The sequence below is a fragment of the Xenopus laevis genome, chromosome 6L (genome assembly GCF_017654675.1).
Source record: "Xenopus laevis strain J_2021 chromosome 6L, Xenopus_laevis_v10.1, whole genome shotgun sequence".
Taxonomy (NCBI): Eukaryota; Metazoa; Chordata; class Amphibia; order Anura; family Pipidae; genus Xenopus; species Xenopus laevis.
Genome location: NC_054381.1, coordinates 147345406 through 147633763, shown reverse-complemented (window position 1 = coordinate 147633763; position 288358 = coordinate 147345406). Strand labels below are relative to the sequence as shown.

At 40.6% G+C, this 288358-nt stretch overlaps 3 protein-coding genes across 3 annotated transcripts; 2 read left to right on the top strand and 1 right to left on the bottom strand.

The window, feature by feature from the left end:
• The first annotated feature begins 31096 nt into the window (after positions 1–31096).
• rad21.L (RAD21 cohesin complex component L homeolog) lies at positions 31097–43807 on the top strand. Its single transcript, NM_001090338.1, is given in 14 exon segments — positions 31097–31240; positions 32478–32607; positions 32793–32892; positions 33302–33408; positions 34148–34348; positions 34618–34743; positions 35458–35580; positions 36182–36405; positions 36530–36677; positions 36775–36932; positions 38633–38785; positions 40185–40268; positions 41798–42363; positions 42765–43807. Coding segments are annotated over 13 exon segments (1890 nt in total). The 3' UTR covers positions 41990–42363; positions 42765–43807.
• A 29631-nt stretch (positions 43808–73438) lies between these two features.
• utp23.L (UTP23, small subunit processome component L homeolog) lies at positions 73439–79790 on the bottom strand. The gene is given in 3 exon segments (NM_001091950.1): positions 73439–73884; positions 76174–76348; positions 79583–79790. Coding segments are annotated over 3 exon segments (732 nt in total). The 5' UTR covers positions 79771–79790; the 3' UTR covers positions 73439–73515.
• Positions 79791–98490: 18700 nt separating this feature from the next.
• Positions 98491–221067, top strand: eif3h.L (eukaryotic translation initiation factor 3 subunit H L homeolog). Its single transcript, XM_018268221.2, has 8 exons — positions 98491–98677; positions 129664–129820; positions 188524–188691; positions 197679–197778; positions 200140–200289; positions 212625–212745; positions 215430–215562; positions 219572–221067. Exons 1-8 carry the CDS (start codon positions 98600–98602, stop codon positions 219667–219669), a joined length of 1005 nt encoding a protein of 334 aa, XP_018123710.1. The 5' UTR covers positions 98491–98599; the 3' UTR covers positions 219670–221067.
• Positions 221068–288358: the final 67291 nt, after the last annotated feature.

Below are 288358 nucleotides of genomic sequence, written 5' to 3'. Positions count from 1 at the left end.
GAAAAAGACCAAATGCTGGCCGAATCCCGAACCGAATCCTGGATTCGGTGCATCCCTACTAGATAGCTAACCCAGGAGATGTGAAGTTGGTTATAGCTTCTCTTAACACTTGAATAATTCACAAGGCCTGTATAAAGGGCATGGATCATTACAAAATATGTATCTTAATGCTATTCTCACACTGACTGAACCCATCAGGCAGTTACAGACAGCTTCTAACAGGCAGGTGGTTGGGCCTTCTAGTGAATTTGTGTGTTTCACCGTCAAAAAATCACCGGGTCAAAAAATTTTGGACGCACGCCAGAAAAGTCGATCACGTCAAAACTGCTGTACGTCAACACTATTCGGATGGCCATTGACATTAACGCTAGCGTCAAAATTGTCACGAATTGCCAGAATTGACGTGGACGTCAGAATTAATGCGGGTGTCAAAATTCGCAATTTGTGACTTTTTTCGCTGTTTCACAAATTTTGCTGGAAATTCGCTCATTTTCCACCAAAACGGGATAAAGGTTTATCACATGAAAAGTCATGGACGAGATTCAATTGGAGATGCCATTCAATTCAGAAAAACTTATCTCACTGTTTATCACGTGAAAACTCTATTGAAGTCTATAGGGAAAAAACTTTTTTCTCACTGAATTGAATCTGGGCCATTATTTGAACTTTGCATCTTCCCTGATACTTTAATTATGAGGGCTACCATTTTTCATTGGTACAAGTAGCCAGGTCCTGCTAAAAGAGGCTGAATCCTGCTGAAAAAAGGCCTAATCCTGGATTTGGTGAATGCCTAATCTATACTGGATTTTTTTTGCATTTTTTGGTTGGATATCCAGTCCAAAACACTATATTTGGACCAGTAAAAACATTAAAGGAGAAATAAACCCTTATTAAAAAATCCCTATCACCCTACCCTACATAGACCCCCTTCCCTCCTCCCCCCAATCTAGCTGCTACCCCAGGCAAATGCTCCTAACTCTTAACCCTCCGTGCAGATTCTGTCCAGTGGTGCTCACTGCATCTATCTTCTTCTCTTCGGTAATCTTTGGAATGAGGCCGGTGCTTCTGCAATTTTTGTGAGTTTCGCCACATGCACAGAAAATTGCTCCAACTGCTCATGCGCCGCTACGCTGGTCTCATCTCGAAGATTACCGAAGATGAAGAGGAAGAAGATGGCTGCCCTGAACTCCGCTGGACAGAATCTGCACAGAGGGGGTAAGTAAAGAGCTAGGCTGGGGGGAGGAGGAGGGGTGGTCTATGAAGGGTAGAGGGGTAGGGTTTTTTTTATATTAAGGGTTTGTTTCTCCTTTAAAGGAGTTATTTATGTTATTTATTTGTGTCGAGTTTGTGTGTTTGATTATTTATGAAAAAATCCAAATGTAAAAAACTCGATTGAATGCAATCGGGGATTTTATCAAGTTTATAAGCTAAAAAACACTGAATACCTCAAATTCATTGAGTTTTTGGGCACAACCAGCATAAAACACCCAAAAATAATGAAGGCAATAACCATCTTCAAATGGTTCAAGGGACCTCTGTCGTTGTCTTCTACATGACCTGGACAGGTTTTAACCAGAGTATTTTCAGACTTTTTCCAGCTTTGGGGCATAATACATCTCGAAAAATATAAGATTTTTTTTTTGCCTGAAAAATTCAAGTTTTTAAAACTGAAAATACCCTCAAATAACACAACCTTTAATAAATAACCCCCCTAGTGTCCCTTTAATGTTCCTTTATATGCATTAAGAAAAATTGCATTACCCAGCTAAAAACTTTTTCATCAGCAATGCATTTAAGAGTGTAACCCATTTCTGTATTCTGAGGAACAGTTAGTGGAGCTCATGTTTCAATCTTGAGAGCTTATTTCTTTTCAAAATGTTCTAATCTCCTTAAACTGTGATCACACGTCTGAAATGCTTGCTCGTCTCTGTGATGGGTTTCAGAGAGCGTTTAGTCTTGCCACACAAAGCTCCCACACATTTCCCATTCCTTCTAAATAGAAAGCAACAATTTTAGAAAGGAACCCAGTGTGCGGTAACAAAGTGATCCAGGCAATTGATACCGCACAATGGATTGTATTACCGTGTCAGGAGAAATTCATGTTAGAGAAGGAATAAAGAAATGTGAGATTATCACACAAAGCGATTCCCCCTAAAAAAATGTCAAGAGAAAGGCATTTGTCTTTTTCCTTTGAGGCTAAAACCGTGTAACGTCGCTTGCGACTGATGAACAAATCCTTATCGTGTGAAAATCAGTCTGTTACCTAATATATCTGTTCAACGTTCCAGAGCTTTGCTCGCCACTTGCTTACTTATACACTTTGTGGCATTCACTCAAAACCACCTCAAGATAAAGTGAATTTCATCGGAGGTAATGTAATTGTTATAGAAGCAACTGGCAAGTCAGGAGGAAAGAAAGATCATTTTGTAGTTCTCAAAATAGCAGATATGACCAACGTCTGGTTCCAAACGCAGGTGGCGAGGGTAGCCGTGTCGTTTTGGAGACGCAGATGCTTATGTATTAACAGATACAGCCTCAACTGCCATCTTAGTGTCATTTTCTTGCCACTAATTCTTGGAATTCTTCAGTTCACCTCAGTTTATATTTGCAGTGTGAATTACCTTATGTATGGGGAACATGAGCCACTGTATATCCAGCCTTTCTTGGATAATAAGAGGAGCCTTGGCTGGTACTGCTTATGAGTGCTAAATGGGGGTGGCATTTGGGGTATAAAAGAAACAAGAAATAATAGAACTAGGAGATAAAGCATGTGAGTAAGTGATGAAGAAGTCAGAGTTTTGTATATATATTATTACTGTTCTGCAGAAGCAAAAAGGAAAGAAGTCAACCAACAGTTCACAGAAAATCAGATCAGACGAATGAGGGATGAAGGCAGTTGAATATAAAATTCAGTTTATATTTAGATATGCAAGGCAGGGAGTTCTAAGCATGGTGTAACTACAAGGGAAATTGCAAGTCTACAGTTCCCCAGGACCTTGTCACGGCCGGCACCCAATACCAAAACAAGTGCCAAGTACCCAGTAGTGTGACCACCGTTGGGCTTCGGGAGGAGCCCTCAACTTACTTGGGTGCCACCTGGACTTAACGAGGGGTACAAGGCTAGATGTTCTGGCTGGCAAAGGGGCATGGCAGGTAGCAGAGTCTTTTGGGCTGAGGGTCACGGTACAAAACAGGAAACAGAATCGTAGTCAGTACAGGCCGGGTCGGGGTAGGCAGAAGTCAATCGTAATCAGGCAGGCCAAGGTCAAAACCGAGTAATCAATCAGACAGGAGGGTTCAGCAGAAGGATAGTCGATATTCAGGCAAGGGTGAGATATAGAAGTCAGGATAATCGTAAAGCTAGGCAGGGGTCAAAACCAGAATCAGAAATCAGAATCGCTAACAAAGCACCAGGAACAAGATCCTATCACGGGCAAGGTCTCACAGCCCTAATGAGCTTTTTATACTATTCGAATTTGGTGCCATTGCGCACTGGCGTCATCACGCCAGCGCGCCTGCGCCTTTAAATGACGTAGAGGCACGTGCGCATCCTTAGGCATCCAAGATGGCGCCGGACACGGAGCGGCGCGGCAGGCGTCCCCGCCACACCACTGGACCACCAGGGTAAGTGATATTCACTACAGACCTGAAGAATTGTCACCAGCGACTGATTTGCACACTTCACACCACTTTCACCAGGCGCAAACACTGCACTAACTCACTAAATTGCAAAGTTGCGTCCTGGGCACCAAACGCTGATGATTTTTCGCTAGAGATACTTCTTTAGTGCGAGCATTTCATAGAGAATGCTATATTCACTAGAGCTCGTTTGCGTCTAGCGAAAAGTCGCTAGTGATCTTACGCTTAGGTCAATTTGAGTAGGCAGCATACATTAAAGTTGTATGGACGTCTTTATTAGAGATATTGGTGCAAATGCTTGAAGTGGCCACTTTTTATTACAAATGTCCAAGGAACCTGAATAAAGACCAATGAGATCCTATAATGTCCTACACACCCTAAAATGAATATTCCATGTCCCTCAAATGTTAACCTAAAAATGTTTAATAGTTAGGACTTTTGCAGGCAATCCCGCTTAAAAAATGAAATGTCGCCAGCGTTTTTACAACTTAATGCATTTCCAGCAGACAGTATATGATGTAAGTAATCAAAAATATAGATCAAGGGAGGGCTTTGCAGTTTTTTGTGAGTGTGCAAACCCAATATCTGTAATATAGGATATGATGTAAGTGACATAAGATTGAGGAAGATGTCGTTTCATTTTAGCAGTTCGCCTGGTCTGAGGTGGTGGTCAACTCTGGCGAAAGAGGTAACGTTCAGTAAAATTCGCACTTTAATGAATTTGCGGAGTAACTAAAAGTTGCCTGGCGATAGAGTGTGAATGAACGCTAGCGATGGTCCTGTTCGCTAGCAAATTGACGCCTAGACCTGTTAGTAAATTGGAGATGTCCCTGTGGGATTTCTGGCGAAATGCTGCTAGTGTTAGCCACTTTGCCCCAATGTCTGGATGAACCCCAACTCAAAATCAAATTGAAAATACAGCTTATATTGGGATATGCAAGGCAGGTTATTCTAAGCATGGTGTAACTACAAGGGAAATGGCATTTTCAAGTCTACAGTGCCCCAGGACCTGAAGATGTTATGTTCTTTAACAATTAAATGCTTCACTAAAGAACAGAAGATGTCAGGATGACCCCAACTCAAAATCAAATTAGTATGCCTTGAGATTGTAAGTAGGATCGGACAGAAAGACACAGTTCTTTAATATGAAAATGTCTGCTTAATGAGATAAATCAGGTGAACATAAAACAAAACCCTTGTCACTCTTGGGCTCTAACTACAACACAGGGTTTCTCTCTAGGACTAGAAACCAGCAGCACCCCACACTGCTCTAGAGCCCTCATGGGGGCAAATTCACTAAAACGCGAAGTGCCTAACGCTAGCGCAAATTCGCCAGCGTGACGTCATTTAGTTACTTTGCCGATTTACTAACAGGCGCTGGCATAAATTTACTAGCGAAGTGGACCTACTCTATCGCTACTTCGCACCCTTACGCCAGGCGAAGTTGCGCTATGGCAAAGGGACGTAACTACGCTAATTCACTAACTTGCTCACTTTACTGAACGTTACCTCTTGTGCCAGACATGCCTTCGCCACCTGATGATAGGCTGGAAAAGATTGTAAATTTTTTTGGGGGTACCCTCCTTCCCCCCTACATTTCCTAACATATGGCACCTAAACTATACAATAGGCACATGTATAGGGCAAAATAACAACTCTATTTTATTTTATGAAGCTTTCCCAGGCTTGTGTAGTGTAATGTACAGTATTTGCTGCTACATATACGTCCATTGTACTTTAACTTGGCGCCATATGCAAATTAGGCATCGCTAGCGTAACTTCGCTTTGCTTGACGAATTAACGCTAGCACAACTTCGCTACCTTTCGCCTCCCTGAGCGCAACTTCGGATTTTAGTGAATTAGTGGCGCCCTGGCGAAGTGCGGTGAAGTGTGGCGAAGCCTGCGCTAGCGCAACTCCGCAGGTTAGTGAATTTGCCCCATGGTTCTCAGCTCACACTGGTCTTTCTACTCCACTTTTGGGTTGCTAGCAGATATCTACTCGCTAATTATTCCCCAGACTATCCAGGTAAATGAACCCCTTTAGGACTTCTGCTCATTAGGAATTAGGAGATGGGGTGGAAAGAATTCTATGAGTCTCCCTTTTCTATCAGGGCTTTGAGATGAATTTGTGAATCTGGTGATGTATATGGGGTCTCCTTGAAGCAGATGTGGTGTCTAAAGTGAACTCTGAGGCATATGGAACATCTTTGTGGACTTTGAGGCACAAGTGGATTCTGTGATGTAGTTCATCAACAAGTATGGTTCATCAAGTGCAAACACACACAAAACCTTACATATACAGTATATGAACACAAATAGGGCCAGAACTAGGGGTAGGCGGGGTGGGCAGGTTCCTAGGGTGCAACTTAAAGGGGGAGCTATTCCAAGTGCTCTCCACACAGAATAAAATAAGGTGTGCTGCAGCAAACAGTGGGCATGGGGATGTGGGATTGAGTCTAGCATGGGGTGAAGGGGGATTAGGTATAGTGGCTGGCTGTGAGGCGAAAGTGGGATTGGCAGTGTGTGACTTTATGTAAAAATGGGGAAAGGTATTGGTACTGGTCTCCTCCACCGCCAATTATACGTATAGCAAACAAAATGAAAAGCCAATACCTTGAAGGGCGGTTGTTTGTCCCGAAACATCTGAACATGACCCACGTGTCTGGAGCACTACAATAAATTTGGGAACACCCCACATTTGATCAAGTGTGTGACTTTAAACAGGTGGATGAGGTGGCGGGGGGGGCGGAGCCGGCCTTGGGCGCCAATAGCTGTCTGCCCAACTCAAAACACAAACATGGTACGTCCATAAACCAATATCAACACAAACATTTCTCCATCATATTTACAAGCCTTAATTGGCTTGTAGAAGGAAACCAAGTGCACACTCGGTCCCTTCGGATTAGATTCTGCCTTGTGCTCAGACCTTAAAGGACCAGTAACATCAAAAAAAAATGTTTAAAAATTCGTTAGTGCACAATGAGAAATAAACACCAAGACAAATGAAACTTTTAAATAGCAAAGCCTTTATTAAGAAATAATTTACAGAAAGTCCACGGCACTCCCAATTACAAGTAGCAAGAAAATAGGACTGGCACACAAGGCAATTCAAACAGGGGACTAGCCCGTTGTGCGTTTATTGCATGATTGTCACGATCGCCGCCCGGAGCAGGACCAGGAGCTCCGGGCGGCGCAGCTATTCCTTCCGACGCCGCTCCCAAAATGGCGGCGCCCATGGCCGCCACGTGGGTAGCGGCGCCGGCGCAGAGACGCCTGCGCGCAAGTGCGCAGGCGCGAAAACGTTACAACGGCGCGACGGACGCAGGCGCAGCGCGTCGGTCGCAGACGTGCTGACGCCGACGCAAGGGCGCCAAAAAACCCCTTTAAAAGGACGCCTGAGGCGTCAAGATGGCGCCCGAAAATAGGATCTTGTTCCTGATTAGATTCCTGGGTTCCCTGTTGCTGTTATTCCTGTGTATTCGATTGATTGATCTCTTGTTGTTGACCCCCTGCCTGGACTTTGGACTCTGTTTATGTTCTGCCTGCCTTTTGACCTGTTGCCTGAACTTTATTACCCCTTCTGCTGAATCCCTGGATACCACGATCCTGATCCCTCCTGAGGGGCTTCCTCCTATATCCGGACAACTCCCCAGAGGGAACTCCCGGTTCCCTGACATTATTTTCGGGCCATGGATTCCTCTGAGGAAGCTCAGCCAGATTTCGGCAGGGCCTTTCGGGGCCTGCATTCCCGCATGGAGGCGTATGAAGCCCGGCAGAATTACGTGGGACACACGCTGGAGGCGATCTTGGAAAAGCTCTCCTTGTTGACACCAGCGACCCCCCTGCCGGCACCTCCTCCGCAAGCGGCTGCTGCCAAGGCTACCCAGCCCCCCACCTCTGGTCCACATATTCCTGCTCCGCCTCTCTACGATGGCGATCCTCAAGCCTGTCGAGGATTCGTGAATCAGTGCCAGATTCGATTTGCCCTACACCCCACTGAATTTGACTCTGAACGTGCCAAGGTGGGGTTTGTGATTACTCGTCTGGCAGGGAAAGCTCTCGAGTGGGCATCTCCACACTGGGAGAAACAGTCCCCACTGATGGATGACGCGGAAGCATTCCTCAAAGAATTTCGGATCGTTTTCGATGCTCCCGGCCGGGTGACATCCGCTGCTTCCCGTCTGTTCCAAATCCGCCAAGGGAGACGCAGTGTAGCGGAGTATGCTATTGAATTCCGTACACTTGCTGCTGAGACTCGTTGGAACAACGACGCATACCATACTGCATTTTATAATGGTCTCTCCCTCCGCATCAAAGATGACCTGGTCTCCCGGGAATTACCCACGCAAGTTGAGGACCTTATCGCCTTGGCTGTTAAGGTGGACACTCTTCTGAGAGAGCATCAAACCCTGAGAGATCGTGTCAGGAAGTTTCAACCCACGTTGGCACCCCGCTTCCAGAGGCCTCTCCTGCAGGCTCCTGTCACCCCGCCTGCCCAAGCATCCATTTCTCTCCAGGAGGAACCCATGCAAGTGGGAAGAACTCGCCTCACTGAACAAGAGAGACTCCGCAGACGGACGTCAGGCCTGTGTCTGTATTGTGGCGGACATTCCCACTTCGCTAATGCCTGTCCTGCAAAGGCTAAGAGTTTTGTACCCCGAGGTATGTCTATGGTAACTCATGTAGGGGGCACAACTCAAAAGTCTCGAGATTGGTCTCAGGGGAAGACCCAAGGAAACTCACACAGGTTTCTCCTTCCCTTCCAGATTCGTCTGACTGATAAGACCATCTTCGGGAATGCTTTCCTCGATTCCGGAGCCGGGGGTAACTTCATGGACGCTCTCTTTGCTAAGTACATGGGAATCCCCCTATTTCCTTTGCCTTCTCCCATGAGGATTTTCGCCATAGATGATAAACCCCTGGAGTCTGTACTCACGATGACCACTGGCGAACTACTTGTGCAGGTTGGGACCCTGCATAAAGAGAGACTTTCGTTTCTTATCATCTCTTGTCCCGATGTTCCTGTTGTTTTGGGTCTCCCCTGGCTGCGCCTGCACAATCCCACCATAGACTGGTCCACAGGGCAGGTTTCTCGTTGGAGCCCATTCTGCTTACAGCATTGCCTTCCTGCTAAACCCCTCAAGAAGGTAACTATCTCCTCAACCGAGTTAAAGTCTCTTCCCTCCTGTTATAAGGAATTCTCCGATGTGTTCTGTAAAAAGTCTGCGGAATTCCTTCCTCCACATCGCTCCTACGACTGTCCTGTCGAACTCCTGCCAGGAGCCATGCCCCCCAGAGGCCGCACTTACCCTCTTTCTCCTGCTGAGACTACCGCAATGAAGGAATACATCCAAGAAAATCTCCAGCGGGGGTTTATCCGCCCTTCTACCTCTCCTGCAGGGGCTGGGTTCTTCTTCGTGGAGAAGAAGGACGGAGGTCTTCGGCCATGTATAGATTACCGGGGCCTGAATAAAATCACTGTAAAAAACAGGTACCCTCTGCCCTTGATCGTAGAGCTCTTCGACCAGCTGAAGGGGGCGAAGATATTCTCTAAGTTGGATCTCCGGGGGGCGTACAACCTCATTCGCATCCGTGAGGGTGATGAATGGAAGACGGCTTTCAACACTCGTGACGGGCACTATGAATATCTCGTTATGCCCTTCGGCCTTTGCAATGCCCCTGCCGTCTTCCAGGAGTTTGTTAACGATGTGTTCCGGGATCTCCTAGGAAGGTTCGTAGTCGTGTACCTGGACGACATCCTGATCTTTTCTAAAGACCTAGAAAGCCATCGCTCCCAGGTGAAGGAGGTACTCTCTCGTCTGAGGAAGAACTCTCTCTTCGCCAAGTTGGAGAAGTGCGTCTTCGAAGTGTCCAAGATCCCCTTCCTAGGATACATTATCTCTCCTGAGGGATTTGAGATGGATCCCGTGAAAGTGTCTGCCATCCAGGAGTGGCCTATCCCGCTGAGTACCAAGGCAATCCAGAGATTTATCGGATTTGCTAACTATTATCGGCAGTTCATCCGGGGGTTCTCTTCCCGCATTGCACCTATCCTGGCCCTCATTCGGAAAGGGGGTAAACCCAGCTTGTGGCCTCCATCTGCCATTGAAGCTTTTCAGTCATTGAAAGAGGCCTTCACGTCCGCTTCTGTCCTCCGACACCCCAATCCTGAACTACCCTTCTGCATCGAAGTTGATGCTTCTGAAGTCGGAGCTGGAGCCATCTTGTCCCAGAGACACCCCGCTGATGGGAAGTTGCATCCCTGTGCTTATTTTTCCAAGAAGTTCTCGTCCGCAGAGCAGAACTACGATGTCGGGAACCGAGAACTCTTGGCTGTCAAACTTGCCCTTGAAGAGTGGCGTCACCTCCTGGAGGGTTCTCTGATTCCTGTTCAGATCTACACCGATCATAAGAATCTCGAGTTCATCCAGTCCCTCAAGAGGCTAAACCCCAGACAAGCAAGGTGGGCTCTCTTCTTCTCTCGATTTAATTTTATCTTGTCTTATCGCCCAGGCTCCAAGAATCTGAAGGCCGATGCCTTGTCTCGTAGCTTCACTCCGGTGGACCGCTCTCCTGAGAGACAAGAGCCAATCATTCCTCCAATCAAGATTATTGCCTCCCTGTATCCACAGTTTGCCGACCAAATCCTGGCTGGTCAGTCTTCTGCTCCTTCTGATACACCCATTGGAATGGCATTTGTTCCTCCTGAGCTGCGTCTGCCTATCCTGCAACAGACCCATTGCTCCAGGCAAGCCGGACATCCTGGCCCAGCTAAGACTCTTGAACTCTTACGACGCCTGGTTTGGTGGCCTGATATCCGCAAAGATGTGAAGGACTTCGTTGCTGCTTGTAATGTTTGTGCCACGTCTAAGTCAAGCCACTCTCGCCCCAGTGGGTTACTACAGCCTTTGCCGGTTCCTTCCCGTCCCTGGACCCACCTGTCCATGGACTTCATTGTCGAACTTCCTCCCTCTTGTGGGAACACTGTGATCTGGGTTGTCATTGATCGATTCTCCAAAATGGCCCATTTCATCCCTTTGAAGAAGTTGCCCTCTGCGGTGGAGTTGTCCCAGTTATTTATCCAGTACATCTTCCGCCTGCATGGTTTCCCGGTGGAGATCGTCTCCGATAGAGGCACCCAATTTACTGCCAAATTCTGGCGTTCCCTATGCAAGAATCTGGGAATTGTTCTTCAGTTTTCTTCTGCATACCATCCGCAGACGAATGGGGCAGCTGAACGTGTCAACCAAGCCCTGGAACAGTTCCTGAGGAACCACGTATCCCTCTGCCAGGATGACTGGTCAGATCTCCTCCCATGGGCGGAATTCGCTCATAATAATGCTTGTCATTCCTCTACAGGAAGATCTCCGTTCATGTCGGTGTATGGGCAGCATCCTCAAGCTTTTCCCCAAGACTTTGTACTATCTGACGTCCCGGCTGCTGACGATTCCGCAGCCCATATGTCTGCTATTTGGGCTGCTACCAAGTCGAACCTAGAGAAGAGCGCTCTTGTTCATAAGACTTTCGCGGATCGTCGTCGAAGATCCTCTCCTCCCTACAAGGTGGGTGATAATGTCTGGCTCTCTTCCAGGAATATCCGGTTGAAGATACCATCTCCCAAGTTGGGTCCAAAATTCGTGGGTCCATTTCCCATCTTGGAGATAATCAACCCTGTGGCTGTCAGACTTCAGCTTCCACCAGAGATGAGAATCCCCAACGTGTTCCACGTGTCTCTGGTGAAACCCGCCATCACCAACCGGTTCTCTGGCGGTCAATCTCCTCCTCCTGCCATCTCTGTGGAGGGTCAACTCGAGTACGAGGTGGAGAAAATCTTAGACTCCAGGATCTCCAGAGGGTCCCTTCAGTACCTCATTCAGTGGAGGGGCTTTGGTCCTGAAGAATGCTCCTGGGAAGGACACCGTGATGTTCACGCTCCTCGTCTGGTGAGGGATTTTCACGCCAAGTTTCCCCAGAAGCCTTGTCCTGGTGGTCCTGAGGCCCCCCGTGAGGGGGGGGTACTGTCACGATCGCTGCCCGGAGCAGGACCAGGAGCTCCGGGCGGCGCAGCTATTCCTTCCGACGCCGCTCCCAAAATGGCGGCGCCCATGGCCGCCACGTGGGTAGCGGCGCCGGCGCAGGCGCGAAAACGTCACAACGGCGCGACGGACGCAGGCGCAGCGCGTCGGTCGCAGACGTGCTGACGCCGACGCAAGGGCGCCAAAAAACCCCTTTAAAAGGACGCCTGAGGCGTCAAGATGGCGCCCGAAAATAGGATCTTGTTCCTGATTAGATTCCTGGGTTCCCTGTTGCTGTTATTCCTGTGTATTCGATTGATTGATCTCTTGTTGTTGACCCCCTGCCTGGACTTTGGACTCTGTTTATATTCTGCCTGCCTTTTGACCTGTTGCCTGAACTTTATTACCCCTTCTGCTGAATCCCTGGATACCACGATCCTGATCCCTCCTGAGGGGCTTCCTCCTATATCCGGACAACTCCCCAGAGGGAACTCCCGGTTCCCTGACAATGATGCAATAAATGCACAAGGGGCTAGTCCTGTTTGAATTGTCTTGTGTGCCGGTCCTATTTTCTTGAGCTTTAATTGGCTTCCCAGTGGGGTTTTTTTCAATCCTTCCTCTGGATCAACTTGTAGATGGTTCTGAAAGGGCCAAACATGATGGACAAATGTCTTATTTGCCACCTAATGCACTATGGAAGCTATGTAAGGTGCAGTCCTTAGTTCTGACATTGATCAGAAAATTTGCAAACAGAACAAATTTTTGGGAAGGCAAATGATATGCCACTTGTAATGTATTTTATGACTCTAGGGATAATCCAAAGGCAATTTATCTGATTTCAGCAATAGGCAAGCAGGAAAGACAGTTCCTTTTATTTATTTGTATTTTTTATTTATTTTGATAAAATTCTTTGCTGTATTACAGTTTCAGACAATGAAATATACAACCTGAAAAATGAACTCAATTTATTTCTTCTTACATCACCGCCTCATCTACAGGGAAGTAAAACTAGAAGGAATAATAAATCATTAAAAATGATAGTCATATTTCAATTTTACACACATTTACTAGGTCAGGCATGAACAGCTCGAAATATATTTTTGATAATTCAATTGGCAGCAGCTGAGGCTTCTGAATGAGGAAGGAGTTCTGAGATCTTTGATCGCCTTCTTGTACCTAAAACAAAAAAAATTAGGCTTGACATGCTGCATCAATATGCACTCCTATACAGATATGGGACCTATTATCCAGAATGCTTGGGAGCTGGAGTTTTCTGGATAAGGGATCATTCGGTAATTTGGAAAGATCGATACTTTAATTCTGCTAAAAAATTATTTAAACATTAGTTAACTAAATAGGATTGATTTGCCTCCAATAAGGATTAATTATATTTTAGTTGTATCAAGTACAAGGTACTGTTTTATTATTACAGAGAAAAAGGCAACGTTTTAAATTTTGAATTATTTGATTATAATGGAGTCTGTGGGAGATGACCTTTCCGTAATTCTGAGCTTTCTGGATAACAGGTTTCTGGATAATGGATCCCATACTTGTACTTCCACATGGTTGCCAGCATGTCTTTTCTGCCCCTTGTGATAAATGGTAGGCAGGGGGAACCCTGGAGCTATTGCAACCCTGGCTATGCCATTAGCTCCAGGGTTTTCACAGCGAGTTGCATCAAAATGTGCACCAGACTTGTCCTGAGAAAACTGGATGTAATCGCTGGAAGTAACCCAACACACACTCTGAAAATGCTAGACATTTTGTGCATGATTTACTTAAAAACAGAAGATGCATCAGGTGCAATTGTGGAGTATACACAGGGGTGTAACCAGGGCCGCAATCAGGAGGACACAGGGGGTACTACTGTACCAGGCCTGGGCCTAAATGGGGGCATGAATGTGTGTTCTTTTCTAAATAGCCATCCCCCCTTGACAGCGCCAAAGCCGTGCCGCAGCTTCCATAGTCCCGAAGCAGCGAAAAGACCTGTAGTCAGGAAAGGAGACGATCTTGAAGTCCCAAAACCGCGAAAAGTCACAAAGTCACGAAAGGAGCCGAACTTGAAGTCCTGAAACCCAAAAAAGCCCGAAGTCACGAAAGGAGCCGAACTTGAAGTCCTGAAGCCGCGAAAAGTTCCAAAGTCACGAAAGGAGCCGAACTTGAAGTCCTGAAGCCACGAGTTCAGTTCTACTAAACATCAATTTGTGTTTTTTTTTATTTCATTAAACCCCTTGGCACCAATGTATTATTTTAATACTATATAGACACCAACGTTTTTTTAAAAAAAATATTCTCTTGGGCCCAAATGTTTCTTTTTGACTTGTAAGGGGGGCCCTGGAGCAAATTTTAAAAAAAAAACTTTTATGGGGGGCCCTGGAGCCAAAGTTTTTTTTTTTAACTTGCAGGGGGGCCCTGACCACCAATATTTTAAAAAAAAAAACTTTTATGGGGGCCCTGATGCCACAGTTTTTTTAACTGTCCATCAAGGCCTGACCATCAATGACTTTTTATAACTTACTTGTGTTGGGGAGTTTACCATTTTTAGCGCTGATGTCTGTGTGTTTTTTTTATCTGTGGTGTGGGATCTGGGGGCGTTGCAATGGGTCTCTCTGATCGATATCTGAACAAGATATTGATCGGGCAGGTTTAATTTATCTTTGCGATCGAGGACCGCATCAGGTAGTTGATGTGGTCCTCGTCCCTTCTGCGACTTATTCTCATCATTGTAATTCAATTGTTTGGCCCTAGGGCTGATCGGATTAACCCAACATCTTATAGTGTATGTCCACCTTTACCTCAGATACTTACATGTTCATGTGATGAATTCTTGGATTTAAAATCCCTCAGCTTTCCAAAGAATCAGTGAAACACCCAGAATGGACAGTAGAGGCACTTTGTGGCCTGGAATCCATCACTTTACAATGGAGCAAGGTGAGAGAAGGGTTGAATGGCTTTGCCATTATAAGGGGGTGGAGAACTGATTCCTGTGGGTCAAACACAGACTATCATGGTTTCCTCTTAATCAGAGGAATCGTGTATACCTAATAGTAAATATAGAGTTTTTGCACCTTTTTACATACTGTCTGCCTAACTGACACGCATCACACAGTGGGGATTTTTTTTCCCTTCAATTAGTAGCCAGCCCATAAATAATTTGGGGTGATGTATTAAAGGGTAATTGTCATTGTGATTAAAAAAATCATCTAACATTATGGGGCAGATTTAATAAGGTTTGAGTTGTGTTTTCCATGAAAATTTTAAGTTTTTTTCTGGTCAAAAATCAATTTTCCTGGATAAAAAAAACTTGAATTTTTTTCAAGTTTTTTTTAAAGAAAACGCTAATTTTTGTAAATGTATTATACCCTCGACCTTGGAAATAGATTAATTCCAAAAATACACCATCTGAAACCTGTCAAGGTCATGCAGAAGTCAATGGCAGAGGCCCCTTGAACCATTTGAAGATGTTAATAGCCTCAAATTTTTTACGGAGGGTTTTGCCCAAAAACTCGATCAATTCGAGTGATTCAGGTTTTTTTCTCATAGAAAACTCGATTCATTTGAGTTTTCGGGTTGTTAACCCCCTGAACTTGCTGATTAGAGTTTTTTCCATTGAGGTTTTTTTCTTAAAGGAGAAGGAAACCCAGTCGGCGCAAAAACCCTCCCCCCCCTCCCCTGTGTTGCTTCCCCTGCCTCCTCCCCCCTGGCCTACCTGTCTCACTAGGCAAATGCCCCTAACTTGTTACTTACCCTTCTGCGCAGGTCCAGTCTATGGAGTTCACCGACACCATCTTCTTCCAAGTGATGTAGGAATATTTCGCTGGTATGGATCTACTGCGCATGCGCCAAAAGTCACGGAGTGAAATCGGAAAACGTGACTTTTGGAGCATGCGCAGTAGATCTGTACCGGCGAAATGCTCCTACTGCGCATGCGCCAAAATGCCGGTCAAAGCAGGAAGAAGATCGCTTGGAAGAAGATGGCATCGGTGAACTCCATAGACTGTACACAGGGGAGGGGGGGGAGAGTTTTTGCGCCGACTGGGTTTTCTTCTCCTTTAAATTAGAAACCATTCAAGTTGTGAGTTCATTCAAATTTATTCGAGGTCTAAAAAAACTCTAAAATTTGACTTTGATAAATAACCCCCTATGTATTGCTGGCATTTTTTTGTATAAATGTTACAACAGTACTCTTTTATATGTTGGATAAGTTTGTCTTGACTTTATTTTGATATCTGTGTGTAAGTTTCCCATCCTAACTTCAGGAGAACATGTTAGGTTGAAGAAGTGCACTATATCTTAAGAACTAGAGAATAAAACATATATGTAAAGATGTCTGAAACACCCATTGACATTTGGGTGCAGGTTTATAGTTCGTAGTTACCCGTGGGGAGCAGATGAAGATTTGGTCCACTTTTAGCAACTCACAACAATCAATCAGCAGGTTACAGTTACTGGATGCTGCTTGACAACCAACATCTAACTGGTTGTAATGGGATACCATAGTTAAGAAGTGTGTTGTTACATTAACCATTGTGAGTCTTGATGGGAGAAACTGCTAAAAATGCAGGCTCTGCAGAGCCCACAGTCACAGGGGTAGTGAATACTGCAGGTTGTGCCCCCCCCCCATATTAGTGGCCTGTGATGTTGCTTGTTTCTTGAGGGACATGGAGCAGCAGCCTGAATCACCCTATTAGCTATAAATGTAGCAGACCCTAGAGTCATAGGGAGCTCAGTGAGAACCTGTGATCCCCATATCTACCACACATATTTAAAAGGGTACTAATGTGAAAATTAAAATTTAATATAAGCTTCAGCATACTAAAATAAGAAACTTTCTAAATACAATCAATTAAATATTCTGGACATTTTCTAAAACAATAATCAAGTTTATCTTCACTATTTCTCTCTCAGCATCGGTTTCTCTTCATTCTGTCTTCATTCAGGAGTTGGGTGTCAGATGAATGATCCAATTAGGGTTGCCACCCAGCCGGTATTTTACTGGCCTAGTCGGTAAAACACCTGCCAGGGCCAGTATAACAAATTTACCGGCAAAGTAGCTGCCGGTAATTTGTAATACCATTTACAAAAGCCCTTGCCCAGCCAGTCAAAACTTACATTTTCTTGGCTTCGTGCTGTGACCCCGCCCCCTTTTCAGCACTACCCTGTGGCCCACCCCTTTTTTGACACATCACTCTGGCTCCACCCCTTTTTGAGTCACGGTCCGCCCCTTAACTCCCGCCCCCACCACTGGCCGGTAATTTTTTTTTTTTAAAAAGGTGGCAACCCTAGATCCAATATATCTCATAGGGGGGCTCCTTTTGCCTAGAAGATGTATTAGAGCTCACTCTATTAAACTCACCAGACATCATGTCTCTCTACATGCAGGATTTGTGCAATAGGCAGTTATTTTGTTAGATTTTGTTTGTACTGGAATCAGTTAATTGAGTGAGCTCTAATACATCTGCTAGGAAAGGAGCCCCCTATAAGATATATTGGATATCACTCCACATCACTACTACCCGTCCAATCTGATTTCCTATGGGTGAAACATGAAAACACTTTGAAGCCCCCCAGCTCTACAAGGCAGAACTACTAACCACTGAGCTGGTCCAACTTCTAGTAAGTTATAGAATGGCCAGTTCTAGGCAGCTTTTTAATTGGTCTTCTTTATTTATGTATTTATTTTTTAAATTATTTGTCTTTTTCAAACTTGGGTAGGGTTGCCACCTGGCCAGTATTTCACCGGCCTGGCTGGTAAAAGTGATGGTTGATCCCAATGTTATTAATAGGTAAAAAAAAAAATATATATATATAGGAAGGCGGTATTTTTTTTCCAGAAAAGGTGGCAACCCTAAATGGGGGGGTCACTGACCCCATATAAAAACAAAGGCTCTGTAAGGCTACAAATGTATTGTTATTGCTACTTTTTATTACTCGTTATGCTAATCAGGGTTTCTCATGTTCATATTCCAGTCTCTTATACAAAATAATGCATGGTTGCTAGGGGAAATAGGACCCTAACAACCATATTGCTGAAACTGGAGAGCTGCTGATTAAAAAGCTAAATAACTCAAAAACCGCAAATAATAAAAAATAAGAACCAATTGCAAATTGTCTCAGAATATCCCTCTCTGGACCATACTAAAAGTTAACTCAACAACTCCTTTAATAGTATTATTCAGTAGGTTACATTGTTGCCTTACGATGAATGTGGACCCTTTAGACAGAATACACATTACAGCGTAAAATTTTTAAAAAAATCTAGTTGCAAAAGAAAATAAATCGATTTGAATTCAAATGGAATCCGGAACACTCCATTACCAACCAGCTTTTCTTTCCCTGTACCAAAATGGCTTTCCATTGGCTTCACCGTGCCGCGCCCATTACGTTGACTTGACACGTCATCCGCCCGCCCACTCTATCCATTCCTTTGTAACTCTCTATGGTTAGACGTCTCTCGCTTTTATCCGTAAACATCCTGCGGATTTGAATGCGCGCTTTGGGCGGCAGGAAGGAGCCGAGGTCGCCATCTTGTTGGTTGGAGTGAGCCTGGAGGAGGGGGAAACCGAATTGTAGCCGGTGGCGGAGGAGGGGGACCGAGGCAAGGCGGTAAGTAGGTGGAGGGAGAGATTTTGCTTTTTTCTGAGTGGGTACAAAAGGGAAGCGGGCGGTGGAATAAACAGGCGTCGAGGGCAAAGCTGAGGCGAGCTGTGCATCTAATATGGCGGGCTTCGGGGAGAGGCAGGCCGCGTCACTCAGTACAAGTAGAACTCATGTCACTTGTGAGACCGCTGCTGTTATACAGGCGGAGGGATACACCGGCCCGGGGAATACACACGTCATCCTCACAGCATTAGCTCCAGCCTGTAACTTCTACCTCATCCCCGTAACCGGCCGGAGCCTCGTATCAGCGGCCCCGCTGGAGGGAGATTTTCCCCTGTCCAGACACCCCCCTTCTCTAATATAATGGTCTGTGCCGAGTCTTGTTGCTTCCAAATGGCAGCCTTTAACCCCTATCTCTCCATGTAAACGTGATTAGTAAATGTGTTGTTGTCGGAAGCTGTGTCTATCTGGCACCCATTTCTCTGACTCCTGAAATAATGTAGTGCATCGTGCTGGATAGACTTGACTTCACCTGTGCTGTTTCACGAGTCACAACCGATAGTGGTAATTGCACAGAAATAAAGGGGCTCTTCACCTTCCAACACTGTTTCTTTCAGTTCAGTTGCTTTCAGACCGTTCACCAGAAATACACTTTTCCCAATGACTTTCTATTTTTTTCTAATATTGAAGTGTAATTTTTATCTTCTGAAGCAGCTCTGGGAGGGGGGTCGCCGACTCTGTCAACTGTTCTGAACTAATACATTTAGACTAGTGACGCACGCTAAGATTCGGGGAGAATTAGTTGCCCAGCGACAAAGCTCTTCTTCGGGCGATACGGTTGCCACCAGGCCGGTATTTTTTTCCAGAAAAGGTGGCAACCCTATCTGGCAACTAGTCTCACCGAAATGCCCTCCCACTGGCTAGAATCTAAATCGGGGTCGGGATTGCACTCGGATTGCTTCGTTTTCCAATGTCACCAAAGTTTCCTCGTGAGGCGACTTCGGAAAACGAAGAGCTCCGAGTGCTGTTCCAGCCGGCAATTTAGATTCTAGACGGCTGGAAGCCTTTTCGGGGAGATTCGTTTTCCGAAGGAGAAGCGAATCTCCCCAGATCTTAACGTGTCACTAGCCAAAAGCTGAACCTTGCTTGTTTATTGGGCAATAAAGGAACAAGGTTCTTCCTGCTAGCATCACCCATGATGTGCCAGTGTTTCCTTCTTGTACGCTGAATTTAAGGCTGCCAATTCCTCTATCGGACTCACAGTTATTGGGGCGGCCAGGGTGTTTGAGGGTAATTCCCCTTTTTTTTTCCACTAGCCAAAAGCTGTCCATAGATTTAAAGATTTTTAAAAAATCTTTTCGTTATTGTTAGACCAAGATTATCTTGAAACCATCGTTTAAATGTATGATTTGTCCATCAACTAAAAAGACCATTTCAAGCGATGTTGTCAAGTTGAAGCCATAAAAACTGAGGGGAGCTGCCTGCTTGGCCCTGCAGACAATTGGACAATAGATTTCACTGTGACCGATGTTGGACGAAAAACCGTTAGATTCCCCCTAACCTCACGTTAATTTGATGGATTGGTTGGATTGCACTGAAATCGGTCGTTAGAAAAATCTTTGCATCTAGTAGGACCTTAAAGTTGATACATTTTTTATCTTTGTCCCTGCTGAGCAGAATCCCTGAGTTTCATTACAGGCAGCTGTTAGAATTGATACAATAGTTGCTGATACTCCAGAGATGCTGCTGAGAAATGGATCAACTAATTGTTGCAAAATTGTAACGGTTTAGAGTCTACACCTGAATTACTGAGCTGCCAGACTGAAACACCAGAGACAGGGGACATTAGATTTTGGAAAACCTGTAAAAGTTAAAAAATGGAAAGTAATTGGAAAAAGTCTTTACTTCTAGTGAAAAATATGAAAACGGTTGAACTGAAAAGTGTTTGAAAGGTGATCAACCCATTTAAGCCCCTCAGGAAGTTGCTTATAATTAAAATCTTCATTGCGCAAAAACATATATTGAGGGCAATTCATCTTTAAACACTTTGGGTGCCCGGGTCTTCCGGCTGTGTCCTGTGACTGCAGGAGTTGTGGACTTGCTGAGCTGTTGTACTTTGTGTTACAAAGTGTTTGCCATCCTATGGGTTTTGGGGAAAAGGTAACAGTACTCAGTCTCCACACACACACACACACTCGTGTTATTATATATATATATATATATATATATATATATATATATATATATATATATATATATATATATATATATATATATATATATATATATATATATATATATATATATATATATATATATAGACAAATACAAGATTCCTCTGCACTCAACCCATTATCAATATATTTAAGACAGAGACATTTTGTGCATACTGCTACTGAAAAATGCCTTACCCTTTAAACAAAACAGGGATTGTTTGTCCATATATTGCAATATATTTAAGCTGGCCAACTACGTCAAAGTCATCCCATATCTGGCCAGTCCTACGCTTAATTTTCATTTGATTCATTAAGAATTCTATGGTTTCATTATACATTTTATAAAAGGGACGAATACGTTTTACCTGCAACTTACTAGCTGCTTTCAAAGTAAAACTCCCAAACTTGGCTGCCCTTTTATTAGACACCAGTGGGATCACCTGACTATAGTTGGAGGGGGTGGGAGCTACAACATGGAGCTGGTCACTGCTCTTGTAGAACTATAACAAACAAGGGAAAGTTGTGCTCACCACTAGTCTTTAAAATCATTAGGCGGGGGTGCAATGAGGGTGTGACCACAAAATACATATAGACAAATACAAGATTCCTCTGCACTCAACCCATTATCAATATATTTAAGACAGAGACATTTTGTGCATACTGCTACTGAAAAATGCCTTACCCTTTAAACAAAACAGGGATTGTTTGTCCATATATTGCAATATATTTAAAGGGATACTGTCATGGGAAAAAAACTTTTTTTCAAAATGAATCAGTTAATAGTGCTGTTCCAGCAGAATTCTACGCTGAAATCCATTTCTCAAAAGAGCAAACAGATTTTTCTATATTTAATTTTAAAATCTGACATGGGGCTAGACATTTTGTCAATTTCCCAGCTGCCCCAAGTCATGTGACGTGTGCCTGCACTTCAGGAGAGAAATGCTTTTTGGCAGGCTGCTGTTTTTCCTTCTCAATGTAACTGAATGTGTCTCAGTGGGACATGGGTTTTTACTATTGAGTGCTGTTCTTAGATCTGCCAGGCAGCTGTTATCTTGTGTTAGGGAGCTGTTATCTGGTTACCTTCCCATTGTTCTTTTGTTTGGCTGCTGGGGGGAAAAAGGGAGGGGGGATGACATCACTCTAACTTGCAGTACAGCAGTAAAGAGTGATTGAGGTTTATCAGAGCACAAGTCACATGACTTGGGGCAGCTGGGAAATTGACAATATGTCTAGCCCCATGTCAGATTTCAAAATTGAATATAAAAAAATCTCTTTGCTCTTTTGAGAAATGGATTTCAATGTAGCATTCTGCTGGAGCAGCATTATTAACTGATTCATTTTGAAAAAATTTTTTTTTCCCATGACAGTATCCCTTTAAGCTGGCCAACTACGTCAAAGTCATCCCATATCTGGCCAGTCCTATGCTCAATTTCATCTGATTCATTAAGAATTCTATGGTTTCATTATACATTTTATAAAAGGGACGAATACGTTTTACCTGCAACTTACTAGCTGCTTTCAAAGCAGTATGTGTGTGTGTCTCCCCATGTTTATTGTTTTGTATCAGTACAGTAGGACACCCCCTCCCCCAATTTTATGTTTTTCAGGGGACCATAAAAAAAAATGTTGTAAAATTATGGAGAATATATTATATCTTGGTGGCACACATAAAATGCTATAAATTGCAGAAAACTTAAAATTGGGATGTGTAAAATTCAGGTTTTACTTTATATTTATAGTTGGTAATGAACCTCCTACTGTAATTTCTAAGTTGCTGATGGATTCTGTGACCATATAAAGGCACAAGGCTGCAGGCTGAGTTATACAGGGAACTCTGAGTATCACTCATGTATTATAAGGGATAATGTACCCCCTACTGTAAATGATAAGGATATTAGAAGTCACTGAGGGGTTGTTCTGTGACCATATAAAGGCACAAGGCTGCAGGCTGAGTTATACAGGGAACTCTGAGTATCACTCATGTATTATAAGGGATAATGTACCCCCTACTGTAAATAAGGACATTGTGCCTCGCTTAATAATTCTGTGGCTGTGAAATTTTACTAGGTGGTACATTACTCATAATCTACAGCATTCGGGAAATGGAGAAAGGAGGTCCAATAGGAATCAATCAAACACTATCACCTGAGGAAGGATCACTTCGATCCGAAACATGTAGTGCAATTCAATAAAATACTACGTGTTTGAGAAGCAAAGGTTCTCCAGAGTGTTATATTGTGACTTATGAAGATAAGGAAGTTTGGCGACTCCCAACTGTCTGATAAACCAAATACACTGAGAGTAAAAGGATAACCTTTACCAACATTTGGATCTTATACGTCCAATAGGAATCCCCTTATTCCACTGCCATCCAGTGCACTGCTTGTACTGGGGTGTTGTTCCCACTGATGTGGTTTGTGTGGGCCCTCTATTTGTGCTGGGTGGTTTTCTTCTTTGGCATCCCTTCCTATTTCCAGTGTACCCCTGTTTCGGATCTCACCCCCTGGTCCAGTCCCCTGTTCTGTCTGTTTCTTCTCCCCCCACTGAAAGACCTGTGTGCCGAGGGACCTGTTTTGTAACACTGTAGAATTTACATATGGGGGAGACCTTGGCCAGCAGGGGTGGAGATGTAGGGGCCAAGTACAAGTAGATTGTTTTGGCCGGTGAACTGAGAAAGGTAGTGGGCTGGGGGTGAGAGGCCATGATTAACACTCAATGTCTCTCTAAGTGCTACATTGTGATGTCCGTGTGCTATTTACAAGGATATGTTGTAATGTTTGGCTGAACTCTAGATGTATGTATATTATTTGTTTTATATAGTGCTACTGATGTACGTAGCACTGTACAGGAGAGAAATAAATTAATAGAACAAACAGACCATTACAGTAATAAATACAAATCAACACTTATGTACTGAGTCTATCTGAAGACTTTGCATTTTGCTTATATGCTTTATTCAGTGCCTGACTCATTAAATAGTGACATTGCTATGCGGATCAGCATATACATTAATACTGTGCAGCTTAATTATGTCCCCTGAGGCTTCTCCCTCATATGGGGCTATGATTTCTCTCCCTCCAACCATCTTCACACAATAAACCTGTAAATCCGCAAGTGAGACTACAGTTTTATATGTTGTACTTGGCTCCTTATTTGGAGTTTGATCTGAACAACCACTACTGGCGATTAACGTCCCATACTGGGCACCTGCAACTCTTCCCATTCAAAGCTCCATGAAGTCATCAACTTTATTCCACCCAATTCTTAGGCAACATTTCATTACAGTACAGGTATGGGATAGGCTATCCGGAAACCCGTTATCCAGAAATTTCTGAATTACAGACGCCATTATAATCAAATAATCCAATTTTTTTTAAAATGATTTCCTTTTTTCTCTCTAATAATAAAACAGTAGCTTGTGCTTGATCCCAACTGAGATATAATGAATCCATATTGAAAGCAAAACGAGCCTATTGGGGTTATTTAGGGGCAAATTTACTTAAGGTCAAATACCGAGGGTTAATTAACCCTCGATATTCGACTGTCGAAGTTAAATCCTTCGAATATCGAAGTCGAAGGATTTAGCGCTATTCGTTCGATTTTAATCTATCGATCGAACGATTTTTGTTCGACCCAAAAAAACTTTCTAAGCCTATGGGGGCCTTCCCCATAGGCTAACATTGACTTTGGTAGCTTTTAGGTGGCGAACTAGGAGGTCGAAGTTTTCTTAAAGAGACAGTACTTCGACTGTCAAATAGTCAAACGATTTTTAGTTTGAATCGTTCGGGTCGAAGTAGCCAAAAAAAAAAACAATCGAAATTCACAGTTTTTTTCCTCTATTCCTTCACTTGAGCTAAGTAAATGGGCCCCCAAATGTTTACATGATCTAGTAGTCTTAAAGTATGAAGATCCAAATCATAGAAAGACCCGTTAATCCCGAAAGCCCCATGTCCTGAGCATTCTGGATGCCAGGTCCCATACCTGTACCAGTGTACAGTATATGTTCTTTAAAGTGTGTGTTCACCTTCTAAACACTTTTTTCAGTTGTATTCAGATTGTTCACCAGAAATGTTTTTTTTATTTTTAATTGTTTTTCCAAAAGTAAAGTCTAATGTTCCTTCCTCTGGTGTTTGTCTGGCAGCTCAGTGATCCAGGTGCAGATTCTGAACCGTTACAATTTGCTACATTAGTTTCTCAGTAGGATGTGGGTAATAGTAGCAACTATTGTATCAATTCTAACAGCTGCCTGTAATGTAACTCAGGGATACTGCTCAGCAGGGACAAAGATAACAAATGTATCAACTATTATATCCGCTTAGAACCGTTTACCAGTTCTGTGACCTCCCCATCCAGAGATGCTTCAGAAAGAAATAAGATGAAAAATAAACTTGAATAAATAAATACCTAGCTATACTTTTTGTCCAGCTGCGGGCATCCACCTGTTGCTTTGAGCTAAGGTCACAGCACACTCTCGAGATATGATTGAAAAGCTACTACTTCCGCTCTCTGTAGATTTTTCATGAAAATCATTTAATACAGTACATATAGATGGTTTTGCCTGACAAATATTTTGGGCCAACAACGTTCTGTACCTGCTTTGTCAGGAAACGGCACCGTTGATTTCAGGCTTTTTTCCCTCCCTGTGTGACATTTACCTTTTATAACTTGTATAAATAAACTAGCGTTTCAGTATGGCTGACGGACCCATGTTTGCACAGGCATTAAGTGGAAATGAATAGGACAAAGTGTCATTTGTGGCTCTCTAAACATTTCACGGTGTGTTGTCTGTTTTTTTTAAAGCATATGTTTTTATTGAATTTCAACAAATGGAAGGGGGAGGGTGCAAAAAAAAAAGAAAAACAGTTCAAATTATATTAAATATATATAGTACTTTCTGTTGTAGAAATACGGTGTTGTCTTTAAATAAAAATGGAAGAATGGGTGGTGTAATATACTAGGCAATATGGTAAGAGAGGCTTTCAATCTGAAGCTTGAGCAAGGCTCTCTCGTTTTAGAGTGCCAGCGAGACAGCACTTTGCAGTAATATATCTTAAACATTTACAAAATAAATCAGGTAGGTTAGAGAGCCTTGTTTGCAATAGGTTCCAACAGGGAACATTTGAGAGATGGCATATTTGGGGATAGCCATAAATTTCCGGGTCCGCACACTCTATATATCTGCAGTTGGGGACGTGGCCCCTCTTCTTATTAATGTATCACTGCAAAGATCGTTTCGGGGGGGGGGTTCAACCTCCCTTCATCAGATAAAATTCTCAAGTGTTACACACACACACCTATAAGTGCAAAGCCCTACCCTTTTCCCACAAAACAGTGCTGCACCATACATCTCAAATTTTTAACCCCTTCATATTTTAAAGGGTACATTCACAAGAATTATGACATTATTCCATAATAAATAGTGTAATAAATTAAGTGTTATCCATTACTTGCTACCGGTTATCCCCTGGATCATTCTCATCTGTAAAAAAACGGGGAAAATGGAAAAAGAACAGGGATCACAATGTATTTAAAACCATGCCATTATAGAAAACATGTTAAACTAAAATTCTCATTGAGGCCCTTGGGAGAAAGCATTTTGAGTTGCTAAATCCAAAAAGACTCGCGTTTTAACAAAGACTTCTTTACATCTTTGCCCACATCCTTCTGTACCACTTCCAATATCTGCCAGTTTACTATTTGTGGATAATAAACTGTTGGCTTCAGATAATCTAGGCTGTGTTGAGTATTCCTCTTTCTCAATTGTCATAGACGGCACCATTAGCGAACTTCTTTAAAACGCCTTTGTTGGAACAAATTGGAGGTGGAAACTGTGGGACTTGCACCCGATTGAAGCAAATTGGAAGGCACAAGTGCTGACTAAATAATATTATATTCCTCTTTATCAAGGAGGATCTTTGAGTATTTGGAAGCTGAGGGATAGTTGGTCATGTTAGGGAATTCCAGAAGCTTGGAGAAGATAGACACGTTGAAGTGAAGAGGCAATGAGACTTCTAGAACAGACAAGTAGATAAAGATGGTTGGGTGTGATGCTGGTAAGGAGAACATTGCAGTAATCTGACCAGGGTACAAGGCTGTCTCTTAGCTGAGATCACTAAATTCAGTTTAGATGCTTTAGGAGACAAGTGTCCTGCAGATCTGGCCAACAAAGGGCTTGTTCACCTTACAAACATTTTATACACTTCAGTTGTTTCAGATTGTTCCCCAGAAATAAAGACTTGTTTCAATTACTTTCCATTTTTGATATTTTACCTAAAATAAAATTTAAGGTTTGTCTGCTGTTTGGCAGTGATTCAGGTGCAGACTCTTAAAATGTTGCAACATTTAGTTGATACATTTGTCGGCCGAATCTGTAGAAAATTAGCAACTATTGTATCAATTCTAACAGTTTCCCCGTAATGAAACGGATTCTGCTCAGACGGGACAAAGATAACAAATGTATTAACTAAATGTATCAATCAAGAACAGTTTAGAGGGTCGGCGACTCCCCCTCCCCCCAGAGCTGCGTTAGGTGAAAAATTAAACTTTACACTTCAATATTACAAAAACCGTCACACACAAAAAATAGAAAGTAATTGGAAAAAGTGTTTTTCTGGATCATCTGAAACCAACTGAACTGGAAAATGCCTTGGAAGGTGAACCATCCCTTTAACAAAATACATTATTATAAAATGGTTCGGGTATGTGAATTTGGTGGTGGTATAATTTCCTCTACCATCCCACCATGACATGACATAGAAGAATGACCAGAAGGCTAATATCATGTTGTGTTTTTGTCACTGATTTGGTACCTTCCTTTCCAAATGAGCATTTACAGGACTGGATATTGTGGAGTTTTAAGAATGTGATTCTTGTGATTGATGGAATGGTGCAACCCAGGACATACATAGTAAAGTAATACAAATATAATGCACTGGTAAAACTGCTGTTTGCTTCAGAAATACTACTATAAGTTATATAGATAAGCTGCTGTGTAGCAATGGGGGCAGCCATTCAAAGGAGAAACCGCTCGGGTTACACAGCAGATAGATGATAAGCTCTGTAGAACATAATGGTGTTATCTGTTATTCACTATTTAAAGGGGACCTGTCACCCTAAGAAATAATTTCAAATTCTTTTCTATCATGTTAGTTGAGCAAAATAAACTTTACTTACACTGTATTTATTATTTAAATTTTGATTCCTTCTGTTTTGGAATTATACAATCACAGCAAGCAGGCAGCTGCCATTTTGTGGACACGGTTATTAAGGAAAATTGTGTATCACCCCAAAATCTTGTGTATGCACCAGAATGAGGGACCTAATGTCCATGTGCAGTGCCGTAAACAATTATAGAGCCTGAGAAAGGAAGGGGGAATATGAGGAGAGCAGTGACATGTAGGAAGTGCTGAATGGAAAGTGAAAGTAATTGACTGCCCCTCCTCTATGCCACGGGCATAGAGGCGGGGCAGGTAATATTTGATTGACAGTTTAGATATTTAAACCCCTTTATAACAGGTATGGATATGTGTTAATGAAAAAAAATTTTGGGGTTCCATATTTAATTTGGGAAGGACTTTCATTATGCAGTTTTTTATGTGTAGGTGACAGGTCCACTTTAACCTGTGCCATATAGACATTTTTTATTTAATTTCCACCATTTCTACACAGCAGCTTGTTTATATGAACTATATTAGTTTCACCAGTGCAGGGCAACATTACATGATATTTTCTTTACTTAAAAGTACTGTTCCTTTAAATGTATGCAAAAAGCTTTTCCAGTAAATTGAATTGCGCTTGAATTAAAGGCACAATACCATGAGATAGATAAAAAATATATATATATATATATATATATATATATATATATATATATATATATATATATATATATATATATATATATATATATATATATATATATATATATATATATATATATATATATAGTGAATAAAGTACCCCCTCTTGTAAAATATAAGGTTATTATAAGTTACCGAGGAGTTTCATGACCATATAAAAACACGAGGCCGAAGGCCGAGTGTTTTTATACAGGTCATGGAACTCCGAGGTAACTTCTAATATCCTCATATTTTACAACTGGGGGTACTTTATTAATTATAATACACAAATTTTAGTGAGTCATGTGACAGAAATTGCATCACTACTCACCGTTTATAACTGATGACATCACTACTCACCGTTTATAAGGATATAATTTACAAGATATTCATGGCTTTTGTGTATTATATATATATATATATATATATATATATATATATATATATATATATATATATATATATATATATATATATATATATATATATATATATATATATATATATATATATATATATATATATATAATATACCATACTTACAAGAGGCATAATTAATATAAAAAGATTACAGTCCCCCTCGTCTAATTGAAGAGTTTCTGCTCTTGTTGCAAATTTTAATCCTGCATGTTTGGGGCAAACCTTATTTTAACATGGGGCTTTAATTACACTGATATTGACTTTAATGGAAGCAGCTTTTAACATTTTATTCGGGACTATTTTATGTACAGATATGTTATATTGGATCTTGTAGTCCCTTACAACCCTGGGCATGTTACAGTACACCTGGTAAACAGAGACTATAATATAATTAATTTATGTATATACATATACTTGGTCAATCAGGACACTATAGACTTGATGCTTACTTTACTAAAAACAAAATGATTATCTCCTAAAATAATATAAAACATGACCTTTTGGGACTTAACTTGGTTAACTGTAAGAAAGGGAGGCATTTAAAGGGAATGTCTGACTTCACAACCTACTCCTTAATATCAGTCTTTCGTCATAAATCAAAATTGCTGTTAATTGTCCTTTAAAAACAAAGTACTAAATAATGAGGTGTATGACTTAAAACCAGTGTTTAAAATTCAATTAATTTGTTTCATGTGAAGAAAACTGAGTCTAGTAAAAGTGACCATCCCCTTTAAAAGTCTCTGATGCATCTTTTGAAACCTTTAGTGTAGTTTAAAGCAGCATCCAGGAGACAGAATTAGGAAGCAATGCTTTATTTGCAAAGGCAACTCCCTGTTTTTGTTTTTTTTTCTTCGTTTTGACAGTTAAAGATGTGGATTGGGAAAGTGCAGAGAGACTACGCCTGAGGCTTTTGTTAACTCAATACAAAAGAGGAGACGGTTTTAAAGGACCCAGTCTAGCCGTACAAAAGGCTTTTCACAACCAAACTTTCAATGGTGCTTGATCAATTTAGCAGTTAATTGTTAATGTGCTGGATTTGATGTCTAGTACATTGTCAGACTTCTCCTTGTATCTGTTATAAGAGTATAGTTATAGGGTTATAATACACAAAAGCCATGAATATCCTTTAAATTATATCCATATAAACGGTGAGTTCTGATGTCATTTCAGTCACATGACTCATTGAAATTTGTGTATTATAATAAATAAAGTACCCCCTGTTGCAAAATATGAGGATATTAGAAGTTACCTTGGAGTTCCATGACCTGTATAAAAACACTCGGCCTTCAGCCTCGTGTTTTTATGTGGTCATGAAACTCCTCGGTAACTTATAATATCCTTATATTTTACAAGAGGGGGTACTTTATTCACTATATAAACGTCAAATTTGACGTTGGGCGTCCGAATTTGACGCTGCACGTCCGAAACAGACGCCGGAGACCAGAATTTCGACTCCGACCCACACACACAAAATGTAGATTATAATGCATAATGTACCCCCTACTAGAAATCAGAAGTCACCTCGGAGTTGTGACCTGTATAAAAGGTCATATAACTTATAATATCTTTAAAAATTTACAGTAGGGGTACGTTATCCACTATATAATACACAAAAGCCATGAATATCTTGTAAATTATATCCTTATAAACAGTGACTAGTGATGTCATTTTGGTCACATGACTCACTTGTGTATTATAATAAAGTACCCCTTGTAGGAGGATATTAGAAGTCACCTCAGAGTTCAATGACCTGTATAAAAACACTCTTATATGTTCATAAAACTCCTTGGTAACTTATATCCTTATTTTACAATAGGGGGTATTTTATTCACTATATAATCGATGATTAGTGATGTCATTGGTTATAGTCGGAGCTTAGTGATGTAATTTCTGTCACATGACTCACTGAAACGTGTATATTATAATAAATGAAGTACCCCCTGTTGCAAAATATGAGGATATTAAAAGTCACCTCGAAGTTCCATGTGTAAAAACACTCAGCCTTCAGACTCGTGTTTTTATATGGTCCTAGAACTTCTCGGTAACTTATAATATCCTTATCTTTTACAAGAGGGGGTACTATATTCACTATATAAACGGTGAGTATTGATGTTATTTCTGTCACATGACTCACTAAAACTTGTGTATTATATTAAAGTACGCCTTGTTAGTAAAGATGAGGATATTAGAAGTACCTCAGATTCCATGACCTGTATAAAGGAACTCCTCGGTGACTTATAATATCCTTATATTTTACAATAGCAGGTACTTTATTTGCTATATAATGAAGATCCTTTCTGTTATGTTTATCAAGTTCTTTTCTTTTTTTATTTGCAGATTCAACCCTGGTTTTTAAAGTAAAAGGAACATGTTTTACGCTCACTTTGTCCTCAGTAAGCGTGGGCCGCTGGCCAAAATCTGGCTAGCGGCCCACTGGGATAAGAAGCTTACCAAAGCCCATGTGTTTGAGTGCAACCTGGAAAGTAGTGTGGAGAGTATTATTTGCCCTAAGGTAAGCTAGGTGTTTAATATTGCTGTCTTAAAAGGGGTTGTTCACCTTTGAGATAACTTGTAGTATTATGTAGAGAGTGATGTTCTCAGACAATTTGCAATTTGTTTTAATTTTTTATTATTTCTGGCTTTTGAGTTATTTAGCTTTTTATTCAGCAGCTTTTCAATTTGCATCTTAAGCAATCTGGTAACTAGGGTCCAAATTACCCTAGCAACCATGCATTGATTTGAATAAGAGACTGGAATATGAATAGGAGAGGCCTGAAGTAACAATAACAATACATTTGTAGCCTTATAGACCATTTGTTTTTTAGAAGGGAGTCAGCGACTGCAAAGAGTCAGAAGAAAAAGGCAAATAACTATAAAACTATAAAAAATAAATAATGAAAACCAATTGAAAAGTTACTTAGAATTGGCCGTTCTATAACATAATAAAAGTTAACTTAAAGGACAAGGAAAGTTAAACTAAAGAAGTAGCTAGAAATATTGTACATTATGTTTTCTGCTTCTCTACCAGGCCAATGCAACCACATCCCTTTAGCAGTAAAGATCTGTGTCTCCAAAGATGCCCCAGTAGCTCCCCATCTTCTTTTCGGCTAATTCACTGAACATGCTCTGTGCTGCTGTCACTTACTGAGCTTAGGGACCCACTCACAATATACAGTACACATAGAAATGTCACAATATAAAACTGATTAGTAATTAATACAGATAATTACTACATGGCAGCACAGAAACCAGTGCAATTAGCATCAGAATTTAATAATCAGCAAACCTGTAGCATCAGCTTATATTACAGGGGAAGCTCATTTTCTGCTGGATAATTAGTGTCGAGCCCTAAGCTTAGCTTCTCAACAGCCAATCAGAGCCCACTGAGCATGTGAGTGTCACAGACACTTTCCAAGATGGTGACCCCCTGTGACAAGTTTGAAGTCCTGGATCATTGCTGCTATTGACAAGCTGAAACTTTAGCCTCGTGCAATAAGTTCAGTATATAAAATATGGCATTTTTAGCCATTTCATTTTTAGAGTTTAGTTCTCCTTTAAAGGTGAACCACCTCTTTAAATATTTTCCAAATAGTTGTTCTATTTAGTAAATGTCCAGTTTCATAAGCAAATAGATTTATTTATAGAACTCTGGAAACATTCCAAGCATTTGTCTTTAAAGTGAAACCTGCAGGGAGTAGCTAAACCATGAGCACTCCAGATTAAATTGTATATTTTGTGTTACGTTCCAGGTGAAAATGGCTCTGCGGACCTCTGGGCATCTTCTCTTGGGAGTTGTAAGAATCTACCACCGGAAAGCAAAGTATCTCCTGGCTGACTGTAATGAAGCTTTCATCAAAATAAAGATGGCTTTCCGCCCTGGTACTAGTCTTTTCCATTTTTACTTTTAAATTTGTATGGTCGTTCAGTTTGCACATCACTGTTTAAGGTCACCTTGATAAAAGAGGCAGTAACATTTGGTGCTAACTTACATGAGGAACATATTACACTTTTTTTTTTCCTTATCTGCATATGTTTGAAAATAATGATTATGTAAAATGTTACAGGTGTTGTGGATTTACCTGAGGAAAACAGAGAGGCTGCCTACAATGCTATCACTCTGCCCGAGGAGTTCCATGACTTTGACCAGCCTCTACCAGATCTAGAGTAAGCATCACGTTCAGTTTTTTCCCAAGTTTGCATTGCTTTAAAGTGGACCTGTCACCCAAACATAAAAAATCTGTATATTAAAAGTCATTTTTAAATTAAACATGAAATACAAATTCTTTTTTTATTAAAGCATTCGTAGCTGTTGTTAACTCATTTAAAAATCTCAGCTGTCGATCAAATGTTTTCTGCCCCTCCTCTATGCCTTAGGCGTATAGGGGGGGGCAATCAAAAAGCCCCCCAAAAAAAATTGTAGCCCTTGACAGCTACTACTTTAGCCAAAGGTCCAAAAGAAACTGGTTATAAGGAGACCAGTCATAGTATTGTGCTGCTAACATGCACCAGAGACGCACACTGCGCGACATAGAGACGCAGCCTAAATTAACCGTTTATTCTTTAATTTTCAAAGTGACATTGATGTGGCTCAGCAGTTTAGCCTGAACCAAAGTCGAGTTGAGGAGATTACAATGAGGGAAGAGGTTAGCAACATTAATATCCTGCAAGATAATGATTTTGGTAAGTATGGTTTTTTTTTTTTTTTGCCTCTGTATAACACGTTTTAGAACTGGAGAGTTATTTAGTAGCACGTGATCAATTTAAATGCAAACTTCAGTCTTTTGTTGGGGAAAAAGCTAATTAAATATCTCTTTAAAGGAAAACTATACCCCCAAAATGAACACTTAAGCAACAGATTATTATATTAAGTGGCATAATAAAGAATCTTACTAAACTGGTATATCTATTTAAGTAAATATTGCCCTTTTACATCTCTTGCCTTGAGCCACTATTTTGTGATGGTCTGTGTGCTGCCTCAGAGATCACCTGACCAGAAATACTTCAACTCTAACTATAACAGGAAGAAGTGTTGAAGCAAAAGACAGAACTCTGTCTGTTAATTGGCTCATGTGACCCAACGTATGGTTTGTTTATGTGCACAGTGAATCATATGATCCCAGGGGGCGGCCCTTATTTTTTAAAATGGCAATTTTCTATTTATGATTACCCAATGGCACATACTACTAGAAAAGTATATTCTTATGAAAATGGTTTATTTACATGAAGCAGTGTTTTACATATGAGCTGTTTTATGCAATATCTTTTTAGAGACCTACATTGTTTGGGGGGTATAGTTTTCCTTTAATTGCCTGATTGGCTCCACATGACGAGATCACCAGGAAGGGTTGTGTTGCCTCTGTGTATGCCATTGTTGCTTTTCTTTAGAATTGCTTTTTTATATATGAATATCACTGCACAGGTGACTTTGGCATGGACGACAGAGAGATGATGCGGGAAGGCAGCGCTTTTGAAGATGACATGTTGACAACCAATGCTTCCAATCTGTTGCTGGAGCCCGAGCAGAGCACCAGTCAGCTAAATGAGAAGAGTAACCACCTGGAATATGACGACCAATACAAAGATGACAACTTTGGAGAGGGAAATGAAGGCGGCATACTAGGTATGTAAACTGCAATAGTAACACAGTAGGGTTTTTATATGCTTTGATACATGATAGATTTTATCTTTTTTTTTTTTTTTTGGAAGGGAGTATTAATTTTGAAATAGTTCAGAATACAATTTTGTACTTGCCTGGGTAGTTATTTATGTTTGACACTTTCAGTACTACCCTCTTTTTACTAATCCTGTCTGCATTAAAAAAGGGAGCAACAAACTGCAAATCAAAAATCATTTGTCTTTAGCTTAACACCCTTGTTTTTATTGTTGCAGATGACAAACTTCTAAGCAATGATGCAGGGGGAATATTTGACGACCCACCTGCTATGCCTGAAGAAGGTGTTGCAATGCCCGAGCAGCCTGTCCATGATGATCTGGATGATGATGACAATGTTTCAAGTAGGTACTATAGACTTTCTGGATGACTGTCTTTAACAGGCAAGCGTTTTGGTGTTAGTTTCCCAAACCAACTAAAATTTGGTTTCATTTTCTAACTTATAGTAGGTGCTTTAAAGAGGTTGTTCACTTTTAAATTAACTTTTAGTATGATGTAGAGAGTGATATTCTGAGCCAATTTGCAATTCGTTTTCGTTTTTATTATTTGTGGTTTTTGAGTTATTGAGCTTTTTATTCAGCAGCTCTCCAGTTTGCCGTTTCAACAATCTGATTGCTAGGGTAAAAATTGCCCTAGCAACCATATACTGATTTGAATAAGAAACTGGAATATGAATAGGAGAGGCCTGAACAGAAAGATATGTAACAAAGTAGCTTTAGAGAGCAGTTGTTTTTAGATGGGGTCTGTGACCCCCATTTGAAAGCTGGAAAGATCCATAAAAGGCAAATAATTCAAAAACAATAAAAAATAAATAAATAAGACCAATTAGTAAGTTGCTTAGAACTAGCCATTCTATAACATACTAAAAGTTCACATAAAGGTGAGCCACCCCTTTTAAAACTGATTTGCTGCTTGGTAAATCACAGCCCCCTTATTTTCTTTTTTTTTTTTTTTTTTTAAAAAAAAAAAAAAAGCTACCAGACATTTTGAGTTAGTGTTTTGCGTGAAGTTGTACCTCGGGCTTTCCACTTAGAGATATTGGTGCTTGTTTGTTGCAGTGGGGGCACCAGATAGTCCAGATTCTGTGGATCCAGTGGAACCCCTTCCAACCATGACTGATCAAACAACCCTGGTTCCCAATGAAGAGGAAGCATTTGCCCTGGAACCCATTGATATCACTGGTAAGTATTTTCAGCTAAAAGTAGTTTTATTCACAGCCATTAATGCAACCATATGGGTGGGTGATTTTGTTCATCCTACCCATCTGATCCCCCATGTTCCTCTGAGGTGGCTGCCATATTTGTGTAGCGTTAGCCGGCATTAGAAACTGACAGCTTGAAAAGGTCAAAACGGTGACGTTTAGGAAATTCAAGTAACAATTACTTACAAAAGAAGACCTATGGGCGAAAAACACTTAAAATGAAATATAGGTCTATTTTGAAGTACAGTAGAGCCCCATTTTACATCCCCTGATTTTAAGTGTTCCCTTATTTTACACTGTTCTTTTGTGGTCCCACCTATGTATTATGCATAATACATTTCCCTGATTTTTACATTTTCCTGGATTTTAAAACATTTTTTTCTGGTCCCCTGAAAAATGTCTTTTTTTTTTGTCTATCCCTTTAAAATAATGAGAAAATGGGCATTAGCTATAGAGATGACCCCCCCCCTTTTTTTATTTTTATTTATTATAATTTTTGCTAGTAGCTAGGGAGGATTGATTCTCCCCTGCGAGTATCTGCCAATACTTTGTATATAAAATCTCTTATGTTTACTTTTCAGTCAAGGAGACCAAGGCTAAAAGGAAGAGGAAACTGATTGTGGACAGTGTTAAAGAGTTGGATAGCAAGACTATTCGTGCCCAACTCAGCGATTACTCGGACATTGTTACTACACTGGATTTGGCTCCTCCTACAAAGAAGCTGATGATGTGGAAGGAGACTGGTGGTGTGGAGAAATTGTTTTCATTGCCTGCCCAGCCATTATGGAACACCCGGTTGCTTAAGGTCTCTTAAATTTTCTGTATAGTTCTTCTACTGCAGAAACCATAAACTCTGCAAATGTAAAGAATCAACACACAAATGCAAAGGTAATATAAATGTTTTCCTACATCTGTTTTTGTATTTTTAGCTGTTTACACGCTGTCTCACACCACTTGTTCTCGATGATCTCCGAAAGCGAAGGAAAGGAGGTGAAGCAGATAATCTTGATGAATTCCTCAAGGAGTTTGAGAATCCAGAAGTCCCAAGAGAAGAACTGCGTCCTCAAGATGTTATTGGTTCGTTCTCATGTACTCCTGTACTCCTGTTGTGTTGTTGCCCGCCCCCCACCCAAGTCTCAACCCTTTTTGATCTACATCTTATTTTATTTTGTAGATCAACCCATCTTGGAAGAAGCCAGTCATCTGCAAGAGTCATTGATGGAGGGTAGTCGAACTCACTTGGATGATACTATAATGCCACCACCTCCACCTAAACAAGGAGTTAAACGTGACTCCTTGCAAATGGAACCAGAGCCGATGCCCATGATGCAGGTACAGTGCAACAAGAGTCTGTTTATTTTGTGCTGTAGGTTAAAGGGTCACTATATCTGTAGTTCAACAGAATGGGCTTGTGCTGAGCATACTTCTTGCTTATTTTAATTAGGATATATTTATGCTGCTATTTCTTGAACTAAAAAGAGCAAATGTTGAAAGTGAAACTGTTACGTTCAACTTCCTGGTCCCTACAAGCAGAGGAAACACATCGGTCCCCTGACCACAATTCCCCCAACTGCTGCCCATTAAGCTGTGCAGCTTATTATATAGAAACTTTTCAGTGGGCTGCTGCTTTTTGAATGTGCTTATTGCGAACAGGAAGTAGAATGTTTTAAGCAAAAAATGGGTTTAGCTCAAGGCATATTCGTTGAACTAATGTAGGTGTACTGCCCCTTTAACCTTTATATACGTCTTCTTCAGAATTTGCGAAGCCTAAGATTCCACCTGTTACGAGGAAGAAACTTCCTGTTACCATCTAAAAATGGCAGGATTAGATACCTTAAAGGGACCGTAACACCAAAAGATGAAGTGTATTTAAGTAATGAAAATATGATGTAGTGTTGCCTTGCACTGGTAAAACTTGTGTTTGCTTCAGAAACACTACTATAGTTCATATAAACAAGCTGCTGTGTAGCAATGGCGGAATTTGAAAAAAGTCTATATGGCACAGGATAAATAGTGGATAACAGATAACACCATTATGTTCTACAGAGCTTATCTGCTGTGCAGGGCACACTGCATTATATGTTTTACTTTAAAACAGTTTCATTTTTTAATGTTAGTGGTCCTTTAACAATTTAGTGGTTTCCTTGGCTCAAAACTTCTTAAAACACGTTTTTTTGGATACATTTGATAATGCAATCTAAACATGGGAAACCTTCGGCTTTCCAGTTGTTGAAGTACACAAGTCCCAGCAGGCATGAGATAGGATTGCAATTAATAAACATATAAAGGGTGGCAATGCTTAAAGGGGAACTCCGGCTTCCAAATTAAAATTTGAGACAGAGGCCCACGTAACACAGAAACCCCCAATATACCCATCAGTTACCGGTTTCTTCAAAAAGTATGAATAAAAGCCATTTACTATGCTGCAATCCAGCTGTTTAACAGTTCTTCTCTTTCTGCATCATTTGAAATCCTAGCAGGGAAGGTGGGACTCAACACTGATGTTACAAATTGTAACAACTTCTCCACAGCTTACAGACAGCATGCAGGAACTACATAACCCACAATGCATTGCACTGTGATGTTCCGTTCCTTATTGAAATCACGTGTGCAGGGAATTGTGGGATTTGGAGGATGCAGGCTGAGAACAGCTGGCTGCTTATACAAAGTAACAGTAGTCAGCCAGCTCAGCAAAGTAGTCAGATCAGAAGGAGAGCAGGGGGCTAGGCTTGGGGAACTGTTCCAAACCATTAAAAACCATGAAAAGTCTGCATATTTGTTAATTGATGTGTATTGCAAAGGTGCTTGAAATTATGTTTACTTTGCAAAAATCTAAAGTTATGTTTGTGTTGAGTTCCCCTCTAACTTAACAAGTTCTATAAACACTGTATTTTAATAGGCCTGATGGTTATACTGCGTTTACGCTGTATTGAAATTGTTTCTATTCCCCTCCACCAAGCAATATGCAGCTGCTGCTTTGTTTATTTAGTATCGTTGCTAACTGTGATTTTGTGTTGGTGTTTTTATATCAGGAAGCAGAACCACAGATTGAAATGCCACCACCTCCACTTCCCCCTCCATTGGAACTTCCACCAGAAGAGCCTCAGAGCATCAGTGACTTAATCCCTGAGTTAAATCTCCTGCCAGAAAAGGAGAAGGAAAAGGATGAGGAGGAGGAAGAAGAGGTAATTGTTAGTGGGAAGTCGGTTGGTGCTGAACAGAATTCTTTGTCCTTTGAGAAACTTAGGGGCAGATTTATTAAGGGTCGAATTGAAAATTCGAAATTTTTTTTTATGGCCAAAACTCTCCAATTTGAGTTGTGAATTATCCCAACTCGATCTGAGTTTTAATTTGAATTTCTAAATTTATCACACTCTGGCCCCTTAAAGGAATTGTTCAGTGTAAAAATAAAAACTGGTTAAATAGATAGGCTGTGCAAAATAAAAAATGTTTCTAATATAGTTAGCCAAAAATGTAATGTATAAAGGCTGGAGTGACTGGATGTGTCACATAAGAGCCAGAACACTACTTCCTGCTTTTCAGCTCTCTTGGTTTACACTAACTGGTAACAGGGCAGTAACCAATCAGAGACTTGAGGGGGGCCACATGGGTCATATCTGTTGCTTTTGAATCTGAGCTGAATGCTGAGGATCAATTGCAAACTCTCTGAACAATTATGTCCCCTTACAGTCGCTGACTAACTCAGAGTTAGAGAGCTGAAAAGCAGGAAGTAGTGTTCTGGCTATTATGTTACACATCCAGTCACTCCAGCCTTTAAACATTATATTTTTGGCTAACTGACTATTTTAGAAACATTTTTTATTTTGCACAGACTATATTTTTACCCAGTTTTTATTTTTACACTGAACTGTTTAAGAACTCGAATTCGACTATTCGCCACCTAAAACCAGTTTATGTATAAGTTAATGGGAGAGGTCCAGGGACCAATTTCTACGTTACTAGCCTTCCTAACATTCGAGTTTTGAGTCCGTAAAATTTGTCCGAGTTTTAGATATTCGATTTTGTTTATATATAAATATTAAATAACCCCTCCCCAGCCGAATTTCATCTATTAGAATTTAATCATTTTAAAAAAAACTCACATAAATTGGACCTTTAAAAAATAAGTTTAGCTGTGGATTAAATCTGTGTCCTGCCTTTGCACTAAGTGATTGCCGGGAAGCAAAAATAGTTCACTTTTCTTCACTTTGTGTGATTTCTATAGCTTTTAACATGTGACCTCCAGTTCCCAGATAAGTCCCTTAAGCAGCTGTTAGACTATACAGCTCCATCGCTCGGCTTGTAGTCTTGAAACAAAGCAATGGTACTTCTTACCATGCCAGCCTCAAACAGCTGTGTTTTTGCAACATCTCAATAAAGAATCTGTGCTGCTAAATGTTTTTCAGTGCCCGAGACAGGAGACTCGTTTGCTTCGTATCAGAATAGCAGGTAGTTTGGAATGAGAGCACACGGCGCTCTTGGGATAGCCAGAAATATGAATTTGTTTTCTAGTTGGCTTGTTCTCCCATGAATATTAATCGGGACTTGCAGCTGTTTTTCTGAGTGCTGTTTTTGTTGCTGCAGGAGGAAGATACCACGGGGACTGAGCAGGATCAAGAGGAGAGGCGGTGGAATAAGAGAACACAGCAGATGCTCCATGGTCTTCAGGTACCACAGCCTTTGTTCAACTTCAACTGCTTCCGAAGTTTTCTTTCACTCCTTACAACAAAGCACAGTCACTTGCTGATTGTTACTACAAAGATGTTTTTCACTGACAGTCACCTGAGCTTAAAGGGCGCCTATCACAGCCAAAATCAAACACACATTAACAATCTGACCAGTACAAGCTAAACACATTTAAAATATATATATATATATATATATATATATATATATATATATATATTATATATATATATATATATATATATATATATAAATTTGTTTTTTGGAAGAAAAAAAAACTTTTTAAAAATCCCTTACTTTGTCAAATGTGTTCTTTCACTGAGGAGTCCATACCAAGACTATAACATGCAAGTTTCAGGAGCATGCTCAGATTGTAGCACTGCCTTGAGTATTCTACAAAAATGCCTTTTTTTTTTTTTTTTTTTTTTTTTGCCAACTACGTCAGTCAACCCATATCTGGCCAGTCCTACACTCAACTTACATCTGATTCATTAAGAATACTATTGCTTCATTATACATTTAACAAAGGGACTAAGTTTTACCTGCAACTTACTTGCTGCTTTCAAAGTAAAACTCCCAAACTTGGCTGCCCTTTTATTAGACACCAGTGGGATCACCTGACTATAGCTGGGAAGGGTGGGAGTTACAACATGGAGCTGGTCACTGCTTCTTTATAAATTATAACAAACAAGGGAAATTTGTGCTCACCACTAGTTTTTAATACCATTAAGCGGGGGTGCAATGAGGCTGTGACCATAAAATTTCATACACATTGACAAGCCATCATTTTTTTATGTGATTTTTGGATTGGCTGTTTCTATTCTATTTGATAAAATAATTTTTAATTACCATAGGCTACATGATGTATAGTCTGTGAGACTGAAGCCCTAGTGAGGCCCAGAACTGCCTGCGGGTGGGTTGGTTTGAGTAGGTGCCTGTTGTTCTGTCGTTAGAACGGAGTGCTTCTTATGTCAACAAGGTGACGCTGCTCTAATCTGTGGGTTTAATTCTGTTAAAGGGATACTGTCATTGGAAAACATGTTTTCAAAACACATCAGTTAATAGCGCTACTCCAGCCGACTCCCAACAGAACAATGGGAAAGTAATCAGATAGCAGCTCCCTAACACAAGATAACAGCTGCCTGATAGATCTAAGAACAGCATTCAACAGTAAAATCCAGGTCCCACTGCGACACATTAGTTACATTAAGTAGAAAAAATAACAGCCTGCCAGAAAGTAGTTCCATCCTAAATTGCAGGCACATGTCACATGACTGAAGCAGCTGGGAAACTGACAAAATGTCTAGCCCCATGTCAGATTTCAAAATTAAATATAAAAAAATCTGTTTGCTCTTTTGAGAAATGGATTTCAGTGCAGAATTCTGCTGGAGCAGCACTATTAACTGATGTGTTTTGAAAAAAAACATGTTTTCTCATGACAGTATCCCTTTAAGAACAATTGAAATGTTATGCTGTTAATATATCGTCACCACGTTATTTTTTCCTTGCAGCGAGTTCTTGCTAAAACAGGAGCCGAATCCATCAGTTTGCTTGACCTGTGCAGAAACACAAACCGAAAGCAAGCGGCCGCCAAATTCTACAGTTTCCTGGTCCTTAAAAAGCAGCAAGCTATAGAATTGACCCAGGCGGAGCCTTACAGCGACATCGTTGCCACCCCAGGACCGAGGTTCCACACCGTTTGATGTGTGTCCAGAGCAAGTTCCCTCTGAGAACCGATGAACGAGTGATGAGCATCAATGAATGAGCGGTGTAATATAAATATACGCTTCTCCACCACCAACTGCTTCAATCCACATACTGTCCCTAGTTTCCCCCGGCTAATGGTTTTTGGTTGTTTTAATCCATGTACAAAGTTTGTGGTTTTTATTTACCTTAAGTGAAACTCTTATATTTTTATGGGCTTTAATTGTGGGGCGGGTTGGTTTTATTTCTATCATTAAGTACTAGAATATGTGGAACCCTTGGGAGTGTGAGAGCGTTGCTCGGCTGTGACGTTAAGATTAGGGATGCACTGAATCCACTATTTTGGATTCGGCCGAACCCACGTATCCTTTGCAAAAGATTCGGCCGAATACCGAACCGAATCCTAATATGCATATGCAAATTAAGGGTGGAAAGGGGAAAACATTGTATACTTCCTTGTTTTGTGACAGTCACACGATTTTCCTCCCCCTCCCTAATTTGCATATGCGGATTCGGTTCGGCCAGGCAGAAGGATTCTGCAGAATTTCGAATCGAGCTGGAAAAGGCCGAATACTGGCCAAATCCTGGATTCGGTGCATTCCTAGTGGGGATGCACCAAATCCAGGATACGGTTCGGGTTATTGCCTTTCAGCCGGATTCAGCCGAATCCTTCTGCCCGGCCGAACCAAATCTGCATATGCAAATTAGGGGCGGGGACGGAAATCGCAAGTAAAAAATGTTTTCTCCTTCCCACCCTTAATTGGCATATGCAAATTAGGATTCGGTTCGGTATTCGGCCGAATCTTTCGCAAAGGATTCGGGGGTTCGGCCTAATCCAAAATAGTTACGATAACCAGTAATCGAGCGTGAGACGTTCATGACAGTTGTGTGCAATGTTATATCCAAGCATTATTTTATTACAAAACCGCAATTGGGCGCAGGCTGTTCCATCCAATTACTTACTGTCTTAGCTTGATCTTAAACCATCGTTCTCTTCCCTCCTGGGGATTTCTCTTTTTACTCTACACTTAAAATGTACATTTTAGATTTTGTCCACTTTTGTATCTAAAAATTGAAATATGAGAGGAGATGGCCGTGTTTGGCTTGTCTTTTTATTATAACCCCGCTGGAAAAAAAAAATATTGTGACAAATTTATAGCTTTTTTTTTTTCTTTTAATCCAAAATGGCTGTTATTTAAAGGAGAAGGAAAGGTATAATCACCAGGGCGCGCACCCCTTAGTGTATTGTTATCATTGAGCCGAGGCCTCAGGCTGGTGCTTTTTGTTGGCAGCAGTTCAGGGTGCTACTGTAGAAGCTCCATCGCCATCATTATCTTCCAGGATCTTCTGTACTGCCTGAACTACAGGCGTAAATGCAGTAGATGGAAAAGCTGAACTTAGAAGTGAAAAGCGGCTCATTCTTCTTCTGCGCATGAGCACCCTCCTCGGGGAAGATGCAAGAAGTAGAAGATGTACAGACGTACACAAAACTATTGTGGTTTTCAGCAAAACATGGCACCACCCAGGCTCTCAGATGAGCCATTATTACTGTGGGGTGTCTTAACATTTGCAACCACCCTGTGATTATACCTTTTCCTTTATGAGCATGTATTGCGCATTTTATCTTCATCTGGTTCTTAACTCCCAAATTCGTCATTTACTTGTCTTTTAGGAACCTTTGTTTTAACGATTTTTTAAAAAAAAAGATTCTCCCATTCTGCTTTTCTTTCATGTCTTTCCTTGTTCCTATTTATAGTAGTCGGTGTAAAATGTGTAAATATATAACGTTCAATACATTAAAGAAGTGCTATATAAAAGCGCCCGCTATCTTGTCTTATTCATGCAAATAAAAATCAAAGGTATGAATCCTGAAGAAATAAGAATATTCTGGGGCCATCAGATTGAACCCCCCCCCCCCCCAAAAAATCTACATTTTGTTGAATACTGACATTATTAAAGGGATACGGTCATGGAAAAACATATTTTTTTTCAAAACACATCAGTTAATAGTGCTGCTCCAGCAGAATTTTGCACTGACATCCATTTTTTAAAAGAGCAAACAGATTTTTTTATATTCAATTTTGAAATCTGACATGGGGTTAGACTTATTTCCAGTTTCCCAGCTGCCCCCAGTCATGTAACTTGTGTTCTGATTAACTTCAGTCACTCTTTACTGCTGTAATGCAAGTTGGAGAGATATCACCCCCCAGCAGCCTAACAACAGAACAATGGGAAGGTAACCAGATAGCAGCTCCTTAACACAAGATAACCGCTCCCTGGTAGATCTAAGAACAACACTCAATAGTAAAGTCCAGGTCCCACTGAGACACATTCAGTTACATTGAGAAGGAGAAACAGCCTGCCAGAAAGCAGTTCCATCCTAAAGTGCAGGCACAAGTCACATGACTAGAGGCAGCTGGGAAATTGACAATATGTCTAGCCCCATGTCCGATTTCAAAATTAAATCTAAAAATACCTGTTTGCTCTTTTGAGAAATGGATTTCAGTGCAGAATTCTGCTGGAGCAGCACTATTAACTGATGTGTTTTGGGGGAAAAACGTGTTTTCCCATGACAGTATCCCTTTAATTAGAACCGAGCTGTAAAGGGTTTTCTAATTTTTAAGTATTTTCCACTCTCTTGTGTGCAGGGGGACATCGCTGACTGTCAGTTTCATGTCGGTTATGCCTTTTGTTTGCATTTGTTGACCGCAGCTTCAGTTCTCCCCCTACTGAGCATTCTCCCTGAGCTTCAACTGATACATTCGTTGATGCAGATCTGGGCTTTACCAATGCCTTTTTTTTTTTTATACTGTTTTGCCGACATTCCGTTTCGGTGGTTTAGAAATGTATCAATGACCTGGGAAACGCTGGAGGGCGAGAACTGAAGCAAATTCGAAGGAAACCGTTGAACAGTCGGCTTCCCCCTTGTAATTGTGCTCACAGGAATCCTGGACTGTATATTTACATATTCTGCAGCTTTATACTTTATCTTTATCTCACCTCTATTCTTATGTTCCATCTCCATCATATGCAATCAGCTGATTCCACAAATACCATGTGTTATGTCTTGGCACGAAATAATTCTGCACACTCCTGTCCGTGAAACGAGGTTTTGTTAAGTTACCAACATTTCACTCCCAAATTCTGTCTTTCAGCAACCATGTTCTCGGACCCCGACTTTAATTAACACTTTAAAGAATAAGTAAACCTTAAAAATAAGTGAATGTAAAATTGATGAGGGGGCTATTCTAAGCATGTTTGCAATGTACATTCATTATTTATTTATTTTTAATTCCAAGATATTAAAGGTTACATGTACTGTTAACATCAATGAATTTTGTTACAACATTGCCACTTGCTGGTCATTTTCTGACCAGTCTGACCACCAAGTAGTCAAGGAAGTTGTCAGGAGAAAGAGAAAAAGGCTGCTCTGATGTTCTTCTGGTTAGGAAAGATTTGAGAAAGGTATATAATTTTTTTTCTAACCAGAAAAACATCCGAGCAGCCTCTTTCTTTCTCCTTGACTACTTGGTGGTCAGACTGATCAGAAAATGACCAGCAGGTGGCGCTGTTGTAACTAAATGCATTGATAACAGTACATGTAACCTTTAATATCTTGGAATTAAAAATAAACAAATAATGAATGTACATTGCAAACATGCTTAGAATAGCCCCCTCATCAATTTTACTTTCACTTATTTTTAAGGTTTATTTATCCTTTAATCCCATTCTGTTCTTCTGACATGGGGAGTACGGAGTCTTAGGGCTGATCATGGATGACCATGTCCTCTCCAAACATCAAGTTTCTGTGATATATGTTTGGTCAATCAAGAAGGTCAACTTTAGAAACGAGAAGTGGCTACTAGTATTTTCTTTGCCGTTCTCCGTACATCGGCTTTGGCTTAATCATGATCACATTAACCCCTCCCAGGTCCTATTTTCTTTATAACGCGCCTGGGTACCCCAGTTCCCTTTGTATAAAAAGCTATTGTAGATAAGTTGGATGTTTTAAATAGAGAGAATCTGTTTTTCATGTTCTGCATTTTAGTCAGTTTTATTTTTTTTCCATTGCTTATCGAGAATAATGGTTTATGAAAATAGTTGATGCTGTGTTATATATAAATTTTCTAATAAAAGTCTCAATAACCGAATAACCTGTATCCGTCATTTGTGGGAAAGAAGGGGATTAGGGGGTTCTCCTCCTGGGCTGTGTTGAAATCTTGGCAGCACTGGGCAAAGCAGATTGACAAGTGTTTATACGTCGACAAAGGACATGAAGTCACGGGCGTTTATTGCTGCTTAAGCGACAGTCACACGTTACACGGCGCGTCCTACGACGGCAGAGAAAATGTCGACACGCTTGAAATTATCCCGTGGGCATCTGCTTGTCCTTATAATTCCACACCACAAGTGTATCCATAGCTCTCAAAGACCTGAATGGAAACCCACAGATAATATTCTTTGATAAGTAGCTTACTATCCTATATATTATCAACTTGGCATATACAGATAAATCTATATTTTCCTTTTACTTGTTTTAGCCAGTTAGCGAATTCGCCAAAATGCATTTGAATTTTTTTTCTTGAAGTATAATTTCAGCCATTAGTCTATGGGCGTCAATTTCTGCTGCGAAACTTGGCGAAAAAAGTCGCTCATCACTAGTGCTCTGCCATTAGGTGGCACTTAATACTAATTTACACTGCTACCATATCATTTTTTTTGGGTGTGTGTTCAGGTCATTGTGCCTGGTCATGTACTTGTAGAAAGAGCCAGCACTTCATGATGGAACTACTTTCAGATAAGCTATTATTTCTCCAACTCTGTGTAAAAGGAAAGAGACACATTGGGACTTGGATTTTTACTCAAACTTGAAGTGCAGCCCTAAAGAGTCATTGAAGTTTTCAGAGCACAATTAACATGTCTGTGGGCATCTGGGAGACAGAAAACATGCCTAGCCCCATGTAAAATTTCAAAATGAAAAAATGTTTACTCTTTTGAAAACTCATTTCAGGGCAGAAGTCTGCTGCAGCAGCACTGTTAACTGATTGAGATGTTTTCCTGTGGCAGAATCCTTAACATTTAAACAACTTTTTGTTACCAGAAATTCAGCTTGAAGTAAAGAAAAGAGAATTACAATCTACTCAAGCAATTCTGTCCAAAGTTGGTTCTGCCAACAAAGAAATGCATCTGAAGGCACCATTGTTTTTTGATCTTGCTGAACACCCAAACGGACAAATATATTTTTCATAAAGTGTTTTATTTATATAAAAACTGTTCAATATGGGCTGTTTTATGTTGGACATTTTTTTTCAGTTCAGGGGTATTCGTTGCTAAATAAGTTTGAAGTTGACAAAACCAGGTTCCCTTATTTCTTTGTTTCTCACAAATCCTTGTTCCCAAGCAGCTCTAGTTCACCCAGATTTGAAGGATACCTTCTCTCAACTGCAGTTATCCGATCTCTCTACCAGGGTTCAATGGAATATTAGGGATTGTCAAAAGATTAGTCTTTAGCCACTCTTGGGGATGGAGACCCAGTTTAGCGATACTGGATTTAATCTTGGACTCCAAAATCATTTGCTAATCTGAATTCATGATGTCACGCACAGACTCAAGGAACCTGTTTCCAGGGGCAGCAAAGCAACATGGCAAACCTCCTCCATATTTGACTGTACGGTCTGTTGTTTGATGGATATTGAGCTTTACCAAAAAGCTCTATCTCATCTGACCACTGGACATTTTCCCAGGAGGATTTTGGCTCGTTCATGGATGGATGGTGGGAGCTGAAACTCTTGTGCCTGAAGGTCCGCTTGAACCACTTCACATCTGATAATAGCAATATTTATTTATTGAGATGTATGAATCAATGTTCTACACCGAGTTGGATTTAAACGTCAACTAAATCCAACTAGGAACCAGCTTAGCTACATTCAGTCCTCAACCCCCAACTGTGCCCTCCCCACACAGAGCATTAGGCAAAAAGTTGCCCCTATTTAAAAACCTGAGCCTAAAACGCAGAGCAGCGAAGTTCCCCAGCGCCATCTTCAACCCACCAAGGCATTCGCATCTTTTTCGGGTCCCTTAGACGACACGAAGTCTGCTGGCGCTGGCGCAGATTCCGGACTATCCAAAACTGCACATGCTCCTGCAGACTTAGGGGCAGATTTGTTGAGTCGAATTGAAAATTCGAATTTTCACATTTTTTTTATGGTCAAAACTGTGAAATTCGACTAGGAAGTTATCCAAACTCGATTCGAGTTTTTTAAAAAAAAAAAAAAACTTCAATTCTATTTTTCAGATTTATCATACTCTGGCCCTTTAAGAAGTCAAATTTGACTTTAAGAAGTTGAATTTCACCACCTAAAACCTGCCGAATTGCTGTTTAAGTCAATGGGAGAGGTCCAGCGATCAATTTGGAGTTGTTTGCAGCCTTCCTAATTTGTTACTTACCCTTCTGCGCAGGTCCAGTCCAGGGAGTTCACCGACACCATCTTCTTCCACGCGATCTTCTTCCTGTTTTGACCGGCGTTTTGGCGCATGCGCAGTAGGAGCATTTCGGCGGTACGGATCTACTGCGCCTGCGCCAAAAGTCACAAAGTTTTCCGATTTCACTTCGTGCCTTTTGGCGCATGCGCAGTAGATCCGTACCGGTGAAATGCTCCTACTGCGCATGCGCCGGTCAAAGCAGGAAGAAGATCGATTGGAAGAAGATGGCGTCGGTGAACTCCGTAGACTGGACCTGCGCAGAAGGGTAAGTAACAAGTTAGGGGCATTTGCCCAGTGAGACAGGTAGGCCAGGAGGGAGGGGAAGCAACACAGGGGAGGGGGGAGGGTTTTTGCACCGACTGGGTTTCCTTCTCCTTTAAAGAAACTCACATGAATTCGAAAGTCAACCTTTGATAAATGTGCCAGTTAGGGCTAGTCCACACGAGGAGATGTGGGGAGATTTTGTCGCCTGTCGACTAATCGCCTCGTCTTTTGAGTGACTATCTCCCCAAACTGCCTCAGCGTTTTTCCGCATAGGTTACAATGAAAAGTCGTCTGCGGATCGCTCAGGCTCATGGATCAGGTTAGATAAAATAGTAGTCATTTACAATACAATAAAAAAAAGTGACCATTGCAGCCAAGCTTGCTTACACAGTGATTGAGACTTGGCTCCTCACCCTTTTCTAAGAGGGCCGATGGAATTAGGGAGGTTTCTTTGTGATATCAAAAACTAGCAACAAAACAACTCTTGGCATCTCTTCCTTGTTTTAGGATCGATGGATTTTTTTACCTTGCTCTCACATCAACTCTAAATGAAACTGATCGACTTATTATGAAAAGATTCCTGCATGAATTCATGATGATGCTGGCACCAGAGGGAGAAGTCTAATTTTTGCGGTGTTGTTTAACCAAGACTAGCGTTATATGGCCTACAGCTCTAAGCTTGCTAAATTGAATGGAGCATGATTACCAGCCAAGGTATGGTGTTTACATCTCTTTCTGTCAACCAGTACCCTACTTTTTGGACACCAAAAAAGTTGGCATTGATGGGATTTACAACCGGGTGGTGGCCTTAAATAAGCAGCAAAAGGTTAAATATTAGGAGGTCTAATATATTATTACACTCATCCTTCTTAAAGGACTAGGAAACTTTCACAGGTCCACCTTTCCAACCACATGAAGCACTCCCTCACTGGGTGCATCCTTCCTACATACCAGGTCTATGAATGCAGAGCAACATGATAAGGTTGGCACTGTCAAGGGGCCACATTCTAGTGGAGCACTTCCTGCACTTAGGGAGGTGGACTTAACCTATGACTAAAGGTGGCCATAGACAATGTCATATTAAACAAATTTTCATACGATATTCAGTGCGTGTATGGTGGGAAAAGAGCCGACCGATATCGGCAAAAGACATGAATATCGGTCGGCTCATCCACCGGGCTGGACGGAAAATTTTGATCGGGCGCCTTTGAAGGCACCTGAACATCAGCCATTGTTAGTGCAGAATTCTATTGTTTGTACCTGTATAAATCAGCTCTACACGTGTGTATTGAAACAAACAAACTTTCTTGGAAAGATCTTTTCCAAAAAAGGTCGTAATTTTTACGTCTATGGCCACCTTAAGAGAATGTTTTCCATTCTCTATATCTGCATAAATTAATTTAATTTGCATTTCTATTTGATTCGTTCAGAATTTGACCATTATCTAAAAATCGGTTCCTGTCTCTCTTACACAAGCCAGAGATGTTACAAAGAATCCAAGGGTAAGAGCTGAAGGCTGATGTATGTGAGAAGTACTAGGAAAGTCTAAAAAGTAATCCTGTGAATGTTAAGGAGCCAATTTTGCATCATTAACAAGTAAATCGACAGGCAAGTCTCGCCAATCTGCTGAGCCGACGCAAAATCTGATGAACTCAGCTCTCTGAGATAAAGGGAAATAAAAGGCACTGGAACGACAGTAGAAATTAAAACTCCTCGGACTGAAATCAGCTTTTGTGCCGTTGATGCAAAATGTCCCAACGAGGATTTGGAAATGGGAAGCAATGTAATAGACGCGGCTGAGTGGCAATGTAACAAGAACAGGACCAAAAAATTAAAAACCTTTGAATAAATGACCATTCCTGCTCAGTATTTTTAGTGTACCAGGCCAAACTGGTTTACAGAACATTTTAGGAGTTTTCTGCCCCATTATAAACGTCCTGTTTGGCACACGGCTAAATATTTAGACCATGGAACAGTTTGTGTGTCTATTCTCCGTGATTTTATATAATCTTTCTACACAGTTATGGCAATTAGAGGGTATTTGCCTTGATGCAACAGGGATGGGATCAGATATCAAGGTGCCAATTCCATAATCAAGAAATATCTATTGGTTGTATAAGAAATGTTGGCCATTATATTGGACAGCGGCATTAATCATAGTGACGGCCATTGGTAGCCTGGTATCTGGAATTACATTTAGCACTATTGATCTTTACTATTTAAAGAGAAAATGAACATGGTGGCGAACAGGCTGATGTGGTACATCCTCTAATCGATCAGTCCATGGGGCAAATTGATGGAGAGTGCATGAAGTCCTCGCAAGAGGGGGCCACACGCAGTCTTGCCACCATTTTATTGTTCTAGTCATTTGAGCAAACCCCATGTTTATTCTGGAATGCAAACTTTATCGTCTTACGTGGAATCCAGCCAAAATGGACTCGTTTTTAGACCTGGTCGTTGGTGCTTCAACAAAGTATGGTAAAAGCCATCTTAATTTTATTCTCCGTGTTGTTTCCCACCATTCTGCAGCCATTTTAAAGCTATTGACGTTGCAAGTGTGTGGATATGCCACAGTCAAATTCAAGGCATCAGTTTCCAAACTGTGGAGTTGGTTCCTCTGGAAGGGATTGAGCAGTATCAAGTGGCTCAGTTAGAGATATGGAGAGAATGATCATTTGCTGTCCCAGAAACCCCAGAAAGTCTAGCTTGATGGACAACTACGTGAGATTTGGGTAAATGCTTATTTGTTGCCCTGAATGACTGATGTTTTTTTTAATTCTGTAACCTTCTTATAGACCAGTGGGGGCCCTGACCAAAGTTTGAGACCTCTGAGAAAGTCTAGGATCAATTTAGGTGCCGCTATTGTCTCATGCTTTTTGTTAAATCATCAGAGTTTTGGAGAGGGTGGCTGAAGGCATACGTGTTTTACTGTTGAACTCTCAGGATCCCACTGGCAGCCAAAGCTTAGGAATTGTAGTAGAACAACAACTGGATGGTTTTAAGTTGGACATCCCTGATTTATGTATTCTCTGTGCCCCCAGACAGAGCGTCAGTCTCCTATATTGGCAGGGCCTTCTTATTGTCAAACATTGGGTTGCGTTGTTGCAACATCCTTTAATGCCTAGCCTAAGCAGGAGTTGCACTGACAACATTTTAGTTGTATGCATTGTTGTTGCAAGCCAGTAATACACAAACCGGACTGGACCCCTAAAAGATTGGTGGCAAAGCTTCAGCTTCTAATGGTGGCCATACACGGGCCGATAAAAGCTGCCGATAAAAGCTGCCGACAGACCGTGTCGGCAGTTTATTGGCCCGTGTATGGGGCCCCACGACGGGCTTCACCGATCGAGATCTGGCTGAAAGTGGCCAGATCTCGATCGGATGGGACAGAAAATCCCGTTGGATCGCGGCCGCATCTATACGTTGATGCGGTCCCGCGATCCGACCGCCCGTTTGGGCATCGTTAGGATCCGATCGTTGGGCCCTAGGGCCCACGATCGGATCAGCCGATATTGCCCACCTCAAGGTGGGCATATCGGAGGGAGATCCGCTCATTTGGCGACATCACCAAACGAGCGGATCTCTCCATGTATGGGCACCTTAAGGCAATGATCTCCAACCAGTGGCTTGTGGGCAACATGTTGCTCTCCGATCCCTTGGATGTTGCTCCTAATGGCCTCAAAGCTTCTTTTTAAATGCCTGGCTTGAAGTTTAAGTTGCATAAAAAACAGGTGTACTGACAAACAGAGCCTCCTGTTGGCTGCCAATTCTCATAAGGGCTACTAATAGCAAATTACAGTCCATATTTCGCATCCCCAGGAACTTTTTTCATGCTTATGTTGCTCTCCAACTTCAATGTGGCTTACAAGTAAAAAAAAAAAAAAAAAACGGGGACCCCTGTTCTCAGCTCATGGCTGCATTTGACTGCAGGCTGCTGTGTAAATAAGCCTCGTCCTCCATTACCCGTAGCATCATTCATAAGAGTAAGAGGCACGGCCATGATGCAGATGCCACCAGTGATCCTATGACTTGCTTCTATATTGTCTATAAAGCAGGGCCCAAAGTGAGTGACCGGGAAATAAATCTGAAGACAATACAAAGCAGGAGATTGACAGGGGCTGTGACAGCATCTTAGAAAATGTCTGAATTCTTGTTAAATGAAGAGACTGAAGGGAGAGGTGCTCTATCTCCAACTGTCAGATACTGTAACATGGACTGATAAATACTGTTACACAGACTGAGCGCTGGAAGGATTGCGACTGACAGCCAGACAAAGATATAAATAGGATGAGTGGAGAGAAGCAGAGATTTAGGGCTGTGTTTGCTCATTATTGGCAGTCCCCATACATTGCCGCAGCCGGTACATAATAAATATAATAAATGGATCCTATAGATGAAGCCGTCTCCTCTTCTGTATGGGCTGAACGTTCGTGGCTGACAGCAGTGGAGAGGGATTTTCATCCGGAGTTCTGGAATCCGTGGAACAATTAGAGGCGAATAACAACATACTGCAGAATATCTGAATGTATTCCTCGAGCTTTCAGAATAAACCCACCACCTGACACATCCAGGTTGTGGAAAATATGAATAGAAATAGAATAGAAATATCCCGGCTGATATGGAGGCTGCTTTTGTTGGCTTTATTGGAAAACCCAGTCTCGGAAATAAAAAGAAAAAAATTGTCATTTTTTATTTGAATATATATTATTAAAAGTTTTACCTTAAAGTGATACTGACACTAAAAAACTACTTTTTAAAATATGAATGTACATTAAAAGTTACTTATAGGTCATGTTGTTTTTTGATGAGAGGTTTGTTTTTGTAAGTAATTGTTAGTTGAAGTTCCTAAACCTGACCAACTTGACTGTCCCATCTCAGCCTGTCAGTTAGAGTTTCTAATGCTAATAGACTCCTGCTGAATAAATATGGCAGCCCTCTCGTAGACGAACACAGGGAGTCAGATAGGTGATGAAAAATTATTGGACAAATACTTTATGGCAAAATTATAAGTAGCATGCTAAGTCAATTTTATGTTAGATGTAAAACAAATGTTTAATTTATGGTGTAGCTCTTTAACCACCTGCTGGTCATTTTCTGACCAGTCTGACCACCAAGTAGTCAAGGAAGTTGTCAGGAGAAAGAAAGAGGCTGCTCTGATGTTCTTCTGGTTAGGAAAAAAAATAGAAACCTTTCTCGAGTCTTTCCTAACCAGAAAAACAGCAGACCAGCCTCTTACTTTCTCCTGACAACTTCCTTGACTACTTGTGGTCAGAAAATGACCAGCAGGTGGCGCTGTTGTCACAAAATTCATGAATACATGAATCCTTTAATATCTTGGAATTAAAAAAAATAAATAATAAATGTACATGACAAAAGTGCTTAGAAGAGCACCCTCATCAATTTTACATTCACTTATTTTTAACTACCCCTTTTCTGGCTCTTTCTGAGAAAAAAGTTTAGGAAAACTGTTGTTAGAAAATGAATCTCACTGCGTAATTCTTTGCTTAGCTGGATTAAAGTTGATTAAATTGAACAATAACATTGCCCAGAATTGATATTTTCCTTCAGTCCTTTTCTTCACGGTTTGGTGGTGGGAACGGAACAAAGCAGTAGCCCAAATTAGTTGTGATGTTGAACATTTTTCCATCTCTGAATAAGTCAGCAAAAGTATCCACACACCTGTCTGTCCAAATTCTCATTCCCACACCTAAAGTATTAATGTGAAGTTGTCCTCCCTTTGCTGCTATAACAGCATCTGCTCTTCCGGGAAGGTTTTCACTAGATGTCGGACCATTGATGGTAGATGTCGGACCATTGATGGTGGCATTCATATCTACAATAGTGTTAGTGAGGTTGAGCATTCATTTTTGGTATCAAGCCTGGTTCAAAGTTGGTGTTCCATTTAATTCCACAGGTGCTCAGTTGGGTTGAGGTCAGGGCTCTGTGCAGGCCAGTCAGGTTCTTCCACTCATATCTCCTATGATGGGACCTTTTGTGCATGGGGACATTATTGTGCTGAAACAGGAAAACGCTTTCCCCCAATATGTTGCCATAGAGTAGGAACAGAATTGTTAAGAATGTCATTGTATGACGCAGCCTTTAAGTTGTCTTTCAACAGAACCAGGGGCCCTAGGCCAAACCATGGATGATAGCTGCAGACCATTAATCTCCTCCATCAAAATGTATTTTCTGCATTATTCATTTACACAGTTTCCGTTTGGCCTCTCCGAAACACGGATCAGGCGTCTGGAACGCCATCACTCCAGAGGAAGCATTTCCACTGCTCCACAGTTCAACGTTGTAGACCTTGACTCCACTCCAGCCGTTGCTTTGCATTGCACATACTGTAATGATATGAAGGTTTGTTTGCTGCGGATCACCCATAAACTCCCAGCACTTCCTATGAATAGTACTTGTACTGACATTACTTCTGTTGGAACTCAGCATGGAGTGCTCCAGCTAAGGTCATCTCAATTTAGATGGAGTGTCCGGATCCTTTTGGTCATGATATTTGTTACTGCCAGAGATATCTGGTTGGATAAGGTAAAAAATACTTTTTTTTTTTTTGTAAAACCTGTTCCCACTGTACAGAGCTATAACATACCTCCCAACATACAGTCCCTCTTTTGACAGCTCAACCCGCAGTCCCTCATTTGTACTGGAAAGTCCCTCTTTTCTCTGCACTGAACAGCCAGAAAAAGAAACAAAGAAACAAAGTTTCTCACTTAATTGGCTTTTAGCAGAGACCACAGAACAGCTAAAAGGTGCAAATAAGATACTTTGTAACAATTTTGAGACACAAAAACACAGTTTAGATAAGGAGAAATATTTTCAAACTTTCATAACCTGCCAAATTTTATAAAACAAACATGGTAATTAGGGGGTGTGGCCACAGAAAGGGGTGTGGTCAAACAAATTGCTGCGCTACGTGCGAAAAAATTTTTTACTTCCAAAATGTTGGGAGGTATGCTATAATGGTGCAGAATAAAAAGAAGGAACCTATTAGTTGTCCATCGCTGTGTAGAAAATCTTGTAGCTTCCCTTTACCCCAACTGATAATCATATAAGTCCTTCAGAACATTGGTCTGTAAAGACGTTTGGTTTTAACATTGAAGGAAAAAGAGATTTTTGCCATATTGTAAACTGAATAATCTGCTTTGGGAGCAAAGTTACTGAACCAGAGGCAGTGCCCAACTCGATGTTATCAGGCTGATCTTCATGTGCAGATGCCTCTGTTACTCATCCGCGGCAGAAAAAGCAATAAAAGAGGCCGTAGGCCGTAAAGCACAGCGGATTTCTGTGTGATATATACTTTATTAAAGCAATATATAATATCTAAAGAGAAGCCTTTCTTTTTAAATCTCGCAAGTGTGTTTTTCAAAATTGACCACTGAACTTTCCTTTTCTGGAGGAATTATTGTCTTATTTGAACCAAAGCAAAATTCCTTCATAAATTCTGTAGCTCCGCAGACACAAAAGTCTTTAAAGCTCGTAGGAAAGCAGATTTGAAATGCCTTCCAAGATGGAGAAATGAAAGAACTTTACAGCCTCCTGGATATTTATATGTTTCTATGGCAAATTGTCCATTCGAATGCCATGATGGAATGTAGAGGCCATTCTACTGAATCCCGAACAGAAACCCCCTTATTATTACATGGGAAGAATATTGTGTTGGTTTATGGATATTAGCAAGGAAATATAACTATCACTATAACCTTAAAGTAAAACTAAAACTGAACTAAAGAAGTAGCTAGAAATGATGTACATTATGTGTTGGGCTTCTGTACCAGCCCAAGACAACCACAACCCTTTAGCAGTAAAGATCTGTGTCTCCAAAGATGCCCCAGTAGCTCCCCGTCTTCTTTTCTGCTGATTCACTGCACATGCTCTGTGCTGCTGTCACTTACTGAGCTTAGGGACCCACTCACAATATACAGTACACATAGAATAGAAATGTCACAATATAAGGCTGATTAGTAATTAATACAGATAATTACTACATGGCAGCACAGAAACCAGTGCAATTAGCATCAGAATTTAATAATCAGCAAACCTGTAGCATCAGTTTATATTACAGCCAGGGAAGCTCATTTTCTGCTGGATAATTAGTGACGAGCCCTAAGCTTAGCTTCTCAACAGCCAATCAGAGCCCACTGAGCATGTGAGTGTCACAGACACTTTCCAAGATGGTGACCCCCTGTGACAAGTTTGAAGTCCTGGATCATTGCTGCTATTGACAAGCTCAAACTTTAGGCTGGTGCAATAAGTTCACTATATAAAATATGGCATTTATAGACATATTCACTTTTAGCTGAATCCAGGAAGAAGAGCGCTCGGGAGAAGATGGCTGCTGTGAACTCAGCAGGAAAGGACCTGCACGGAGGAGTAAATAACAAGTTAGGGGCATTTTCCCGGGGGAGGGGAAGTAGGCCGGGGAGAGGAGGGAGGGGGGGTCTACACAGGGGATGGGGGAGGGATTTTTGCATGTAGGGGTTGGCTTCTCCTTTAAAGAGAATTACATAGCCATAGTTTTGCCATGGTAGCGAAAGCTGCAATTCTAATTTTGAATTGGAGTATATATATATATATATATATATATATATATATATATATATATATATATATATATATATATGAGAATAACTATGTACTGATATTGATGGTGTACTCAACAGAACACTCAATATGATAGATGCCAAATACAAGTTTTTAGATAGGGTACAACATTTACATAATAAAATAACATGAAAGAATCCTGTTTATAAATGAATATAAATGCATGGTGACTGGTCCATAAAATTCTCTATTAATTAGGGATGCACCAAACCCACTATTTTGTATTCGGCCGAACCCCTGAATCCTTTGCGAAACATTTGGCCGAATACCGAAAAAAAAATCCTAATTTGCATATGCAAATTAGGGATGGAAAGGGGGAAAACATTTTTACTTCCTTGTTTTGTGGCAAAAGTCACACAATTTCCCTCCCCGCCCCTAATTTGCATATGTTAATTTAAATTCAGTTCGGCCGGGCAGAAGGATTCAACCGAATCCGAATCCGAATCCTGCTGAAAAAGGCAGAATCCAGAAACGAATCCTGGATTCGGTTGATTCCTACTATTAATATTATTAACGAAGAAGCAACGATGGATACAGCTGGACTTGTCTGATGAGCCTGATACCTCCTCCCTCGTGATGGGTGAATCTGATCGTTTAGCTTCGCCGAAAATTTGCTAAATATTTGCCAAACATCAGTGAAGTCAGTGAACCATTTCTTAAAATATACATTAGAGTCTATGGGTGTTTTTTTTTGCGGTGAAACGCAGTAGCTCATCCCTACTCCTCAGTCCTAGAGGTCTACGTTTGCCCATCTATGACCAGATATTCATAGCTTGAGGTCCTTGAGATTTTACAGGACCAGCAGAGGACGTTGAAGACCATGATCACAAATATATTCTTCATTTAGCTTCTTAAACTTCTTCATATTATTTATTCGTCTCAACACTGGATTCCACATTCTTCATTTGTACTCAGACTCATTTTTTCTACCCATCATTGCTTAACATGCTGCCCACACTTGCCTTGTTATGAATTGCAAATTCCTTCGCATTAAGCCAGCCCAGCCACCAGACTGTAACCTTAGAGTCACATAATGCTGAGAGATAGGCATTAGTTAGGAGCCGGTTCATTCATTTTATATTGGATTACTGCATAAACTCAGGCGAAAATTGAGAAAACAGATTCAATTAATTTCTCCGTGGTCAGACCTTATTAAACTATGCGAGTAAACGTCGGCCGCAGAATTTTCGAGCTCTGAAGCGACTGGATTCTTATTACATACAAAATTATAAATAATTCATCATCGTTTTACCCACAGACAATGAAATCCCTTGCCCAAAATCTGCATAGTGCATTTCTCATTTCTGTCCGACTGATACTGATATCATGGGTTTTTGTTTCGAGCCATAAGCTGCGCATAATTTGTCTTCAGCAAAGCTACAAATTGCCTCCGAGCACATAAATTAGTTTCACATTGCACAAGAGGAAAGACTTGTCGTAGGACCATGGGTTTACCATAAAAGGGAAATATATCCTATTTATCAGCACAGCTTAGATTCAGTGGGGCAGATTCACTAACCGGCAAATTTTCGCCATCGTCTCTTTCACACCCATCACAACACTTCGCCAGGCGCAAATGTGCTCAGACTACGCCACTTCACTAATATGCGGAGTTTCGTCCTGGGTGACGAACGATGGCGACTTTTTGCTAGCGTTCCTTCAGCAGTGCGAGCATTTCAAAGCGAAGATGCGCTAGCATTCATTTCTGCCTAGCGATTTTTCGCTACCGCGCTAGGCAGAAATGAATGCTTGCGCATCTTCGCTTTGAAATGCTCGCACTGCTGAAGGAACGCTAGCAAAAAATCGCCATCGTTCGTGATCTTGCTCTTAGGTCAATTTGCATAGGACGGGAAATTTAAAGTGATACTGTCATGGGAAAAAATTTTTTTTTTCAAAATGTATCAGTTAATAGTTAATTTTGAAATCTGTTAATACTTAATTTTGAAATCTGACATGGGGCTAGACATATTGTCAATTTCCCAGCTGCCCCAAGTCATGTGACTTGTGCTCTGATAAACTTCAATCACTCTTTACTGCTGTACTGCAAGTTGGAGTGATATCACCCCTCCCTTTTTCCCCCCAGCAGCCAAACAAAAGAACAATGGGAAGGTAACCAGATAACAGCTCCCTAACACAAGATAACAGCTGCCTGGTAGATCTAAGAACAACACTCAATAGTAAAAACCCATGTCTCACTGAGACACATTCAGTTACATTGAGAAGGAAAAACAGCAGCCTGCCAGAAAGCATTTCTCTTCTAAAGTACAGGCACAAATCACATGACCAGGGGCAGCTGAGAAATTGACAATATGTCTAGCCCCATGTCAGATTTCAAAATTGAATATAAAAAAATTAGTTTGCTGTTTTGAGAAATGGATTTCAGTGCAGAATTCTGCTGGAGTAGCACTATTAACTGATTCATTTTGAAAAAAAATTTTTTCCCATGACAGTATCCCTTAATAGTCATATGGACGTCTTTATTATAAATGTTGGTGCAAATGCTTGAAGTTACCACTTTTTATTACAAATGTCCAGGGGAGACAAGAGAGTTAATATAATGTCCTACACATGAGCCCACTGTAAAATGAATGTTCCATGTGTTACGAAATATCTGGAGAAAAACCAGCTCCCAAAAAAAGTTTGTAAGGACTTTTCCAGGCAATTCCGCTTCAAAAAAGGAAAAGTCGCCAGCGTTTATTGAACTTTGATGCATTTTTGGCAGACAGGATATGATGTAAGTGACAGAAGATTGAGGAAGATCTAGCTGCGTTATAGCACGTCGTTGCGGCGAAGGCAACTCTGGCGAAAGAGTTAACGTTCAGTAGAATCCGCATTTTCGTGAATATGCGGAGTAACGTCTGTTCGCCAGAGTGGAAAGTCGCCTGGTGATAGAGTGTGAATGACCGTATGTTTTGCTACCGAATTGGTGCCTGCACCTTTTAGTAAATTGGCAATGTCCCTGTGGGTGGCCACGCTGGCGAAAAGTTGATAGTGTTAGCCACTTCGCCCCTTTAGTAAATCTGCTCCAGTGTATCTATTTTAGAAAGCTAATGAATCAAGACTAATTTGGGCACCCACCATATTCACACCTTACATATAGATAACAGAGTTTTATGACTGATCCCCTAATTGTTTAATTCAGACCTCCATTCCATTCAGTCACAAGAACATTAGTGAGATTGGTCATTGATGCTGGGCTCATACTTTGCCAATTCATGTCACAAGTCTTCAGTTGGGTTGAAGTTCAGGGCTCCAGTCCCATGTCAGCAATCCTATTCTGTATGGGCCTTACGATGTGCTTGTGCATTATTGTGCTGAAACAGGAAAGAGCCTTCCGAAATATTTCACAAAGTAGAAATCATGGAATGGAACCTCACATTTCAGTTTCATCAAACCAATTCTTGGTAAGTATGACTCTGTCTCTCAGACAGTTTGCTGACTTCTTTTGTAATTGTATGTTATTAGGATATTTTGTATTAGCACTCCAAAACAGTGAAATGCTAAGTCATTGGTTTTATGAATTTTGGGGTTCAAGTCCCATTTTGTAGAAAAGTACCACTTTTAGGATGTCTCTTGCACCAAGGGCTGGAACTAGGGATAGGCACAGGGTCACACAGGAGCCTTGGGGACCCCCTCCCGACCTGCAAAGTCTAGTCCCGGTGTGCGCATGTGTAAACGACGTGCAACACGCATGCACAAACACAGAGCACGCATGCACGATGACCGCCGCAGAGCAGGAGCGGGTGTTTATGGGGCAGCCAGGGGAGCAAGTATGGGCAGGGGTCCACCAATCTTTTTCCCGGTGTCCTGCCAGCCCAGTCCAACCCTGGACAGGCAGCAGAGGCAACCACCTATGGGTACTCAATTCAGAAAAAGAGAAAGGCGCAAAGGGAGGGAAGTGAATGAGTTTTCGTGTGCAACTGGCGTTTAGGTGGTCAGGTGCGAATTTTCCCAGAGGGCGCCTGGAGGCCAACATCCTCCTGTGCCCCCTCCCTCCAGCAAGATTGCGCACATGCACATATTTTCTTAGTGGCGCACTAATCGCTTAGTGCTCCGGGATTGAGGTGATTACTCCTGCGGCTGGTTGGCATGCCGCCCCTTAATTTTTGCCGCCCTAGGCCCGGCCTTTTTTGCCTCAATGCAAATCCGGGACTGTAGGTGGTGGAAGAGATTGAACTGGTGCAGGAAGGACTGTTTGTGGAGACCGAAAGAAGGGGGTGCCAGGTCAAGTAGTATTGCCTTGAAAGCAAATACTACTTTGCCCAGCACTGGCCTCAGCAGGGAGGATTTAATGGATGATCAACAACAACTAGAAGGGTTGCAGGTTGGATGTCCCTGATTTACATAATCTCCCAAACTCCCTCCACTAACAGGGACCTCCTTTTAGTCCTGTACCCCGCTGCTAATGCCATATCTGTCCCGTTCTGTGTTTATTTCCCAGGATACCACACCTAGACATCTTCCACCAATGATAGAGACATGATGGGGGCTTCATGGTTACATTGAGGAATCCATCCAAGGGCATGAGGTAAGGAAATCATTGCGGCCTAACAATAAATACCCTGTTATTATGCACCAATATTCTGTTGTTACTAAGGCAAAACTTTATAAAGGATTTTCCTGCAACGCATCCATTATCTCTGTATCGTCCGCTGAGATGGGCGCTTGTTCTGCCCGTAATTGAGAATGATTGAAGGAGCTGCGTTTTGGCCTTCAAAAAAAATAAAAATAACAAAAGCACAAATGTGATTGGCTACTCACGGAGAGCTTACGTGACACATTGCAGAGAGTCAAAGAGCACGTTTTGCCAGTGAATTATTGTTATATCCATAGCCAACTTTTCATCATTAAACTAAGATATAGGATGGCACGTTCTCTGATCCATTCGCTGCATCAACTGAGTGATTAGTGGGGGGAAGAAAATGCTGGCGCTACTGCTTTTCAGTCACTTCAGTCCCCTATTAAAGCCGACTGCCAAGACAGTTCCACAGAGCGCAAGCCCAGGAGACAAAGGCACATGTGAAGAAAACTGACTCCGGAGGTCGGGGGAATAGTTAAATCACATCTTTCAATACGAATCTGTTGAACAGCAATCCTCAAGGCGTCGCTTACAGCAGATTGATTCGAGCTGAATCACAGATTTAAAGGGAATTCCTCAAGAGCCCATCAATAAAGGGATAAGTGGAAAAAGTCTGAAGGTTGCAATGATTTGTGATGGCGGGTAAAAAAAGGTGCCAATATACTGTAAACGCCATAGGAAACCATCGGAATATTTATGTTTCAAGACTTCCTTTGTCTTCCAAAACGTTTACATTCTCTGCCCTCGCACAGTCTATGGTGGGCACTCACCCAGCCTCACTAAAACCGCTGCTATTCCTCAAATGTGCGGAGATCTTGGCCCCTGCTCAGGGTCTCACTCTCATACACCATTTCTGGCTCTGCTGATCCATTTGCTTTTCCGAGGGCCGCTGTATACGATGAATATGTCTGAAATGAATGGATGTTACATTTTTCTCTTGCTTTATTTTAAGAAGCTTTTATGGAAGTATCACTGGCTCAGCTTTCAGTTTCACTCTTGCATATTTCTCCATTGTTCTCCGTCAGTCTAGCCAAAGCATTCCAGATCAGGAGGCGTGACCTAATGACCAGGGGTGGATTTTAATGAAGGCTGGGGAAAATGAAGAGGCAGATTTATCATAATTCAAATTTTAAAGATATTTTCTAATTGGAAAAAACTCAAAACTCGACAATGTGCGCCTATTTGTGAAAAAGGAACATGCCCTTCGTCAAATGGAGCTTCTCCAAACTCTCGTCTAACAGGAGCAAGACGACTGGCTTTCTATATGCGACTATCAGTTCATGGGTGTATGGTCTTCGCTGGCATCTCACTTTAAGTAAATTTCAATTTACCCCAGAACTGAGCTCTAAATACATATAAATACCAAAACTCAGCCCTTATATATCTCACATAGACACTGTAGTTCTTGTTAGGCAAGGCCCCCATCAGGGGGGGACCGGGGGGCAAGTTTCCCGGGCCCGGGCATAAAGGGGGGGCCTGGCAGTGCTGCCCCTTGAGAGTGCCGTAGCTTTGCGGCCATTTTTGAAGTCCCGAACAGCCGAAATGCGGAAGTGCCGAAAAGCCATACAGCCGAAGTCCCGCAGCGGCGAAAAGTCCCGAAGCCACGGAAACAGACGAAATTGAAGCCCTGAAGCCGGGAAAAGACCCATAGTCAAGAAAGGAGGCGAAGTTGAAGTCCTGAAGCCATGAGTTTGATTCTACTGAACACCAATATGTGTTTTGCCTATGATTAAGGGATTGTATCCTGAAACACATAGGGCGTTGGATCCTTGAAGGAGCCTGCAATAAATTTGCTGTTTCCTTGAATGGAGTCTGTTTGGTTTTGAATTGACATGGATCGGTGGGGACGCTGCGGACTGAGCACCTAACAGGGAAAGAGAGGAGCAGCCAATGGGAGGGTGAGCTAGGAGCGGTTTATTCAGTTTGAATGATTAATTACTAATCAGCATTATATTGTGACATTTCTATTCCATGTGTACTGTATATTGTGAGTGGGTCCCTAAGCTCAGTAAGTGACAGCAGCACAGAGCATGTGCAGTGAATCAGCATAAAAGAAGATGGGGAGCTACTGGGGCATCTTTGGAGACACAGATCTTTACTGCTAAAGGGCTGTGGTTGCCTTGGGCTGGTATAGAAGCCAAATCATAATGTACAACATTTCTAGCTACTTCTTTAGTTAGCTTAAGTTCTCCTTTAAAGGGCTGTTAATAAGATATTAGGAACAGTTGCCATTCACTGCTCTGTATACACCAGGAGAGATAATAGCTCAGCAATGGGACAGCAAATGGGATTTTTGGCCAAGGGCCCTACTTGTGTGTAGTTTTTATACTCAGGAATATGATCAATAGTCATTGCAACGTCTGTTCCTAATGGAATCAAATGAAATCCTTGAGCACTCACTTGGGAGTCCCCAGGTTTGCCATAATGAGATGTGCTAGAAATAAATTTCCCTTCCCTGTGCCTGGATCACTTTCCAATCATTCACAATGAACGGAGACTCGCTCCAAACCCAGAGCTCGTACGCCTGGATATTTCATATGGAAACACATACATAGGAATTCAGGGAATCACTGGGACCCAGGCGCAAGTGTGAGAGCATCAACTAGGGATTCAGCCAGGATTTGGGCTTTTTAAGCAGGATTCGGCCGAATCTTTGTATTTGGCCGAACCAAATCCAAATTTGCATATGTAAATTGGGGACGGGGAGGGAAATCACGTGACCTTTTAATCACAAAACAAGGAAGTGAAATAAACGTTCACACTTTTTCCTTTCCCTCCCCTAATTTGTATATGCAAATTAGGATTTGGTTCGGTATTCGGCCGAATCTTTTACAAAGGATTCGGGGATTCTGCTGAATCCCAAATAGTGGATTTGTTACTTCCCTAGCACTAACAGACACAAAAACCCTTGTGCCCAAGGCAGGAGGTTTCCAGGGGCGGCAAAAAGCCGCTCCAGGTACCTTTAAGAGCCAAATTTCCGGTTTTTAAATAGGAAATTCGGCTTTACTAAGGCTAGAGAGCGCAATTGCTCTCTCCGCATTAGTGTTCCCCCTCCCCTCCCGACGAGGGGGAGCGGCATTGCAGGAGCCGCTTCAGGCGGCCCTTAGGTAAGAATCGGCGCTGGCCCAGGGTCTGGCTGAGCTTTGGTCCTTCTGTCAAACTAGAAATTTAAAACTAGGTGCCAAAAGGCTTGCTTAGGGACTGCAGTAAGTACATGGCTCTGTAATGGGTTGTTGGGCTATTGTAGAACAAAAGGGTTAATGTCCAGCTATAGGCATAGAGCATGTGTTACAATGGACTCTAACACCCCAGGATGGGACTTCGCTATGTGGAAGTAGTGAAGTGTGTAGTGCAACTACAACTCCCATCTGCTACTGTGTATGGAAAACAAAATACAAGGGCGCCAGGAGGTTCTTGCAACAAAAATAGAACAGTTTATTTGTCCAAGACAAATGATCTTCAGGTTTATTACTTACAATACACAGAGGCCCCAGCAGACAATCATCTCCTGAGGAGATAGCGTAATACCTGGATAGATACACCCTCAGGATCTCCTCACACGTTGGATCAGGGAACTCACTAATAATCTGAGCCCAGAGCTATAAGTGAGCAGGGAGAGACTCAGGCAGGAAGTGATGTCACTCCAAGCTAATATGGCAGCTGCTATCCTAAACAAACAGAGAGCTTCTAGAGCTTTTTTCCCAGGTATGGTAAAGCATTCTACATAACAAATAAAGCATTCTAGCTTGCACTATTTCAGCTAATCCATTTGAAATTAAATGCCTCCGTAGCTTTCCTTCTCCTTTAACCTGCCTATCTTACTCTCCTAGAGAGTCCTATTACAGGTAGTATCCTATCTCTAGCTGGACACATTCACGGGGTCCCTGCTCCCCGACTTATCTCTCTCTAGAGGTTCAGGTGCCTCTAAGGCAATGTGGCTTTACTTGGCCTTTTTGTACCCCGGCTCCCTGGAAACACCCAGCTGGGTCAGCAACCAGAAGCCAAAGAGGAAGACCCTCCCCTTCTCACTAACTATACCAGAGTGTGACAGGAAGTGGTTACAACACCTCTAAGCCAATAACTGTGATGTAAATTATAACTAGCTACATGGGCATCTGCCCAGCAACTAGGGGGATCAGGAAGTGTAGGGATTTAAAGCTATAGGGGCACATTTACCCTATAGGTCCCTACAGCTTTGTTACAGTCTGCGCCTGACCAGTGCTCCCTGACTTGTGACTTCATGTCTAAACATCACGTTAGGGAGCAGTGTCAGCCACAGGTCATAACAGGGCCTTACTGCCTGCCCTACAGCAACATAAGTCAAATAGAGGCCTTCCAAGTGACAGAGAAATGAAACACCAGAGTTAAAGTCCACCCACTGGATTCTAAAGGCAAGGGCACACTAAAGGGATTATTTATTAAATTTATCTCATAATTAACTGGATTTTTTTATGTTTATGCCTGAAAACCCAGAATTTATCGGATTATTGGGCTAAACCCAGCACATACCACAATATCTTCAAATTGAGATAAGTGCCTTTCCCTTTGACTTATACAGGACCTCGATACAAAAAATTTAAGTTTTTGACCCAAAAAGCCCGACCAGATAAATTTGAGGTTTAGTAAAAAACCCCTGAGTGTGACTTTGGCCTGAAAACATGTAGGCCACATTGGTGGGTTTTGTTCCCCTGCATGATGACTGGCTAAGCTTGCTTGGAGCGAGAAGAGTTGAGTTATTTTTTGTGTTCCTCCAAGTAAACAACTCAACAAAAACTTGCCTTCACCCAGGAATTGAAAAATAAGCCCCTACTTTGAGGCAACTGGGAGCAGCATCCAAGGGGTTGGTGAGTAACGTTACCTGCGAGTCACTGGTTGGGGATCACTGCCTTAAGGCATAGGCTAGAAGTCTGCTAATTTCAAAATGGGTCGGCCGAAAAACACCAGTTTATTGCACCCAGTGCTACAAAAGCAGCTTAAAGGGGAATTGTAATTGAGTATATTTAGAAAGTGTCTTATTTCAGTGAGATGCAGTTTAAAGGCCATGTAAAGTCTAAAATAGAATAAGGGTAGAAATGCTGTATTTTGTATACTAAACATAAACATGAACTTACTGCACCACAAGCCTAATCAAATAAATGATTTATGCTTTCAAAGTTGGCCACAGGGGGTCACCATCTTGTAACTTTGTTATACATCTTTGCAAGACTAAGACTGTGCACATGCTCAGTATGGTCTGGGCTGCTTAGGGATCGTCATAAATTATCAAAACAGCACAAGTCTAATAATATCTGCCAGAAGCCGATACAGCAAGACTGATTAATAATCAGAATATTCAGACTGCACTGGGTCCTTGTCATGTAATCTAATGTGGATTTTATAGTTTTTGTATTGTTTAATACAAACTTTCTCCAACTCTGCAGAACCAGTGGCTGCAGCAAAACAATCCTCCAAATAGAATCCCAGTTTATCAGTTTAAATCTGGCTCCATGATCTTTGTCCCTGCAGCTGGAGTTGGAAACAGTAAAGGGGATGTAAAGGCAAAAATAAAATCCAATACAAATCTCTACACAGTCGCCGACTGCTCTACAGGGAAACAAACAAAGCTGCTTGAGTTCTGCATGGTGGGATGTAAGGAGGGGGCTCCCCCTGCTGTTCATAAGTATGATTGTTTCCCTGCAGAGCAGTTAGGGACCGTCTGACAATTCCTATCCACAGCAGTAAATGAAGGGAGAATTTCACTGCATACAGTCAGGTTTCTTATAAAAACGGTACACATTTTAATTAAAGTGTATTAAAGATAGGTTTCTATTTCATTAAAGAAAGTAAAAATGGGATTTTATTTTTTGCCTTTACACACCGTTTAATAAATCAGGCACTGAGTATCTTATGTAAATAAAAAAAAAAAAGCTCAATTTAAAAGCTTTTAAAAAGTCTCAATTGAAACCTTCATTTCTACACTATCCCTTTAAACAAACAAAGATGTGGAAGGAGTGGAAAGAGGGAAAAGCAATCTACAGAACTTTAGATTTGTAGCCCAAATAATCCTGTCGGGGTTGGTGATTTCTTTTCTTTCTAGTGAACGCGTGTTATATCAAAGCACTGATCTATCCAGAATGTAATTGAGAAGACGCGCTCCGATGGCGTCGGGAATTATTTGCGTTTGAGATTTACACATCCATAAATAAGAATAAATCCCCCCAATATTTATCTGTGTTACTGTGAGAAATACAACTCAATTAGGCTGAATCAGTGTGTGGAGCAGTGTGTAAATTCAATCTGCCCACATTTTGTTATAATAAAAAGAACAGCATTTATTTAACATCCAGTTGAGTAGAAAAGCCGAGTCTCTTCACCAACACGGACGGCACTTTCCAGGAGGAAACGGGGATCATAAAGAAAACGCGAAGAGTGAAAGCGTGAAAGGAATCCTAGTTCTGCTAAACCCTAGTTGTGCAGTAAAAGCATGAGCAACCGCAGGGCCGGCTCTATTAATAAAGCTCATGGGATTAAAGGGACTGTCATCATGTGCAGATTGATCCTCCACTAAACTCAATCTAAACAGCAAGTGGCAGTAAATCTATTATATAGTAGCCAGAGCTTGTGTCATATAGAAGCACTCGCCTCATTGTCCCCCATCTCCACATCCCGTTATCGCCTCCATCCCCTTAAAGGAGAAGGAAAGTTACCTAGGTAGTTTATTGGCAATAGATGAGCCACAATAGTGCAAGCTAGAATGCTATATTTATTCTGTAAAATACTTTACCATACCAGGGTAGCAGCTGCCATATTAGCTTGGTGTGACATCACTTCCTGCCTGAGTCTCTCCCTGCTCACTTATAGCTCTGGGCTTAGATTACAGCAGGGAGGGGGGGAGCAAACTGAGCATGCTCAAGCCCTAGACCTGGAGGTTTAATATGAAAACAGGAAGTCTGATACAGAAGCCCATGAGTACACAATAAAAGGAAATAAATGCAGTGTTTCTTTTGACAGAGGACTCAGAGCAGCATTACTTTGAGGGTTTACTGGTGTATTTATATAGACCTTTTTGATAAAACTTACTTAGTTTTAGCCTTTCCTTCTCCTTTAATGGCTCCTGGGAAAAGGTGTCTGATTGATAGGGGGAATGAGTCTTGTGAAAGAACCAGGGTTTTTTCTTTATATCTAATCCTCAGAAGCCATTGGATTTCCCTATACTTGTTCTGTATATTGGTTTTTAATAAACAGAGCCATCACGGTACAGTAATAAAGAAAACATGAACATCTTTTATTGATCGAAGTCTAAAAACTTTCTTTTCCCCGGTACCAACTTCCACTTTCTAATGTACCGTATGGTTTCCAGACGCGGTCTAAATGACATTTGAGCCCCAATGTCCAAACACTTTGGGGTAAGCACATAACCTGTTTGTAGGGATCTTGAGGTTTTCAAGGGGTGTGCGGAAGAACCAAACTTTACATTTGCCATTTGCTACAGACAGCACTTCCTGTTTTACTCCCCATTTCCTGATCAAGCCTAATGATGTCACTTCCCGTTTACGACAGCACTTCCTGTTTCTTGATGGTCAGCCGGTCGCGAATCAGGTTGCAAATAATGTACTTGCGGGTCGGGTCCAAGTGGGTAAGTATGCGGGTTGTGGGTCGGGTTTAACAAATTGGTTCCGTGCAGGACTCTACCATATGCAATTCAGAGGGGCGGCTTTAGTGCTGTATAAGTCATGAGTGATAAACATTTCCCATTTGGCAGATGCCAGCAAAACACTGCCTGCCTGAATACAAAATGTAAGTGATCCCCAACCAGTAGCTTATGAGCAACGTTACTCACCAACCTCTTAGATGTTGCTCCCAATGGCCTCAAAGCAGGTGCTTATTTTTTAATTCCAGGCTTGGAAGTGAGTTTTGTTGTAGAAAAACTAGGGATGCACCGAATCCACAACTTGGTATTTGGGTGAATCCCCGAATCCTTGGTGAAAGATTTGGCCGAATACCGAACCGAATCCTAATTTGCACATACAAATTAGGGTCAGGAAGGGAAAAAGTGGGAAAAATATTATTTTTTGACAAAAAGTCATGTGATTTCCCCAAGGGCCCACAATTGGATCAGCCTCAATGTGGGCATTTCGGGGAGAGATCCGCTCGTTTGGTGAGCTCTACATCTATGGCCACCTTTAGAAAGGCAGCCCCCCTTAAAAGACGTATTAGACCTATCTGCCAATCGAAATCTGACCCAGACCTCAGCATGAAGAGTGACAGGTTGTGGAGCGTGAGATACTGAAGACTAACTTGATTACAGAAATTCTAATGGAGTATATTTAGAGAGTGTCTTATTTCATTGAGATGCAGCTTAAAGGGCAAGTAAAGTCTAAAATAGAATAAGGCTAAAAATGCTGTATTTTGTATACTAAACATAAACTTACTGCACCACAAGCCTAATCAAACAAATGATTTATGCTTTCAAAGTTGGCTACAGGGGGTCACCATCTTGTAACTTTGTTATTCATCTTTGCAAGACTAAGACTGTGTGCACATGCTCAGTGTGGTCTGGGCTGCTTAGGGATCGTCATAAACAAAGCTGCTTGAGTTCTGCATGGCTGGGAAGGCGGGGGCTCCCCCTGCTGTTCATAAGTATGATTGTTTCCCTGCTCAGCAGTTAGGGACCGTCTGACAATTCCTATCCACAGCAGTAAATGAAGGGAGAATTTCACTGCATACAGTCAGGTTTCTTATAAAAACGGTACACATTTTTTAATTAAAGTATATTTGAGATAGGTTTCTTATTAAAGAAAGTAAAAATGGGATTTTATTTTTTTGCCTTTACATGCCCTTTAAATTAAATTTTCATGATAACATTTTAAACCATGGATAATTGCTGGAGCAAATCCCACCCGCCTTTAAGGTTAGTTCTAAGTTTGCCTTTCTACCTTCGTTTCTAAGTTTCCCTTTCAATATAAATGTAAAACTCTGCTCGGCTTCTTTACCAACATGGTTTTATAACTTTAATTCCCACCACGGTTTTCAGGTCTATAAAATTGCGTTGACATCTGTGAATGTTAGAACTCCTATCTAGCTCCTAGCCCAGAGACTACGTTGCATTTCATTACGAGGGCCACGAGCGCTGGAGGCATTATTATACTATCCGTGTGCCCCCAGCAGCAAAAGAAGAAAGTCGTTTCGTTTGTGTCAGTCTCCCAACATTGATTTATGTGCACGTTCCTCTCCTGCATCGATGACACGGTGGAATAGGTCATAAAGGATGAACTGCCACTGTCAGCTTAAAATAACTATATTCTCCCCAAATCTCTAAAGCAGGCAGCCTCCGTTCCCTTTCCATCTGACAAGCAACTTGAATAAATATTCCTGCTGCTACAACAGATAATACTGCGTTTGCCTCTTATTATCTGCTGCAACAACAGAGAGCTGTTCATGGGATACAAGTGGCCCATCTAGTATAAAACAGCGGGTCCCCAACATTTCAAGGGGGGAGGGTTGTAAATGCTTGGGTGCATTTCAGGTTTACCAAAAAAAAACTGTCCAAACAGTATGTTTGTCTTTACCGCAATCAGTAGAAGGCTTCCTGGGCTTTGCAGGTAATTAGGGTCTTTTTCATAGTTTGGCAGCCATTTTAAACTGCAGCTTGTGAAGAGGCTGACCTCAGTGAAATGCATCAGGCGTGACATCACTTCCGGTCTCACCAGCGAGTGGATGTACAGGTGAAACATACGGGAGAGGGAGATGCCGGCAGAATCCATCTCTTTGTATTGCAAAGGTTCACCTCCATGATCTGCACTCTAAGGGTAGGACTACGCGGACGTTTTCGGCCCGACGTGCTGCGACAAATCGCATGCGACGGGAATAAGGTAAGAGATGATCCGACATGACTGACGGATGCATCTGCATCCGACAGTCGCATCGACGCTGCGACTTCATCCGACATTTCTATCTCTTACCTTATTTACATCACATGCGATTTGTCGCATCGCGCCAAAAACGTCTGTGTAGTCCTACCCTGAGACTGCCTTGTTTGATATGCGCTCAGAAGTTTGAATTATTTAAGTGCAATAAGTTTTAAAACCTTTTAATGGGCATGTAAAGTCTAAAATAGAATAAGGCTAGAAATGCTGTATTTTGTATACTAAATATAAACATGAACTTACTGCACCACAAGCCTAATCAAACAAATGATTTATGCTTTCAAAGTTGGCTACAGGGGGTCACCATCTTGTAACTTTGTTAAACATCTTTGCAAGACTAAGACTGTGCACATGCTCAGTGTGGTCTGGGCTGCTTAGGGATCATCATAAACAAAGCTGCTCGAGTTTTGCATGGCTGGGAAGTAAGACTGGGGCTCCCCCTGCTGTTCATAAGTATGATTGTTTTCCTGCTCAGCAGTTAGGGACCGTATGACAATTCCTATCCACAGCAGTAAATGAAGGGAGAATTTCACTGCATACAGTGACGTTTCTTATAAAAAAAGTACACATTTTTAAATTAAAGTATATTGGAAATAGGTTTCATTTTCATTAAAGAAAGTAAAAATGGGATTTTATTTTTTTGCCTTTACATGCCCTTTAAGAAATAAAGGCAAATGACACTATGGGCGCTGTCCCTACTTTCTTTAATAAAGAAAAAGGAATACCCCGGAGTTGATAATTTGCTGTTTTGAAATCAGGAATCTTATAAGTTGCCAATTCCACCAGAGAGAGGAGAAGCCTCATGCTGATTTTTACTGATTGAAGAAAACACTATTGCACCTTATCTTAATTCATTTTACCGTTGGAAGCAAGCACTAAAAGCACTTTGTTTGTTGACTTAATTATAATTTTTCATTTTGGAGATAGCACCTTGTAGAAATCACTATAGCACTTTAAAACACACACGAAGAATCTGTGCATAGACTTTCTATGGTTCAAGACACACACAGATTAGTGTTGTAACACTTTGGTGACTGCTCTGAATATTAACAATATTGCACTTGGTTCTGTTATTTGTTTTTTTCCATAGCCTGTGGCGCTGATCTTTAATTGTATCTTGGACCAGAGGGGGCCAGCATAGCGCAGCCCGCGGCCCGATGGTTGGGAACTTCTGGTGTAGAAGTCTTCACATGGAAAATCTCCGACAGCTTAAAATTCTCAAACTATGCACAAACATCCCCCAAACAGATGGATTCTCAATTAAAGGGGAAGTTCACCATAAAGTGAATGATTCGTCTGATGCAGACAGTGGCATTCTAATACACTTCATGGACACCGTTTCTAACATACATACCTCCATATATAATAGAAGGCACTACGTTTGCTCAGGAGCAGTAACCCATAGCAACCAATAAAGTGTTTGCATTTAAACAGACGACCAGTAAATTCCTGCTGATTGGTTACTGCCCCAGTGGCCTTTATTCCATAACCCTATAAGTGTCCATGGTTAGCATTGGAAATTAGCAAGTAAAACGGTATCACAGCGGGAAACTGAAACATGGATTAATGTAAATCAGGAAAACAAAGGGAGAATGGATATCAATAGTTTATTTTTTTTAATGTGAAATAAAACTGTACAACATAGGGAATCTCACAGCACGGCATTGTATGTGCTCCTTTACACGGATTCACTTCCGGCAGATTTGCCAGGTTTTCTCCTCCTCTTCCGCTTTGTTTGGCTGGGGGTAGAAGCTGCAGACTGCTGCGGAGGGACTTTCTTCTTTTTCTTCATGCAGCTGAGTGGGTTTGGGCCTTTCAATCGCTTACGTTTCCTTCCTTTCCGTTCGGAGTCCTTTGCAACCCCTTGCTCATGTTTCAGGTGCTGGATGCTGTGCTTTTGGTGCTCCGGCACCAGCTGATTGGACTGCACGGCTTCCACACGGGCCAGAGATTTAGGGGAGGGTTTGTCCAGCACAATTGTGTTCTGAATGATGAACATCAGGGGCACGCCAGCCCTCTTCTTTACTTTCGTTGCCAGTTCTTGATCCTGTAACAAATGAAAATGAAGCGGCTGCATTATCAAATGACTTCGCCGGGGCTGTTTTTCTTTTTTTTTTCCTTCAAGTTACCTAATCCTTTAAAACCTCTAATAAACGAAACATCAGATTAAGACAACAAGAAAGTGGGAACAAACGCGCCCGTTTTTATTTGACTTCATTAAAACTTCATTCCTCTATATACAATAAAATCTAATCCAGGATTAAAAGGCTAATCTGCTTGATGGAGACGATTCATTGTGTTGCAGTTTACAGGGGGAACTGAATTTCTGGCGAAAAAGAGAATTGGAACAAGAATAAAGCAGAATGGAACAAGTGCTGCAAATGGGATCTTAATGCATTTAGGGCTAAACTCCAAGGAGGATTTTGATCAGATTTTGTGGGTCGGATTTTATCTGATCTTGCCATGAGGTTTGTAGAATCCTGCAAAATCTGATCCTCCTACAGGTAGAACAGTAGTCTCCCCGGGTGGTTATGAAGGGGCGCATCTCCTGAGTTATTTCCCCCGCGCCCAGCATCTCTGTATCCCCACGTCACACATAGCTCTAGTTTGCATGTTGAAGTCGGAAGGGTTGTGCACGGTGTTTGTTAAAGGGTCGGTTCACCTTTAAAGGAGAACTAAACCCCCATTCTAATAAAAACCCCTATCCTCCATAGTACCCCCTCCCTGCTCCCCCCCCCCACACACACAGGAGTTAACACAAGTAAATACCCCTAAGCCGGTAATTACCCTTTGTTGCAGAGTCACGGGGTCCAGCTTTAGCTGCTTCAGCATGGAAGCTCCGCATGCATCGAAAATTACCGAAGCGCCATAAGAAGACCTGCACTGACTCTGCAACAAGGGTTAATGCACTGAATCCACTATTTTGGACTTGCCGAACCCCCGAATCCTTCACGGAAGAATCAGATGAATAACGAGCCAAATCCTAATTTGCATATGCAAATTAGGGGTGGGAAGGGAAAACCGGTTTTTACTTCCTTGTTTTGTGACAAAAAGTCATGCGATTTACCTCCGGGTCCCTAATTTGCATATGCAAATTAGGATTCTATTTGGCCGGGCAGAAGGATTTGGTCAAATCCGAATCCTGCTAAAAAGGGCCGAATCCTGAACCGAATCTTGGATTCGGTGCATCCCTACCCATAGCACATGCTGATCCTGACTGTCCCATCTCAGTCTGACAGTTTCTAAGCTAACCGACTACTGCTGCACAAATATGGCAGCCCCCTCATACAGGAATGTGGGGGTAAGAAAGGTAATGCAAAAGCATCAGGCAAATACTTTTATGGCAAAATTATAAATAGTATTCAAAGATAATGTTATGATGGATATATAAAAAAAAAAAACCCTCCTCCCCCAAGCCTATCTGCCCCCCCCCCCGGCAAATGCCCCTAATTTTTTACTCACCCCTCCGTGCAGTTCACGGCCGCCATCTTATTTCTTAGGTCTTTTTCAACGCATGCGCAGTTGGAGTAAATTTCCGGTCCCAAACCACTGCGCATGCGTCGTAAGTCACGAAAATTTCCAAAAAATTTTCGGACATTTTCGTGACTTTTGGTGCATGCACAATTGTTCGAGAACGGAAATTTACTCCAACTGCGCATGCGCTGAAAATGCTGTCAAGACACGAAGATTACCGGAGAAGAACAAGATGGCTGCCGTGAACTCCGAGGCCAGAATCTGCACAGAGGGGTGAGTAAAAAATTAGGGGCATTTGCCTGGGGAGGGGGGGGGAGGTAGGCTGGAGGGGGTTTTACCCAGGGTACGGGGGAGGGTTTTTTTTATTACAGGTTGAATTCTCCTTTAACACATTTCCCTGGATTTTACATCTTTTTTCCTTGTCCCCTGAAAAACATAAAATGGGGGTTCTACTTTGTATGGCATTTTTAGGGTTTATTTCTCCTTTATTTCTCCACTTAACACGAACACAACGAGTGCAAAAACGGAGAAAGGGAAGGGGCCTTTAAAGCTGCTCCCTGTAGTCCCCTATGGTAAATAATACAAAGGGAAGAATCATCTTGCTAGACATTTTATACTTGAGTTTCATCCCTCCCATAATAAGAGAAATAATAAAGCTCCTGACAGTCAGCCTTGCCTCACACTCTCTGCAGGGCTGACACGCCGACTACCTTTGGGTTTCCACATTATCACATATTTACATTCCTGAGGCAAAGAACAATCCCTCTAATGGAGTCCCAGAGCAGCGCTGCTTCTTTGCAACTAAAGGAGGTGCAAGATAAATAAGCAGTTGTGTGGAGATGGCAGTTGGTCTCGTTGGTACCTGTGTAGCGATGAAATAATGGTGAGGGTTGTTGTCGGCAGTCAGAGATAAAATACATGCGGAGCCGCTGACGGGATCCTGGAAATGAGAGCAGCTCCTCACTTGAAACCTTTGGGCAATTAATTTGGCCCCATACAGCTCTTTGCCAAGGGATTCCAGCTCCTTTATAACACAGCTGTAATGAAAAATACAAATGAAATGTTATATCACAAAATTCCTGTATATCTATAAATGAACGTCACAGAGAGAGAAGCTCAGTTGTGTGAGATGCACGGGCTTTCCTTATTATAGGGGGCTGGACAACGTATTTCTCTGTGAGTATAAGAATAATTATATGCGGCACAAATGAAAAATGCTATTAAAGCAATTTGAAGTGAATATGATGGGATAGAGCAGATATGACAGGGACAAAGCCATCTACAATGTCATTTATAGGGAATAATTTGCCTTATATTATAAAATAGATTGATATTAGCACTCAACGAGACTCGAAGCTGGAAGTGCTTTTATACAGGTGACTTCTTATATTTTATAATAAGAATATATTTTGCAGTCAATATATAAGGATATTATATAAGGGATAATGTACCCCCTTGCATAAAAGATGAGGATATTAGAAGTCACTGAGCGGTTGTTCTGTGACCATATAAAGGCACAAGGCTGCAGGCTGAGTTATACAGGGAACTCTTGAGTATCACTCATGTATTATAAGGGAAAATGTACCCCCTACTGTAAATGATAAGGATATTAGAAGTCACTGAGGGGTTGTTCTGTGACTATATAAAGGCACAAGGCTGCAGGCTGAGTTATACAGGGAACTCTGAGTATCACTCATGTATTATAAGGGATAATGTACCCCCTACTGTAAATGATAAGGATATTAGAAGTCACTGAGGGGTTGTTCTGTGACCATATAAAGGCACAAGGCTGCAGGCTGAGTTATATAGGGAACTCTGAGTATCACTCATGTATTATAAGGGATAATGTACCCCCTACTGTAAATGATAAGGATATTAGAAGTCACTGAGGGGTTGTTCTGTGACCATATAAAGGCACAAGGCTGCAGGCTGAGTTATACAGGGAACTCTGAGTATCACTCATGTATTATAAGGGATAATGTACCCCCTACTGTAAATGATAAGGATATTAGAAGCCACTGGGGGATTCTGTGACCATATAAAGGCACAAGGCTGCATCCAAAAGTGCTTTTACAGGTAAATTATTTTTTATACTGATTTGTCAACTGATATATTACAACTCCCATGGTAATACTGAGCTTAATGTTAAATGTAGGGATGCACAGAATCAATGAATCCAAATCCTAATTTGTATACTGAACATTCACACACTGGCCTGTGCCGCTATATGTTTCAGCTCTCCTGCAATTTTTTTTTATCACATAGTTGCAGAAAGTAGAGAAAATGTTCTGCACCGTGCCCAAGGGAGCTGCACAGAACAGCTAAAATCACTAGGGGGAACCCAACACCCTGCAGCTAGTTTTGGAATTTGAGTTGGCAGGTGTGTGTGTGTGTGTGTGCGACTGTGTGTGATCATGGGGAGCAGAGGCTCTGTATAAAGCACAAGTGGCTTGTAGTCCACTGGCAACAACAGAGACTACACGATCAGGTGTTGGGAAAGACTAATGGAACAGTCCTGGTGCTGGCAGTGCCCTGGCAAATAGCGGATACAAGTAACTTTACTTTCTGTGCCAGCAGCAAAATATGTTTCTATACAAAGAGATTTCGCCTACATTAATAATGAATTCAACTTGTTTAACTTGAACCCTGCTCTGCATTTGTTTCCTTGTCAGGCGCAGTACAAAGAGCGTTTGATGCAGCGTTTCGATTTCACTAAAAGTAAAGCTGGAGGTGAAGCACTTTCTCGTGTCTATAGAAATCTCTCCCAACTTGCAGGGTAAATGTAAAAGTGTCCTCTTTAATGTAGAAAAGTGATTGGAAAACGTCACTGATTCCATTAATTTATTTTGAGCTTTTTCAGCATATAAATTGGGCTACTTTTTGACTATCTTTTTTGGATAGTCTTTGGCTGGTTTTGAAACATAAACCTGACCCTGAGACTCACCCTGTCTGCAAAGTCCTCCCCCCTCTTCCTACAAAATGAGAACATCAATAAGGTCCCAAAAAAGTTTGAAGTGAATAATTATCCCCCACATGCCACGGGGATGGGCGACAGCTCCGGAACCATATTGCTACCATTGAGTGTGAAGGAAAATTAGGATTTAAAGGATGAGTAAACCTTAAAAATAAGCGAATGTAAAATTGATGAGGGAAACACTTTTGCCATGTACATTCGTTATTTATTTATTTTTAATTCCAAGATATTAAAGGATACATGTACTGTTAACATCAATGTGCCGATGTTCTTCTGCTTAGGAAAACAATTACAAACCTTTCTCAAACCTTTCCTAAGCAGAAGAACATCAGAGCAGCCTCTTTCTTTCTCCTGACAACTTCCTTGACTACTTTGTGGTCAGACGGGTCAGAAAATGACCAGCAGGTGGCGCTGTTGTAACAAAATTCATTGATGTTAACAGTACATGTAACCTTTAAAGAGATACTGTCACGGAAAAACATGTTTTTTTTCAAAACGTATCAGTAGTGCTACTCCAGCAGAATTCTGCACTGAAATTGATTTTTCAAAAGAGCAAACAGATTGTTTTATATTCAATTTTGAAATCAGACATGGGACTAGACATTTTGTCAGTTTCCCAGCTGCCCCAAGTCATGTGACTTGTGCCTGCACTTTAGGATGGAATTACTTTCTGGCAGGCTGTTATTTCTGCTACTCAATGTAACTGAATGTGTCTCAGAGGGACTTGGCTTTTAATATTAAGTGCTGTTCTTAGATCTACCAGGCAGCTGTTATCTTGTTAGGGAGCTGCTATCTGGTTACCTTCCCATTGTTCTTTTGTTTGGCTGCTGGGGGGGTGATATCACTACAACTTGCAGTACATCAGTAAAGTTTATCAGAGCACAAGTCACATGACTTGGGGCAGCTGGGAAATTGACAATATGTCTAGCCCCATGTCAGATTTCAAAATTGAATATAAAAAAATCTGTTTGCTCTTTTGAGAAATGGATTTCAGTGCAGAATTCTGCTGGAGTAGCACTATTAACTGATGTGTTCTGAAAAAAACATGTTTTCCCATGACAGTATCCCTTTAATATCTTGGAATTAAAAATGAATAAAATAATGACTGTAAATTGTGTGTGCTTAGAATAGAACCCTCATCAATTTTACATTCGCTTTAGTTTAAGGTTTACTTTTCCTTTATAATAAGGTGCAATTCCTGCGCATTTCCTCCTTTCCTCACACCTATTGGCTCCTGTCTGTCCCCTGTACTCGCCGCCACTCACAGTCACGTGCCACGTCTCCCCGGGCTACTCACTGGCTGGTGCAGAGCTGAACTTCTCCCATCAGGTACTTGGGCAGCTGCTCCTTGATCTGAATCTTGTTCTTGAGGGCGGCCTGGCAGAACGTCCCATCCAGCAACACCTGGTAGGGCTCCCGGACCCCGAAGTTGAAGCGGTAGAAGGTGAGGTATTTCTTGGCGTGTTTCTGCCGCTTGATCTTCATATTAGCGACGCCGGAACACCGAGACTCCCATAAACTCCTAGACACAAACTAATCGGAAGCTACACGCGCGTGGAGCCCGAGACAGGAAGTCGTGGGTAGCCCCGCCCCCGTGTTCTGAAGCATGCGCAGAACTGCTCGCCGTCTCCAGCTGACAGAGCTGCGCGCATATAACAATAATAATAATAATAATAATAATAATGTTATTGTTGTCCCTGAGACTGTGTGAGCGGCAGTGCGTCTGCTACAGCGATTTATAGTCATTTCATTGTCTCTCATACACGGGGCCCATGTATAACAAAACTTTCCCAGAATTCGTGTGTCCTGCTGTTTTATTTCAATCTGACCAACTGCACAGATGTTTCCTTATGGCTGAAATAACAAGTGCTTGGAGGCTGCTCTGAGTTTCTCACATTATTTATTGGGAATATGCATTGCTTGGAGTCACTCATTGCATTTAAATGGATGGTTCACCCATAATTTTCAATTGGTCTTCATTATTGTTTTTTTATTGATTTTTAGGACAAAGACACACGTGGAGATTCGGGGAGACTAGTCCGCTGGCTAGAATGTAAATCATACCTCCCAACTGTCCCTTTTTCGGAGGGACAGTCCCTCTTTTGACAGCTCAACCCGCAGTCCCTCATTTGTACTGGAAAGTCCCTCTTTTCTCTGCACTGAACAGCCAGAAAAAGAAACAAAGTTTCTAACTTAATTGGCTTTTAGCAGAGAGCCCAGAACAACTAACAGGTGCAAATAAGATACTTTGTAACAATTTTGAGACACAAAAACACAGTTTAGATAAGGAGAAATATTTTCAAACTTTCATAACCTGCCAAATTTTGTAAAACAAACATGGTAATTAGGGGGTGTGGCCACAGGGGTGTGGTCAAAAAAATTGCTGCGCTACGTGCGGGGGAAAAAAAATTTTGTGCATCTTTTTACTTCCAAAATGTTGGGAGGTATGTGTAAATCGCCGGTGGAGTGGCACTCGGAGCACTTTATTTTCCGAAGGAAATATTTATTCGCACCAGCGCTTTAAAAAATTAATGGATAACTTATGAATTCTTAATCAATTGAAGTTTTATATAAGCACTTGCACTTTTTGAAGGAACTATAATTGATGTTCTAATTGAATTCATGAACTAATTTTGGTAAAATTAATTGGTGGTGTGTAGGCATAGAATTAATTAAAGGTCTTATGAAGCACTAAGCACTTTTTCTAATTGTTGCACTTTATTGGTAAATGAATTAGTGAATGAATTCTACAACATATTTTCAACGATATTGTGGGGTTACTACTTTCTTTCTCAGTTTAATTAAGTGACTCTTAGTAATTATACCTCTACGTATCTGGATCCATTAAATGTGATAAATAAAACTAACTATAAGAATAAATTTGGTTTTAATAAAGGGCTCCTGGACCCCGTAATTGAAATTATCGAAAGTGAGGTATTTCTTGGCGTGTTTCTGCAGCTTCATATTCATATTACCGACACCGGGACACTGATACTCCCCATGAACTCTAAATCGCCGGCGGGATGGCACTCAGAGTCAGGGCCGGATTTATGGAAAGGCCATCTAGGCCCGGGCCTAGGGCGGCAGGATTTTAGGGGGGCGGCATGCTGCCCAACCACACCCACATTGGTTCAAAAACACTGGTGATGCACTGGATATACAATCATTTTTTAAATTTCCCATGCGTCAATCCCCATTGCTCTGGTCCTGATGATGAAAATATGCACGAATAAAGGGGAGGGGACAGGGGTGACGAACGGCAGTGGGCCTAGGGGCGACCCGGCACTGCTCAGAGTGCTTTGTTTTCCAAAGTTGCCTCACTAGGAAACTTCAGTGCTCCGAGCGCCATTCCACCGGCGATTTAGATTCTAGCCGACAGGAAGGTACAGCAGTTTGGGGGAGATTAGTCGCCCGAAGAAGAGGTGAGTTTTTGCCGGGCAACTAAATCTTCCTGAATCTCCACGTCATGTGTGTCTCTGCCCTTAAGTATTTGCCTTCTTCTTTTGACTTTTTCTAGCTTTCAAATGGGGGTCATTGATAGGGTTGCCACCTTTTCTGAAAAAAAATACCGGCCTTCCTATATATTTATCTTTTTTCCCTATTAAACACATTGGGATCAACGATCATTTCTACCACAATAACAAAAAGTTTATCCAAGAATCCCGGGGTTTATCCAAAAAACCCGTTCTCCTCCAAGTGCAGTAAACCCAACTTTCCTTCAGATAGCACAGAGTCAGCGCTAAAACAGCTCAGGGAGACAAGCAGTATAGCAAAAGTAATGGAATATAGTGTAGTATATTAGCAAATCCTTCTGGGTTTGTTTAGTCCACTTTGCCAAAGACATTTTTTTTTTCAATAATTCAAGGTTCACATACACACAGCACTCTTGTGCATTGCAAGCATGTTAACTTCAGGACACCCTGTGTGGTTCTAGCGTTCAATATTTATCTATGCCCATCAAAATGTCATATCGGGTCAGCATATCTGATCCCACAATGTATCTTAAAGAAGTGGAGCAGCATATAGTGTAAAATCCTTTTAATTACGTGATAAAAAACATTTAAAATACACTCACAATTGCAGCAAGGTAAATCGCATTGCACATTTCCCCAATCCGTATTCACCCTCACTTGCAGCAGTTAGCTCCGCTGACTCCGAGCTACCTGAAGGAAAGTTGGGCATCATTTGTACCAGCCAGGTGGGTAAAATACTGGCCAGATGGCAACCCTAGTCACTGACCCCATCTGAAAAACTTATTCTTATTTTGACTTTTTATTTACTCATATTGCTATTCAGGCCTTCTCCTAATTATGTTCCAGTCTCCTATTTACATTTGCTAGGGAAATTTGGATCCTAGCAACCAGATTGCTGAAATCGCCAAATGAACAAATCTCTCCCGATATGTCCCCTAGGGCCCATGATCGGATCAGAATGGAGGCCATATGGGCAGTTGGATCAAGCGACCAAATCCACAAAAGATGCGGCCGCGATCCGACGGGATTTTTTACCCTGCCCGATCAGCATCTGCCCAATTTTCGGGCAGATATCAATCGAGGACATCTGTCGAATGGCCCCACACACGGGCCAATAAGCTGCAGACTCTGTCAGCAGCTTTTATCGACCCGTGTATGGGGGCATTTAGTGTATTCTTTGCTAAATATATTTGTATGTATATATAACATAAAAAAGAGGTTAATGGTAATTGCATGGATTATTCAACCAATTACAGTGTGAGTATAGTATAACATTAGGCACGTTTAAATGCATAGTAATTTGCGCTGTGCAGTCTTCTCTTAATTAGCATATCCAGATTTCCATATTATACTATAATTATTGTATCTTTTCCCCTGTTTGTTCTTTGATTTTACTGTATTGCCTGCAGCCTTGTGCTTTTATATGGTCAAAGAACTCCTCAGTGACTTCTAATATCCTTATAATTTACAGTAGGGGGTACATTATCCCTTATAATACATGAGTGATACTCAGAGTTCCCTGTATAACTCAGCCTGTAGCCTTGTGCCTTTATATGGTCACAGAACAACCCCTCAGGACTTCTAATATCCTTATCATTTACAGTAGGGGGTACATTATCAATTATAATACATGAGTGATACTCAGAGTTCCCTGAATAACTCAGCCTGCAGCCTTGTGCCTTTATATGGTCACAGAACAACCCCTCAGTGACTTCTAATATCCTTATCATTTACAGTAGGGGGTAAATTATTCCTTATAATACATGAGTGATACTCAGAGTTTCCTGTATAACTCAGCCTGCAGCCTTGTGCCTTTGTATGTCACAGAACCCCTCATTCACAGTAGGGGGTACACTATCCCTTATAATACATAAGTTTAACATATGTATCTATCTATCATACCCATCATCTTATCACATATACCTATCCTCTAGCTGTCTGCCTGTCTATCTGTCTCTGTCTCCTCCCCCCCCAGAATAGGAAGTGGGTCAGTAAACAAATGCACAAACAAATTATTTTCAAGTATTCAGTGATGCCATGAATCTAATTCAATTTGTTTGCCTGAGCTGAACATGAGGAATGCAAAGCAAAGCAAAACGATATCTGTTTTTTAATAGGATTTCTTACATTTGAATATGCCTGACAGTAACACTCACTAAATGGGATTTAGCTTTGAAATGCAGCAGTACGGAGCCATTCTGCAACTGAAATGAAATCTTTGCAGTGAAACAGATGCCACCAGAAATTCGTAAAGCTTGTGTCCAAGGTTATGAACCAAAGAAAAAGGACACACATATATACACACACACACACCACAGAACAGTATAATGCCGTGCAAATGTATTTGTCAATGTTTCAATCCCATTAGGGTACCTTTCTCAAAACATACCCTCCTCCACCATAACTTACAGGGTTTCTTCACCTTTAAATGCACTTTAATTATGCGGTAGACACTGTTATTCTGAGACAATTTGCAATTGGTCATCATTTTTTATTTGTGTTTTTTTTTATTTAGCTTTTTTGTGTTCAGCAGCTCTCCAGTTTGCAATTTCAGCAATCCGGTTGCTAGGGTCTTGCTTACCTTAGCAACCAGGCAATGCATTGAAGAATAGACTGGAATATGAATAGGAGAGGCTTGAATAGAAAGACGAATAATAAACAACACATTTGTAGCCTTACAGAGCAATGGTATTTTTAGATAGGGTCACAGAAGGGGGTGGGGCCTGCATCAGTATATAAAAAGTCACACACAGAGGCGGAAGTGGGGCAGAAGAAGAGCACAGGCGGGACGAATGGAGGCTAAAGTTCAGCCTGAACCCGCCCGACCTGCTTCAGGCCAGCCTGTACATCACTACTGAGTTACCAGACTGAAACATCAGAGACAGGAACATTATACTTTAAAGGGGACATATTGTGTAAAAAATAAGAATGTACCAGTGCGTTACAATCATTTAGACATAGAAGAATTGTGCTTTAAAAAGTAGTGTTTTAGGCTGATTTATTGAATATTTCTGCAAAAACCTTAATAATCCCTCCCTTCTCTTCCACTTCCTGCTCTCTGAATTCCCAGACTGTGCAGGGGAGCCAGAGGCTCTCAGCTCGCTGCACTGTAGGACAGGAACCAATCAGCATCTAACAGGACCTGATAGGGAACTGAAGCCTGTCTGTGCTTGTGTGACTGCAGGGCTGTGATTGGCTGTCCCCCTCCTACTGTGCTTATGGCAGGGACCATTAGGACACGCCCACCCCTCATTTGAAACACAGACAGGGACCAGAGAACATCTACAGGGAGCTCCAATAACGGGGCTATTTTTAAAGATAATATTAATTTTTAGCACCATGTAAAAGCAACACCATATATTACTTATAATTGCCTACAAAATTAGTTGTTTTTTTTTAATTAATCCTATATGTCTCCTTTAAACTTCATATTTGGAAAAATGGTAATTAATAAAAAAACGGAATCCAACTGAAAACAGTCTTTCCGGTGAACAATCTGAAAGCAACTGAACTAAATGGCAGTAACCAGTCAGTGCCTTGAGGAGGGGGGGGGGGACACATGGGACATAACTGTTGCTTTTGAATCTGAGCTGAATGCTGAGGATCAATTGCAAACTCACTGAATAGTTATTATGTACCATGTGGCCCCCCTTACAGTCACTGACTAACTCAGAGTTAGAGAGCTGAAAAGCAGGAAGTAGTGTTCTGGCTATTATGTTACACATCCAGTCACTCCAGCCTTTATACATTACATTTTTGGCTAACTAACTATATTAGATACATTTTTATTTTACACAGACTATCTATTTACCCAGTTTTTATTTTTACAATGAACTGTGATCGCTCTATGGGGGGCAAGCCTGGGCACAATTGTACTTCCTAGTGCATGAAATCACATAGGGATGTCACTTCTAATAAAATGTAAGCATAATATATACCACCTCGGCATTCTTTGACCTGTATAAAAGCATTTGTCCAGTAAAATGTGTTAGTCACAGAACTCCTTGGTGACATGAAATCTCCTTAGAGGGGGTTCATCCGTCGTAGTATATCTGCCGTGAGCACATACACCAATACATATATATTGCATATATCTGCAGCAGAGTAGTCAGAGCTATTTGTTCTTTTCATCAAACCCATCAACTGCTTTCAAAAGAAACACAATAAATCCAATTAGGGCTGAGCTGTGGCTGAGCATCAGGCGCCTGGTGTGGATCGATGATGGTGTTTGGACTAGCACTGAACTCCTGCCCCATTACATTAAAATAAATCTTCAATACTGGGACAGTAATGCTTTAAATGGCTGGCTTTTCTGTGAAAGGGCACATCACTGCATCCCCTGATAAATATGGAAAAGTTTCCTTTTCTTGCTTCAACCTTTTTATTTTAGAAAGTTAAGGACATGCGTTTACCCTGACTTAACGGCTTCTGTAGCAGGAAGAGAGTAATTAATGTAGACTACAAATCCCAGCAGCCTCAGTTGTAAGAGAAATTGGAAATTGTAGTTTTGTCCCACGGCTGGCATGTAAAACAAGCATTTAGTCGAACATATATCTTTAATATATCGTACAGGTATGGGATCCATTATCCATAAATGCATTATCCAGAAAGCTTTGAATTAGAGGATGATGATCTTCCATAGACTCCATTTTAAGCACATCATTATAAACAAAAAAAAACTCTTTTTCTCTGTAACAATAAAACACTAGATTGTACAGGTATGGAATTCATTATTCAAAAACCCATTATCCAGAAAGCTCCGAATTACAGGTATCTCCTATAGACTCCATTTTATCCAAATTTTTAATAACGATTTCCTTTTTCACTCTAATAAAACAATACCTTGTACTTGTTCCCAGCTAAGATATAATTAATCCTTATTGGAAGCAAAACCAGCCTATTGGATTTGTTTAATGTTTACTTAAGGTATGAAGATCCAAATTACAGAAAGATCCCTTATCTGTAAAACCCCAGGTCACATACCTGTACTTGATGGGGACTATGCTGCATGAATTGGTATTGGTGGCAAAACAATCCTGTTGGGTTTATTTAATGTTTCAATGATTATTTATGGTATGGTGATCCAAATTATGGAAAGATCCCTTATCTGGAGAACCCCAAGTCCCAAGCATTCTGGATAATAGTTCCTATACCTGTATTAATATTATACGTTCCTTCTGTAAGTAAACCATATTTCCATTTCTGTTTCATACAACTTTCCAATTCTCTTTGGATTTGTCTTTGCTTTGAAAATAAAATACTTTTTTCTGGTTTGAACTCATTCCTTTTTGTGCCGCGTGAAAATAAATCACAGCATGGGGTCAACAATTCCCTATTATTCCTGCTCACTGCCTTCCTTATAACCGCCATCCTCTCCTTTGCATGTATTTGACTTCTGGAGACACGTAAACAAATGATCACTATGTGCTATCAATTTCAAACAATTAAACTCTATGCGGCGATTTAGAAATGCATTGTGCGCTCAATGAATATCCATTTTATACTCTTTGTCAGAATGGAATAACTGGACTGTTAATAACAATATGATATATAATGTATGTTAATAATGCATAATGTATAAATGACATTTAATGCAGGAGTATGGTTAAGGAACTGCAGAACATCCAGTTGTGTAGCATTTCCTAAAATTAGATGGTTCCAGAAGCACCCTGTACAGCAAAATATTCCCCTACCCGAAAGACCCCTGAACTCCAGGCTTGGTGAGCCAATACACAGCTTCAGGCCCCTTACAGGAGATCACGAACGTCACAAACGGCACCCAAAATCCAGAACCGATGCTAGGCTCCTTGGTCTCGGCTCTTGCTTCCGCCTGAAACAGCCGCGGGAGGAGCCCTCGGCTAATCGGATGCCGCCAGGTCTTAATAAGAGAGGAGCCAAGCGAAGGTTCTGGACGAGCAAAGGGGCACGATCGTTTAGCAAGGTTTTGGACAGAAAACACAGTTCTTGCAATAGACAAGAGCGTAGTCAAACAGGCCGGGTCGGTGCAGGCAGAGTTCAAGTGAATTCAGATGGGCAAGGGTCAAAAATCGGAAGATCTTTCAGAATGGTCAGGCAGGCACAGGTCAGGATTACAGAGTTCGGAATAGTCAGGCAGGAGTCAAAACAGGAATCAGATAACACAATAAACGCACCAGGAAACTACTAAGTAGAACCAAACAATGGGCAATCAGTTTAAATACAAAGTCCCATTAAATACCTTTAAATCTCACACCCTTGCGCGATGACGCCAGCGACGTTTGCACACACAACCCGGACCACCAGGGTGAGTGCCCCTTACATTTAGCAGCGTTTTGTTCTCTTTTAATAGACCCAAAATTGTGGATGGAGAGCTGCCACCTTTTCTTGGACGTGTGTGTAAAATGCAAAAAATTAGCACAAACTTGGGAAATGCTGAATCCTGGATTTTGTTCAGGGTTTGGCCAAATTTTTGGAAGCATTAGTCATTTGCCAAATCCTTGCTCCAAACTGAATCCAAATCCAGTTTTTACCCCCTTGAACACTTTGCCCTGGCTGACACTTGATTTGGATGTCAAAAGGCCAACACATTGAAATATATCTCAGTACCGCCATATTGCACTGACTGGCTGTTACTCCAGCAAGGCCACCATGCATCTACTCATTGGAGGGTTTTGGTGGAAACAGCAAATATTCACCCCAGCAGCTGCCTATCATATCTTGCACATTAGAGTGACAAACACAGTAAGCTCCTGAGGAAAGGGAATGTTGCCTCTTCACAAATGTGTCTGCATAGTATAAGAGAAGATATATCTGGTTCCTGTAAGGCAAATATTACAGACGGCTGAAACTCAGAACACAGGCCATGAATGAGCCCCTATGCTGGAATCAACCCCACCTTGCCTGCAACCGGTTCCATTGTATTGGACCAGGTGCAGGCACACACCCGAAACACGTCAGGCCTGGTTGTCTAACAGCCTCTTGCAATAAATTACCACAAATTTAGAAACTGCAGAATAGAATCGTAATTACCGGATCAAGATGGAGAGTGCAACCAAACTTGGGTAAAATGAGAAGTATCTTTATTCATCCTTTTAAAAACACAGTAATCAAAGCGGGCAGGGAGAGGTAAGGCTTAAAGGGCATGTAAAGACAAAAAAATAAAATCCCATTTTTACTTTCTTTAATGAAAAAGAAACCTATCTACAATATACTTTAATTAAAAAATGTGTACCGTTTTTATAAGAAACCTGACTGTATGCAGTGAAATTCTCCCTTCATTTACTGCTGTGGATAGGAATTGTCATACGGTCCCTAACTGCTCTGCAGGGAAACAATCATACTTATGAACAACAGGGGGAGCCCCCACCTTACTTCCCAGCCATGCAGAACTCAAGCAGCTTTGTTTGTTTCCCTGTAGAGCAGTCGGCGACTGTGTAGAGATTTGTATTGGATTTTATTTTTGCCTTTACATCCCCTTTACTGTTTCCAACTCCAGCTGCAGGGACAAAGATCATGGAGCCAGATTTAAACTGATAAACTGGGATTCTATTTGGAGGATTGTTTTGCTGCAGCCACTAGTTCTGCAGAGTTAGAGAAAGTTTGTTTTAAACAATACAACAACTATAAAATCCACATTAGATTACATGACAACACAGGACCCAGTGCAGTCTGTATATTCTGATTACTAATCAGTCTTGCTGTATCGGCTTCTGGCAGATATTATTTGACTTGTGCTGTTCTGATAATTTATGACGATCCCTAAGCAGCCCAGACCACACTGAGCATGTGCACAGTCTTGGTCTTGGAAAGATGTTTAACAAAGTTACAAGATGGTGACCCCCTGTGGCCAACTTTGAAAGTATAAATCATTTGTTTCTCTCACTACAACGGACTTGATTCAAGGACACATTCAGGATACGTTAAAAATCTTCACAGCCTTTATTTAATCATATGTAAAAAGTTGTCAGCATTGGCACAGTGCATATAACACACCACTGACGCGTTTCGTGCCCTTACTAGCAGGCACTTCTTCAGAGTATATAATTGCAATCACAACACGTAACTTTATAGACACCCCCACACCTTGACAAAAAATCTTAAAGGGATATTTAAAGGGGAATATTACAAGAAGAAAATATGTTCAACTATATGTATCTTCTATATCTCAGCATGTCGCCCTTTGCTTTATTCCTACCTTATTTTATTTTCATGTTTAAAAACAATTAGTTAAAAAGCAGTAGTTATAATAAGTACGTTCACATTTTTTTCATCTAAAGAGATACGGTAGTTCTTTTATACACTCATCATAGTATATACACAATGCATATCTTTTAGTGTATATATTTTCTAGAAATCTCCTTAAATCATTTCCTATCTCCTTATTTTTATTTTTACTTATTTAATTCCATTGTATACATCTATCTCTATACCTCTACTTGTCCAGATAATACTTTATGTCCCAATCTTTATTCAGACCTATCGGTCTCTCCGTTTCTAGGGTGAACATCCACCACACCTCTCTTTTATTTATCAATTTTTCCATATTTCCTTTCCTTTTTTCTAGACTGACTTGTTCTATACCCTGAAATGATATATACCTGTATTTCTCATTGCCATTATGTACATTTATTAAATGGTCTGCTATTGCTGATGAAATATCTTTCCTTCCTACACACGCCAGATGTTCTAAAATCCTATCTTTCATTCTATGCATCGTTCTCCCCACATATTGACATCCACATTTACAGGTAGCTAGATAGATTACATTGTTAGTTCGACAGTTTACATAGGATCTACATTCATATTCTTTGCCTGTTGCTGTACTTTTAAATTTTTTTGAAACATTAATGTAATCGCAGGCTTTGCATACCCGTGCTCCACATTTGTACGTACCATATTGCTTGAGCCAACCAGACGTATTCTGTTGTTTTTTATCTGGAAGCATACTTGGAGATATGTATCCTGCTATTGATCGATTTTTCCTATATGTAAACTGTGGTTTCCCTATTTGTATTAAAGGGTCCGATCTTAAATCATTTGTTTGATTAGGCTTGTGGTGCAGTAAGTTCATGTTTATTATACAAAATACAGCATTTCTAGCCTTATTCTATTTTAGATTTTACTTTCCCTTTAAAGAATTTTGTTACTCACATCAGAAGCAATAAATTACTGTTTTTTTATCCAGAGTGCCACCTGGGCTGTACTTGAGAGGAGTGTAAATACAGCTGAGACACTGAGCACCCTGTGAGTCTGTGATGCAGCACTGGCAGGAGCTGTATAAGAGGGTACACTAAGCAGAGGGTGGGTCTGGAGCGGCCGTTACCATTTACTGCTTGCCCCGTGTATGCCTGCAAACCAGAACTAGTCTGCTTTAAAACGTATCACCCCTTGAATTCCTTTTATTCCTTAACCATAATTGCTCTCTGCACCAAAGACAGGGTTAATTATGGACACTGGACTCATTTTAACTTTTGTTGTAATGTAAGCATGTAAAATTTAGGTTTCAAATTAAAAAAATCTGAAGCTTACATCTACTTTGCATGAATTAACCCATAAATTAACCCATGCCAATACTCGTTATCATAGAAGCCTATCCATGTGGGCAGACAACAAGCAGACTTTTAATTGTAATACAGGTATGAAACCCGTTATCCAGAATGCTCAGGACCTGGGGTTTTCAAGACCTGCGCTCACCCATAAACACAGTGCTACAATGTATTCATGAGGGGTGGGAACCTCTCATTCTATCCTCTAACTCAGGGTGCCCAAAAGGTGGATCGGGATCTACCAGTAGACCTTTAGCTGGTGATCAGTAGATCTCAAGACACTGTGAACAGCTTCTCTAAATCACCCTCCTTTTTCATGCTTTCCATTTGGATATTTATTACATTAAGGTTACATAAGAAATAGATGTTTAAATACAACACTATACATTTTTATTCTTATAAATCAATAATTAAGTAATATTTTCCATGGAACAGAATACAAACAATGCTTTTATGGATGTAGATCATAATGGGCCAACATCACTTAAAGTAGACTCCACACTAGTAAAGTATGGGCACTCCTGCTATAACTTGTACGGTTGTGTAACAAGTCAGGGGGCGAGCTGTAAATTGCTCACATGTTGGCAAATGTAGGTAAATCGTACCAAATTTTTTACCGGCAAAGCAGGTGACAGTCTCCCACTGAAAACCGTCCGATCAGCAATACATGCAGAGATATTATTGGCAGCCGACAGAAATCTTTTAACCCGTCCAATCGACCAAACGACCGATCTCCGTGGGATGAAAAATGATGGGACTCTCCGCACACGGTCCGAAAATCATACGAATCGAGGATTCGTACAATCGGATCTTTGCGTCTATGGCCAGCTTTACTCCCTGCCCTATAGACAGGACTGTCACTCATCATTGCACCCGTTATTTAATCCCAACAAGGCCTCAAATGTTTGTAAATGACCCCATGTATCTACCTACAATAAAAAAATAGTAGCCCTGTAGTAGAGTTAATTGCCACCTGCAGTAAGACAATGGCTGCATAAGCAAAGCTAAAACTGCAAGATGATCTAGTAATGAATATGGAAGATATATTCATCTTTTAAAACTGCCATTAGGCAAAGCTGTAAGAAAATTATAAAATTAAGGTATACTGGCCCTTTAAAACAATATATTTACCTACAAATAAACACAATGCAGGGGAATGATGTAGCTGTGATAAAACAAAATTTTATCCCGTGGACATACTAGTTGGGAAGTACCAGATTATCTCCACTTGTTTCCCATACTTTTTTTGTTTTTAGTATGCAGTAAAAAATGTTCTGCCAATTATTTTATACATAAATACACACATAACACGACTAAATATGTCTATTTATTGGGGTTGTTCACCTTTAAGTTAAATTTTAGTATGATAAAGAGAAGGATATTTAACTTTTTACAATTTCAGCAGTCTGGTTGCCAGAGAACAAATTACCTTAGCAACCATGCATTGATTTGAGTAATAGAGTGAAATATGAAAAGAAGAGGCCTAAATAGAAAGATGAGTACAGGTACAGGTTATCTGGAATGCTCGGGACCTGGGGTTTTCCGGATAACAGATCTTTCTGTAATTTGGATCTTCTTACATTAAGGGCAGAGACAAACGGGAAGATTCAGAGAGATTTATTTGCCCGGTGACCAATCGCCTCTTCTTCAGCGTCTAATCGCCCTGAAAAGCCTTCCCACCGGCTAGAATCTAAGTCTTCTTTTTCTGAAGTCACCCAAAGTTTCCTCGTCAGGCGACTTCAGCCGACTTCGGAAAATGAGGTGCTCCTAGTGCTATTCCTCCGCGACTTACATTCTAGCTGGCGGGAAGGCTTTTTAGGGAGATGAGTCGGCGGAAGAAGAGGCGATAAATTTCCCTGAATCTTCCTGTGTGTCTCTGCCCTTAGTCTAGTAGAAAATCATGTAAACATTAAATCCAATAGGCTGGTTTTGCTTCCAATAAGGATGAATTATATCATAGTTGGGATCAAGTACAAGGTATTGTTTTATTATTACAGAGAAAAAGTAATAATTTTTACAGATTTGGATTATTTGGATAAAATGAAGTTTATGAGAGACAGCTTGTCCGTAATTCGGAGCTTTCTGGATAGTGGGTTTCCGGATAACCATTCCAATACCTGTATTAAAAATTAGTAATAGCAATACAATTATAGCCTTACAGAGCACTTGTTTTTTCAGATGGGGTCAGTGACCCCCATTTGAAAGCTGGAAAGAGAGGAAAAGGCAAATAATTTAAATACTATTAAAAATTAATGGTGACATCCAACTGAAAAGTTGCTTAGAATAAGCCATTCGACAACATGCCAAAAGTTAACTTCTGAAAAAATTACAATAGAATCTGTCATTAAAATTATTACTCGGCAGAAGAGGGGGCACATGCAAGGAAATCTTTCTAGCAAAAGCAGAGGTTTTTGGGAACAATACATGAATAAAGGGGCTACCAAATAGCCAAACACAGCCTTTATTTGGCATCCCCAGGAACTTTTTTTCATGCTTGTGTTGCTCCCCAACTCTTTTTACATTGGAATTTGGCTCACGGGTATACAAAGGACCTCTGATCTAGACTGATATCTAAATGTTGGATTATAAAAAAAAGCACAAATGAAATGAAGAATTGTAAGAACATTTCATCAAGTGAATCTGTGCCATGACATTATTAAGTATAACTAGCATGGCAGCTCTGAGAACAATTATCACAATCTGGTTGCAGTCATACAATTTTGCCTTACAGGCTCAGGAGGACAAAATGTTCTACAAGAGACATTATCAAAACATTAATTAGGAAGAAGACAGGACAAATGCTACAACATTTGGAGACCATGCGTCAATAAGAAAGTGTTCATGGAATATTTTAAAATAAAAGTGATAGATATACTGGAAAAAAAAAACACAAAATGTTCCGAAAAGAATTACGAGGATTTATTTTAAAGGGACTGGTAAATCAATGAGATGCAGAGTTTATGAGAATGGGAATGTGCTCGTCTTTAAAGGATTATACCTTGGGGTAGTAATATATGAATATAATCTACATTCTGGTCATTTCCCTATGGGACCAGACTGTAAATTATATCCTTATAATACACAAAAGCCATGAATATCCTGTAGATTATATCCTTATAAACGGTGAGTTCTGATGTCATCAGTTATAAACGGTGAGTTCTGATGTCATTTCTGTCACATGACTCACCGAAACTTGTGTATTATAATAAATAAAGTACCCCCAGTTGTAAAATATGAGGATATTAGAAGTTACCTCGGAGTTTCCTGACCTGTATAAAAACACTCGGCCTTCGGCCTCGTGTTTTTATATGGTCATGAAACTCCTCGGTAACTTATAATATCCTTATATTTTACAAAAGGGGGTACTTTATTCACTATATAATACACAAAAGCCATGAATATCTTGTAAATTATATCCTTATAAACGGTGAGTAGTGATGTCATCAGTTATAAACGGTGAGTAGTGATGTAATTTCTGTCACATGACTCACTAAAATTTGTGTATTATAATTAATAAAGTACCCCCAGTTGTAAAATATGAGGATATTAGAAGTTACCTCGGAGTTCCATGACCTGTATAAAAACACTCGGCCTTCGGCCTCGTGTTTTTATATGGTCATGAAACTCCTCGGTAACTTATAATATCCTTATATTTTACAAGAGGGGGTACTTTATTCACTATATAATACACAAAAGCCATGAATATCCTGTAAATTATATCCTTATAAACGGTGAGTAGTGATGTCATCAGTTATAAACGGTGAGTAGTGATGTCATTTCTGTCACATGACTCACTAAATTTTGTGTATTATAATAAATAAAGTACCCCCAGTTGTAAAATATGAGGATATTAGAAGTTACCTCGGAGTTCCATGACCTGTATAAAAACACTCGGCCTTCGGCCTCGTGTTTTTATATGGTCATGAAACTCCTCGGTAACTAATAATATCCTTATATTTTACAAGAGGGGGTACTTTATTCACTATATAAACGGCGCGTTCCTTCGTCAGAACGCGCCGATTATAAGCTTAAAGAGACAGTACTCACAGCTGCTGCCTTCTCCTCTACACTTGCTTCCGACCGCTATAGCGGTCAGATTCGGCGACAAATCTCCTCTTCTTTGGGGGTGATTAATCTCCCCAAACTGCTTTCCCGCCGGCTATGATGTAAATAGCTGGCGGGATGGCACTCGGATCGCTTTGTTTTCCTAAGTCACCCGAAGTTGCCCCATGAGCAAACTTAAGATGGCTATACACATACAGATTTTATAAGTACGGTGAACATTCGGATATCGATCGACAGTTTCAATGCAGCAATCTAAAACTAACATTCAGATTTAAACTGTAGGATTAAAGTAGGAAAAATAACAAATCAGATGATGTTCTGGCCTTTTGATTGACAGACAGCAATCGTACGACAGTTATGTCCCGGAAATAATAGTGACAGTCACCCATGGCAAACAGGACAAAAAGTTCTGACGTGCCCATTTTATGGCCACACCCACTAATTACTGTGTCCATTTTACAAAATTTGGCAGGTTATGGAAAGTTTAAACACATTTCTGGGGGTTTTAGGGTCATCTTTATGTGTTATTACAGTTTTGCTAATGAAGGTGAATTGCCCTAAAGGGAACTCTGGCTTCCAAACCAAAATTTGATAAAGAGGCCTACATAACACATAGACCCCTAATATACCCATCACAGTTACCTGTGTAGGGACCCTGAGATTTGGGTTAATTTGGTATTTGGACACCTAGGTGGTCCTTTAGTAAGCCCAGGCAGCTAGGTCTCCCTTTCTGGGTCCACTGGGATTTTGCTTTACAGAGTTTGTCCACTAGGTGGCACTGTTTGATAATATAAAGGGGGTTAGCACCATGTGCTCAGGGTCTTTTCCCTGGCACCGTGCCTCCCAGTGGGGTGTTACAGGACCAGGGCTCTGGTTCCTTGAAAGATAAGTTTAGATAGCGGTAGTAGTCATACTGTGATAGTCATTCTAGGAGTGAAAGAAAGATCAGGGTAGTTAGAGAGCAGCTGTGGCTCCAACGAGGAGAAATAGTGGGGTTAGGACCCCGTGGTGTGTGAACCACTAGATCAGGGACACCAGTGGGTTGAGTTGAGGACCAGATAGTGTACCAAGACCCAGGACCCCAGGCTGAATACAGTGGGTGAGTTGAGGACCAAATCGGGTGCCAAGAAACAAGGCTAGGCTAGGAAGTCCAGTACCTAGTGCCATCCAGCCGAGAGGGGATATTACTTAGTGAGAGGGTAACTATCCTTTGAAGTGTGAATGATTGCTGCTGGCTATTTGTATCGCATATTGTCTGTCATAGAACATACGTTATCCCACTGGAGGGAATATCACAGTATTCTACTACTCTGTTCTGTTTAATAAATCAGTTGAAGTTTGCAGCAAAGAACTGTGTCTGACTGAGTATCCTGCTGCATTGAACTACACTAGGTACCAGCAGTTGCAGGGAGTTGCATGGGTACACTGGGGTCTGGGGCACAATACAAGCAGTTTTAGCCTAGTCACACACAGCCTTAATACACTGCAAAAGTACACCTGTTTCTTCAAAAAGTATGAATAAATGCCATTTTCTATGCTGAAATCCAGGACAGATGGCTGTTGATACAAAGTAACAGTAGTTAGTCAGCTCAGCGTAGTAGTCAGACAGATCAGCAGGAGAGCAGGGGGCTAGGCCAAACCATTAAAAATCATGAAAAGTCTGCATATTTGTTAATTGATGTATATTGCAAAGTTGTTTGAAATTATTTACTTTTCAAAAAGTTTAAGTTATGTTTGTGTGGAGTTCCCCTTTAAGCTGCAAGTCACAGTTTCCCCAAGAGACCTGCTTATCTTAAATTGTTACACTTTTTCTTTGCTTATCTTAAATTGTTATAAAACTCTTAAATTGGTGTAAAAATCTAAGAGCACCTGCTGAGTGTTCTGTGTTCTCTGCCAAAAGCCACTTAAGTTTGAATTTGGATTATTTACTAGTCGAATTACACTAAAATAAATTCGAAATTTGAATTTTAAAATTCTAATTTTTAATTTGACCCTTGATTAGGGTTGCCAACTTGTTTGGAAAAATATACCGGCCTTCCTATGTACTTATCTTTTTTCCCTATTAAAAACATTGGGATCAACCATCATACTTGCCAGGTGGCAACCCTACCCTTGATACATCGGCCCTATAATTTATACAGAGTAACACTCCATTTAAAGGGGTCATTCGCCTTACTTTTAGTATGATGTAGAGAGTAGGGTAGCCACCTTTTCTCAAAGTTTTTACGGGCCAGTGTGGGGAGGGGGTGTGTGGGAAGAAAAGAGGCGTTCTGTGATGGAAAAAGGGGGCAGAACTGAACACACCGTGATGCAGAAGGGGCAGGTTCATGTCGCGCGATGGCTAGTAGGCTGAAAAAATGGTACATTCTAAGTGAATTGGGGGCGGGCCAAGGGCTTTTTTTAAGGGTATTACAAATTTACCGGCAACTACATTGCTGGTAAATTTGTACTACCGGACCCGGCCTTGGCAGGTGTTTTACGGTGTAAAATACCAGCTGGATGGCAACCTTAGTAAAGAGTAGGGTTGCCACCTGGCCGGTAGAAACTATGGTTGATCCCAATGTTATTAATAGGGAAAAAAGATAAATATCTAGGAAGGCCGGTATTTTTTTATTATTCTTTGTGGTTTGTGAGTTATTTAGCTTTTTATTCAGCAGCTCTCCAGTTTGTAGATTTAGCAATCTGGTTGCTAGGGTTCAAATTACCTTAGCAACCATGTGAATAAGAGATTGGAATATAAAGAGTAGAGGGCCTACAGAGGAAGGTGACTAATAAAAAGTAGCTGTAGCCTTACAGAGCTTTTGCTATTTAGATGGGGTCAGTGACCCCCATCTGAAAACTGGAAGAAGATGGCAAATAATTTAAAAGCTATAAAAAATGAAGGGCTATTGAAAGGCTGCTTAGAATAAACTATTTTATACTAAAAGTTAACTGCCCATTTAACTAGTACTGATAAGTCTCTTTGCTTTAGAGCTGGCCAATGGCAAACAGGGGATAGTTTTTGTAATGATGGCTGGCAGATATTGGCCTTTTATTTATAATATTTGCGAACTACACTATAGTTTTATTTTGAACATTCTCCACACAGAGCAGACATAGCGTATCTAAGGGCCTATTCCCGCGCACAAAATGGCGCCTGCGCAGTCACTGAGTCGCCCTGACGTCACCGGAAGTTATTATCGCCGCTGAAGCCGCTTACTGTTCCGGCGCGCGTGTTCGTTCTCTCTCCCTCAGTCCAGCAGAGTGATCAGCATGGCGGCTCGTAGAGAAACAGCGAACACGGCTCCTATTGCTGAGACCGCCGTGAAACAAGTGCAGATCGACGGCTTGGTGAGTGGGGGAAAGGCCGGGGGTCTGGAGTCTATGGGCAGAGGCCTCCGTTGAGCGCGTTTATTCTTTTATCTGCTGCTGCCGGTACCAGAGAGACAGGGAACCTTCCGGCTGGTGTTCGTGTAGGGCAGGAAGTATTTACAGGGGCCCTTGTTGGGAATATTGTGTGTTACATATACACTAGAACCCACATTTTACGGTTATTTTAGGGGACCGGAAAAAAAATGGTGTAAAATCCAGGAGAATGTGAAATCAGGGAAAAGGGAAATGTATTATGTATAATATATAGGTGAGACCACAAAACACCAATGTAAAATGAGGGGAAACTTAAAATCAGGGGGCTCTACTGTATGCCCAATATATATATATATATATATACACTGTATGTCCATTATATACATATACATACACAGTATGTCCAGCTTGCTGCCCTGCTGCAGTGTTACCAGGTCTAATTTTCAAAACCAACCAAAGTCGGCTGCAAAACTAGCCAAGAGTCACTTCAAAAGTAGCCCAAAATAGCACAATATGTGCAGCGAAAAAAAAGTATAAAAAATAAATGTCTTTTTCAAGCTTTCACTGTTTTGCACATTTTGTACATGAAGCAAAATGGGACACATTTCAGGACACAGTCATCAGGGGTGTAACTACAGAGGGGGCCCAGGTTGTGTAGGGACGCCATAAGGCTGAATACATATACAATTTTAATAAATATTGGTAAAACTGGTCAACAAATAAATGTTTAGTGGGAGCACTTACTGGACACTGGGCTCAGCGTGCTGCACACCCCACCGACATCCCATGTGGTCATTTCATTCCAGGAAAAAAGCAAAAAGCGGAGCACTGAGGAGACCAGTATAAAAATGAAAATTAGAAATGTATTTAGTAGACATAAAAACTCCAATTACAGCAGCAAAGTGTGGACCCTGGCTGCCTGCTTAACGCGTTTCGTGGCTCCCTGACACTTCCAAACGCGTTAATCGGGCAGCCAAGGTCCACACTTTGCTGCTGTAATTGGAGTTTTTATGTCTACTAAATACATTTCTAATTTTCATTTTTATACTGGTCTCCTCAGTGCTCTGCTTTTTTCCTAAAACTGGTCAACCTCTAGACATTTTGGTGGGCAGAAGATTTTTGCCCCAAAATTGTCTGAAATTGAGGAAAGTCGCCGGAAAATGTGAGAATAGGACGGGAGACTGGGATACAGAGCCCAAAATCTGGTAACACCCGTCTTCTACATAAGTCAGTCCCATTGCATGCTCGGTATTGTAGTCTTACATTTAACTTGGCAAATTGTTAAGCAAAAACTACATTATCCCACAATGCATTGGGAGATGCAGGCTTAGCACATTAGGTTAAGAAAAAAACTTTGGCTGGTTTCCAAAGTACAAACCAGCCAAAGGCCCAAAAAGTAGCCCAAATCCCTACCTTCGCTAGTTTGTACTTTTCAAAACCTGCCTGGGCTTAGTAGCCCAATTTAGTAGCTCAATTTAGCTGGAAAACTGCCATCCTGGCAACTCTGCCCTGCTGGGAGGGGTAAAGTCTGAGTTGCAGCGGGGTATCAATACCTGGGGGGTGCACTGAAGAAAAAAAATAATAATATATAACTCTATATGTACTCTTTGGCTAGTTATATATGTCTCATATGTAAGCTTGATGTCGATGGACATTGTATTGGAAATGAATAAATGATTTTTTTGATACACATTGGATGGTGATCGCTGTGAGTGCTTTCATGGACTGCTTTGGATATTTTTGGATAGCACCCAGCAAGTGACTATGTGAATGGTGGGTAAGTGGATTCTTCACTTTCCCAATAGAAATCTATGGTTAAAGGAACAGGAAAACCAAAAAAAATGAAGGTGTCTTTTAAAGGAGAAAGAAAGGCCTATTTTAATTGTGGGTGCAAAAGTTAGGCACCCCCATGTGATTGTATATACTTACCTCACACCACTCGCCTTTGCTCCTATCAGGAGAAAAACTGCACCGGTCCATGGGTTCTTTCTGCGAGCACCACAGAGTGATCGGTTTCTTCTTTCTTCAAATTTCCTGGGGCAGACGCATGCATGGTAGAATGAAATAGCCGGCTTCTTCGTTAAAGTTCGGCTTTTCATGCTACTGCGCATACTGGAAGAAAGAAGAGGAATGAAGCTGATCGCTCTGTGTTGCTCACTGGAAAAACGCCCGGACCGGTGCAGTTTTCTCCTGATAGGAGCACCACGGGGTGTCAAGTAAGTATACGCAATAACTTGGGGGTGCCTAACTTTTGGCACCCCCAATTAAATAGAGCCTTTCCTTTAAAGTAATGAATATATAATGTACTGTTGCCCTGCACTGGTAAAACTGGTGTATTTGCTTCAAAAACACTACCATTGTTTATATAAATAAGCTGCTGTGTAGCCATGGGGGCAGCCATTCAAACTGGAAAAGGCACAGGATACACAACAGATAAGATCTGTAGATCAATGGGATCCTTCTGCACTTATCTATTATCTACTGTGTATCCGGTACTTGAATGGCTGCCCCCATGGCTACACAGCAGCTTGTTTATATAAACTATAGTAGTACTTATCTGTTATCTGCTGTGTATCCGGTACTTGAATGGCTGCCCCCATGGCTACACAGCAGCTTGTTTATATAAACTATAGTAGTACTTATCTGTTATCTACTGTGTATCCTGTGCTTGAATGGCTGCCCCCATGGCTACACAGCAGCTTGTTTATATAAACTATAGTAGTACTTATCTGTTATCTACTGTGTATCCTGTGCTTGAATGGCTGCCCCCATGGCTACACAGCAGCTTGTTTATATAAACTATAGTAGTACTTATCTGTTATCTACTGTGTATCCTGTGCTTGAATGGCTGCCCCCATTTCTGAAGCAAACACACCAGTTTTACCAGTGCAGGGCAACAGTACATAATATATTCATTACTTTAAAACACTTTAATTTTTTTTTTGTTACTGTTCCTTTATAAAGGGATTGTTCACCTTCCAAACACTTTTTCAGCTGAGTTGTTTTCAGTTTGTTCACCAGAAATAAAGGCTTTTTAAAATTTATTTCAGTTTTTCCAGAATCTAAGTTGAACGTTTAATGTCCCTGTCTCTGGTGTTTGTCTGGCCTCTCAGGAATTCAGGTGCAGATTCTACACTGTTACAATTTTGCAACATTTAGTTGATCCATTTCTCAGCAGCATCTCTGGAATATTAGCAACTATTGTATCAATTCTAACTGCTGCCTGTAATGAAACGCAGGGATTCTGCTCAGCAGGGACAAAGATAAGAAATGTATCAACTAAATGTATCAATTTAGAACAATTTAGAGGTTCGTGACCCCCCCCCCCCCCGAGCTGCTTTAGACTGAAAAATGAAACTTTACGCTTTAATATTAAAAAAAACGGTCACACATAGAAAATAGAAGTAATTATAAAAAGTATTTTTTTATTTCTGCTGAACAATCTGAAACCAACTGAAAAAAATGTTTTTTAAGGGCACACGGGGAGGTCGTTTTTTTTTTTGTATGTAGGTGAAGAGAAGCGAATATTCTTCTGTGTGTAGCTCCGATAACAAGAATACAACCTAAGTGCAACTACACAGAGCAGATATTGATGCGAATAATTGGATTACTTGTCCTTTTTCCATGCAGACCAAATAATTCTATGATGTTCTGTTTGGTTGTACAGGTATGGGACCTGTTATCCAGAATTCTTGGGACCTGGGGTTTTCTGGATAATGGATCTTTCGGTAATTTGGATCACCATACCTTAAATCTGCTAAAAGCAATTTAAATGTTAAATAAACAGTATTGCTCTGCCTTCAATAAGGATTAATTATATCTTAGTTGGGATCAAGTACAAAGTGCTGTTTCATAATTAGAGAGAGAAATTAAATCCTTTTTTAAAAATTACAATTTTGTTTAAAATGGAGTCTATGTGAGATGGCCTTTTTGTGTAGTTCAGAGATTATTATTATTATTAACATGTATTTATATAGCGCCATATAGCGCCAACATATTGTGTAGCACTGTAAAGTAAATGTGATTATACAACTACATAAAATGAATTACATACATAGATTTCTGAATAGCGGGTTTCCATATAACGGAACACTTACGATATAAATTGCAAATTATACAAAGACAACAAATCAGACGTTGAAACTGAGAAATGTTATTGTTTTTTGCAAAAATATATGCTCAAATTTGAAGTCAGCAACTTTTGGTGCAGGGGCAACAAAAGACTGAAAACATTTATTATTTATTATTTGCCATTAGGTTCGTTTCAGGCCCTTCAAAAACAACATAGAAATCAACATTAAAACTTGAGCCTCCAACTGAACAGCAGTAAAGTGTTGGCTGCGTCACCATTTAAATTTCACAATGATCTGTTGAATATCGGGATTCATTTATTTACAATTTTGGTTAAGTTGATTTAGTGCTGCATTTCTGATGAGTACCCCTCTAAATAGGTACAGTCATGAAAGAAATGTATGGTTTCCCTGTTAGGTTGCATTGAGTTTTTATTCACTCCCTTGACCAGATACTTGTACTTCCCAGTTAATTTACTTAGCACCAGTGTCGGACTGGTATGCCGGGGCCCACCAGAATACTTTAGGCTGAGGGCCCACTTTCCAAACTATTATTATTCCTCCTCTCCTCATTCAACTTCTTTTTTTTCTCCTAGTTTTTTATATTTATTTACTATTCTCTGTTCTTCCATATTAAGTCTTTTTTTTTCTCATAAAGAAATGAGGAATAACCATGAAATTGGCCAAATGGTTAAAAGCAAGAGGGCCCTCGGAAACCTTGGCCCACCGGGAGTTTTCCTGGTATCCCAGTGGGCCAGTCCGACCCTGCTTAGCACTGAAAGCTAAACACAGTCTAGTTCCCTGTGAGATACGTAGATGATTTTCAGGGGACATAGATGCCGCTCCTGTTTGAAGTCCACCAGCTTCCTTCTTGTGCCCAGTCCTTGTATCTGTTACTGGAGCTTTCACCAAACTTTATTGAGCATTCCTAATAAAAATACTCCGACTGGGAGAGCCTTGGTGCATACCAAGAACGTACAAGAGTACTCATGGTGCCTTCAGAAATGGCATTCTCTTAAAGGGGCCTCATGTACGGACCAATAATGACTTGTGGTTCTGAGAAACTTGACCAAGTTGCCATCTTCTTGTCCTCTTAACAGGACCAAATGATTTCCTCCAAACCAATATCTGAACTTGGCTTAGGCAAATATCAGTCAGGAAGTCTGGAATATTCTATTTAATGAGGACCACTTTGGATTCTAGGGGGCAGATTTATTAAGGGTCGAATAAATTCGAATTAAAATATTCGATTTTTTATTTCTTTTTTTGGTCAAAACTCATTCGAAATTGTGAATTATCCAAACTCGATTCGGATTCTAATTTTGAGATTTATCAAACCTAAACCCTGGGAATAATTCGAATTCGACTATTCTCCACCTTAAACTTGCCCAGTTCATGTATAAGTCTATGGGAGAAGTCCAGTGACCAATTTGAAGATATTAGCATTCAAATTGATTCGAGTTGTGGGGTTGGTAATATTCGTTCGAGTTTAAGATATTGAATGTTTTTCTTAAGTACCCTCTCAATGAATTTAGAGTATATTCGATTTCATAAGATTTAAAAAACTAACATCTTTTCGAAATTTCACCTTTGGTAAATGGGCCTCTAGATGTGTTGTTCTCCCAACAGGTCTGCACAGGTCAGCTATGTCCATTTGGGTAGTCATTTTGGGTAAAGATCTGTTTATTTAGGGCTAGTCCACACGGGGAGATAGCCCTGCGTTTGCGGTCGCGGCGACAAAGCGCCGCGCCAGTCGCCGCAACCGGCGCAGGCGACAGTTTTGTATGGGCGCCTATGTAAAAACGCCTGTGCTAACCACACGAGGCGATGCGCTTTTCAACAGTCGCCTGAAAAAGCCTGGCGAGGCATTTTCAGGCGACTGTTGAAAAGCGCATCGCCTCGTGTGGTTAGCACAGGCGTTTTTACATAGGCGCCCATACAAAACTGTCGCCTGCGCCGGTCGCGGCGACTGGCGCTGCGCTTTGTCGCCGCGACCGCAAACGCAAGGCTATCTCCCCGTGTGGAATAGCCCTAAGTGACCTTTTCTCTGTAGAGGCTCCCTTTTTCGCATTATGGGCAGTTTTGCTCGTAGGTGCACTTGACTTTCTGCAAAATGGGTGCTTGACGGCACAGGTTAATTGTCAATGGGCTCGTTTCCATTACAAAGCAGGAATAAAAAGAAAATCATGCATCTGTGGCCTATTCCTTTAAAGGAAAGAAACTTTATAATTGCCTTTTAATTAAACTATCTATTGTATAGTAAATAAACCTGCATCAGCAAAGCAGAAAAGCAAACATAAAGCAAAGCCTCGGCCACCTTTGGGAAATGAAAAGAACTATTGCCTGGAAAGCTTCACAGCGCAGGCATTCACGTGTGGATGGAATGAATGTTAAAATACTGGCTTATTCCCAATCTTGTCGGGTTTTATGTATCGGTTGACTGTAATTAAGTCCTTAATAGGAACTGTACGTTATTTGTAAGTAGCTTTTATGTAGCATTTAGTGTATAAAACACTTTTCTGCACTTTTGAGTGTTTCTTGGAGGTGCTATGTTACATCTGAGCTAAGGCAAACCATGAAAAGAGTGCATTCTATATAATCCATATAAACTGAACTTTGATTGGTCAATATGGCCTTATAAAATTTGGCTCTCCTGATTTGAACGATGGGATCATTATTTTCACATTATTTGTTGGGTCCTGTTATTAATGACGCACTGTATTGCATGAGTGCTAGCAGTGTAATGCCTTGGGAGCTAGGTTGAGCGTTTCGGTAGAAATTAGCACTTTGATGATGGAGTCTATGGAGGAGTGACTTGTATCCCAGTGAAACTAAAAGAAAAAAAATTAGCCCGTCATTGGCTTGAATGGCAACTGCCTGTTACTGGTGGTGACAGTAGCTATTCCAGTGGTAGCACGGGGATGATAAAGGGTCCAGTTGGTTTTTCATATTATTTTAATTGTGGTTCATGTCAGACTATCAAACATGGGAAGTTTTTTGCTCCTTGAGGCACTTAAGTTTTCTGCAAAATGGTGCTTGATGGCACGGGTTAATTGTTAGTGGACTTGTTTCCGTTACATAGCAGGAAAAAAAATGGTGTCTTCCTCATAGCTTAAGAAGGCCAGCAGCAAGTTGGTTGAGCTGCATACTTATTTGCTATATACTAACAAAACAAAAACTTCTTAATTTGTTATTAAAGGGATACTGTCATGGGAAAACCATGTTTTTTTCCCAAACGCATCAGTTAATAGTGCTGCTTCAGCAGAATTCTGCACTAAAATCCATTTCTCAAAAGAGCAAACAGATTTTTTAATATTCAATTTTGAAATCTGACGTGAGGCTAGATATATTCAGTTTCCCAGCTGCCCCCAGTCATGTGACTTGTGCCTGCACTTTAGGATAGAACTACTTTCTGGTAGGCTGTTATTTCTCATACTCAATGTAACTGAATCAGTCTCAGTGGGACTCGGCTTTTACTATTGAGTATTGTTATTATCTTGTTAGGGAGCTGTTATCTGGTTACCTTCCCATTGTTCTGTTGTTAGGCTGGTGTGGGGAGGGGGTGATATCACTACAGCAACAAAGAATGACTGAAGTTTATCAGAGCACAAGTCACATGACTGGGGCAGCTGGGAAACTGTCAATATGTCTAGCCCCAGATTTCAAAATTGTATATAAAAAAAAAATCTGTTTGCTCTTTTTAAGAATGGATTTCAGTGCAGACTTCTGCTGCAACAGCACTATTAACTGATGCGTTTTGAAAAAAAACATGTTTTCCCCTGACCGTATCCATTTCAAAGAGGTTGGGTCATTTCTGTGTATATGGCAGAATCACTTTAAAGGAACAGTAACACCGAATTATTTTAATGTATAATTCCCCCCAAAATAGCTATGATAGCTAAGGCTTTCTTCCCCTTGGAATTTTTCAAATCTTTAGCTTTAATTTGACTTAAAAAATGCCAGAAAGGCCATAAGGCGACAACAGCTTGAATTCCTCAGTATGTTGAACCGGAAGTCACTTTTGCACCGATATCCTAAAGCACCTAAGCTTTTTTTCAGTGGCTGGGGGTAATGATGTTAGCATATATTTAAGCTGCAAAGTTGTCCAAAGGAATAGAAACATAAATTTAAGCTGCAGACACTAAAAAAACTTTAGGATATCACTATGAAGCTGACTTCTGGTTCAGCACACAGAGGAATTCGCCTATGGGGCATTTTATATGTCAAATTCAAGCTGAAGATTTGGGGAAAAAAAAGGGAAAGTAAGCCTTACCTATCATTATAGCTATTTTTGGGGGAAATAAGTATTACAATAATTTGGTGTTACTGGTCCTTTAAGCCTTTCAAATTTCTCCTATTCTACCATTGTGGTCTACGCCTCGGATTGAAATCAGGATTGAGCCGCATCTCCCTCTGGTAAGTGCAGGAGTAAATCATTTTATGGATTGGCTCAGGTGTCCATGCTTTTACACTGCGAGAGTAACCAAAAGCAGTTGGGTTATTGCTCTTCCGTGTGCGTTACTGATGGCTATAACCCGATACTTTATTGCTTTTCTTCCAGCGCTCTGGTCAGCAGTTCGTTCTTTATTTAATAAGCCTATAATCACAAAACAACCCTCTGCCTGCAACCTGTAAAATATGAACACAATTTCCTTTAAAAGCCGAAAGTTTGTTCTTAATATTGCAGAGAAGAGCCCACACCAAGACATATTTTGTTCTCGTGCAGGTGATCTCCATCTCCAGCCAGCAGTTCAGTGCTTACTTTTTATTTTTGCCCGTAAAATGCTGCTTTTAATGGATGGTGCGGTAATGACACACATTAAAGGTATAAGGTTTTTACTCTCGGAAGAGGCTCTGAGGTTGTGTGAAGCCTTAACTCACAGATCTTCGTACGCTGGGAAGTGCAGCTTTCAGAAAAAACATCACATCGTATATTTCACTATGCCCTTGAAACAGCACCCCAAATGTTTAGGATGTATAAAACGGAATATTTGAAAATCTATTTGTATATGTTTGCCCAACATTCAGTCACTATTTTTGTGCCGTTTTTTAGTATATCATGCTATGTTTCTTTCCAAGAAAGTCCTAAAACATGCAGCGGGCCGTATGCACCTGTGCTGTACATGAGGCCAATAAACAGGACTTCTATTGGAATGCATTCTGTCTCTAAGATAGAAAGCATTCACCGTGAACTGTTCGTGCTTATTTTTATAAAGTAAATACGCAAAACACATTTTTCTGGCTCCTGCTTAACGTATGCTATTTGGCCAAAAGTATGCAGACGCTCTGTTTAATTCACGTCATCGTTTGGAACGTGCACTGCTGTGTTCTGAGCAGTCTACAGAAGCAAAGTCGGCAAAATAATTATTTTTCTCAGACATGGGGCTTTTATGGGTGACACAGAGGCCAGCAAACACAACATCACCATGTCCAAAGCCAAGCAATCGGCTGGAGTTGTGTAAAGGTCACTGCCATTATACTGAGGAGCAGTGGAAATGCCTCCTGAAGTGATAAATCGCACTCTAGCATCTGGCAGTCTGAAGGAAAAGTCTGGGTTTGGAAGATGCCAGGAGAATGCTACCTGCCCTTAAGGTATAATGCCAACTGCAAGTTTGGTGAAAGAGATAAGACGGCTAATTGTCTCTGCTTCCATTGAAAGAACCTTAAAGGAGAAAACAAAAATTCACCCTGCACCTGACCCTTACCTGCCTGATTCTAATATGCACCCTACTCAAACCCACTGGCACATGGGGCGGAACATGTTAGGCGTGTGCCTACAAATAACCGCTGTCTGAAGCAGAAGGTTGTAGACGGGGAGAGCAGACCCGCGACCTGCAAATTGTGTGCCGAAGTCTGCCAGAACCCGCGGGTAGCAGGCTGGCCCGCACATCACTAATCCTTTTACTTCCATTGACCTGCAAAGTCTGTTACAAGGAAAAAAGGCTGTTTGTAACGCTAACCTATAGATGCAGCATAGCACGGCGGAGTTTACAAGCACCATCTTCTTAAAGACACAGAAGATGGTACATGTGAACTCTACATCGCTCCTGGGGTTTGGCATTTGACTGGTGACGCAATTTTGTGCAGGAGCCACTAAATTTGCAGTGACAATTTGTCGCTTCTGTATATTTGACAACCAAACAAAAGCTGACCGGTGTTCTGCCTGGATCTGCTCTTGCAGCTGTTGAGAGCCTTGAGAGCTGCAGGTATGTGGCTCTGTTTACTTACCTTTTCTATAGATGAGAGGTAATGCAGCAGCAGATATTTTAGGCAGGGTTTCATTTAAATATGTGGCATTTACTTTACAGTGCATCTGAATGCTATAGTACTGCTGTATAGCCTTACATTTGTCATAACACTGCTGTATCAGCTCAGCCATGACTATGACAAACCTGTAACATAAAACCCCCTACCCTTTGTTGACCCCCTTCTTTACTCCCCTCCAGCCTAGGTGGTACTCGGGACAAGTGCCCCTAACTTTTTACTTACCCCTCTGTGCAGATTCTGTCCCCAGCAGTTCACGGCAGCCATCTTCTTTTGTTCGTTAAACTTCGGAAACCGACCTTCAAATTGGGTGCATGCGCAGTTGCGAGTAGTTTTTCGGAAATTTTTGTTACTTTCAGCTCATGCGCAGTTGTTCAGGACCGGAAAATTACACCAACTCCGCATGTGCACAAAACGAAGGTCAGCTGTACAGGAGAACAAAACCCTAAAAATGAATGACTAAAAATGCCATATTTTATATACTGCACTTATTGAACCAATGTAAAGTTTCAGCTTGTCAATAGCAGTAAGGATCCAGGACTTCAAACTTGTCACAGGGGGTCACCATCTTGGAAAGTGTCTGTCAGTGGGCTCTGAGCAGCTGTTGAGGAAAAAAGTAAAAATTTGGATAAAATGGTCTATGGGAGACGACCTTTCTGTAATTCGACGCTTTCTGGGTAACGGGCTTCCAAATAACTGATCCCATACCTACCAGCATAAAACATTTTTATGTTTCCACTTATTGATTTGTATGTAGTGCAGAGGCAATGTTCTCATACTTGAACACACAGAAATAGATTTGCTTGGCCAGTATAACGAGAACTTGTGGAACCCCCTGAGCTGCTCCTGTTAAATTGCTCCTGCACATAATACATCAGTGATGTTACAATGTAAGCTCCCAGGTGCGGGTCCTGTAGTGTACAAATCATGTCCGTTACAGTAAGTAGAAACATACAGCAGCAATAGAAGAGATGTGCGTACATCCATGGGAGCGATGGAATCCCATCTTTCCCCCATGCATCCGGTTTTATGAGCGAAGGTGCCTGCTGAGCTGCTGGCCCTTTTAGACTGAAAAAATTTGCAGGCTTCCTGTCTTTGGTTTACATATATCTCCTGCACACCAGGGAAGCGTGCCATTTATCTGTTGGACACCTTGTCCTCATCCCGCTCCCAAGCGTTGTCGGAGGACAAAAGGCTCAATTCATTTTCACTCTTGGAGACGAGGCCTCTGTAACTGCAGCCCATCACTCAGACGTCTTGGCAAGTCGTGGAGGGTGTATCCGTCTTTAACTTAAAAAGCATGTTCTTCATCTTGCAAAGTCAGGCTCCCAAGCTCCCCGAGCAGTAACTAATACCAAAAGATCAACATCGTACTAAATCCATCAACTTATTTAGCAGGCCTATTTCTTAACCAGCATTACGCGGAACAATAAGCCATAGTATCTGTCTTATTACCAAAACAAATACTAATAGTCAGGCCTGGCACGTAGAGACAATTAAAAATTCTCGCAAACCGTCCGTTTCATGTGAGGAACAGACAGACATCTGTAGAATGGGACTCTGAACTCCAAGCCATAGATATAAAGGGTCAAGGCTTGTTTTAGTGCTGCAAATTCTGTGCCCCAATATTGAAGGGATTTGCAAATTGACTAGGAGGTACATGCAGCAAATGGGCCCTTTGGGATGGTTGATCACAAACCTACTAGATGGCCTTATAAAGCAGAACTATTGCAAAAAATTAAATGAAATGTTCGCTTCTGCAAACTGAAATAATAAACTTTCTAAATACAATCAATTAAAGTCTGCATCGTTTCTGAAATAATCAAGTTTACGTTCACTATTCCTCTCTCAGCATCTCTATCCTCATTCTGTCTTGATTCAGGAGTTTGGTGTCGGATGAATGATCCATTATCTTATTGGGGGGGGGGGTTGCTCCTTATGCCTAGAAGATGTATTAGAGCTCACTCTATTAAAATCAGAAATCCTGTCTCTACATGCAGAATTTTTGCTATAGGCGGTTATTTTGTTAGATTATGTTTGTACTGGAATCAAGTTTATCTTAACTATTCCTCTCTCAGCATATGTTTCTCCTCATCCTGTCTTCATTCATGAGTTGGGTGTCAGATGAATCATCATCATCATCATTTCTTTATATAGCGCTGTCAAGATACGCAGTGCTTAGATGAATGATCCATTATATCTTATAGGGGGGCTCCTTATACCTAGAAGATGTATTCAAGATCACTGTATTGAAATCACCAGAAATCCTATCTCTCTATATGCAGAATTTGTGCAAAAGGCAGATTTGTTAGATTTTGTTTGTACTAGAATCTGTTATTTGAGTGAGCTCTAATACATCTGCTAGGAAAGGAACCCCCCCCCTATAAGATATATTGGATCTAACTGTCAATGAATATCTGACACCCAACTGCTGTATTAAGACAGAAAGAAGAGAAACAGATGCTGAGAGAGGAATAGTTACGATAAACTTGATATAAACTTTATTTCAGAAACAATGCAGAATTTTTAATTGATTGTATTTAGAAAGTTTCTTCAGTATAATGAAGTATATATTACATTTTCATTTTCCTGATCATTCCCCTTTAAGTATACAGGACAACTCCTTGTTTGAGTTCTAATAATTATGTTGGCTTTGAAAAAGCCAACATCTTGATCTACTAGTTTGAATTATAATTAAGTGGAATGGATTTGTTAGCTCCCCCTCCTGATCTGGATATTCACAGATGATCTTGGCCGTATATTGGCCAATTTGCCCTGTATAAAAAATAAATAAATAAATAGACAGATGTATCTGTATTGCTATCAGACTGAATGGGAAGCTTGGTCTGTTTTATACACGGTTTACCCTACATTTTCTTAAAATTCAAATGTGCATGAGGCCTAAATGTAACTGACAACAATTACAGATGCTACCTTGACTCAAGAGAGCCGTTTGTTCTGTTTTGGTCCCATACTTTTTATAAGCACTTGTTTCAAAGCTAGCCAATCGTGGGGATCATCTCACATTAAACCAGCACCAGCATTGACAGGTTGAGGGAATTGTGTGAACACAATCCGGTAACTGTGCCAACAATACTCTTCAGAGAGGCCTATAAAATCTTACCTTGAATATGTACAGTTGAGCACAAAAAAATCATGCTTGAGCCTATAGTCAAGAATATTTACATAGATTTCTTCCACATTAAGGGTATCACTGTATATGAAAGCTGACATTAAGGCTATTTAAGTCCATAAAAAAGTTGGATAGATTTAACTAATTATAGGGTTGTGTAAGCTTGACAAAGGGTCAGGTGTGACCCGAAACGTTGCTGTAATGCCCTTAAGGGTTCCAATAAAGGCATTTGAATTTTAAAAGGAAGGTGGTGCTGTTTCGTCTTGTAACTATTAAGGCTATTTAAGTCCATAAAAAAGTTGGATAGATTTAACTAATTATAGGGTTGTGTACAGTTTAGTCTATGGGCTTAATTGTCCTGGTTAGATCTATTCTAACCTAGCCCTGTGGTGTCCATACCTATGCCCACCCTACATCTAAAAACCATAAATATGCCTTTGTCTGGAAGCTAATATATTTAAATTGCAGACAATGCATTCAGATTCATCCAAAGACTCATTCTAAGTCCTTTTTTTTTTTTTTTTTTTTTTCTGTTTAGTGAATCCTGTCTTACGTTTCCCCCCCATAACTGAAAACACTGCTGCCTACTGTGTGGGTTGCTATTCTAATTTCATGCAATATGACCATATGCCTTTGTTATTCTTAAGCTTTTAAATTAGTTTTTAATGAGCTTCATCGTGCTTTGGAGAAATACACCTCAAGGCGCTTCATTTTTGTCGTCTGAGTTGAGCATCCACCATGTCACCCAAGGTCAGGGTTTCATTTTCACCTCTTGACAGTTGTTTTTACGACTGGTAATGACTGGGTGGCTGAAGATTTTTCCCAGTGAAATTAAAGAAAGTCTCATTTCCTTCTGTCTTGCTGCCTGCGCCTTACATTTAATAAGCCTTATTCATCATGACAGCCCATTGTAGTCTTCATTCCCGTATTGTAAATAAAAGAAAGGGTAGAAATGTGCTGCTCTGGTTGTCTGAGGGTTCGCCCACACTGGCCATAGAAAGATGGGCTCACATGTCTTATCTTTTAATGTAACAAAGGGATGTTTATAATTGTGACCTGCTGTAGGTGTAGTATTTGATTTCAGGAAAATCATCATGAAGCCCAGTTAAGTATAGGTCATTTGGCCATCGATCAAACCGAACTTTGCAACATATAGCATTTAATCAGGCTGCTTTCCTTATTTAGCCCTCCGGCTAATAATCTAAAGACCCTCTGGGTCAATAGTGATGCCATCAGCTATCATCTGTTTTCACTCCTACCGTCTTCATCCAACATGATTTTTGTAGAATTAATATGGAACAAGCTCTGTGAGTTTAGGTGCACCCCCCTGAAACCATCAATATACACTTTAGGGCCTCGTTGAGAACAAACTAGGGCTTCTTTAAAAGTTTATTCATGAACTTGGAGTGCACAGACCTCAACTAAATTACTAAAAGAAATGAAACAATGATAAGGAGAGATTTACATTATTTTTTTCTTGCTCACTTTGGAAAAGAGGCGATTACAAGGGGATGTCTCTTTACAAATGCCTTAGATGATGTTTTAGACTGGTGATCACCAACCTGTGGCTCACAAGCAATGTTGATCACGAACCTCTTGGATGTTCCTCCCAGTATCCTCAGACCAGGTGCTTTTTTTTTGAATTCCTGGTTTGGAGGCACGTTTTGTTTGCATAAAAATCAGGTGTACTGCCAAACATAGCCTCCCATCTTGGCAGTCCACCAAAAGGCCAGTCACAGCCCTTATTTGGCATCCCCAGGAATGTTTTGGATGTGTGTTTTTGGTTTTACATTCGAATGTGGCTCATGGGTAAAAAAAAAAAACAACCTGGAAAGAGCGAGTGGCCACCTAATTTCATGATGGTATTTTCACCTAAAGCAACAATAATAGTGATGAGCTTGTGATGATAGATTCTCTTAATTTCTTGGACTTGGATGTCTTCAGAATGTATTGAATGGAAATATTCAGGCATTTCTCAAATAGAACTGGTGTGTGTCAGGGTTGGGTAATGGTGGATGTCGTCATGCTTGACCCGTGCACCGGGGCTTCTAAAAGGATCTTCTCAGAAACTGTGTGTGTATTGGAGAAACAAAGTACACAATATCTTAATATTCTTCTACTGAACATTTCAACCTGTATGTTACTTGTTTTCCCCTCTTTAAGCATGTAACACAGCAGATTGCAATATTCTTTCACTCCTGAAATATTACTGGATAAAATGGAGTTAATGCATAATAAAATTGCTGACACTAGCACTATCTCAGCTCCTTCAACAAGCCCATAAAAGAGAGCAGATTTAATCAGCAGTAACATGGCTGTTCTGTTAAAAGCGCCGTAAACTTAACGAACACAACATTAAAACAAGCGCTACAAGGACATGCTTATTTCCCCTTTGCGTTCTATTTGCCTAATATCCAGACACATTGGGGAATTTTTTTTACCATAACTTTTAGGCACACCCACTCCAATCAAATCAAATGGTTTCACCTTTGTTACTCCCTATTTGCTATACCGTCTCCCCATTTTGATTTGATATACTACTTTTGCCAGGGAAAGGCTCAACCACCTCAGTTTGTTTTAATTAACATCACCATTTTTTCAAGTCAAGTTTCCAGGATGATCTAATTGACCTGTGTGTGGACAATGTTGAGTTGCTCCACTGGGCACCAACTCAAGATCCACTGGCAAATCAGTCTTACCTTATTTTGGAACCTTGATGTAGGGTTTTCTTCTCCAAGTGTTGAATATGTTCCAGTGGACCCAACAGAGCAGGTGGACATAGGCAGAGGAGGTTTTTTTCTATGTTTGGGGCAAGGGTTTAAAATTAATTTTAAAAACTAGGGGCAATTACAAGTGCTTGTTGTCTAATCATTTTCCAACACGACTGGCGGGAAAACATGCTCTAATTCACCATCACCAAGGGTACCATTGTAGGCCAACCTGTTATCCCTGTTTAATGCATTAGCCAGTGTTTTCATGCAATCATATTTTTGACCCGTGTATTAACAGACAGGTGCAAGTTGGAATGAATGAGGATGTCTCCTGCCCTCCAAGCTGGAAATGCCCCTCCTTCTGTGCCATTACTCTTTACAGTTGATGCTGAACAATACATAGGCAAATAGCAACCAAAACCACAAAATGAAATTAAAACTAGTTAAAAATTGTCTCAATCTGTCTATCATGCTAAATAAAATATTACATTAGGGGGGTTATTTATCAAAGTCCAAATTTATCTCTATTTTCTGCTACAAACTCCGATCAAATCTGCTCACTTAGGGGCAAATTCACGAAGCGCTGAAGCGCCGAACGCTAGCGTTAATTCGCTAGCGTTTGGCATTTTCGTTACTGCGCAAATTCACTAACGAACGCTGGCGTAGTTTCGCTAGTGTTACTTCGCACCCTTACGCCAGGCGAATTTTTGCTAGCGACGTAACTACGCAAATTCACTAACTTGCGCAGTGTACTTATTGTACCTTTTACGCTAGACTTCCTTCGCCACCTCAGACCGGGCGAAGCGCAATAGAGTAGATAGGGATTGTTTCAAAAAAAGTCAAAATTTTTTCTAAGTCCCAAAAAACGCTGGCGTGTTTTCTACATTATGGGTGATAGGCTGAAAAAGATCTAAATTTTTTTGGGGCTCCCCTCCTTCCCCCCTACATTTCCTGACTCATGGCAACTTACCTAGACAGTGGGCACATGTGTAGGGAAAAATACAATTTTTATTTGATGATTTGAAGGTTTTCTTGGCATTTGTAGTGCTGATACGTATTCCTCCATTGAAATTTGAATTTGGCGCCGTATGCAAATTAGCCTTCGCTAGCGTAACTTCGCTTTACATAGCGAATCAACGCTAGCGCAACTTCGCAGCCTTACGCTACCCCTGAGCGCAACTTCGGATTTTAGTGAATTTGCGGAGCGCTGGCGAAATTACTACGCCTGGTGAAGTGCGGCGAAGTTGCGCCTGGCGCAACTTCGAATCTTAGTGAATTTGCCCCTCAGTTATTACATTTTCCTGAAAATTTGCTTTGCAGGGGAAAAATCAGGTTTTTACGAGTTTTTTTTCCGATTTTTCACCCCAAAACTGAGATGTTTGCCCGAAAACTTTGTGGTATTGCATGAAACCCAGCGCACATCAAAAAATCATTGGGACTTCTCCCATTGACTTTTATGCAACCTCGACAGGTCTGAGATGCTGGATTTTCTGATTCGAACTATTCCATCCGAGGGTTTAATAAATTTCCGAAACATTTGTTGTTGTTTTTTTTTTTTCTAAAAGTCCGATTTCACAAAAAAACCAACAAATTTTTGCATTTGGAGTTTAGTAAATATGCAACACGCACACACGCACACACACACACACACACACACTCTTTCTGCATTGTTCTCAAACTGTAATCCGCACCATTAATAATCAAGCTTAAATGAGTAATCAAAGCGAGCTTTAATGATTTCTGGTGCATGTACTGGAATGTGCGTACCTTGTGCGGCATTTGCCGCCACCCATAACTGCTGTTCACTTGGAGGCTTCCAGATGCAATTGTTTCTAGCAGGTGGGTTTTGTAATAAGTTAAGTATTTATTGGTTTTATTTCTCTTAAAGGAGAACTAAAGACTGACTAAGCAGACTAGAAATGTTGTAGAGTTACGGGATCCGTTATCCAGAAAGCTCAGAATTACGAAAAGGCCATCTCCCATAGACTCCCATTTTATCCAACAGATAAAACAGATTTTCTCTGTTATAATAAAACAATAACTTGATCCCAACGAAGATATAATTAATCCTTATTGGAAGCAAAACCAGCCTATTGGGTTTATTTAATGTTTATGATATTCTAGTAGACTTTAGGTATAACGATCCAAATTATGGAAGGATCACTTACCCAGAAAAACCCAGGTCCCGAGCTTTCTGGACAACACGTCCCATACCTGTAGATTGTTTTGGGCAGCCCAAGGCAACCACAGCCCTTTAGCAGGGAAGCACAGAAGTTTCCATTGACATGACTCGGTGTTCCTATATATTAGGGAGACACTTCTATGAAAGTGTATTTGGCACAATGACTTCACTAGAAATTAACTTATTACAGGGGCGTAACTAAAGAGGAACCAGACCCTGCGATTACAGGGGGCCCATGAGGCCTCAATTCATACTATATTTTAATTTTATATGAGTAAAACAGGACAGGCCTGAAAGGAGCCTGGTATTATCTAGTTACGCCACTGACATATTGGATCACCTTTGGAAATCACCACCTATTATTGCATATTAAATGGCTTCCCAGATATAGGGGGCTGATGTATATATGGGGTCTTATGGTTATCCACAGAGTGATAAATCATTACACTATTCCCCTTGCCTAGCCCAATAATTATTTATAATAATGTATATTTACCAGCTACTCAACGTTCCAGGGGCACTAATTGAAGTAACCTTTTAGATATATATCTGCTCTTGAGATGTTATCATTTTTGCATATTAAATGGAAGTGGTTTGGAGCCAATGTAGCTGTTTCGCCGTACGCTAACCACCAGTTATTTAATGGATGTGATTTTGTATGTAGTGAAGCTGACATTTACTGAACTGCTACGCCTTGCGGAGAGCACGTCAAGTAAGTGGATAAAGGTCAGGATCATTTGGAAGAGGCTTATTTGCTGCTTGTTCAGCCTCCCTCCCATCTTTGTTTCCTACCCAGGTTCTTATTATCCTTGTCAAATGTACCCAACACTCAAAGAAAACCTTCCCGTCTCCATTTCTGTCAGTCACTTCGCTCTGTGTTTTCTATTTTTGATCATTACTATAGCAACCGAGGGTAATTTAGAGCATTGTGTCTGAGAGTTCACGGAGCACAACCGTATTAACGGTGCAGGGTGGAGGTCTTTTTATAGCTGTAGGGGATCTGAATGGCCGCATTTGCAATTAATCCAATTTCAAGTGACTGCATGTGCCACTCACAAGTAGAAAGTAGATTATTTGTATTGTGTATATATTTCATTCTCACTGCTTCATCGTCCAGTCTGTTATTCAAAGTATTCCCTAGTTGTTAGGGGTCATTATACAGACTAAAGGGGTATACATGCGCAGATATCGTGTGAAACAAAAACGAGCCGACCGATATCGGCAGATGGTTGGGTATCGCTCGGCTCGTCGATCGGGCTGGTTGTAAAATTTTGAAGGCACGCGAACATCGGCCACTGTTGGTGCTGATTCCTCGGATACAAGTAGAATTCTATTGTTTCTACCTGTATATCTGACAATTCAGCTCTACACGTGTGTATTGAAACAAACTCTTTCCTGTAAAGATCTTTTCCAGGAAAGATTGTAATTATAGTGTGTATGGGCACCTTAAAGGGCAATACATGCACAGATACTAATGTGTAAGCAACGTTTCACTTGCTGCTGTTCTGATCGTTCGTCTGCATGAGCCATCAGAACAATATAAAAGTGGTCATACCTTGTTTGAGCCCCCCAGTCGTCTATTTGCTGTCTGTTGTTCGGAGAACACAGGAAATCGGTCCTCCTTAAAATACAATAAAATTCTTCCATACAACTTTTGTTGCATGTATGGTGGCCCGACAATTCCAACTGATCCCCGTATCCTGTTGAATAGTGCATCGGCAAATCAGAATATGACATGGTGCACCAAATCCTATTTACTTCTTGTTCTTCCTATTTTTGGCTGTCTGTTGGAATGAACAGAACTAAAGAAAGTTGGCAATGTTTTCTTTTCTGAAATATCTGTCGGTTGGGTCCACATGTTGAACTGTTAGGTACTGTAGAGAATTGGCAGTTGTATGGCCACATTAAGACCACGGCCCATGCAGCATCCTCTAAAATAAAAAAATAGCATATAAATGTAGAAACTGCCTCTCCAGTCATTGGGGGGGGGGGGGTCAACAGGACCGGGCCAGGCCGACCAGGCGCCCTAGGCAAACCTGGATGGTGGTGGCGCTGCCAGCGTGAATGGACTGGAAGAGAGGGGACCAGCATACGGTTTGGGGGTCAGAGAAGGTACGAGCCTGGCTCTCCCCCCAGCTTTGCGCCCTAGGCACGTGCCTAGTCTACGTACCCCTAGTTCCAGCCCTGGGGGTCAGTGGTATGGTTTTGAAGGGGGTGAAACTACGGACTTGTATACATGACCTTTAGTGATGGGCGAATAAATGCGCCTGGCATGAATTCGCTTCAAATTTCCGCATTTCTCCGCTGGTGAATAAATTTGCGAAAATTCGCCATTCGTCAGTTTCCAATGTTCACGATTTTCTTCGTGAAAATGTTCAAATTGCTCTTTTTTTACGGACAGGTAAAAATATTTATATTCGGCTACTGATATCATCTCTGCATGTATTGACAATATCAATGGGAGTCTGTCACTACTATTTGTCAGACATAACTGTCGTACGATTGCTGCCTGTCAATTAATGGCCCAAGCATCGTGTGATTTGTTCTCTTTACTACTTTATATTAATCTGAATGCTTCGTTGCCGGTTGGAAGATTGGAACGAAAGTTTGTTCATCCGATATAGCCTAATAATTTCACGTCTAAAAAGAAGAGAAGCTGCCTGCTGTACTTAAAGGGGTTGATCACCTTTAAATTAACTTTTAGTATGATGTAGAGCGTGATATTCTGAAACAATTGCAATTGATTTTCAGTTTTTTTTATTTGTGGTTTGCGAGTTATACTCCAGTTTGCAATTTGTTAATCTGGTTGCTAGGGCTCAAATTACCCTAGCAACATGCATGGATTTCAATAAAAGACGAATATGAATAGGAGAGGGGCTGAATAGAAAAATGAGTAATAAAAAGTAGCAATAACAATAAGAGCCATATTTATCAAGGGTTGAATTTCGAATTGAAAACATTTTGAAATTTGAATTCAAAAAGACCAACCGAAATTAAGTCGAAGTTTTTTTTGGTTGAATAGGTCCATTTTCGATCGAATATGCCCGTATTTGGCCGAATTTGAATCGTACGGAATATCGCATTGGATTGAATTCGATTCAAACTTTTTCCACAAAAAAACTGATTTTTCAAAGTCCACCAATTGACTCCAAATAGGTTCTATTAGGTCCCCCATAGACTAAAACAGCAATTCGGCAGGTTTTAGATGGCGAATGGTCAAAAGAGACCGTGCATGATAAATTTCAATATTCGAATTTTCGTATATTTTTTTTTCAAATTTGAATTGAATTTGGACTATTCCCTAGTCGAAGTACACAAAAAACTGCTCGAAATTCGATTTTTTTTTTGTTCGAAAATTCACCTCGACCATTGATAAATCTGCCCCTAAATGTGTAGCCTTAAAGAGCATTTGTTTTTAGATGGGGTCAGTGACCCCCATTTGAAAGCTGGAAAGAATCAGAAGGCAAATAATTCAAAAACTATAAAAAAAAAAAAAAGAAAATGAATGCCAATTGAAAAGTTACTTAGAATTACCCATTCAATAACATACTAAATTACTGTAAAGGTCAACCTTTAGTCTGCAGTCTGTGAGCAGAGAACATGTGTAGGGCACATAGAAGGCTACAACGGAACACGTGTGACGAGTTTTCATGTTCCAGTGAAAGGAGTGTGCGCCAAATAATGTCACGTGGTGCTTCATGATTATAGAAGTCAAGTGCTTTAGTTGTATCTATTGTCCCTGCTTGCTTGTGTCGCAATTCAATTGCACAATTATATATAGAAAATCTCATAATAAACATTATTGGCAACCTGAACTACTCATTTCAGGGTTGCCATACTACGGTAAGTGCAAGTCGTTTCTGCTGGCATGTAGTCCGTTGCAGCCACAAATGCAAATTCTCTAATAATCACCCTAATCTTGAATCCTGCTTTATATTAAGAATTGTTAGCTGAAAAGAGAAACAATAGGGAATAACTTTAACTTTTTGAGCTCTCAGAGACTTCACCCCTGGTTAAGTTTCCCACTTACCAAGGATATGTTAAAGGGTGATTGATGCTCTAGTTGCTTTCAGGCTGTAAAACCTGTTTGCTGCCGTCCTTGAGTGTGTTTGATGGGCAATAGCGAGTCCTTTTGGAAGAATTATAACTGCACGCTTGACAGTCAGAAATAAAATTGCTGCTAGCCCAGCGTTGGTCTCTATTTCACTCTGTTCCTTTGTGAGTGAAGGGAGGAATAATAGATCCTGCTCTCTACAACCCACTACGGGCCTATTGGTGGTTGGCATATTAACACTTCATCTGGCAGATTAGTTGTGGTGAAGACAGTTGTCTGATATGTTTGGTTTTGTTGTCACATTGACCCACCGGGAGCGATCGTTTTGAACCCATGAATATCCTTGACGGTCGCGTGTTCATAGTTTTCTGCAATGTTGCCAGATCTACTATACATGCTAACAACTAACATACTGGGCAATGACCAGAGCTTTAGGTAGGTTCCGTTAGAAGGAAATGCACCATGATCTAGAGTCCAGCAGCGGGTAGAAGTTGTAGGTAGAAGTTTCAGGAACTGTTATAGACATGGGCCAGCCGTTGTCCGGGTTTGCGGGTCTTCTTCATAGCGCGTTTTGATCATGCATACTTCTAATGATGTCACTTCCGGTTTACAATGGCCGCACTTCCTGTTTCTTGATGGTCAGCGGATCGGGTTGTGGATAAGTTACTTGTGGGTAGGGTAGTTAAGTATGCGGGTTGCAGGTCGGGTTTGGATTTAACGAATTGGTTTTGCGCAGGACTCTACCATGATCTACATTGTGGCTCTGTGCCCAGAACTAGATCTATACAGAGGTGAAGTAAGGCAGCTCCTCTTGTAAAGCCAGCCAATCGCATGTCTATTAGCTCAATAAATAAACGGTCCTTTGCCCTATTTTGGCCACACATGTGATTGGCCAGATAAAGCTTGAGCCAAGGATTGGATAATGTAATGACCTAGGTAGAGTCTTTTGGGCCACGTCCATAGCTCGATGCAATTCTCACCTGGAGGGATTTTCCAGCCTACCTTGTTGATACACCATGGATCCCCGATCAAATCTGGAGGCCATTGGTTTGCCCCCAGCTTTTTGATTGGGTGTGACATTACAGGAGCATTCCTGCAGGAATTGGGATGGGTCTTTATGAGCGTAGTAATGTGGGCAATGTTGGGAGTGCAGTCCAGGGCGAAAATAATTAAATTACCCACCCCTGCCTGTTGGAGGGAATTCTCACATTTAGGCAATGAAAGCAGTAGTCTCACTCCTAATCATTTTTATTAAAGGCATGGTTCGCCTTTAACTTTTAGTACAGGTATGGGATCTGTTATCCATAATGCTCTGGACCTGGGGTTTTTCAGATACCGGATCTTTCTGTTATTTGGATCTTCATGCCCTAAGTCTACTAGATAAACCCAATAGGCTAGTTTTGCTTCCAATAAAGATTCATTATATCTAAGTTGGAATAAAGTACAAGCTACTGTTTTATTATTACTGAGAAAAAGGAAGTCATGTTTTAAAAAAATTTGGATGATTTGGATAAAACGGAGTCTATGGGAGATGACCCATGATTCAGAGCATTCTGGATAACTGGTTTCTGGATTATGTATCCTATACATGTATATTATAGAATGGCCAATTCCAAATAACTTTTAAATTGATTTTGAATTATTTGCCTACTTCTTACTCTTTCCAGCTTTCAAATGGGGGTCACAGACCCCATCGAAAAACAAATGCTCTGTAAAGCTACAAATGTATTGTTTCTACTTTTTATTACTCGTCTCCTATTCATATTCTGTCTCTCATTCAGATCAATTCATGATTGCTAGGGTAGTTTGAACCCTAGAAACCAGATTGCAAACTGGAGAGTTGCTGAATAAAAGGCTATATAACTTAAAAAACCCAATTGCAAATAGTCTCTGAAAATCACTCTTTATGTCATATTAAAAGTTAATTTAAAGGTGAACAACCCCTTTAAATACAATACAGTACAGGGGAAAAGTCCCATTCCCAGCTGTACTTTATATAGTGCACCACTTAGGAAATGTGTAATACTTTGTTTATAGGCAGCAGTACATGATACACTGATTTATTTGCATTTTATATCCAGCATCTGTTACTGATTCAACCTTTGACGTCTGCAGTGACCAAATTTTATGGCCAGGGAGAGGGGTGGGGACAGAATGTTAAGCAACCACCCTTAGTGTTTGGAGGTGATTAGTGAATACAGATGTTCGTTGTGACCCAAAATAAAACGGAGTGGTGTCCAGTTTAAAGGAGAAGAAAAGCTAGCTATTATTGCCAATAGATTAGCCACAAAAGTGCAAGCTAAAAGGTTATGTTAATGCTGCAAAATGCTTTACCATACCTGAGTAAACTGCTTTAGAATCTGTTTGTTTAGGATAGCAGCTGCCATATTAGCTTGGTTTGACATCACTTCCTGACTGAGTCTCTCCCTGCTTACTTATAGCTCTGGGTTTAGATTACAGCAGGGAGGGGAGGAGGGATTGGGAGAGTAGCAAACTGAGCATGCTCAAGCCCTAGCCCTGGAGGTTTAAGCTGAAAACAGGAAGTCTGATACAGAAGCCCATGAGTACACAATACAAGGAAAGAAATGTGGTGTTTTGTTTTGACAGAGGACTCAGAGCATCAATTCTTTGAAGGTTTACTGGTGTATTTATATAGACCTTTCTGATAAAGCTTACTTAGTTTTAGCCTTTCCTTCTCCTTTAATGCAGGTAGCCTAATACTTGCCGTATAATGGCTTTAATTTAAAAAGCTGCGAAATATTAAATAAGACTATTCTGGCAGCATGACAAAAGAACAAGCTATTTCTGCGTTTAATGTGCTCTTATCACATTTAAGCTGCTGAAATCAAGCTGTTTGGCATTAGGCAAATGTACCGCACTAGAGCCCGCGAGAGGGAAAGAAGCAGCAGAGGTGACTGTGAATGGAAGAGAACATGGGAAACAAAGCCTGCTTCTCTCTGCAAGTAACAAAGCCTGGCACCTTCTCAGACATATGGCCATGTTTGTGGCACACAATGGAAAACACATTGCATGCCGGGAAGAGTCAGAAGGCCAATACTAAAAAAAACGAAAAAATTAAGTCAAATTGAAAAGTTGCTTAGAATTAGTCATTCTATAACATACTAACAGTTAACGTAAAGGTGAACCACCCTTTTTAGTACCAATTCTCCTTACACACTGTTAGGGCTTCCGATCTGAGCTGTGGACCGGCAAAGGGGCAGCAGGTTGCCCATCTCTAAATCCATGCCCGACCGAGGTTACGGCATCAGTCTGCATCAGCAATGACTCCATTTGTGCCAACTTGTTTTCTTTTCCTTGCTAGCTGATCCTCAATCAGTGTGAGGTGCCTGCTGTGTGCATTCCCAGCTCTAAATATTCATAAAGTCATTGGAAATGCACTTTACAAAATCTTCCGTGGCTAGGAAGGATAAACTAGTCGCTGCCGTAAGATGTTCTTGCTAGAGGAGTAAGCTATTAACAATATTAATCTTTCTGGCTCCAGACAGGCAAGGGAACAGTTCATCATTGATGGCTGAAAGCCCCTACTGCTGCAGGCTAGAGATGTCTGATTCCGGGGATGGCTGAATGTCTTAGGAAGCTGCTGCAAAGTCACAGCCCTCTGCCTGCTGATTACTACACTTCCCAGCAGTCTCAGTGCTGGGGATCATGAGTTTGAAGTGCCCAGTCTCTTGCTGGTTACATAATTAAATCGGATTGAAAAAAGACTAAGTCCATCAAGTCCAACCCCTCCAAGTGAAAACCCAGCATCCATACACACACCCCTCCCTACTTTCACACAAATGATATATACCCATACATATACTATCTATAGAGTAAGAAGTTTTTATTGGATGGGCAAATTTAGTCGCTAGGCACAGATTCGCGGTGAATTTACGCATTTCGCCACCTGCAAATTGCTTTGCAAAACTGCTGCAAAAATTTGCCTGTGGAAAGAAATCGCTGCAACAAAAGTCGCATGTGTAAAAATTGTTGCTCGTCAATTTTTTTGAAACCTATTGAGTTTAGTGCATTTGGGCAAAAAAGTCACGCGTGTAAAATCTGACGCTCGTGTAAAAATTGTTGCAAGTCAGAATTATTTTGACGCCCATTGACTTCAATTAGTTTCGTGAATTTTTTCGACAAATTTTTCAGTTTTGTGAATTTTTTAGCCAAGGGAAGCAGGACAGATTCGCCCATCACTAGTGGCTGGGGGGTTCTACACCTGTGTTGTAAACAGGTTGCAAATAGGACATTACATGTAGCAGAGGAAGAAAGTCTGTTGTAGGGACGCAGCCATTGATCTTCATGCAACTGCTTGGTTCTGGAATTTTGACCAATGGGTCATCTTAAGGCCCCCATACATGGGTCAATAAAAGCTGTCGACAGAACAAGTCGGCAGCTTATTGGCCCATGTTTGGGGCCATCCAACGGGCTTTCCCTTCAGAAAGGACACAGTGTGACATAAAGGAAGGGTATCCAATGACCCAAATGGGACATTTGTAGGTACTTTATTCGTCAAAGTGCAGCCTGTTAAATTGCAGATTGTCCGACAACTCCAAAACAATTGTAGATAGTGCAAGCTCTTTGATCTTGTATTTTGGGGGCACTGTATAGTCTCCACAGGCTGCGGGAACAATAAGGCACTAGCATATGGTGAAGTTCTATAAGTCATTCACAAGAAGTCATTTATAACCACTAGCAACCAATCCAGCGTTTGCTTTCATGGAACAGACGCAGTAAGAAGTTTTGATTGAGTTCTGACAGACCGAGGCTGCATCTTATTGGCCCGTGTGTGGGGCCATCCGACACTCTTCCCCAATCAATATCTGGCTGAAAGTCGGCCAGATCTAAATCGGGCAGGTTAAAAAATCCTGTTGGATCGAGGCCGCATCTGTGCGTTTATACGGTCCCGCGATCCGCCCGCCTGTATTGGATGCATTATGATCCAATTGTCTGCAATTTAACAGGCTGCACTTGAAGGAATGAATTACCTACAAATTTCCCATTTGGGCCGTTGGATACCCTTCCTTTATGTCAACCTGTGTCCTTTCTGAAATAATCAAGTTTATGTTCTCTATCCCTCGCTCAGCATCTGTTTCTCTTCATTCTGTCTTCATTCAGGAGTTGGGTGTCAGATATTCATTGACAGTAAGATCCGGTATATCTTATAGGGGGGCTCCTTTTGCCTAGAAAGATGTATAAGAGCTCACTCTATTAAAATCATTAGAAATCCTGTCTCTCTACATGCAGAATTTGTGCAAAAGGCTGTTATTTGTTAGTACTGGAATCAATTCAGTGAGCTCTAATACATCTGCTATAAAAGGAAGCCCCCCTATAAGATATATTGGTTGTAACTGTCAATTATCTGACACCCCTGAATGAAGAGAAACAGAACCTGAGAGAGGGATAGTGAAGATGGACTTGATTATTTCAGAAATGATGCAGAATTTTTAATTGATTGTATTTAGCAAGTTTCTTTCAGAATGTTGTAGCTAATATTCCATTTTCATTGTTGCCATAGTTCTCCTTTATAAATGAAGATGTGTGGCATAATAAATCCAGTTGCCAAATGATCAGTAGTGGATATTAACTTGACGGGCCATTGGTAGTACCTTGATACCCAGCAGCAAAGCCTATTACAGTGAGCTTTCCCAAAGTTGTGACTTTCTGGAGACCTGACTGCTGATTCTACAGAATGTCTAATTGACTCACCAGAAGATATTTATTACGGTGAATTGAGGAACTTGACAGTTGTTAATGTCATGTTGGGGGCATGTGTGGATTCCTTTGTCAACTGCTTTTGGTGAATCTGGTGAACATCACTGAACAGTTCATGAAATGTTACCATGCAGTGACTTTACAGCGGCCAGACCAGGCAAACATCTTCGTGTTTGCTTCATTCTATGGGGGTATGGACAGTCCAATGCATTTTTAACCTGATGGTATTTTACAGCATTCCTGATTGATATCCGAATGAGCTCCATTTAGATTTTGGACTGGGAGTCCCTAGGCTTGTATTAGGCCCAATACACAAGCTAGTAGGCTGGCCATTTAGTCAAGAGAAGCTTAGTGCAGTCATACACAACCTGATTTCCAACTCTCTTCACTGGTTAGTGAAGAAAAGGATGGAGATGTGGGACCACCCACTATATGGCCATTTTCCTGTTGTCCATGTGGAATGAACAAATGATCTTCAAGTGAAGAGGAATTGTAGAGGAGACGTATAGCATGCTCTGCCCGTTATGCTGCATCAGCAGATACAATTTTCAAAACTGCCCAATTCCCCCAAAATGTCAGTTTCCATGTCGTCTGAGATCACTGGTCTAGCACACACAGATCGTATAGAACTACATTTCATGTTTTATCTGTGCACCAGGGAATATCCATGGTCCACCAGCAAGAGCACTAATACCATTGATCTTATTGAGAAAATCCCTGGCAACCCCATGTTTGAGAAAATTATTGTCCAATTACAACTGATTAATACAAACCTGTTTTTACCCACTACATACAAGCTCACTGAAGTCTATCAAATGCATTTTGTTTATATAGACTTTCTTTTGAGAAACATCCCTTGTCAGCTCTATATGATTAACAGCCTCCCTGGATTCTTCTGCTTATTTGTGCCATCGCAGACTACTACACTTTTTCTTTCCTATCTTTCTCACTTCTGGGAATAAATGAAACACAATAACACACAGAATTACACAGAACATGGAAAACATAGGAAAAAATTAATGTTCTGTGCTCCAGAAAGGGCAAATGACCCACTAAGGTCAGGGCCACCTGGAAATGTCTTAGCAGGCCAGTTCTCCATAGGGTTGCCACCCAGCTGGTATTTTACTGGCCTAGCCGGGGCATTACAAATGTTCCGTTAATGTAGTTGCCCGTAAGCCAGGGATAATCCAAAGTTCAGCCCCCTTAAGTCATCGACCCACCCAGAACCCGCCCCAGATTTACCCTTTCTCTTTTTTCCTTCCCCCGATAATCCTGCAGTGCATGTGACATCATAGCCCAGCCCACAGTGTCACCGCCCCTCCTATGTCACAGCCCGCCCCTTTTGTTGCTGGCCGGTTAGTTTATGCCAAAAAGGTGGCAACCATAGTTCGACACTGTGTGTATTAACTCCTCTCATCAACAGTCTTTGTATGGCCACTTTTTATTGACAATTAAAGGAGAAGCTTAACTAAAGAAGTAGATAGAAATGTTTTACATTATGTTTTGAGTTTCTGTATCTACCCAAGGCAACCACAGCCCTTCAGCAGAAAAGATCTGTGTCTCCAAAGATGCCCCAGTAGCTCCCCATCTTCTTTTCTGCTGATTCACTGCACATGCTCTGTGCTGTTGTCACTTACTGAGCTTAGGAACCCACTCACAATATACAGTACATATAGAATAGAAATGTCACAATATAAGGCTGATTAGTAATTAATACAGCATCTAACTACATGACGGCACAGAAACCAGTGCAATTAGCATCATAGTTTAATAATAAGTCCTGTAGCATCAGCTTATATTGCAGACAAACCTTATTTTCTGCTTGATAATTTGCAGCGACCCCTAAGCTTAGCTTCTCAACAGCTGCTCAGAGCCCTCTGAGGATGTGAGTGTCGCAGACCCTTTCCAAAATGGTGACCCCCTGTGACAAGTTTGAAGTCCTGGATCATTGCTGCTATTGAGAACCTGAAAGTTTAGGCTGGTGCAATAAGTTCATTATATAAAATATGGCATTTTAAGCCATATTCATTTTTAGGGTTTAGTTCTCCTTTAAAGGGGGCAAAAATATGCAATCAGTTGGCATCATTTAAGTGTACATTTTTGAAAATAAAGCCTAAACTGGTAAGACTATTGCTTCAACAAAATATTCCTTTTTCCTGGCAATGACCTGAAAGCTGTGCTACTAACTGGTTTTCTTCAGACTGGGAAATCGATGGACATTTGTTAATAACGAAGAACTTCCTGGCATGACTAACCTGGAAAGATGAGACCTTATTGTGCTATAGTCCAAGTATTGAGTGGGCTTGACACAATCTTTAATTGCTGTATCTGAAACTACCTTGGCACCCAGCAGTCGATGCATGAACATTCCTTCACCTGGTTCCCATTGGACATAATGCTTTGTGTAGACTTTAATGCTCTGTGACTTAAGGTGGCCATACACTGGCAGATTTAAGATGCTAATTTGGGTCCTTTAGACCGATTCGGCAGCCTATCTGCATGTGTATGGAGCCCTCCAACAGGCTACCCTGATCGATATCTGGCCAAAAATTTGCCAGATCTCAATCTTGGAGGCTTGATTTTTCTGTTGGATCGAGAACCACCTTGGCTCATTGATGCGGTCCTCTCCGACATTTTGTATCCCCTTCATTGATATCGCCCACCCAAGCTGTTTACTTTTGCCTTGTGTCGAATGTTCCAGGATGATGTACAAGTTGTGTTGTTTCCATCCCCAAAATACACTCAATGGTGTTGTGTTGTTGCCCTCCCCAAAATACACCCAACTTTTCCAATCAACGTACTGCTCTTTGCCTCATGTTTGTGTCTGTTTTCTTTCTAGGTGGTGCTGAAGATCATTAAGCATTACCAACAAGAGGGCCATGGGAGTGAAGTGGTGCAGGGCGTTCTGCTTGGCCTAGTGGTTGATGATCGTCTTGAAATCACAAACTGTTTTCCATTCCCACAACATACCGAAGATGACGTTGACTTCGATGAAGGTAAAATATTTCACAAGCATAGCCCTGTCATGTTACTGGGTAAATTTAACACATCAAGCCCAGATTCAGTGGAGAAACCATGTATTTTTGTGGGATTTTTAATTTTGTTTGTAACCTGTAGTTGTACTTCATTACCTTTATCCACAGGTCCCTAGTGTCTTGTCGCTCAATCTCATGTTTGGTTCAGATCACTACGGAAATACCGTGGGCAAGTTCATTGTTACACATTTCGACTCTGGCAGCTGGGGGAAAGAGGGGTCGGATGCGTTTATATAAAGAGTGGAATGCACCTGCTTAGGATCTGGTGTGGGTGGAGGATCCGCTTGTTGGGGTTAGGTGCGGGTATATAAAGAATGGAATGCGCCGGTTTAGAGGTGAAGTTCTTCAAACAAAGAAGGACAGGCCCTGGCACATGTGGGTGCTTTTTCTCCTGAGCAACTGAATTCATATTAAAGGCACAGATTTGTCTAGTGTGGGTGGAGGAGCAGCTTGTTGGGGTCGGTTGCGCTTATGTAAAGAGTGGAACGTGCCGGGTTAGGCCCTGCTGTGGGTGGAGGAGCAGCTTGTTAGGGTCGGCGCGGGTATATTATAAATAGTGGAACACGCAGGGTTAGGATCTGGTGCTGGTGGAGGATGCACTTGTTGGGGTCGGGTGGGGCTTATATAAAGAGTGGAATGTGCTTGGTTAGGATCTGGTGTGGCTGGATGAGCAGCTTGTTAGGGGTCGGTGCGGGTATATTATAAAGAGTGGAACGCGCTGGCTTAGGGTCTGGTGCCCGGTTGGGATCGGGTGTGGGTATAATCAAAGTGGAACACGCCGGGTTAGGGTCTGGTGCGGGTGGAGGAGCAGCTTGTTGGGGTCGGTGCGGGTATATAAATAGTGGAACGTGCTGGGTTATTGTCTGGTGCGGGTGGAGGAGCAGCTTGTTAGAGTTGGATCAGGGTTGAGTTTTGCTCAACCCGCACATCACTACTCCATTAGTCTTTCTAAAGCAGCTCTGGGAGGGATGGGGTCGCAGATTATATAAAGTCTTCTTAATTGATACATTTTACATTCGTTGATAAATTTATCTTTGTCCCTGCTGAGCAGATTCCCTGGGTTTCATTACAGGCAGCTGTTAGAATTGATACAATAGTTGCTGATACTCCAGAGATACTGCTGAGAAATGGATCAACTAAATGTTGCAAAATTGTAACCGTGTAGAGTCTGCGCCTGAATTACTGAGCTGCCAGACTGAAACACCCTCTAGAGACACGAACATTCTGTTTTACGCTTCAGTTTCGGAGAAAACTAAAAAAAAAATATTTAAAGCAATTTTAAAGAAGTCTTTATTTCTGGTGAAAATCTGATGAGTGTGATTTGAATTAGAAAACGGAGGATGTCTGTGTAGCAGCCATTGTGACTGTGGGGTTGTTTTCATGCAGAACCTTAATAGTTACCACCTAAATATTGGGCAAGTAGACTTGTCAAACAGTGGGCCTAACTTACCAAAACCATAGCTTTCTGGGGGCTCCTCCTCCTATTTCCTTTGAATAACTCACCTCCTAAAGTATTTGCTTTATTTTGGCTTTTTGCTGTATATCTGAGAGTCTGTCAGAACCAGCTGCTGTTATGTAACATTATAGCGCAGGCATCCAATCATCTAACAGCATCTGCCCCACCTTCCAATGTCTATCAAGGGGTTAACAGAGCATCCAAGGAGACAATGATAAAAATCAGATTGGGGGGGGGGGAAGCGAGTGCTCGGGATTTAACAAGACTAAATCAATTTACCTCGAGCAAACGGCAGTACTTGCTGCTCAGTGTGATATGACAGAATGATAAACAGCCTCTTCTAATTCTGCAAACATTCCCTGGGTTTGATGAATGGATTAAAAATTGTAAGTGCTTTCCAGTCGGCAGTCTGTGCCACCCCCACTTGCTCTGACCCTTCAGTCTATAGGCCGTGCAGCAGGGTGGAGATGTTCATTTTAATGGCAGCTGGGGGGGGGGCAGTATTCGCGCTATTTTCCACTCACCGCATTTTTAAATTGGAGATTATTTTCCATATATTATGTCCTTATGCTGATAGAATACGTGATCTCTGTACAGCCTATGCTCACGCTTAGGAGGCTGTCTCTGCTGAATTATCCTCATACCGGACAATAAATATGCTGGTGTTTTTTGTAGGGGTGCACCAAATCCACTATTTTGGATTTGGTTGAACCCCCGATTCCTTTGTGAAAGATTCGCTGAACCGAATCCGAACCCTAATTTGCATATACAAATCGGCGAGGGGAACGGGAAAATAGAGCCTTGAATTTCCTGCGTGGCTAAAAAAAATTGACTTCCTTGTTTTGTGATAAGTCACATGATTTTAAGGATTCGGATTCGATTCGGCTGAATCCGAATCCTGCTGAAAATGGCCGAATACCGAACCGAATCCTGGATTCAGTACATCCTTAGTTTTTTGGGGCAGGCTGAGAATTTTGGAGGATGTTGTTGCTGCGAAGAGTTTCTGACTATGAAGAGTTTCATTAAGACGCCGTTTAACGTGGTTACAACTCCAGAAATTTCATGTTGCCCTTCCCTGTTGTTACTTGGAGGCCTGTACTTCAGGATAAAAGCTTGCCGACAATGGCTATTGGGCAAGGCTGAAGCTACAAGCTGAGCCATAGCAAAAGAAGTTATTATATATTCTATCATAAACTTTCCTTCACATGAATGTAGACGAAACATTATAAAAAAGTTGATTTAAAGGGCAAGCCTGTTTTTGGAGCATTCTTTCTGAGGATGTGTCGGTTTGCTTAAAGGAGAAGGAAAGCCAACGAAGCAGTTTATTGCCAATAGACAAGCTATAACACTTTATTAATTCTGTAGAAAGCTTTACCAAACCGCTCTAGAAGCTCTGTTTGTTTAGGATAGCAGCTGCCATATTAGTTTGGCGGGACATCACTTCCTGTTTGAGTCAATCCCTGCTCACTCATAGCTCTGGACTCTGATTACAGCAGGGAGGGGGGTAAGGGAGAGAGGAGCAAACTGAGCATGCTCAAGCCCTAGCCCTGGAGGTTTAAGCTGAAAACAGGAAGTCTGATACAGAAGCCCATGAGTACACAATAGAAGGAAAGAAATGCAGTGTTTCTTTTGACAGAGGACTCAGAGCAACATTACTTTGAGGGTTTACTGGTGTATTTATATAGACCTTTCTGATAAAGCTCACTTAATTTTAGCCTTTCCTTCTCCTTTAAATCACCGCTGACTATATAAAGATTGAGAGACAGATCACAAGAGCAGGTGGGCTATACGAGGGTTTTTAATTTTTTTTTTTTTTTTTTTTAATCTCAATGTAAAGCATTTTCCAGGTTTATGTTTACAGATGCAAAGGACCTAGCCTGGTTAGGAAGAGACTGGGCTAAAAGGAGCCAAAAAGCCCAGGCTGGGTTATTTGATTCACTACAGAAGCCATGTTCCAATATCTTCCACTGATGAGATCTAACAAGATTGAAACAGACTGTCTGCAAGTTTGGATATATGACTCTGAGCTATTAGGCTGTATCTGTGCTATAAAACCAGCGCTTCTGGGCGCATAGTTGGCCAAAGGCACATAAAGGACTGATTTGCATGTCTCCGCCCATAATGTCTAATGTGAGGGTTAAACTGTCATTTTTGGTAACAAGGCAATGCTATGTATATGGCATGAAGCAAGTAAATACCTTCTGTTTTCAGAAAGCTTTATGCTGCTTTGTTTACAGATGGGGAGACTTGAAGCGACAGAATTTCCACTAGGGGGCACTGTGGTCAAGCATTTGGGGGGGGAATCCTTTTCCAATAAATATGGAGGCAGCATAGAAGCAACGGCGAGCCATTTGCAGCTGATATTGCTTTCTCTATCAGTTTTCCCAATAATCATTATGAAATGCCTTGCGAGAAGTTACTCGTATATTAACCTCCTGTACCCCATGCCCACGCCTGCAGCGCGGTCATTCTAAACAAGCATTTCCTTAACAAGGAACCGCAGGAAAGAGGGAGAAATCCTTGCCGGTGTAATGTGGCGAGGCAGTCGCAGGTAGCCGGTTTACTGTGCGTTTTTATCCCTTTCATTCTCATGTTAACCCCTTGTTGCCCAGCCCCTCGCACTTTACCGGGAATTCATATATTGTGCTCATTGTATCGACTCCTTTTATACAAAGTCTATTATGCCCTTTAATTAGCAGTCGCTGATGTATCCCCACTGTCATGAATCAAAGCAGTTACATGACACGGCTGATTAGTTGAATTTTAGCTTAGCGATCATGGAGCTGTTTCCTTGGCAACATATGGGGGCATATTTATTATGCTGTGTGTGTGTGTGTGTGTGTGTGTGTGTATATATATATATATATATATATATATATATATATATATATATATATATATATATATATATATATATATATATATATATATATATATATATATATATATATATATATATATATATATAAAGCAATACACCGCACATCGTCAGACTTCGCCTTGTAAAGAGAAAAAAGTGTACATTTTTTACTCTTTTTTCCTAAGTGACTTCCGCTGGAAGCAATGTAAGATAACGGAGGCGAATCTGCCGTTCGTATGGGGTAAAATATCACACACACACCTTGCAATATTTTACACCGTTTTTTACACCATTTTTTGGTGAATTTCATTTTACACAGCATACTAGTTATGTCCCTAACTGTTTAAAGGGATACTGTCATGGGAAAAAAAAAAAATTCCAAAATGAATCCGTTAATAGTGCTGCTCTGCACTGAAATCCATTTCTCAAAAGAGCAAACAGATTTTTTTATATTCAATTTTGAAATCTGACATGGGGCTAGACATATTGTCAATTTCCCAGCTGCCCCAAGTCATGTGACTTGTGCCTGCACTTTAGGAGAGAAATGCTTTCTGGCAGGCTGCTGTTTTTCCTTCTCAATGTAACTGAATGTGTCTCAGTGGGACATGTGTTTTTTACTATTGAGTGTTCTTAGATCTACCAGGCAGCTGTTATCTTGTGTTAGGGAGCTGCTATCTGGTTACCTTCCCATTGTTCTTTTATTTGGCTGCTGGGGGGGGAGAAGGGAGGGGAGATATTACTCCAACTTGCAGTACAGCAGTAAAGAGTGATTGAAGTTTATCAGAGCACAAGTCACATGACCAGGGGCAGCTGGGAAATTGACAAAATGTCTAGCCCCATGTCATATTTTAAAATTTGATATAAAAAAAAAATCTGTTTGCTCTTTTGAGAAATGGATTTCAGTGCAGAATTCTGCTGGAGCAGCACTATTTTTCCCATGACAGTATCCCTTTAAGCACTAAGGAGTTCTTATTTTATATTGAATTCATGGCTAAAGGTTAACTGTGCTGTATTTATTAGACGTTTATACTCTGGTAGTTGAGAAGAAATAAGATCTTAAGCCACTAGATGGAGCTGTTCTGCAGATGTCTATTCAGACACTGGGACCCTGCACTATAATGTCCTGTATCATTTAGCAGGCAATTGCATTGTAAGAATTCTAGCTTAATATCTAGTTGCCTGTGCAATATCTGGCTCACCTGTATCAAGCAACATCTCCTCTCTCTGTGAATTGAAGTTATGGCTGTGGCCTTATAGCTGAAGGTTAACATCCCAGGTCCAATAGGATTTTCAATCCTGGCCAATTAATATCTTGTCAATTTATGGCCAGATACCGGTGAGTCAGTCCCCATACATGGGAAAATATGTTGCTAAATTGGTTTGAAGGGACCGTGTAATAAACCCTAAAAATTAATATAGCCAAAAATAACTGTTTATATACTGGATTTATTGCGCCAGCCTAAAGTTTCAGCTTGTCAATAGCAGCAATGATCCAGGACTTCACACTTGTCACAGGGGGTCACCATCTTGGAAAGTGTCTGTGACACTCACATGCTCAGTGGGCTCTGATTGGCTGTTGAGAAGCTAAGCTTAGGGCTCGTCACTAATTATCCAGCAGAAAATGAGCTCCCCCTGTAATATAAGCTGATGCTACAGGTTTGCTGATTATTAAATTCTGATGCTAATTGCACTGGTTTCTGTGCTGCCATGTAGTAATTATCTGTATTAATTACTAATCAGCCTTATATTGTGACATTTCTATTCTATGTGTACTGTATATTGTGAGTGGGTCCCTAAGCTCAGTAAGTGACAGCAGCACAGAGCATGTGCAGTGAATCAGCAGAAAAGAAGATGGGGAGCTACTGGGGCATCTTTGGAGACACAGATCTTTACTGCTAAAGGGTTGTGGTTGCCTTGGACTGGTACAGAAGCACAAAACATAATGTACAACATTTCTAGCTACTTCTTTAGTTAAGCTTTAGTTCTCCTTTAAAGCAGGACCCTCTTAAAGGAGAACCCCCTTAAGAAAATCTACCCTAGACAGTCCCCCCCCCCGCATAGTTCATTACCCCCGAAAGTGTTTTTTTATACGGGAAGGTTTAGTTCTTCTTTAAAGTGCCCTAAACTGTAGCAAGTGCCATTGCCCTTATAGTTTGCACAGTGGAGGAACCCAGATTTGGCACGTACCACCCACTATGAGCATGGGGGGGGGGGGTAGATAAAGGCTAGACTCCGCACTTATCACATAGTCGCATGTTTTCCACTAGTCTCGTTGGAAAGCCAAAGAAAGGATTATGTGCTGCTCGCAGTATGGTCCCAGCAAGGCTTTTCTTTGCTGCTCATCCATCATAAGCCTGTTGTGCACCGCATCCATCTCTTCTGCAGCAGCCTGCAAATTGCCTCCCTCTTCTCTCTCTGTCTGTTAAATATGCATGACATAGGCACTCGATCATGTGGGGGGCCCGACTGCTGAAACACCGACACCTGTAACCCCTTGTGGGCTGAACCGCATGAGAGATGTAATCTATGTGTTGCACTGGGGATCCGACATTTCTTTTGGGGTAAATGCTTTATTGCACTGCGGCTTTCTAGCAGCGACACCTGCACTATCTGGATATTTTGGAGGATCTTTTTGCAGACAATTGAAAAGCTTGTCAAACACTTTGGCCATGCACGCACACATTTTTTGGTTTTCTAAACTTTTTTTTTATCCTTTTGTTTAAAGGACCAGTAACACCAAAACATTGTCTGTTCAAGTAATGAAAATATAATGTACTGTTGCCCTGCACTGGTACAGTTAAACCAGCTGCTGTGTAGCCATGGGGGCAGCCATTCAAAGCTGAAAAAGGAGAAAAGACACAGGTTACATTCTTCAGAAGGATTCTTCAGAAATTATCTACTGTGAATCCTGTGCTTGAATGGCTGCCCCCATGGCTACACAGCAGCTTGTTTATATAAACTATAGTAGTACTTATCTGTTATCTACTGTGAATCCTGTGCTTGAATGGCTGCCCCCATGGCTACACAGCAGCTTGTTTATATAAACTATAGTAGTACGTATCTGTTATCTACTGTGTATCCTGTGCTTGAATGGCTGTCCCCATGGCTACACAGCAGCTTGTTTATATAAACTATAGTAGTACGTATCTGTTATCTACTGTGTATCCTGTGCTTGAATGGCTGCCCCCATGGCTACACAGCAGCTTGTTTATATAAACTATAGTAGTACGTATCTGTTATCTACTGTGAATCCTGTGCTTGAATTGCTGCCCCCATGGCTACACAGCAGCTTGTTTATATAAACTATAGTAGTACGTATCTGTTATCTACTGTGTATCCTGTGCTTGAATGGCTGCCCCCATGGCTACACAGCAGCTTGTTTATATAAACTATAGTAGTACTTATCTGTTATCTACTGTGTATCCTGTGCTTGAATGGCTGCCCCCATGGCTACACAGCAGCTTGTTTATATAAACTATAGTAGTACTTATCTGTTATCTACTGTGTATCCTGTGCTTGAATGGCTGCCCCCATGGCTACACAGCAGCTTGTTTATATAAACTGTTGTAGAGTTTCTGAAGCAAACATTCAGATTTTACCAGTGCAGGGCAACACATTATTTTTTCATTCTTTTAACACTTTTTTTTTTTGTGCTACTGTTCCTTTAACACCGCTGCCATTTGCCATTTCAGCAGGGGCTTTTGTGACCATTCTTTCCGATCTTGCGTCGGAGGGGGACCTGGGGTCGCTAGAAGAGCTGAATTTCTGGTTTATTAAGAAATTTGTCTCTGCCTCATGGCAGGCACACTCCTTCAGGTGCTACTATCCCAGCCCACCCCCATGGGATATTTTTACTGTTATCCCCAATTCAGCTCCCTCCCTCATTGCCACACTTTCACCAAAATTAATTGTATCTTTGTAGTGCCCCTGAAGCTGCAGTTGATGCAAATATTGGTGCATCACTTCCATCCCCTACTTGGAGTGACCAGGCAAGGCCTGTTTAATTGGACTAAAAGTAAAAAGGAGGGGTAGGTATCCATCAAACATTGTTGCTAGACACATAGGGGCAAATTCACTAACCGCCGGAAAAATTGCCAGCGATGGCTTCGCACACAACGCAACACTTTGCCAGGCGTAAATTCACCTGGACAACGCTAACTCACGAAGATCCGAAGTTGCGCACTGGGTACCGTACGCTTGCGAAGTTGCACTAGCGAAAATACGCTCAGCAGTCCAAAGTTACGCTAGCGTTGGCTAATTTGCATGAGGCGTGCAGTTAAAGTACAATGGCCATAAATGCTGCAGCAAATACATTACACTACACAAGGCCAGGGAACCTTAATAAAATGAAATAGAGGTGTTGTATTGCCCTACACATGTGCCCACAGTATAGTTTAAGTGCCATATGTTATCAAATGTAGGGGGGAAGGAGGGTACCCCAAAAATTTTATTTGATCTTTTGCAGCCTATTGCCCTGTAAAAAGGAAAAGACAGTAGCGTTTTTTGGGACTGAGAAAAATTTTCAACTTTTTTTTTGAGGAACTCCTATTTACTCTATTGCACTTCGCCTGGTCTGAGGTGGCGATGGCAAGTCTGGCGATAGAGATAACGGTCAGTCGCTAGGGAAATTACGCCAGCGACTGTGAGTAAATCGGTGGTGCCGAAATGACGTCACACTGGCGAATTTTCGCCAGCATTAGCCACTTTGCCCTTTAGTAAATTTCCCCCATAATGAAGACCAATTTGGGACAAATACAAGAGGTCCTCTGCACTTAAGACACAAAATGTTTCAATGTCCTTAATATATTGATAATGGGTTGAGTGCAGAGGACCTCTATTTGTCTATGTGAATTTTGTGGTCACAGCCTCATGGCACCCCTGCTTAATATTTTTAAAAATTAGTGGTGAGCACAACTTTCCCTTGTTTTATTACCAATTTGCATACTCCCAACATTTTGGAAGTAAAATGAGGGACAAAAATGTTTTCTGCATGCAGTGCGGCAATTTTTTTGACCACACCCATTTTTGTGGCCACACCCCGTAATTACCATGTTCATTATAAAAATTTGAAAATATTTCTCCTTATCTAAACTGTTAAAATTACTTATTTTCTTATCTCAAAATTGTTACAAAGTATCTTAGTTGCACCTGTTAGCTGTACTGGCCTCTCTGCCAAAAGCCAATTAAGTTAGAAACTTTTTCTTTTTCTGGCTGTTCAGTGCAGAGAAAAGAGGGACTTTCCAGTACAAATGAGGGACCTCAGGTTGAGCTGTCAAAAGAGAGACTGTCCCTCTAAAAAAGGGACAGTTGGGAGGTATGAATTTGGAAACTGACTCGAGATCTGCCTTGTGGATAGATCAAGATCATCCAATCTGTTCACAGAAGCTCGTTGGGATCCCTTCAGACCTGCCAGTACTCCATTCAGCCTGTGTATGTATTGGGACTGATTGATAATCAGTTGCTGAAAGGGTTAGTTAATTGAAGAAATAATCCAAGACCTTAAAATCACTCCGTGTCTAATTGTATAGATTCTTCAATGGCAGTGATTGATTTATATGTGTTCCTAAATTCCTCTCCATTGTCTTTGCCCTGGTGGTTGGTTTGTCTTCGGCAAGGCTGAACTGGAAAGGTAAGGGCATGTCTATGAGCTCACGCCAGCACAAGATGGGGGGCTTATTTCTCAGTTAAGGGGAGATAGGGACTTTTAAGGTGTCAGCCCTGTGGCCGATTTCCTCTCGGCATTCAGCGAGGCGACCACACCTTGTGAAACATGTTGCAGACATCCCTGGCTCTCTCTCAGCCACCAATAAAATTGTAAAAGAAGAGCCTTTGGCGGCCAACAGCCTGCGTGATTTATGAGGTGTGAGTCGAAAGATTGTCATTTCATGACCAAAGTTATGAAAAAATAATGCAGATTAGCACAGGGAAATGTCACTTTTGACAGGCCTTGCAAGGGAAAGTTGTGGCCCTCCAGCTGGGAGCTTAAGTGGTTAGCCAGAGGCTGCTTGAGCATTCTCGCATTTGTATTTCTTAATGGCTCAAGCCGCTCCACTTTGACCTTCCTTATTGAGTGGGAAAAGGGCAACAATGGATTTGTAACGTCGGTGTGCTGGGCTCACTCATTTAAAGGGGAACTGTCATTGCAATAAAGAGACTAATGGGGGAATGTAATAAAAGTTAACGGAAAAAATATTCTCAATGCGAAAAGTTATGCCTTTGTGCAAACAAGTATACCTCTGCGCGGATTTAATACAGTGAATGCAGTGAATGCAATAAAACTTAAGTTATGTCTGCTCCAAAAGATAACACTTTAAAGCACTTCTTAAAAGTGGGCAATGCACAATTAAAATTAGCAATACAATAACAGTTTAAGGAAGAGTATTAGATTGTGAAATGCAAATTTGTATTCTTATTTGTGCAAATTGTTTTGCTCTTTTTTGCAACTTTTATTACATTCCCCCATAAATCTTTTTCTGATTTTAAGAATCTATTTTTTTTTTTTCAGTGAATTTCCTCAGCCTATGTTTTCCTTCTGCTAGAAGCAAGGGCCATACAGTTAGCTGGAGCAATACTGTAGATACCAGGGGATAATTCAGGGAAACCATAGGCCTGTATCCAGTTATGTGACCTACTTAGGCAGACGGTCAGATTTGTCTTGTGCATGTGGGTTGAGCAATAGTTTTGATCCACTTGACAGACCTTAATTGAGATGTACCTGAATATATTCTCTCTTCTGAATTTGCTGACATGTCCTTTATTCACCAGCATGGAGCATCTACAGAATACGTTTTTGGTTGCTGACCAATTAGCAGGACAGCCAGTGGACACTTGCATGGACACACTGATCCCTTTCATCTTCATTGGTTCCACGTTTATTTATTTGGTTAATGGGGAGGGTACGAAACTATGTAGGATAGTTGGGTCACCTCCTTACCATGACCGAATGCTGCAAGTTCTCTTTAACTGTGAGTGATCCATCCTGAGATCATTGCCGTCGGCACAGAACCAAGCTGCTAAAGTTAAATGGAAGAAATGGGAGAAAGGAAAAGGTGCTTGTGTCCAGGGAAGACATACAGCCTGTGGTTTAATGGAAGTATGGAACAAGCTGTGCGCTTATCACGTTTCTGACAGGATAAATGTGTTTTTGGATCACAGAAGCTTTTAGCAGAGGTGCCTGTAGTACAGCTGTAAAGGTTACATTTAGACGGAGCAGTCGTGGGATCACTTCTTTTTGGAACCATTTCAGTAACATCTTGTACACCAGCTCATTTGCAGAATTGCTTCTGTTTCCGTGTGATTAATGCGCGGTGCCAGACTTCAAGGAGATGTGTATATGACAAACTGCACCCATGGGTTGCCTTAATTACCCTATTAATGCCCAGAGATCAAGTGCCTGGCCCCACCATGTCAGTTCCATCTTATATGATAAGTCAGTTACCCTCTGGAACAGCCAGTATCTCTAAACACAAACTGTCCTGTATCATGTAATATACTCGTCCAAACCCAAACAGTCGTGTTTTAGCTCTAGCCAACTGAAAATACATTTTTGTCAACAATAAATTTGGTTTGAGTCGCCATTGACTTTTGTCTTTCTCAATGGCTGCTCTGACCCCACTTAGTTTTTAATGAAAGAATAATAATTAAGCTGTACCCTAATGATATGCAGATCAGGAAAAACTCAGCAGCACTTGACCCTAACCCACAAGATGTTGCCATTGTAGGATCCACTCCCAAGCGTTACCTCCATCTTTTCACATTGTACGCTACTTCTGTGTGCGCCTCTGGTTCCAAGACAGGAAATCTTTGGAAGCTGTGGAGGAGTTACTTCCACACCAAACACTAAGCTGGAATGGTTGGCCAAATTCAACCCAAACCCACTGAACCTATGGTTTCAGGTCACCCGACACCTCAAAACTGCACTTATACATTGATAACAATTCTGAAAGTATCCATGCAACCCTCTTTATTCGATAGCTGCCAACCAATATAAGAATATCATTTGTCATCAGTTCTGTATACAGGTATGGGATCTGTTATCTGGAAACTACTTATTCAAAAAGCGACGAATTATGGTAAGACCATCTCCCATAGACTCAATTTTATCCAAATAAAAAAAGAAATATCCAAATTTTTACAAAATTATTACTTTTTTTCTCTCTAATAACAGTACCTTGTACTTGATCCAAACTAAACTATCATTCTTATTGGAAGCAAAACCTGCCTATTGGATGTATTTATTGTTTACATGATCTTGCAGTAGACTTAAGGTACAAATATCCAAATTAAGGAAAGTTCCATTATCTGGAAAACCCAAGGTCCCGAGCATTATGGATAACAGGTGCCATACCTGTATAAAGTTTTATGATGTCACTTGACTCATTGAAGCGTGTAAAATGGAAGCAATGCTTCTTCTATTTTAAGTTCATAGGGTATTGAATCTTATTTTCAAGTCCTATAGTGTGCAAGGCTTGGCCTTTATGCAGGTGATTAAACTCTATTGTAGCCTCAAATTGCAATGTACCTTTTACAATATGCATGTATGTTACTACTTTAGAGCAGGCATCCCCAACATATTTTTGTATATTTTTATCTGAGCCACATTCAGATGTAAAAGAAGTTGGAGAGCAACATAAGTATGCAAAAAGTTCCTGGGGTGACAAATATGAGCCATGTTCGGCTATTTGGTAGCCCTTGTGTGGACTGACGGCCTACAGGAGGCTCTGTTTGGCAGTACACATTCTTATGCAACTAAAACTTTCTTTCAAGGCAAGAATTCCAAAATAATGACCTCCTTTGAGACCACTGGGAGCAACATCCAATGGGTTGGTGAACAACATGTTGCTCATGAGCCAATGCTTGTGGATGTTTTAATTGAAAACACTGAATTAAAAAAGCTCAATGATAGAAATATTGAAAAATCAACCATGGAAAATAGAAAATCTGATGGCACACACTCCAGCAATCCTGCTAAATATTCGCAATTTATTGAGATCTCCACACAACGTTTCAGAGTTGTACCTTCGAAACGTTGTGTGGAGATCTCCATAAATTGCAAATATTAAGCACGATTTCTGGAGTGTGCCCCATCTGATTTTCTACTTTCCATGGATGATTGGAACCAAGGTTTGCATCAAGGTTTCCAGATGGAGCACCACAGGAATATATACACAGAATTTTGTACTTCTATCTATTGAAAAATCAAATGTATACAGTGCCAATTTAGAAATCTATTTTGGACCTATGTGCATTCTTATAAAGGTCCAAAAGAAGAAATTTAATCTTGTAGCTTCTTGTGCTTTTGCGGTCTATATTCCCTTGCATCCCTGCTGAAGCTGGATAAATACATGTAAATGCAAGGCTTGGATGCCCAGATCTGCAAGCGAGAAGCCTGGATGGCTCAGAGCCATGGCCACTTAAAGTGGACCTGTCACCCAGACACAAAAACCTGTATAATAAGTCCTTTTCAAATTAAACATGAAATCCAATTCCTATTTTTTATTAAAGCATTCATAGCTGTTGTAAGCTCATTTAAAGATCTCAGCTGTCAATCAAATATTGTCTGCCACTCCTCTATGCCCTGGGCATAGAGGCGGAGCAGACAATTACTTTCATTTTCCATTCAGCACTTCTTAGATGTCACTGCTCTCCCCACATTCCCCCGTTCTCTTCACAGTTTAATTGTATAGCCAGGGCATAGGGATGGACATCAGGTCCCCCATTCTGGTGCACAAACAAGATTCTGAGATTATACAAAACTTGCCTTAATAACCGTGTCCACAAAATGGCTGCTGCCTACTTGCTATAATTTTGAAATCCCAGACTGAAGGAAGCAAGATTCAAATAATTCATATAGTGTAATTAAAGTTCATTTTGCTTGACTAATGTGATAAAATAGGATTTTGAATAATATTTTTGAGTGACGGGTCCCCTTTAAAGGCTGGAGTTTTCCCCAACATTTATTAAACAAAAGAACATGGAATTGTTCTTGGATCTGTTGATCGCACAAGTAGCTGTTTATGAGAGCACGAATGGTAACTCCATGTCTGAAGAGTGAACCTTTCAGCTCCTCCTGTGCCCACAAAAACAGTATGGTGCTCGGGAAACTGTCCTTTACCATTTGTTTCGGGGGAAAATTGTTGTATACGAAGCCTTTATCCATTAGTGATTCACCAGATGTAATGTTTTATTAGGCCTGCCTTCTTAAAAGTGCCTTTCATGTAATATCTGTGCCACAGGGCCTCAGCGGTGGAGTTTTCATTGCCTCTAAGTAGACATTCAGTACTGAGGGGCTGCAATTAACCTTAGCCATGAGACGTGGATATTCATGTCTGCAAATGACTTGAATAATAAACCAGTTTATTCTAAAGCGTGGATAATAGTGAGTTCATCATCGGTTCTTTATTAAAAACTCCGGTATTTTGACTGTCATCTTTGAAGAACATCTTCAAGCGCCTGTTTGTTTACAAATTACATTGTATAGGAATTTATTCTTAAATGATAAGTAAAACTTTAAAATAAGTGAATGTAAAATTGACGATGGTTCTATTCTAAGCACTTTTGTAATTTACATTCATTATTTATTTTCTTTCTGTACCAAGATATTTTAGTTTATCAGTGTGTCTATTGCACCTTCAGCCCTAAAGAAGTATGTGAGAGCGGCACATCACTATGTACCAGTACGTGTCTATTACGAACACCTTCAGCACACAGGCAGCAGTATAGACCAAGTGGCAGATCATTTCACTAATGTGCCCAAATATTACTGCTACAGCTACGCAATTCCTGATCACACTGTGCTTGGAGGCCACATTATTATTAATTTCATGATGGAGGCTGAGGGCCACTGTAAATTAGAAAAGGGGCCGAAATTGGTCCCCGGGCATGACTTTGTACATGTCTGTATTAAGGGATACGCGTGCTGTTAATATGAATGAATTTTGTTACAACAGCGCCACCTGCTGGTCATTTTCTGACCACCAAGTAGTCAAGGAAGTTGTCAGGAGAAAGAAAGAGGCTGCTCTGATGTTCTTCTGGTTAGGAGAAAAAAAATAGAAACCTTTCTCAAATCTTTCCTAAGCTCCTGATATTGCTGGCACAAGGAGGAGTTTTAGGCAGTCATAATCAATGTTCCCCCACTGTTACCAATTCTCTCCTCTAAAGTAGGGGTTAGGCGCATCTGAGAGAATCCCTTAATCCCAGAGTTTTCCATACTTCTTTAAAGATTGTAGCATTATGCTTTAGGCTAGGGCCACATGAGGGCCGAGAACCCCTAGCTGAAAGCCGCTGGCTGATTTCTGCCATGCTGTGGGCAGTCGCCTCCCCTGTCTTCCGCGTTTAATCGGCTCGGAGCGAACAAACTTTGTTGGTTTTCAGCTCAAATCGTAGAGGCTTGCGGTTCTTCACCGAAGCCCTTCCGGTATGTGCCCACCCTGCCCATTCATTATAGAAGAGCAAGGAGGCTGCTGCCTGCATCAGGGCGGATATTGGCTACCGGTTTTTGGCCCCTTTGTGGCCCAAGCCTTAGCAACACAATTCTGCCCCCCCCCCATCTTCTTCTAAACTACTCCAATTGCTATGAGTGTGTTGTATGGCAACAGGGCAACTATTTTGTTATGAGGTCGCTTCAGTAGATGCTAGTTTAACCAAATGGGCAGTGCCATTTTATCTATTCGTAATATTTACTGGGCATATAATGGGCATAACCTCTCTTTGGCCAAGGTTTGATTTTGTGATGCTACCAGTTACCATGTATTCTAGATGGTAAAAATAGCAGAAAAGAAAGGAGAGGAATGATATAGGCAGTGGAAGGACTACTACACGTTATAAGCCCTTGCATTATTTTCACTGTATTACCCATGTTCCCCTCCCCTGTAATGTATTGCAATATTAGCCAAGCCTTGCCCTTTCTGCTGTTGCTGAATTACACCTCCCAGTTTGAGTGCTCCTACCCTGCAGGTGTACAGTTGTAAAGCAGCATATGTATAGCCGCAGGGTGTCTTGGTCTGTTCGGCTTTATTTCACGGCAAGTTAGAGATTAGGAAACAATTTATCTGTGAATTCATCATCTTTGATATTAATGTAAGTGACAAAAAAGGATTGTTACGCACCTCTTACTGTGGAGACGTATTGATAGAGGGCATAGAGGTATTCTTGCCTTTTGTGCTTAAGGCAGGTAAGTACCCAGGATGCTTTTATATAAGCTAGAGAAACCCACTAACAGGAAAATAGTCATCCAACACCTGGAGAGGGAGAGTAATGTTTTGTGGACTTTTAAACTGTATTTGTTAGATCTATACAGAGAATTGAATAGAATACATAAGAAGGTTTTTGTTTTCCCATTATGGTTCATTAAGGGGTAGATTTATTAAGGGTCGAACGGTAAATTCGAATTTATTTTGCTATCAAAATTCACACATTTGAATTTCAATCCCCCAACTCGCATGTAAATTAGAATGTGAGATTTATTACACCTCGACCACGGAAGCCGTTATAATTTAGAATATTCGCCAGCGAAAAACCTGCCAAATTAATATACAACTCAATGGCAGAGGTCCATTGACCCATTTGAATATATTAATAGGCTTTCTGTTCTATTTATTTTTTTTGGTGAAAAATTAGATACGAGTTTCCTTCGTATTCGATTCGAATACAAATGATTTTTCGGATCTTCCCGCTCGATCAAATTTTAGTCGTTTGAATTTTTTCATAAATGACCTCCCATTCAAGTTGTGTGTACATTCAAATTTATAGTAAAAAAATTTCACATCAATTCAAAAATTCGTCCTTTGATAAATCTGCCCATAAATATTCTTTTTGCCCCATTTTAGTCTCTCTCCCCCCTCTCTCTCTTCCTTTCTATCCCGTATTACAAGTTTCCTCTATCCCTATGTGTAAGATTAGGTGTAGGGGCTGTAGGTGTCTGATCATTAGAGTCTTGTGCAAAGGGCTAAGGGAAAGATGTGCATCGTGTGTAAGCAAAAATGCAGTCTCTCTTATCAATTCTTAAATGCTCTCAGGACGGCAGAGATAGGGCCAGCCTCCCACCTTGGCTCTACTGCGATTAATCATTTCTGCTCGCTGGCAACTGGGATAGATAGAAAGCTAATACCTGATCCCTTAACACTGTAAGTATTTGAGATTCTGCAACGTGCCGGAGCCTGGGCCTCTTGGAGCCTCGGTCAAGTCAAAGCTTTTGTCTATGGAGCAATTAAAAGCACAGCGCTATCCTATTGGTCCTTTAGTGAAGCTCTCACTGTCTTTTTGTTGTAGATCCAATGAAAGATGCTGCTTTTCCTCTGTGATTGTCATTCTGTTACAACCAATTCTGATGAGCAAGTGTAAGGTTCTGTTCTAGCTATTGATTTGGGAGTGGCAAATCAAGCAAGAGGTCTAAATAAGGAAGGAGTCCATAACCTCCCTTATGATTAAGGGATCCACTCCTGAAACGCAGCCTGCCAATAAACCTTTGTCCAGAAGTGCCGTCCATTGATGAGTTTGTTACATATACCCGTGAGCCACATTCAAATGTAAAAAGAGTTGAGGAGCAACACAAGCATGAAAAAGTTCCTGGGGTGCCAAATAAGGGCTGTGATTGGCTATTTGGTAGCCCCTATGTGGACTGGCAGCCTACAGGAGACTCTGTTTGGCAGTACACCTTGTTTTTATGCAACAAAACTTGCCTCCAAAACAATCTAAAAATAAGCCCCTTAATTGAGGTCACTGGGAAAAACATCAATGGGGTTGGTGAGCAACATGTTGCTCCTGAGTCACTGGTTGGGGATCCCTGGAATAAGGTAATCCCTCTTCAACTCTCAACAATTTTAGCAGGCGACAAATAGAACGGGCAGGCTAATATACAGGTTATGCACACAACATGGGCTCACTTGGGTGCTGCTAGCCATGGAACCTTTGTGTCAAGCATTTAGTAATCTCAGTAGAAGGCTGGACATTTCTGATCTTAGAGAAATCCTGACACCTGAAATTAAACTTTTTTTTTTTCTTTTTTTTTTATACATAAACTTTAGTGTTTTGCTGAGGCTTTTACATTACTAATCAGATCCCACCCAGTTCCTCTATGAGGGGGCTGCCACATTTGTTCAGCACTAGTCCGTAATTTCCTTTCCGTTAAAATTCTAACAAACAGGCTGAGAAGGGGTAGTCAGGTTTAGGAACTTCAGGTAACAATTACAGGTATAGGATCCATTATCCCGAAACCCGTTATCCAGAAAGCTCCAAATTACAGGAAGGTAATCTCCAATAGGCTCCATTTTATCCAAATAATTCAGATTTTTAAAAAATGCTTTCCTTTTTCTCTGTACTAATAAAAGTGTCTTGTACTTGATCCCAACTAAGATATAAATAATCCTTATTGGAGTCAAAATAACCCTTTTGAGTTTATTAATGTTTAAATGATTTCTAGTAGACTTACGGTATGAAGATCCAAATTACCGAAAGATTCATCTGGAAAATCCCAGGCCCCACCATCCTAGATTAGAGATTCCATACCTGTTCTTACAAAAGCAGACAAATCATCAACGTAACCTATAGGTGACTTTTTGCATACATTAATGTTTTATAGTTATGTAGTTGTTTTTTTCACGTCTGTATAACTTTAATGGAATTAGCATGGTACTTCCTATTGAGTGATGTCCTCCTGTGTCCTACCTTCCTCCAAAAGAAAACATTATGGATTAGTGAAGCCATATTGTATAAACTGCGGTCCTCTTGTTGCATGTTATATAGGACACTGGCACTCCAAGGAGGTTATATGGCTACAGGGAATTTGAGTGAATCCCAATGGCGGGGCAGCCGGCGCATGTATTAATGCAACGAGTAGAAGCTGCGGGTGCACCAGGCAAGTGATTAATTGGGCTCTTTTACTGGCTGAAAAATGATGCAGCTTTTTGCCACCATGCTGCTTCACCCTTTGAATAAGCAAATGTGGAAAGGGAAAGTGAAGAAGCATTTGAAGACATAAGTGCTTTGACAGTGTCTATATATCATCCCCAGCTATCAGGAGCTAAAGCATGTGTAGGAATAGGAGCATGGAAAAATGAGAAGTGAAGTCCATCGCTTTTAGACTTTGACAAGGAAGGATATTGAATGTAAAGTGCTACAGAGATTCTCATTGCTCCATTAACCAAGTTCTTGCTGGATGTATGAGGGACGTATTGTTGTTAGAGACACTATACATTTTTGCTTATTTAAGAAATATATATATATATATAAATATATATCTATATCTTCATTTTTGTTTTCTGTAGCTGCTATAAAAGTTGATGAATCCGCTTGCAGTTTCATACTAATTAAATTTCCATTGTTTACAAGCTGTCAACTGTCAGTTTTACCCTCTTGGTCCCTTTGTTGTGTCCTAAGCCTCGGCGGCAATGACAAAGGAGATGGAGTTTCCTATCAATGGGGCACTGTAAATTGAAAAATGTAAAAAAAAAAAAAAAATTCAGTCATATTTTAGGGATGCACCAAATTTGAGAATTCAACCACGGAGCAATCCTCTTCCATCTTCCTCTTTCTTCGAATTTCCAGGGGCAAACACATGCGCAGTAGAAAGAAAGTCCACAATTGACTCCAGATAGGTTCTAGGAGATCCACCATAGGTTAAAACAGCAATTCCGCAGGTTTTAGATGGTGAATGGTTGAAGTCGAATTTTTAAAGAGGCGGTACATGATAAATTTCGATATTCAAATTTTTTGCACATTCAAATCGAGTTTGGACTATTCCCTAGTCGAAGTACACAAAAATAGCTCGAAATTAGAATTTTTTCAATTCAAAAAATTCACCTTGACCCTTGATAAAACTGCCCCTTAAGGTACGAACATCCAAATTACAGAAAGACCTGTTACCTGGAAAACCCCAGCTGTCGAGCATTCTAGATAACAGGTCCCAATATCTCTCTCTATATATCTCTCTCTCTATATCTCTCTCTCTATATCTCTCTCTATATATCTCTCTCTATATATCTCTCTCTATATATCTCTCTCTATATCTCTCTCTCTATATCTCTCTCTCTATATCTCTCTCTCTATATCTCTCTATATCTCTCTCTCTCTCTTTCTTTCTCTCTCTCTCTCTCTATATTTATATATTAGAGAGAGAAGTGATGTTGTTTGTTTAGGAAAATTAATACAAGTCTGGTTTATATATTTTATCTCTATTGACTTTGTTCTCTGCTTTCAGTTCCTTAGTTTATTTGGGCATTTCAGGATGTAGATTTTATTTATTTATATATCATAGAATATTGTACAAGGATCACCCTGATCTTGATGCTATTTCAGACGAGTCAGTGCTAGTAAGTAGGAGCTTAGCTCTCGTTAATAAGATGGTATATTAGAAATAAGGCTGCAGCTCAGCTGGGGAATGTCTCGCATGCAATAATGTTAGATGGCAGCCCCTTATTCTTGCTTGTGTGCATTCATATGTATGTGTCACTGGCCATTACTACTGACTCTCCCTTATCGACCAGTGGGGAGCAATAGTGCACATTAAGGCTGCAAATTACCATTATGTTCTGACGCAGGCATAAAAGCAGAGACTGCTATTTGTTATGCTATAAATCCATGGCCTTGAGTCACAATATGGAATTTAATATATATATATATATATATATATATATATATATATATATATATATATATATATATATTATATATATATATATATATATATATATATATATATATATATATATATATATATATATATATATATATATATATATATATATATATATATATATATATATATATATAGGTAAAGTCCTTCTTTCAACTGCTGAGGCTTGCTTTTCTGTAAGCTATAATTATCAACACGTCGTCGGCATAAATCATTATTTGTGGTGTGAATGGGATAAGTCTTCTGCCCGGTTTATTATACCTACATTTTTATTTAAGAAGTGTTAAAAGGGAAATAAAAATATCTTTCCCTACATACAGGTATGGGACCTGTTATCCAGAAAGCTTGGGACCTGGGGTTTTCTGAATAACGGATCTTTGCGTAATTTGGATATTTCTTGCCTTAAGTCTACTAGAAAACATTAAATAAACCCAATAGGTTGGTTTTGCCTCCCATAAGGATTAATTATATCTTAGTTGGGATCAAGTAAAAGGTATTGTTTTATTATTACAGAGAAAAAGGAAATCATAAAAAAATGGGATGGCAATGCACAATTGACACAAAGGATGTATTGAGCACAATGGTTATTATTGTGATTTTGCGTCTAGCCAGTGCAGAGACAACATAAATTTACCAGAGCATAGTTATTCTCCTGTATTGAGCTGCAGGAACCGACCCCTAACTTTTATACTTTAAATCTATAGCAGCATAAGCAATCCCCCTATGCTAAACACAATTCAGCAGGAACAGGATTATGTGCTCATTGTCGGTAAAAAGAGATCACATAAAACTATGGCAGCATAGGTATTCCCCTGTACTAAGCACAATTCAGCAGGAACAGCCCCTTAAGTTTGCTCATAGCCTGTATAGAGAGATCACATAAAACTATGGCAGCATAGGTATTTCCCTGTACTAAGCACAATTCAGCAGGAACAGCCCCTTAAGTTTGCTCATAGCCTGTATAGAGAGATCACATAAAACTATGGCATCATAGGTATTTCCCTGTACTAAGCACAATTCAGCTGGAACAGTCCCCTTAAGTTTGCTCATATTCTGTACAAAAAGATCCCGTAAAACTATACCAACATATTCATTCCCCTGTACAGTGTGTGCTCAGCCTAAGTATTCCCCGTTATTTTTTGTTCCCGTTAAATGATTGATGTGAGAGAGCCCGTGACCTGCCCTCCAGCTGTTGAATTGCCGCTCCTGACGGTCACTTGTTTGGCATGTCTTGAAGCTGTAGTTCCAGCAGCTGGAGGTGTGCAGGTGGGACATGCCCAATATAGCCAACAAGTTGCAATATATTTATTTATTATATAGGATTTCCCTCCCTCTGCAGACTATGAGCCACTGTTCTGCCATCAGGGAGGCATTTGCAGCTTTCCTCTCTCTGTTTGTATTGCAAATGTGTAGCACGAGGGATCGGCTCTCCCAACAGGAATCCCTGGCATTGCTTATTTACTAATGGAATAATTACAGTGGGGCCTCTTAATAAGGACATTCCTGCAAATCAATCACTCCTATCTTAATCTAATTTATGCCCGTCTTGTTTCTTGTGCAGACGAGGGGGAATAAGGTTAATTCTTAATAGGAGTGCAGCAGAAATAAAGTCTTGAGTGTCTCGTGAATATGATACTAATCGCTTCTAAACGTCCTCCATTCTGAATCAGTCACGTCAGCCCCAATCTAAAGGCTCAGCTAGCGGATCTGTTGTCTTGTGAAGCATTCGTTTTGCAATAGAAAAGGGGAAGTAAAACCCTCAATCTGTACATTCTTGTTTTATGGCATTCAGCTTGCTGACCAGGAGCCCTTTTCCAGTTTCTTGGTTTATTTTACTTACCCTTTAAACCCTGCTTGCTTTTGTTTCTCTCTTTCCAGCTTCTCTCCAAGCTGCCTTCTCTTCCTACAGATAATGCCTGATTTTGGGAGTCCCATTGCCTCGTGTAATTAAATTTTGTTCAGCGGTTACACTTTGGTTTTTTAGCACTTCCGCTCCCAATTAATTGATGCTGCCAGAATATACATCACTATAAAATGCGTTGCAATTACTGAGCATTAATGCTTCTGTGAGTGGAGGAACCAGCTCACACCTCGCTACACTTCACTGGTTTAAGAGAACCTATCCAGGCGGCGCCGCGTTCATCTCCAGAGTTTTATTAACTGACACTTTTTCCTCTCTAAAGGCCACTTCACAAATCCGCGACTCAGGGTTCCTCTCTCTCTTTCCTTAATCCTCACCCTTCCCAGCTCACAGATATTTGAAACTTCAAAATGTATGGTCGCATGTACATTATACACAGGATTATGCTTTTTATACAGGCATAAGCAACAACAGGGGAATGCTAGTTTTCCTGTGACCACTGTCACCTATAATTACTATCCATAAGCACCAATGCCTTGTTCTGGGAGCTCCCCCTTTGATATGTGGGTAACCCCACTACCCCAGTGATGGCTCAGCGGCCCCACTACTTTCCCCGTGAATCCAAGAATCACTCTACCACTTTCTCCCAGAGTCTTACCCGGTGATGGCCGAGTGGCCCGTCCGCTTTCCCCGCACATGGCCGAGTGGCCCGTCCGCTTTCCCCGCACATGGCCGAGTGGCCCGTCCGCTTTCCCCGCACATGGCCGAGTGGCCCGTCCGCTTTCCCCGCACATGGCCGAGTGGCCCGTCTGCTTTCCTGGACATGGCCGAGTGGCCCGCCCGCTTTCCTCGCACATGGCCGAGTGGCCCGCCTGCTTTCCCAGACATGGCCGAGTGGCTTGCCCGCTTTCCCCGCACATGGCCGAGTGGCCCGTCCGCTTTCCCCGGACATGACCGAGTGGCCGGTCCGCTTTCCCTGGACATGACCGAGTGGCCGGTCCGCTTTCCCCGGACATGACCGAGTGGCCGGTCCGCTTTCCCTGGACATGACCGAGTGGCCGGTCCGCTTTCCCTGGACATGACCGAGTGGCCGGTCCGCTTTCCCCGGACATGACCGAGTGGCTGGCCGCTTTCCCCGGACATAACCGAGTGGCCGGTCCGCTTTCCCCGGACATGACCGAGTGGCCGGTCCGCTTTCCTTGACATGACCGAGTGGCCCGCCCCGCTTTCCTTGCACATGGCCGAGTGGCCAGTCAGCTTTCCCCGCACATGGCCGAGTGGCCCGCCTGCTTTCCTGGACATGGCCGAGTGGCCGGTCCACTTTCCCCGCACATGGCCGAGTGGCCCGCCCGCTTTCCCCGCACATGGCAGAGTGGCCCGTCCCGCTTTCCACGCACATGGCAGAGTGGCCCGTCCCGCTTTCCACGCACATGGCAGAGTGGCCCGTCCCGCTTTCCACGCACATGGCAGAGTGGCCCGTCCCGCTTTCCCCGCACATGGCAGAGTGGCCCGTCCCGCTTTCCCTGCACATCGTCCAGTGGCCAGCCTTCTTTCCCCGCACATGGCCTAGTGGCCCTTCCGCTTTACCCACACGTGGCCCTTCCGTTTTTCCCGCACATGGAAGACTGGCCCCGCCAATGTCAATATGAGATTAATACACAAAGTTTAGGCTGAAGGGTTTAAGTAGCCTTAAAGGGGATTTAAACTCAATTAAAGTGCTTTTTAGGCCACTATTACCAGGCTTTGGCCCCAACTGAGAATTCACAACCCTAAGGTTTTGGCATGGTACTCAACATATCTAGACAACTACAGGTACCAAGCTTTCTGGATAATAGATCCTATTATATATCTTTTTTTTTTTTTTAGGAAATCTCTCCTTTAAGCATAGTATCCCTGTTTCCTCTAATAAGGTTATTCAGCCGAAGTGTCTGTGGGGTTCAGGGGTTCAGTTCCCTTATGCCATATTTCCTGTGGCAGCCCCGATGTTCTATTTTAGTAGTGTTGCCGTGTACTGAGCGTATACTCATTATTATTATTATAAAAGATATTAATATTATATAATCAGTATTATTATTATTTGCTGCATGATGCAGTAAAGTTCCCACTATTGATCAGCTTCATATGGAATTCTATAAAATCAACCTTCTCAATAAACGACTTCTCCGTGGGCCGGGAGCAGTTTATACTAACAAATAAGGGTTTATTTTATGGCAGTAATTTGTCCCTTTGGAGATCATGACATCACGTGCGGTGATATCACCAGACCAGCGAGTGTGGAATCCACAAGCGAGCGGAAGCTAAAGCAATAGGACATTGATTAATTGCACTTCAGCCTCGCTCTACAGCTCGACCTGCAGGATTAGGCTCACGTGAAAATTATCAGCAGCAAATAAAGGCAAAATATTCCCTCTGCTGCCTTATGGGCCAAAGGGACCTGAGAAACATTAAATGCACATTACTAGGCTGAGGTTCATAAGAGCTGGTAGTGTTAAATAGGCTAATATCTCATGATATGTTTCCATGGCGGCTTCCCAATAATATGCAAATGCTCGTTCGGATACATTTCCTTATGTACCAATGTGTTTCTGCGTCACTGTTCTTCTTTACATACAATTGTCCCTAACCTGTGTCCATACCCCTCAGTGCTAACCAAGGGGCAACACAAGCCCATCAGTTATAACTCTACTGACATCTTTATTGTAAGGATAAGCAAAGCCTGGGAAGTAATACAGGAGAGGAACCTGTTCTCCAGAATGCTGAGGACCTGGGTTTTCTGGGTAAGGTATCTTTCCTTAAATGGGAACTATCGCAAAAATGAAAATTTAATATAAGCTTCATCATACAACCAATTAAAAATTCTGTACCATTTCTGAAATCAAGTTTATCTTCACTATCCCTCTCTCAGCATCTGTTTCTCTTCATTCTGTCTTCATTCAGCAGTTGGGTGTCAGATGAATGATCCAATATATCTTATAAGGGGGCTTCCTTTTGCCTAGAAGATGTATTAGAGCTCACTCTATTAAAATCACCAGACATCATGTCTCTCTACATGCAGAATTTGTGCAAAAGGCAGTTATTTTGTTAGATTTTGTTTGTACTGGAATCAGTTATTTGAGCTCTAATACATCTGCTAGGAAAGGACCCCCCCTATAAGATATATTGGATCATTCATCTGACACCCAACTGCTGCATGAAGACAGAATAAAGAGAAACAGATGCTGGAAGAGGGATAGTGCATATAAACTTGATTATTTTAGAAACAATGCAGAATTTTTTTTTTTTATTGTATTTAGTTTCTTCAGTATGAGGAAGCTTACCGGTATATTAAATGTTAATTTTCGCTATAGTTCCCCTTCAATTTGATCTCCATACTGTAAGTGTATTAAAATATCATTTAAACATTATCTAAACCCAACAGGATAGTTAGATCTTATTAGGGATCAAATACAAGGCACTGTATTATTACAGAGAAAAGGGAAATCATTTTTAAAAATGAGAATTATTGGATTAAGATGGAGTCTATGAGATATGGCCTTACTGAAATTTGGAGCTTTTTGTGTAACTGGTTTCCAGATAACGGATCCCGTGCCTCCACTGATTTTTACTTTTGATCAGTCTTCTAGCAAATGGCTGGTTTCTGCCTCCTTCGTCTGTTAAAGGGGCAGTACGCCTTGAAACACCCTAAAATAATTTGCATTTGGTTTTTCTCTCTTTTTTTTTTTTTTTTTTTGTCTTTCTGGGGTTTTTTTTTTTTCCAGGTTGAAGCTATCTGGTTGCTGGGATTATGGGTCCCCAGTAACAAAAGTGGCTAAATTTGTATAATTTTATTTATAAGCCGAATGGCCTGGTTGCCATGGTTTATTTGGATCCAGAGAATAAATGAATGGCAAAGCTTTTTAACTGGGAACAAGCAGAACCACTGTGGCCAAATGAGGTACCCCCCCCCCCCCAGTGATTTAAGTCAGTGGCCATAGTTAAAGGGGAAGTAAAGTCTCGGTTAGAAATGTTGTATTTTGTATACTAAAAGCCCGACCCGCACATCCCTATTCTGCATAGCTGGGAAGTAAGGCGGGGGCTCCCCCTGCTGTTCATAAGTATGATTGTTACCTGCAGAGCAGTTAGGGACTGTCTGACAATTCCTATCCACAGCCGTAAATGAAGGGAGAATTTCACTGCATACAGTCAGGTTTCTTATAAAAACGGTACACATTTTTTAATTAAAGTATATTGGAGATAGGTTTCTTTTTCATTAAACATGGGATTTTTATTTTTTTTTCCTTTACATGCCCTTTAAGCCAATTAACAAGCAGAACCACTGGGGTCAAATTATTTTTAGCTACCCCCCGCCCCAGTGATTTAAGTCAGTGGCCATAGTTAAACCAATTAAAGAGGGAACAAGCGGAACTACTTGGGCCAAATTATTATAATTAGGTACCCCCCATTGATTTAAGTCGGTGGCCATACTTTAGCCAATTAAAGCTGCTCTCCCGAAGGGTCTGCATAGGAATGAAATATTGGCTTGGAGGGGGCCAAGCCTTTTGGTCAGCCTGATTTAGTGTATTGCCGATGCACCTGCTCGGAACTTTATAGTATTATTGGCAGGTATAGTTTCTCCTTGCAGAATAGTGACTATAGAGTGTCAGTAACTATCTCTGTAAAGACCTCTGTGTGTTATCTCTGTATAGAGTAGGGATGCACCGAATCCACTATTTTGGATTCGGCCGAACCCCTGAATCCTTTGTGAAAGATTCAGCCGAATACCGAACCGAATCCAAACCTTAATTTGCATATGCAAATTAGGGGTGGGAAGGGGAACATTTTTTTTCTTCCTTGTTTTGTGGCAAAAAGTCATGCGATTTCCCTCCCCACCCCTAATTTACATATGCATATTAGGATTCGGATTTGGTTCGGCCCGGCAGAAGGATCCGGCCAAATCCTGCTGAAAAAGGCCGAATCCTGGATTCGGTGCATCCCTAGTATAGAGAAAGTATAATAATTGTTTTAAAAGAAATCACCACAACCTGCATGTCACTAATATTAATAGATCTTGAATAAAGTACCCCCTATTGTAAAATATAAGGATATTATAAGTCACCGAGGCATTTCATGACCATATAAAAATACGAGGCCGAAGGCCGAGTGCATTTATACAGGTCATGGAACTCCGAGGTAACTTCTAATATCCTCATATTTTGCAAAAGGGGTACTTTATTTATTATAATACACAAGTTTTAGTGAGCCATGTGACATCAGAACTCACCGTTTATAAGGATATATATGAATAAGTGAAAAAAAAGAAATTATATGTATGTATGTATGTGTATGTATTTATTTATTTCTTCAGCAGTCATGGAGCTGCATTAAACCTGACTCTTGCTTTTCTCACTCACAACTCTTGTAATACATTAAAACTATATAAAAAAAATGCTTTTCTCCCTTTGCATTGGATCACACTACACTTATTCACAGAACCGGTCTTTTGTTCCCCTCTGCTTGTTTTGGCCCCAGGATTACTTCACATTCGCTCGCCTTTTTTTTTGGCTTTTGTGACTCTTCTAATCTTTGCCAGAAGGCAATTTTTCATATATTCCTTTACATTTTACAATTGCTTATATCCGTACGCTCCCCTCCAAGTCTCAGGCCGTAGATACAGCGCGGCTTTTGTTACCAGATGGGCTTGCAATATTACTTTTAGCTTCACTTTTACAAATCTCCCCGGCACACACGTGAAACGGAACACACTCCTTAGCTAAACATTTAAATGTAAAAAAAAAAAAATTAGATTTCAATTAGAACTCCTGTAACTGTTACCACCGATTTCACCACGGCAACCAAAATTCGTCATTGAGAGACCGGTCAACTTTACATATTCCCAGCAGATTAATTAAGAAAAAAAAAAAAAAGTTCAGATAGAGCCAAGAAAAATAACTTTTTTTTTCTCTTCTGAAATTTGCAGAAACCGCAGTAAATGGTGTGTTTCATAACTTTTTATTGTATGAAATGGAGTGCGGAGTCGGTGCTTTAATGGCCGGGCCTCACTTTGCTTTAGGGAATTCTTAAAATGTAACTAAACTGTAACAATCTAATCCAGATCTAGAAATTGCTGATTTGGCTCACTCAGCCGGCACATGAGCCTCGCTGCTCCGACAAACAAATCCTTTTCCGCCTTCTATTACGCAGATTTAAATCTGATGGTTCATTTGCAAAACAAAAAAAAATACTCCCCAACAGTTCAAACACCTGCATGGCTTAATTGATTCCATTTCGGGTGGGGGAAGAATAAATGGAAGCTGATAAAGGCTCTGCACGTTCCACAGGGCAGGAAACACAAACGGAACGTTTTTGTAGATAATTACCGAAACGCCAGTTTTGCTGCTTTTTTATCATATCGTTGTTGGGTTTGCAGAAGATTTTTGATTTGTTTTCAAGGATTTGTGTAATCCTTCTGGGTAGTCCCAAACACCTTCAAGACGGGTGGAAATAAAGACCTATATTTTAGGATTTATTGGGTTCTATGTTCCAGCAGTGAATCAGGCTTGGAATAAAAGTGACTCCCGCTGAGTGCAGTCCATCTTTTATTTTATTTCCTGACCAAGATAGAAAATGAGGCTACGCCTGCCCAAAGGGGGATCAGTGGAAACAGACCACACAGACATGTCACAGGGGCTCAGGCCTTCATGCCTAGCAGCCAAGTCATTTTCTGGAACGCTTTCAGCTGTTTTTGGGTTGCGCTTCAACTTCCAATAGGCCTCTGCATGCCCATCACTTAGTAACTTGTTAATCGGCTTCTATTTTAAAGGAACAGTTCAGTGTAAAAATAAAAACTGGGTATGTGTAAAATAAAAAATATTTCTAATATAATTAGCCAAAAATGTAATGTATAAAGGCTGGAGCAACTGGATGTCCAACATAACAGAACATTACTTCCTGCTTTCAGCTCTCTAACTCTTGAGTTAGTCAGCGACTTGAAGGGGGCCCACATGGGACATAATTGTTCGGGTAGTTTGCAATTGATCCTCAGCATTCAGCTCAGATTCAAAAGCAACAGTTATGACCCATGTGGCCCCCTTAAAGTCACTGGTTACGGTCTGCTAACCAATCAGTGGAAACCAAAAGAGCTGTAAAGCAAGTAGTAGTTTCTGGCTATTATGTTAGACATACAGTAAGTCCAGCCTTTATACATAGTATTTTTGGCTAACTAACTATAGAAACATTTTTTATTTTTCACAGCCTATCTATTTACCCAGTTTTTATTTTTACACTGAACTATTCCTTTAAAGGGATGGTTCACCATTAAGTTAACTTTTAGTATGTTATAAAATGGCTAATTCTAAGCAACCTTTTAATTGGCCATCATTTTCCATCATTTTTTTTTCTTTTTTAAGTTTTCAAATTATTTGCCTCCTTGTGACTCTTTCCCGTTTTCACATGGGGGTCACTGACCCCATCTAAAAACGAAATTCTCTGTAAGGCTACAAATTTATTATTGTTGCTGCATTTTATTATTCCTCTTTCTATTCAGGCCTCTCCTATTCATATTCCAGTCTCTTATTCAAATCAATGCATGGTTGCTGGGGTCATTTGTACCCTAGCAACCAGATTTGAAATTGATGTTGAAAATTTCAAACTGAACAGTTGCTAAATAACTCAAAAACCACAAATAAATGTTATTTTAAACCAATTGCAGATTGTCTCAGAATATCACTCCCTACATCATTATGAAAGATTATATAAAGTTGAATAACCCTTTAACCTAATCGTTTGCCTTTCTGTTCTTCACTCTCCAATCTAAAATAGTGTTCTTTAGTAACATAGGTTTGTGACCCCAGCAACCTGAATGCCTCTCCAATGCATCTTCCATTCCATCATTTTGAGCCACTATTTAGCTCACTGAGTTAAAGCAGAACTAAACCCATCCAGCGAATATGGTTAGAAATGCCATATTTGTATATACTGAACTCTCTGCAGCAGACTAAAGGTTTAGCAGCCCTATAACAGTAATGATCGTGGCCTTCTAATTGCTGCAGGGTTACTGGGGGTATTTTTGGAGTCACAGATCAGGGTTGTGGTTGCCTTGGGCTGGTACAGAACCTCAGCATAATGTGCAGCATTTCTACCCTACGTCTTATTTAGCTTGAGTCTTCCTCAACATTACTATACATATGTTACTATATCCATGGTGACATGAGAGAAAGGGTGGTGGTAGAGCTGCTTTCGAGAGAGAACACCCTAACATGCTGACACCAACTAAATGTTTCCCAGCCAAATCTGGAGGAGAACGAACTTCCGCTATGTTGATTCAGAACCAGTAGTGAGTACAAAGAACATAAAGGAACAAATAGATACTGGTTGAGTTGCAATTACATTGTAAGAGCCCAGAAGGTAGCATCAACCTGACCCTATAGAATCCAGAGAAAGAAGACTGCAGGCAAAAGTATCAGGTCTCAGAAGGCCTCCTGTAACTGATCTACATCTGGAACCCACTGGCTAATTTTATTATGTTTCACTAAACGTTCATAGCAAAATAAAGTAATTGTAAAAGTAGAACTTCTAAACATGGCACATGTAACTGTCAGGGGACTTGCTGTACACTTACTTGGCTATAACTGGGTCATGCCTAGAAGTGGGTCATTGTTATAACTGATCAAAGTTTGATAGCAGCGTGATTACAGAATGCATGTTTGGGTACAGAGATTGAAGCAGGGAACTTGCTGTCTAAATACCACTCTGAAACCTGCCCATGTCCAGTCGGGCAGACCTGTGCCTGACCCACACCCACTGACAAGTAGGGTTGCCACCTGTGTGGATTTCAACCGGACAGCCCGGTTTTTGGAAGGGCTGGCCAGGGGAAAATTTCCAAATTAGGAAATCCGGACAGGACATTGAATTGAAGGGCACTCCAACGTCACTGGCCCTCCCCCTTATATTACAGGCTCTCCCCCTTACATCAACGGTCCACCCCCTGCCCATTTTACCAAAAAAAAAGGTGGCAACCCTACTGACCAGTAACCTGACCTGCACCCACCACCCAATATAATCCCCTAACTAGACCCAGGCTGCACAAATGTAGTTTATCTTCCAACCCGAGGTCCACAAAAACAAAAATTGTCATGTCTAATCCTAATCAGATAGGTAAGGAGACAAACTGTGTGCTAACCTCTGGGGATGCTTGGAGGGACTAGCCCCTCACCTTAGCTGGGTATCCAGGCAAATTACCCGTGCGATAAGGGAATCTGACATTTCTGCCAAAAACCCGACCACTTTATACGTTCCGTGGGTACCTGACATGAATTAGGACTCTAATATACACTGCTTTCAGTCTTTGGGTTGTGATAATAAATCTCACATTGCAGTTGAAGCCAATCTTGCAAATATACCAATATAATACACAAAAACCATGAATATCCTGTAAATTATATAGTGAATAAAGTACCCCCTCTTGTAAAATATAAGGATATAATACACAAAAGCCATGAATATCCTGTAAATTATATCCTTATAAACGGTGAGTTCTGATGTCATCAGTTATAAACGGTGAGTTCTGATGTCATTTCTGTCACATGACTCATTGAAATTTGTGTATTATAATAAATAAAGTACCCCCAGTTGTAAAATATGAGGATATTAGAAGTTACCTCGGAGTTCCATGACCTGTATAAAAACACTCGGCCTTCGGCCTCGTGTTTTTATATGGTCATGAAACTCCTCGGTAACTTATAATATCCCTATATTTTACAAAAGGGGGTACTTTATTCACTATATTATAAGTGCTTTTATACAGGTCATGGAACTCCGAGGTTACTTCTAATATTCTCATATTTTGAAACTGGGGGTACTATTTTTATTATAATACACAAGTTTCAGTGAGTCATGTGACAGAAATGACTTCAGAACTCACCGTTTCTAACTGATGACATCAGAACTCACCGTTTACAAGGATATAATTTACTAGATATTAATGGCTTTTGCGTATTATACCCTTATAAACGGCTTAGTGATGTCATTTTTGTCACACGACTCACTAAAACTTGTGTATAAAAACAAATACCCCTTGTTGGAAAATATGAGGATATTAGAAGTTCCATGACCTGTATAAAAGCACTTGGCCTCATGCTTTTATATGGTCATGGAACTCCTAGGTAACTTATAATATCCTTATATTTTACAATAAGGGCTACTTTATTCACTATATAATATATAAAGTGGGCATGTCTTTGTGGCCTCTTCTAGAGGCTATTTCTGCAGGCTCTATGATGGTGCCCATGCCCAAGAATCACCATATTCCCCATATTATTCCCACGGTCAAGCCTTGTCTTCTTATTCTTTGGGCTGGGAGCTTTGATGATATGCTTTGTGGTTCATTAATTGGCAAGAGATATAGATGTGTGACGGTTAAACATAGAACAGCTTTCACATAGCAACCTCACAATGTATGGTTGTGTGTTACCTTTATCGCTTCCAGCAAACTGCTTTGTGAAGGATTACTCTGGGGGCACTGACCTCCCAGGTCAATTAAATTAAGCAATAAAACATAGTTCCTAGCAATATATATATAATAATCCTTATCTAGGAAACCAAGGATAATGAAATCTGCCGAAGCAGAACAAGGAGTCGTTGTGTCTGTGTTGCCATTTTATCACCCAATTTCCTTATAGTTTTAGAGTATTTGTAATTACATTTTACACTTTTTCTTGGCCTTTCATTGTTTGCTTTTGTATTTATCTATAGCACCAAGTCTGGGCTCCTCTTACTTTTTTTTCCTGTAAAATCTGTGTTTGTGTGTATAGCAAGTGGTTTTTATATTGAATTCATTTGAAGCTATGGTTTTTGTTATTTAGCATTAACATTATTAAGGTATATGGCTTTGTAAGTCTTTATGTTCAGTGTTACCTGCTTTGTTTGTTGTTTTCCTGTAGACAATGTAGGAAAGTCAGGGTATGTGTGAGCCAATGTTTATTAACTAAGGGTGGTGGCACACGGGGAGATTAGTTGCCGAACGTTAATTCTTCGCTACTTCGGGTGAATAACCTCCCCGAAATGCCTTTGAGATTACAGAAGAGACACGTATATGTCATCCTGCTGGCGATTTGCATTCTTGTTTCCTCGTGAGGCAACTTTGGAAAACCGAAGTGATACGTATGCCATCCCACCAGCAAGAATCGCCCGCATTAGCCAAGATTTATCGCTTGGCAACTAATCTCCTCATGTGCCACCCTAAAAAGAAAGGTTGCATCTCTCTATCGATCTCTCTCTCATCTCTGTCGCTCTCTCTATCACTTTCTCTCTTTCTTTCTCTGTCTTTCTCTCGGCGTCTCCTAAAGCAGCACGGTCATATCATGTCACTTTAGATCTATGTTACCACTCGCGCTAGCGTTGCACGACCCCAATTTTCAAACATTATTTCTATAAAGGCGTCTTATTGATTGGGTTGCCTGTCCGTGTTATGTTGATTTTCTGATCAGACGGTGTTTATTTCTCATTGGGAACGGCAATGGCTTCTTACTTCACTTTCCCAGCAACATCTACATTGACATGTCAGAAATTACACCGCTTAGCACATGTTGGTAAATGCATTATGTATGTTTCAGGGCTCAGAGTTCAAGAAGGGGCCATAATGCTTACTCTGCAATCCAAACATTTTCTCCTTGCCATCCTCCTGTTGTCACACTTCATTTAGTTGCAGCAGTGTTTATACAAGTACAGGTATGTGACTTAATATCTGGGATGCTGGTGGCTGGGGTTTTCCAGATAAGGGGTCTTTCCGTCATTTGGATCTCCATACCTTAAGTCTACTAGAAGATCATGTAAATATTAAACCCAATAGGCTGGTTTTGCTTCCAATAAGGATTAATTCTATCTTAGTTGGGATCAAGTACAAGCTACTGTTTTATTATTACAAAGAAAAAGGAAATCATTTGTAAAAAATTGGATTATGTAGATAAAATGGAGGAGTTTTTCCTGACCTGCACATCTTTTGATGTCTAAAATTAGTACTGTGGTTTTATGTAATTTGGGACAATCTGCCTATCCTGTTGGTCTTTCTTTTTCTGCTGTAGCCTCCTTTACTCTTCTGGAAATGTTCCACTTAATGTTAGAACTGGGTTTGTAGGATTTGCTTCCATTCAGCTACATGAGGATTGGCAGTGATATTGGGGATCGGGCCTCACTCACAGTCAGCATTCTAATTCAGCATTCTTATTCACAGTACAGGGGGCTTTGTGGGCGGTCTACTTACTTGTACTTGGTCCCAACTAATATATAATTAATCCTTATTGGAAGCAAAACCAGCCTATTGAGTTTATTTAATGTTAACATGATTTTCTAGTAGACTTTAGGTATGAAGAAAGATCCATTATCCAGAAAACCCCAGGTCCCGAGTATTCTGGATAACAGGTCCCATACCTGTATTTAGTTTTATATACAGCAGCTTTCAGTTTGCAATTTCAGCAATCTGGTTACTAGGGTACAAATTACCCTAGCAATCTTGCATTGATTTAAATAAGAGACTTGAATGTGAATAGGAGAGGCCTGAATTGAAAGATGAGTAATAAAAACAATGCATTTGTAGCCTTCCAGAACATTTTGTTTTTTTAGATTGGGTCAGTGACCCCTCATTTGAAAGCTGGAAAGTATCAGAAAAAAAGGCAAACAACTCAGAAACTAAAAAATAATCATTTGAAAAGTTGCTTAGAATAAGCCATTGTATCATAGACCAAGTTAAGAAGAACCATCCTTTTAAGAGGTCGAGTAATGGGTTTGTTTGTAACCTACAGGTTATGTGCAGTTATAATTGGTGAGTCTTCTTTTTTATAAACTATTAGCATATATTATGCTTATCTGTTTTCATGGGTTCCAGTGAGCCTGATATTTTATACTGACATTGTGTTCCTTTTCCTGAAAGTGGATTAGTATAATCTAACCCCCCTGAGGCGCAGCAAAGCCGTATTAGAACACAGTTTGTTTACAGGGCTACGGCTGCTTTCTAGTTTGTCCTGTGTCTCAGGTAGGAATGACATTCAGACACCATCAATATGCAAGACAGCAACATGAATCCGGGCTTAAATCTAAGCACCCGAACGCTTCATTACAGCTTGAAATATACACCCGTCCTCCACCGCATATCTCAGTTATAAAGTAGCACCTCTGAAGAGAATTGTTGCATGTCACCCAACATCTGTCGGGATCAGGCTGAATGTAAATATCACTTGCCGGGCTTTATGGCCAAATGTGAATTTTCCACACTCTTTTATGCCTTCTATTCGCTTGGAATAAATCACCGGAGCTCTCGAGATACAGGAACTGGGAAACTTTTCAAAATGTTAATCTTCCCAAATCCTTCATAAAGGTATTTATCATGATGAGATTGTCTCCTTCCTGCTTGTTACGGTCTCTGGTGGTGATGATATTGTCTCATTCTTGCTAGTTGCTGTCTCTGGTGGGGATGATATTGTCTTATTCTTGCTTGTTGCTGTCTTTGTTGGGATGATATGGTCTCATTCTTCCTTGTTGCGGTCTCTGGTAGTGATGATATTGTCTCATTCTTGCTTGTTGCTCTCTCTGGTGGGGATGATATTGTCTCATTCTTGCTGTCTCTGGTGATATTGTCTCATCCTTGCTTGTTGCTGTTTCTGGTTGGATGATATTGTCTCATGCTTGCTTGTTGCTCTCTCTGGTGGGGATGATATTGTCTCATGCTTGCTTGTTGCTCTCTCTGGTGGGGATGATATTGTCTCATGCTTGCTTGTTGCTCTCTCTGGTGGGGATGATATTGTCTCATTCTTGCTTGTTGCTCTCTGGTGGGGATGATATTGTCTCATTCTTGCTGTCTCTGGTGATATTGTCTCATCCTTGCTTGTTTCTGTTGGATGATATTGTCTCATGCTTGCTTGTTGCTGTTTCTGGTGGATGATGTCTCATGCTTGCTTGTTGCTGTTTCTGGTTGGATGATATCTCATTCTTGCTTGTTGCTGTCTCTGGTGGGGGTGATATTGTCTCATTCTGGCGTTTTGCGGTCTCTGGTGGGGATAATAGTGTCTCGTTCTTGCTTGTTGCTGTCTCTGGTGTGGAAAATATTGTCTCATGCTTGTTGCGGTCGCTGGTGGCGATGATATTCTCATTTTTGCGTGTTACTCTCTCTGGTGGGATGATATTTTCTCATTCTTGCTTGTTGCTGTCTCTCTGATGGGGATGAGTGTTTCATTCTTGCTTGCTGCTGTCTAAGAGTCTTGTTCTCCATGAGCTGCGGTACGAGTTACAGGCTTAGGGCATAGATCCCATGCTAATAGGTCCACGAGCAGATTCATTATTGAGGATTATTAGTTGGGAAATGTAGCCAGTCTACCTTCCTGGTCTTACACAACATTAAACATTTGAATGAGACACACAGTGCAACAGCTGCCTCATCGTACCGTATAGTTAGAGAGCTCAGTGCCGAGAAGGCCATTATATGTGCTTAAGATGTAAATGTAGATGTTGTCATCCCCTTTACTGACCAACTTAGCTGGAACCAGTGTTAGGCACAATTAGAGAGAGAGAGAAAAGGTTAACAGACATAACTGCTCTTTCAATGACATACATTTTACACAAGCATTCAGTTTGTAGACAAATTCTAGTTATGAGCTCTAAAATTAGTTTTGTTCTGCTAGAACTTTTTGTATAATCCTCATTAGTAACAGAACAGGAAAGTTTTTGCAGGCTTTTCAGAACAGAGGTCCCTTCTTCAGGACCGGGTTAATTGCACAAGCGCAATATGCTCAGATCTGTTTAATGGCCAACTCGTGATATTTTATCTGCTACTTTCTAGCAGTCGGGGAGCGCTGAGCAGAAATGCACTTCATTTCGGTTTTATGCAGAGCAGTACCAAGAATATTTCAGGAATAAAAAAAAAAGTGGCGCGCTGATAGGAGATAATTTAGGAGATGTTCGGAGATATTAACAAACGTATTCAGGGCCACACGGAGCAGGCAACAGTGTTTAACTTGGCACCTGCATCAGTTTTCATATCAGCACAATTCCTAGGAAGTTATAGTTCAGAGAGAACCACCTGTTTAAAAGGAGACATTTTATTGGTTTATTGCACCTCGGCAAACGTGAAAACGGCGATAAATTCACAAAACGCATTGAAGTCAATGGGAGTTTTTTCTTATGGTGAATAATTTTGTCCAAATGCATTAGTCAATGCAGATATTGTTTCACACGGGAGTTTTTATTATGGGTGTTTTTCTTGGCAAAACCATGGCTGCGAATAAATTCACTCATCACTACCCACAGAGTATGTGCGGTGTCCCTGCCAGTCAGAAAAAAATCCCTTACAAGATCCAAGATGGTCAGATTCTTTCGGACAACTTTGGAAGCCTGGAACACTGTTATAGGGTTACTGGTAGACTAATATTTAAAAATACAGCATTTCTAGCCAATTTTTTAGGCTCCTTGCACAATGCTGATTTTTCAATGGTTTTTGATAGAGATGTTTGTACCCCTACAACTACAGCAACCCCAGTGGTTTCCCATCCCTCTTTTACATGGTCATCCAAAATGTTGGCAGTGACACCCAAGTATACACCAAACACTAAAGTTACTGACACCTGTCATGCACTCCAAAGACAATTTTAGAGTTTTGAAGAAAAGCAAAATAGAACAGGTATGGGACCTATTATCCAGAATGCTCGGGCCCTGGGGTTTTCCGGATAACGGATCTTTCCATAATATGGATCTTCATACCTTAAATTTACCAGAAAATAATTTAAACATGAAATAAACCCAATAGGCTGGTTTTGCTTCCAATAAGGATTAATTATATATTGGTACAATGTATTTTTATTATTACAGAGAAAAAGGAAATCATTTCTAAAAATTTGGATTATTTGGATAAAATGGAGTCTATGGAAGACATCCTTTCTCTAATTTGGGGCTTTCTGGATAATGGGTTTCCAGATATCTGATCCCATACCTGTATTCCAAATGACATTTCTCTTCGTAGCGCACTTATGTTGGCCTCAAGAATCTTTACCGCCGATCCATCTGTTGCTTGTCCTTGCACAGACCTAAATGTCCGCTCACACCTCCTGCTGCACTGCCGCCTCATCACCGCACACTCCGTGGCAGGTTGAACACTCTAAATATGTAATTTGAGCGTGTCTTGCCCAGGCATTTTGAAGCAATCTTGTACTATCTAATTGCTTGTTTAAAAGCAGTGTTGTCCTTGAAACAGCTGTAGTAATTCCTAGTTACGAGTAAATTGAGCAACAGATAGATAATGGTAGTGATTTAATGTTCGGCTCAAGTAGCAACGGATTGATCAGCGTATCTCTGAAGTCTGAACGTTTCTATAGATAGCAGGCAGAGCTCTTCCTTAATCTGTATCATAATTGAAATGGTTGGCCCTCGTTACATACTAATTAGGATATAATTCAGCCAGATATTGCCTTGTGTCGGCAATTTTGAGTGCTAGATAATACCAGTATATAGGCGGCCATATGGTTACTTTCATATGAATAGTGGTGGCCAACTTCTTCCATTTCATGGGTCCATAGGGGCAGGTCTACGTGAGGGTGGGGCATAATGTAAATAGCCCCTAGGCTGTGATGTCACTGAGTGGAGTCATGACATCAAGGGGCGGAGCTGGCCTTCACAGCTTGAATGGGTAAGGGATTTGGTGAGTCTCTGGGAGCTAGGAAGGATAGAACATGGCAGATCTGAGGCAGGATGGGGTGAATCAAAAGCGAAAATACATCTGTAAGCATAAGAACATCCACCAGAGTAGAAAATGATGGCCTAGGTGCTCCTGCCCCAGACCCTTGCCTCAGGAGAGCGGACAATGCGTACAAAAAAAATTAAAGATTTATTTCACACTACAAAGCCACATGTAGATCAGGCCAAAAGTTGTTGGTTAAAAAGTAGAAAATTTTTTATTTAAACAATCATCTCAAGCCTTAGGCATTTGGTGTCCCTCAGACACTTAATCATAGGCTTAATTAAGTGTCTGAGGGACACCAAATGTGTAAGGCTTGAGATGATCGTTTGAATAAAGCTTTTTCTGTGCTTTATTTTTTTGTGTGAATCAAAATATTAGCTATTACAAATATACCAGCAATTTTATCTCTGGTTGATTTATTCCCAAGAAACCCTTAATGCTAGGGCCACTAGAGTCCTAAACGGGACCAATTTTTGAGACCCAATCCCGCAGTCTGCGACCCTAACCGCAATCCGCATATTTACCCACTTGGACCGCTACCCAGTCAGCAACTGCCTTATCCGCAACCTGCCGACCACCGTTAAACAGGAAGTGCTGTTTCTGCAATCCGGAAGTGACATCATCAAAAGTGGGTGAAGGCCGAAAGTTTTTTAAAAGCAGTAAAATAGACAAACTAACATAAGAAATGTAGATGAGACCCGCAACCTGAACTGCAACCCTCAGACCGACATCTATACCCACACCTGAAAATCCTACCCTCATCCCGCAGGGTACCCTCTTTTTTTGCAGGTACCCAACCTGCTGCAGGGCCACATGCAGGGGATCTCTGCCCTCAGAGAAACCCCAGCTGAGAATCCACTCCTCCGCTGCTGTTTTGTTGCCATCCAAATACATTGCCTTGGCTTGGGTGATGGCAGACGGGGCACATTTTGTCGGAAATGCAAAATATCGAATTTTACCACCAAAATCTGTTATGTCTGTCTGCACCAAAGCTGAGGCAATGTATTTGGGTGGGAGCAGATCAGCAGCAGATTCCTGGGCTGCCTAAGGATTTCTTAGTAGCCTGAGGGTCTTCAAAACCTATTTGAGAGCTCTATGCAGTTTGTGGTCTTCCACTTGGATAGCTGTGCTGTAGCAAACAGTAGTTCTTATGTGCAGCTGTTTCCTTCACTAGTTATTGTTATCTAGTGCGTTTGAACAGAATTAATGGGCTGTGCCAGTTGCCTAATAAAGCTAGCTGCTACCATCTTGCTACCTGATCCCATTGTCTTCTACTCCTTCCTTGGTGAACACAGGTCTTCTTATGTGATTACTGGACTGTGCTTGCGTTATTCACTGTGTGACGATACCTGGGAGCAAGCAAAAAGATTTTAGCAACATGCCTGCATTAAATACCCTGTTCCAGTGCTTCTCTTATTCAAGAACTGCGCTGGCCCTGACTATTATAAACTGGAGAATGCTGCTGATGTCTTCAGGTTGTCTTCAGGGGTTAGAGGTTAGCAGTCACTGGGAGGTGCCTACATGAATTGGGGGTTGTAACCTGGCCATAGACGCACCGATATTATAGTACAAAACAAATCTTCGTATGATATTCGGTGTATGTATGGTTGGAGAGGAACCGACTGATATCGGCAGAAGACTTTGTCATTGGTCGAATGGGCTGGCCGGAAAATTTTGATTTGAAGGCACCCGAACATCGCCCATTGTTAGAGCTGAATCGTCAGATACAGTTAGTATTCAATCGTTTCTACCGGTATATCTGACAATTCAGCTCTACACGTGTGTATTGAAAAAAACAATCTTTCCTGGAAAGATTGTAACTGTTATGTCGACCTTTAGTTCTTTTCCATTTTCAGCCCGTCTGAGCCGTTTAAATCAGCATATTTCTCCAGTTTGCGAGGAAAGATCTTTCTCTGCTATAGACCCAATGTTTTAACAGCATTAACCAGATTCAGAAATATCTTCTACCCACCATGCAGCTGTGGATTTGTAAGGTACTGTGGGGGTTTATGGCTAGGTATGGAAATCCATCTAAGTAGGACATAGCCCAATTATTGAAGGTGATGGTCCAGAGTTCCGATCTGTTTGTCTTTCTGGCATCTTACAAGTTAATTGCTTTTAAATCCTTTTCAGGGAAGATATTGAATAAGTAATGTACACGTGCTTGGAATCGATGCCTATACGCTTCCTATAAAATCTTTCCCTTGCTCTTATTAATGTGCAGCCTGATTCCTCCACTGATGCTTGCCCTATTTTTTTATAGATATTCATCTTTAGAGGCCTTTCCGTATTATAGGATTTGTACATTACAGCTGCCTGGGAAATGTTCCATCACTGGCCTGCTATTTATTAAAGCCCCAGAACAATCATAGTGTCCAGCAATGCAGGGGCCTTAGGAAATCAGCATTTCTTCCCCTATTTTATTCCTTTTGGAGACTTGATGACCTTCTAATCTCATTGACCATAAATCCATTACTGTTCAGAGAGAACAAGGGCAAGGAAATACTGAATAATACAAGATCGCAGTCCTTCGAAAGATGACTAAAGATGTGCAGTGCTTGCTAAATTGTTCATTTGCATGAATGTTCAGAAGATATTAAAAAAGCAAGGCAGACTGTGCACATTTATATAAGCTGTCTTCCCTTGAACCTACTCTAGAACTGCTTCCAATCGTAGGGTAGGTTCACCTTTGAGTTAACTTTTAGTATGTTATAGAATGGAATAATTCTAAGCAACTTTTCAACTGGTCTTTGTTTTTTCTTATAGTTTTTGAATTATTTGCCTCCGTCTTCTGAATCTTTCCAGCTTTCAAACGAGGGCCACTGGCCCCATAAAAAAACAAATGCTCTGTAAGGCTACAAATATATTGTTATTGCTACTTTCTTATTACCCCTCTTTCTATTCAGGCCTTTACTATTCATATGCCAGTGTCTTATTCAGATTACTGCATGGTTGTTAGGATAATTTGGTGCTAAATAACTCAAAAATAAGTAGGTGTCTCAGAGTATCACTCTCTACTTCGTACTAAAAGTTAATTTTAAGGTGAACAGCCTCTGTAAGGTAGAAATATACTTCTATAACTGTTCTGTATATTTTTTTTTGTTGATATTTTTATTTCAGCATGTAATCATTAGTGATGAACAGGCCATCCTAAAACCAGTGGGACCTGGGTTCAGGCCGGCAACCGCAAAAAAGCTTCAGGTCGGGTAGGTTCGGGTTGAGCACTCCCTTCAACTCTCCCCACCCACCACCTCACACTGCCGGCTTCTGGCCCATCAATTTATAGATTTGTGCCTGCACCGCCATGTTTCTGACATCACCGCGGATCGGGCCTATAAATAGAGGGGGCATGCAGGCCATGCTGGGTTCCGGTCGGGAGGGTTATGTGGGGCAGGTAGAGAAAAACTTGACCCACACATCACTAGTAGGTATGTTCTTCTTCCATAGGGCTGTTCAGTTCTTGTTGGGTAGCAGTTGCCTGCCTAAGGTGGCTTAAAGGAAAACTTTACCCCCAAAATGAATATTGAAGCCCTTATTTTTGTAAAATGGCAATTTTCTATTTAGGATGAGCCAATGGCACATACTGCTAAAAAAGTATATTATTATGGAAATAGTTTATTTACATGAAGCAGGGTTTTACATATGAGCTGTTTTATGCGATATCTTTGTATAGAGACCTACATTGCTGGGGTATAATTTTCCTTTAAACAGTGGGTGTAGGGGCTAAATAAGGTGGGTAGAGACTATATAAGGTGGGTAGAGGTTAAATAAGGTGGTAATGCGAGAATGGTTGACGTGGCTGAAGTGTACATGACTGGATGGGTGCTGGGCTAACGGTGTTAGTGGGGTTTGCAGTATCAGACTGGCTCACTGGAGAACCATGAATCCAAGGACAGACCACCTCTTCCAGAGGCATCCTCAGCACTGCTGCAACCTGCACTCGGTCACAACTGAGGGGTGGCTGTATGTGTGTTCTAAATATAAGAATTTTGGACCCAGTAGTGAGTGACACACTCCTTCCTATAGTTCTCGCCAAGCTCTGCTGTACAATTACAAAGTAAAGAAAGGGACAGCACCCATCTCCCCTGTTATCCATCCCAGTCTGAGCGATAACACAGGAATGCTATTCCAGTAGCAGATGTGAGCCTGGAGCTTTCTCACAGATGTTTTTCTATACTTAAGTCTTTCTTCTGCTTCGGTTTATATTTTCAAAGCTGCATGTGTACTTAATTCATTGTTTTTCTGAATGGGATGAATTGGATCTCTTGTGAAAGGCAAGCCTTTTCTTTATAAAGGCAAAAAAGTGATTGGAATGAAACTACTGTATCGTTTTGTCCCAGAAACCATGTGAAAGCCAAAAGTTCTTCTCAAACATTGTCAGTGGAAAAAGGGATGTATGCATATGAGACTGAGCTCGTTCTCTTTGTAAAGTGTAGCAATGGGGTGGGGTACATAGGATACTGAGGCGGATCTGAAATCACATCACTGGAACCAAGAACAACCCCTCCTGCCTTATTCACTCATTTGGCTCAGGATCTAAAGCAGCGGCTATTGGGACTTATTTGGGTTAGGAGGCCCTTCATGGTCCCTCTCGGCATCTGAAAACATTGGTGTTTAAGCCATTTAGCTAAGAATGTTTAGTGTAGCAAGTGTTCAAACCTAAAGCATCACCATAAGTGACCTTCAGGCTGGGATTCTAGGAGAGCAAATAGACATTCTCCTCAAATCTAACCCTAAGTAACTGCCCACTGGCACTTATTCCATCCATTGCTCTTGGCCCACCTAGGATAGGATCAATACAAGTGGGTTTACAAGGACATTGGCACCATATACAATTAAACCAGTTTTACCAACACTAACTAGTAGCTGCAGTCCTCAGGTGGTGGACATCCCACAAGGTCCTATGTGATTGGATACTCTGTGCAGTCATCAGGTGGGATAAGATTTTGTCTGCCATTTAATAGCTGATACCATTCCTGTGATTTAGTACATAGGGGCATTTAATTGTTTCCTGGAGGAACCCTGTGGTGGTGCAGCCTTAGCATAATAAATCTTTAAAATGTTCATTATGTTCTTAAAACTCAAGTTTTTACCTTCTCTCTGCAGCCTTTACGTTATTTATCAACAGAGATGTTGGTTTGTATTCTCATGCCCATTGTTTAGGTGATGTGCACATGCATTCACACAATAGACCTTCAGCACAATAGAGAAAATTACATATTTTGCCCATGCATTCATTCTTAAAATAGTTTTACTTTTTCATAAACATAGCTTGCGGATTATATACTGTTGGGAAAAATATAGTTCTACAGAAAAATTGCATAGTTAAGTTGGATAGAAAAAAGACCAAAATCCATCAAGTTCAACCTCCAAATGAAACCCAGCTCACATACCCACACAAACCCACTGAAATTAAAGGAAAACTATACCCCCCAAATAATGTAGGTCTCTATTAAAAGATACTGAGTAAAACAGCTCATGTGTAAAACCCTGCTTCATGTAAATGAACCATCATAATAATAATATACTTTTTTAGTAGTATGTGCCATTGGGTAATCATAAATAGAAAATTGCCATTTTAAAAAATAAGGGCAGCCCCCTGAGATCGTAAGATTCACTGTGCACACATACAAACCACATGTAAGGTCACATGAGCCAATTAACAGACAGAGTTCTGCCTTTTGCTTCCTCACTTCTTCCTGTTACAGTTAGTGTTGTAGTATTTCTGGTCAGGTGATCTCTGAGGCAGCACAGATAGAGTCACGAAATGGTGGTTCAAGGCAAGAGATGTAAAAGGGCAATATTTATGTAAATATATATTCCAGTTTGGTAAGATTCTTTAATATGTCATTCAATTTGATATAAACTATCTGTTGCTTAAGTATTTATTTTGGGGGTATAGTTTTCCTTTAAGTAAAGTAGTTTGTCAATCACAGAGCTAAGCTCATTTAGTACCCTGGGATGAATACTATCTGGTCCTGGACCTTTGTTCATCTTTAAATCTTCTGGCCTCTTTTGAATTCCCCTTGTGTGAACCATGCATCATTTGTTGAATTAATAGAATTGGGGCTGTCTAGAAGGAAATTTGTGTAGATGAAAAACAGTACCTTTTATAACAGGTAAGGATGATTTAATAAAAACAAAAGGATGTTGGTTTCGTGTGTAATTTTAAAGGGCTTTTATTATACACCTTTTTAAGTCTGAATGGCCGATCTCCTTTAAGTGCCTGTCGTGAACAACCCCAACTTGGCCAGTCTTTCCTCATAGCTAAGATTTCCCATATCTTTTACCAGCTTAGTTGCCCTTCTCTGTACCCTCTCTAATACAATAATGTCCTGTTTGAGCACTGGACACCAAAACTGTACAATTTATTCTAGTTGGGGCCTGACCAGTGCTCTATAAAGTGGAAGAATGACCCCCTCCTCCCGTGAATCAATAGCCCTTTTAATACAGCTCAATACCTTGTTTGCAGCGGATCTTCTGACTCTTCTGTATTGTTTGGGTCCTCTTTCTTCCCTTCTGCAATTTCCGTCACTTTTGACTCCAGCTTTCAAATCGGACCCCGTCTAAAAAAACAGTTCTGTAAGGCTACAAATTTCTGATTGCTAATTTTTTATTACTCCTTACTATTCAGGCCTCTCAATTCATATTCCAGTTTCTTATTCAAATCAATGCATGGCTGCTAGTGTAATTTGGACCCTAGCAAACAGATTGCTGAAATTACAAACTGGAGAGCTGCTGAATTAAAATCGGAATAACTCAAAAACCACACATAAAAACTTTAAAAAAAAAAAAGTATTGCAAATTGTCTCAGAATATCACTCTCTACATCATACTAAAAGTGAACTCAAGGGTGAACCACCCCTTTAAGGCGCTAACATTTGCTTTTCCTAAATTCGGGGTTTTTGTTGTCCCAGTGTGTATTTGTTTTTTGCACCAGACATTAAATGAGATCACATTATGGTCACTATTACCCAGGGGTTGAATTACTTGCACATTCACTATACATTCTGGTCATTAGTGATCACTAGATCCAGAATAGCATCTTTTCTGGTTGGCTCCTCAACAACCCATGCCATACAATTGTCAGGCAGCAAGTTTATTAACTTTATAAACTTATACGATTGCTCAGTCAATATCTGGGTAATTAAAATCCACCATTATTATTACTTTCCCAAACTAGCAGCCTTTTCTATTTGCATCAGGAGCTTAGCCTCCTCCTCTTTACTTGCATTAGGGGGTCTATAGCGATACCTACAATTAATTTGCTATATTCTTTACAGTCCATGAAGAACCCCACCCATAAGACTTTAGTCCACTCATTTTCTAACATAACCTCCTCCTTTATATAAGCTTTAAAATCCTGCCTAACAAACAGACATACCCTCCTCCTTTTCTATTGCCTCTGTCCCTCCGAAACAAAGTATAGCCGCTGATATTTACTGCCCAGTCATGCGACTCATTCAGCCATGTTTTGGCAACACCAATCACATCATATTTTCCCACCAGCACCTCCAGCTCTCCCATTTTACCTGTCAGTCTCCTTGCATTTGAAATCATACATTTAATACTGAAACTAGTGGGAGAATTTTGTAAATACAAAATTTGCTCCTCACTGTCCTACCCCAACCATATCTTCTCCTCCATTTTCCCTTCCTGTGCCCACTATTTCATCTAACCGGTCTTCCACAGAATCCTTTACTGAACCCTCCCCCCCTCCTTTCCACGCCTAGTTTAAAATCTCCTTCAACCTTCTAGCCATCTTCTCCCTCCTCTTCTCCCTGCAGCCCCCATCACTGAGGTGCAGCCCCCATCACTGGCAAAGAGCCTGTACCTGATTAAGAAATCAGCCCAGTTCTCCAAAAACCCAAAACCCTCCTCCCTACACCAATCTCTCAGCCATGCATTAATCTCCCTAAGGATATTATGTCACAGAGGAGCTCCATGACCACATAAAAGGCCAAATGTTTTTATAAAGGCCATGGAACACCGAGGTGACATCTAATATTCTCATATTTTGCAACAGTGGGTGCTTTATTTCTTATAATACACCAGTTTAATTGAGTAACTTGACATAAATGTCATCACTAAGCATCTATTATAAGTAATGACATCACTAAACACCGTTATGATAAGGATGATGAAATATACAATGATATTCATGGTTCTTTTGTACTTTTTCTGGTGATAAAGTGCTTCAGGATTCTCCACGTTATCCCCAGTTTTATGAGAGCGGACCACGTGCATGAGCAGAGAAAGAAATAAACAAATCGCATTGTTGGTGCGGCAGCATATTTATATTTTCCTAGTAGCGCTGTTTATTTTTCTGGTGGGTATTATCTTAAACATCTACGTCTCGTGGCAGGTTAACAAGCGCGCTTTCCACAGATTCCTTACAAAATGTCGACATGTCATTATTCATTGTCAGCTCTGCCTTGGCTTGCTAAGCTACTAGAACTCATTCCTGCCTGTGTTTTCTTTCTTGTCTGGGTTGACTGCATACATATGGCAGTTATTCTTTCTTGAGGGGAAGGGTTCCTTCCTCTGTCATCCCCGTACAGCTGTGTTTCGCTTTTCCACTGTCTGGGAAGGCAGAAAGTATGACCTAAAATTCACACGGGGGAATGATGTGATTGTATGATGTGATGGGCAGCACTGCAGGTGCTAAACTACCAATGTGGATCACGACTTCCATTAACCCCTTTGCTGTTAGTGGGGCCCATAGAGTAAGCTTGCTGTAGACTACCAGTGACTTTTTTTTAAACTTGTTATTCTGCATAGAAGGGATGGCTAAGGTATAAACTACTGTTTTTATGAACATATACAGATATAAACACTTCTGTCTCACTGCCAAAGGAATATGTCTTTAGATGGCATCTCTGCCCCCCTCTGTAAGCACACAAGCATGCAAACTTTATAGATTTACATCAATCCTACTAAGAAAGTGCCATTTTACCTTGGTTTCACCCAGTTTTATTAAAAAAATGTATATATCTAGAAATTCTGAGGGCCAATGTTGTCGCACATTCATTGTCTCACATTCTGTCTAACTGAAGTCCACCAAGAGGTTTTTATGGTCCTTGTCATGTCCAAGATATTTTTTGTATCTCTTTATGACATAAATGTTTTATTATAATAAAGCTCCACTCATACTGCTAAACAGCATTTCTTGTAGCAAGAATCATTCAAAGAAATAGTGGAAGTCAACTCTATTTTAAAGTGTATTTTCCCTTTAAGATATTTGAAATCTCTGGTAGAGTAGGAACGGTCTGGTCGCTAGTTGTCAGCAGTACATTGTGCAGTGATTGGGGGCATTGCCTTTATTTTTTATACCCTTTTTTGAATGGTAAGTAGGTAAAGATTTTGAAAAACTTCTTTTTTGCCCTAGATTTTTTGGGCCAGTCTATAGGCCATCTAGGCAAGGAATCTCGGCTCATAAGTTAATTAGGCTGCCCTAGATATTTTTTGGGCCAGTCTGAAGGCCATCTAGGCAAGGAATCTCGGCTCATAAGTTAATTAGGCTGCCCTAGATATTCTTAGAGCTATGGCTGAATGGGTGATTGTTTCTTTTACCTCGTAAGGGGGGCCTGACCAATTATTTGACCTCCAAGCTGGGGTTTTAACTGGAAAAGTCAAAACCTCACAACCAGTGGTCTTGGAAACTTTTTTTGAGTTGGTGATGGTATTACCTAAAATAAACTGTTTTAGCAACTTTTTGCAGTTAATTTGCTTCCTAATATATAAATATATATATATATATATATATATATAAAGGATCAGCACACGCTTTAATTTGTGAATCTGAATCTTTGCTTTTTTTTTATTGTGATGGCAAATAAACCTGAAAGGGTGCTAAAGCTATAACTTGAAAGCCCCTTCTTTGTATCCAATATAAACCCTATAAATAGTAGAGCACTTTATCCAACATGTGGCCCTAGAGCAGCCCAGCAGATCCATTTCTAGCCGTGAAACATGGATAGATTAATTGCTTAGAAACTATGAGCTGTGCCTGTGAAATTGTCCTATGGGGGAATCTTTACTTTACATAAGATTTTCGCAGATGCGTTGAGCTCTGGTTGCAGAACCGTTTTCTGTTCTCACTAAAGTTTTCTATCCAGATGCTAGAAATACTGGATTTAAGAAGATTTGCTTTATCCAAGCTCCTCTATCCTTAAATATATATTTGTGGGGTCTCTAGGTGTGTTGATCTGCTGATATGCTTTGGTGTTAGCAGGGTGGTACCCAAAGGAAGGGTGTGCAGAGGAGAATAATACCGTTCAATAGAGACCATAGAATTGGGCAGCAGAAAAGAACTGACCCTTGTAGGTCCACCCAATTAATTAAAAAGCAGTTAATCAGGGGGTCCCTGCATAAAGACCAGATGAATGCTTGCGTTAACTTCTGCCTCAGTTTACTTATGGTAAGAAACCCACTACTCCTGTGGAAGTCTGGACAACAGCCTGGCCAAGGAGCAGGGTTTGGATGATTGATTCTTTTAACTCTTCTTTAAGCTGTGAGTAGCGCTACTGTTCCTTGTTCATGGCATTCTCCATAACTACAATTATAATGGCACTCCTAGTGTTCTTGCTGCAAGACTATGGCAGCACCGACTCCTCATGTGCAGAGTGCCTCAGAAAGACCACACAAAAATAAAATTACATTTAATAGAACCTGGTCTTCATAGTGGTGTTTCTTCTCCTTAACATAAAGCACCAATGTGTGTAAGTAATCCATGCAGCCTGTCTGTAGTGGTATTGTGGCCTCCTTCTAATGAGCTGCTTTCTTGTGGTCCTGGTACCACAGGCATTTCATGACCTGCCTTCATCCATCTTTCATATCAGTTGATCTACAGCAGAAGTAAAGATCGGTTATCCTTTACGTTTGCATGGGAGTCAACTGGCTGCATTGGTAACAGTCTATGTTTATCAAAACCACAGTTTAATGGAGCAAATTTATAAGGGTGTAATATTTAAAATGATTTCATGTTTCTTGGGGTGTTGGATCCGAGACAATCCCTTAAGGGATTTAAACCTGGAGGATCTTTCCTTGGCCCATGTGCCATGACATATATGCATTTTAAATATCTTAAGCTGGAATGTATAAGAGGGGTCTGTGAATCCTTCAGTGCAGTTTATCCATACACAATGGAATCCGTAGAGCACGCCTGCAGAATCCTAATTATCTGGATGATGTGCCGTTTCGCTGTAACACTGATCTCCAACTAATTACTCAGAAGAGCAAGGCTCAACCTTCAAACCACGTCTTCATCCCTGAAGCCGAGCATGTCCTTCGTCTCTTTGGAAGCATTTTGACGGCGTGGCTTTCTATCCACCAAAGCCCATAAGGCAAAGCTTAGCAAATTACAAGCACTGCTCTTTGTTTGTTGCCACTTAATCAACTGCAAAGTGCCTGTGCCTGGAAAAACAAAGTGAGAGGGAAAGATAGCATCATCCCGTTGCCTGCATGGAAGAGCCTGACCTTAGGGAACCATGAGAATGAAAACTCCCTGACAATAAAGGGAAAGTGTTACCGCTTCTGGGAAACTGGAACCTCGTGTGACTGCAAATGCATCATCACAGGGTTGCCAGACAGTTGGCCCTCTCATGCCATTCCCAAAATATGGAAATCTTCTGCTGCACAGTAGATGGAGTGCCGAAGTTTGGACATTGGAACCCAATGCCACTTCCTTCTACTCCCCACCTTGTACGTTCTGCAGATAAGGCTGATTGCCCTGATCTCTTTGAGCGTGGATATTTCAGGTATTTACAGTAGAAGCAAGCAAAAAGAAAAAAGGGCCCTTACACACGGTTTCATCATCCTTTTTGAATGTATTTAAGTGGTTAGGGTGCACCATAGTGCTTGAGCAGATTGCTAGTTATTCCCATGGTATTTAGATCTAAATGCTGCATATTTATAATGCATTGGGTTCATGAATAAAAATAGAGAAATGCTAGTGAATTCACCAAAACACATGCGTAAAGTGAGCATGCTAATTCAATACACACATTTTTATTGCCTTCTGCATGCATTTAACTAGATGTATTATCATGTGCTCTTGTGCCAGGGCCCCAAAACTCCTTTAACCAGAAAACCTTCCTACTGTATCATTAAAGCTCTAAAGAGAAAGCATTGCTGATGTTTCTCTATTCCTAACACCAGTTTTAACAGCTGATGGGCACACTTCTTTTACATTTCTTTTTGTGCACGGAAATCACTTGTACATGAAGTTTTCCTGTAAGAATCACTTTAATAGAAAAAGAGGAGGGAAATTATATATTCATCCATGTATGATCTGTTGCATGTCTGTCTCTCCCTGCCATCTTTATAAATGTAGATCTTTCTATGTACTAGACCATTATTCTTACTTTAAATAAGAAGTTAATCTGTTAAGGAATACTGTCATGGGAAAACGTTTTTTTCAAAACGCAACAGTTAATAATGCTGCTCCAGCAGACTTCTGCACTAAAATCCATTATTAAATCAAGCAAACTGATTTTTTTTTTTTTACATTTAATTTTGAAATCTGACATGGGGCTAGACATATTGTCCGTTTCCCAGGAGCCCCCAGTCATGTGACTTGTGCTCTGATAAACTTCAGTCACTCTTTACTGCTGTACTGCAAATTTGAGTGATATCACCCCCTCCCTTTCTCCCCCAGCAGCCTAACAGAACAATGGGAAGGTAACCAGATAGCAGCTCCCTAACACAATACTACAGCTCCCTGGTAGATCTAAGAACAGCACTCAATAGTAAAATCCAGGTCCCACTGCAACACATTCAGTTACATTGTGTAGGAGAAATAACAGAAAACCAATAAATGTGAGTGTCTCCAAAAAATCATTCAAAAGTTTATAAAAATACAAAAATGTTTTTTAGGACAATGTTTTGAATGATTTTTTGGAGGGACTCGCATTTATTGGTTTTCGTATCATTGTGAATGTTCGATGGACGATTAGAAGTGCTTCTTAACCATTTATCAAGAGTCCACCCAGGGATTTATCACTCCTGATGATTTTTCATAGAAAACAATATATGCAGAGGGCAATGACTATCCCTCATCCAGCGAGTCCTGTGCCTCGATTATTGTTCCAAACGGATTAAATCAAAGCATATTCGTTCAGCCATGCCTTTCTCTTGTGCCAGCAAGTCAAACTTTCGTGTGCCCACCCCTTAAAGGGTCAGCACTGCCAGTGAGCAAGATATTTGATTCAGCAGATCCATCTATACATTGTACATTCAACTGTTTTCTAAGGGAAAGTTCAGAGAAATTTACAATTAGTGAGGTACAGGCAGTCCCCGGGTTACGTTAAAGATTTGTTAAGTTAAATTTGTGTGTAAGTTGAAACATATACAGTACATTTACTTATTAAATGCAACTTAGACAGATGTTTGTCTTAACATAGTATTATTTTTACCTTTCTGTGCTCTGCAGTAGACCATACACGCCATAGGCGATTGGGGCATTAAACTTATTGGTTTATTAAAACTAAATTCTAATAAAGGCCAAGAAACCCATAGTATGTTACTGGAACAGCCCCCACCTGTAAGTAGGGTTGCCACCTTTTCTTAATTTGTAATACCGGCCCCGGTCTTGGCAGGTGTTTTACCGGCTATGCCGGTAAAATACCGGCCGGGTGGCAACCCTACCTGTAAGTGTAAGTTGTATGTAAGTCGAGTGTATGTAACTCAAGGACTCCCTGTATTTGATGACAGCAGTTGGCCCTCATTTATGTTTGCTTTTCATCTTTTTTCCACTTGAATCTCTGTCTTGTGTAATCATCCCAAAAGGCAATACATCCTCCAAAGGCTACTGTTGCCCTATAGCATTAATACACACACCTCGACCTTTTACTTAATGATGATTAATGATGATCGACATACTCAAGAAGTGCCAATGTCAGCGACTGTTCTGACAGCTGGGAAATATATTAGCAAGCACCATAGGGATAACTATATACTCTTTTATAAATATATAAGAGCTTTCACAGGAGTCTTTTGTAACAAGCAGTCAATTCATGGTATATTAACAGAGGAATTTAATTGCCCTTTAATTTGCCATGGACAGCTTCAACTTAGATGCTGTTTCTGCAACAAGGTATTGACGTATGGACACCCCCTTCTCTAAACTTCTGAGATAGGAAGCTTTTGGCTATCCTGCTTCCTGAGGATTCTCATGTGCCTAATGACTGTGATAGACAACTTGTGTATCTCCAGATGTTGTATTACTACTCCGCTCACCTGCTAGCAGCCAAAGGCTTCGTAGTTCATCACAATCTGGAAGGCCTCGGTTTAAGCAGTGTGTGTTTGTATTCCTGTGGCTGTGTGCAATGATCAGACGTCAGTTTCTTTCGATCTTTGTTGTTTTTTCCGTACAGTTTCTCACTGTTATTAAGTTGAGTGGAATCTTAAATTTACCCTTGTCTTCTTTGAACATGTTCATCATAAAGCCTAGAGCAGATGTGCTGCTTATCATTAAAAATAGATTAACCCCTCTGCTGATAACTTTGCGTGGGATTGTTTCACTCTCGTAAGGGTCTCTTGGCATCTCCTCTAGCAAAACAGCAAGAAGAAGATGGAAAACATACAGTATCTGCATTCCTTGGAAAGTTTCTTCTTTGCACGTGGAAATCTTCCTTGCATGTGGAAACCTTCTTGCACGTGGAAACCATTTTGTAGATCACAGGGACTCGTGTGGAGATACTTTAAAATGGCCGTGGCTCTAGTTAGATAGGATAGTGCCTGTTCTGGCCATGCTTACATACGTCTTACATGCATTTAGGCATTATCTGTGACATGTGTTCTTCAACCAGTCCACAGCTCTCGACTAGCAGATCTTCTCGAACAGGGAACTGCTTCAAGGATATGAAGAAAACAATGACCCGCCAGTATCTCTGCCATTGCGTTTTGAGCCTGAACCTCAGTTGATAAACACAACATGGTAGCCCTCTCCTGTTGGAGCATCTGGAATTGCCTACCTAGGCAAAGGCATCTAAGCTAACCCAGACTTCTTTGGGCTGTTTAGGTAACTGGCAGACTGCTTATAGATTTCATATGACCCCCAAGTGGTAAAGAAAATAAAGGAGAGATGATTCTGACGTTCACTTGTTAATACATAATCTACAGTGGATACATAACTCTTCAGCATTGCTGCTTTTCACAGCAGAGCTCTATTTTCCCACGTGCTCGACTCCAAGGCCACACTTAACCGCCCTTGCTCCATCTCTTTAGCTTGCATTGTTGTCTGTTGTACATAAGTATAAAATGGCCTTGAGAGCAGCACTAAATTCGGAAATCTCATTAAGAGGCATAATTGTACAAATGTGTACGATGAGTGATGGGAAGGGTTTACTCATCGTTGTGCTTCTGTTGTTTCCATACCATGAAATTGTTCATCTGATAGGAAAATCATGTTCTAGAGCAGAAATAATGTTTTTGGTGTTTTCATTCGTTTCGTCAGAGATATGTTGGCAACCCCTCACCAGTGACTGAATAGCAATGTACACATGCAAATGAAACATGCTACAGATCTTCAGGCTTGGCTACTGCTCTGTAGTGCCCATTAAGTGATGACCCAGGGCTCAAGATCCCCCTGTAAGACCATTGTTTTGCCAAAGTTCAGATATAGGACATTAGGCATTGTCCCTTGTACCCATTGCACATAAGATACCCAGCGTGTTGCTGTAACTTATCCTAACTGGTCATACAGTGATGTGTTGGGGTTCCATGAAGGTATTCTAACTATGTAGTCGTTCATAGCATCCCTTTTTAGGTATTGTTACCCAAGAACTAGCATTTAGTGTTGTCCATGTGGAAGCGGCACTGATGTAAAATTCATTTCAATTTTTCTATGCTGAACATTTAAAATTTTTGTTGGATGGGATCCATCCTCCTACTTGTTGGTAGTATCATGTATTTTGAAAAAGTGTTATGATTTCTAGAAATTATTTTTAAGAAACACTAGCCTTACAAATTTTGAATCTTCATACCTTACTTCTAAAAGAAAACAATTTGAACGTTAAATGAACCCAATAAACTGGTTTTGCCTCCAGTAAGCATTAATTGTAACATAGTTTGTATCAATACAAGGTACTGATTTATTACTAAAGAGAAAAAGGAAATCATTTTAAAAAATCGGAATTATTTGGATAACATACTATGTATACCTCGTGCAAAGAGGGTTTGAAGACCCTAAACACTCCTTTTTATTTCTGGTTCAGCCTTTATTATTATTATAACCCTCATTATCACAGTGCAGATTGCAGGACAGCAACATGATCTATGGACCAATCTATCCAACATTTTCTATTCTCATTGTTTGGGTTTATTAATGGAATGAATAGAGCATATGGGATTCTGCTTCTTTCTCCGTTTATGGTTTCTGATTTGAATGTACTGCACTAGTCCGGATCTACTCCTATTTATACAAGTTTATATAGCCCTATTAAAGATGGATGAAACCAAATGCAAATATCTCTTTTTAAAAAAAAAAAAAAAATTCCCCCAGCATCTCAAGTTTATCTTTTGGTTGGCCCAAGCGCACAGCAGTGTTTTATATATCCTCCCGTTTTCTTGGACTCAGCACATACTTGGAACAAATTATGTTTCACTTACTCAAATGGACATCTTGATGATACGGATCTCTGAGATACCGCGCTCGCTGCCTCCAGCCATTCAAATGTGAAACGTGTGGGAAGATTAGAGATAAACAAAAGCAGATGCCCGGTTGATTGCGGCTCAGAGTCCTGCCAGACAAAAGGCTCGCTGTCCTGCCATCAGATGGAAACCTTTTTTTTTTTTTTTTTTGGAGTGGCTGGCGTAATAATAATTGCCATACGCACGTCTCAATCAGGCAGCGAGGCTTTTCATTTTCCTTTCCCTTCACTGGCTCCGCTTACCTGCTTTGCTGCTGCTTTCCTATCACACAAAGCAGCTCATTCACTGGCTGCCTTGGACTTGCTTACTCTTCCCAAAAGGGCAAATAAACAAAGCCCCCCCCCCCATCTATGTTGCATTCAACTAAAAACTCTGCAGTGCAAGATTTTGCCTAAAATGTGGCCTATTATGCTGCCGTATTAATCCTTCCACTTTGTTTTCCTGTTACTATTAATATGGCATCTTCAACTTGAAGTTAGGCAGGTTATATATAGACATAAAAGGCTTAACTTGATGGACTAGTGTCTCTCTTTTTCAACCTAACTTACTATGTAAAGTATTACCACTGTATTAAATGTAATTAGGCTGAATCCTGGTGTCTAGCCGAACCTAATCCAAATTAGGGTCGGGAAGGAAAATAACGTAACTTTTTGTCACAAGGAAGTAAAAAAGTTCCCCCCACTTTTTCCCTTCCCTAATTTGCATATGCAGATTCCGTTCAGTATTCAGCCAAATCTTTCGCGAAGGATTCTGGGATTTGTCCAACTCTCAAAAAGTGGATTTGGTGCATCCCTAATAATTACCCAAATATATGATGATTGGATGCTCTTTGAATATAATTTACATTTCTTTACACTTGTATATTAAGGTAAAATATATATATTTGTGCCACTAAGAAATAAGGTTTATTGTCCCCTTTAAAGCAGCCTGAACGTATCACTTACAGCAGAGATCAGATACCTCTGGCATCCCCACACAGCCAAAGAGCCACAGGTTCCCCATCTCTGTCCGGTAAAGAGAGAAGCAGTGAAATTTGTTTTTTTTCCCTACAATTTCTGTTCTGTAACCTCTGATCGTAATAGGCCAGAAGGCCCCACTCAGATATTCACAAGCTGCCCCCGGCAATACTCAGTTCTTTCATTACAAGCCTATTCCCAGTCGAGGATCCGATACTGCAGCATGCCATAAATGAAAGATGGATAGGAAAGGTAATTTCCTTTGCAACAAGAAACTAATCATGCACCCTGTTAAGTGCCAGAGGCCCTTGTAAAGCAATATTCTCCTGTTTTCTTTGGCAGGCAAAGGGTTATATGTTATTCGCTGCTACCCTGTCAACCATTAAAGGACAACTATAAATTTTGAAGGGAAATTAAGCAACAGATAATACATATCAAAACAAGTGATCTACCAAAGAACCTTGTCAAACTATATACCATATAATCAGTTAAAATTGCTCTTTTACATCTTTTTAACCAAAGCCACCATTTTGTGGCAGGAAATAAAGCAGCGGTACCAGGAAGTAATGTTGGTGTAAAAGAAACATCTGTGCCCATTCTTAGCGGAAATAACCTAGCATGTGTGCATGGCCTCGGTTTTTGTGCGAGCACGGTGCCCCATACCAGATTGTCGCCGAGAAGAAGAGGCGATTAGTTGCTGGGCGACAATCTCCCCATATCTCCTCGTGTGAACTAAGCCTAAAAGAATCTTACCAAACTGTTATATCTATTTAAGAGAAAATTGCCCTTTTACATCTCTTGCCTTGGGCCACCATTTTGTGATGGCCTGTGTGCTGCCTCAGAGATCACCTGACCAGAAATACTGCAGCTCAAACAGGAAGAAGTGTGGAAGTAAAAGACAGAACTCTGTCATTTAATTGGCTCGTGTGACCTAACATGTATGGTTTGTGTGCACTGTGAATCATACAATCCCAGGGGCGGCCCTTATTTTTTAAAATGGCAGTTTTCTATTTAGGATTACCCAATGGCACATACTACTTAAAAAGTATATTATAAAAAAAATTTTTTTACACCTGAGCTGTTTTATGCAATTTCTTTTTATAGAGACCTACATTGTTCGCGGGTATAGTTTTCCTTTAAGGTGGTCATAGATGCATAGTTGATCATATTGTTAGAAATGTGTGTACTATATTCCGTGCGTGTATGGAAACAAGCTGACCGTTATCGGCAGAAGACTTGGATAGGGGACGGCTTGTCGATTGGGCTGGATGAAAATTTTTTATCGGGCACCTTTGAAGGCACCCGAACATCGGCCATCGTTGGTGCTGAATCGTCCGATACAGGTTAAATTCTATTGTTTCTATCTGTATATCTGATGATTCAGCTCTACACGTGTGTATTGAAACGAATGAAAGATCTTTTCCAGGAAAGATCGGAATTGTTGCGTATATGGCCGCCATATACGAAACCACAATTTAAATGTTGGGGGTTTTTTTTGTGTGACATTTTTTAATAGCTCTCCCAGTGTTTAATTTTTCCTGTCTCTCTTTTTCAGTTCAGTACCAAATGGAAATGATGCGCAGCTTGCGTCACGTCAACATCGACCATCTCCATGTCGGTTGGTACCAGTCCACGTTCTATGGCACATTCGTGAGCCGCGCTCTTCTAGATTCCCAGTTCAGTTATCAGCACGCCATTGAGGAATCCGTTGTGCTCATTTACGGTAAGCGAGCTCATATATATATATATATATATATATATATATATATATATATATATATATATATATATATATATATATATATATATATATATATATATATATATATATATATATATATATATATATATATATATATATATATATATATATATATATATATAATTTTATATATATATATATATATATAATACACAAAAGCCATGAATATCCTGTAAATTATATCCTTATAAACGGTGAGTTCTGATGTCATTTCTGTCACATGACTCATTGAAATTTGTGTATTATAATAAATAAAGTACCCCCAGTTGTAAAATATGAGGATATTAGAAGTTACCTCGGAGTTTCATGACCTGTATAAAAACACTCGGCCTTCGGCCTCGTGTTTTTATATGGTCATGAAACTCCTCGGTAACTTATAATATCCTTATATTTTACAAGAGGGGGTACTTTATTCACTATATATATAATACATATATATATATATGTATATATGTATATATGTGTGTATTTTCTATTTTCCTAGATTTCAATATTTTAGCCGTGTGCCAGAGCGTGTGGGTGGGGGCTGGGACAGGGTATAATGTCTATTGAGGTAGCCTGGCAGTCCCTTAAAAGTAAATACCAAGCCTATGTCTGCAGCAGCCCGAGCAGCAGCTAAGTCTAGACAGAGTTTCCTTCTCTCTGTTTATTTTTCTTGCTATCAGAGCCCTGATGTGTAAGCTTTGGAATGCTGGAGAGTAGCCGCTTCATTTTTATTCCTGCCTCTCCGCTCCCTCGGTGAAGGCTGGTGGAACGAGACCAGATGTCTAACAAACCTCGATTACTAGAATGTCTGGCTCTGTACTATGTGACTGACCAATCAGAACACAATTTGCCAAGTTTTTTTTAATTTTAATTTTATTTTTTCTATGCTCTCCTTAATACCTCTATCAGGGGCGTACAAACCCGGCTCTGTTTCCAAGCATAGACCTCCCCCCCCCTCTTTTCTACTGGTTTAATGGTGTTTCCTCAAGCTCTCCAGACCAGATGTTCTGTGCTGTATCAGAACCATAGGTAATTTAACAGCTTTATGGCCGCACCCGAACACCCCCCCTTCCCCTAGCCATATCTGCCAGTCCCCGATATAGTTTCCAGCTGAGAAGTGAATGTAAAGTCCCCCCGTATCTGTCAGAAGAAATACTAATGGATACAATCAATCTTACGAGCTGCCCCCAAATCATTTCAGCATGTTAACAATTGGATTACAGTACAGAACAAGTTGTTAAAATATACTTTATATTGGGTGGGAATGTGACATCACTGCCTGCTGGATTTCCCCTTTTGATTTGAAATCTTCTGTCTCGTTTTGTCACCTGTTGAGTGAATGATTCTCAAAAATAGCCACTGTCATCGGATCTAGAAAATGCGGAGGAACCCACCAATAAGGTGGCCCCATCATAAGCTCCAGTTAGAAAGTTGTGGTGAAGCACTATAAGAAACCTACAATTTAGCGGACTGTTTAGTTAAAGGGGAACTAAAGTTGAACAAAGGCTTGAAATTATGCACAGTTTGATTGGTGCTTCCATACAGATCAAGGCCACCACAGCCTTTTAGCAGGGAATATCTGTGCTCCCTAGAAATACCAGTAGCTCCCCATTTTCTCTTCTGTTGACTCACAGCACATGCTCTGTGCTGCCATCACTTACCTGAGCTTAGGGACTCAAAATATACTGTATATATAGTGAATAAAGTACCCCCTCTTGTAAATTATAAGGATATTATAAGTTACCGAGGAGTTTTATGACCATATAAAAACACAAGGTCGATTTTTTTTTATTTTTATATATATATATATATATATATATATATATATATATATATATATATATATATATATATATATATATATATATATATATATATATATATATATATATATATATATATATACATACAGTCATGGAACTCCGAGGTGACTTATAATATCCTCATATTTTGCATCAGGGGGTACTTTATTTATTATAATACACCAGATTCAGTGAGTCATGTGACTCACCGTTTATAACTGATGACATCAGTCCTCAATGTTTATAAGGATATAATTTACACGATATTCATGGCTTTTGTGTATTATATAGAATATAAAAGTCACAATACAAGGCTCATTAGTGGCTGAAATTCACATTACACAGCTCAGAAACCAGTGTATTATGCAAAATTTAATAATTAGCCCTCTAGTAATTATTCTTTTCCACTTGATGCTATCCGAGCTGCTTATGATGCCATCCGAGTTGCTTATGATGCTATCCAAAAAGCTGTGTTTCCCAACATCAGCCCAGAGCATACTGAGCATGTGCGGCATCACTGGTGCTTGGCCTAACTAGTTGGGATGATGAGGAGCTCCAGTGGACCACTTTGAATGCCTCCATCATTAATATTATAGGGCTGCTGAACCTCTGGGCCGGTCCAGTTCCTTATATAAATACAGCATTTCCAACCATATTAATTTTTAGACTTTTGTTCTCCTTTAATAGTAGTATCAGAGATCGCTAAAGAGAAACAACTTAGCAGTAGCGTAAGGTGGCACCACTGCATTAATATTTGTTTAACCAACCTGTTTATCCTTCTGTTGGTTTACAACTCCCTGCACCCACCCAATAAGGGTGGCGGTGATATAGGTGGGTGGGACATTCTTTGGTTTTGAGTAAGTGGAGTTATAGTTAACAGTTATAGGTTGAGGTTGGAAGTGGTTAAATAATAGGCCAGTAGATTTTGCCCCAGTTTTGTGGCAAGAGGCAACAGCTGACAGTATTTTTGGGAGATAATCTCAGATTTGTGTTCTACAACTCTCTTCATATCTCTGAGAATAAACCCTTGAATGCTTTGCATGTGTTTTAATTGTTACCATGTATTTATAAAGTGGCAACGTATTCCTCCGAGCTATGCAACAGATGTGCAAGTAACTGATACAGGTATGGGACCTGTTATACAGAATTCTTGGGACCTGATGCTTTCCAGATAAAGGATCTTTCGTCAATTTGGATCTTCATATCTTAAGTCTACTAGAAAATCACAAACATTAAATAAACCCAATAGGCTGGTTTTGCTTCCAATAAGGATTAATTATATCTTAGTTGGGATCAAGTACAATCTACTGTTTTATTATTAGAGTTTTTATTGATATGGATAAAATGGAGTCTATGGGAGACCGCCTTTTCGTAATTGGGTGCATTCTGGATAACAGGATTCCGGATAATGAATCCGTTAATTGTACAGAGGCTGTTTTGCCCAAAGCTTTGTGCTACCAGATTACAGTCCCAATGGTAGATAAGTAATATAAATCTTACTAGTTCCTTGTCTTTTATGGCTGGGGCCCCTAGCAAACCAAAAATGTTACCCATGAATAGATCGGCACATTATTGCAGTGTTTTTACACAAACATTACATTTATTGGGCAATTTGCTGTTGCTTGCCCTGTTTTAAGATTCCCAGGATCTTGTATCTTTTAATAGTTGCCTTTCTCGCTTCCAAGGTTTGGAAACGCTCTCCCTTTCCCACCTCCCCCAGAATGAGATTCCTGGTGCCAAACAAAGGAGCCTGTATGTGTGTGCTACCATTTTGCTCATGAAATTGGTTTTATTTCTACCTGGATATGTAGAAGACAGGGCCGAAAAGCACTCAGACGGATCCACAGGACCAGAGAAAATAGTTTATAAAAAATATATTTTTATTTGTATAAAGTTTAAAAAATGTATATTTGCATCTCCATCCGCTCTGCGCATTTCGCACCCACTCAGTCATGGGCTATCATAGTTGAAAAATAACTAACATGGCAGAGCCCATGACTAAGTGCCCTGAGTGGGTACGAAAGACGTAGGGCGGATGGAGTAGCAAATATACATTTTTTTTAAACTTTGTACAAATAAAAATATTTTTTTAAATGATTTTCTCTGGTCCTGTGGATCTGTCTGAGTGCCGGTCGGCCCAGTCTCTTCTACATATCATTAGCCGTACTGCTCCCTAAAGCTGGGGGTCTGGAACACCCGGACCACATTTACTATTTGTCGAGTCATTCACAATTTATCCTGGAGCATGTTTTCCAAACCATTGCAATTTATTTCGACCTTCTTATACAAGTTTATCGGCCCTTAAAGCATCCGCTATTTCCGGGCAAGAACTACTTGTGCCAAAAATATTCAGCAGCAGGCAGAGAGTATGTATTAAACCCGGGTCAAGGGCTACATATAAAGGCGCCCCATTGTTCCGTTACCTTTCCCTTAGCTACCTGTACCTATGGACTTCAGACCCCCATGCTGTGTGTTCGGGGGGATCTGTATCTCTGAACAGAAAAGGGAGCCGTGTGGCCATAGTGTCTGTGATTTGACATGCACCAAAGGCATGCAGTGTGCCGGGGAGCGTTGTAGTCTGCATACTAATAAGCTCAGCATTGAAATTGTAGTCATTTTTCAGCCAGCTGCCTTATCGCTTGTGCTAGTAGCAGCAGCAGACAAATATATTAACTAATGGCCTCTTTGCATAGCACGGCCTCCTAGCGTTACAGGCCTCCAGATTCACTAGCTGTGTGAGTCCCCTGCTATTCCTCTTTTGTTTGTCTAATGGGAGTAAGGTGAGGTTTTCTCTAACCTAGTGTCTATGTAGGTGTAACTGTGCCATTTCATTCTTTCTTAAAGGCAGGTCCGGACTGAGAATTAAAATAGGCCCTGGCATTTCAGGCACACAGAGGCCAATCAGCCCACATAGAAGTCCAAACAGCCCCCACCAGCCCACTAAATACTGACTTTCTATGGGACCTTATAGCAGCCCCTCTGGCGATTGCCAGTCCGGGCCTGCTTAAGGGACACTGTCATGGGAAAACATGTTTTTTTTTCAAAACGCATCAGTTAATAGTGCTGCTCCAGCAGACTTCTGCACTGAAATCTGTTTTTCAAAAGAGCAAACTGATTTTTTTTTTTTTTTATATATATATTTAATTCTGTAATCTGACATGGGGCTAGATATATTGTCAATTTCCCAGTTGTCCCCAGTCATAAGGGCGTAGGATCCCTGCAGGAGTATGCAATAAACCTGTATTCCTTTTGATCGGAGTGCCGTCCAATTCTTTGGATGTTGATGTCGATCTCAGCAGTGGGGACGCTGCGGACAGAGCACCCGATAGGATACACATGGAACAGCTACTGGGAAGGTAATGTAATGTGACTTGTGCTCTGATAAACTTCAGTCACTCTTTACTGCTGTACTGCAAGTTGGAGTGATATCACCCCCTCGCTTTCCCCCCAGCAGCCCATCAGTAGAACAATGGGAAGGTAACCAGATAGCAGCTCCCTAAAGCTGGCCATAGACGCAACGATACAATCGTACGAATCGTGGATTCGTACGGTTTTCGGACTGTGTGTGGAGAGTCCCGACGTTTTTCATCCAGTGGAGATCGGTCGTTTAGTCGATCGGCAGGTTAGAAAATTTCTGTCGCTTGACGATAATATCTCTGCGTGTATTGCTGATCGTATGATTTTCAGTGGGAGACTCCCCAGCTTTGTCAGACATAAGTATCGTACGATTGCGGTCAGAGGTAGTACATTGGCTGAGTTGTTCTCGTACTACTTTATTTGATCTGACTGGTAAGACTTTGATCTGAATGGTTAGTGGCAGGTCGGGAGATGGGAAAGTCCGATCGTAGGTTGATTCGTACGATCGGATTTTTGCATCTATGGCCAGCTTAACACAAGCTAACAGCTGCCTGGTAGATCTAAGAACAGCACTCAATAGTACAATCCAAGTCACACTGCGACACATTGAGTAGGAGAAACATCAACCTGCCAGAAAACAGTTCCATCCTAAAGTGCTGGCTCTTTCTGAAAGCACATGACCAGGCAAAATGACCTGAGATGCACCTACACACCAATATTACAACTAAAAAAAATACACTTTCTGGTTCAGGAATTACATTTTATATGGTAGAGTGACTTATTTGCAGTGTAAACAGTGTAATTTTGAAATAAAAACAACATAATAAAAATCATGACAGAATCCCTTTAAGCTTCATGGAAACCACATTCTGTATAAGGGCACATCTCCCATAGCCCTCCTATTGCTTTATAACCATTTTAGCAGAAGTTAGCAGTGGCATCAATTCGTGGCACAGTAGGGGTGAGCTGACGATACTAAGGGCATGGCCAGCTGGAAGAACCTGAAAAAACAAACCTTTACCTAACTGACGTGACACCACATTTTATGGGATGTGCTTATTGGTCCTATGCCTGGTGGTTGTATGAATTTTTAGGAGTTTATGCGTTTTCTATGCATCATTATCATAACTAAGGCATAGGATTTAGTACATTTCCTCGGTTAAAGTGGACCTGTCACCCAGACATAAAAATCTGTATAATAAAAGTCCTTTTCAAATTAGACTTGAAATCAAAATTCCTTTTTTTATTAAAGCATTCATAGTTGTTGTAAACTCGTTTAAAAATCTCAGCTGTCAATCAAATATTGCCTGCCCCTCCTCTATGCCTTAGGCATAGAGGCGGGGCAGGCAATTACTTTCACTTTCTATTCAGCACTTCCTAGATGTCACTGCTCTCCCTACATTCCCCCAGTTCTCTTAACCATTTCATTCTGTAGTCAGTGCATGGGGGTAGACATCAGGTCCCCCATTCTGGTGCACAAACAAGATTCTGAGATGATACAAGGCTTGTCTTAATAACAGTGTCCACAAAATGGCTCCTGCCTGCTTGTTATAATTATGAATTCCCAGACCGAAGGAAACAAGATTAAAATAATTTATACAGTGTAATTAAAGTTTATTTTGCTTGACTAACATGATAAAATAGGATTTGGAATATTTTTTTTGGGTGATAGGTCCCCTTTAAAGAGGAGGTTGAACTTTGAGCTAACTTTAAGAGATGTAGAGAGTGATATTCTGAGACAATTTGCTGTTGGTTTTCTTTTCTTTTTTATTATTTGTGGTTTTTGAGTTATTTAGCTTTTTATTCAGTAGCTCTCCAGTTTGTAATTTCAGCAATCTTATTGCTAGAGTCCAAATTACATATCAATCATTCATTGATTTGAATAAGAGACTGGATATGAATAGGAGAGGGTCTGAATAGAAAGGGGAGTAATAAAAAAGTGCCAATAACAATATATTTGTTGTGTTAGTCAGTGACCCCCATTTGAAAGTTTGGAAGAGTCAAAAGAAGGCAAATTGTTCAAAAAACTAAATAAATAATGAAGACCAAGTTAAATTTAGAATTGACCATTTTATAACTTACTAAAAGTTAACTTAAAGGTGAACCACATTTGGTAAAGCAAATCCAGGATGCACCGAATCCAGGATTCGCTTCTGGATTCGGCTTTCAGCAGGATTCGGCCGAAGCGAATCCGAATCCTGATTTACATATGCAAATTAGGGGTGGGAAGGGAAATCGCGAGACTGTCACAAAACAAGGAAGTAAAAATGTTTCCCATCCCTAATTTACATATGCAAATTGGGATACGGTTTGGTATTCGGCCGAATCTTTCACAACGGATTCGGGGGTTCAGCCGAATCCAAAATAGTGGATTCGGTGCATCACTAGTTGATACTAGATACCGGATTGGTCATTCCTGATCCGTTATGCACTTATTGTAAAGAAGGGATATCCTCCCCCACCGATATGTGTTAGGACTCATATTGATATTTAGGTTTCTTAATCCTATTGATCCTTTGCTTGATGGGTCTCCATGGGGCTCATTGTGAATTGATGGTTGGCCTGGTGGTCAAATGGTCAAAACAGCCTTATTTAGCCTCCTACCTGAGTGGCCAGATCAGTGGCTTTGTCTGATGTGGCCACCCAGGTAGGGGGCTAAATTAGGCTAAAATGTGATTAAATCATGCCGAATGAAGGGATTGTTACATGTATCTGAGTTTAGAAGCATCTTTATAAAAACAAGTTCTCTATTTTTATGTAGAAATGTTGTACATTATGTTTTGTGCTTCTGTACCAGCCCAAGGCAACCCCAGCCCTTTAGCAGTAAAGATCTGTGTCTCCAAAGATGCCCCAGTAGCTCCCAATTTCTTTTCTGCTGATTCACTGCACATGCTCTGTGCTGCTGTCACTAATACTGTATATATAGATTAGAAAAGTGACAGTACAAGGCTGACACTTTATTATAATACTCAAGTTTCAGTGAATCATGTGACAGAAGTGACATCACTAAGCTCCGACTATAACTAGAAATGCACCGAATCCACTAATTTGGATTCGACCGAACCCCTGAATCCTTTATGAAAGATTCGTCCAAATAGCAAATCTGAATCTTAATTTGCATATGCAAATTAGGGGTGGAAAGGCAAAAACATTTTTTTCTTCCTTGTTTTGTGACAAAGTGTCAAACAATTTCCCTCCCTCCCCTAATTTGCAAATTAGGATTAGGTTAAGCGGGGCAGAAGGATTCAGCCGGATCCTGCTGAAAAAGGCCGAACACTGTATTCGGTGCATCCCTAATTATAACCAATGACATCACTAAGCACGGCTTATAAGGATATAATTTCCAGTATATTCATACTGGTCTGATTTTCTTCTGGTTAGGAAAGATGTTTTTCCTAAACAGAAGAACATCAGAGCAGCCTCTCTCTTTCTCCTGACAACTTCCTTGACTACTTGGTGGTCAGACTGGTCAGAAAATGACCAGCTTGTGGCACTGCTGTAAAAAAAAATGAACAGTACATGTAACCTTTAAAAAAAAAAAAAAAAAAAATGCAATTATATAAATAAAATAAATAAATTGCAAAAGTGCTTAGAATAGCCCCCTCGTTAATTTTACATTCCCTTATTTTTAAGGTTTACTTATCCTTTAATTTAGTGGCATAGTGTATGTATTTTCTGGTGTTTCCTTGCTCTGTAACCAAAGTTATATTTTCTGTTTATACTGGAGTTCAGTTTTTGTAAACGATCAAACAAATATTTGTTTCTGAAAATGCAGATGAAATGACATTAAATCTCCTCCTGTAGATCCCATCAAGACCAGCCAGGGCTCCCTCTCGCTGAAGGCTTATCGGCTGACACCCAAACTGATGGAAATCTGCAAGGAAAAAGACTTCTCGGCTGAAGGGTACGTGAATGAACAGTGTGTGGAACTTGGCAGCTTCCTTGTTTCCCGGATTGGGAAGGTGTGAGGAACACGGCAGAGAACATGTCGTTCAGTCATTTAAGGCAAAGAGATTACTAAAACGAGAAGTCAGAAAATCCCAGAACGTGAATTGCTCGCTGTGTCTCTGGCGCGTCCCATAAATTCCTGACACCCAAATTGTGCTCTGCGTCGGAGCGGAAGGCCAGATTAGCTCCTGGGGCTGCATCTTCTCTCTGCTTTAGATGGATTGAGGCTCTGGCAGTGTCTCATTAAAGGAAAATTAGAGCGGGGAATAACAGCTGCACCTTTGTGCGAGACAATATGCATTATCCACTCGTACACGTGCTTTTTCCATCAGATATGGATTGCTTGGAGTCCTCCAATCAGCCCAGGCTGCGTATCATATGAAAGATTGAAATCTAATCAGCCCCAAGTTTCCTTTGTGTTCAAATATTCCTGTTTTTATATACATAAAAATGCTGCAGTGAAGTGTCCTCTGTGGGTTTCAGAGATATTCCTGGACCTTTGTGACCTGGACCTAGGAGAGAGCTGCATTCCCAGCCATGAAATATTAATAGATCTGCTGCCAAATGAACCCGGTTTACTAATTTTCCTACCTTGCATTTTGCAAGCTCTAAGACGTTTCCTATCTTTATCCCAAAAACATCAACTTTTTCTTTAAGAGCAGAGACACGCTCAGATTCTGGAAGATTAGTTGCCCAGCGACAAATCTCCTCTTCTTCGGGGCAATTTATCTCCCCAAACTGCCTTCCCGCCGACGATTTACATTCTAGCCGGCAGGGGAGGCAATTCGGGGAGATAAGTTGCCCCGAAGAAGAAGAGATTTGTCGCCGGGCGACTTATCTTCCCGAATCTGAGCATGTCTCTGCTCTTAAAGAAAAAGTTGATGTTTTTGGGCATGGAGCACTTTGTTTTCCGAAGTTGCGACTAATCTCCCTGAATCTGACAGTGTGTCTGTGCCCTTAGATCTCAGTGGTGGATTCATAATTTTCTGAATTAAATCTGGCCCTTTTATAGTTTTCCATGATAGTATCCCTTTGGCTCTGATGTGGGTTATAAACATTCATCTAAATCTGTAGATTATCCAAGCACTTGGCATTTATTTGATTTATGCATAAGGTTTAAGTTCAAGTTTGACAACCACTATAGCTGTCTTAATTGAGCTGATTAATGCCACTTTGCAGTGATTCGCTAGATTATTGGCCCAATATGGGGCCAGACTGACTGCCTACCCAACCAGTATCTGACTGTGGATCGGCTTGGAGTTAAAGGGGTTGTTCACCTTTAAATTAACTTTTAGTATGATGTACAGAGGGATATTCTGCGACCATTTGCAATTGGTTTTCATTTTTTTATTTGTGGTTTATTTTGAGTTATTTAGCTTTTTATTCAGCAGCTCTCCAGTTTGTAATTTCAGCCATCTGGTTGCTAAGGTCCAAATTACCCTAGCAACCATGTACTGCTTTGAAAAAGACTGGAATATGAATAGGAGAGGGAGTGAATAGAAAGATGAGTAATAAAAAGGAGTAGTAATAAATGTATAGCCTTACAGCGCATTTGTTTTTTTTAGATGGGGTCAGTGACCCCTGTTTGAAAGCTAGAAAGAGTCAGAAGAAAAAGGCAAATAATTAAAAAACGATAACAAAAATAATGATCGATTAAAAAGTTGCTTAGAATTAACCGTTCTAAAACATACTAAAAGATAGCTTAAAGGCGAACCACCCCTTTAGAGAAGCCAAGGTAACAGTGTGTGCCATTGCATTGTTTTTAATAACACTTTTCACATAATTGTAGTTAAAACATACAAATTGCGAACATTTACCTGATGCACTTTCATTTAACACAAAACACATTTCAGCTTGTGTATACAGGCTTAACTAGTTTAACGGATAAGCACACCATTAAAATAATTAAATGTAAAATTGATGAGGGGGCTATTCTAAGCACATTTGCAATGTACATTCATTTATTTTTTTAATTCCAAGGTATTAAAGGATAGATGTACTGTTAACATCAATGAATTTTGTTACAACATCGCCACCTGCTGGTCATTTTCTGATCAGTCTGACCACCAAGTAGTCAAGGAAGTTGTCAGGAGAAAGAAAGAGGTTGTTCTGATGTTCTTCTGCTTAGGAAAGGTTTCTAATTGTTTTCCTAGCCAGAAGAACATCAGAGCAGCCTCTTTCTTTCTCATAGAAAATAGAAAGTAATTGGGGGAAAAAAGTTCTGGTAAACTATCTGAAACCAACTGACCTGAAAAGTGTTGGATGGTGAACAACCCCTTTTATGTGTTTGTAATTGAGTTTTGTCTTCTTCCCGCAGGCTTAAAAAGGCCAATATTGCATTTGAAGACATGTTTGAAGAGGTTCCTATCGTCATCAAGAACTCCCATCTTATTAACGTGCTGGTCTGGGAACTGGATAAAAAGGCGCCAGTCACTGAGAAGCACGAGCTGCTCAATCTTTCCAGCAGGTAAAGGGATTGTATAACCAAATACTGTGCGATACTCTGTTCATGTTTGTAATACGGGTATGGGACCTGTTATCCAGTAATCTCAGAATTATGTGATGGCCATCTCTCATAGACTCCATTTTTTCCAAATGATCCTAATTTTTAAAAATTATTTCCTTGTACTCTGTAATAATAAAACCATACCGTGTACTTAGTCCCAACTAAGATGTAATTTTAGAAGCAAAACCAGCCGATTGGGTTTATTTAACGTTTACATGATATTCTTGTAGACTTAAGGTATGAAGATCCAAATTATGGAAAGACCGATTATCCGGAAAACCCCAGGTCCCGAGCATTCTGGATAACAGGTCCCATACCTGTACAGGCAACATGGCCGCCTAGATGTATTTTCATTTCTCCAGCTCCTATGTGCCAGACTTCTGTTACCCCTACACTGTAAGCTCTTTAGGTCAATGATTAATGACTTTGTAGAATTATGTGTTGCTGTGTAGGAGACTTGATATGTGAACTGAGACATGAGAAAGCTGATTTATTCCGGAAAGTATACGGCAGCCCTCTGCACTAAAAATAATCAATAGGAAACTGGCACTGGACACAAAAACATTTTTTTAAAGGAGAAGGAAAGGTTAAAACCAAGTATGCCTTATCAGAAAGGTCCACCTAAATATACCAGTAAACCCTCAAAGTAATGCTGCTCTGAGTCCTCTGTCAAAAGAAACACCACATTTCTTTCCTTCTATTGTGTACACATCTACTTCTGTATCAGACTTCCTGTCTTCACTCCTTGCCCCGGGCGTGAGCATGCTCAGTTTGCTCCTCTCCCCCTCCCTTCTCTGCTGTAATCTGAGCCCAGAGCTATGAGACCCAGGCAGGATGTGATGTCACACCAAGATAATGGCAGCTGCTATCCTAAACAAACAGAGCTTCTAGAGCTTTTTTACTCCAGTATGGTAAAACATTCTACAGAATAAATATAGCATTCTAACTTGCACTATTGCAGCTAATCTACTGGCAATAAAATGCCTCCATAGCTTACATTCTCCTTTAAGGTAGGGGCAATTATATCCGTAGCTTTTAGCTTTAGAAGTTAAGGTAATAATTTCCCTCGTCTTAAAAAACAAACAAATTCTAGTATTCCTTGATTAAGTGACGAATAAGAGTCTAAAATAAAAGTGATTTTTCTGTCGTTTTTGGACACCATTCTGCCGTATCGCAAAACCATCTAGATCACCTTATTAACTTTTCATTAGAATTCTTTACAGACGGATAGGATGCTGCATCAGAATTCTAGCCGGCCGTGCTGACAGCCTCCGATGTGTTCCCTGATTCATGAAGCTTTTATATTGGAACTCAACAAGGGGCAGAGAGTGATGGTTGTAGTTCAGCCGAGGCTCGAGTGCTGCCATTTATTGCTTGGCGGTTACGGAGCAGGGAAACTACTGCGGGCTGCTAAACACTTGCGCATTTCAGCTTTAGGAAAATCTAATTTCTTCTACTTTGTGTAACGAATATATCAAATTAAATACTTGTTCCGCTGCTGATCCAGTGCAACCCCCTGTATATTTCTTGGCTCCGAAAAGCCCAGATTGTTCACATTTCCTGTGGAAACCAACGACAGAATCCGTTGCGACCATTAAGCAACGGGGAAAACGAGTAGAGGGGAAAGGCGTAACAATTTACCTTGTGTAGCGTGACATTAGCTGAGATTTTATTACATATATATGGTGCCGAATTTTCTCATTTGTCTGGCTGAGTGCAGTATATACCATTCACATTCACTCTGCAGTTTGGGCTTTTCTTTGTAGTTAGCAATGTTTGTCCTGGATTCCTGACGCACGGCAGCAGGTAAGAGTGGCCTGATTCGCACTCCAGCAGCACTTTTGGGTGGCATAGAAGATGGCGTTTCATCCCTCAATGCTTGCGTTAATACAGATAGTCAAAAAGACACAGATCATATTAATCAGTTTTGGGAAATGTTGTTCTGATCATTCTTGCTTTTTGTATGAACGATCAGAACTACAAAAAAAAAGCGGCCCATTGTACACTCCATGAGCTCGCCCAATATATGGAGAGCTTAAAGGGGTGGGTCGTCTTTTAAATAACTTTTCAATTGGTCTTCATTATTGTTTTTTTTATTATTTGCCTCCTTCTTCTGACTTTCTTCAGCTTTCAAATGACCCCATCTAAAAAAAAAAAAAAGTGCTCTGTGAGGCTACAGATTTATTCTTATTGTGACTTTTTATTACTCCTATTACTATATAGAACCCTCCCCTAATTATATTAGTCTCCTATTCACATCAATGAATGGTTGTTAGGGTAATTTGGACCCTAGCAACCAGATTGCTGAAAGTGCCAATGGGAGAACTGCGGAATAAAAAGCGAAATAACTCAAAAACCACAAATAGTAAAAAATGAAGACACATTGCTAATAATATAAAAATGTGGTTCAACTTTAAGCTAGAATAGCCAGTTCTAAGCAACTTTTGAATTGATCTTCATTTTTTTTTTTTTTTTTTAGTTATTTGCCTTTCTTCAGATTCTTTCCAGCTTTCAAATGGGGGTCACTGACCCCCATCTAAAAAACAAATGCTCTGTAAGGCTACAAATGTATTGTTATTGCTACTTTTTATTATGCCTCTTTCTATTTGGGCCCTCTGCTATTTATATTCCAGTCTCAAATCTGTGTATGGTTGCTATGGTAATTTAGAACCTAGCAAGCAGACTGCTGAAACTGCAAAAAAATAAACTGAATAAAAAGCTAAATAACTCAAAAACCACAAATAATAAAAAATGCAGACAAATTGCAGATATCACATGCCACATCAAACTACAAGTTAACTTGCAGGCGAACAACCCCTTTAAAGTAAAGGGCACCTATAATCAAAATAATTTTCCCCCTACAAGTCACTCCCCCCCCCCCCCCCAAAAAATGGATATAGGTCACCCACACGAACAGGGAGTTTCAGGTGCAGATGGACATGTTTGGTTGAGGCATATGGAGCACCGCAAACCTCTGAAACCGCTCTAGTGAGTATTTGTAGGAATGAACATTGCATTGCTTGGCTCGGGGCAGCTGGGAAACTGACAATATGTCAAGCCCCATGTCAGATTTCAAAATTAAATATAAAAAAAAAACCTCGGCACTATTAACCTATTTGTTTTTAAAAACAAAGCATATTCGAGGCGAGGGGACCTCTACTGAAAGGGGTTTAAGTAGTAAAATAGTTTGGCCAGATCAATAATGATTAAATAAAAAAACAAGTTTTCCCATGACCGTATCCCTTTAACATGATACCAAAGGGGTAAATATCCTTTAAAGGAGAACTAAACCCTTACATAGTCTCCCCTACCTGCCCCCTCCCTTTTTTGATATATTCACTTTGTGTATGTATATATATATATATATATATATATATATATATATATATATATATATATATATATATATATATATATATATATATATATATATATATATATATATATATATATATATATATATATATATATATATGTCCAAGGGTTGCCAGCACTCTAGATAAAGTTACTTACATTTGCCTGGGTGCAGTGCCAATAAATTATCCATAACTACTACAAGAAGGTCCGCACAATCAGGACTTATGAAAATCATAATATTTATTATAAATGACTAATGTTTCGGCCAGGTCCCTAGCCTTTCTCAAAGTAACAAACTGAACATTAAACCGCCTTAAATATACACTGTGGCGGGAACAAACAGCTGGTAAAAGTCACATGATCAGTAATTCAAATACTATTAGTACATTCACTTTAAATACTTAAATTATCTAAAATCCATAATATAAAACCAAAACTAGACAATATATATCCCCTAGTTCATTTCAATTACAGTTAAAAACAAGACACTTGTAACCACTGATAAGATTTGGTTTGTCTGTGGGTCCTATGCTGCTGCGATGACGACTGTGAGATGCACTTAGTCATTTATAATCAATATTATGATTTTCATAAGTCCTGAGAGTGCGGACCTTCTATAGTATTGGCCTTGGGGGGGGGGTCTAATGAATTCTAGGATTTGAATGATTTCTCTTGAGTGACACATTTGGTAGCACCGCCTACTTGTTTCCCCTTTGGCTATCTCTCTTTTAAACAGTCTGTATGTAATGTTCAATGTTCAGCCTATGACTAAGTGTCCCTGGTAGACACGAAACGCGTCAGGTCTTGGTTCTTAATTTATGGAAAACAAAATGTAAGCTTTTTTTAACCTTTTACCATCTGACTCCGGCTTTACTATCTCGTGGGTCCAGGCTTGTGCCAACCTATTTTGAAGTTCCCTGGTATTTGCCCCCCCCCCAGCCTAGCTGCTACCCCTGGTAAATACTCTTAACTCTTTACTTACCCCTCGGTGCAGATTCAGGGCATCAATGTTCACGGGCGCCATCTTCTGGCACTTCGGTAATCTTTGGATCTTCTTCCTTCACTTTGGCAATTTCCGTGACTTTCAGCTCATGCAAAGTTGGCGTGAAACAGATGATTGCTCCAACTGCGCATGATCAGATACACTGCTATCATTCCGAAGATTATTGAAGTGCCGTAAGATGGTGCCCGTGAACTCAGATGCCCTGAATCTGCACCGAGGGGTAAGTAAAGAGTTTGGGGCATTTACCAGGGGTAGCAGCTACGGTGAGGGGGGTCTATGTAGTGTTGGGGGTAAGGTTTTTTTTTTTTTTTAATTAAGGGTTGGATTCTTTAACGCAAGTTTTTACCTGGGACATGTTGTTTTCCTGGGACGGGGGGGGGGGGAGCAAAACTGTTCCATTCTGAGTAAAACGGCAGGAAAATTCTTTTTCAATAGGAGAGCAACATGAGGTGTAACAAATTAGAGGATCCAGTAACCTTATAAAAGTAAGCTAATGCCATACCACGGAGCACTCTCTCCGCTCTGCAGCTGTGTAGCACTTTAATGGAAACCGTATGCGCTATTCCACCCACCAGTAGGACTTTATAACATTATCTGTTCCACAGAGCTGCTCAGTGCAGACTTTTTTCAGAGGGCAGGGGGTTTATAGAAGTATACACACATCCCTGGTAGCTAACGTTTTAAAATGTTTCTTATACTCAACAGCAGAAAGTCCCCATGGTGCTTACACTTTGGGGTCTTGCTTTAAAGGAACAGTAACGCCAAAAAATGAGTGTTTTAAAGTAATGAATATATCATGTACCGTTGCCCTGCACTGGTAAAACTGATGTGTTTGCTTCAGAAACACTACCATAGTTCATATAAACAAGCTGTTGTGTAGCAATGGCGGGAATTGAAAAAAGACTATATGGCACAGGATAAATAGTGGATAACCGATAACACCATTATGTTCTACAGAGCTTATCTGCTATCTGCTGTGTAACCTGAGCATTATATTTGTATTTGTATTACTTTAAAACACTTTCATTTTTTTTTTATGTTACTGTTCCTTTTAGTCGTGATAATGCACCCCCATGATAATGAATGTGCCCTGTCCTCATGCGTTAAAGTGATACAATCCTAATAAATGTAGAACGTGCAACTCACGTTTAACATGTCGTTATGCCTGCTTGCTCCCACTCCTTCCCTGGCATAATTTGGGTGATCATCAATGTTATTGGCATGCTCTGGCTGATATGCTCTGGTATCTGACAGCATACATGGACAATGTACAAGGATAGGGGCCATACCATTCTCATTCTTTAACTACTCAGTGTACCCTGACCCTTTTGTTTAGTTTGGTCCAAGATCTAGTGCAGCAACAACAACAACAAAAAACATAGGAATGGGACCCGTTATCCAGAAATCTCCAAATTACGGAAAGGCTGCCTCCCATAGACTCCATTTTATCCAAATAATCCAAATATTTTAAAAATAATTTCCTTTTCTTTGTAATAATAAAACAGTAGCTTGTACTTGATCCCAACTAAGATATAATTAATCCTTAGTGAAAGCAAAACCAGCCTATCAAATACAGGTATAGGACTATTGTCCGGACACCATTATCCAGAAAGCTTCAAATTACAGAAAGGCTGCCTCCCATAGACTCCATTTTATCCAAATATTTAAAAACAATTTCCTTTTTCTCTGTAATAATAAAACAGTAGCTTGTACTTGATCCCAACTAAGATATAATTGATCCTTATTGGAGATAAAACCAGCCTATTGGGTTTATTTAATGTTTACATGATTTTTTAGTAGACTTAAGGTATGAAGATCCAAATTACAGAAAGATCCATTATCTGGGGAAACAGCAGGTTCCGAGCATTCTGGATAACTGGTCCCATAACTGTAATCTGTATGGTTTTTGTAACAAGTAAACGTGTGGGTGGAACTGTGCATGTAAACAAGAGCAGGCAAGATCTCAATGTCTGCGTAACCCCGAAATGAGAGTTTTGCTTCAGTTCTTCAATATAAACATGTTTTATGCCCCGAGTCAGAGCCCCCGTGTACAGTATGTACCTGATTTATCTGCTCGTTCTGAATTTCATTTCCGCACTCACATCCCTTTCCCAATTCACTCCCATTCCCGGGCAGGAAGGTTTTTAATCTTGTATGTGCTCATGAGTTTGTCATGTCAATTATTAGAGCTCTCTTGGAAATGACATCGCTAGAAGCGCTCCCTCCATTACTGCATATAAATATGCCCACAAGATATATGGTCTTTACATCCCAGTTAGCTGCCCTGGAACTGATGCAGAGGTGATTTGTAATTCACAAGAAAGAAGCAACATCATGCCTGGGACACGAGCGCTGTCAGGCTTCATCCTAGCCGCACTCCTTTATTCTCGCCATCTTATTATATACAGTTAGATATTGCCTTTGTATTGGGAGATACCATATACTTTCATATTCTGTATACGTTTAGTTTCTATATACATTCACTGGCCAACTATTTGATCCCTGAAGCGTTCCTTAATTGGTCTGTAACCCTTGTTTAAATTACACCTTCGTCAAGCATGTTACAGGTTTCAATCAGTTATCCTGAAACCCAATATCCAGAATGCTCCAAATTACAGGATGGCTAGATTCCTTTTATAGATAGATAATGGTCTGCGCTGAATAAGTGTTACAGCAGCTTTGTTTCATAAATCTGACCCTGAAAGGCTTTAGTTGCCCTTTAACTATACATTTACATATACATTTCTAAAAAATAAGCTTACGCCACAATTACATATTATGTATCTATACATCAGATATTCTAAACAGGTATGAAATCCGTAATACAGAAACTCAATACCAAGAAAGCTCCAAATTATGGAATGGCAATCACCCATAGACTCCATTTTATCCAAATAATCCAAATTTAAAAAAAAAAAAGGTATAGGACCATTGCCCGGAAACCATTATCCAGAAAGCTTCAAATTACATAAAGGCTGCCTCCCATAGACTCCATTTTATCCAAATATTTAAAAATAATTTCCTTTTTCTCTGTAATAATAAAACAGTAGCTTGTACTTGATCCCAACTAAGATATAATTAATCCTTATTGGAGGCAAAATCAGCCTATTGGGTTCATTTAATGGTTACATGATTTTCTAGTAGACTTAAAGGACCCGTAACATAAAAAAAATGTTAAACATTTTTTGTACTTAAAAAAAAAAAAAAAACACGATCCATAAAGACTTAGCGAATTTAAAGTTTAACGTGTCTTGGTGGGGGTTTTTTTGTTAAGTACAAAAAAAAAAATTCAATTTTTTTATGTTACTGGTCCTTTAAGGTATGAAAATCCAAATTGTGGAAAGATCCGTTATCCAGAAACCCCAGGTCCTGAGCATTCTGGCTAACCGTTCCGATACCTATATTACTAGTATGATATAAGCTATAATTAATGCTTATTGGAAGCAAAACCAGCCTATTGGGTTCATTTAATGGTTACATGATTTTCTAGTAGACTTAAAGGACCCGTAACATAAAAAAAATGTTAAACATTTTTTGTACTTAAAAAAAAAACAAAAAAAAAAAAAAACACGATCCATAAAGACTTAGCGAATTTAAAGTTTAACGTGTCTTGGTGGGGGTTTTTTTGTTAAGTACAAAAAAAAAATTAAATTTTTTTATGTTACTGGTCCTTTAAGGGATGAAAATCAAAATTGTGGAAAGATCCGTTATCCAGAAACCCCAGGTCCTGAGCATTCTGGCTAACCGTTCCGATACCTATATTACTAGTATGATATAAGATATAATTAATGCTTATTGGAAGCAAAACTAGCCTATTGGGTTTACATATTTACATGATTTTCTAATAGACTTAAGTTAAAAAGATCCAGATTACCAAAAGATCTGTTATCCGGAAAACCCCAGGTCCCTAGCATTCTGGATGACAGGTCCCATACCTGTACTACCCTGCACCTCCTCCTGTTGGATCTGTTATAGAACCCTCTATATTACAATGATTTATTGCCTTTGAGTTAATCTACTAAATAAATTAAGATCTGAGAATTTAATTATATCCCTCCCTAGTGTCTATGGTGCTACTGACCCAGCTTTGCAGCCTTTTCTAACGCCCTGTTTTCATTATCTGTCTGGCCGCAACCACCCTTCTCCATACCTCCCAACATTTTGGAAGTAAAAGGAGGGACAAAAAATTTTTCCCGCACGTAGCTCAGCAATTTTTTTGACCACACCCCTTTCCGTGGCCACACCCCCTAATTACCATGTTCGGTTTACAAAATTTGGCAGGTTATGAAAGTTTGAAAATATTTCTCCTTATCTAAACTGTGTTTTTGTGTCTCAAAATTGTTACAAAGTATCTTATTTGCACCTGTTGGCTGTTCTGGGCTCTCTGCTAAAAGCCAATTAAGTGTGAAACTTTGTTTCTTTTTCTGGCTGTTCAGTGCAGAGAAAAGAGGGACTTTCCAGTACAAATGAGGGACTGCGGGTTGAGCTGTCAAAAGAGGGACTGTCCCTCCGAAAAAGGGACAGTTGGGTGGTATGCTTCTCTCCCTTTACCCCCTGTATGTTTATATTCCTTTTACAAGGTGAAGAAAAACTACACTTGTTTTGTTGCTATGGTCCCTGACCCTAGCAACAAGGACATATTTAGACTGTTGGGGTTAAAGAGCAGAGGGCTTTAAAGGACAATAAAACGTGTATGGGTATGGGACCTGTTATCCAGAATACTCTGGGCCCAGGGTTTTCCAGATAACTGATCTTTTCATAATTTGGATCTTCATACCTTAAGCCTTCTAGAAAATCATATAAACATTAAATAAACCCAATAGGCTAGTTTTGCTTCCAATAAGGATTAATTATATCTTAGTTGGGATCAAGTACAAGCTACTGTTTTATTATTACCAAGAAAAAGAATAAAAGTATTTTTTTAAAAATTTGGATTATTTGGATAAAATGGAGTTTATGGGCCATTCCATAATTCGGAGCTTTCTGGGTATTGAGTTTCTGGATTACGGATTTAATACCTGTTCAGAATATCTGATGTATAGATACATAATATGTAATTGTGCCTTAGACTAGTAAGCTTATTTTTTAGAAATGTAACTCTGTTTATAATTAAAGGGCAACTAAAGCCTTTCAGGGTCAGATTTAGGAAACAAAGCTGCTGTAACACTTATTGAGTGCAGACCATTATCCATTTGATTTCTCTTCCATGTATTCTCCATCTTTTTCTCTTAGTTTTCCTTTAATTCTGTGCAATACAGTGCAGTTTTTTTTATCGTCGTTAACACTGCTTGTTTGTTTTCCTTTAGAACTTTCCACTATAATGAAATCTCGTTAAGGTCTTTTTTTCATGTAGGAAAGTGAGCTGAGGAGTAGGGAAATTGGGGGCCGGGGGTGTATCGCCGAATTGGGATCTAATGGAAAAAGTTTTGGAGTACTTGGATCATACTTATCAGTTACTTCATGTCTCCAACACATCTGTTTAAGTTATCTGTTTTCACTTTCCCGTTTCCCTGGCGACGGAGACAAACACGACATGACGGCAGTATGGAACAATAAGTCCCTGTTTCAGTGTTTTAGTGCCGGAGTCCCAGAGATGCACATAAAATCCGCTCATGCGGCTCGTTTTGTTTCTCGGCCGAGTCAGGAGGAAAAAGAAAAAAAATCAATGTACGAGTTGCGACTACAGACTCTCGGCTCTTCGATCGTTCCTTGTCAGGACAACGCGTTGGATATAGCGCCCCCCTGCAGCGGTTGCTTTGTAGGCAGTTGCAAGCGTCCGTACTGTCGTTTTATTTCTTGCCTTTAGATGCCGACGTATTGAGGCTTTTGTCAAGCTGTATGACTGCTCCAGTGTCTGTTTACTTCCAGAAATACTGTATATAATATAAATAAAAATTCCCAATTTACTTCTTATAAGAAGGGATTGCACATTGCCTAAACAACCCCTTTCTTTAATGAGCAGGGTTTTCTTTACTGCTGTTCATGTGAATAGTGCCTTAGTCCCCTATACAGATTACTTAAAGGAGAACTAAACCCTAAAAATGAATGTTGCTAAAAATGCCATATTTTATATACTGAACTTATTGCACCAGCCTAAAGTTTGAGCTTGTCAATAGCCGCAATGATCCAGGACTTCAAACTTGTCACAGGGGGTCACCATCTTGGAAAGTGTCTGTGACACTCACATGCTCAGTGGGCTCTGATTGGCTGTTGAGAAGCTAAGCTTAGGGCTCGTCACTAATTATCCAGCAGAAAATGAGCTTCCCTGGCTGTAATATAAGCTGATGCTACAGGTTTGCTGATTATTAAATTCTGATGCTAATTGCACTGGTTTCTGTGCTGCCATGTAGTAATTATCTGTATTAATTACTAATCAACCTTATAGTGTGACATTTCTATTCTATGTGTACTGTATATTGTGAGTGTGTCCCTAAGCTCAGTAAGTGACAGCAGCACAGAGCATGTGCAGTGAATCAGCAGAAAAGAAGATGGGGAGCTACTGGGGCATCTTTGGAGAGACACATCTTTACTGCTAAAGCGCTGTGGTAGCCTTCGGCTGGTACAGAAGCCCAAAACATAATGTACAACATTTGTAGCTTCTTCTTTAGTTCAACTTTCCTTGTCCTTTAAAGGGGTGGTTCACTTCTAAGTTAACTTTTAGTATTTTATAGAATGGCCAATTCTAAGCAACTTTTTAATGGACCTTTAAAAAAACAAATGCTCTGTCGTTATTACTCCTCTTTCTATTCAGGCCTCTCCTATTCATATTCCAGTCTCTTATTCAAATTGGTGCATGGTTGCTAGGGTAATGTCGACCCCAGCAACCAGATTGCTATAATTGCAAACTAGAAAGCCTCTGAATAAAAAGCTAAATAACGCAAAAACCACAAATAATAAAAAATAAAAACCAATTACATAGTGTCTCAGAATATCACTCTCTATAGCATATTAAAAGTTAATTTAAAGGTGAATCACCCTTTAAACCACGGCATTGGATTTATAGGGGACTGAAGGGGCCATACAAGAGCAGATTTAAACTGCCTTGACAAAATGATTGGATGAGCCAGTTACCCCCACTGAACTGATCTTTTAGTGTATGGCCAGCTATAGGCACCCTTCAGTGTACAGCGCTGCAGAAATGGTTGGCTCTATAATTATTTAGTAATAATTAATCTGGAATGCCTTCATCGCAGATCTTTGCAATGAGTCCTACATATGTCCTACTTTTTAAATCTGTACCTGTATTTTTACCCACTACTCATTGACCACCATTGAACTGTCACTGCAAACCAGAAGCAATCTCAGAAGTCGGTGGTGAAAACAAAAAGGGTTAAAGGAGCACTATACCCCTCAAACAATGAAGGTCTCTATAAAAAGATTTTGCATAAAACAGCTCATGTGTAACCATTTTCATAATAATATACTTTTCCAGTACGATGTGCCATTAGTTAATCATAAATAGAAAATTGCCATTTTAAAAAATAAGGGCTGTCCCCTGGGATTGTAGGATTCACGGTGCACACAAACAAACCAAACATGTTAGGTCACATGAGCCAATCAACAGAGTTGTCTTTTGCTTCCACACTTCTTCCTTTTACAGTTAGAGCTGCAGTATTTCTGGTCAGGTGATCTCTGACACAGCACACAGACCATCACATAATGGTGGTTCAAGGCAAGGGCAAGATTTACTTATATATACCAGTTTCGTAAGGTTCTTCAATATGCCACTTAATTTGATATATATTCAATTTGGGGGTATTGTTGTCCTTTAAAATTAGGAAAACCTGCTTATATTGAGACCAGTGAACCAATGCCACAAGGCCTAACCACAGGTTACCCGCTGCCAACTCTTGTTGCTTTCATGTATAAGCCTTACAAGGAAAAGTAGACTTATGTGTAGCTTTGTATTGACTCTGTGTTTCTCTCTTGTACCCAGTAACCACCTGGAGAAAAGCCTGCAGCTCCTGATGGACAGAGTGGATGAACTGAGCCAGGACATAGTGAAATACAACACATACCAGCGCAATGTCGGCAAGCAACAGCAGCAGAAGCATCAGGTGGGTTCCCATTATTTGCTCGTGAAATAGATGTTCCTGCATGTGACTGCAAGGATCCACAGGGGCAGGGACTGATGTGAATGGTGTATTATCTCTTTAAAGCACATCAGTTAATAGAGCCGCTCCAACAGAATTCTGCACTGACATCCATTTCTCAAAAGAGCAACAGATTTTTTTAAATTTAATTTTGAAATCTGACATGGGGCTAGACATATTGTCAGTTTTCCAGCTGCCACGTGACTTATGCTCTGATAAACTTCACTCTTTACTGCTGTACTGCAATTTGGAGAGATATCACCCCCAGCAGCCTAACAGAACAATGGGAAGGTAACCAGATAGCATCTCCCTAACACAAGATAACAGCTGCCTGGTAGATCTAAGAACAGCACTCAATAGTAAAATCCAGGTCCCACTGAGACACAGTTACATTGAGTAGGAGAAACAACAGCCTGCCAGAAAGCAGTTTCATACTAAAGTGCTGGCTCTTTCTGAAAGCACATAACCAGGCAAAATGACCTGAGATGCACCTACACACCAATATTACAACTAAAAAAATACACTGGCTGGTTCAGGAAAGAAATTTTCCACGGTGTGAATTAGAAATAAAAACTACATCATAAAAAATCATGACCGAATCCCTTTAAATATCTAATATATGAATAAAGGCCAGTAATCGGCATGGAAGACCCCTATGTTTGACTCTCCAGCTGCTGCAGAGCCATCAATTGCACCTCCCTGGCATTCTCGTGAAATAACTGCAAATATTACAAGTTATCCAACAAGACTGCAGCCTTTTCTCATTTCTTCGTCGATTACATTTACCCTGGTTCCGTGTGCAAACTAATGAAGCACTTTTGCCAGATGAATAGAAACAACTGTATTTTTCTCGTTTTTGATTTAAGAAAACGCAAGCTTTTGAAAGTATTTAAGAAACAAGTGGAAAGCCGGTCATTAACTAGGGCCCCCCTCTCTCTCCAGCGTTATCCATTGCAAAATATCACTCAAGACTATGATTTTATTGTAGGAAGCAAAGGAAAAAACGAAGTTTAGCCTTGCAGGCTTCATTTACCTCTAATTGCTTTGGTTTTGGTTCATTACAGCATCGTTAATGTCCCTAACGCCAATTACATAAATCCGCGTTTGTGCTGAAAAGCTGTTCATTTGGGCTGGAAATGTTACCTGCACACTTTCACAGTCTTCTGCAGCTTTTATTAAAGGATAAGTAAACCTAAAAAATAAGTGAATGCAAAATTGATGAGGGAGCTATTCTAAGCACTTTTGCAATGTACATTCATTATTTATTTTTAATTCCAAGATATCAGATTCATGAACTGTTAACATCAATGAATTTTGTTACAGCAGCGCCACCTGCTGGTCATTTCTGACCAGTCTGACCACAAAGTAGTCGAGGAAGTTGTCAGGAGAAAGAAAGAGGCTGCTCTGATGTTTTTCTGGTTAGGAAAGATTTGAGAAAGGTTTCTAATTTTTTTCCTAACCAGAAGAACATCAGAGCAGCCTCTTTGTTTCTCCTGACAACTTCCTTGACTACTTGGTGCTCAGACTGGTCAGAAAATAACCAGCAGATGGCGCTGTTGTAACAATTCATTGGTATTAACAGTACATGCAACCTTTAATATCTTGGAATTAAAAAAAACTCTTTACTGAATGTACATGGCAAAAGTGCTCATCAATCTTATGTTCACTTATTTGTAAGGTTTACTTATCCTTTAAGTCTGTATTTAATATGAATAGGTATTTGTCGGCACAAATCTCTTGTTTTTGGGGTGCATAGGGATCATGTACCCTTAAATAAATATAAAAGAAAGATATGCACTATGTTAAGCTCTACTGACCACCTCTTGAGATTGGTACCGATTGTAACCACTGTAGTATGTTTAGGGCTTACCAGGGTTTGTGGGGCTAGTGTTCTCATGGTATGGCTCACCTTTTATTTCTTTTTACCCTCCACCCACACAGTAATTAAATAGGACATTTTCAACACAGATGTATTGGATCTTAGTTTGGAGTCTGGTATTTGCTCTATTAAAGGGGTGGTTCACCTTTAACTTAACTTTTAGTATGTTATAGAATGGCTATTTTTAGCAGCTTTTCAATTGGTCTTCGTTTGTTTTATAGTTCTTGCGTTATTTGCCGCCGTCTTTTGACTCTTTCCGGTTTTCCAATGGAGGTCACTGACCCGTTCTAAAAATAAATGCTCTGTAAAGCTACACATTTTATTCATCTTCATATTCAGGCCTCTCCTATTCATATTCCAGTCTCTTTTTCAAATCAATGCATGGTTTCTAGTCTAATTTGGACCCTAGTTACCAGACTACTGCAAATAGCCACTGGCAAGCTGCTGAATAAAAAGCTAAATAACTCAAAAACCGCAAATAAAAAATGAAATCCAATTGCAAATTCTCACAATATCACTCTCTGCATCATACTAAAAGTTTATTTAAAGGCGGACAACCCCTTTAAAGGAGAACTAAAGCCTAAAAATCGATATAGCTAGAAATGCTTTATTTTATGTGACAAATTTACTTTACCAGCCTAAATGTTCAGTTTCTCTAAAACAATAATGATGCAGGCCTTCAAAACTGGATCTCCCCATCTTGGATTATGTTTGGGCACCTTTGTTACGTTAATAATTACACAATTTCTTGTATCCATCCCATCTGCAGTACACACAAAGGAGACAGCAAGAAAACCTACAGCGCCAGAGCCGCGGAGAGACCCCTTTGCCGGAGGAAGATGTCAGCAAGATGTTTAAGCCCCCTATGCCTCCTTCCAGAATGGATTCCCTTCTTATTGCAGGTAATGGGGGATACTGGCCAGTGACCATGTCTTTAAAACTTTTTCTTTAAAGAGGTACCGCGGATGTATTTTTAACTGTAACCACTGTTTGTCAGTCACACAAATAATCGCCACTGTGTAGAACACTTCCAAGATCCAGTTAATAAGCTATGAGCCATTACCGGAGATAAAATACACTGAGAAAAAGTTCCAAAAACCAAAGCACATTGTGATGTTTGTGCTCAGATAAAGCCCATGTATAAAATCAGTATCATGATGATGAGCATGTGTATCCATGGTTATAGTCATACCAAATGTGGAAGAAGAGCTCAAAGAACAATCATGCAGAGTAAAATGGGATTCTTTATTCCAACAGACGTAAAAACGTACCCACACAATTAGACCTAACATGACTGAAACAGCATATAGATTGGGAGTTCTTAACCTATTTCAAATTATGGTGGGGAAGCTGCTTTGCGGCCCAAGACAATGGTTTAGAATTTACTATACACCTTATTTTAGAGGAGAGATTTCATATAATTATAACCCTAATTTGGTTATGGCCTCTTTAAATAGCAATTAATCCTCCCTTACGTAGAAGCAGTGCTGTTTAATTAGACAGAGCCGGAAGTATGCCCAGGATGTGGATCCATAGCACTTAAAGGACTAAACACCTTCGGCGCTAAAATCCCTCCCCCCCCTGGACAAATGCCCCTAAATTGCTACTTACCCCTCGGCGCAGGTCCTGTCCATGGAGTTCACAGGCGCCATCTTCTCCCGTGCAGTCTTCTTCCTGGATTGCCCTGCGTTTGTCGGCGCAGTAGGAGTATTTGCCGGTTCAGCTCTACTGCGCATGCACCGAAAGTCACAAAGTTTTCCGATTTCTTTTATCGGAAACTTTGTGACTTTCGGCGCATGCACAGTAGAGCTGAAACGGCAAATACTCCTACTGCGCATGTGCCGCCAAACGCCGGGAAATCCAAGAAGAAGACGCACGGGAGAAGATGGCGCCTGTGAACTCCATGGACAGGATCTGCGCCGAGGGGTAAGTAGCAACTTAGGGGCATTTGTCCAGGGGGAAGGGAGGTAAGCCAGGAGGGAGGGGGGAGCAACACAGGGGAGGGGGGGAGGGGGGGAGGGATTTTAGCGCCGAAGGGGTTGACATCTCCTTTAAGCAATTATTAACCCCAAAGATATTATAGTAAAACAGATCTTAAATTTAACATTAGATGATATGTTTTAGTGCATTCTTAAAATGTACTGTATATGTCCCCTTTAATTAAAGTTTCCCTATTTTTGCTGGGCATTTCACTTTATTAACGGGGACAGAGACCCTCCCTAAACAACATGGGGACCTAATTTTGGCGTCCTGACATATAGCTTAATCATCATTTATAAAGATCATGGTAATTATACTCTGTTTACCAGCGACTTCCATCCTACGGAGCAGTGAGAGTGTTAAGGAAAGAAATGAGTGAGATCAGGACAATTATAGGGAACAGAACTCGCTATTGACTTGGTCCCAACCATTCAGGGATATGCTTAGGGGCATTTCTTTTTAATGTTGTCCCACCTGTCGAGGGCTCAGGTGACTAGTGGGCTAATAACTGGGAACCCCTGGGGGAAGCCAATTTAATTTCTTAACTGATCCAAACCACTGTATCATGTACAATCTCATGTGTAACATTAACTTGTTTATTCCAAATTCACCGTATTAACCCAGACGGCCTCCCTACAAGTGGCCTTTTACCTGCCATGCAAAATGCCTGTGCCACAATATAAAGTCTCCTGCCCGCTGCCAGCACCCCGCTGAACCACCAACCAGTTCCTTGTTAGACGGCATTCAAGAATTCCAGCCTAATTGTTAAATAAAATTCAGAAAATCATTCTTGCGTGTAGGTAAAATCAGAACAAAGCTTTCTGGATTTATTCCGACTACCCTTTAGTAAAACCATGCGGTGAGAGCCTGACATCTGTTTATTCCTCTCTACCCTTCTCTTTCCCACAAAAGCAAAGATCTCTGGCTGAATGTCTGTGGTTTCAGGTCCGAATCTTGGCTGCGTGTCTCCCCCAACTTCATTTAGAGTAATGGATACGCATGTTGCAGATTTTTTTATATTTTGGTGCATTAACCTCTTGTGCAACAATGTCACTGTTCATTACAAGGAAAGTGAAAATTGACTGCCACTCAATTATTTTTTTTCGTGACTTTGTGGAAGCAAATCCAGGACGAAACCCAGAAACTGTTTTATTAGAGCAGTCGTTTTCCCCCTCCAGCATTGTTTTTTTTTTTTTTAAAGGCGGCACGAGAAGAACTGTTTGAGATAAGCAAATTAAATTGCTTACACATGATACCCTGTAAGGTCCTGGATTCATTTTCTACTTGGATGGCCCTGGAGTTGCGCAAAATATTTTTCTTTCTTTATTTTATAAGCAATTTACATTCAGTCCCAATAAACACAAAACCGATTTCAGCTACAGAGAATCTCATACCCAGGTGTTTCTCAATATAGCCTGCGTTTCATGTAGCGAGGAGGCTCTCCAAAGCAGTGCGTGAATAAATCAATTACTTTCCTGTAATTACATTATGCATTTACATGGCAGCTTCAGAGAAAGTGAGACAAACCGCACAGATTAAACCACTGTATCTGTGCATTATTTTGGGCATTGGCTGGGCGGAAGCTAACGTAGCTACTACACCTACTCGGTTCAACTGTTTGAGAAGGGGAAGAATTTTATGAATTAAAAGTTTTGTTTTATTGTGAGTTTGCCCAGAGTTCTAGTAAGAAATTCAGCCAAGATTCGGCCTTTGTCGGCCAAGATTCGGCCTTTGTCGGCCAAGATTCGGCCTTTGTCGGCCAAGATTCGGCCTTTGTCGGCCAAGATTCGGCCTTTGTCGGCCAAGATTCGGCCTTTGTCGGCCAAGATTCGGCCTTTGTCGGCCAAGATTCGGCCTTTGTCGGCCAAGATTCGGCCTTTGTCGGCCAAGATTCGGCCTTTGTCGGCCAAGATTCAGCAGGATTCGGCCAAGATTCAGCAGGATTCGGCCAAACGGAATTCTAATTTGCATATGTAAATGTGGGTTGGGAAGGGAAATCATGTGACTTTTTCGTCACAAAACAAAGTTAAAAAAACCCCCAAATTACGACTTTTTTCTTTCCTGACCCTAATTTGCATATGTAAATTTGGATTCGGTTTAGTTTTTGTCCAAATCTTTCACAAAGGATTTGGGGATTCGGCCGAATCCCAAATATTGGTTTCGGTGCGTCCCTAGTTCTAGTACAGGTATGGGGCCTTTTATCCATAATGCTTGGGACGTGAGGTTTTCCGGATTAAAAGGGGACCCTGCCTGGTTTTCCAAATAACGACTGTCTTGACCTGGGCAGCCCTTCTGAAAATCGGGCTGTCTGGGACAAAACCGGACGGGTGGCAACTCTATACCCGATCTGCTGCAGGATTGTTGGGAACTCTCTCTCTCTCGCTATCTGATGTACCAGAGCCTATTTTGAATCCCAGACCTGGATACCCACAATGGAGTGTTGAGGCCAGTTGATGAACCCATGGGAGTGGCTGAACACATAGGGCTGGTGTTGTCGAGCTGTTATTTGTGGTTTCTGCCTACGATGGCATGCACAACACTAATTGGGCTGGTGCTCACCTTTAAATTAACGATTAGTATAATGTAGACAATGATATTCTGACATGATTTTGATATTTTTCTTCAGTTTTTCTTATTTTGGTGATTTTGCTTTTGTTCATCATCTCTCCAGTTTCGAAGTTTAGCATCTCTCTGGTTGCTAAGGTCCAAGTTGCCTTAAAAACCAGATCGTGAAATGAATGACCGACTGGTATAAATTTTGCTTTTCGATTTTTGAATAACCACATTTTTATATAAATTCAGAATATTTTAGATGATGTTAATGTGAAGTGTTTGTTCCATACAGCGAGCCTGGGGCCAGCCCGTGTTATGATTTTATGTCCTATTACCAATGATTATGTCTAATGTGAGAACTGTTTTTCTATTTCACAGGTCAAATTAACACTTACATCCAGCACATCAAGGGGTTCACCTCGCAAAACCTCGGCAAGCTTTTCATGGCCGAAGCGATGCAGGATCAGACCAACTGACGCTCCAGCTAATGCGACTTTTTACAAACCCATCGCCTGCATTTGTGCCACGTGGTTTTTGTGGTTTTCGATGTATTACCAAGTGAAATATAAATACATTTTAACATCTCCGATTTCTATCTTTTGGTTGGCTTGTCTGTTTTGGTGCAATTAAAATTGAGGATAGAAGATGTGTTGTTTAAAGGAGAATTCAACCCTAGCGTTAAAAAAAACAAACAAAAAAAACCATACCCCCCCCACCCTACATAGACCTCCCTCCCCCCCAGCCTAAGAGTTACCCTGGGCAAATGCCCCTAATGTTTTACTTACCCCTCGGTGCAGATTGAGGAATGTTCACAAGCTCCATCTTCGTCTCTTCGAAAATCTACTGAATGAGACCGGCATGTCGGCGCATGCGCAATTGTAGCAATTTTCTGTTCCACGACAACTGCGCATGTGCCTAAACTCATCAAAATTGGCGAAGCTTCATTACGAAGATTACCAAAACGGCTGAAGATGGTGCCCGTGAACTCTGATGCACCGAGAGGTAAGTAATACGTTAGGGGTATTTGCCCGGGGTAACACTTGGGCTGGAGGGAGGGGGTCTGTGTAGGGTAGGGAGGTAGGGGTTTTGTAACTTTAGGGGTTAGTTCTCCTTTAATAGAGCCAAACAAAAACACACTGTAATTCAAGATCCGCTGGTAATACACATGCTGCAAGCAGCCAGAGCACTCATCCCCAAAAATTGGAAAGAATCTCATCCCTACACCCTAAAAAAATGGCAACAATAGGTATAGACTGTTGATGTAATACATTGCATACACCCCCCTCCTTTTTATAACCTCTGTACCCCAAGAAAACTATAAATAAAGCTTTAAAAAAAAATGTAAAAAAGCAGCGGGCTGAGAATGGTGTGTGTTCAGGTTGAAGCATAGCCTCTTCTCTTGAATGAGATTGGACAATTAAAATGCACCAAATTGTGCCGTAGCAGGGAGAAAAAAAAGATGAGTTAAAATTTCCAATTGTTTGGATAATCTGCAATGCTATAAAATACAGGATGTAAACATTAAATTGATAGTTGAATGGTATTGAGCAGCTGCTCTAATTGAATTTGGCTTATTTACAGGAGAAGTATAAAGGAGAAGCTGTAGGATAATAAAGGAACAGTAACACCTAAAAAGTGTTTTCAAGTAATAAAAATGTAATGTACTAATTGAAGTAATTAAAGGGATAGTCATGGAAAAACATGTATTTTTTTTACAAAACACATTAGTTACTAGCACTCCTCCAACAGAATCTGGCATTGAAATCTGTTTTGTTGTTTTTTAATTTAATTGTGAAATGTGATGTCTTGTTTAGACGTGTTTCTCAGGTACCCTCAGTCATGTAACTTTGTGCTCTAATAAACCTTAGTCTCTATTTACCGTTGGAGTGACATCACCGCCCTCCCTCACCCCCCCTCCCACAGCAGCCCTTCAGCAGAACAATGGGACAGCAATACGATTAACTCCCTGACACTTGCATTGCTAAAAATGCACCTAGTGATCGATATGAGATAAGCACTCTGTAGTGAAAATCCAAGTCCGGCTAACCCAGGTTGAAACTCCTTCAGTTACATTGAGTAGAAAAAACAATAGATTATCTGAAAGCAGTTCCATTATGAAGTGGAGGCTCTTAAATTGAACAGAATGGTGATTAACTGCTCAGAGCAGTACAATTTGTTCTGGCAAATTGACTCCACCGGTATCTTTGATTAACGTTTCAGTTTATTAAAGCACTTTCTTTACAACGAGGAACGTGTTAATAAATTAGATCCTTCTGGATTCTTTATTTCAGTCCTTGATAATGGTCTCGTATTTGACTGATATATAAATGTCATTGGTATAATAAGTACAGGAATGGGAAAAGTTATCCAGAATACTTGTGACCTGGTGTTTTCCAGATAATGGATCTTTCCGTAATTTGGATCGTCATACCTTAAGTCTACTAGAAAATCGTAATAAACATAAAATAAACCCAATAGGCTGGTTTTGCTTCCAATAAGGATTAATTATATCTTAGTTGGGATCAAGTACAAGCTACTGTTTTATTATTACAGTGAAAAAGGAAATCCTTTTTAAAAATTTGGATAAAATGGAGTTTATGAGAAGTAAATTCGGAATTCTCTTGATCCCATACAATAACAATACATTTGTAGCCTTACGGTGTATTTGTTTTTTTAGATGAGGTCAGTGACCCCCGTTTGAAAGCTGGAAAGAGAACTAATTAAAAACTATAAAGAATTAAAAGTAACATCCAACTGAAAAGTTGCTTATAATTGGCCATTCTACAACATGCCAAAAGTTAACTTAAAGGTGAACTACCCCTTTGAAAAAATTATAATAGAATCTGTCATAAAAAATATTACTATTATTTGGATAAAATGGGAGTCTATAGTTGGCCATAGATGAATCATCGAACGATCAGACTTTCCCATCTCCTGACCTGCCACTAACCAGATCAGATATTTGCGTCTATGGCCATCTTAAGGGAGATTGCCATCTTGTAATTTTGTGCTTTCTGGATAATGGGTTTCGGGATTACATTTAACTTTACATTTATATTTTTTGTGTATTCCGCTGTTACTGTGTCTTTAGTTGTGCCTATAAACAAGTAAATTGTATTTCTAGGTTTGCACCAAAACCATAAATTTGGATTTAAAACATTTAGCCAAATCTAAACTCTAATTTAAATACCGTATATACTCGAGTATAAGCCGTCCCGAGTATAAGCCGAGGTACCTAATTTTACCTCCAAAAACTGGGAAAGCTTATTGACTCGAGTATAAGCCTAGGGTGAGAAATGCAGCAGCTTCTGGTAAGTTTCAATCAAAAAATTGAGGGTTTCTGCACCCATTGGAGACTATTCTTGGACGCCGGCAACTATTCTTAGACGCCTGCGACCGTTTTTGCACTTGACCCGAGTATAAGCTGAGGTAGAGTTTTTCAGCATATTTTGGGGGCTGAAAAACTCTGCTTATACTCGAGTATATACGGTACCTACAATGTTTTGCATCAGTTATAGGCATACAAGTTTAAGTCACATGGGTTTGGATATGTTTAGGCTGATTACTTTGAATGCTGCTGAATTTACATCCTGCAAAAAGTGCTTGAATTGGGCAGAATCCTGGAATTGGTGTATCTGATGGTTTTTTTTTTTTTTTAATAGTAGGTCCTGTTTCTTTAATGTTAAGGTCAACCACAGTTGTTCATTGTACAGCAAGTCACCCGTTTATTTCCAGAGTTAAAATTGATATTCTGCAGTGTGTCACGATGAGTCAAAGTTCCTCCAGAATCGGTGCACAGTGCTGGATTTGGAGATGGGAAATCATCATGGAATCCCATGTTGTTAGACATAATGTAAAAAATATTTCATGAACACATTGGTGTACAGCCTTAAACATTTTGTGCTTCCATTGCACCTAATCCTACGCCTAAAGCCTATGCACACTTAAAGGAGAACTAAAGCTTAACTAAAGAAGTAGCTAGAAATGTACATTGTTTTGTGCTTCTGTACCAGCCCAAGGCAACCACAGCCCTTTAGCAGTAAAGATCTGTGTCTCCAAAGATGCCCCAGTAGCTCCCCATCTTCTTTTCTGCTGATTCACTGCACATGCTCTCATACCTCCCTACTGTCCCGTTTTTAGGGGGACAGTCCCTCTTTTGACAGCTCAACCTGCAGTCCCTCATTTGTACTAGAAAGTCCCGTTTTTTTTCTGCACTGAACAGGCAGAAATAGAAACAAAGTTTCTAACTTAATTGGCTTATGGCAGAGAGCCCAGAATAGCCACAGCAGAAGGTAATACACATTTGTAACAATTTTTAGATAAGCAAATAAGTAATTGTAAAAATATAAGATAACCGGTCCCTTCGGAGAAGTTAGATTTACAGCTTAAAGGGCAATTCACCTTCATTAGCAAAACTGTAGTCAGAGTGATACCTGGAGAGAACAAGCGAGTCAGATCATTTGTTCGTTATTCCCTATGGTTTTAGGAAGGGTCAAGCTCCATCCAAGAGGATGATAAATTCTTGGATTATAGATGCTATTGCTAAAGCGTACAATACGGCACAGCAAAACCAGTGCGATTAGCATCAGAATTTAATAATCAGCCCTGTAGCATCAGCTTATATTACAGGGGAAGCTCATTTTCTGCTGGATAATTAGTGACGAGCCCTAAGCTTAGCTTCTCAACAGCTGCTCAGAGCCCCCTGAGCATGTGAGTGTCACAGACACTTTCCAAGATGGTGACCCCCCTGTGACAAGTTTGAAGTCCTGGGTCATTGCTGCTATTGACAAGCTGAAACTTTAGGCTGGTGCAATAAGTACAGTATATAAAATATGGCATTTTAGCCACATTCATTTTTAGGGTTTAGTTCCCATTAAAGACCTTCACAGGCTTTTTCATGGTGGTGCCTGTGCTACTGTAGCTTAATACAGTCTGTGCTCCAGCCATTCACTTTGACCTGCACATGTAAGACGTTCATGCTTCCAGTCGACCCAGTCTTGTGTTTCTTGAAATAATCCGAAACATTCTGTGGAGGTATACATACACTCCTGTAACCAAAGTGACCTGTGCTTTGTCCTAGTGATTCGCTCACCACTAAATCAACCTTTAATCTATAATATCAAATATATATCCCAGTGACATGTGCATTCCATATTAACACTTCACTGTACAACTCCAGTGACAAGTGCAAATTACTTTCCATTTCCATACAAACTGTCCATTCACTGTGCAACACTACCCTAAAAATATCTCACTATACACAATCTAAATAACTTTCCCTTTTTTGTTTTTTTTCATACCAAACGCTGTTCTAGTGCCTAAATTCTCTATTGGATACAAAGCTCCAAACAGAGAGATGTAACAACTGGCAATGATAAATGTGACTAAGTGGAGCTCCATTCAGCGCTTCTCCACTTCTGTTTGTAAGGCACTGTAATATCCATTGTTTCTTATCTGCACTTGTCATGTAACAATATTCCATAAACAATCCAACTGGACTCCGCAATCCATCATCCATTCTTTCACTAGTACTGCACTCAAAGGCACCGACACGGTCGTGGGGAATGAGAAAAACTTTTCTCCTTCCCAGATCTTCATGATCAGGGTTCTACGGGTTTTTCGTATGCCTCTGCGTGGGGTTGATTTCCAGTCATGGACAAACGTGAGACAAATGGAATGGTAATGTACATTGTGTGTGCGACTGAAGTAGGCAGGGAAAACGGATAATCCCTTGTTGACATTTATATGCCTCCTGTACTGCGTCGAGAATCCGAATTTCCAATTTCTCTGTCTCTTTTGATTTGCTCTCACAGATCTCTGGCTCATGTCGAGTGCCAACGGGAATGCTTTGAAAGGAGAGTTACCTGTTAAACCATTTATAGACTGAAAAGAACAGGTAGACCTTGTATTCCAACGCTACGGCTGCTCGGTGGTCGGTTTAAGGGGGTTTATGACAAGAAGAGAAAGCTGTGGATTTAGACAATAATAATGTCAAGAGCCATTCGTTTGTTAAAGGAAAACTATACCCCCCGAACAATGTAGGTCTCTATTAAAAGATACTGTGTAAAACAGCTCATATGTAAAACCCTGCTTCATGTAAATGAACCATTAAAATAATAATATACTTTTTTAGTAGTATGTGCCATTGGGTAATCATAAATAGAAAATTGCCATTTTAAAAAATAAGGGCCGCCCCCTGAGATCGTAAGATTCACTGTACACACATACAAACCACATGTAAGGTCACATGAGCCAATTAACAGACAGAGTTCTGCCTTTTGCTTCCTCACTTCTTCCTGTTACAGTTAGTGTTGTAGTATTTCTGGTCAGGTGATCTCTCAGGCAGCACAGATAGAGTCACGAAATGGTGGTTCAAGGCAAGAGATGTAAAAGGGCAATATTTATGTAAATATATATTCCAGTTTGGTAAGATTCTTTAATATGTCATTCAATTTGATACAAACTATCTGTTGCTTAAGTATTCATTTTGGGGGTATAGTTTTCCTTTAACAGCCAAATAGAAGGAACATCTTTAACCAGAGCATCCCAAGCTATGATTTCCCTCCCATCTAGATCTAAAAAGGAAAGGGAAAGCTAAAGCCCAGTGATATCTATGGGCCAATTTATTAGCATTTGTAATTTTGTCGTTTCTAAAATCAAACTTTTTAGAACTAAAAATCATGGCTTTAATTAGGGATGCACCGAATCCAGGATTCAGTATGAGATTCGGCCTTTTTCAGCAGGATTCGAATTTGGACAAAACCTTCTGCCAGGCCGAACAGAATCCGAATCCTAATTTGCATATACAAATTAGGGGAGGGAAATCGCATGACTTTTTGTTATAAAACAAGGAAGTAAAAAATGTTTTCCCCTTCGCGAAGGATTCGGGGGTACGGTTGAATCCAAAATAGTGGATTTGGTGCATCCCTAAATTTAAAGGAGAAGGAAAGGCAAAACATAAATGCTTTCCTACATTAAGACTGGTGTACAGATAACTCACTGCAGGTTTCGAAAGTTGTCTGCCTGCTGGTATGTGGAAGCATGAGCGCTCTGCGTAGCCTGGCGTGTGTGACTCGGGTGACGTCACTGAATCTGCAGGTGTCTTCCTCCCTGCTGCCAGAGGCAGCCTTGAGGCGTGTAGAGCAAAATTTCTGTTCTTTGCGCATGTCTTAGGGCTCTGCTTTTTCCCTATGTTGATGACACGCATGCAAATTCGGCTATGCGTGTCATCATTGACCCCAAACACCACGCCCCCCAGCCCATCAGATCATTAGCGTCTCAGTACTAAGTAGACGCAGAGGCATAAATGATTGCAGTATACTGGGGACAGCAAGCAATGATTTTCGGTGCGCAGCGAGTGGACAATATATATAATAAAAAGCTTGTGGTGTGCAGCGATGGGAAAATATTCGCTCCTGGGGTCAAGGCTTTTTTTTCCCGCACATGCGCAACAAGGAGAATGAGGCAGAGGGAAGCTTCCTGTACTTTACAAACATGGCGCCTGTGTTATTACAAATGCGACCAGAACAACAAGACGGATTTCAAACGATAGGATTGGCCTGGGTAAGTTAAAACTTTAGCGATTTAGGAAATATTGAGGAGTACATTAGAGGTAGATAGGTGATGTTTTTTGCCTTTCCTTCTCCTTTAATTACGCAAAAACCCATACGTTTTTTATTTATTAAAGAAATTGTTCAACCTTTGAGCTAACGTTTAGTAATATGTAGAGAGTGATATTCTGAGACCATTTGCAATTTTACAATTTGAATTTTCTCTTATTTGTGGTTTTTTGAGTTCAGCTTTTTATTCAGCAGCTCTCCAGTTTGCAATTTCAGCAGTCTGGTTGCTAAGATCTAAATTACTTTAGCGACCATACATTGATATGAATGAGAGACTGGAATATGAATAGGAGAGGCCTGAATAGAAAGATAAGTAATAAAAAGTAGCAATAACAATACATTTGTTGCCTTACAGTGCATTGTTTTTGGACGAGGTCCATTTGAAAGCTGGGAAGAGTCAGAAGAAGACAGCAAATAATTTAAAAAAATACTATAAAAAAAAAACAATTGAAAAGTTGCTTCGAATTAGCTATTTTATAAAATACTAAAAGTTAACTTACAGGTGAATCACCCCTTTAAGTGTAAAAACCACAAAAACTCATGTAGAAGCCAAAGGGAGGTGTCCTTAGTAAATTGTGAAATGTTTATTTTTGTGTTTCTGGATTTTTTTTTCACTTGTAATTGCACAAAAATGACTTTTTGAGATTTGTATTCCTTCATCGTAATTTTTTTCCTTTGTGCTTTTTAGATTTGGATTTCTTAATAAATAAGCAAACATGTGAGCTATTCAAAAATGTGAATGTGAGTGGGCAGTGGTTGAAAGAAAAAAACCTCTAATATTACACAAATCCAAATTTTGATATATAGGTCACTTGTGTTTTTATATCATTTGTGATGTAACAGAGAGAGGCTCTTCTACCATATATTTCCACATAACTGTACTTTGTGATGAGCTAAAGTGACAAATGAGCAAAAATATCCTGTGACTCCAAAATTTCATATTTTAAAATATTTACATGTGGATCCCCAAAGTTCTCTGACTTGCGCGTTTCGTACCAAAAGGTACTTAATCACAGCCTAGTCACAGGATATTTTCAATGATTGGAATATTTGCCCTTTGGTTCGGAGGGTTTATCCATGTTTTCTTCGGCTCTTACCTTTGGTTCGGACGGTTTATCCATGTTTTCTTCGGCTCTTAGGGATGCACCGAATCCAAGATTCGGTACGGGATTCTGCCTTTTTCGGCAGGATTTGGCGAATCCTAATATGCATATGCAAATTAGGGGCGGAGAGGGAAATCACATGACTTTTTGTCATAAAACAAGGAAGTAAAAATGTTTTCCCCTTCCCACCCCTAATTAGGATTCGGATGCAGTTCGGTATTCCGATCAATCTTTCGCGAAGGATTCGGGGGTTCAGCCGAATCCAAAATAGTGGATTCAGGGGCATCCCTTCTTATAATATATGCTTCCCATTATTAAGGATATTTATCCGGTATTGTGAGCCTGACCTGACGTTGGACAACCAAAGGGAAACTTCAACTCAAAACATTTCTTTTTTTAAATGTTCTATGGCGGATTAAAACCGGTGTTATCTGAAAAGCTTCATTTCTTGTGCCAAATGAAAAGAACATCACTGCGTCAGATTCCATTGTCTGTAGGACTCTCCATCTCGTGTGTGTGTGCGAATGTAGGAAACTTGTTAACTAGATGCAAAAAAAGGAAAAGAAATCTGATTGATTAGCAGTTTCCCGTTGAGCTTGCTGCTGGATTATTTACTTTCAACATTAATGGATAACTACTGCCTGCCTTCCCAACGTCTGGAACGTTTCAGCAGCTTTGTGGAGTCCATCAATCTCCACTCCATCTCTGTAGTAGCAATGCCACCAGCTGAGCTGCCCATGATCTAGCGATAGTTAAAGAAGTGGAGACAGACTGACTTGGATGACTGTGAAGCAAGCGCCTTTGGGTTTGCCGGTCTCGTAATAACGTCAGCCTCACCAGGGGGACATTTCTTCTTCTTCATCGCTGAATGTAATTACATGCAATGATGTAGGTGTGGGACTCCTTAACAGGCAGGGGTATCACTCACAGCTTATGGATATGCAGCTTAGATATTCTGGCTTTAAAACTCTCATCTGGGTAAATCAATTTTCCTTTTGACTTCAGGGATCTTCCCCAGTTATAAAGCAGCTCCCTTTCCCTTGTAAGTATCAGAGAAATCCAATTGCAGGGCATTCTGTCATTTGAAGTGCTGGGAGGTCACCATGGGGCATTGGCTAAAACTCAAGCATTTTACGTCTCAGAGTGGAGTAAAAAGGAAGCCCAGGTTTCTCTGCTATTATCAGGCAGACGTGTCTTGGCTACAGCAAGGTTTTCCTATCAAGGCCGGATCGTCTGATTCAGACTCCACATGCACCAAATGTAAAATTAAAATCCAACTATTAAATTCAGTCTACAGGATGAAAGCTGTAACCTCAGAAACGGACGAAGCTTCCCATACACTACCACTGAGGGATTGAGTCTTCCCCCCCCCCCGTTAATAGCTTGTATTATAAAATGAAGAGCCGTAGCTGAATGCACAATGTTTTTTGCATAATAGCATTAATGCTGAGATGAGACCTGCCATACTGCTTGGCTACAGCTTAATATTACCCACAGAACATAATATGTAGAAGTGTATACGTATCTATTTTAATCCCGTGAGACTAGGAACACTGCACAGGAGCCTGAGGCTACTACCTTCTGGGTACAATTTAGGGTCAGGGCACACGCTCCGATTCGGGGAGATTAGTCACCCGGCCTCTTCTTCGGGGCGACTAATCTCCCTTAACTGCCACCCGCCGGCTAGAATGTAAATTGCCGGCGGGATGGCACTCGGATCGATTTGTGTGCACCTGAGCGTGTGCCCTGATCCTTAAAGGGATACTGTCATGGGAAAAAAATTTGTTTTCTAAATGAATCAGTTAATAGTGCTGATCCAGCAGAATTCTGCACTGAAATCCATTTCTTAAAAGAGCAAACAGATTTTTTTATATTCAATTTTAAAATCTGACATGGGGCTAGAGATTTTGTCAATTTCCCAGCTGCCCCAAGTCATGTGACTTGTGCCTGCACTTTATGAGAAAAATGCTTTCTGGCAGGCTGCTGTTTTTCCTTCTCAATGTAACTGAATGTGTCTCAGTGGGACATGGGTTTTTACTATTGAGTGTTGTTCTTAGATGTACCAGGCAGCTGTTATCTTGTGTTAGGGAGCTGCTATCTGGTTACCTTTCCATTGTTCTTTTGTTTGGCTGCTGGAGGGGGGTGAGATCACTCCAACTTGCAGTACAGCAGTAAAGAGTGATTGAAGTTTATCAGAGCACAAGTCACATGACTTGGGGCAGCTGGGAAATTGACAATATGTCTCGCCCCATGTCAGATTTCAAAATTGAATTTTAAAAAATCTGTCTGCTCTTTTGAGAAATTGATTTCAGTGCAGAATTCTGCTGGAGCAGCACTATTAACTGATTCATTTTGAAAAAAATTTTTTTTCCCATGACAGTATCCCTTTAAGAGGCCAGTAAGGGGTTGTTCGCTTTTTTACTTTTAGTATGATGTAGAGAGTGATATTCTGAGACAATTTGCAATTGGCTTTCATTTTTTATTATTTGTGTGTTTTTGAGTTATTTAGCTTTTATTCATCAGCTCTCCAGTTTGCAATTTCAGCAGTCTGGTTGCTAGGGTCAAATTACCATAGCAACCATCCATTGATTTGGATAGAAGACTGGAATATAAATAGGAGAGGCCTGAATAGAAAGAGGAGTAATAAAAAGTAGAAACGACAATCAGAGCATTTGTTTTTTTAAGGTGGGCGTCAGTGACCCCCATTTGAAAGCTGGCAAGTGTTAGAAGAACAAGGAAATATTAAAAAAAACCTATTTTTAAAAAATGTAAAAGTTGCTTAGAATTAGCCATTCTATAACATTACTAAAGGTTGACTTAAAGGAGAAAATGCCCCTAACTCTTTACTTACCCCTCCATGCAGATTCTGTCCAGCGGAGTTCACAGGCGCCATCTTCAGCCACTTCGGTAATTTTCGGAATGAGACGGGCGCCTTCGTGAGTTTTGGCGCATGTGCTGCTTTGCCGGTCTCATTCCGAAGATTACCGAAGTTTGCACTGGCAGATGAATCAGAAACGAGAAGGTTAAATTTAATCTGCTTCTCCCACAAACTGATTGTCTAACAATATAGGACGTCGCTTTAGTCTTAAAATGCTTTTCACAGTTGACAGTTGGGTATTTTTTTTTGGGTCTTTCCAATAAACGTTCCTTTTTTTTATTTTTTACTTGGGAAAAAATAAAAGAGAAGTTTGAGTCGCTGCACAGCTGGCAGACTGGTGGCTGAGATCATCGGATGCTATTTCTTCTCATAAAGTACCTCGTTAGTCTGAAACTTCACCCGCTATGTCATTACAGCACATCCTCGCTCTATCGGCTGCCCTCTTGTTAAAAACGTTTCTCAGGCTACGCTGGGTGGGGAAAACCACTCCAATAAAGCAAAAAAAAAGGCAGAAAAATAAATATACATCTATCTAATCCCAGAGGTACCTCTCTGTCTTCTTGGCATACAAAGGTGCCCGATCCAAACAAAAACAATTTCAGATATGAGAAAAGTAATTGGAAGTTCTGGTTTTCAGCTCTGTGAGAGCTCCATGGGCAGCTTCAAAGTCACATTCTGGGAGGTTGAAATGATATCTGAATCATACTGTAATTGCATTACATTCCTGCCGAGTGACTAACATCATTGTCAGCTCGCAAAGTACAAGTGGATGAGAAGGGCCTATAATCAGGGCTCTCGTTAGCCGTCTGTGGGGCCCATGATTTATAGAACTGATTGACAAGCAATGGCCCTTAAGCTGTTTTTGAATTACAGCTGCCGTCGCTCCATTAGAACCTTCAGCCGTTGTAGGTGTTGGATCTCAACTTCAACAACAGACTGGGCAACTGTCTCCATCTTGCCCTAATACACCTTCTATAATTGACCCCCAATGTATTCAGTGGCCCCTTGTTTGCACCCCCCAGTCAATGCAGTTTCTTCTTCTTTAGTTTTGGCCTCTGCTGATAAACTTTATTTACTCATTTGGATCATAACCTACTTGTCTTCCTAAAGATATTTTTGGGGCTTTATGGGGAGGTTTTGGTTCTGTTCTGCTCATGGATTCCTGATGGTGCAAATTCAGAATGGAAGCGGTTCCTTAGGCCTTGATTTGTCGGCCGCAATAAAAATACATGAATGTTGTGACAAATCTCCCAAAAATTCTTCTCCATCGACCAATAATTGAAATCACCGGTGGTAAAATCTGTACTATACCCATACCCATACCCAACCCTTCCATCTCTAATGTCACAGAAGAGCATTGGGTTTAGCAGTCAGGTGTATCTAAATAGTGAAGTAGGAGGAATTGGTGCATAATAATGTTGAGGTTGGGGTAGGCTGAGGGCAGAGTTAGACCCTTCACACCCATGACACGTTAAAGATATTTGTTTGCCCGGCCTAACCTGCCCCAATCTGCTGGTCCCAAGTGTTTTGGCCCATCCCACACTTCACTAGTCCATCAGTTTCCTCTACACTTCCATCCATTGTACAAGCCTCAAATTAGCTTTTCTTGGTAGACATTGGTGTCTATTGGCTGCACATCACTGTAGGCTTAGGGACATCTTTACAATACACTACACATTGCTGTCTTTGTGGACTGTTTTATTAGACCTCAACCTCGGTGACTTGGGGTCCCTTAATCAATATTCTGCCTTGAGAAGTACCATGTCCATTTATCCATAAAGATCTGTGCTGTTATTTATGTACGTGGGAGAGCGTGGGCTCGGTGTATGTTGCTCAGGCCTGGATCCATTCAGTGAAATCTGTATTTCTGCTAGAATTTGTCCAGCGCGAGTGTTTAATTGCACAGCGATCTAGTCTATTATACTTGTACAAGTGCAATAAAGCAGGCCGTATTACTACAGGAGAGGAGAGCACATTTATTACTGTTGCTGCCGAGAGAAAAAGGCTCTAGTTTATAAAATTCACTTTACACCACAAAGCACTGATTAAACTGTCAGCCCGGTGTAGGCATAAAATATCGCTGGGCAGGTATTTGTAGGAGTAATGGATTCTTATAACAGAACCAACCACAACATACTTTGTGTATAGTCAACCTGCGTGCAAATGTAAAAGTGCTATTGATTTGACCAAATATATGAAAGCTATAACTAAAGGTAGAAGGGTCTGTACTTTTGTGCTCCTTGATGGAGCTACTGAGCTTAAACTGGCCATATGCTATTGCCGGAATTTATTCAGCAATGAAATGTTCTAATGCCTATTAATTCATCCAAATTTGTGGCAGATAAGAGTGTGCAGGTCATTTAATGACAAACTACTCTTTCTTTGGATTCTAAAAGGTTAGTAGGTTAGGTTCTTTATTAGGATACTCAGAAACTATGTATAAATATATAAGGGGATCATATAATAATCTCTCTAATGCTTTATTTACCAGTAGGGCTTTCCAGCTGACACAAGGGCACCCATTCCGCCTAAATATTGGGAAGGGGTTTGTTACAGTGAGAGCTGTGAAGATGTGGAATTGTCTCCCTGAATCAGTGGTACAGGCTGATACATTAGATAGCTTTAAAGGGCATGTAAAGGCAAAAAAATAAAATCCCATTATTACTTTCTTTAATGAAAAAGAAACCGATCTCCAATATACTTTTATTAAAAAATGTGTACCGTTTTTATAAGAAACCTGACTGTATGCAGTGAAATTCTCCCTTCATTAACTGCTGTGGATAGGAATTGTCAGACGCTCCCTAACTGCTGAGCAGGGAAACAATCATACTTATGAACAGCAGGGGGAGCCCCCGCCTTACTTTCCAGCCACGCAGAACTCAAGCAGCTTTGTTTATGACGATCCCTAAGCAACCCAGACCACACTGAGCATGTGCACAGTCTTAGTCTTGCAAAGATGTTTGACAAAGTTACAAGATGGTGACCCCCTGTAACCAACTTTTAAAGCATAAATTATTTGTTTGATTAGCCTTGTGGTGCAGTAAGTTCATGTTTATATTTAGAATACAAAATACAGCATTTTTAGCCTTATTCTGTTTTAGACTTTACTTGCCCTTTAAGAAGGGGTTGGATGGTGTTTTCAGCAAGTGAGGGAATACAGGGTTATGGGAAATAGCTCATAGTACAAGTTGATCCAGGGACTGGTCCAAATGAGATTTTGGAGTCAGGAAGGAATTTTACCCCCCTCTGAGGCAAATTGGAGAGGCTTCAGATGGCCTTCCTCTGGATCAACTGGCAGTTAGGCAGATTAAAAAAAGTTAAAAGGTTGAACTTGACTGAAGTGTGTCTTTTTTCAACCTAACTTACTATGTTACTTTGTATGTTACTATGTAAAGCTTCACTGGAGCATGCAACAGAAGCAGGGTTCCATATTTCAGTATGACATGTATAATGTGGTAAGGAATTACCATAGAGATTTGCCTTGATGAAGCCGGTAAGCTTTAAACTCTATGGTGGGGGGGGTCCCCAACATTTTATACCCTTGAGCCACCATGTCAGGGAGCAACACAAGCATGGAACTAGTCTCAGGGAGGGTTCCAAATAACAGCTTTGGTAGACTCTATGTGGACTGGCAGCTTTCAGTAGGATCTGTTTGGCAGTACCCCTTTTTTTTATGCACCAAAACTTGCCACCAAGCCAAGAAGTCAAAAATAAGCACCTGCTTTGAGGCCACTGGGAGCAGCATCCAAACGGTTTAGGAGCAGCATGTTGCTCGAGAGCCGCTGGTTGGGGATCACGGCTCTATGGTTTAACCATATGCTGTGAAACGTGAGGGTTTACAAGAAGTCTTTATTTAGTAGAATATCCTGCCCAGGCTTTGCATTTGTTTGCCTAAAAGCCTTGATTAATATATTTTCCATTACTGAGCCTGTTTTTATGATAGTCCCAACTGCGTGCCATTAGATCAAACCTTTTGGTTGTAATGAAATGCTGTGAATGTGAAATACAGACCAGAGTCTACACTAATGGGGGGCCACCCACTTGCTCCCATAGCTTAAATTACTCGCTTGTTTTTCTAACTACCTTAAATCAACACCCGAACGCTATGACTGGCCAGTGGGGTTTTATGGCTGATTCATAAGCTCTTTACAGACTTGTCTCAACTGGGAAGATTCCAACTGGGGAACTGAATTTGGCTTGTGAACCAGTGGATTTATGGTAAAGAGACATTATTATATATGTACTTAGAAAGTGAAGTCATTCTTTTATGGTGCCAATGGATTAAATACTGCGGGCTGCCAAGTCACAAAGTACCAACAGGGAGCTTCATGGTTGGGTGGAGTGACAGCAGCAAGTAGGCATGGGCTCATTTCTTATGGAAATGTAATGGGGAAAATGCAACTGGACCTTCTGTATTTATGAACAAATGCAGTTATATGTGATTTTTTTTTTCTGCAACTCTTTTTGTAGCCGGATGAATAAACTCGGTTATTTTATGAAGCCAACTTCACGTTCAACTGGCAATGCTACAGAAAGGTTGGCATGCAAGTTTATATCTGCTTCGATTCAGGGAAACCGGCACAATTCTAGCCATGAATGTTACATTTGATCTCGGAGTTTCCTATATCCAGCTACAACTTTAACTCTGTCCTGTTCATATAGATGTGCTCCTGGTTTTTTCTCTGCCCAGATTGGTAGCACAAAACAAGAAAGCTGCTAGGTTTGGACATAGATCCAAGTGGATAGTTGAACTGGGGTGTTGCCTACTGATTCACTGACTTGGAAGGCACTTGGGTAGCCAGAAAGGGTCAGGCTTTCAGATTCTAGTCATGGGTGAGCTTGAGTATTGCCAGTGTCTGGTCAATATTTTTATCATTTGCATTAAGAAATACCCAGAACATTATTATAACAAGGGAATCCCAACCTTTTTCAGTATTGTTTCTTATCTAAGGCAATTCTTGATTTGGGGAATTCTCAGGAGCTGGTACAGGTAAGAGATCCATTATCCAGAAAGCTCTGAAATACAGGAAGGCATGTTAACAAAAGTAAACATTTCCCAGAGAACACAGTGGGAGAATGACAAAAAAGGGTGAAGAGAACGGCCATGGGGGAAAAAAAAAAGACATGATTACAAAACAAAAGGATTAGGAGAAAGTGAATTGAGTAATGAGAAAAATAAATAAAAAGAAATCTGAATAGAAAGAGGAAAATATTTTGGAAAGCAAGTCCCTATGTTAAAATAATTTTTTTCTTCTATTATCACATACAAGAGAGAAGGCACGTGGAATTCTTGGCGTGCTATTGCCCTTTAGTGTGGGATTTAAAATAGGGATGCCCCAAATCCACTACTTTGGGATTTGCCCAAATCCTTTGTGAAAGATTTGGCTGAATACTGAACCAAATCTGAATCCTAATTCGCATATGCGCATTGTGCCCGTGGTTCAAAATGTTTCTGACTTCCTGTGACAAAAAGTCTTGTGATTGTAAGGGTTCGGATTCAGTTCAGTCAGGCACAAGCATTCAGCCGAATCCTTCTAAAAATGGCCAAATTCTTTCTGGATACTGAATTTGATGCATCCCTAATTTAAAATGAGTTCTTTCTTTGAGGCCACTGGGAGCAACATCAAAGGAGGTGTTGAGCAATATGCTGGTTGGGTATCATTGACCTATACCATGGCCATAGGTCCACTTTCACACAACCATTAGACCATCTATGCCTATACCATGGCCGCTCCTCTTCCTCCATTGATAAAATGACAATGAAAAAATGGGAGAATGACCAAAAGGGTGAAAAGAACATCAATGAAGACACATACAACCCTGTTCCATTATTACACATAGAACATTTCTGGTTTGCAATAAAGAGTAAAGGGTGGTAGCACACCAATAATTACATCTGCCTTCTACCTTTTATATGCGGTGGATATTGGCCTGAAGCATTCTGGGACTAAAGGTGGCCATACACAGGGAGATCCATTCATTTGGCGATGTCTCCAAATGAGCGGATCTCTCTCCAATATGCCCACATTCAGGTGGGCGATATCGGATGGATCCGATCGTGGGCCCTATGGCCCAACGATCGGTTCTGAATGGAGGCGATACAGGTGGTCGGGTCGCCGGACCGCATCAACGAAAAAATGCGGGCAAGATCCAACTGGATTTTTTACCCTCCCGATCGACATCTACCCGACTTTAGGCCAGATATCGATCTGGGACGCCCGTCGGATGGCCCCACACACGAGCCAATAAGTTTCTGACTCGTCTGTCAGCAACTTTTATTGGCCCGTGGAGGGGGGCCTTAAGGAGCACACGGTGTAAATAATGTAGGTCGTGTTGACTGTATTCCATGTCTGTCTATGTTCCCAAATCAAATGAGTTTTAGTGTTCCTTTAAACACTGTTTAATCTCAAAATATTATAAAGAACTTTCCAAACTTCTAGTGATGTAGAAAGTCCATAAAACCAAGTATCATTTAACATTATGTTAGCGTCTACATGTTTCTTACCCTTATTCCCTAACAGCTCCAGTACATTGCTTACACTTTTATGAGCACATTCTCTAATGGAATTCAGCTCTCACTTCCTCCTGCGCCATTTTTTTTATCCATACACTGGAAATCATTCACTTTCTTGAATTTTCACTAACTATAATTAGATTTCATTTGCTTAAATCGAAAGTATGTGAATCCCAAAATTGGTTTGAGCTTACTTTTTCCACTACTTAATTCAGTCCTAAATCCCAAAATATACCATGCAGCTCTCTATTTCTTTACTTGTTGGCAAAATGTTTTTCCTTTCCTGGTTCCTTAACTATAGACGTCCCAGACTATTTCTAATCCGTTCCAATAACAGGGTTTTATTTTTTTTTCTCAATTTTTTGGTAATTCCATGCAAGATTTAATCAAGTGTTTATAGTGCTATGTTGGTTTCATGTTAAAGGGTCACATTTCATATATTTACATATATCTTAAAATTTTAAAGTGGTAATATCTATTATTACTCTGAGTAGAAAACTCTAAAGTTTTCCAGTCTCCATTTCTGTTGGTATTTACTTGCCTTGATTGGTCAGCTAGAGAATGTGCTCTTAAAATATCCTTAAATCTCCTCCACTGCTCACTTCTGTAGCCTTCAGCACATAATGTAGAGCAGTAGTCCCCAACCAGGGGCTCATGAGCAACATATTGTCACCAACCCCTTGGACGTTGCTCCCAATGGCCTTAAAGCAGGTGCTTATTCTTCAATTCCTATCACTGAGGCAAGTTTTGGTGCATAAACCACATTTGTGGACAAACAGAGCCTCCTGTAGGCTGCCAATCCACATTGGGCTACTGAATAGTCAATCACATCCTTTATTTGTCACCCCCAGGAACTTTTTTTCATCCTTGTGTTGCTCTCCAGCTGTTTTTACATTTGAATGTGGCTCATGGGTAAAAAATGTTGGGGACCCCTGATGTAAAGCATAAAATTGAAGATTTCATAGGATTACTTTTTCTCATTGGTAACGTGATGGTGTTACTGCTCCTTTAAAAGGGTAGTTCACTTTATAAGCCAAGAGGGAGTGGTGTGGAAGTAGGAATGGAAGATAAATGTGACAAGGTCTTAACGGAAAGAGAGGCAAATAAAACTGATAACATAAAAAATGTAGCCCGTGCCATTTACATAGGTGTTGGAGCTGGGGGGCAGGCAGGGGGGCTATGCCACCCCCTCCACCCCCCAAATTTTAACCTTCAGTTCTGAATTATTCGGATGGAAAGGCAGGCATAAAATGATCCACCACAACCAATGAACAACCAATGACCTACAAATAATTTTTTTTAAATTTGCAATTAATTTATATTGGAAAGTTGCTTAGAATTCCATTTTCTTCCAATTTTCAAAGTTCACTTCCCAACCCCTTCAAAGATACAGGAATATATCGCATCAACAGTCACAGGCGTCTAAGCATGAAATTTTCTGAAAATGAACTCTTTCCTATTGTTTCTGCATTTCTGAGCAGCACGGCCATATATTTTCAGTAAGTGAGCAACACTGCCTTTAAATCTTGAGGTGTTGAGCTGCTTGCAACATTTCCAAGTGAATTACATTGAAAATATGCTCAGTCTACAGTTAACGGGAATACAAATCAGTGAGGTGCTCGGAATAAGGAGAAAGGATAAAAGTCCCAGTGTGAGATACAGAAGTGTTAGTGCCGTACAGGAGAAGCAGCTGAGATGATTGTCCGTCAGCTCTACAATGTCCTTAGGTTTCCATTTCCAATAAAATGGTCATCTACTTTCCTAATTGTACTTTGTTGTCAACCTTCATAAGGTTCACAAAAAAGACATAATGTGTTTGTGATGATAAATTGTGGAAGTTGAGAAGGATCAGGACCTCTTTGGAGAGATGGTGGCCACAAGCTGATACTTCAATATGAATTAGTAAGAGAGACTATTCTCCCCATTCATATTATGATAGTAATCTATTTTGGGTAATATTTAGACAACCCCTAATTCAGTGGTCCCCAAACTTTTTTTTACCTGTGAGCCACATTTAAATGTAAAAAAAAGTTGGAGAACAACATAATTATGCAAAATGTTCTTGGGGGTGACAAATATGGTCTGTAATGGATTATTTGTAGCCCCTATGTGGACTGGCAGCCTATAGGAGGCTCCGTTTGGCAGTTTTTATACAACCAGAACTTGCCTCCAAGCCAGGAATTCAAAAATAAGCACCTGCTTTGAGACCACTGGGAGCAACATCCAAGCATGGCCGGAACTAGGGGTAGGCAGAGTAGGCACGTGCCTAGGGCGCAAAGCTGGGGGGAAGCCAGGAACCTACCTGCTCTGTCGCCTACCCCGTGTCCGGTCCCGTCTCTCCCAGACTGCCTAGTGTAACTTTAACGAAAATGCGCATGCGCGAACACCATTTCGCGCATGCGCGCTGGAGCGTAGTTTCGCACATGCGCAGTTTCGCGCACACTGAGCCGGCGCCGTGCCTGCCAGGTTGCCTAGGGCGCCCGGCTCTGCATCCAAGGGGTCGGAGAGGAACATGTTGCTCACAAGCTTCTGGTTGGGGACCACTGCCCTAGTTGATACTTTATTTTTTACTTTCCTCAAGACGTTTCACCCCAAACATATGAATGTATATCTGGTTTGTTGACATATCATTACAACAGAACTTTAACTTGATATCTTTGCATTAACAATATGCACATTTTATACGTGGAGGCTGCTGACAAATATCTAGACAAGGGGTCCCCAGCCTTTGTTTCGTGAGCCACATTCAAAAATAAAAAGAGTTGGGGAGCAACACAGGCATGCAAAAACCTCCTGGCGAGCCAAATAAGGGCTGTGATTGGCTATTTGGTAGCCCCTATGACTGGCAGCTTACAGGAGACTCGGTTTTGCAGGACTCTTGGTATTTATACAACCAAAACTTGCCTCCAAGCCTGGAATTCAAAAATAAGCACCTGCTTTGTGGCCACTGGGAGCAACATCCAAGGGGTTGGAGAGGAACATGTTGCTCACGAGCTACTGGTTGGGGATCACTGGTCTATAGTGTCTTCAGCTGGTTGTACAACAGCTGCAGGGTCATTCAGCAGTGATTTGGCTACACATGTTGATGGCATGATTGTACCAACAGGGTTGTTCTGCTTGTGTCCTGGAAAATTAGATCAATCATACCATTCTTTGGCTAATTTACCATTTAAGCAATCGCTACTAATGCAATCACATTAGACCAATGGCATACTAAGACGTTTCCTCTGCTTGAGTTATGTGTGGATTGACAGGCCGGTGGCACTGTTGACGGGGGTTGTGCCTAGAACGACCTGCAAGTCCTGCATGGACCTTTGTTCTGCCAGTAACATAGTGATGGGCTAATCTGATGACCCGTTCCACTTCACCAAAAATTTGAGTGACAATTTTTCGAACCGAATCGAACATTTTTCTTACTATCCATTATAGTCTACGGGCAATTTTTTCTCAGCGAGGTGAAATATGATGGTCTCTACGTGAGGTTTAAAATGGCCAACTAGGAGCACCTTGCTTGTCTGCTAAGATTTCTTTTTTATATGCTAAGAATGCTATACCTCTGTGTTCCCTTTCTTTAGATTATCCATGTCCTGTAACTAATAGAGCATGGTTGAGTACAAGTACCATGGTAACACATATGGGGTTGCCTCATAGCAACCAGTCAGATAGAGTACTTACTTTCACACAGGACAGGATTATTATAACTCGAGCAAAGTTTGTACCCTGTGATTTCTTAATAATGCTTTCTGCTTTGTCTCTGCAGTAACCTCCCTAAACTAACTGGGTACACTTCTGTAGTTCAGGCCCATGATAAGCAACTGCAATTGCAATTAAAAACAGTTTGAAAGTCTTAAAGGAGAAGGAAAGTCTGTTTGTACTCGGGGGTGCCAAATGTTAGGCATCCCCAAGTGATTGTATTTACCTACCTGAAACCCCGGGCCGGTGCTCCTATCGGCAGAAAACTGCACCGGCCCGGGGTTATACCAGTGAGCACCTCAAAGTGATATAATGCATCTCCCCCGGGAAATTTGAAGAAAGAAGAAAACTGGAAGAGGATCGCTCCATGGTGCTCACTGGTATAACCCCGGGCCCGTGCTGTTTTCTGCTGATGGGAACACGGGGTATCAGGTAAGTAAATACAATCACTTTGGGGTGCCTAACATTTGGCACCCCCAAGTGCAAATAGACTTTCCTTCTTTTTTAAGGTGGACATTTTGCCAAACGAGCAGATATCTCCCCGATATACCCACATTGAGGTGGGCGATATTGGGCTGAACCAATCGGGGGCCCTAGGGCCCAACGATTGCATCATAATGCTGCCAATATGAGCGGATGGATCGCAGGGCCTGTGAACAGATGTGGCCGCAATCCGATGGGATTTTTAACCCTGCCCGATTGACATCAGCCAGATGCCGATCGGGGAAGCCCGTCGGAGGGCCACACACACAGACCCATGAGCTTCTGTCGGCCAGCTTTAGGAATTGCCAGAAAATAGGTGAGTGGCACAATGGTTTGGTGGTTAGCACTGCTGGGATCCCAAGCTCAGTTTGGAGGATTTTTGTGCTGAAAGGCACCTATCCCAGGCTTTTCACCTCCAGGTGAATGGGAACTACAGCAGGTAGTGTGTGGGGCTTTTTTTTTTTTGCAGAATACTGTGAACACAAAAAAACCTGCATCTTTTCAAATAATCACGTTTCTGGTTAAATTATATCTACGTACAGAGCTGGAAAACCATGTGCACTTTACGTGGATCTCCAGTTAACCAGAACTGCTTTTCTTTGAATTCCTGCATAGGTTAATCTTATACCCTACAGTGGCAGTATACAGTATATGAGGACCAATTCCAATTATTTCTCATTCAGTTCTGTTTTTCTTTAGTGAAGATGATTTGCTTAAATAAACACATATAAGGAATTATTCTATTTATTCATGTTCATTACAAGTGCTCGGGAGCCATAGGTTCATGCTATGTTCATGCATTAAATTGCTTTGTTCTTTTCAATATCATAAGTAGGAAATACATTTTTATGGCCATGAGTATATTAGGCTGTATTTTGTCTGTGTGTGTTTTTCTCCCCAACTCCTATATAACAGCATCTGATTGGCCCATGTCATCAGAGACAGGTGTGTAAAGGTTTATAAGTTGCAGGGCTGTTCCATTGGTGTTTGGATCATCACGGGGCCTATTGGCTCCCTGCGGGGAGTAGTCAGGACAGAGGAGGAAGCCTTTAGGGGTAAAGTCCAAGATCGCAGTACAAAAGGGTCCAAGCAAAGTCGTGATCCAAATCCTGGCAAGAGTTCAAAGACAGTCCAAATAGAATTATAGAGCACCCAGGAACGTTAACAAACAGAAACTATACACGGGCATTGAACCGGCGTCCTGGGCATCCTTTTATTTTGAATTTGGCACCGGACCAAATGACGTCATTGTGCCGGCGCCGCTGCTGCCCACATGGTGGCTATGGGCCCCACCATCTTGGTTCAGATGCCGCAGGGAATAGACGCGCCTGCCGGAAAGGTTTGTGACAATAGGTGCCTGCAAGCAGGGTCGGAACTAGGGGTAGGCAGAGTAGGTGCTCGCCTAGGGCGCAATTATGGGGGGGGCACACTTTTAAGGGGAATTTTTTTCTTTTTTTTAAACCTTGTTTTGCATGGCCTTTAATAGTTTTTAAATTTGATAAACTGCCTGTTCCAAACCCCTCTTGCCCGTGATTCGTACTGGGGGCAGAAGAACTTCCCACCTCCCTCTTGGCAGCTGCTGGCACAGGTACATATTTGTGGACAATATCTTGGCTGCTGCTGGCACAGATAAACAGATAATTAGGGGCAATATGATGTATTTTGGCTGCTGCTGGCACAGATACATATTTGGGGGCAATATGATGGATTTTTGGCTCTTGCTGGCATAGGTACAGATTGGGGGTAACAATATGATTGATGTTTTGGCTTATGCGGGCACAGGTACAGACTGGGGGCTTGGGAGCAATCTGAGGGATTGACTGTTGTTGGCACAGGTAAAAATGGGGGCAATATGATAGGTGCTGGCACAGGTGCATGGGGCAACGCGATGGCTCCTGGCACAGGTACAGCGGCCAATATTAATGGTAAGGTGGGAAATAGTAGTGCAGGACCGGGTTGTGGAGGCACCGATTGAAGCCTTTGCCTAGGGTGCCAAAATACCTTGGCCCGGCCCTGCCTGCAAGACCGGGATTTTCCCCGGCATCCCGGTGGGCCAGTCTGATTCTAGATCTGTAAAAAAAAACCTAGTAGATATGTTTCATCTCCAGCAACTAATTAGAAGTTTTCATGAGCAGATTTACATTAATTTACATTAATTTACATTAATAACTACTGAAAGTTCCAGCTCATTGCGCTAAACTGAATGCAATGATTTTACATGGGTACTTTCTACAAAACAGTAAATATCATTTTTAATGTTAATACTTATTGGTAGATTTGTAAAAATTTTTGTTTTAATCAAATATCAAAATTGCCCCCAAGGTTTGTTAAATCAGCCCTTTATTGGAGCCATTTTCCCCATAGAAATCCCAGACTCAAGCTCGCTAACTTCCGTTGCTTTTTGTAAACTTGTAATACAAATAATTGCTCTTTGATTTGAACAAAGGAAAATGTCATAGTTCCCAATATATATCTTGTTTGCTAGAAATGTCATGTCCAAAATATAATAAACATACAGCTCGGTGCCTTGCAATATAGGTCACCTTTTAATAGAAATAAGAGTCTGTGCTCAATCATTTATATATTTAACCGGATAATCAGCGAGGAATATGCAAGGGCCAGGTCACTGAATCTAAACAGAAACAAATGATAAAGGGAATGAATAATGGAGTAATAGATACTCACAAATCATTTGTCCAGGGAGTCCAGTAGGAATCCATATTTACTGATAATGTTTCATGATGTCTGCTTTATTAAACTGTATATTTCATCTTTAAAGCAATATTATCCCTAAAGAAATAAAGAGAGTTTAAATATAAAACAGGACAACACTATAAACGGTGTGCCGTCTTTGGAGATGGAACCATCCTGCAGGTGAGTGTTTGCTTAGCTGAGTTAGTGAAAAAGCTTTTGGTGATATATATCTTACTTGTAAAGGGGCCACCTGTGGATGGTTGGCACCCATTACTAGTGATGGGTGAATAAGTTCGCCAGGCGCAAATTCACGTTGAATTTCCGCGTTTTACCGCCGGCGAAACTGCTGCAAAAATTCACCGGCGAATTTCAAAAAAATTTGGACGCACGTCAAAAGGGGTCCTCCTTTCTCTGCCACGAACACACATACATTGCCCAAGCTTCCACTGTAGGTCCACCTCTAACTAAACCTACACGCTCAGATCACTAACACTGGCGCTCAATCGCCTCAGGGGCTCTATCCCCAACTTAGTCACTCTTTGTTGGGACAACAGGCTATCTGTGAGAAGTCTTCTCCTGAGTCTCCTGTTTCTCCCTATGGTCCCCCTGGGCTTCCATTACAGTAGTTGACTGATCAGATCACCCTGCCAGTGACATTTCCTAATGATGTCAGGACCGGGGCACCCAGTTGAGTCACAGTTGTCCATGGATAAAGCTTTCTAGAAGAATATCTACTCACTGATACCTACATTAGCCGGAGACACTGTTGAATCCTATGCCGATTACACTTTAAGGCACCCATCATTCACTACAAGAGAATAGGACATCAACAAAGTAAGGTTTGCTAACTGCATGTTTCTTTTTGAGTTTTTTTACCGCACTGCTTACCCAACAGGTTGTTTAGCCCTGCTGAGTATGTTGAAGTTCCAATACATTGTGGAATACATTATGTACAGGACATACCTTCCAATTCCTGAACCTGAATCTCACAGACTCTGCCCTCCATAGCTGTAGGAGATATCAAAAGAGGCCGGCGCAACCCTGAACCCGCAAAGCACTCTGTTAAGTACATCTTGTGTGTGTATACATGCAGCGAGACCTATGAGATACCCAAAGCATGCTACATAAATACTTAATATACAAGACATATTCATGCTGAACCGTGAGATAACATTTTGCTGCCAAGAGTATTTTATCAACTTGCAAAGGTTGTTTACTTTACTATATTACACGTCAATAAGTCATCCCTGTATAAGCCATTTATGTGTGCTACATCTTTATTTGTTATTCTACATTCCCAATGCACTTATCTAGAATCCACAGTGAGACACTGATGCCTGTACATCTCAGAGTCTGTGTGTGAGGATCATCTGAGATTTGAACACTGGGTTGCGTGTTTCTGGGACTATGCACTTTCGAGTTACACTTAACCAGTCCTCCTACTCTTGTATTTTCTTTCTGTCCCTCCACCCACTTCATTAGTCCCATGTGTTCATCATTCTGTAATCTGGATCCTTTATAAACCTACCCCTGATCTTTGCTCCTTCCTTGGTGATTTTGCTTCTTATCCCTGATCTTGCCATGCTAACTCTTGCACCAGGTTCCTTGCAATGGCCTGGTGTCTGTCCTTCTAGGAGTATCCATTACACTAGTGGTCCACAACTTGAGGCTTGCAGGCAACTTGTTGCTCACTAACCCCTTGGATGTTGCTCCCAGTGGCCCTAAAACAGATGCTGATTTTTGATTTCCTGTTCCTGCATTCCTGTTCCTGAGACCCTTGCTTGTTCCTTGATTCCCAGCCTTGTTCCTGTGCTCCTGTCCCCTCCCAGCCTTTCTTATTGGATTTCCCTGTTGTGACCTCTGGCCTGTTCTTGGACTCTGTTGTCTGCTGCCTGACCTGACCCTTGGCTTGATCACTGGACTCTCTTTATGCCTGCCGAGTTCTTTTATGTCACTGGCTAATATATTTCTTTATATTTTCATCGAGCACCTGTTTTCTTATTTTATCTCATTAAATCTGGTATTACTTGACCGTGACTTAAAGACTTGAGGTTCTGCTATTTATGGGTTTACCCCAGGCTCAACACCATACAAGTTTCCATCTAATTGCTTCAATTCTGTGTCCTATCGTTATACTCTGCTACATTTCTATAGGCATTATCAATTCCAGAGGACTTCAAACTTTTACACATCTGAATGTAAAAGCTGGAGATCCTGGGTAATGTAAAACATGTCTCAAGGTTTGCACCATATCTAGTAATCAACAGAAACCCACCGGGTTCCTTCCAATGGCCTGGCTTTCTGTCCTTCTAGGAGTATCCATTACACTAGTGGTCCACAACCTGAGGCTTGCAGGCAACCTGTTGCTCACCAACCTCTTGGATGTGGCCCCAAAACAGATGCTTATTTTTGAATTCCTGGCTTGAAGGCAAGTTTTTATTGTATAAAAACCAAACAGAGCCTCCTGTAGGCTGACAGTCCACATAGGACTACCAAATAACCAATCACAGCCCTTATTTTGTACCTCCAGGAATGTTTCTCCTGCTTGTGTTGCTCCCTAACTCTTTTTACATTGGGTAAAAAGAGTTGGAGGCCCCTGCATTACACTGTTGTGTCTGGGTAGACCTTGTAGACTGAACTCATGGGACATGGAGACTTTCTCATATCCAGGCTTCTCTTTCAGTAATCATTAAATTTCCACAGCAGACTTTCTCTAGTATCTCAAAGGGGTTAATGCTTCTTTTGGCCTTGTTCGCCAATGTGCGCTCAGATTGGTTCTGGTAAAGCTGTTCCATGCTGGTAAAGTAATTACTGTGCCACGGCCAAGGGGACTTACACTGGGAGCCAATTTGAGAGGAAGGGAAACCGAGAAAGTCAAGTCAGGAGAAGCGAGTTGCGTCTAGTGGTTTCCATTCATGCCAGCAGTCTCACTGTGACTGGATTGTAAAACCGAAATCTATAATTAGGCACTTACTGGTTACAGAACATTAGCAAAGCGCTTGTTACCTGAACACTAAACCATGGAGATGCCTGGACTGATACCAACTCCTATACTATATGAAAGTGCAGCTCAGCTGGCACTCTAGGATGCCTTATACATGTTATATGTTTATATGGCTTTCCACTAGATGGCACTGTTTTCTGATGTGAGCCCATTGTCCGAATAGAAATAAGAGGGCTACGGATACTGTAATATTGTTTTCCAAGACTTTTATCCCAAAACATGAAATAAAATGAAAACAAGGCAAAAAATACAACTACATTGCTGTAAAATCCATGATCTATAACTTAATAGGTCCAAGCAGTTAGTAGTATAGCTATGGGACCTGTTATCCAGAATCAGGTCTGGACTGAGAGTCAAAATAGGCCCTGGCATTACAGGTACACAGAGGCCCAAACAGCCCCCACCAGCCCACTAAATACTGACTTTCTATGGCACTTTATAGCAGCCCCTCTGGCATTTGCCAGGACCCACAGATTGCCAGTCCGGGCCTGTCCAGAATGCTCAGGACCTTAGCTTTTCCAGAGAAGGGATTTTTCTGTAATTTGGATCTCCATACCTTAAACCAGCTAAAAAGTAATTTAAACATTAAACACGTGTGTTGCTTTGGTTCCAATAAGGATTTAATTATATCTTAGTTGGGATCAAGTACAAGCTACTGTTTTATTATTACAGAGAAAAAGGAAATCAGTTTTAAAATTGTGAACTATTTGATTAAAATGGAGTCTAGGGGAGATGGCCTTCCTGTAATTCGGAGATTTCTGGATAACATTTACGGTATGTAGCTGGCACACAGACCTAGGCGGAGAGAATGCTGAATAGTTCAATAACAGCTGGAAGGCTGCAGTTCTCCATATAAATTCCACTTTCCTACAAATAACAACAAGGAATACGTTCTCCCCAGAGATGCACCTATCAGGGACAGGCAAGAGACGGGGCCCAGACACATGTTCAGCCTATACAGCCCAGACCCATATAAGGAGCTTGTGCCTTTACAATGATCATTTTCTGAGCAGAGGGGGAAGATTTTATCCCTTCTCTGTACATCAGGTCACTCTGGAAGGTTCAGCAGTGGCTGATCCAATAAATATTTGGAGTGAAACATTCCTGATTGACTGGCAGTTTTCTTTCATCCCGAGCAATGAGGAAAGGCTGAAATCTAAGTGCCAGCAGAATTCCAACATGCCATCTCTTGCTGTAAACATCTCTGTGAATTCAGTCTCGTACGTTAGAGAAAGTCTTTCTGTCGAGCGAGGATTATTGGAATGGACATTTTTGTTCCACGTGAAGCTGAATATTATGTACATTGTGCGAATACAAAGCAGCTCTTGATTCCTCAGCCCGTTCCTATGCTCCGACGTCTCATTCTCCCTCATCCTTTGTCTCTCCCTCTGAGCCACCTTTCATCTGCCCGTTGGCTTATTCTCCCATTATTACACACACTCTATTTCTATTATTCAGACTCTATTTATCTGGGGTGATAAGAAGCAGCGCACACAATACTTCTGTTACTGATATTACATGCCAAAACTGTCAGTTTTTTTATCAGTTACACCTTCGGCTTCTCATAAGTATTTGATTTGCTCAAGGACCCGGTTGTTCTCCTAAAATTGTTGGTACTTTATAAAGAAGCTCTAATACAGGGGAAATCACACCCCCAACTGTAACTCATAAGGATATCAGAAATCAACTGACTGTATAAATGCACAAATATAGATCACACACTTTTGTTGATAGTATTTAGTATGAAAGTATAAAGGCACAGTTACGGAACTTTGCAGTTATGTCACTTTTATAATGCTGTTATCTAGAAAGCTTAAAATTAGGGGAAGCCGATCTCCCATAGGCCACTTTTTAAACAAATAATTTACATTTTTACAACTGATTTCCTTTTTTCCTGTAATAATAATAAAACAGTAGCTTGTACTTGATCCCAACTAAGATATAATTAATCCTTATTGGATGCAAAACCAGCCTATTGGGTTTATTTAATATTTAAAATATTCTTTAATATACTTATAGTATGCAAACCCAAATGATGGAAGGATTCCTTATCTGGAACACCCCAGGTCCTGAGCATTCTGGATAATAGGTCCCATACCTGTACCTTATAGGTTATTTATGGCTTCTGTATTAGAAGATCCTAGTGCATCTCCAGTCTAATGACAATAATGATTATCCAGCGCAGATATCAAGAAACAACTTCAGAGATATCTGCCATTGACTTCTACATGATCTCACCAGGTTTGAGATGGCGTATTTTTTGTATGCAAAAGGATTAAATTATTATAATTAAGGTAATTAATAGATAGATATAGCTAAGTCGATATGGGCAATCATGTACCCACTACTATAAATGATAAAATAATGACACAAGGCTGCAGGTTATACAGGGAACTCTGAGTATCACTCGTGTATTATAAGGGATAATGTACCCCCTACTGTAAATGATAAGGATATTAGAAGTCACTGAGGGGTTGTTCTGTGACCATATAAAGCCTTATCCAAGCACTTGCTTAGCTAGACAGGGAATAATTAATATCCCACAGTAATTCACTGCACAGCCACTTCCTATATTTAATGCTCTCTTGGCCCCATGTTGTGCCCTAGTGAGCCAAAACACTGTATTGTGTATTCTCCCCGGGGATGCTGCTGTCGAACTTGTTTGGAGATCTATTCATGGGTAGATAAATGTGAATATGATACGTTGTAAAGAAGGTTTAACATTATAAAACCCAGATTTCTGTTCTCCTTCCAAGAGAGAGTTGCTCCTGTGCCCCGCTAGTGCACTTCCTTACTGTGCTTGGCTGGGGGAAAGATCTTCAAGTTAAGTGGCTTTTTGTCAGAATGTAAGTGCCGCCTGATGAACTGACAGTTTGCAGTGAGTCCTTGTGATTGCTGGTGGCTGAGAATCAGATGAATCACAATGTTCACCTAAAAGTGGATTCTGTGAATTTCTGCCCAAGGGGATTTAGAGTGACAGTTAAACAAAGGAGCAGAGAAGGAAAGCGGCGCAGGAGAAACACAAGAAAGCCAAATTGATTTGAGGTTAAAGGTGCTGTAAATACAACATTTAGCACACCCGGCAAAATGGAAACAGCTGGATCCAATAGGCACACATCTCCACATGTACAATACGGTCTCCTGGCTGAAGCCAGTTGTCGTACAAAATGAATTCAATGAGAAGCTGCTGGTTCCTTTAGGTTATTAGTAGCCATGAGCTCCTAGTTATCAGTAGGAGATCCAAATTGTGGTCAGTTGGTCCATTCATATCAATGTTCCTGATAAATATTAATATATTTAATGTTGTCAGGACTTCTTCAATGTGGAAGGTTTTGCATTGATTACTGATGTAGCGCTATAGTAAATTGAGTGCACCTTATTCTACTATGGGCTTCACTCCTAGTACATATGCTCTGGATGAGACCTTAAATCTTAGGGAGTGAGCCTATGCATCGAGGTGGAAGCAGGGTGTAGTGCAACTGTAACAGTAATCAGGGTGCAAAGAATTGGGCGCCAGTGGTTCTTATAACTTAACCAAATAACAGATTTATTGAGCACAGTATACAATCCTCAGTGGAGTGTACATAGATCAGAACATTGCAGGATCATACAGTACATTGAATAGGCAGTACTCACAACACCTTTGGTCAGTATGATTCTCCTCAGAGATAGGAACAATACATGCAGCTTTAAGGAGGTACACCCAGCTTTCAGCCTTTTCCCTAAGTGGAACCTGAGGGGAATCTATCTACCCTAGGTCTGTACACTTAGTCCCTACTTCCGGGCAATGAGTACCCTGGGATCTTAATCCCACTACAATCCTTGTAGGAGCCTCAGACTGCTCAGCTAAATAAACTGACTGACTATCACTCCTAGAGTGATCTATAAGGGTGAGTATCCTATTCTTACTAGACCTGACCTGTCTAGGTTCCACTCGAGCTCTGCCTCCTGCACAGGCTAGAGCCAGCACAAGATGGACCCTGAAAGTATGGCTTCAGAGCCTTTTATACTCTAGCACAATGCCATCTGCTGGTCACTGTGGGAAACAACAAGAGTCAACAGTACCCCTCCCAACTGTATTTTAGGACCCAATTAGTTGTCCATAACATGGAGGGACTGCCTGACAATAATACAAGGCTATTCTACACATCCCTACACTGAAATCCCTGCACATTGGCCCACCTGTATTTAATGGGCCCAGGCTGGTTCTGGATTCATGCGGGGTCTTCTCTTGGCTAGAGACAGTGTCGGACTGGCTCACTTGGATACCAGGAAAACTCCCGGTGGACTCAGGTGTCAGTGGGCCCTTGTGCTGCTAAACATTTGGCTGTTCAGTGCAGAGAAATCGGGACTTTCCAGTACAAACGCAGGACTGCGGATTGAGCTTTCACAAGAGGGACTGTCCCACTCAAAACAGGACAGCTGGGAGCTATGCATTTGTAGCCTTACAGAGCACTTGCTTTTTACACGGAGTCAGCGACGCCCATTTTAAAGCTGCAAAAAGTCAGAAGAAAAAGGCAAATATTTATAAAACTATAAAAAATAAACAATGAAAACCAATTGAAAAGTTGCTTAGAATTGACCATTCTATAATATAATAAAAGTTACCTTAAGTTAGCTTTAAGTTAGCTAACCCCATTAAGTTAGCTTTTAGTATGTTATAGAATGGCTAATTCTAAGCAACTTTTTAGTTGGCCTTCATTTGAAATTTTTGTATAGTTTTTTTTTAATTATTTGCCAACTTCTTCTTCTGACTCTTTTCAGCTTTTGAATAGGGGTCACTGACCCAATTAAAAAAAAAGGCTCTGCAAAGCTACAAATGTATTGTTATTGCTATTTTTTATCACTCATCTTTCTATCCAGGCCTTTTCATATTCCAGTCTCTTGTTTAAATCAAGGCATGGTTGCTAGGGTAGTTTGGACTCTAGCCACCAGATTGCTCAAATTGCAAACTGGAGAGCTGCTGAATAAAAAGATAAAAAACCCCCACAAATAATAAAAAATTTAAATCAATGGCAGAGTGTCTTAGAATATCACTCTCCACATCATACTAATTGTTAATTTAAAGGTGAACAACCCCTTTAAGCTTTCTCAACCAAGTCATTTCTAATGGCCACTATGCAGTCATCTAGTACTTGTATGTGGACCTCAATGCAGCACATGTTACATTACGATGTGTCTGTAATCATATGTTATAGATCAATGATCTCCAACCAGTGGCCCTTGAACAATAAATTACTCTCCAATCCCTTGGATGTTGCTCCCAGTGGTCTCAAAGCAGGTGATTATTATTAAATTCCAGGCTTGGAGACAAGTTTTGTTGCATAAAAACCAGATGTACTGCCAAACAGTCTCCTGTAGGCTGCCAGTCCCCATAGGGGCTACAAAATAGCCAATCACAGCCCTTATTTGGCAGCCCAGGAACCTGTTTCATGTTTGTGTTGCTCCTCAACTCTTTTTACATTTGAATGTGGCTCATGGGTAAAAAAAGGTTGGGGGCCCCTGTTTTAGGAGGAGGCATATGTTTGATAGTGTGTCACTCATATCTCTACAAGTTGTTGGGTGCCAGGACTTCCAAACAATGACGTAACTACAGATGAAGCAGACCCTGTGGCTGCAGGGGGTGGGACAGGAGGTATAATGGGGCCCATTAGGCCCTGATTTCAATATATATTGGTAGAACGGGACAAACTCTGGACAGTTGGGGGCCCTAAAATGAATTTGCTGTGGGGTCCAATAACCTCTCGTTACACCACTGCTTCCACATTCATCAAGTAGGTAAACATTATATAAACAACAATAATCTCAATTGGAGTTTGAAGGAGTGAGGGGTTTCCTTGTCAGAAAGTGAGGGTTTTAGTTGCAGTTTAATTGCTCCCAACATTTTTTCTCATTTGCCAAAAACATGTACATTATACAAAACATGATACAAAAAAACTTCTGCATTTTAAAGGCTCAATAAGTATGCTAAATTACATTTGCCTTGTCTTCTCATCAACACTGAAATGGAAAGGCATAGCGTACGACTGTAAAAGGTGGGAGAGGGGTCGCCACCCTATTATATTATTATACCTGGGTCAGCAAATGATGTATAAAGAAAAGATGACTAACATTATGGAGGTGCACTGGTTGTTGCCTTCTCTCTCTCTATCATACTTGGGTCAGCAATTCCATATAAAAAATACATGACTAATATTTAGAGGTGCGCTGATTTCCTCCCTCTCTATCACACCTGGGTCAGCAAATTCCATATAAAGAAGACACGACTAACCATGTAGAAATGCACAGTGGAGATCTGAAGATGAACCAGTTATGGTTAGTGAATACTAACCATAGTTCATTAAGGATTAAGAGGCATAAACGCCAAAGATGCCCACATGGAACCAACCTCTGTCACCTGTTCATGTTTAGTACAGGTGTGGGACCTGTTACCCAGAATGCTCAGGTCCGGGGGTTTCCCAGATAATGAATCTTTCCGTAATTTGGATCTTCATATCTTAAAGGAGAACTAAAAAACCCCTACCTTACATAGACCCCCCCCTCCCTGCTCCCCCCCAGCCTAGGTGTTACCTCTGGCAAATGCCCCTAACTCTTTACTTGCCCCTCGGTGCAGATTCAGGGCATCGGAGTTCACGGCAGCCATCTTCTTCACTTCAGTAATCTTCGGGAAGAGATATTGGCGCATGCGCAGTTGGTGCAATCTCCCGTTTTGCAACAACTGCGCATGCACCAAAAGTCGTGTAAATTGCCGAAGCTCCGAAAGAAGACCCAAAAGATTAGCCAAGTAAAAAAGATGGCGCCCATGATCTCCGATGTGCTGAATGTGCACCGATGGGTAAGTAAAGAGATAGGGGCATTTACCAGGGGTAACAGCTACCATATGCTGGGGAGGAGCAGGAAGGGGGGTATATGTAGGGTAGGAGGTTTTTTTTTAATTAAGGGTTTAGTTCTCCTTTCAAGTCTACTAGAAAATCATGTAAACATTAAATAAACCCAATAGGCTGGTTTTGCCTCCAATAAAGATTAATTATATTGTAGTTGGGCTCAAGTACAAGCTACTGTTTTATTATTACAGAGAAAAAGGAATTATTTTTTTTTAAAAATTTATATTATTTGGATAAAATGGAGTCTATGGCCTTTCCATAATATGACGTTTTCCGGATAACACTATGAGGGATATTAGTGGCCTACAAATCTGTAGGACATCTGTCCATATGGCCAAACACTGGTCACATAAATGGCATCCAGTGCAATGCAGGAAACAGGAACTCTACTTTGGCATGTAAATAAATAACGTGGCAAGTAAATAAACCCTCAGTCTGTAGAATCATGTCTCTCTAGCTTTTCAGCTTTAAAATAGCCATTTTGTAACAAGAGAACATTCTCAGCGAAAAGCTGGATAAAGATTGATTTGACCTTTACATGGAAATAGAATATGATATAAGATTTAGAGATATTCATTTTTTTTCTCGTCTGGTAACTTTATCCAATTGTCTGTAGGCCGCGGTCGCAAAAAGGCTATTTGTTAGAAGTCGTTTTCCATATGGCGCTATAATGTATGCGTTGCACTGAGCCGTGTCATCATTTTCAGATGGCAGGAGTATGTAAGTGATCCAAAGAGCAGAGTTGGTTTTTTGTTGGGGATTGCATTGTTACAGGCGTGATTTCTGTTTCTCTACAGGTGGCTTGAGACGAATGCCTTTGAGTCATTGGGGAAGAATTAGAATAAAATACACGTCTCCACTGGCTGTTTTTCATTTTATTTTCTTTAAAAAAAAGTACTTATAAATCCAAAGCGACATTTATGAAATGCACTTAAAGAATGCGAGTGCTGTCATTTCTTCAGAAAAGATACAACAGAAGAAATGGTCTACTAACCCCCGCTTTCTTGGCTCGGAGAGAACAGTATCGATGCCTTCACTCGCATTCACGTTTCCAGTGGGTCCATAAAATGTTTTGTAATAAATGAAACAAATCATCTGAATTAGACAGCCTATTAACTCCCCAAAGCTCAGATATTCATTTATTGCAATAAAACGACAGACTGTAGGATCCTTGAGGATGCGTGCTCGCATTAAACCTCCAGTCGTATTTCTAGCAGATATATCATGTCGTCTGTTAAAGTCATATGTGTGTATAAGCTCAGGCCCATAAAACAAAAACTAACTATAAATTTAACCTGTAGAAGGATGGTGCTTATGTATTGGGAAGGCAGTACGGTCTTTAGTTGTGTAGGGTAGAATTTCGATTAAAATAATCTTATAATGCAACGTGGACAGTTGACACACGTTCTAGATACACTCAAGGCCTGGGTTGGGATGATGGAACCCTGGGTGAAAACCTGATGGGCTCTGTTGACCTAGATCCACACCCGTCTGAGAACCCGCACTGATCCCTGATCTCCCGGCTACAATCGCGGCCACAATTTGAGAACAGGTTGGCTCAGACGGACGGTTGCGACTGGAGTGGGGGGCCTGGAAGGAGGTTGGGGGCTCCTGTGGTGGAAGCTCTGGGGGCCTCGGACCCACCAGTCCGACGCTGCTCCAGGCATACTCTGTGATGAATTGTCTTCTGAAGAGCTCAAGAGTCTGAAGAGTCAGAAAGGGTCATGTACGAATGGAAAGTGCAATTCTGTACACAAATCTGTTATTGAAGGGTCCCAGCTTATGGAATCCCAACTCCAGAAATGAATAAGCGTTGGAGTATGTCAGAGTTCAGCTCCAGCGTGCTGCACAAACACTGCAATCCCACACAGCCTAGTTCAACATAGAGCACGAAAACATGGAGCACTGAAGGAGACGATTTTTCATCCGAGAAATTTATTGAAAATTAATTAAAAATGGTGAATGCATGCCCATGTAGGCTGCCCACTTTATGCGTTTTGTGGCTACCAGCCACTATCTCAGAAGCTAATGGCAGTCGACCTTGATCACCCGCACAAACCCCTCCCATAAAGCACAATAACCCCTACCCAATTTATTTCATTTAATATAGTTCATACAATCATTAAAACACAAAAAGATTAACCACTCTACTATAATACACTACAGGGCCCAACATGTTAAATAGCCACAGCTTCTGTTCCATAACCTGTTACTATGTACCTATAGAACGTAGCAACGCAGAAAGTGTATCAACTCAGAAAATATAAAGAATACAAGAGGTAACACCAGATTCGATTTATAAATCTAAGACTGATAAGGGAGAAATAACTAAGTAACAGAAACAGTGGAAACATTGTAAATACAATAGGTACAAACAAGTAATAGAAACGTGATATCTCCCACTCCCTATTCATGCCTCCAGACACCTCAATCGTTTTCAGTAGGTGAATCCAATAGGCTTCTCTCATTAACAATTGTCTCTCAGAATCTCCCTTCCTTATACTCAACCTTAACTCATGAATTATTTGAAAATATATCTTCATCTCTCCATCGTGCTTTTCCTGTATATGCTTGGCTACAGACGATTTGTAATCTTTCCTACAGAGTGCCGAAACATGTTCCAAGAAACGTGTACCAGCTTTGCTCACTGTCTTCCCCACATATTGGGAACCACAGAAACATGTTATCAAGTAAACAACTCCCTCAGATGTGCAATTATAATACTTCTTAATCTCATAGCGTTTTCCTGTGCTGGTTGCTTCAAATGCCTTAGATACCTTGATATATGGGCAAGATTTGCACCTAGACCTGCCACATCGATAATTGCCCTTATACCTAATCCCCAATAATTGAATAAATAAAAATGGACTCAATTGTGCTTGCATTTTCATGCAAATTGGGTGCAAGTTCCATCTGGTATTTTTAGAGTTCAATGTGGGGGGTTCATTTCCAGACAACAAGTCTGATGCTCTTACTGTCGCAATGTCACGTTCGGCACCCTATATCCAGAACCCAAGCTAAGCCCCCTGGTCTCGGCTCTCACTTCTGCCTATAACCGCCGCCTTTCACCTTGGGAGGAGCCCTCGGCTAATTGGATGTCGCCAGGTCTTAACTGAGAGAGGAGCTAAGCTAAACGGTTCTGGACGAGCAAAGGGGCACGATCGTCTCACCAGGATACTGGAAGGAAGAAAACCACCAGGAACAGACAGGCCGGGCCAGCACAAGCAGATAGAATGGTCAGACAGACCGGAATCAGGATAGAGAGCGTAGAATAGTCGATGGACAGGCAAAGGTCGGATTGGAGAGGTCAGAATAGTCACAGGCAGGCAGGATCAGGATTGGAGAGATCTGAGTAGTAAATCAGGCAGGCAAGGGTCAAAACACAATAGATCAGTCAGGATTCACAAAGAATTAACACCCAGGAACTTCTAAATAGAACCTAACAACGGGCAACCCTAAACACACTGAATTCCCCTTTTAAACTGTTCGAATTTGGCGCCATTGCGCGCTCATGTCACACGCCAGCGTCACTGCGCCTTTAAAAAACAGACGTGAGAACGGTGCGCGCCTTAGAGGAAGCCGGCACCGGAGAGGAAGGAGCAGAGCAGCGGGCGTCCACGCTGAGGACACGGTGGTGGACCCCGCTGCCCACTAGACCACCAGGGTAACTTTTCCTTACACGCAACCCACTTTGGAAACCATTGAGCTACTGCCAGTTACAGGATGGCAGGAAAGCCAGGGTTCCCCAGCATTAATAGGCACAGTTTTGCACCATCAGAAGAGGCAAGATGGATGCTCTGGCAACCAGGTGGAAGTACAAGCAAGTTTTTACTCAATGGCAGGTATGGGATCTGTTATCCAGACACATTTTCCAGAAAGCTCTGAATTATGGGAAGACCATCGTCTATAGACACCATTTTAAGCAAATAATCCTATTTTTCTTTTAAATTATTTTCCTTTTCGCTGTAATAATCAAACTGTACTTGATGGTAACTTAGATGCAAAAACCAGTATTGGTGGTAAAATATTCTTATGTGGTTTATTAAATGTTTAAATGTCTGTCTGCTATTCCCTATACTGTGCACCATTGACACAACATAACATTAGTCAGCTCTCCCCCAGGCAAGACTCCACTTATCAAATGGCTCATTCTAAGAAACTTTTCAATCTGCCTGTTTTTTTCTTTATTATAGTTTTTGAAATATTTGTCTTTTTTCTTCTGACTCTTTCCAACTTTCAAATGGGGGTCACAACTAAAAACAAATGCTCTGTAAGGCTACAAATGTGATGTTATTGCTACTTTTTATTGCTCATCTTTCTATTCAGGCCTCTCCTGTTCATATTCCAGTCTCTTATTCATACCAATGCATGGTTGCTAGGGTAATTTGAACCTTAGCAACTGGATTGCTGACATTGCCAACTGGAGAGCTGCTGAATAAAAAGCTAAATAAATGAAATAAACCACAGATAATAAAAAAATGAAAACCAATTGCAAATTGTCTCAGAATATCGCTCTCATACTAAACATTCATTTATAGCTGACCTGCAAAGCAAGAGAATAACTGAATTGTGCAAAATATTACAACTTAAGTCTTTTCTGCAGGAGAGCTGAGTATTACTGCCATTTAGTGATAGAATACCGAGAATAAAACGGAACATGGATATAATTGTTTCAATAGCAATTACCTTTCTAGATACCTTAAATTATTTTTTGGGTGGCTTTCCCCTTTAAACTGCATTTATACCAACAAAATAATTTCTATAACAAACAACTTCTATTAAACAAAATAAAAGAATAACATGCTCCATTCAGGCACATGGGGTCCGGTCAATGTAAAGTACATTTTATTCTCTATCTTGCTGCTTTTCATTTGCTTTGGATAATGTCAGGCTTTATGTGATCAAAGTACATGAAATTCATTTGGATGTAGAAGATCTTTTCAAATCTTTTTCTGCGAAAGCCACAAATATTGAATTTATGATTAGGTTTGATGTAAATGTTCTGTTTGTGAAAATTGTTTGCAATACAATGAAGTGCCTAATATCTGAGCACAATACAGTCCATCCCATCCAAGACTATTCAAGTCTATCACTTCTAATTGAGTTTTCCTTTGAAATTAAGACCTTATTTGGGTCCAAATGCCTAGGAAGGGTGTGAACTACTCAACTTTTATTTTATTTGCAGTTTCAGCAGGAAGATCATGATGGTGTTGTCAAGCCAAGATTTGTGGCAAGAACACAAAGGCTTGGGCCTAGTGCTGCAAAATTTCAGGGGAAGCATCCAAATATGAGCACCGGAAAGGGGGCAGGAAAAGAGAGGGGAAAGGGAGGGGACAGGAAGGAGACAGTGAAGGGGAAGGGTTGAGGAGAAGGGGGCAAGCAGAGCTGACCCAGGGGTGAGTGGATAATAAATCCAGGCCCGGGTGTTGATGATACAATTTCACGGCACATGTGTTTGGAACTCTCTCTTTGGAAGTTCTCTTAGCAGATGGTTGAAATAGTCTTGGGCTTGATAAGGACACGTATGAGTATTTTTGTTTGCAATGTTTGAAACAAATGTTTGGAATTGTTATTGTATTTATCAATAAAGCTCATAATGAAATACAATGCTTTGTGGCCAAAAAACAAGCAAATGCAAACTTTTTGTTTACTGACGAAATAGGACTGACAAAATAAGAATAAAACCCGTATGTTGTTTTTACATATTGAATTTATGATTGGGTTTGATGTTTGCGAAAAGTGCAATACAATGCAGTGCATTGCCTTATAGCTGAGCACAATACAGTGCATCCCATCCAAGACTATTCAAGTCTATCTATTCTAAATGAGCTTTCCTATTTGTTGTTCTCGTGAAAAAAAAAATAATTATTTGGGCCCAAATGCCTAGTAAGGGTGTGAACGAGTCAACTTTTATTATTTTTGCAGTTTCAGCAGGAAGATCATGATGGTGTTGTCCGGCCAAGATTTGTGGCAAAGCCACAAAGGCTCTGGCCTAGGGCTGCAAATTTTAGGGATGGCATACCGCCCAGCCAAATATGAGCACTGGAGACATAAAAGAAGGGAAGGGATGAGTAGGGGAAGGGGAGGGGGAAAGGGATAGGGGGATAGGGGGACTGGAAAACGGAGGGGAAAGGAGACGGTAAAGGAGAGCGGATGGGAAGGAGACGGGGAAGGGGAGGGGACGAGGAGACGAAGGGAAGGGGGTGAGCAGAGCTGGTCTAGGGGCGTCTGGATAGTGAATCCAGACTTGGGTGTCTTTGATACAATTTCACGGCACATGTGTTTGGAAGTTCTTTTAGCAGAGGGTTGAAATAGTCTTGGGCTTGATAAGGGCACGTATGAGTATTTTTGTTTGAGATGTTTGAAACAAATGTTTGAAATGTTTGAAACTGTTATTGTATTTATTAATAAACCTCATAATGAACTATAATGCTTTGCAGCCAAAAAACTAGCAAATCCAAACTTCTTGTTTACTGGTGAAATAGGAAATTAGAATAAAACCCTTATGTTGTTTTTTACTGCATAATTTTAAGGTTACAGAACGTATATTCCCAGGAACAGATATATTATAGGGGATGTGTAACTGCTTTTCTTTGTAAGATCAAGTCTTCTACTGGCTAGCATGAAAACCTGCACAAGTTGTCATCAACCGAACACCAATGGGTGGCACGGAACAGTTCTGTAGATATGTTGGTGATTTAGAAAAGTTTGTTAAAACAGGACAACACACGACATGCTGAGCAGCAAACTTGGAAAATTGGGGGTGGGGGAGCTCTTGACAATTTAAAAGGAGGACGAGGCAAACAGAGAAGACTTATTATATGTAGAATCTGAGGTGTGTTAATGTCAAAAAAACGATCTATCGTGTTTAATAAAATGTTGACCAAATATTCCAGTAAATTATATTTCTATTTACTATGTTGCCATTTTCTGTACATAATTGTAGACTTGCAAATAGTGCACAAAAACATTGGGGGCTTTGAGCTATATTTACTATTAGATATTTGTATATTAACTATTAAAATAAAAATGGAGAGTCTATTGCTCATTTTATCAATGCACAAAGAAAAAAACAACAAAAACAAAAAAATTTTTCTGTGATTTTGGGTTACTTCTTGGGTTGCCGTGATACCAGGAAAACCCGGTTTAGTTTCTACTTACAGGATCCTCTGGTCACGATTGCAAGTGTGTCTCACATTGGCCGCACAATCATGCTTGCGGTTACGGCTCTCACCCACGCTCTTCACTGGTTCTCCCCTCTCTCCTATGGTTCCCTGATTGGGTCAAAAGTCAAAGTCCATACACTGTGGGTTTGGAAACCGACAAAGGGAAGGCTCAGATGATTTGCTTTAGTTTTATTGTAACAACAATAATAAACACTTACACTTAAAACTGGCATAAAGCTACTTAGATGCCATCAGGACTTAGGGGCACATTTACTAAGCTCTAGTGAAGGATTCGAATGAAATTTTTTTTTTGGGTACTCCAACCATCGAATAGGCTACTATGACCTTCGACTTCGATTCGAACAATTCAAAGTAAAAATCGTTCGACTATTCGACCCATCGATAGTTAAAGTATTGTTTAAAAAATACTTTGACTACATACTTCGCCAGTTTAAACCTACTGAGGTTCAGTGTTAGCCTATGGGGACCTTCCCAGCATTTTTCTAAGTTTTTTATGATCGAATAAAAATCCATCGATCGATCGATTAAAATCGTTCAATTCGAAGGTTTTTATCGTTTTTTTTCTATCAAAGTATTTGCGATATATATATATATATTGTTATGCCTGACAATTTTTTTGCAATATACAGTAGCTATTCTTTTACAATTGTTTATTAATGCTTAAAATAAAAATAGAGAGACAAATACAAGTTTTATCAATGTGCAAAGAAAAGAACAACAAAAACTCAAACGTTTTCTGTGAATTTGGGTTAGTTCTCTGGGTACAAGTATAAATGGCTTTCCTTTGTTGTTCCTGCCCAATTGTTCTGGATCAATTTTTTTATGGGGTGTTTTTATTGTTCATAGTCCAAAAAAAGATAAAAAAAAATGTTACATCATAAAACCCAAAGTACAGGAATCAATATTGGCAGAATCAGACTAGATAATTGTATATTGGCTGATAAAACAGGGGATAAGCTTATTATAATTTGTCATTAGTTAGAGCCAATATCCATCGCTACAGCTCAGTGCACCTGAAAACAAATTATTCTTTTGCTTTAGGATTCTTCAAAAATTAAATAAAATCACAAGGTCTGAACTGTTCTTGCAAGAATTGCTGATGTTTCTTGGCTTAGGCGATGTTTTTGAGGATATTACGAGTAGTGTAGAAAGAAAACATTTGTAAGTGTTTTTTATGGAACAAACTTGAAATATTATTATTAAAAAGATTTAATTATAACACAAAAGGATGTGTACAGGAAACATGCAGGATACATACAGATACTGATATATCAAGGGGTATAGACGATCTTTTGTTAGACAAGCAGTTCTTACATCAAACCAGGATGGCTCTAAATAACATTCCATTTGTTTTTGAAGTTTCTAAGACTGAATGCAATACAGGTATGGGACCTGTTACCCAGAATGCTCGGGACCTGGGGTTTTCTGGATAAAAGATCTTTCCGTAATTTGGGTCTTCGTGCCTTAAGTCTACTAGAAATTCATTTAAACATTAAATAAACCCAATAGGCTGGTTTTGCTTCCAATAAGGATTAACTACAATTAGTTGGGATCAAGTACAATGTACTCTTTTATTATTACAGAGAAAAAGGAAATCATTTTTAAAAATTTGGATTATTTCGATAAAATAGAGTCTATGGGAGACGTAATTCGGAGCATTCTGGATATCGTGTTTCTGGATAAGGGATCCTATACCTGTACCTGTATGCTTTTATTATTAAAGGCAAATAACAACTTACTTAAGTGCCTTAGTGCTAGTAGTGCCTTTAGTAGACTAAACTAGAAGCCTAATGCAGAAGTTAACTTGATACAGACTGTGGGGCCAGCCCATGAAATGCCAGTGAACATGAAAGTGCATTTTAAAAGGTGAAAATATAAAGGAAATCTTTTTTACACTCCCATTTTGAAGGCAATATTAGAGAGCTGGAATCAACGCAACAGTTGCTCTAGATTTTTTGCAATTATTGTTGGTTGATTGATCTGACAATGCTACATCTGCAACCTGCTTATGAGTTAAGGGGTTCCTGACCACCAAAGTGGACCTGAACTGAAAAGGTCTTATAAACCACTGCCCCATCACAATAAAACAGATGCATAAAAGAGAATGCATCATGAATTTCTAAATAGCAGTTAAATGTATATTAAATAGAAAAATCATTATAAAGAGAGTCTCCCATAATCAGTAATAGCACTTCTTCAACAGAATCCTGCATTGAAATCGGTTTTTCAGAAGAGCAATCACTTCTTTTCCATTTTGTTATCTGACATTGGGCTTGACAATAGGTTGTTAGTTTCCCAGGTGCCCTCCACCATGTGACTTGTGCTCTGATACACTTCAGTCACTCTTTACTGCTACACTGCATGTTGGAGTGATATCACCCAGCAGCCCATCATCAGAACAATGGGAAGGTAACAGGATAACAGCATCATGACACCTGCATTCTTAAGGTGGCCATACACGGGCCGATAAAAGCTGCCGACAGACCGTGTCAGCAGCTTATTGACCCATGTATGGGTCCCCCCCCGACGGGCTTCACCAATCGAGATCTGGCCGAAAGTCGGGCAGATCTCGATCGGATAGAACAAAAAATCCCGTCGGATCGCTGCCGCATCTATTCGTTGATGCGGTCCCGTGATCTGACCGCCCGTTTAGGCATCGTTAGGACCCTCAAGGTGGGCATATCGGAGGGAGATCCGCTCGTTTGGCGACATTGCGTGTATGGGCACCTTTAGAAATGCTCACATGCCCCAAATAGTGGTAGATATGAGATCAGCATTCAATTGTCAAAATCCAAGTCTAGCTAACCCAAGTTGCGACTTCTACTATTAATTTGTGTAGGAAAAAATTGCTTATCTGAAAGCAGTTCCATTGTGAAGTTCTGTCTCTTTCTGAAAGCACTTGACCTGGCACACACTTATACATTTTAAATGGTAGAATATAATACTTGTGATGTAAACAGTGTAATTTAGTAATAAAAACTACACCTTAAAAATCATGACAGAATCCCTTTAAGTGAGTAGGTAACCATCACAATTTTAGATAAAATCTGCTATTTCCTTATTTTAGGGAGAGATTTTCCAGAGCTAGAAACATACATGTTCTTTGTATGTGAGACAAGAAAGGAGACTCAGGGTCAACTCGATAAAAACATGGCAGCCAGCCACAAGAGCTTGGAAAAAAACCACATAAGGAACCTTGTTTTAAATGAGGAGTTAAGTGATCTTGATGGTTTCCACCTGCTAACTTCAATTGACAGCAATGAGAATTAGCAGATGCCTCCTGCAAGATCTGCTGACTTTGGCTAGGAAACAAAATGTTCATTGTGGAACTTTATGTTGACTGAAATCACAATAGAAATATTATCGCAGGTTGTTACGTCAAGCAGATGTCATTTTTATAATTTCATCTTGTCAAGTTTGCACTTAACCTGTTGGAATGCAGACCCACAGGAGGGTCAAGTAATGACTAGATGAAGTAAATTGATCTATTGTAGAGCAAGCTTGAGTCACAATGGACCACAGTCTGTTCACATCATGGACACCTGTAATATATTCCTCTGACAATTGAAATATCTCACTTTTACACAGAAACAACCAAAACAGTTATTCAGTTTCCCCATCTTGACAACTCCAGGATTACAGATCCAATACACCACCTTTGACAACTTCATCTGCCACTGCCAATACTGCCACTATCCACCATTCTATATCATCAAATCTCTTCACTGTCTCTCAATTTCCCCTCAAATGAAACTCTGAATACCAATAATCATATTTCAAGCCTTAGCAATGTTAGCAATGAAGCCCCTCTCTATATCTCAGCTCTTGTAACATGGTGGCTTTTTGGGATACTTGGCTGAGTTGCATACACACCACCATTACAACAAATAAAATAGTAGTAAATAAACTGGAGGTTCACATAGCACCAATGATGGACTCAGGAACACTTTATTAACTGTCACTTGTACAGTTTCCCCCTTTTTATTTGCCACGCAAGTTTCCCAAACTATACATATGGAACAAAGTAGGGTTTCCCATGCCGCTGGGACCCAGCCTTCTGCCTACCTTCCCTGCTTCTTCCTTTTAAATCAGGGATGCTGTAGCATTATAGACTTTTAGCAGAGGGTTAAACCATGTGTTCAAGGCACTAGGCCCTACTTAACATAGTCCCTATTCCACTGGGTCCCTAATTGATTGAGATACCACACTGGTCCCTTCCACAATCCTTGTTGGAGCCTGAACTGCTCGGCTACTTAACCTACCACTTACCCTACTGCTTAAAGTGAGCTCCATGAGTCTAACTTGTCACTGATTAAGCTAAATTTCTCTCCTTGGTACCTTTCTGAGGTGGCCTGCCTCAGGCTCCCTGGTGTTAGGCTCTATCTTTTCTCATCAACCAAAGAGAGCATGGCCTATTCCCCTCTCTCTTATATAACCAGTGTATTATCCTATCTACATCGCCACCTGGTGAATGACCTAGAAATGACACTACTTACAGTACATAACATAATTTTCTCTACTCCTTACACTTCCCCCTTATTTAAAATAGCAATTCATACCAAATCCTCTAACACTCTGATCCCAATATAGACTTGTACCCTCTGCTTCTGACATTTGCCTCTCTTCTGCTCTCATCACCTGATCCCATTCCATGAAAGACTCCTCTGGAGCTTCTCCCTGTCTCTGAAATGACCTGCTATAAGACTCTTCCCTTCCTTCCAAACTTTCAAATACTTCCTAAAGTTCCACCTGTTCAGATCCTGTTTGATCAGAAAGCAATTTGCCATAAAGTGTCACCAGCTATTATTTTTATCATCCTTTTGTGTCAACTGTTCCCTTACCCTTTAGATCAGTGATCCCCAACCAGTGGCTCGTGAACAACATATTACTCTCTTGGATGTTGCACTCAGTGGCCTCAAAGCAGGTGCTTATTTTCGAATTCCTGGCTTGAAGGTAAGCTTTAGTTGTGTAAAAACTATGTGTACTACCAAACAAAGTCTCCTGTTGGCTGCCAGTCCACAGAGGCCAATCACAGCCTGAATTTGGCACCCCCAAATTTGGACTTTATAATATATAAATATAATTACTAGAGCAAGTATTCAGGAAGGTGCTAACAGAAGTATGATGTTCACTAAATAGCAAAACACACAGAGCTATGTATGGGAACAATGCTTTTATAGTTAGATACATGTTTGCCAAACTGCTTGGCCTTATCACATTGGAATAATTATCAGTGTAAAGTCAATAGCCTTTGGTGAATGAGTATTTTGTTTCTGTTTACTGTTAGTTTTATATAAATATATAGGTCTCTGGCAAAGATTTCAATTTATGGTACTGTTTCTTCGCTGTTTCTCTAGGGTGCAATGCTGAAAGCCATCCAGGCAAGAAGTGGTATTTGATGGAAGGGAAAGTATATGTGAAGACTGCCTCGTTTTATTAGTTGAACAAGAAACAAATTTCCATTTTTCAAGTTCTACATTCTTTAAGTGCCAGAAGACTAAAATTCACATAGAGTGCTTCTAATGACGGCAGCCATCTTTGAGGGCAATTGTGCAGAGCCCTTGTAGGTTGTTATTTATTATATGAGAAGTTAAGGCAGATCAGTCAATAAAAATGGCCTAAGGTTCCTCCTAGTAAAAATCTTAGCAAGAAAAAATTACATTACTACATTTCCCCATAGAAACTGTTTACCAGCTTGTACCATGTCTACAGTATCAACAATACTGGTATTTCAATACAGGTATGGGACCTGTTATCTGGAATGCTCAGGACCTGGCTTCCAGATTTTTCTGTAACTCGGATCTTCATACCTTAAGTCTACTAGAAAATCATATAAACATGAAATAAACCCAATAGGCTGATTTTGCTTCCAATAAGGATTAATTATATCTTAGTTGGGATCAAGTACAAGCGACTGTTTTATTATTACAGAGAAAAGGGAAATCCTTTTTACAAATGTGAATTATTTGCATAAAATGGTATCTATGGGAGACAGCCTTTCTGTAATCCAGAGCTTTCTGGATAACGGGTTTATGGATAAAAGATCCCATACCTGTAACATATAGTGCAACATAAAGTAAAGATGGAATGGATGAAGAATACTAGTGACAATATCAGCATTCAAATCATTTCACAATCTGCCATACGGTTTTGCTTGTTTCCTTCAACTCTCCCGTTTACCCCACGTTCAACCCCTTTGACCTATTTCACAGTTGCAGACCCGTCTTCTGTTACACAATTTCGCGTAATGGCAAAAAACCCAAGGGCTAATGAATATTTATTGAATTCGAAGACAATGGGCTCAGTATAATTTTGTATTTTTTGAAACTTTTTTTTTACAAAACAGTGGTAAAATGCTTTGAGCTAATTATTTAAATGATTTTAAGTCATTTTGGTTACTTAAAACGGGAGCCATAGGCGACATTGAGCAACCGTGACCTTTCAGTGGAATTATTGAATACTATAATTACAGCAGTGGAGGAAATGGAAGCACGCAGTTAAATTATACAAGCATGACATCATGGTAGGCCAGTGTAATCAACACTTCCAGATATATTCAGCATCATGTCATCACTTCTCTGATATACCTGCCTGCCTTCCTGGATCCCCATTACAGCTTGATGGTTTTACCTTTGGGTAATTGGGAAAAAACACATGACCCTTTAAGTAAATGTCTTCATGAAAATAATTTCTCACTGGAATATTAAAACTGTTTCTCCTTTTCAAACACAACACCCACAAAATACACATTTCATGCATTAATAGAGAAACACTTGATTTGCAGAATTCAAGCGTGTGGAATGCAAATGAATTACAAGTCCGCTCGGCCATATGTCTGCTGAAAGTATCCGGGTTTGAAGGGATAATGTTCCATACTTGTTTCTCAGCTTGACATTTTCACTCACTCCTGGAACAGACGAGGAAAACCAGACCAACCAAGAACAAGAGATATTCTGTCGGTATTTTAAACTGTTTGCCCTTGAAGTTTCTAATAACTTCATTTGTTTATAGTCATTATTTGAGCTACTTATTTAAATAATTTCATGGCAATACGGAATTTGTATATTTTCATGCCGCTTGCAGTGGGATAAAGTCAACAAAGTGGGCTGTGTAATAAATGGTGCAAAGTTGGTAACAGTGCTAATTACCCATTGTATATGCTCAACAGACAGGATTGTCGGCTCACTTTCTGCTGTGAGTTACTCTACTTGGGTAACTTTGTGCCTTTTATTAAACATGGGGGTTAATGTCACAGCTGTCTGGCAGTTTAATTTGTTTGACTCTGCCGGAACCCACGAGTTTGTAAGGAGGTGAAAACTTTTATTTGTCATGTGTAAATAGTTGGGCTTTGTTGTAGTTCAATGTTGCAGTTCAGCTAGTGTGTGGCACCAATCCCTAAGGTTGGACTGTAGGGAAATTCTACAGCAGGAACCTATATTAGGCAGTGTCTTGCTGACACACTTCCTCTTTGGCCTAGGAACATCCAGAGGCAGGACCAAGACCAACATGGCCAGACCATTTTTTGGGAGACTAAGTCCTTCAGGGCTAGCTAGTACATAGAATGGCATGTGAATACACTCTAGGGGGGTTATCTACTAAACTCCAAATGCAAAAATCACGAAAAATTCGTTGGTTTTTTTTTTGTTTTTTTTAAATAAAATCGGACTTTTTAAAAAAATCACACATTTTTCGGAATTTATTAAACCCTGACAATGGAAAAAGTCAGAATCTGAAAATTCTGTCTAGGTTGCATATAAATTATTCAGAGAAGTTCCAATGATTTTTTGATGTGTGCTGGGTTTTGGCAATCCCCCGAAGTTTTCAGGCAAAAAAATCGTAAAAATCAGATTTTTTCCCAGCAAAAATTTTTTCGGGAAATTGTATTAATAAATAAGCCCAAAAAACCTGTGCGGATTTGGTCGGAGTTTTTTTTAAACAATATTGAGATAAATTCGGGCTTTGATAAATAACCCCCTAGGAGTGAATGATAGTTAGACCAGTGAGAAAGGACAGTCCGACGAGGAGCGATTAGATAGGGGTAGAGCCCCTGAGGTCATCGTGCACCAGATAGGGAAACGGTTTAGGTGTGGGTTAGAGGAGATCCTATGGGAGCTTGGGCACTTTATGAAGAGTCACTGCAGAGAATCAGGGGTGGAAAGTTTATAGTGAGAGGAGGCCTTTGTACGGCTAACGACACTCTGCCTGTGCATCCCCTACATGACAGGGGTCCTGGAGGCTTTAGGAGAGGAATACTCAGAGAGTTTGAGAAAAGGAGATTGTGAGAGAGAATCTGCAGAAATATTGTGTATTGTCAGGCCCGGATTTGTGGCAAGGCCGCATAGGCCCGGGCCTAGGGCGGCAAAAAATAGGGGCGGCATGCCACCCAGCCGCATTATGGGGACGTGTGCATCCCCATTCAATTACACCAGCTGCGCCGGTGTTTTTTCGCCCTGCGCTGGGAAGGGGATGTGTAGGTGGGTGCTAGGACCGAGCGGCCGCCTGGTCGGAAAGCGCGGCCTAGGGGCGGCCCACAAAGAAATCCGGCGCTGTGTATTGTGTAACTATATCCTTCAGTCCGCGACAAGTGCCCTGGACTGTAACCTTACTCCGTTGAAGAAGCTGTCAGTAAAGTAAGCCGTTGTTCATTGCAATTTTGTGAGTATGCCTGATTCCTACAGTAAAGGCTGATCATGTTCATCTGACTGTACTAAAAGTCCATCAGCCATGATTAGCCCTTTTTCAGGGTTGGCAGAATTGTGAATAGAAATAAGTCAAATCAACTGGACTTACTGGGTTTTTCTTGAAGACGTTTCACAAGTTATTCTGAATTGAGAAAGCCAGTTGGATGACTGCTGAAACTTCTTCAAGAAAAAAACACAGCAAGTCCAGTTGATTTGACTTCTTCCTATAGATATACCATGACCTGGATAAATGAGAACTTCCACAAACATATGGCAGAATTGTGAGTTACTGTCTGAACATCTATAGGTGCCAGTGAGTACAATACGTGGCACCAACCAGATCTACCATAGGACATGATTTGCATTTATATCTCTTGACATTTTTTTGTTGCATGTGGTGGGGATTTACATGTAAAGCAGTGTGTGCATTACTATTATATAAATACATAAAGGGTTCATATATTTGGTGTTTGGTATGGGCTATGCCCTTACCATTCTCCTCTGTTAACTGAAGGTGGCTGCTGAATTGATGAACCTCCGTATTTAGTCCATTGGGGTATGACCATTTGGAAATGTGACCTGCGTAGGAGTTGATCTTCAACATCAATCCTGTCATCAGAATTGAAACGCAATGGCATTATGAGCAAAGCTAAAGAATGAAGAATTTTATCCACTGCATCTGCAACATTACCTAGACCTAATAAAGAAGCCCAGACCTTGGTCTATGAATAAATAAGAAGTAAATGTATATTTATGTTTCTTTACTCAGGGTCAGACCAGGCCCGTGGGACACCGGAAAAAAACCCGGTGGGCCCCGGCCAGCCCAGACCTGCTCCCCCAGCTGTCCCTTAAAGATGGGAACCTGCGCCTTCTGTTGCACATGTGCAACGTGTTGGCACATGCATGTGGTGGGCCCAGGAATTGGAGGTCAGGAGGGGGCCCCTGGGGATTGCCAGGAGGGCCCTTTGTTTGCAGTCCCGGTGGGTCCCCCTTTACTCACTTAAATCTGCAAAGGTATCTAGTTATGTATTCTCATATTTGTCACAACCCTCTAAATTAACTCCAGACATTTGATTATAAGCTGTATAGATAAATATATATATATATATATATATATATAGACAATATAACATGCTAGTGACATGTAGGCGCAATTTCTCCACCATTTAACAGGGCCCAGAGACACTGGCAGCAGGCGATTCCTGCCCTCAGTGAGGAAGAGTGGGACGAGGCCACTGACTTACTCTACTGTGATTTAATTTCTCTGCGTGATGGGCTGGTTCAGTATAAATATATCCACCAATTATATATATAACCCCGATAAGGCTTCAAAAAATGGGTAGAGAATTGGAATCCAGGTGTCCAAGGTGTCAGGAGTCAGAGGCATCCTTTTTACACCTAGATTGGCACTGCCCCCAAGTACAGAAGTTCTGGAGGGAGGTGATGCGCTATTTGGGTGACAGTCTAGCTCTTCCCCAAGTGCATTCCCCAGAAACGTACATACTGGTGCTTGTGGAAGATCTTGTGCCTCTAAATCAAACCAGAACACTCATGCGGGTCACACTCTATTATGCGAAAAAACTGGTGATAATGAACTGGATGGGTGCAAACAGCCCCACTGTTACCCAATGGGTCAATCTAATTAACAACACTCCCTTCCATTAAACTCACTTATTTGGCTAGAGGGTGTCCGGATAAACTTGAAAGAATATGGAGCCCGTGGCTGGACATTTACCCAATAGAAATTCCTAATGCTGATACACATATAACAATGCCTCAGTTGTTGTGCGGTTAGATAAGATGTCACATATAATATTGAATGTATGATGATGTATAACGTATTGTATATATGGACCCCTTTGGCGGCTCCTCTGCTGAGGGCCAATGGAGACATCATATTTCTTTGCTCAATTTTGTTGGTTGTATGTTTCCCCTTCCCCCTTCCCTGTATTAAAAATAAAATAAAAAAAAACACAATTTAACTGTAAAGAAACATATGCTACAATAGAATTTCATATAGTGTTTGCAAATGTTCTATTGTGGATCAAACAGAATATCTGCTTGTTCCTCTCCCCAATAAGTCTGCCGGGGGAGGGGGCAGTTGACCATGGGTTTCCTTTCCCTTTCATTGAACAGTTGGATTTTATGGGAACAATGTGACCCCTCTTCTGATACATTTAAGAATTGCTTGAGAAATGGCTCCTATCACTGCTGCTGACTGTAACTTTTTCATCAGGTAATACCAGACGAATTAGATCTTTTAATAACAGTGACATGATCAATCACAAATGTCCGGTAACTGTTGAAATCCCAGGATAATGAATGACTTTACCTCTGGTGACAGCAAATAAAATATTCCCCCATTTGCCGCTCGCAGCGTCTGCAATAAATTAACCGTATCAGAAATGAGTTTCTCTCATTTCAACTTTTTCTCTGCTGAAGGAAAAAAAACCAACACAAAACCCGTCAGATGTATGGAATTATAATAATTATTGATCCCACAGCGGTGATCCATTGTCGCCCTGATTACTGGCTCAGAGAGTTTCTCTTTAATTGAAACTGATGTGGAATTCCATTTGTCTCCCTGATCACAAATATCACCTTGCTGTTGTTTTGTAATTTGCTGTATATATTAATGTATTTCTTGATATTGCCTACAGTTTATGTTTGACTGACATTCCTCTAAATTACAAGAGGAACAAAGAAAAAAACAAAATCAATTGGCGCTGAAATATTCATTGTCTGTCACAACCGAAAAGCTCTGTATAACTTATAAAAGATTACTATTAGTTTCTCTGATTTGGAATGTATACAGATGTCTATGCAAACCCGACATGTTCTCCACTGCTTCTCCGACTTTTTGTCAATAAACACCATCAGTTATTTCCTGTAAAGCATGAGAAGACCGTCATTTTTTAAATTCTCCTATTGGAAATGTTAAGACCAGATATAATCATTATTCTTTTGCTTCTTTTCTCCTAGCTTTTGAAGATACCAGCTCAGCTTGCATTCTTAGCCGTGCCAATGCTTCTGTCAGTTTAGTTGGCTTTACACCTCCTACTGCAGGTCCATGACCTTTTTATCCATGAGCCCCATTCCGACGTAAAGAGTTGGAGAGCAATGCAAGCATGAAAAATGTTACTGGGTGGTATAAAATAAGAGCAGTGATTGACTATTTGGTAGCCCCAATGTAGACTGGCAGCTCTCAGAAACTCAAAAATAATCACCTGCTTTGAGGACCCTGGGAGCAACATCCAAGGGGTTGGTGAGTAACATGTTTCTCACGAGCTACTGGTTGGGGATCATTGTCATATGACATCAGTAAGGGAATTGAAATGGGGGGTTTAAATAGGGATGCACTGAATACACTATTTTGGATTCGGCCGAACCCCTGAATTTTTCGCAAGAGATTTGTCCGAATACTGAACCAAATCCTAATTTGCATATGAAGTAAAAAACATTTCCCCCTTCCCACCCTAATTTGCATATGCAAATTAGGGGTGGGAAGGGGGAAATTTTTTTTTACTTTTTTGTTTTGTGTCACACGATTTCCCTCCCGCCCCTAATTTGCATATGCAAATTAGGATTCACATTCAGTTTGGCCGGCCAGAAGGATTCTGCCGAATCCAAATCCTGCTGGAAAAGGGCAAATCCTGGCCAAATCCCGAAACTAATCTGGATTCGTTGCATCCCTAGTTTTAAAGTTATCCCTTCAAATAGTGCCTAGCAATAGAGTGGGGTTATGTGACTTCCAGAGTGGACAATGAAAACGTCTTTTGCACTCACTATGACTATTGATACAACCTAAAGTAGAAATCCTGGAGCTAGTGCCAGCTCCAGGGTGGTGGTAGCTATAGGGTTGTCCTGTACAAGAGACAGAACGGGAAAATTGGCAACCAAGTGCAGGAGCCTGTTTAGATTCACATATGTGCCAATATGCATCTCCATTGTGTCCATTTTGGAGCAATCATCTCCAGGAATATTCAAAAATGATAATTTCTTGAAAATCCGTGGTCCGGGTTAGTAATAAAAAAAAAAAAAAGAGAAATGTAATGTAAAAAGTAAAACAGTTTCAAAATTCTGTAAGTTTGTGTAGAATGTCCATTTTAGTAGAACAATTCATAAATTCCTCCAGCTAAAACTGCCTTAAGCTCCAGGGCCTGACACAACCCATCCACAAATCCTCATGGATCTTTACTTACTTTCACGAGGCCTTTGTTTGATCGTCTGACGTTCTTTCTTGTCTATAATGACCATAAGTTGATTTGAGGAAAGATGATGTAATGCTAATATTGCTAATCACAAATATAGCCTTAAATTGACAATCACAGACCTATAAGTGCGACATCTAAGGGATAACTATTTCAGCATATTTTATATTTTGGAGAATGATCTCATAAGTAGCCTCAAGCATAGTTTTTTAAGAGACAGATTTTGTCAAACATACTTGCTTTTTACTCTAAAGTGAAGATTATTATACAAAACCACTTTGATTTGAGAAAAATCCCTAGAAAACTATAGACTTATATTTAAAGATCATCTGTCAAAGATTCATCCCTCAATGAGTTTACTAATAACTTTGAAGTGCTCCAAAACTAGCTATGAGGATGCACTTTTTCTACCCATTATCCCATTGTTTTAACACCAGCCCACACACATAACAGTCTGCAAATGGAACCCTGGAAGCCCATCCTTTTTCAAATAGGTGGTAGGTCAGTGCACTAATCAGGGTACATTATTTAGTAATAAATAACCCCCCAGGGATTGTTATTATAGAGAGAACTAGTCAGAAAATTGAATTGCAAATCATTTTATTTATCAGATATATGTTTATTAGGTAGAATTAAAAAGAATGTGAGTATGCATGACATCAATTGGCTAAAAAGTGTCCTGGTTGAATCTCAGGAACTTTGACTTTTTGCACAAATTATAACTTGGCTTAATGGAGAATTAAAGCTTAACTAAAGCAGCAGCTAGAAATGTTGTACATTATGTTTTGTGCCTCTGTACCAGCCCAAGGCAACCACAGCCCTTTAGCAGTAAAGATCTGTGTCTCCAAAGATGCCCCAGTAGCTCCCCATATATAAAATATGGCATTTTTAGCCACATTCATCTTTAGAGTTTAGCTCTCCTTTAAACACGTGTAGGAAAGATAAAATGTGGCACTGAGTAAATCTCAAGGTTTGACCCCAAAGGATCTGACATTTACAGATTATTTCTCATTGTTCATAAGGAAGATACGTACAGGCTTATGAAGTGCCAATCAAGGTGTTTAATTGGACATTCTTCATTGTGTTGCATCCACATCGAACCAAAGACAAAAGTGGTGTCAATTTTACAGAACTGGAGGCAGATCATAGTTGGGTAATAACTGCATCACAAACTCAATACATGAGTCTGATGTTACAAAATCTAACTGGCAGAACTGTATTTGCATTGGCCTATGACTTAGAGGGTTATTTATCAAAGTCCGAATTTATCTTACGGTAATATTTTCTGAAAAAAACTCAGACCAAATCCGCATGGGTATTTCGGGCTTATTTATTAAAATTTTTCACCCAAAAACTCAGAATTTCCCCCAAAAACTTTGAGGAATTGCCAAAAACCCAGTGCACATTAAAAAATTATAGGGACTTCTCCCATTGACTTATATGCAACCTCGACAGGTCTGAGATGCGGATTTTCAGATTCTGACTTTTCCATCCTCTGGGTGGAAATTACGAAAAATTTCCGAAATTACGAAAAATTTCCGAAATTTCGATAAATTCCGAAAAATTTGTGATTTTTTTAAAAGTCCGATTTTATAAAAATAATTTTTCGTGATTTTTGCATTCGTAGTTTAGTAAATAACAACCTAAGTGTGTGTAATACGTAACGCGCAAGGTTATGCTTATTTGACATAATAAATATTATACCTATTTTACTGCCTAGTGGAAGATTGCCTTTTTGAGTGCCTGTTCTACATTTTTTGGTTTGGACCGCTCCCCTTGCTGAAGGCTCAGGGAGGTGCATCTGGGCCTCTTCCTTTACTTGGTGAGTTACTACGTGTTGTTGGACTACTATTCCTGGTCTATATTGTGTTAGTATAGGTCAACATCAGTACGTATAATCAACAACCTGGTGGTAAATAAGATTCCTGCAAACAGATAACAGAGAAATCAGACATATCTTCATTATCTGCACAGCCTTATTAACAAGGCATAGATGCATTGTGTCATGCAACATCTGTTCCTCTAGTTCTCTATTTTGTGAGCACTAAATGGGAATAAGGAAGGACAGTTCTATGTAGGCCAATTTGTTTTGCCTGATTGCCTCCATGGCTTTAGGGATCATTGATGATTTTAGAGGTTACATCCAAAGAAAAAACCCAACAACCTTAAATGAACCTGTTCACGCTTACATTCTCATTGTCATTCTGACTCCACTTTGGCACAAAGCGTTGTTTCCCAGCAAAGCACAACAACTGCATTAAATCCAAGCACATGATACACCCACAAAACTGCATCAAGGATCCGGTAAAATATAATATATTCCATGAGCAATAAAATAAAACAAGTTTGTTAAGTTGAAATCAGGGTTTCTAGTGTGAGCAATGGGAGTTGCAGAGTCATCTTTCATATTGTCAGCTGCCGCAATGTGATTTACCAGTTACTCTGTATTGACAATACTTATATGAATATAGAAATGAGATTTCTTTTTTGATATGGCACAAACAGAGGAAGGCGGCTGTAAATTTAAATGTGTTATATTCCATTGTTTATTGTAGACATGTTAATGCCGAATAGTAAGAAGCTTTTTTATATAATATGATAATCTACTCATGGGGAATCCTCCATTTGGGTTTTTCAACTGGCGGAGAAAAAGCAGTGTCAAGCTGATTATACTTCTGCCTGTTAACGTTACTTGCCTCTGCTTGTGTACATGGAGCAAAGTGTGCCCTGTCAACAGCCAAATTTGGACTGAAATCTGCCCTGTGTGCCGGCACAGATGGATACGTAACAAATTGCCTGCATTTAGTTTTTTCACATGTGCCCCTGACGAAGATCCAGATGTATTGGTAACGAAATGTGTTGGGTTTTTATATATAATATTAAGATAAATTAATTTTCAAAAGAAGTGCCCTGCTGTTTGTATATGTTGATTCTTTTTTGGGGGCATCCATGTAGCCCCCTGTAGTGAGCACCTTTGCCTATGGTTGACTTTCTTTTTTGATGTGCCACCCTAATACTAGTGTTTCTTTCCATAATTTGGATCTTCATACCTTAAGTCTACTAGAAAATCATGTAAACATTAAGGGGCTGATACAAAAAGGGTCGAATATCGAGGGTTAATTAACCCTCGATATTCGACTGGGAATTAAAATCCTTCGTCTTCGAATATCGAAGTCGAAGGATTTAGCGCAGATAGTACGATCGAACGATTAAATCCTTCGAATCGTTCGATTCGAAGGATTTTAATCCAATGATCGAAGGATCATCCTTCGATCATAAAAATGTAGGAAAGCCTATGGGGACCTTCCCCATAGACTAACATTGATTCGGTAGATTTTAGATGGCAAACTAGGGGGTCGATTATCGAATGGTCGAATAGTCGAACGATTTTTAGTTCGAAGTCGTAGTCGAAGGTCGAAGTAGCCCATTCGATGGTCGAAGTAGCCCAAAAAACACTTCGAAATTCAAAGTTTTTTTACTTCGAATCCTTCACTCGAAGTTAATGAATCGGCCCCTAAATAAACCCAATAGACTGGTTTTGCTTCCAATTAGGATTAATTAAATCTTAGTTGGGGTCAAGTACAAGATACTGTTTTATTATTACAGAGAAAAAGGAAATCATTATTAAAAATTCGGATTATTTGGAAAAAATTGAGTCTTTTGGAGATGGCCTTTCCATAATCTGGAGCTTTCTGGATATTGGGTTTCCAGATAACTGATTCCATACCTTTATTGGTCTGTAATTTTACATTTAGAACTTTAATGCAGTGCTGCATACAAAATGCAATTTTTAGATGCCAATTGCCATGCAAAAGGGTAGTACTGTATATCCTAACATTAGTGGGACTGAGAGTTTAAAGGGATACTGTCATGGGAAAAACAAGGGAATCAGTTAATAGTGCTGATCCAGCAGAAATCTGCACTGAAATCCATTTCTTAAAAGAGCAAACAGATTTTTTTATATTCAATTTTGAAATCTGACATGGGGCTAGACATATTGTCAATTTCCCAGCTGCCCCAAGTCATGTGATTTGTGCTCTGATAAACTTCAATCACTCTTTACTGCTGTACTGAAAGTTAGAGTGATATCCCCCCCTCCCTTTCCCCCCCCCAGCTGCCAAACAAAAGAACAATGGGAAGGTAACCAGATAACAGCTTCCTAACACAAGATAACAGCTGCCTGGTAGATCTAAGAACAACACTCAATAGTAAAAATCCCATGTCCCACTGAGACTCCTTCAGTTACATTGAGAAGGAAAAACAGCAGCCTGCCAGAAAGCATTTCTCTCCTAAAGTGCAGGCACAAGTCACATGACCAGGAGCAGCTGGGAAATTGACAAAATGTCTAGCCCCATGTCAGATTTCAAAATTGAATATAAAAAAATCTGTTTGCTCTTTTGAGAAATGGATTTCAGTGCAGAAGTCTGCTGGAGTAGCACTATTAACTGATGCGTTTTGAAAAAAACATGTTTTCCGATGACAGGATCTCTTTAACTCAAGGGCTACTGACTTCACACTGATGGACAACAGAATGTGCTCCCTTCTAAGGGAAGATAAACTTTTTTTTACATTTAAGAATAAGCAAAAAAGAAGACATAAAAGAAAACTAAAAAAACAAAACATATAGAAGTTCATATTGGTCGTTGGCTAATTACTTGCTCATCATACCCAGCCTACAGAAACATTTCATTTTAAAAAAAGTAGACTTTTTTTAATGTAAGAGATCAAAACCACAGTTGTGACCTTCAAGAAGACTGATCTTTTAACCTTGAAATATCATTCTCCACCAAGCTCTTGGAATCAAGCTATTACCAGTACTGACCTTTTGCAGAGGAAAATATATATTTAAAACCAGGGAACATATGTCTCTGTGGGAAGTTGTTCTTTTCAAACAAAGTGCATTGTCATGTGGATCATTTGGACCAAATAAAAAATGATAAAAACTAGCTAAAGGTGGTCATGACATTTCAAATGGCTATATATAAAAAAGTTTTGGTTGTAAATGCTAAAGTAGGAATGTGAGGAAATCTAATGAACAACACTAGTGATTATGCTGGTTCCTTGTAAGGGATATTTTTTTTAAAAAAAAAGAAAAACAAATGGTGCAAGCTGGTGTTGATATTGTATTATTGAAGAACTGAGAACCAACATGAGGACCAGTGTAAAGATATAGTCATGGACTTTTGAAGGTCAGTTATCATATTCCATCACTTTTTAAATGTGTCCAGTTAATTTTTTTGGAATCTGAAATACTCCATCACTATTATAAAAAAAATCCTCCGAACAGTAGAAACGATTACTAAATCTTTTTCACAAATAGAATTTATTACTATTTCCCTACAGCTTCATATACATTTATAAAAATTTGTTTCTGAGTTCCTCAACCTTTTTTGGCTGCAAACACACCCATGCAGTGAGTCACTAACAGATTTCTCCAGCTTGAGTTAGCACTTTGCAATGTGTCACTGATAGACAACATGTTAGGGTTGATAGGAGTAAGAACGATGTAAGATTGAAGAAGCACACTAACGAACTATTTATACAGTATCTCAAAATATAAGAAAAACCAGAGCAATTCTTATTGGGATTATTAAACATGCAATACAGTTTGGATGCATATCAAACTATTCCACTTAGGCCAGGCACAAGATACAACTGATAATGGGGCTACAAGATGAGGGTGATTTTGTCAGGGAGCCGGGAGTTCCCTCCAGGGAGGTAGTCAGGATCAAGGAGGAAGCCCTCTTGAGGGAGCAAGGTCGCAGTATCGAAGGGTTAAGCAGAATCAGTAGTAGTGGTCACTGGCAGGGGGTCAAGAGTTCAGGCAGGGGGTCAGAACCAAAGCAGGAGCAGGAACAGGCTGGGAGCCAGTAACAGACTGGGAGCAGGAATCAGGCTGGAATCAGGCTGGGAGAAGGAATCAGGAAACACAAACAGGAATCCAGGATCAATGGCAGCAAATCCTATTCTTGGGCGCCGTCACAGTGTTTTGGGCGCCCTTTTATGATGAGATCCCAGCACCAGTGATGACATCACCATGCAGCGACGCTGCAGCCATGTGTTCAGCATGGGCACCGCCATCTCGCATATCAACTGGAAGTGACTTCTTGAGTGTCCCAATGATGCCCAAAGAACCTCAAGGTGATTATAACTTCATATATGGTCCTAAGGAGCTTCACATAGCTATGGATTTGTATATGGAGCTAAAGATCAGGAATCCTTTTAAAACCTAATCTCAGGTGCACAAGACTGCACAGCTGCAAAATGCGGCAAAACAATCGGTGCTTTAAACGCAAATCTGAAGTTCAGCGACTGGAATCTTGAATGAATGCGCCAACAAGACTTAAGTAAATTAAGTCTTTCTGTTTTAATAAGCATTTGTTTTTAATTTTGTTTTGGCTTTTTTCTGAATCAATGTGGAGAGCTAGAAGAATGTACTCAAAGCCTCTGAGCCTCTTTTTCTCCCATTTTGTGGATAAACCATCTCTCCTGCTTTTCTTTTTTTCTAAAAAATATTTAATGTCGTGGTGTCTCAGAAAAATGACGGCTGTCTTTCTCGCTTAAATGTCTGCGTGATTTTCCATGAGTTAATTATAAAAATAATTGCTGTGAACTCAAATACCCTAATAGAAACAATAGTGGTCATATGCATTAATTAATTTCATATTTCTTAGTCTATTTATATGTGTATGTGTGTGCTTATATATATATATTTCTGTGATACAATAAATGTTAGTATATTATATAGTAAAGGCAACAGTTTACAGGGTTTAAGGACAGTATTTAACAGGCTGACTCAACCCATAGGCCATAAATAGTATATTTATCAGGCAAGGGAACTTGGATGTAAGGGAAAAAATTTTCAAGTACATTTATGGTTATCTGGAAACCCGTTATCCAGAAAATTCTGAATTACAGGAAGGCCATGTCCCATAGACTTTATTTCATCCAAATAATTTAAAAAAATGTTTTTTCCATAATAATAATAATTACTTTGTAATAATAAAACAGTCAGGGGCGATCCTGGCCTCTCCGCCACCTGAGGCAGCAGCAGTTGCTGCTGCCCCCCTCCCCGTACTAGGAGCAGCATTTTTGCCGCACCTGGTACCTAGTGAGGCGACAGCTTTAACTCACCTCATTGGTGAAGCACCCCTGAAAACAGTAGCTTATTCTTGATCCAAATATTAATCCTTATTGGAGGCAAGACCAGCCTATTGGGTTTATTTAATATTTAAATAATTTTCAAGTAGATTTGTGAGGGAATGTAATAAAAGTCAAAACAAGAAAAACTATTCTCACCAACAAGAATAAAAATTTGCATTTTGCAACGTTATATTCTTCCTTAAAGGAGAACTATACCCTTGACCCTCTCCATCCCCCTCCACTGCTCGCTTCACTGCCCCCCTGCTCTGAGCCCACTGTTGCAGTATTTATTCTTTTTAGAAGTCTCCCTTCTTCTGGCCTGCTTTAAATTTGCAGAGATGCACATTGGAGTTTAAGGGGCCACCGTCTGTCTGAGTCTCTTCTGTAGAGCAGCGACATGGATCTCGAGGAGCGTGCACTGTTCAATCTATGTCCTAAATCAGCTTCTACTGCACATGTTCAATCGGCAACTGTCCAATTGATTAAAAAAGGTCCAAAAGGATTAGCCCAACTCCCACTGACTTCTATAGGACTTGACAAATTTTACCTGGAAAATTTTACAGGTGTAGGGATGTGTAAAATAGCCACCCCAAGTATTATGTGCAGGCAGTCCCGTCATGTTATAGACACCTAACTGAGTCCTAAAATACAGTTGGGAGGGGTACTGTTTGCTCTTTCTGCTCTCAGCTATGCCCCTTGCTGTTTCTCACAGTGACCAGCAGATGGCATTGTGCTAGAGTATAAAAGACTCTGAAGCCATGCTTTCAGGGTCCATCTTGTGCTGGCTCTAGCCTGTGCAGGAGGCAGAGCTTGAGTGGAACCTAGACAGGTCAGGTCTAGTAAGAATAGGCTACTCACCTTTGTAGATCACTCTAGGAGTGACAGTCAGTCAGATTATCTAGCTGAGCAGTTTGAGGCTCCTACGAGGATTGTAGTGGAATTAAGATCCCAGGGTACTCATTGCCCAGAAGTAGGGACTAAGTGTACAGACCTAGGGTAGATAGATTCCCCTCAGGTTCCACTTAGGGAAAAGGCTGAAAGCTGGGTGTACCTCCTCAAAGCTGCATGTATTGTTCCTATCTCTGAGGAGAATCATACTGACCAAAGGTGTTGTGAGTACTGCCTATTCAATGTACTGTATGATCCTGCAAATGTTCTCTTTATGTACACTCCACTGAGGATTATATATTGTGCTCAATAAATCTGTTCTATGGTTAAGTTATAAGAACCACTGGCGCCCAATTATTTGCACCCTGAATACAGTTACAGTTGCACTACACCCTGCTTCCACATCGCTGCGAAGGCTCACTCCCTAAAGTTTTAAGGTCTCATCCGGAGCATATGTACTGGGAGTGAAAGTTATAGTGGAGTAAGGTGCACTCAATTTACTATAGCGTTACACAGGTTTTTGTGGTTGTTACACTTGTATTTTTAGAGATTTAAAGGGGACCTGTCACCCTAAGAAATAATTTCAAATTCTTTTCTATCATGTTAGTTGAGCAAAATAAACTTTACTTACACCGTATTTATTATTTAAATTTTGTTTCCTTCTGTTTTGGAATTATACAATTACAGCAAGCAGGCAGCAGCCATTTTGTGGACATGGTTATTAAGGGAAATTGTGTATCACCCCAAAATCTTGTATATGAACCAGAATGAGGGACCTAATGTCCATGTGCAGTGCCCTACACAATTATAGAGCCTGAGGAGGGAAGGGGGAATGTGTGGAGAGCTGTGACATGTAGGAAGTGCTGAATGGAAAGTGAAAGTAATTGACTGTCCCTCCTCTATGCCACGGGCATAGAGGCGGGGCAGGTAATATTTGATTGACAGTTTAGATATTTAAACACCTTTATAACAGGTATGGATGTTTTAATGAAAAAATTTTTTGGGGTTCCATATTTAATTTGGAAAGGACTTTCATTATGCAGTTTTTTATGTGTAGGTGACAGTTCCACTTTAAAGATATATAGAAAACACACAAATTTATAAAGACTCCTAAAAAAAGAAATTTGAATGTTAGTAACAAAGTCCCTAAGCGATACGCCGCTTTGATCCTAATGTACCTCTCCAGGTTACACAAATCCAGTGAGACTGATGGTTCTATATGAGTCTGAAGGCCATTAAATAGGAGGAATGACATACCTCTCTCAGAACATACTTGCTACCTTATCCACTGTCATTCCATGCTCTTCCCCCCAGAATTAGGATGCTATTTTATCCCTTTGTTCTAATCCCCATTTTGGATTGTAGGTGTAAAGCCATGGACAAGATGTTTACTGTCAAGTACTGCCAAGTTTTCTTGTTGTTAGTAAATTAGCCCCACTGGGATTTGGTTTTAGCTAGCTACAACCTCTACGCATCTTACATCAACCTATGTATAAATCTATACATATGAGATAAGCCTACCTCAACTATTTGTGATTACCAATGCATGGCAAGCTTTTCATATACACTGATGCTTCATGAATATACATTGTAAAAGGATAAATTATATAAAGGTCTATTCAAAAGAGATGTCCAAAATGATTAAGCAAAGGAGATGTGAATAATCAATTTCCTTTATTAGTCTATTAAGTCTGGTTATTCAGGGAAGGATTCTTCTTTGCTTTACATAACTTGATAACTACATTACAGGGAGTATCTCAGATTGTCAGAGAATATTTTCATCAAGGTTTTTCTCAGCTCAGGAAAAACAAAGAATTGAGAATCTAGGCCGCCAATTTAGAAGTTATTTCAAAGGTTTTAACTTCAAGGATACTGTCAGCAGCTAACAATATACAGCACTTAAATGAAAACAACCTTAAAGTTCCAGCCCTGTAGTTTATAGGCACCAGGTTTATTTACTGTGTGTAAAGATAAATAGGTTGTATTCCTTAATTAAAGGAACATTATACCTCCAAACAATGTATATTTTTATACAAATGTATTGCATAAAACAGCTCATATGTTAAACCCTGGTTCATTTAAATAAACTATGTTCATAATAATATACTATTTTAGTAGTTTGTGCCATTGGATAATCTAAAATAGAAAATTGCCATTTTAAAAATGAAGGGCCACCTCCTGGGATCCTATAATTCATGGTTCACACAAAAAAACAAACAAAAAAAAAACGGACATGTAAGGTCACATGAGCCAATTAACGGACAAAGTTCTGTCTTTTACTCCCACACTTCCTGTTACAGTTAGAGCTGTAGTATTTCTGGTCAGGTGATCTCTGAGGCAGCACACAGACCATCACGAAATGTTGGCTCAAAGTAAAAGGTGTAAAAGGGCAATATTAAGTATTAATTTTGGGGATATAATTTTACTTTAATTTAATGCCAATATATACAAGAGAAACTTATCAGGAGTCATTTACAGATCCCTGGAGTGCAAGAGATGCAAGAGCACACAAGTAATGTGCAGGCCGGCCTGAACCCAACCCACCCCCGGTTTTCAAGACTTCAACACAATCTTAGTGTGCCACAGGTGGGTTTGGAACTTTACTATGTGCCCACTTTGCCAGAGACCTTACAATGCCTCTCTTCCTCCACTCTACCCTTTATATAGGCTTGTGCCTGATTGCCTGTCCTTTCATGATTTCAAAGCAGGGTTGGTCTGGCTCAAGCCTCCAAATATGAGATATGCTGGCTTAGGGTCAGATGTGGATCAAAAAGGAGCCAGTTCAGGTCAGATGCATGAAGATTATTTGTCTACATCTAACAAGCAGTTGTTCCCCAGGGAAAACTTCACTCTTGCACCAGATTGAATGTGCAGGCCCGGATTTGTGGAGAGGCCACCAAGGCCTGGGCCTAGGACGGCAGGATTTTAGGGGGCGGCATGCTGCCCAACACACCCACATTGATTCAGAAACACTGGGGATGAGCAGGAGATACAATCGTTTTTTTAAATCTCCCGTGCACCAATCACCATTGCTTTGGTCCCGGTGATAATAATTTAAGGGATAAAAGGAAGGGGAAATCGGCGATGAATGACCATGGGCCTAGGGCTGCCCTCTATGTAAATCCGGCCTTGTGAATGTGGAGCAAAAAGCAGAGCGCAGTGCCAGGAAGTGCAAGTGAGTCTATGGCCCATTGTGCCCTACACCTTCTGCCACTCGTTCTGCATATGTAAATACGTTAGGGGACTGGTAGCCGGCAAGAGGGGGATGCATACTCCCCCTCCATGCTGCATTCTGCAAAGTAAATAAGCCTTTTAGCTAACAGCATGGAAACATATATAATTTCAAAATAGACTGTACCCTGATCAGAACCTGAGACACCTGAGAGGCAATAAAGCTAAACACTGTTCCACCAGGCTGCACATGTGCCCGTTCTCTGCAATTACTAGTTCCTTGCCATAATCCATGACATCATAACCTCTTTCTGAATACATCATGTGGATTGGGATTATTTGATATGACAGAGACTAATTTGGAGAATGGGGTGTTCTGAGAGTTATGGACAAAGAATTTTAACAAAAGGTTCCTCAAGGGCGCGGTCCAATTCAAGCATTATTCAAAGCAAGGTTTGGATCGGACCACACCCTTGAGGAACCTTTTGTTCAAATTCTTTGAGGGGTTGGATGGCTTTTTAGCAAATGATGGAAAACAGGGTCAGGCTTGCCATTAGCCAGAGTCAGGAAAGATTTGTTTCCCTCTCTTGGAATTTGGAGAGGCTTCAGATGGGTTTCTTTGCCTCCCTCTAGAATGATTAACTAGCAGTTAGGCAGGTTATACAGTATATAGACTTGGAAGGTTGAACTTGATTCTTTTTTCAACCTAACTTACTATGTTACTATGTCTATAGCTTTCCAAACCCCAACCCTTATCCCCCTTTTTCAGATGAGCAATATCATATGTTCCCCTCTTAAGATTTTGACCAAACTAAGCTATTAATAACATGTTTATTGTGTCTTTGTGTGATATATAGTGTTTTTCATCCTCTACATTGGAAAATAGTAATTAAAAAATGATGGATCATTTTGCATTGTCCTGTATTGTTCAACTGAGATCCAATAAATGGTTCATGCTCCTCTGTGAATGAGAGAGTCTTTAAGATGCATCACTAGGCCACCTATTAAACTACTTTACTAGATATCTTAGATTGAGGCTGCATATCAGAAGACTTTGTTTGGCACCGCTCTGGATCAATTTGCAGACTGTTTTGGAAAGGTTGTCAGCTTGTTTAACCTCCCTCTGATACGATGTATGGAATACAATGGTTATTTTTACATACTGAGGAGAGATCTAAAGCCTCTTCAATCTCTTTTACCCTGAAGCAGGTCATCTAGGGTTGCCTCGCTGAAGTACATAGTGTTTCGCTCTGTACTCTGTATACAAAGTGGATGCTGAATGAGCTGTAATTGACTAGTCATGTAACAACCTCATCACAAACAAAACAGTAAGACGGATGAAAGGGGGAAAATGTGCTCTGTACGGATGCACATATTTTGCCGGTATAGTGAATGCATTTGGTGCGATAAAACAGAAACAGTATCTTTTATGGCAGAGCTAACACCAGCCTCTATTTCAAAGCATATTTTGATAGTTTCGAGCTCTGACAGCCTGGCATATGCAACCTATCAATACTCACATGCGCCTTACAACTTAAGCCTGATAAAATGGTCTAGACATAAACTTGAGATTTTACAAATGTTCGAGATAAGTGGAAAGTGTATTTTCTGAAGAGATTCGGATCTTGACCACCTGCTTCCCTGAAGGAGTTGTAAAACAGGAAGTGCCCTTGATTTAAGAATGGATCTGAATACGACGACTGTAAATTAAATGCAGATTTTCGGACCTCTAAAAGGGATTTTATCTGATCTTACATAAAGCTCCCAAAGTCATTTTGGGAAATGACCACAAAGCCGGTTTCTTTAGTAGCAAAGATTTAGGTTGTATTTTGCAAAGATGGATTGCTTGGGGAAACGGTAGCAAGTAGTAGGTGAACAACACTTCAAAATAATTACTTCTACTGTAAGTCCTCTATGCTGTTAAATATTATCCCCCTGAATGTACTTGTTATTCTGTATCACCAGTGTATTCAAGTATTGAAAGAACGAGTTCTTGACGAAATCTACTCCAGGCTGAGGCATTTCCAGTAAGCAGCAATAGATGCAATGGATTTCCATTTGTATTTCCCTACTGATTGGCCTAATCGAAATATTACAAGCTGAATCTATATTTATTTTCCTTGGGCTTTATTACCCCAAAGCCTTAATTAAGGTATACTCATTATCATTGGCCTCGACTAAGCAGCCATTGTTTCTCTGGCAATGGCCATTTATTTGCTAAACTCTCATTTAACTACAAGCAATGTAGTTGCTTAGATTATACAAATGGATGGATTACTGGCAAGAACCTGCGTTTTGCATGCACGCAGCTTTCTGCGCATGCGTGGGATCATATTAGTGATGGGCGAATAAATTCGCCTGGCACGAATTCACAGTGATAAATAAATTGGCAAAACTGCGGCAAAAATTTGTCAGGAAAAAATCCACTGCGTCAAAAAAATTTGGCCGAGCATCAGAATAGTTGCACGCATAAAATTTGTCGTGCGTCAAAATTTATACAGACACCCATTGACTTTAATGCATTTGGACATAAATAGGCGCAAGTATAAAAATTGTCTCAGGTGGCGAAATTGACGCATGTCAAAATAATTCTGACGCCCATTGACTTCACTGTGCTTCGCAATTTTTTCAGCAGTTTTGTGAATTTCATTGTATATTAGCAATTTTTTCGGCGAATCAAAGCGAGACAAATACGCCCATCACTAATCAGGATCAGTGGAAGCACAATGGAGGTTCTTGCCAGTAATCTTTCCAAATATATATACAGCATTTGGGTATAATATTTAAGAGGGACATTGTGTGGTGGATCTCTATAATATAATTTGAGTTGATTGCATCCAGATAGCGATGCCATGCCCCAAATTATGGAAGCCCTAATGACTCAATTGAATCGCAACTTGCACCAGATTTACAAATGCAGATGCAAATATATCTATGCCCAATACAGACTGTGTTACATCTGTGTTACTACGAACCTGCCTCTTTATAAGCCCCTATTTATTAATGACCTCA

Coding starts and splice junctions, on each gene's coding strand:
- eif3h.L (XM_018268221.2), top strand. CDS start 98,600: ATGGCGGCTCGTAGAGAAACAGCGAACACGGCTCCTATTGCTGAGACC. Junction 129,821..188,523: donor TGACGTTGACTTCGATGAAG/GTAAAATATTTC, acceptor TCTCTTTTTCAG/TTCAGTACCAAATGGAAATG. Junction 200,290..212,624: donor CTGCTCAATCTTTCCAGCAG/GTAAAGGGATTG, acceptor TCTTGTACCCAG/TAACCACCTGGAGAAAAGCC.